Below are 288,358 nucleotides of genomic sequence, written 5' to 3'. Positions count from 1 at the left end.
TGTGCAACATTTGACATTGTGTATAACGTTCGGAGTACATGGTAGGCATGGCCATGTTTAAAGATGTGTGTTTTGAACACAGTAAAGGAATGAATGTGTGTGGGAATAACTCTTATAAAAAGGTGCATAAGCCTTTGAGTCTAATTAAGTCTGTGCATTGTAGTAATTCATTGCAGTCCGTCAGTCAGTTTAAACTTTATATCGGTCATAGACCATGAAAGTCACGGATCAAAAAGAAAAATGCAGTACACATGGCCATGGAAAAAGGCACAATTAATAACAAAGGGCAACGTTTAAAAAAGAAAAAAAAATATATATATATGGCTTACAAATTCCATAAATCTTAATACCATAATATTAAAGACCACAAAAAGAAAGTTTGCTCATGTTTTTAAATCACAGATAAAATGTGCACATATTCTACAATTAAAACACGCTGCATGTCTGCATGCAAGAGGAATGGCAGTCAGTCCCTTCACAGTTCCAGCTTATGTGAAACTAACTCATAGGTGATAACAATCGCGTTTCAGTTTGCAGGCCGGAAATGTGAAACAGACTTAGGCTTCCCAGTTCAAAGAATACAATGCTGGGGCTATGGGATTGACCATGAACACAGCTAACCTGAGTTTCTGCTAACAGAATTTATTAGAATCTCATGACAGTGTGAGGTGCTCTATGGGGATGGAGAACGACTGGCTGCTTCTCCTTGCACCTGCCTATAGCTCACAGAAACAAAACCACAGAGATGACGTCAGGTGAGTCAAATGGCTGCGGTCAACTACTGCCCTAGCTGTTCAGCTCAAGAAGGACTGCATATTGCACACAGCCCTTTCTGTGTAGGTTATACAAAGAAAGAATGAGGGCTGCAGATCCTGAAAAGCCAAATACAGAGGGTGGCGATTTTGCTTTGGCCAGTACTAGGCTGCAGTTAGTGTAAAGCCTAGAATGGGAACTACAGAGTATAAATTACTCAGAATATTAAAATGGGCAGGAAAAGTATGGGCCAGTCAGTTTTGTGCAAACACTGTCAGGTTACTGTAAACACGTTATACGTTTGACCAACACTATGGGGTCAATTACGATGTTGTTTGGAAAGACTCCAAACGGCATTCAATTCGTCCAAATCCGATTTGGAACCCGTCTTTCCGACCGACTCAGACACTTTTCCAAATGAGCGATTATAATGGCCAGAAACCATTGGGACTTTCCGACTCGGTTCCGAAAGGCATTCGGAATAACCAAGTCGGTCGGAGCCAAATCGTAGCGGCCTGCGGACTGCGTTTCCAGCCGAGCAATTAGGATGTCAGATTCGGACAGCCTTTCCAAATTGGTTGTTCTGACACGGATCGGCTGTCGGCATCTGACTTTGGGGGCCCGTAGCAGCCCCCCCTTCACCCGGGGCCCTCCGTATCAGGCCCATGGGGGTAGCCATGACTGCCCCTTTTCCATGCATGCACAGTGTGGCAGGCACCATGGGTTGCCCGCCTCAGGGTGCAAGGTTTTCCTCAACCACCACTTTTGTCAAGGGGAGCCTGTGTTCTCGTTTGGAACACAGGTTTCCACTGCGGTCAATGCGAGTCCAACCAAAAGATGTCCAGAAGCATCGTAATCGCCGATCGGACTTGCAGAATCCAATTTGGCCGGAAAGGCTTCAGAAACCGATTTGGTTGAAAGAGTTTCCAAACAACATCATAATCGAACCCTGTGTGTTGGATTGGGCACTGAAGAAGCGGAAGCTAATATTAATAAATCGGTACACATAACGTTTAGCTATTTCCCAGTCCAGGGCAATGCCAAGTGTTGGATAGCAGTATTAATTGTTTTGCTGGCACATAGCTCTTATAACTACTAACAAGGGTTTATGTAATCCAGCAAAAGGTCTGTGTGAAGTACTTTAAGTTACAAATAATAGCCCTGCAAAGCTCAGACATGTGATGCCATGCCTGTGATAGCTGTTCCTGCTATGTGCTGATGAGTGCATTACTCCTGATTTGCTTTTAGGTACTCGTGGAAGGGGCAGCCTTTATTTATAACCAGCCCTCTCACCAGTTTTCCAGACGTGGTACCCAGATGCGGTGTATGTGGAAGTGACAGAGTCTTTGAGTTTCAACTAATGCCAGCCCTGATTAGCATCCTTACACACCTAGATAAAAGTATGTTTGAAATCTCTTTTTTAATATAATGCTAAATGTCTGTAATATGTCAGTGTGTCACATATTGTACTTAAGTTACACCTTACTTGGGAGTTTCTAGGTCCTGAAAAAGTCAGGCAACTCCAAAAATAAGAACCAGGGAGACAAAGACTTGCATAGATGACACAGTACTTGAGTTATGACTTTCAGATTGCCAGTATAGGAAACATTCCTGAACCTCGACATCCCTCGCCGCAGCCACATCACACCCCACCTGAGAGACCTGCACTGGCTCCCCACCAACAAGAGGATAACCTTCAAGCTCCTCACCCACGCACACAAGGCACTCCACGATACCGGACCAGCGTATCTCAACAGCCGACTCAGCCTCTACACCCCCACCCGCCAGCTCCGATCCGCAGACCGCGCCCTAGCCACCGTCCCCCGCATCCGAAGAGTGACCACCGGCGGCAGATCATTCTCCCACCTCGCCGCCAGGACATGGCACACCCTCCCCACCCACCTATGGCAGACCGAAGACCTCCTAACCTTCAGGAGACTCCAAAAAAGACCTGGCTCTTCGAACAGTAGCGCCTTGAGACCCTCATGGGTATGTAGTGCGCTTTATAAATGCTATGATTGATTGATTGATTGATTGATTGATTATAAGCAGCTGTGCCTAGTATATGGTGCTGTAGATGCTATTGTCCCGGCAGTATACCTTGACAGATTATATGCTTGCAGCTGACAAAGGAATTATCAGGGCACAAATCTGAACCCCAACAAGGCCAACCCATCCTTCCATAATCTGAAAATGGTGAACTGTAAACCAATCATTTGAGTACCAGTTCCAGGAGTTATTTATAGCCTTTCGAATTAGCATGAGTTTGGTATGAAGCACTATCTAAAAAACAAGTCATTACGACATGCAGTGAAATGTATGAGGTATATTTGAAAAAATATATGTGATCTAGCTATGGAACCAAAGTAAGTATCAGCCATCCTTCACTGTCCTTCTCCCACCAATGTACAAGAAACATAACTTTCCTTTTATTTGTTGTTTGTATCACCAATTTATTATGGTTTTTGCACATTTACCAGTGATATTACGCATATTTTAAAGAAAAAAAAACACGAGAGAAGGTTTTCCTTGGGAGTGCTCGAGCGGAAGAAGCATTTAATACGTTCAAGAGAGTGTTCACTCGAGTTACTATTCTGTGCCATCCTGACACCTCTAAAATGTTCACTGAGGAGACTGATGCCTCCTGAAGATCAGTGGGACCATTTTGATGCAAGTGCAAAAAAGTGAAGGAGAAGAATACCTTGTTTTTTATCTTTGTTATGTTTCATCAGAAACTGAACTGAATTATTCAAACATAAAAAAGAGACTTAATTTATATGTAAATTGTGTCTACTGAATGGAAACCACTATTCATGGGTACCCAGAAACCTTTTGAAATTTGGACCGATCCTAGGAGCCTGTAGGGCCTGATTCGCAAAGGGCCTCTGTGCTCGTGGCGGAGGCCCCACAGTCGTGAGGGAGTCTCTGCACTCGGGGCAGAATCTCCACAATGAGTATTCTCATTTGTGAATCAGGTCTACAGAGTATAAGAGACCATCAATAAAAGACCAGTCATCAAGCCAGATCAATGTTTTTCTTTGCACAGCACAATTTCACCATAGCTTCTATCACCGTTTTTAAAGAATTGCTCAGTGTTTCTTAGAAAACAACCAAAGAGGATCAAGAACAATTGGAATCTAAGGAGCTAGACCGTCTTCATCATAAGACTCCACTTACATGACATAGTAAGCTATATTTCTGCCAATTAGCTATATATCCCTACCAAAGAGATACAGCTTGATGTGCTGCTTATGTGTCATGATTCTGACATTCTGGCCTCAGAGGAGTTAAGACCATGTTAGATCTTGTTTTGTGATCTTTTTGGTGGCTTACAGTTCATTCTTTTGTTCAAGAATATGTTTTTTTCTTGTCCACTTTTTGCTCAAAATAAACTGTCAGAACCTGTTCGAAGCAGGCAAGGTGGGGTCAGGAACACAAGGCAAGCAAGGGTTATTGGGCCTTAACCATTTTCTTTTTTTTTAAAGCACCCCATCCTTTGTCAGTGAGCATATTGGAACTGTGACAATGTGGAGAGGTTCAGGTCCCACTTTTATACAAAGCTAGGAGCATAGAATATGGATCCACTGTCTACAGTTCAGGAACCAGTTTCATGTGATACCTTTTCATAACTTCATTTTCTCTCTGCAATACAGAAAATTCCCTTTGCAAGGCGATGTCTCAGACAACAGGTAGTGGTGATATTGGCTCCAAACCGAAGTACCCATGACGGCGGCACAAAAAGCATGGAGCTGGGCACCGGACTGCCATCATCCTTCCTCAATATGCCACTCAAGGAAAGACAAAAGGCTTAAGCTTTTCTTAGAAACTTCTCTGCCTCTAAAGAATCAATTGAGAAGATGTGGTCTAAAGGCTAGGGCGGACGACCTCAAATCTGGGGAACCAGGTTCAAGTCTCCGCAATGACGCTCAACATCCTGTGATTCTGGGCAAATCACGTAATCTCCCCGTCCCTAACAAAAATAAATGTGTCCTTGTGTAACATAACTGGTGCTCATCTAAAGTGCTCTGTTACCTGATACCTTCGGGTCAAGTTCGCGCTATATAAAACTCTGATTAAAAAAAAATCTCCTGACTCGCCCCCACTTCCCTTCCATCACCCAAACAGCACTGAACAGGGTGGACTAATCAGCAATCCCTTGCTAAAAAAGTCACATTGAATTTCTTAAGCCAGACTTGGCATATTCTCTTCCACACATCGGTGTCTGGAGCTACATCCTCCAGCTAAGGGATGCAAACAGTAGGCTTTCACTGTCTGGACAAGCTATGTCAACACATCATCTTGTGCCATGTTAAAACCAGGGCAGTCCAGAATGGGTCCCACTAGCTAAAAAGCATACATGCATTTTAAAATAACATGCAGCCCTTCTAACAGGCAATGTACAATTTTAATGGTATTGGGGGTATAAGAGGGATATAAGTTTCCACTGACTCGGCACCAACTAAATCTAACCATTCTGTCAGTGAGGTCTGTCCTGTTGGGGCGGAAATTGGGGTGGCACTGGGAATAACCCATATGGCGCCAAGGGTAGAGATGGTAGGAGACCAAAATGCCTGCTGAAAGCTGGCACACCGGACGGGACAGCTGCCCTTTTAAAAAGCAATATCATGTGGTGCACCAGGTTTGGGTCTTTCTCCCGGCGGAGCCAGAGGAGTCACAGGTGCTTGATCTCCCACATATATACAGCCTTGAAGGCTGATCAAAGGGTTGAAGCATCACAAAGAAAAAAACCTATCTCTACCTATATATTTCAAAATGTACAACGTATCATCTATTTAGGAACTGACACTCTGACTGGGCCAACATACATGCCATTTAACACATAGGAAAGAAAGTATTCATTCTTAAATTTTATTTTTAATTTTTGTCTAAGTAAAAAAGATTAGTTCCAATGCAATGACATATTTGGAATTTATGAATAGTAATACATTAAAATGACAGAAAGTTTGTATACACCAGAGTTGATCAAACTCGAAGAAAGGTCCCAAACAACGTCATTCACAACACACTCTCAGACTCACACCAATGTCATACAGCACCATCAATACATACGTCACGCTTAAACCAACAATAAGCTAAATGAAACAGAGGCCCTACAAGCAATGAACTCAATATTCGAAGATCAGTGTATAAATGCTCAATGCGGTGCATAATTGGACATATTATGTTACAGTTTCAAATACGATTTCAATATTGGAGAGATGAAAGAAAATTAGAAGGGCCTCATTGAATGCGCCGACGCGCGTTTCGGTGACCACACCCTAATTCGGGTACCACCTTCCTCAGGGCGTACAAAAACCGTATTGAACCGGTTAACGATGTACTGGGACCTGACGGATCCAAAAAAGTACAAATTAAAAAATGTAAATAATAACAGAAACATTGAATAACTAATTTATATCGTCTCTTTTAGATTGCAAGTATAGCACAGTATTCATCAGTCATGAGTGTCAGAAAGCAAACTAATTTTCAGGATTAAAACAGCATTAGAAACGAGTCACTAGAACCCATAATAGAGATCGCACCAATTTAAAAAAGTTGAATAAAATCAGAATGATATAAAAATAAAATGAAAAACAGACATGAAGAAAAAATTCAGTGTTGTAGATTTATAGGAGAAAAAACTTTTTTTTTTTGGAGCGGTTGAAGAAAAGGAATTGTCAAAGGAAAAGAATCAAGAAAATCAGGCAAGAAATGCCCGATGTCAATAAATCTTAAACATAATAAAAGAATAGAAATGTATAAAATAAAGATAAAGTGGCTCATGTATTGTAATTCAACACAATAAACAACAAGCTAGCAGTGCAATAGAAGAGATGAACAAGAGACTAATTATCACGCTCACTGTATTGAATAGGAAGAACTACTCAAACTGTGTATTATAAGTCAACACAATAAGCAACAAGCTAGCAGTGCAATAGATAAAATGAACAAGAGACTAATTATCACGCTCACCTGTATTGAATTGGAAGAACTACTCAAACTGTGGCTGGCTAAGTTCTGTCGTAAAACAGCGCAGGAAAAGGGGTCCTGACCTTCAAAGGGGCCGCCAAAGCTCTTAGTGAATCGAATCCGCTAGATAGATAAATGGATTTCTAATTAAATAAATGTTGGAAAAGATGTATTCAGTGACACAGTCTCTAACTGAGATTTAAAAGACCAAAACAAGAAAAAAACCAAGAAAAAACAAAGCAAAAACCCGGCACAGGAACTATTATACCTTGTGTAATGGCCTATATGCCAGAGACCTCGTGGCTAGCACGCTGCATCGCGCAGTAACGCACTCGGACACACGATGTGGTTTCCAGCGTGGTCCCGACTGCCGATTGCGGGCCACGCCCCTTTATTTATACCCAGCGCATGACGTCATGCGTCAGCGCTCGTTCCTCACCTCCGACGCGGGTAGACTATACCGCTACCCGACGTCGGAGGACACTACATTCCTTCTAACCTTTATCAAAACAAACAATAAACATTTTGACCTAGTAGGTCTGTTACCAGTCACTGGAATTCCAGTCCCAGGTCCGTCACACCAGGAAGTCAGCCAGCTGGGAGGACGGCGCCGGATTTCTTCTCAGGCTGTATCCGGACTGCTGTCCCCGCACTGATGGTGTTGTCGGGACCACTCCTTGCGAGGCTGCGCCCCCTGGGGACCGCTCCTGAGGGCTGGGCGACCTCCCGCCTGGTGTTCCTGGCGGCGACGTCGCACTCTGGTCTGGGTGATCCTCGTGATCGGAGGGGGTGGGCCTCTGACTCCCTTCTGACCCTCCATCCGCTGGCAGCTGACTCGGCCAGTCGCCCTGGCGTTCCGACTGATGCTGGTCTGAGGTCCCGGGGTGCACTCTTTTGAAGAACGATATGTTCCTGGTTACCTCCTCGGCCCCTCGCCTCGCGGTGACCAGAGTTCCAGTTCGGCGGACTACTGTCCAAGGTTTGTGTTCAAAGGGGAGCCGGAATTTGCTCCCAGGATACCTGTCCTTGAGATAGACTCTGTCTCTAACTTGAATGGTTGACATCCGGGCTCCCCGGTCGGCACTGGCCTGTTCATTGGTGTGGGTCCTATTGGCTAGAACCTTCCCCGCGTCGATCTGAGGCGGAATCCAGCTTGGGTGATGCGGGATGGTGTCTCGCACTATTCTGCCCATGCTCGCCGGTCCCGGGGCTGTCTCTGTCGTAAGATGAGGCGTCAGCCGATATTCTCTCAGGAAGCTGTAGATGGCCCTCTCGAGCGGCGACCCTTCGGCGTGCGCAATGCGTACCACTTTGTTGAGGGTCCGCATGAACCTCTCCGCTTCCCCATTGGCTTGAGGCCAGCGCGGGGTCACTTTCCGGTGGTGGATTCCCCACTCCTTTAGATAGTCCGCAAATTCTTGCCCTTGGAAGGGTGGGCCGTTGTCCGTCTTGACCACTTCAAATATTCCGTGCGTGGCGATAGTCTTCTCGAACTTTGTGATGACCTCCGCGGCGGTCTGGCTTCCCACCACCTCGACCTCCGGGTACTTTGTGTAGTCGTCGATGATCACCAGGGCATAGCGTCCATCTGGGAGGTGCCCAAAATCTGCGCTCACCTTCTCCCACGGTCGTTGCGGGTTTTCCTCGGTGATGACGGGGTGGGGATGCTCCGGCTGACCTGACGCCTGGCACCAGGAGCATGTTCGGACCGTTCGCTCCACCATAGGGTCCATCCCCGGGAACCATACCTTGGCTCTCAGCCGACTCTTTGTTTTCACCATGCCTTGATGGCCCCGGTGTGCCAGGTCTACTGCTTGCTGGGTCAGACTGGATGGGATCACCAGTCGCGGGCCCCGAAGAAGACACCCGCTGGTGTCAACCGAGAGTTCATCCTTGACCCGCGTGAGCGACTCCAGGATGGCCTTGGCTTGCAGCGTTCGTCTGGCCATGGAGGACTGGATGGGGCGCCAGTCATGTGACTGGACGGCCGTCAGGACTAGTTGCAGACATTCGTCCTCCTGGGTGGCTGCTACGATCGTGTCGAGGCTCATGGGCAATGGCCGGGATCTCTCTGATACCATCCGGACATATTCTTCCGTGTCTTCGGCATCCTCCTCTTCCGCTTTAGTGGCTACTCTGGGATGTCTTGAGAGGTAGTCCGCGGGATTCGAGGAGCCCGGCTTGTACTCTACTGTGTAGTCGTACTCCTGTAGCTGAAGGATCCACTTTTCAATCCGCGGCGGGGGTTTTGATGCCGATCCCTGAAACAGGGGGATGAGGGGATTGTGGTCCGTGGACACGGTGAATGGATTGCCGTACACGTAGACGTGAAAATGTCGGCAGGCCCAATGGATGGCGATCGCTTCTCGCTCGATCTGCGAGTACCTCTGTTCTGTGTCCGTCAAAGAGCGGCTCGCATAGGCTATCGGGGCCCACTCACCATTCTCCTGCAGCTGTGCGAGGACTGCTCCTAGCCCATACGGGCTGGCGTCCACTGCCACATTGGTGGGCCGTGCCGGATTGAAATATGATAGGGTGGTATCAGCCGACAACGCCGCCTTGGTGTCCTTAAAGGCTTGCTCCTGTTCTGGTCCCCATTGCCACGGGGTGGTGGACTTTGTCAGTTCCCTGAGGGGCTTCGTGAGGTTTGACAAGTCCGGGACAAACCGGCCGCAGAAGTTCACCATCCCCAGGAAACTCCTTATTTCCGAGATGTTGGAGGGTGCTGGAGCGTCCTGCACATCTTTGACCTTGTCCGGGTCCGGGGCGACTCCTTGGTCGGAGAATGTGTATCCAAAGAAACTGATCTTCTTCTTTAGGAATTGGCACTTCTCCCTGTGTAGGGTCAGTCCGGATTCTTTGATCCTCTGGAGGACCCCTCGCAGCCTCCGGTGGTGGTCTTCTATCGATGAGGTGTACACCAGGAGATCATCGCTTACGTTCAGGACCCCTGGCAGCCCGCTGAGGACTTCTCGGATAGCGTTTTGGAACACCTCCGCGGCGCTTGAGATTCCGAAGTTGAGGCGTCGGTACCGCCTGAGGCCGACGTGTGTCGAGAAGGTAGTGACGTAGCGAGAGTCTGGGTGCAGCGGCAGTTGGTGATATCCGGACCTAAGGTCCATCTTTGAAAACCATCTGGCGCCGTTCAGTTCTCCCAGGATGTCGTCAATGGTGGGAGTTAGGTGACGCTCCCTCTTCACTGCGGCGTTGGGGAGGCGCATGTCCACGCAGATGTGGACCTGCCCCGGCTGCTTCGGTTTTCTCGCCACTACGATCGGGGACACCCACGGGGTGGGTCCGCTGACCTTCTCAATAATCCCCTGTCTCTCCAGTGCCTCTAGCTCGTCCTCCACCTTCTTGCGCAAATGGAACGCAATGCGCCTGTGTCTCAGCGCCACCGGTTGGACCGACTGGTCGATGTGGAGGGATACTTCTTTACCTTTGAGGCATCCGATGCCCTTGAAGACGTCTTCGAACTCCTCTAGGATAGCCTCTAACTCTTCCTCCTGCACCGCCAGGGCGAACGATATCAGCCTCAGCTCTTCCGCTGACTGCCCACTGATCAGCATTCCATTTCCTTCAGGGGTCACGTATACTGTGGTGGGTATCTTGACATCGTTGTGGCATATCTCCGTCTTGAAACACCCCAATAGCGGGATTGGTGTTTTCTGCCCATACGCAAACACTCTGATTCTTGCTTTGCTCAGTGGGGGGCTGGGATTTAGTTGTTCATACACATTGGCCGCCATGAGCTCGATCGACGCCCCCGTGTCTATGGTGGCTCTCACGTCCTGGTTGTGGATCTTGACTTTGCACCTTGGGAGTCGTCGTCTTTTCCGTCGTGGTTGGTCTACCGCGAACACGTAGTGGACCGGGTAGTCCCCTGCGTCGTCATCCATGTCCTCTCCGTCTTGCTCTTCCGCCACCGTCTGGGCCGCCTCTTTCCGTGACTTTGTGGACCGGCAGACTGCCGCAAAATGGTTCATCCACCCGCATGCACTGCATCTTTTCCCTCTTGCTGGGCAGTCTTGCAGGCGATGGGGCACGCCTCCGCAGTATCCGCATCCCTTTTTCCTGTCTTGCGGCTTTCTCCCTGCGTTTTGGCGCGATTTGGGCCTTACCACGTTGGTCGTGTCCACCGCGTTGACTTGCTCCGTCTTGACAGGGCGGTGGAGCGCCGCCTCCATGTGCGACGCCCTGGCTTGCGACAATTCTTTCGACCGGCCCAGAGTGAGGATGTCCGCCAGAGGCTTGCCGTCCTCCTGAAGAATGTTGACTCTGAGTTTGGACGAGTAGCATCCTTGAATAATCTGACCTCGGATCTCCTCCTGTTCATCGCGAAAACCACACGTGCTGGCCAGTTCCTTCAGGCGCCCATGGAATGCGTCCAGCGATTCTTCCGCTTCCTGCTTGGCCTGGCGAAATATGAACCGTTCGTAGTCCCTGTTCGCCATCGGCTCGAAGTGCGCATTCAGGGCATTGAGAAGCGTGTGGTAGGTCTTAGGTGTTGCCTCCACCAATGTCTTGTAAATGCGATGGATGTCCTTGCCTCCCAGGTGAAGAAGTAGGGCCCTGCGCCGCTCTCGGGCTATGCCCGCCCCTTCGAAGTAGATCTGGAGACGATCGGTCCAGTCTCTCCATCGTGGGGCAAGAGAGGAGGAAGTGCCGTCGACCACAAATGGCTCAATGGCGGGAATCGACGCCATCTTGGCGCAGTCGCAGATACACTCCGCAGCACGTGCGCTCCCTACCTTCCTGGGACAGCGACAGCCGCCTGGCTGAGGTCAGGATGGACACCCTTAGGGCCTCTTCAGTGTCCCGGCCATGTCAGGCCTCGCAGCGGGGTCCTCCGCTCACCAGGGTGCCGGGTGCGAATCTCCGTAGGCTCCGCCGGCCACGTGCGAGGCACACACCCATCAGCAGGCACACCCCCGAGGAGCTGGGCCCAGCGTGGGGTCTCCCAACCTGCCTAGGGCTCATCGCAGGCGAGCTGCACCTAGGCGAGACAGCAAAGGGGCCAGGGTCGAGGGCACAGCAGTGGTGCACGAGGAGGTGGCTGTCAGCACCATAGCATGGGGCCGTTTCTGCCCCTCGTCGCCAGTGTAATGGCCTATATGCCAGAGACCTCGTGGCTAGCACGCTGCATCGCGCAGTAACGCACTCGGACACACGATGTGGTTTCCAGCGTGGTCCCGACTGCCGATTGCGGGCCACGCCCCTTTATTTATACCCAGCGTATGACGTCATGCGTCAGCGCTCGTTCCTCACCTCCGACGCGGGTAGACTATACCGCTACCCGACGTCGGAGGACACTACACCTTGTTCGTAGCAGCGTAAGAATAGAGCAAGTATGAAGAATTAAAGAATGCCCGGGTTCCGTCGGTATGAATTGTAAGAAACACTCGAGATTGTTTAAGGAAATTCTGTAAACAGAAAAGAATTGCTTTTTTATCAACGCATTCACTGCAAAATAAAATGAGTGCATATATGCCATGTCTCACTGAGCAGTATAATCTAACCAATGAAGTTGAAAGCTCACCCATTAGAAGTATTAACGGCACGAAGTCTGTATTCAACTAGATTCCAGGGGCGATAGCTGTTCTTCTCCCGGGAATACTGGGCGCCGAGAGAAACATAAAGAAAAGGCGGAAGTTCAAATGCTCATCTATTGCGCGCAGTATAATCGTTTAGTACAAAGTAAAGATACCTGTGTAAGGATCTCTTGATATCAAAAATCAATCGGCGAACGAATACGGGCTTGAGTCCGAGATAACGTATATAATGGCAGCGTTTAGATAAACGGAGAAATTATAAACAGATAAGTTTAGTTGTAAGATTCAAATAGGTAAAACAACAGATGTGCTCAATGCGTGAAATATGATGAAGAGGAAAAAGAACAAGCATTTACAATGCAATGGTCTCGGCATTGGTAAAATTAGAGCTATTGGCATTGCTCATGACATTATTTTTGTTTATGTTTTTGTTTTTAAAACATTTAAAGAAACGGCATTGTCATGAGCAATGCCAATAGCTCTAACTTTAACAATGCCGAGACCGTTGCATTGTAAATGCTTGTTAGCCATGCTGTAATGCGGCATGGCTGAAAAGAAGGTTTTTAAAAAAAAAAAAAAACTCTTGTGGCATTTTGAAGGCACACGCTAATGTGGATGCTGGCGCCTAGAAAACAAGGTGAACATTTTTGTTCGCTTTTTATTTACAAATCCAAGGTGAATTAGTAAATAAAAGTTGTACGAAATGCAATTTTTTGATATAGCGCTAATTGTGCCTTTTACATTTTTTTACAAAAACAGGGGAGTGAGTAGGGGGGTGGTGAGTGCTACTGTATAGGTGCTGCCCTGGGACACAACCCAAACTGTACTTTTTGGCGCCCGAGAAGATTTTTGTGAGTACCCACAGTCCGGAGTATGCCAATTAGCCAACACAAACCCTTCTGCACATTCTCCAGAGTAAATTTTGGGTTTGATTATGAAGCAGATGTGTGCCACACCTCAAATGTGATTTTGCAACATTTTATCCTTTGGGTCGCAATGCTCGCATGGCATCAACCAAGCTCCTAGGCTCATTGCGGAATATCTTGATTACCAATACCATGGCCAAAGATCAGATGACGCTTCTTTCATAGGAAGGCAGAAGCAGGCGGGTCAGGCCTTGAGCTTTATTTGCTTCCCATCAAAAGTGATGCGGTATCACAGCTCTGCTGAGAAGTGCAGGTACTCTCCCTCTCAAAATGTAAACAAATGCATGTACTAAGTACCTGAGAGCACCGGCCTATTTAACTACTTCAGTCCCAAGAACATGAACAAGCGGGAATAAATCCGGCACAAACATAATACAGTGATGGAGAACGGTTAGTATGACGGATTGTGTATGGGGAGGGATGAGTGAATTGTGGACATTAGTCGGCCAGGGAGATCTCCTCACAAAGGACTGATCCATTCAGGGCGCCAGAGGGAATTTAATTAGGTCGTTTTCTACTATGTGGGAAGCTGGGAACACATGATGTTATTTAACCAGTAGAAGGGTAACGTTTATTGCCAAAAATACTGTTTTGAGGAGAATAAAAATATATTTTAATTTTAAAATCTGGCATAATACACACTTTCAGGATACCAATGACTGCACGTAAAAAATACTGTAGGACAGCTGCGGAGAACCTCCCCCGTGGGATGTGCAGATTATATACATATAGTCTGCTTTTGAATCACAGGCTAGGCCAGAAAAGACCTGCACATGGAGGGCAGAGGTGTGCCACTGAAGTCCCAGACACAACTGGCACGTGTAGGGCAGAGGTCCTACATACCCACTGACCCAAAACAAACAAAGGAGCTCCTCTCTCACTTCAGACAGGACAGGGCGGTGCGCGAGCTCACCGCTTCCTCTCTGCAGAGGGTGTGCGCGGCTGCCGCTTCCTCTGTGCCAGCCTCCCAGTAATGCCAGCAGGAAGCAATATTCAGGACTGTGGAAGCACGGGGGGGAAGGGGGGCTGCGCAGAATCTCGTGACCCGCCCGCGGTTATGCCTCGATCTCCTCGAGACGGATTTCGGAAGCTTTCTTGGAAACATCAAAGAGCCTTACTTACCCCTTGCCCCATCACATTTGAAGTCTGCTAGACTTTGGCCTGAGCCCTGCGAAATATGAAAATCACACCAACCAACGCCCCAAAGAAAGCGCCTATCGCCGAATACTACGTTCCTACAATGAATTCTGAGCAGAGATTGATAAAGATGGAGTTAGGGGGCTGCAAGGGAAGGGGGTGAAGACTGAACGGGCTAACCACCCCCACCCCCCCTCCCGTCACACACTTCTCCCAAACTCAGTGTTCGGACCAAACTGGAGACCACGCAGAGTGCAGCAGAGGCAAGAAAAGAGACTACACAAGTCCCGCAGTCCGTCCTCCACAAACCATCCAGCGTCTGACTCGTAAACAAAGAAGCCCGAGCCCAGGAGTGAGGGGGAGGGCACAGAGGCGCACCAGGAAGTGAGGAGGATTCGAACAGAACAAAGGGGAGGCATATGTGGCAGCCTCAGAACGTGGGTTCTTTTGGTGGGGGGCGGCATCAGTGCACAGCGGGTATACCATGAATTACGGGTTCAGAGAAGGGGAGTCACGAGGTAGGTGGGGGGGGCAGACGCACAGGGACAGCTGGCAGAAAACGAAGTGGAGCCCTCGTGGGAGAAGGAAAGGGACAATGGGAAGTGGGGGTATGTAAGGGGGAGCAGCGAGGAGAGCAGAAACAAGAGCAAGCACACACCACCGAAAAGGCAGCGTCGTTTTCGGATTCGGGGGCGTGTTTTGCTGTTGTCTCCTCCCTGAGACTTTTCGCAAAAACCACGCCCCCCGATCCGAAAAGGACGGGGCCTGATCGGAGTGACTGACCTCTTCTCCAGTGGCTGGGCAGCATTTACGAGGCCAGCCAATGGAGAACAGGGGAGAAGAGGGGCTGGATCAAGCCCCTCTTCTCCAAGTCATTAAATCTCCGGCTTCCGGTTCTGCCTTTCGGCAGACCGGTAGTCCTCGACCTAAAAAAAGGCCGTGCGTACCTGGTTTAAAGTACCTGGAATGCAGAACTGATATACCCCCGCCGATCAAGGGAAGCTCCAACTGGGGCGTCCTTCAGAAGGAAAAGCAGAAAGCGGTCCGATAAACACACGTGAGATGTTTGTGATCGTTTAAATAGGCCGATAAAGGATCACGTGATCGAAGGGGGCGTGCCATTACTTAAAGCATCAATACATAAGAAAATAGAACAGACCATTTTAAAGGGCCAAGGTCCCGATAGAAAGATATATGAAGCAATATCGATGCCGAGCCAACTAAAAAATAAAAGAATTAACAAATTCGTGGCGGTCGAACCAAGGATTAAATCGCTTGACCTATTTCATATATTAGCAGAAATAAAATAGACTAAATGGGAACCAGAATGGATGATTCCTCGGAAATACCTCAGCCAAAAGAGTTCAAACAAAGATAAAAGTAAAAGAAAATTAAACCCAAATAGATAAACCAAAAATAGAGCCCAACCGGCTTTTTCCAACATTTAGGCCTGACCATACTAAAAGATAGATGAACCCTCAAAGTCAGAAGATCAAGATGACAAGGTCAAGGTATAGAGGGATCTGACAGCTTTGCAAATACCCAAGAAGGGGATGCGTAGAAAGCTGCATTCTTAGTTTCAGGTGCAGAGGACCCATATATATAAAGGTCTTATAGGATAGCATTTTCCCATGGAAGGGATTCGTTCAATCCTTTGTCCTTAGGTCTGGGTCTTTCTCCCGGCGGAGCCAGAGGAGTCGCAGGGGCTTGATCTCCCACATATATACAGCCTTGAAGGCTGATCAAAGGGTTGAAGCAGACACGTTGGACTCATACTTAAAACGGAGACAAAGCACCAGCACTAACCCTTTGACAAAACAACAATCCAATAATATTCTAACCCAGCCTCTCCGTTCCTTCTAACACATCTCACACAATGAATTTATGGCCCTGGTCAAAGCAAGCAGGCCTGCCGGCAGCCCTTCTAACCCGTGTCCACCACAAACTTTCAAGACAATTCTTTTAACAACCTCTGCTGCCACTCTAGTAAGAAGAATCATCAACGATTCTTTAACTACCAGAATATTTCCAGAAGAACTCAAAAAGTCATACATACGCCCTTTACTGAAGAAAACAAACTTCCACCCGCTGAACCCTGACAACTACAGACCCATTACAAATGGACCTTTCCTAGGCAAACTGATAGAAAGAGCAGTGTTCGCCCAGATGTCACAATTCATTGAAGAGAATGACATACTTTCAGACTTCCAAACAGGTTTCCGTCCTTTTCAATCAAAATAACAGACTAACATGTTCACTTCACAGATTTCATATTCCACTCTACTAATTCACCACTAATCCTGTATGGGCCCCAGAGTAGCGTGCTAGTCGCCAAAAAAGCGCTTCAACACCTCATCAGAGGTAAGGAAGCTTTATATAAATGCAAACGTTTTTCCCTCTTCTATCCCTCCGCTACCTTTCTCTATCCAACTGAATGACACATCCACCACTCAAACTACTGTCATATTTCACAATACTAATTTTCAACACTAATCATTTATGGGTTCCGGAGTAGAGTGCTACTCGCCAATAAAGCGCTTCAACACCCCATCAGATTTACAAGAGCTATATAAGTGCAAACCTTTTCTACCCCTCCCCAACCCTTCTCAATCCAAATAACTGACTAATATATCCACCACTCAAATTACTTTCATATTTCACTATACTAATTCAACACTAATCCTTATGGGTTCCAGAGTAGCATGCTGCTCAACCCAAAAACAAAACACAAAATAAAATGCTTCAAACCCCATCAGGGGTAGCAAGCGCTATATAAATGCAAACCTCTTTCCCTCTTCTATTCTGCCGCTACCATTCTCTATCCAAATAACTGAATAACATATCCACCACTCAAATTATTACATATTGCACTATACTAATTTTCAACTCTAATCCTTTTATGGGTTCTGGAGTAGTGTGCTATTCGCCAGAGAAGCACTTCAACACCCCTTCAGAGATAACAAGCGCTATATGAATGCAAACCTTTCTCCCCCTTCTATCCCTACGCTATCCTTCTCACTCCAAATAACTGACTAATATTCACCACTCAAATTACTTTCATATTTCACCATACTAATTCACCACTAATCCTTTATGGGTTTCCAAAGTAGCGTGCTACTGATCCAGCGGAAGGCCAGGTTTGAAACATTTCATAAATCAACCAATCACTCACACTGGGCCCATATACACATTCATGGTTTCTTGACCTTTTCGCTGGGGGTCAAGTTTTATTTCACTTTGAGCTGAATTAGTCAATGTCTAACTAATCTTCACAGATCAACACTCTTCCTTTGGTCACTGCACCATTAGTCGAGTAGTCGATGGTGATATTAACAGATTAATTAATCTATTTTATAACAGTCAATAAAATAATCACAGACTCCAGGTAAGATTCAATAAGTTTATCTATTATCTCATTCAAAATGAACGCTCATTTGTACAGATTCACAGTGCAAACTCCATCAACTTTCATAGGAGAGAAAATTAATTTATCAAATTACATTAAAAATGCAGACACAGTCAACAACCTCAATGCATTAGGAGTGATAGATGAAGAGACAAAAGGCACAATAACTCATACTTTGCAAAGAATATGCAAAATTAAGGCAAAAATATAATTACCAAGTGGTGAAATGGGGAAACCCAACCCCTGGCCAAAAGGATTGGTGGAGGTCCCATGATAAAGAGTCAGGAGACAAAGACTATAGGACAGGTGCAGGATAGGATTATACTTACTATACTTCTCTAGAACCCGACGCACCGGAGGGCATCCCTCTCTTACACTCTCTCCCACCTCGATATTCTTCCGCAAATCTTCAATCTAATTGAATCTTCCCAGTCTGTTCTTCTCCAGCAGCAGCTCTCGCCCACTCCTCACTAAGCATTGACGTCGTCTCTCTCATAATAATATCGTCATGCGTGTGTGTGTTTTTGTGTGTGATCGAAGTTATCTTAACTTCAAGTCACCCAAGTTATACTCTTTATTTCTGCACGTCCCACCCTCAAAAGTTGCAAGTATCGTGAATCGTGGACTCTGATTGGGCAGGGGCAGGGGAGTTGTAATCACCTCATGCTGTCATTCTTTAATTCTTAACTAATTCTTTGTTTAGCAAACCCTTCCCATTTAATGCATTCATATTTCAGGAAAACTTCCATTCTCATACATTCACAAGACAGATTAGATACAAATTTGATATAATTCTACAGTTGAAAAAACCTTCCCAGGCAGCTGTCCTTGGTTCTTGGCAGCCAGTCAATGATCCGGTCACCAGGTCACATCAAAACTTCAGTGCGCAGACTCAACTTGTGTTACGTCTCAACCGCCATCTTTTCTCTCTGCTTAGCACATCAGGCCCAAACGCACACTATTGATAAAGGTATCATAAACAGACGTTAATTTCTCAAATATGTTATTATCACTGTTTGCCACCTGCTTCTACTCTATCCCATGTTATTCTCTTCTTTGTTAAGCAAAAGCATTAGCTGCGACAGCTCTTTTAAAATCCAGGCAAGCATTTGCCAAGCACACCGTGCCTCGAGACCTACTGTTAGTAACTCCTTGCGCATGCGTGAGAGTTTCCCTCTCACATGGTGTAATCACATGGTTATTTGCGCGGTACTGGTTCGCACATGCGCAAGATTTTCAGTTTCAAGCAGGATTTCAGTTACGTAGATTATTATTGTTTGTTATTTAAGCAAGCATAAAGCCTTCTCCCCATATATGAATGTCATGTGTATGTTAATTTTCTTTTATTTACTAAATTTATTTGTTAGTACCAGTTAATGAGAGGTTGATTCGAGCAAGTCTCTTTTCCTTGAATCCTTGCGCCATCACTACTGCCCTAAAAAAAAAAGGCGCTTCAACACTCCATCAGGGGTAACAAGTGCTACATAAATACAAACCTTTTTTCCTATTCTATCCTTCCGAATCCAAATAACTGACTAACCTATGCACCACTTTAATTACTTTCATATTTCACTATACTAATTCAACACTAATCTTTTATGGGTCCCGGAGTAGCGTGCTACTCGCCGAAAAAGTGCTTTGAAGCCTCATCAGGGGTAGTAAGCGCTATATAAATGCAATTACAATACAATACAATACAATACAGTACCCTGAATAGTTACATTTATTTAATACAAATGAGTACCTCTCAGTAAATTGAGTCAGACTGAACAAAATTATCTTTCATTTCTCACAAAAATCTATGCTATATATAAAATATCGAAATAATCTGGTTCGGTGTTTCCCTGTTACTCAATTACCCAGTTTTTCCCCATATTCCTATCACCAGCAGCAAGTCTCTCTCTGATTGCCAGAATAAGTATTCAGGGATGGCAGTGGCTTTCTGCAGTTTACAACTTCAGAACCTGACATCAGCACCACAACACTCTTGCCGATGGGGGACATTGGCACTTATTTTTGGGGATCAGCACTTATTTTGGTGCATCATTCATTTACTGAGCTCAAGAAAATGAAAATTACACAAATCGGAAAGACAGAGGAAGAAAAATATGGCAAACTGTCACAAAAGTAGAAAGTAGTAACCTTCAGAAGTGAGATTAAGAAAGAGGGAGTGTCCTGCAGCAGATAAACGAGGTATGAGGTGGTTTTACAACCACCAGTCTTGGTATTCCATGTGCCGACGTTTAATTGCACTGGCCATGGGCTTCTGAGAAGATTTTCGGGCACCGGCACTCTTTCTTTCACAAATTAAGCACTGTATAAAATCCAAATCAATTCAAATCATCTTAACCTGTTTTCACTGACAGAATCTTAGGTTATGTCTATTATCATGATATCCTTCCTGCTAGGTGACCTCTCCAATGCGCAGTTATTTTACAGTAAGTTTTTGATAGAGAAACCTGATAGATGGTTGGACATTTATTATTCTGTTCAGAGATACAAAGAAATGTATTGGAGTAATCTGAGTATTACCCCACTTTGTATGATGTAATTAATCATTAATTAATAACTGTCTGTCATCATTGAGAGATGAGGGGTTGTTGCTATATAAAGTGTCATTTGGACTTTCAAATAAAAATATAATAGGTTTATTTAGGCACATTCCATGTAGACTAGGGTTGAATTCTATGTTTATCATTAATATCGAGATATGCCAACTGTATTTAGAAACTGTTATCAATACAAGAACAATCATCAAACCAGATCAGCATTTTGTTTTGCGTAGTAAGATTTCACCTTAACAAATTGTCCTGCTTCAAAGAATCTTTGGCTGGTGCTTTATTTAGTTATCATCCAGAGTTGTTATTTACAATACAACATGCAATTATTCTTTGTCTTTGACATCATCTTCCTGATGGAATCACCTTGAGATATAAACCCTTTTCTTATTCTTCTATGTTTGCCAGTATCAATTGACAATTATCATTTGTGGTTGTCTGTGACCAATCAAAACATTTTTTCAATGAAATGATTTTATAATTGTGCATGTAATATAGATTTTCTATGGAGAAATATATCATATTTTGGCTCTTTCCCACTCAAAGTAGTGAGAGATACTTAGTGGGATGAACATAGAGTTGTCAGAACATAACAAATTGTCCTCTCAGAAGGGCTTTGAGTCATAATAGTTACAGTTGACACTTTCGGAAAGATGGCTTATTGTTAACGCTGCATAAGACACCTATTGTTCAAGAACTTGCCCAATATTTTTTGACAGATATTTTGTATCTTTTTTGCTTACCACGTACAGTAATTCAATAGTTTCTAACAAAGTAGCATAATACCTTGCACACTTTTGCAAAGTTTGTTTGTAAAACACAAAGAATTGAACAAGCTTTTCTTCTGCTTACCAGTCTTTGTTCAATGGGCAACAAGATCAGACCAATCGGAGTCGGCAACAGTATCTTTATAGCAGTGCCACCAAAGATCACTGATTATGTTATTTGCCAGAAGCTGAATTTTATTATAACATTGCAACTTAGTGCCACCAAGTTTTCACCATTTTTCTGCTAGCAAGAGTATCACTTCACATTCATCCTCTGGTCTCAGCACCCAATGACTACATGGATTGTCTACAAAAACAAAGACAATGAACTGAAGATAGTCTTTGGCATTCTAAAGTCAAGATGAAGGACATGCTGACAAGTCAAAGTCAACTTCTTGCTCCTGGCGGTAAGGTTTGGTTCTCTTCTCATTTTCTTCCTGTTTCACACATTAGCAGTATAGTTTAGACCACGAGAGTTTGCTCCATTAATTCTTACTCATCAGGTTAATTCTGTAGCGTTTTGTTTGAGATTTTCTTGTACCTGAAGAGTTCATCCTGTCTTCCATATTTCACAACTGAAACCATAAGATCCAGATCCCTGTTATTGTCTACCTTCATAACCACCAACCATCAAGATGCAAGATCAACCAGAATGTGAGGTCAAGGAATCTGCGATTTTCAAATTTTTCGAAGAGTATCCATCCCGACTACTCTTTTAGGAGCATGCTTCTTCTGTTAAGGCCCCCTTATTGGTTCCCTGTTTTTTTCCAGTGGCTTGGAGCATCATGAGAGGGGCATACAGTTGCATCTGGGAACTAGACTCAACAGCGGTACATAGTAGCCAAACTCAGCAGAGGTGGCCGGGTCACTTGCCCCCGGATCCATGGCTGTGTTGCATTTTCCTTCTACCTGGGACCCTCCTAGGGAGACACTTAACACCTTTCATGTGTGTGAACACCAGGGTGGTGCGGTGACTAATGGGAGGAGACCCCCTTTCTTGATGAAGCCTTCACAGTTCTTGACAGTCAGACAGGGTATGTTTAGATGGCGAAGGTTCGTAACTGAAAAGTAAAGGGCGAGTCACCGACTCAATTTTACACAAGAATCATACTGAATTTGCTGATTGGTTGAAACAGACAACAGATTGCTCAGAAAACTGAATAATTGTAATTTATTGCATAATAGCGATCAACGAGTGTGAATGTTTCACATGACCACTGTGTCACCAATGGCTAGCGCATTCATTTGAATAGAAAATTCCAGGTGGACCAGCATTTTATTGCTAATGGACGCCGACACACCTCTGACAGGTGTAGAGCTAATGCCCCCAGTAGCTCAGGCAATGACTGTGAAGTGTCTGAGGGATCACATTAAAACATTTCTAGGTCAGCACTAACAACGTGTCACTTATACAAAAGCCAGCCTGTTAACTTTGTCAATGCGTTTTTATTAGGTCTCGCCTACTCAGCGCGCATGCGCTGTGCAGGAGGACCTTTAGCCGTCGTTCTGCTCTTTTTCGAAGCACATACTCGGGCTTGTGGTGGCTTCCACCTTGCGGGAGTACACAGAGGCGCGCCACAAGCACGAGTATGTGCTTCCAAAAAGAGCAAACAGCTGCTGCTTTGCACGCGCATGTGTGTTCGGAAGCATTCCCAGGGCGTCTCCTCTATTCTGTGCTCACCCCCCACCCCTCCCACTTGTTAAAAGAGAAAACCTTTCTCTTTTAAAAAGGCGGCGCGATGAAAGCTTTCACTTTTAACAAGCATTTGCAATGCAATAGGTCTCGCATTAGGAAAGTTTGAGCTATTGGTATTGTAAATGCCAAATTTTGTATTTGTGTTGGTTTTGAAAATAGCTAAATTAATAGCTTTGTCATTTACAATTCCAATAGTTTTAACTTTCGCAAATGTGACATTTGTAAGGCAATATGTGTTGTATTTACGTGACTTAGATGTATTGATATTACAAATAACAATGGCTTTTAATTTTTTAAAATAATTAATACTTAAATAAAAGTTCTTGTAATTTATAATGGCAATAGCTTAAACTTTTGTAAATAACTTTTGTGAAGATTATGTTTAGTGTATTTTATTGTGACGAAAATCCAAGAACAGAAGTGAAATATTAACATCTTTTTGTGACATTTGTAATAAAGCTTGAAACATTGAGAGAACATGTTTGAACCAGTTGTTGTTGAATGGTTGCACAGATTGATGTTGTGGTGGCGACGAGTGATGCTGTGGCGGCGACGAGTGATGCTGTGGTGGCGACGAGTGATGCTGTGGCATTCAGTGATGCTGTGGTAGCGCATAGTGATGTTGTTGTGCCCCTGAGTGATGCTGTGGTGGTGCTGAGTAATGCTGTGGTGATGCGATAGATAGATTGAGTGCGATAGATAGAGGGAGGGCGATAGATAGATAGAGGGAGGGCGATAGATAGATAGAGGGAGGGCGATAGATAGATAGAGGGAGGGCGATAGAGAGAGGGCGATAGATAGATAGAGGGAGGGCGATAGAGTGAGGGCGAAAGATAGAGGAAGGGCGATTGATAGATAGAGAGAGGGACGGCGATAGATAGATAGAGGGAGGGCGATAGAGTGAGGGAGGGCGATAGAGTGAGGGAGGGCGATAGATAGATAGATAGTGAGGGCGATGGAGGGCGATAGATAGCTAGAGGGCGATAGATAGAGTGAGGGCGATAGATAGATCGATATCTATATAGATAGATAGATAGAGTGAGGTTTATATCTAGATAGAGTGAGTGTGATAGAGTGATGGCGATAGATAGAGTGAGTGCGATAGATAGAGTGAGTCCGATAGCTAGATAGAGTGATAGATAGAGAGTGAGGGCGATAGATAGATAGATCGCGTGAGTGCGATAGATAGATAGTGTGAGGGTGATAGATAGATAGATTTTGTGTGATAGATAACTATTTAGAGTGATGGTGATAGATAGATAGCTAGAGGGCGATCGATAGAGTGCTATAGATAGATAGCTAGAGGGCGATAGATAGAGCGTTGGCGATAAATAGATAGAGTGTGGGCGATAAGATAGATAGTTAGATAGATAGATAGTTATAGCAATAGATAGATAGATGGAGTGAGGGCGATAGATAGAGTGAGGGCGATAGAAAGATAGATAGCAGTGTGGTGGCTAATGTGTGTAGGGCAGTGTGTGAGGTGGCATTTTCTGGGGTCTAATGTGTGCAGGGTCAGTGTGAGTGGTGTATGTGGAGGGGTAAGTGTGAGTGGTCTTTGTGGAGGGGTAAGTGTGAGTGGTATGTGTGAGGGGGCAGTGTTTGGTCTGTGTGAGAGGGGGGCAGTGTTTGGTCTGTGTGAGAGGGGGCAGTGTGTGTGGTCTGTGTGAGAGGGGGCAGTTGGTTGTTTATTGACTTGTCAGTAAACTGTATTTCTATTTTCTGTAAAGGCTGTATTAGATTGTGTATTTTATTTCAATACCGACACTGGCTCACGTAAATGACTGCAGTGCCTTTGAAGTAAACTCTATTCTTATATATTTGAGGGTGAGGGGGTGCAGAGTTTGAGGGGGCTAATGTTTGCTAGGGCAGTGTGTGAGTTGGCATTTTGTGGGGTCTAATATGTGTAGTGCAGTGTGTAAGGGTGGGAGCTGTGTGTGTGTGCGTGGTGTGAGTGTGCAGTCTGTGTTTTGAAAGTATTTTTCATTCACGTTTCATGTGAGGTTTGTGACTTGTAAGTAAAGTGTATTTGTATTGTAAACTCTTTTTTCTTTTGAGAAAAAAACGCACAGTGTGACACTGGGTCACGTAAATCACTGCAGTGACTTAGAAGTAAACTAACTGTATTCGTATTTATTTAAAGTACTGTCTTTTTAATTGTACGCAAAAAAAACGCACGGGCTCATGTAAATCACTCCAGTGCCTTCAGGGCTGTGAATACTCACGCTAAAAGTAAAAACAAAAGGGGAGATGAAAGGAAGGGTGGGAGGGACTTTGTCGACAGAGCATATGGGGGTGAGGGGGTGTGCAGGACGGTGAGCTGAATGTGTGTGCCAGAGAAGGAGAGTGCGGCGCGTGCGCGCCACAGCATTTCCAGGCTGCAACCTCCACGTGAATTTTGTTGATTTGTTAAATAAAATTACACAAAATTAAGCACCAAATGCATAGCACCGACAAACATTGTCCGAAAACAAAAAAATGCTTAAAATGCGTTTTGAAAACGTTTTGTTCCTGTAACGTTTGTGACTTTTTAAAAAAAGTGAAAATGCACCTACTGACATCGTACAAAATAGGGGGCAGAGTGTGTGGGGGGGTGCAGAGTGTGGGGGGGTGCAGAGTGTGAGGGGGCAGTGTGTGTGGTCTGTGTGAGAGTGGGGCAGTGTGTGTGGTCTGTGTGAGAGGGTGGCGTGTGAGAGGGTGGCAGTGTGTGTGGTCTGTGTGAGAGGGGGGCAGTGTGTGTGGTCTGTGTGAGAGGGGGCAGTGTATGTGGTCTGTGTGAGAGGGGTCAGTGTGTGTAGTGTTTGTGAGAGGGAGCAGTGTGTGGGCTGTGTGCGAGGGGGGCAGTGTGTGGTGTGTGTGTGCGAGGGGCCTAATATGTGTAGTGCAGTGTGTAAGGGTGGGAGCTGTGTGTGTGTGCGTGGTGTGAGTGTGCAGTCTGTGTGTTTTGAAAGTATTTTTCATTCACGTTTCATGTGAGGTTTGTGACTTGTAAGTAAAGTGTATTTGTATTGTAAACTCTTTTTTCTTTTGAGAAAAAAACGCACAGTGTGACACTGGGTCACGTAAATCACTGCAGTGACTTAGAAGTAAACTGTATTCGTATTTATTTAAAGTACTGTCTTTTTAATTGTACGCAAAAAAAAACGCACGGGCTCATGTAAATCACTCCAGTGCCTTCAGGGCTGTGAATACTCACGCTAAAAGTACAAGCAAAAGGGGAGATGAAAGGAAGGGTGAGAGGGACTTTGTCGACAGAGCATATGGGGGTGAGGGGGTGTGCAGGACGGTGAGCTGAATGTGTTTGCCAGTAGAAGGAGAGTGCGGCGCGTGCGCGCCACAGCATTTCCAGGCTGCAACCTCCACGTGACTTTTGTTGATTTGTTAAATAAAATGACACAAAATTAAGCACCAAATGCATAGCACCGACAAACATTGTCCGAAAACAAAAAAAAATGCTTAAAATGCGTTTTGAAAACGTTTTGTTCCTGTAACGTTTGTGACTTTTTAAAACAAGTACCGTTTCTCCAAGACAGTTTAGTTACACGATGGTAAATGAGCCGGTTTATGTTTCTAGTGTCACTGTGCCTGTGGTGAGTGGACATGTTGGCGAGGGTTCCCCTCACTCCCGCATGTCAGCTGTGGCTGTCCTGGCACGAAGGATCACGTAGCTCGGTGATCGCCTGCCTTACAAGATGTCTCGTGCCAGACTTCATGAAATGTCTTAACGTAGGACGGCCATGTATCCTCCTCCACAAAGCATCATTTGATATCCCGACTTAAATTACGCGCCTCTACTGACGGGCCCCGCCGTTGCCACAGCAACGGCAAGCCACTAATTAAGTTGTAGCCTTATTCCTCCCTGAGACTTTAAATGCAGGACTTTAACAAATAGCGCTGGGGAAGGCGCGCACCTTGCCACGGCGCCATTGTCCTGCAGCTTATTTTTAATTACAATGAATCCTGAGATACGCGATCCCAGAAATACTTTGTGGGAATAGCGGTGAATGCGCTCGTCATGCGAATGGCGCCTAGAGTCGGCTGCGGGGTGAGGAGGGGGTGCTACGGCTTCAGCAGTCACGGTGAGCTGTCTGGAGCAGAGATGGGGCCACGGGGAGCGAGGGGTGCATATGACGGAGGGACAAGGGAGAGACAGGCGAACAGGACAGATTATGGGGCAGCAAAAAACAAGGGGGCGAGAGAAGGGGCGCCAGAAGAGAGCGGTGCTCAGCCTGGGTACAAACAGAAAGCGAAGGGGACCAGGGATAGGAAGGGACAGGCAGGCGCCAATGGGGGCGGGGGAGCGGCAGTAACAAAACGGGGCACAACACTCAGAATAGAGGCGTTCTCGAGGGTGGATAAAAGTAGCAGAAAGAAATAGGAACAAGCATTGGACGCGCGAGACGCGATGGTGGGGGGGTGGGGGAGAGAAGCGCGAGTTCTGGTGTTTGTTAGTGCAAGGTGGGGGAAGAGGGGGGTGTAATTGGGTTGGGTTTTTGGCGTGTATTTTAAGTATTAGTGCACTCGTGTGGGTATGCCTGCGATATTTCTTAGAATATGGATCTGCCTGAGGGAAAGGCAAGAAAGAGGGTGGTGGTGCGTGTGGGGGCAGGAGGTCGAGGGCAGTTGTGGATTAGCAGCTAAGGGTCCCTTCTTAATCTGACGGGCTGCAGGAGCCCAGCCTGCAAGAATCGCAATAAAAAACAAGCAGGAAGTGGGATAAGGGAGGGGGTAGGGGAGAGAGGCAATGCAGGCTGGCAAATGGTGAGCACTTTTCGCGGGCGGCCGTGCGGCCGCGAAAGTGAAAGAAAACGAATGCTTTCAGGCTGCCAAATGGTGCGCGCGCCCGGAGCACATGCACTGTAGTTGGCGGCCTGAAATGCACTCGTTTCCACTTCCAAAAGTCGCTTACTATAAGTCTCGCCAGAGCAGCGCTAAAGCGCTGTCTCAGGCGAGACCTAAAAAGGTGGCACGCGCCTTGCTTTTCTGCACTCTGCACTACTGTGACCGAGTGTGCTGTGAACGCCACTGTTGATGTGTACTTGACGACCTCTTCCGTAGTCAGAGTTTGGCCCTACCCAGTTACTCCAAAGGAAGGGGATAGAGACTCTGTAGAGTGATGGAGAGCAGGAGCAGAAACCGGAGCAGGGGACAAGAATGGGGACCGCAAGAGGCTTTACTCCATTTCACATCAGAGAAACATGCAGGCTTCGCTTGGTTTAGCACAGCTCAGGTCAGAGCGTGAAAGTATCTTGTTACTCGAGGCAGCAAACGTAAGCAGCCATTGAGCACCATGCCACGCCCACTAGATTAATTATCTCAGCCATTCCTTAATATTGTGAAGGGATAGTCACAATGGTGGTTCATCCTGATTTTTTTCCTCCCCTTTCTGGCATCTAACAGAGCGAGTGTTCATCTATTGTGGTCATGATAGGAGGAACACCTCCAGATAATATTAGCTTTAGGTCACAGTAGTGCACTATTCACATCCATCTCTAGGCCCTAATTCCGATCTGTGTTTCAGAATTTCCTTTCTCATGACCACGCCACAGTTTTCTGCTGGTGTATTTATGTAGAAAATGCCTGTTAAAGTTTAACTGGGTGAAAAACACGTAGCAGGCTGAGATGCATGCAGAGGCACTAAATTCTGCATTTGATACTTTATTATTCAGAGGAAAACTTTGACTAGCAGGTATATCTCATACCGGGTAAATACCACACTCTTCCATATCTATATTTTATTGGGGAGGGAAATACCTGAAACCCCTCCGGCCCACTCGTAATCGAGTTCTTTGTGGTAACTTGAATCTTGTCCTGCATGTGCTCCATCTACCCCGTGATTCCATATCATATCTTTCACATACCTAACCGTATTTGATGGACAGGAGAAAATTAGGACACCTTGATGTCAGGATCTAAACGATTGTGAGATAATCTTTATTTTACTAAAAACAAAACGTGCGTTTGAAATCAGTGACCCTCTGGTTACACAGAAAGAAATCTTAAGTCATTGCCTTACCAATTGAGCTTTCCTAGCAGAGCCATGTATTTCCCACAAATAAGCGTAACTCACATTTATGTTATTTAATATGTGTGCCTTACATGTTATATGCATTTACTTGTAGGTAAAAATCCAGCAAAATAGTTCCGGAATATGACAAGATCAATTGTAAGTTGTGAGAATGACACGTCCTCAATTTGCGCTTCCACTGATGCCATCATATTTATGCAAGAATACCCTGCTTCTATAAGTGTGTACACCTAAGAAAGCAAAATGCACATTCTGGTGCACATTGCAATACATTAGGTCTCGCATTTGTGAGAGTTTGAGCTATTGGCATTGTCAATGACAATGCCTTTTATTTATATGTTTGGAAAACCTGCAAGCGTCACGTAAACACGTACTTTGTACTTATAGTCCTTGCTTACGAGAAGCAAAGCTGGCAGTTAAAGAGGTGCAGTTATTGCCAGCCTTGCTTCTCGTAATCAACAACTATAAGTTCAAAGTGCATGTTTACGCACTGCTTGCAGTTTTTCAAAACACATAATTAAGAGGCATTGTCATTTACAATGCCAATAGCTCAAACTCTTGCAAATGCGAGACCTATTGCATTGCAAATGCTTGTTTGGACTATTGAGCGCCAGGATACACTATTGTTTAGTAAATGTTTACAGCAGAAATAATGAAAACTCATGCCATTTGACAGGGAGAGAATGTAGGGAAAATCGAAATTAATATCTTATTTTAGAATCTCTGCCCTCGTCCTCCCTAAATGAACGGACTATGCTGACGGAGTTGCGGCTTGTCCCTCCCTCCACCTCTGTGCCATTTGATGGTCTCCTGGCCGTGCTAAGGGACGCAAACGGATACCACATGAACTGTGCATCTCTAGACATCCGATATAGTCCACTCGCCATTATCCCCGTACACAATCACATTTTCTTGTCAAAAGTATAACTCACTTTCCGTCCAGTAAAATAATTAAAGCAGACAGGGATGCGGCCGGGAATCAGCTGAAAATGATACTGCATTCTCGGTGGAGCCTGGAAGTTAATTGAACGCCTTGTCCCATGTGAGTATTTCTCACCACAAGTAATATGCTCACAAGCCAGCATTGGCATCATTGCTGGCAGAGGCTGCAATGTTCTGGCAGGGGTCCCGTTTGTCAGACTGTCTATGCAAAGAGCTCACAGATGCCTTTATACTAACAGAAACAAGCGACATACCCCTGAGGACTGGTGGTGTGGCTTCTATATTATCAAAACTAGGAAACATTGATTTGAAGAACCGGATGGCAGTTTCCATTGAATTCCCCTTTGAGCCCTTTCACTGAGTGGTTCTTCATTCTCCAAGTCGGCCATGCATTTAGGAGTCTAAACTCATGAATTCCTTCTGCAAGACAGCCATGTTTGGTTCTTGAGGAATCACAAGAGACCATGTTCCAGATGACTAGAGCAAGCACCTGGGGGAATCTTGCAGCATTGGCCAGGAAGATCACTGTTGGCCCAGTAAATGCTTACTTTTAGTCTGAACGTTTATCCATTTTATGGACGTATCCTGGAGGGGAATGGATGGTATTCCTAGTGGAGTATGATGGACCATAAAAGGTGACCTCTGCTCCTGGAAAGCGCCCCCGGCATATAGCAGAGGGGCGCCATTAGTCAGGAGCCAAGATGGATTGTCCTTCATCGGTGTTGCCACAAAGGAGGGTCGCCTCTGACGTCATTGATTTGCGCCCACCTAGGGTTGCAGCATATAAGGCCTCTCAATGCGAAGGATCAGCCTCTTTTCCCTTCACTGCGCACCAGGATCCATCCTACCGCATTCGCACAACTCCTAGTCCTCCAATCTGCAACCCATCATGTGCTACTTTAGAATCACTGACAGAATATCGAAGGTCAGAATATCGACCTACAAAAATATCACAGCAAGAATATCGAAGTCAAGAATATTGACATCCTATCTACATTATGGTAAGTACAAAAATATCGAGAAAAAAAATATCGATGTCAAAAATATCGTACAAAATATCATTCTTTATTTAAGTTGAAAAAATAATATAAAATAAAGTACATAATACATATAATTAAAATTAACATAGTTAAAATTATGACAAAATGTTTAAAATTTATAAGTAATATATATATATAGGGGCCGATTCCGATCCTGTATTATTTTTTTCCCGTACGACTCGTATCCGTATTTTTTTACGTACGAATCGTACAAGTACCGTACAAACGGTGAAGTACGATTCGTACGGGAAAAATGCATACGAATCGCCTCGGGAAAAGTCTACGCGACGTCCCCGGACAGTTTTACGTACGAACTGTGTACGACCACGGGTACACTTGTGCCCGGGGTACGAGTCGTACGGCCCCCCCACCCCAACCCCGTATGTACGGACCGTACCCCCATCCCCCCGTATGCATGCGCCGTACCCCCAGCCCCGTATGTACGCGCCGTACCCCCAGCCCCGTATGTACGTGCCATACCCCCAGCGCGTAGCATACGGGGCTGGGGGTACGGCGCGTACATACGCTGGGGGCTGGGGGTACGGCACGTACATACGGGGCTGGGGGTACGGCGCATACATACAGGGGGACTGGGGGTACGGCGCGTACATACGGGGCTGGGGGTACGGCGCATACATACGGGGGGCTGGGGGTATGGCGCATACATATGGGGGGGCTGGGGGTACGGCACGTACATACGGGGCTGGGGGTACGGCGCGTACATACGGGGGGCTGGGGGTACGGCACGTACATACGGGGCAGGGGGTATGGCGCATACATACGGTGGGGGCTGGGGGTACGGCGCATACATACGGGGCTGGGGGTACGGCGCGTACATACGGGGGGCTGGGGTACGGCGCATACATATGGGGGGGCTGGGGGTACGGTCCGTACATATGCAATGTTGGGGTATGCACCGTACATGATGACACGTACGATGTGGGTGATGGCGTGTACGGCGCGTACCGGGCCCCCTTTTCCTCGTGCATCGCGGCGTACTTAGCTTTTCCGGCACTTTTTGGCTCCCGTAAAAATATAGCCGTGTGGAGTGCTGTGGGTACGAATCGTACTTGCTGGTCCGTAAAACGCTGCCTGATTCCGTGCGGACGTCGCGTACGCGCTGTCCAGGATCGCAATTGTATGTATTTTTTAGCCATACGGTGTTTTTTACGATTCGTACGGAAATGGTATTTCTGTACGAATCGTACTTGCTGGTTTGTACGGTGGAATTCCCGGGTACGAGTCGTACGGAGAAAACGCTCTGTACGACCATTTGTACCCGGATTTTACAGGATCGGAATCGGCACCCAAATGTAAAAATAAATTAAACATATACATATAGGGGCCGATTCCGATCCTGGAAAAATTTCCCCCGTCCGAATTGAATCCGGATTTTTTTCCGTACGAATCGTACAAGTAGCATACAAACTGCCAAGTACGATTCGCATGGGAAAACTCCATACGAATCACATCGGGAAAATTTCCCCACACGTCCTCGGGTCGGAAATTGTGTCCGACATATCCCCGGACGATTTACCATACAAATCGGAAAAATGAAGTCCGACCGCGCAAGTACGATCACTCCCGTCCTTTCGATTTCACAACTGTATGGAAAAAACACCGTACGGACCGAACTCCCATAGCAACCATGGAGACACGTGCCCGCATACGCGCCGAACACCCCACCACAGACCCCGCATGTACGCACAAAACGCCCCCTGGCCGCGGATGTACGCGCCGAACCCCCACCAGTGTATGCATGGAGCGTACCCCCACCCATGTATGCATGGAGCGTACCAACTCCCCACCCGTGTATGTACGGACCGTACCCACACCCCACCCATGTATGTACGGACCGTACCCCCACCCCACCCGTGTATGTACGGACCGTACCCCCACCCCACCAGTGTATGTACGGACCGTACACACACCCCACCCGTGTATGAATGGAGCGTACCAAGACCCCACCAGTGTATGTACGGACCGTACCCCCATTCGTGTATGTACGGACCGTACCCCCACCCGTGTATGAATGGAGCGTACCAACACCCCACCCGTGTATGTACGGACCGTACCCCCACCCCACCAGTGTATGTACGGACCATACCCCCACCCCACCCGTGTATGTACGGACCGTACCCCCACCCGTGTATGTACGGACCGTACCCCCACCCGTGTATGTACGGACCGTACCCCCACCCGTGTATGCATGGAGCGTACCAACTCCCCACCCGTGTATGTATGGACCGTACCCCCACCCGTGTATGTACGGACCGTACCCCCACCCGTGTATGCATGGAGCGTACCAACTCCCCACCCGTGTATGTACGGACCGTACCCCCACCCCACCAGTGTATGTACGGACCGTACCCCCACCCGTGTATGAATGGAGCGTACCAACTCCCCACCCGTGTATGTACGGACCGTACCCCCACCCGTGTATGCATGGAGAGTACCAACTCCCCACCCGTGTATGTACAGACCGTACCCCCACCCGTGTATGTACGGACCGTACCCCCACCCGTGTATGCATGGAGCATACCAACTCCCCACCCGTGTATGTACGGACCGTACCCCCACCCCACCAGTCTATGTACGGACCGTACCCCCACCCCACCAGTGTATGTACGGACCGTACCCCCACCCGTGTATGTACGGACCGTACCCCCACCCGTGTATGCATGGAGCGTACCAACTCCCCACCCATGTATGTACGGACCCTACACCCAGCCCCCCCTGTATGTACGGTGCGAAACACTACCACCGATGGACGGTGCGGACCAACACCCTGCCCGTGTTCGTATGCACCCTACCCCAGGCCCACACACCAGCACCCTCACCCAACATCGCGCATATACGAGTCGTACTAAGCCATAGCAAAGGACAGCACTGTACAACAACATGGCCCATGTACGCACCGTACAGACGCAAAAAACACTCGTACTGAACCAGGACAAACCAAAAAAACACAAGGAGAGTCAATTCGAGGCACACAATACCACAAAACATATCCAACAAGGCCAAATACATCCTATACACTGACCTGCAACTGACAAACAGCTAAACAGAGGCCCAAACCACTACCACTCCTTATAACACACCCACCCAAAGTTCAAACACAGCCACACCCACAAATGGACCAATAAAAATGCCCAGCACACACAAACCATGATCCTTTGCAACAGATCCCCTACTGCCAGACCACAGAGACAAAGCACTGCACCATACTACATACATCAATACATCTTACACTTGCACTCCTTCACACAACCACCATCACAAACACACCCTCATCACATTCACACACACACCTGCACAACCACACTCACACACCCACAACCATCCACACCCACACCCCCACAACCATCCACACCCACACCCCACACCATGCCCACTAACAAGAATCCAAAGTTCACAAAGGAGGAGCTGGAGGTCCTTGTCGACGAAATCGTCAGAGTCGAGCCACAGCTCTTTGGAACATTGATCAGACGGACCAGCATATCCGAAAAATCTGCCATGTGGGAGAGGATAGTCAATTCCGTGAATGCTGTTGGGGCCACCAGAAGGACCAGGCATGAGTGCCAAGTCAGGTGGTACGATCTGCAGAGGACGATCCACCGCAAAATGACGGACGACCACAACCAGGCCAACATCACTGGAGGAGGTCCATCCCGCAGACCGGTACACTACCATCCCTGGGAGGAGAAGGTGATGGCCACGCTGCCGCCGGTGGGAGTAGACGGACTAGAAGGAGTCCGAGAGCCTGGTGAGTACACAAACAACTCACCTCACATGGGGGGAACGCCATATACAACCCAAATACCAATCATGCACGCAACCCCCCCAAAGCCAGCACCGTACACAACCACACTCCAAAAACACACACATGCCACTAGCGCCTCCATGCCCCATGCCCCAAGCAAGGCCACGCCAAGTCACAGGCCACACAAGACAGGATGTCCCCGATGCCGGGAGGGTGGGCCTCAAAACTAACATAGAGCAACTCTGAAGCACACAACAATGCCCTCAGCCCATATGGCTTAGGGCACAGCCATACAAACAGTGTGTCCCCACACAGTACTGTTTTGCCTGCTAATGGTGGCCGCGTTGCAAGACGACATGGGTATGAAGGCACAATTTGCACATAACAGCAGCTAATGAAGACGCATCACACTGAAAGAGTGTCAGCACACACCGCCACAGCAGCAGCGCAGACTCAGACACTCCGCCCAATGGGTGCCGGCAGAGAAGAAACAAACCCACATGAACAAGCCAATGGCCTTTGAAAGACCTGCAAACTGTGTGTGCCCAGGAAACTGGGCTGAGGTGACAGAGGGTGACACACAGAGGGAGGGAGAGGGGCAGAGAGAGGGACAGAGACAGAGGTGGACACAGGGAGACAGACAGAGGGAGGAGGCTGACAGAGGGAGGGAGAAAGGTAGACGGACAGAGGGAGGAGGCTGACAGAGGGAGGGAGAAAGGGAGACGGACAGAGGGAGGAGGCTGATAGAGGGAGGGAGAAAGGGAGACAGAGGGAGACGGACAGAGGGAGGAGGCTGATATAGGGAGGGAGAAAGGGAGAAAGGGAGACAGAGGGAGACGGACAGAGGGAGGAGGCTGATAGAGGGAGGGAGAAAGGGAGACGGAGGGAGACGGACAGAGGGAGAAGGCTGACAGAGGGAGGGAGAAGGGGAGACGGACAGAGGGAGGAGGCTGACAGAGGGAGGGAGAAAGGGAGACGGACAGAGGGAGGAGGCTGACAGAGGGAGGGAGAAAGCGAGACAGAGGGAGACGGACAGAGGGAGGAGGCTGACAGAGGGAGGGAGAAAGGGAGACGGACAGAGGGAGGAGGCTGATAGAGGGAGGGAGAAATGGAGACGGAGGGAGACGGACAGAGGGAGGAGGCTGACAGAGGGAGGGAGAAGGGGAGACGGACAGAGGGAGGAGGCTGACAGAGGGAGGGAGAAAGGGAGACGGACAGAGGGAGGAGGCTGATAGAGGGAGGGAGAAAGGGAGACAGAGGGAGTCGGACAGAGGGAGGAGGCTGATAGAGGGAGGGAGAAAGGGAGACAGAGGGAGACGGACAGAGGGAGGAGGCTGATAGAGGGAGGGAGAAAGGGAGACGGAGGGAGACGGACAGAGGGAGGAGGCTGACAGAGGGAGGGAGAAGGGGAGACGGACAGAGGGAGGAGGCTGACAGAGGGAGGCAGAAAGGGAGACGGACAGAGGGAGGAGGCTGACAGAGGGAGGGAGAAAGGGAGACAGAGGGAGACCAAATCACCCTTGGGTGGTGTGGCCATGTCCGCTTGTCAGCAGGTGGACTGTGTGCATGTAGACATGGTTTGGCACTGCGTGAACCCCCCCTTCAACCTTTGATAAACACTGAGCCATGTGTCAATCTGTGCACGAGTACATCCGTGCTGCAGGCACAAACACAACCTTACACCCAGTATACCCACCCACTGTGTTTGTCAGAACCCTGTCACAAATTGTTAAGTTACCTACCTGCATTCTCAAATAGCATGAAAAAAACACCATTTGGCCACGTATAGTGCAACACGTAAGGCGGCTCTGCATGGCTTGCTACGCCCATTCACTACACTGCTGACTGCGTTCCCAAAAGATGCATCAACTAAGATTGTGTCACACATAGGTAAAGTGTCGAAAGCTGTGGCCAAGGGACATACCCATGCACAAGTGCACTGTGAGAGGAATGCTAGCCAAATCCAACCACCCAGAGGAACTGTGCCTAATCAAAAATGAATGAAACATGGATGTCGCATGTAACACAATTAACACTGTCTCTCTCACACACAGGTCAACGTTGTCGATCTCCCCCCAACACTGGGGGGGAAGACTCACAGGACCAGGCTCTGCGTGAAGAGGACCACACCGGCAGCGACGACTCTCACCACTCCGTGGATGACCCAGACCAACCTGGCCCCTCTGGTGTCCAACCACCTGCAGCACCTGCGTCAGGTACAACTGTGCCAACCACCACCCCCATTCCTGCCACATCCCAGGAGACACCCAGGAGCCCTGCCCGCACACAACAACACAGCCAGTCTGTCCAGGAGGGACAAGGTTCTCCGGGCACCCAGGAGGAGGCAGGCGACACCGCAAATGCCATCCCTCAGGGGTCCCGGAGACCCGATGTGCCCACAACGGCAGGCCAGGCGCAAGTGGGCAGGGGTGGTGGGAGTGGAGGACGGCGGAGGCGCGAACCTGACCTGTTGGCTCAGGAACCGGTAATGTCACATGTCAGAAACATCCTGGACGCATACCGGCGTGACTCCAGAGGCATCGACCAGGTAGTGGAGACCCTCAATGAGATGAAGACCCTGCAGGTCGAGCATCATGCCAGTCATCTACAACACCATGGACGGATGGAGGCAAGACTGGCTGAGCTCCTGGCGGTGTACAGGGACGTGAGCCAATCACTCCGTCAGATCGCCCAAAGCCTGGCAAACCCTCCCTGTGCCACCAGGCGTAGACCAGCACCAGAAACAGGGAGGGAGGAGGAGGAGTATTCATCTGACGGAGCGTCCCTAGCATCGTCAAGGCCTGCTTCTGAGGGTCCCCGCAGGAAGGTGGGTCGTCCACGCAAAAGACCGTGAGAGTCAGCGGAACATCACCATCTCATAGGTCGCCTGGCACCTGGCCCTCTGGCCCAACAGCAGCACAGCAGCAATTGACATTCTCTGCCACATGGCCTTGCTGGTCACTGTCTGACCAATGTTGACAAAGACTGTGGCACAGACTCTGATGACTTTCAATGGCAGGATACCAACTCCCCCTGTGAACTTTGGATTCTACACTCCCGCCAAGCACCTCTTGTCACCCCCCCAAACACGTACCCCAGCATCAATAAAAATCATCACAATCACAAGATGATGCCGTCAGTTTGCATTATTCCACTACATGTGTGTGTTGTAAAGTCAAACCATGCCTGATGTCAGAAGTAACTCCAAACATCCATACCCTTGGGTCTGAGTCTGGCACAGGACACACATGGGTCACAATGTACCATCCAAGACAGACATGGAGCACCATACTCACCCGTGATGGGCCCAACCAGCTGATGGGGTGCCCGCACAACTGTGGCTACAGACCTATTTAGAAGAGCAACAGTCATGCGCAGAGGTCAGGGATCATGTGGAGTGTCGTGGGGTGGGAGTCCCAGGTATGGGTAGACACGTGGCAGAACCATGTCCTGCATGCTTGAGTCAGGTGGATGTGGAGAATGGTGGGCCAGCCAAGGTTGAATGCATGGAGATGGCACAATTGGGTGTTGGATCACAGTGCCACAAGGTTGTGTTGTGGTTGTGGGCTGCATCCTGAGTGTGTGCGTGGATTGAGAAGGTCATCCTGCAGCTGGCAGTGATCCACTCCCCCCATCTCTGTTGGATGTTGATGTGGCCTGGTCGCCGGATGTAGTAGCAGAGCTGTGCAGATGCACCCTGGATGTGGACAAGTATCATCGGATTTCTAACGCACATGTCCGTAGAGTGCAGGGTAGGATTAGACACGGATGTCGTAGTTGACCTGGGGATGGTCTCCCTCTTGCCTTGAGGTTGATGGAACTGGGGATCTTGTGCATAATGCAGAGTGTGCTGCCGCATGAGGCACAGATGCTGCTGATCAGCATAGCACATGTCAGCAAGCAATCCATGATGAACACCAGCTCGTTTGCGTGGACACTGGGTGCCCTTGCTGCAGGGCCTGCAGCAGCATGCGCCATGTCAAGAAAACAATGCCACAAGTAGCACACAAAGACAAGGATCTCAGGAAGGAACTATGCAAAAGGTGTATGTCAAGGAAGGAATGTCTGGTTCAACATGGCACACACACACAATGGATTCACATGCAGCACAGTGGCTGTCGTGGAGACTGACATGCCACAATACCTACACAGCCATGGACATCATGCACAATACAGAATCTAATCCCTGACAAACAGCTTGCATCTTGCTACTCTACACATAGACTCATATGCACCATCTCTGAGAACAATGCCAGACATGCCGCATGCACAGTGGCAACAGACCACCATTGACAGAGATGAGGCACCTTGGAGGCAGAGGGACAACTTTATTACTCATGTGTGTCGGAATGCTAATGCAACCCTGTCAACACATACACAGGTCATGTGGATGAACACGTGGGACCAACACTGGCACCCCCCTTACCACCACAGATGCTGGAAATCCATGGCACTGGCACACAAGTGACGGGTTACAGCTAAACACCCCCTGCTGCTCACGGAGAGGCTGCTATACACCATTGAGCTCCTAATGGGGAATTCACACACCATGTCAACCCGGTGCAACCCGTATGTTTCCTAGGGCAGTGTTACACACATTGATGGCTCCATCACAATCCACAATCCCATTACAGATGAGTGTCACCAAGTCTGACCATCAATTCAGGTGAATTCAGCTCCATGTCATGTGCCCCATGGTGATTCTACATGTATGTAAAGTATCCAAACATGAACAGGAGCAGTGCACACACATTCAAAACAAATACCACTCCCAAAAAGCCGTGCTGCATCCCTTACCCGAAGGAGATTTTCGAACTTGTCCGTGCATGTAACGCTGATTCAGCACATGTTGCTGTGTTCATGAGGAATAGCAGGAGCACAACAATGCCACCAGCAGACAGCATGCGCAAGTACCTGTGGATGGGAGACACACCAGAAGTCAGCCAAAAGAAGCACATCCGCATGCATGTGCATGTACTCGACACGTATAAGGTTGTCAACATGCTAGGTGACAATGATGACTCTGGATAAACATTCTTCTATTGCACCATCACTCGAGTGACACATCCAAACACACCTCTGACTCACTTGGCAGACATGCAGATGGACACACACATTGCAACACTTGCCACACACGGCCCAATGCGTGCACACTCAGACACTGGAACTCACCACTAAGCAAAGAAGTTGCGTATGAGCCGACTGCGCATGTCCTCTACCGCCTCCTCCTCCTCCACATCACTTGCCTCGTGACCAAGCCCTTCATCCTCCACGGGTGGATGGTCCTGCTCATCTGGATCCAGGATGAGTGGCACAGCTTTCTCCACTGCCATGTTGTGCAGCATGCAGCACACGAGGAATATCTTGCAGACCTTCACCAGTGCATATGGGAGTGCGCCACCGGTCTTGTGGAGGCAACGGAATCGGCTCTTCAGGAGGCCAAACGTCCTCTCTATCACTCGCCTGGTCTGCCCATGGGCGTTGTTGTAGCGGTGATCGGCAGCCGTGCTGGGGTTGCGGAGAGGCGTGATCAGCCATGGCATGTTGGGATAGCCAGCGTCCCCTACATGGAAACATCATGGACAACAGTGGGTCAGGAGAAGCAGTAAGACAGGAAGATGACGTTAAATACAGGACTGCCAGAGTATACCCACCAACAATACATGCTCGTTCGTTGCGCAGCAGCATCATTTCAGGCACCCTGCTACGCCTCATGATGTAGGCATCGTGTGCTGATCCTGGAAAACGAGCACAGACATGTGAAATCACCATGTTGGCAAGACACACCGCAAGGGCATTAATGGAGTGGTAATGCTTGCGGTTCCTATACGCTACCTCCTGTGCCTGTGGTGGTACCAAAGCCACATGTGTTCCATCTATGGACCCAATGACATGGGGCATCCCTCCCAGGGCATAGAACTCACGCTTGACACCTGTCAACTGCTCAGGAGTTGGGAATTAAATGAACTCATCCAGGTGCTCCAACATGGCACCTAAAAAATCATGCAGAACACGGCTGAACATGGTTTGGGACATGCCACCGACATGGGCAATGGTATGTTGAAAGGTACCCGTGGCCAAGAAATGTAGGGCTGCCATCACCTTCATCTTGGGTGTCAGTGCAGTAGGATACCTGTGTAGCGGTTGGAGGTGTGGTGCAAGCCGTGTCGTCAAGTCCTCAATCAAACGTTGGGGGAAGCGGTGGCGGCGTATACAGTCATGTTCCCTCAGGTCAGCCAAGTCCGGAATAGCTCGAGGGAGAGGCGGAGCCCTGCAGTGAATTAGAAGGGACAACGAAGAGTGAGTACAGTACACCACTAATGTCAATGTACTGAGCACATGCTCAACAGGCAATACACATATGCTATATACAGAGTCAGGTCTGTGCAATATGCCCTGGACACGTATGCCAGGCATGTGACACTCCTACCAAGAGCCAGCTACAAACGTTGATTCTCAACCTCAATATGCCATGCCATGAAAGTAGCTGTGGGCCAGTGTAAGTGAGCAGGCAGACGCATTACAGGAGTTACAGACATCCTAATATGTGCAGAAGAAGGATGTTTATTGTACAGACAGGTTGCGGAACACTAGAGGCACAGGTCACATGTCATAGAATAAGGACAGACCACACACCTTGCCATGAAGGATTACATGTCAAGACTGATCACACATACATTGAGAGTATGCATATATGTCCTTGTTTTGGAACTCCGTGTCGATGCATACATACACACCTTACGTCGGATTACACATGTGTGCTGGTGTGCGTAACAGTGTGCCATGCCCATCTACACACAGACACATGTTGTTTGCAGCAACTGCAGATGCATTTGACCAAAGACCTACAGCAAACCTATGGGAACACATGACACACATGACATAGCTACAGCATGCAACGCGGGCATTCACTTGTCAGGGGTAACATTCCGTGTACCTGGCATCAGGGGACATTTGCGGATGTCGGTGACTGTGGCATGCCAGTGACGCATGGCCCACCAAGTCTGTACTACATGCACACATGTCAAAGGAGTGAAGGGGATGTGTGGCACATAGGGCACCATCACACGTGACATGTGTACACAGCTCATCATACTTTAATTAGCTTCACACCTCAGGAGTATGGTGCCACATCACAGCCTGACCCACCTGTGCCCGACACATGTAGTACTGCACAGACAATGCCTTGATGTCCAGCCTTGGCAATGTATGACAGCTCAATTCCTTCCTGTGTGCCGCCTGTCACCACTGTCAGGTGTGAAACGCACCGTACATACGCTCTGAGGGCGTGTGTACGGTCCGAACTACTATGGCGTACGCATACACCAGCACCACCATAGTGATAGGGACCGTACACACGCGTGTGTACGGTCCGAACTACTATGGCGTACACGTACGCGAGCACCCCCATAGTGATAGGGACCGTACACACGCGTGTGTACGGTCCGTATCACTATGGCGTACGCATACGCCAGCACTCCCATAGTGATGGGGACCGTACACAAGCGTTTACGGTCCGTTGCAATGCATTTGGGGTGCCCTAGGGCTGTGGAACGCACCGTACCTGTGTTGTAACATAGGATTGACATAGGGGACACTTGAGGGACAAGTATAGGGGCCTAAATGCATGCTGGTTGTCATGGAGACCGAGTTTCATGTTTGAATTTTGCATCATGTGGCCAGCAGAAGTCGGTTGGAGACAATATACTTTGTTGCAATGTGGTTGTTGACATTACATCATGCTCAATTTTAAAACCATGCAAAGCCTGTCACTGGGGTAGTTTTAAAGTGATTGGAGGACACGTAGGATGCAAATGTGACTGAGCCAATCACTCTGTACTCCTGTACATGAAACAGGCCAGCAAGGAAGATATAAGGCAGCCAGGTCCCTTGAGAGAGCACTTGCCTGCACATCCTTTCATTCCACAACACTGCTGCTGCTTGTGATTCCTCTGGCACCATGTCCAGGTCTGTGGAGTAGGCCCAGCCATTCACCATGGAGGAGAATATGGCGTTGGTGGATGTGATCCTTCCACAGTACACCATGCTGTATGGTCGACCAGGGGAGCAGGTGAGTGCAGACTCCACTAGCTTTAACTCTGCCCCTTTTTGTGACTGTGACTTCTGGAATTGTGTCCAGGTGTGACAGACATGCAGGGTTCTTCATAGTGGTTCCCAGGGGGGGGAAAGGCTCATGTCTCCCATGCAGAGCATGCTGTAGTTCCTGTGTGCACAACGCACTTGCATAGTGCTTACTGTGACGATCACTGCATGGTGCATGCCGCTTTCGGACTGCCTAATCCTCCTGGAAATGTTGTTTCTACAGTCCTGATGTGAGTCTGTGCTCCCCCCAGGGTGACAGGTGCCAGTACCCACAGATGTGTGTCTGTTCAGTGTACCTGTGGTGAGAGTGTCCAAATGATGTGGTCGTCCCCTGGACATTGGTGTGTGTGTGTGTGAGTCCCCTGTCATGTGGGTGTGTGCATATGTGGAGTGCTGCACCCCAGCTGCATGTGGGATGGATATACCCTGCCCATCTGATGTGAGCAGGGAGCTGTGCTGGATGTCTGCCGTGCTGAGACAGCCCCACATCTGTGACACCCCCAGTCTAGTGGCACATGTGCAGAGTGAGGTTTGTAGCGGCAGTTGCCAATGCAAGGTGATTGTTCAGTGCCTGTGTGTGTCTGTGTACTCTGCTGAGGTAGCGTAAGTGGGCTGGGGCATGTGACTGCTTAGGGGTACTGTTCAGATTCCTGATTGTCACTATGACAAAGGTGCAATGAGTTGGCTGCATACTATGGCCAGTTCAAACATGCATAATTTGTAATATGTGTGTCTCTGTATCATTGATAAGGTGGATTGATGTATTGTCACTTTTGCATCCTCACAGGTAGGCGTCTGTGCCAAGGGGGAGATCTGGAAGCACTGCTGGGGGGACTCTGCACCCACCCCTCCTGTGTCTGGGCACTGCTGGGAGGACTCTGCACCCACCCCTCCTATGTCTGGGCACTGCTGGGGGGACTCTGCACCCACCCCTCCTATGTCTGGGCAATGCTGGGAGTGATAGGCACCCACCCCTCCTATGTCTGGGCACTGCTGGGGGGACTCTGCACCCACCCCTCCTGTGTCTGGGCACTGCTGGGAGGACTCTGCACCCACCCCTCCTATGTCTGGGCACTGCTGGGGGGACTCTGCACCCACCCCTCCTATGTCTGGGCACTGCTGGGAGTGATAGGCACCCACCCCTCCTGTGTCTGGGCACTGCTGGGAGGACTCTGCACCCACCCCTCCTATGTCTGGGCACTGCTGGGGGGACTCTGCACCCACCCCTCCTATGTCTGGGCACTGCTGGAAGTGATAGGCACCCACCCCTCCTATGTCTGGGCACTGCTGGGGGGACTCTCACCCACCCCTCCTGTGTCTGGGCACTGCTGGGAGTGATAGGCACCCACCCCTCCTATGTCTGGGCACTGCTGGGGGAACTCTGCACCCACCCCTCCTGTGTCTGGGCACTGCTGGGAGTGATAGGCACCCACCCCTCCTATGTCTGGGCACTGCTGGGAGTGATAGGCACCCACCCCTCCTATGTCTGGGCACTGCTGGGAGGACTCTGCACCCACCCCTCCTATGTCTGGGCACTGCTGGGGGGACTCTGCACCCACCCCTCCTATGTCTGGGCACTGCTGGGAGGACTCTCACCCACCCCTCCTGTGTCTGGGTACTGCTGGGAGTGATAGGCACCCACCCCTCCTATGTCTGGGCACTGCTGGGAGTGATAGGCACCCACCCCTCCTATGTCTGGGCACTGCTGGGGGGAATCTGCACCCACCCCTCCTATGTCTGGGCACTGCTGGGAGTGATAGGCACCCACCCCTCCTATGTCTGGGCACTGCTGGGAGTGATAGGCACCCACCCCTCCTATGTCTGGGCACTGCTGGGGGGACTCTGCACCCACCCCTCCTATGTCTGGGCACTGCTGGGAGTGATAGGCACCCACCCCTCCTATGTCTGGGCACTGCTGGGAGTGATAGGCACCCACCCCTCCTATGTCTGGGCACTGCTGGGAGTGATAGGCACCCACCCCTCCTATGTCTGGGCACTGCTGGGGGGACTCTGCACCCACCCCTCCTGTGTCTGGGCACTGCTGCGGGGACTCTGCACCCACCCCTCCTATGTCTGGGCACTGCTGGGAGGACTCTGCGCCCACCCCTCCTATGTCTGGGCACTGCTGGGGGGACTCTGCACCCACCCCTCCTATGTCTGGGCACTGCTGGGAGTGATAGGCACCCACCCCTCCTATGTCTGGGCACTGCTGGGGGACTCTCACCCACCCCTCCTGTGTCTGGGCACTGCTGGGAGTGATAGGCACCCACCCCTCCTATGTCTGGGCACTGCTGGGGGGACTCTGCACCCACCCCTCCTGTGTCTGGGCACTGCTGGGAGTGATAGGCACCCACCCCTCCTATGTCTGGGCACTGCTGGGAGTGATAGGCTCCCACCCCTCCTATGTCTGGGCACTGCTGGGAGGACTCTGCACCCACCCCTCCTATGTCTGGGTACTGCTGGGGGGACTCTGCACCCACCCCTCCTATGTCTGGGCACTGCTGGGAGGACTCTGCACCCACCCCTCCTATGTCTGGGCACTGCTGGGAGTGATAGGCACCCACCCCTCCTATGTCTGGGCACTGCTGGGGGGACTCTCACCCACCCCTCCTGTGTCTGGGCACTGCTGGGAGTGATAGGCACCCACCCCTCCTATGTATGGGCACTGCTGGGAGTGATAGGCACCCACCCCTCCTATGTCTGGGCACTGCTGGGAGGACTCTGCACTCACCCCTCCTATGTCTGGGCACTGCTGGGGGTACTCTGCATCCACCCCTCCTATGTCTGGGCACTGCTGAGAGGACTCTGCACCCACCCCTCCTGTGTCTGGGCACTGCTGGGAGGACTCTGCACCCACCCCTCCTATGTCTGGGCACTGCTGGGGGGACTCTGCACCCACCCCTCCTGTGTCTGGGCACTGCTGTGGGGACTCTGCACCCACCCCTCCTATGTCTGGGCACTGCTGGGAGGACTCTGCACCCACCCCTCCTATGTCTGGGCACTGCTGGGGGGACTCTGCACCCACCCCTCCTGTGTCTGGGCACTGCTGGGAGGACTTTGCACCCACCCCTCCTATGTCTGGGCACTGCTGGGGGGACTCTGCACCCACCCCTCCTATGTCTGGGCACTGCTGGGAGTGATAGGCACCCACCCCTCCTATGTCTGGGCACTGCTGGGGGCACTCTGCACCCACCCCTCCTGTGTCTGGGCACTGCTGGGAGGACTCTGCACCCACCCCTCCTATATCTGGGAACTGCTGGGGGGACTCTCACCCACCCCTCCTGTGTCTGGGCACTGCTGGGAGTGATAGGCACCCACCCCTCCTATGTCTGGGCACTGCTGGGGGGACTCTGCACCCACGCCTCCTGTGTCTGGGCACTGCTGGGAGTGATAGGCACCCACCCCTCCTATGTCTGGGCACTGCTGGGAGGACTCTGCACCCACCCCTCCTAAGTCTGGGCACTGCTGGGGGGACTCTGCACCCACCCCTTCTATGTCTGGGCACTGCCGGGAGGACTCTCACCCACCCCTCCTGTGTCTGGGCACTGCTGGGAGTGATAGGCACCCACCCCTCCTATGTCTGGGCACTGCTGGGAGTGATAGGCACCCACCCCTCCTATGTCTGGGCACTGCTGGGGGGACTCTGCACCCACCCCTCCTATGTCTGGGCACTGCTGGGAGTGATAGGCACCCACCCCTCCTCTGTCTGGGCACTGCTGGGAGTGATAGGCACCCACCCCTCCTATGTCTGGGCACTGCTGGGGGGACTCTGCACCCACCCACTGCTGGGAGTGATAGGCACCCACCCCTCCTATGTCTGGGCACTGCTGGGAGTGATAGGCACCCACCCATACTATGTCTGGGCACTGCTGGGAGTGATAGGCACCCACCCCTCCTATGTCTGGGCACTGCTGGGGGGACTCTGCACCCACCCCTCCTGTGTCTGGGCACTGCTGGGTGGACTCTGCACCGACCCCTCCTATGTCTGGGCACTGCTGGGAGGACTCTCACCCACCCCTCCTGTGTCTGGGCACTGCTGGGAGTGATAGACACCCACCCCTCCTATGTCTGGGCACTGCTGGGAGTGATAGGCACCCACCCCTCCTATGTCTGGGCACTGCTGGGGGGACTCTGCACCCACCCCTCCTATGTCTGGGCACTGCTGGGAGTGATAGGCAACCACCCCTCCTATGTCTGGCCATGTACGCTCCATGCATACACGGGTGGGGGTACGCTCCATACATACACGGGTGGGGGTACGCTCCGGACATACACTGGTGGGGTGGCAGTACGCTCCATTCATACACGTGTGGGGGTACGCTTCGTACATACCCGTATCCACGCTCTGCGGCGCTGGGTACGGGCCGTACCCATGCCTTTGGAACATGGGTACGGTGCGGACCCCCAATGTTGGCGTGCCGTAGGGGTCCGCACCGTACCCAGCACTTCAGAGCGTGGGTACGGGCCGTACCACGCACACACCTACGACACCCCAACAATGGCTGTACGACCCGTACCCACGTTCGGAAGGCCTGGGTATGGGCCATACCAGCATTGTTGGGGTGATGTAGGGGTACGCGTGATCCGACCCCTGCCCACGCTCTGAAGGCCTGGGTACGGCACGGACCCCTACGACACCCCAACATTGGGGGTCCGCACCGTACCCACGCTCTTAAAGCATGGGTACGGTGCGGACCCCCAATGGGGTGCCATAGGGGTGCGCACCGTACCCGGGCCTTCTGGGCGTGGGTACGGGTCGGACCACGCGTACCCCTATGTCTGGGCACTGCTGGGGGGACTCTCACCCACCCCTCCTGTGTCTGGGCACTGCTGGGAGTGATAGGCACCCACCCCTCCTATGTATGGGCACTGCTGGGAGTGATAGGCACCCACCCCTCCTATGTCTGGGCACTGCTGGGAGGACTCTGCACTCACCCCTCCTATGTCTGGGCACTGCTGGGGGTACTCTGCATCCACCCCTCCTATGTCTGGGCACTGCTGAGAGGACTCTGCACCCACCCCTCCTGTGTCTGGGCACTGCTGGGAGGACTCTGCACCCACCCCTCCTATGTCTGGGCACTGCTGGGGGGACTCTGCACCCACCCCTCCTGTGTCTGGGCACTGCTGTGGGGACTCTGCACCCACCCCTCCTATGTCTGGGCACTGCTGGGAGGACTCTGCACCCACCCCTCCTATGTCTGGGCACTGCTGGGGGGACTCTGCACCCACCCCTCCTGTGTCTGGGCACTGCTGGGAGGACTTTGCACCCACCCCTCCTATGTCTGGGCACTGCTGGGGGGACTCTGCACCCACCCCTCCTATGTCTGGGCACTGCTGGGAGTGATAGGCACCCACCCCTCCTATGTCTGGGCACTGCTGGGGGCACTCTGCACCCACCCCTCCTGTGTCTGGGCACTGCTGGGAGGACTCTGCACCCACCCCTCCTATATCTGGGAACTGCTGGGGGGACTCTCACCCACCCCTCCTGTGTCTGGGCACTGCTGGGAGTGATAGGCACCCACCCCTCCTATGTCTGGGCACTGCTGGGGGGACTCTGCACCCACGCCTCCTGTGTCTGGGCACTGCTGGGAGTGATAGGCACCCACCCCTCCTATGTCTGGGCACTGCTGGGAGGACTCTGCACCCACCCCTCCTAAGTCTGGGCACTGCTGGGGGGACTCTGCACCCACCCCTTCTATGTCTGGGCACTGCCGGGAGGACTCTCACCCACCCCTCCTGTGTCTGGGCACTGCTGGGAGTGATAGGCACCCACCCCTCCTATGTCTGGGCACTGCTGGGAGTGATAGGCACCCACCCCTCCTATGTCTGGGCACTGCTGGGGGGACTCTGCACCCACCCCTCCTATGTCTGGGCACTGCTGGGAGTGATAGGCACCCACCCCTCCTCTGTCTGGGCACTGCTGGGAGTGATAGGCACCCACCCCTCCTATGTCTGGGCACTGCTGGGGGGACTCTGCACCCACCCACTGCTGGGAGTGATAGGCACCCACCCCTCCTATGTCTGGGCACTGCTGGGAGTGATAGGCACCCACCCATCCTATGTCTGGGCACTGCTGGGAGTGATAGGCACCCACCCCTCCTATGTCTGGGCACTGCTGGGGGGACTCTGCACCCACCCCTCCTGTGTCTGGGCACTGCTGGGTGGACTCTGCACCGACCCCTCCTATGTCTGGGCACTGCTGGGAGGACTCTCACCCACCCCTCCTGTGTCTGGGCACTGCTGGGAGTGATAGACACCCACCCCTCCTATGTCTGGGCACTGCTGGGAGTGATAGGCACCCACCCCTCCTATATCTGGGAACTGCTGGGGGGACTCTCACCCACCCCTCCTGTGTCTGGGCACTGCTGGGAGTGATAGGCACCCACCCCTCCTATGTCTGGGCACTGCTGGGGGGACTCTGCACCCACGCCTCCTGTGTCTGGGCACTGCTGGGAGTGATAGGCACCCACCCCTCCTATGTCTGGGCACTGCTGGGAGGACTCTGCACCCACCCCTCCTAAGTCTGGGCACTGCTGGGGGGACTCTGCACCCACCCCTTCTATGTCTGGGCACTGCCGGGAGGACTCTCACCCACCCCTCCTGTGTCTGGGCACTGCTGGGAGTGATAGGCACCCACCCCTCCTATGTCTGGGCACTGCTGGGAGTGATAGGCACCCACCCCTCCTATGTCTGGGCACTGCTGGGGGGACTCTGCACCCACCCCTCCTATGTCTGGGCACTGCTGGGAGTGATAGGCACCCACCCCTCCTCTGTCTGGGCACTGCTGGGAGTGATAGGCACCCACCCCTCCTATGTCTGGGCACTGCTGGGGGGACTCTGCACCCACCCACTGCTGGGAGTGATAGGCACCCACCCCTCCTATGTCTGGGCACTGCTGGGAGTGATAGGCACCCACCCATCCTATGTCTGGGCACTGCTGGGAGTGATAGGCACCCACCCCTCCTATGTCTGGGCACTGCTGGGGGGACTCTGCACCCACCCCTCCTGTGTCTGGGCACTGCTGGGTGGACTCTGCACCGACCCCTCCTATGTCTGGGCACTGCTGGGAGGACTCTCACCCACCCCTCCTGTGTCTGGGCACTGCTGGGAGTGATAGACACCCACCCCTCCTATGTCTGGGCACTGCTGGGAGTGATAGGCACCCACCCCTCCTATGTCTGGGCACTGCTGGGGGGACTCTGCACCCACCCCTCCTATGTCTGGGCACTGCTGGGAGTGATAGGCAACCACCCCTCCTATGTCTGGCCATGTACGCTCCATGCATACACGGGTGGGGGTACGCTCCATACATACACGGGTGGGGGTACGCTCCGGACATACACTGGTGGGGTGGCAGTACGCTCCATTCATACACGTGTGGGGGTACGCTTCGTACATACCCGTATCCACGCTCTGCGGCGCTGGGTACGGGCCGTACCCATGCCTTTGGAACATGGGTACGGTGCGGACCCCCAATGTTGGCGTGCCGTAGGGGTCCGCACCGTACCCAGCACTTCAGAGCGTGGGTACGGGCCGTACCACGCACACACCTACGACACCCCAACAATGGCTGTACGACCCGTACCCACGTTCGGAAGGCCTGGGTATGGGCCATACCAGCATTGTTGGGGTGATGTAGGGGTACGCGTGATCCGACCCCTGCCCACGCTCTGAAGGCCTGGGTACGGCACGGACCCCTACGACACCCCAACATTGGGGGTCCGCACCGTACCCACGCTCTTAAAGCATGGGTACGGTGCGGACCCCCAATGGGGTGCCATAGGGGTGCGCACCGTACCCGGGCCTTCTGGGCGTGGGTACGGGTCGGACCACGCGTACCCCTACGTCACCCCAACAATGCTGGTACGGCCCGTACCCAGGCCTTTCGAACGTGGGTACGGGTCGTACCGCCATTGTTGGGGTGACGTAGGTGTGTGCGTGGTACGGCCCGTACCCACGCTCTTAAGGCGTGTGTACGGTACGTACCGGATTTGTTGTGTTGGCGGTTCGCGTCATCACCCACTTCCGTTGTGGCGGATGCTGGCGTTGCTGGACACACCCCCACCCCCTCGAGGTGACCAGGCCATGGAGGTCAGGTATGTGCAGGGCATGTATGACTTGTGACATGGGTGGGGGTTTGGTTTCCTGCCCCTGCCCCCCCCCTTTGCCCCTGGGTGTGGTTCTGACCTTCTGCGGCGTCTGCGTCGGTACCTGTAGAGCAGGTGGACTGCTATGAGGGCCGGGATGACACGTAGGTTCGGGTCCATGGCTGTCCGTCGCGTACAGGTGCTCCTTGTGCGCGTCGTCCTGATTTCCCGGCAGTTTTTGGCAGCCGGAAAATATAATCCGTGCGGGGTGACTTCGGTGCGGATCGTATTTCCTGGTTTGTGAAACGCAGCCTGGAGGCGTCCCGACGTCACGTCGGAGCATTCCCGGATCACATTTGTATGTATATTTTTGTCGGCCGGTGTTTTGTACGATTCGTACGGAAATGGTGTTTCCATACGAATCGTACTTGCATTTTTGTAAGGTTTTTTCACCGGGTACGAGTCGGACGGAGAAAATGCTCCGTCCGACGGTTCGTACCTGGTTTCTACAGGATCCGAATCGGCACCATAATATATATACTTACTTAATATGTTTTAATAATTATTTTAATAACTTATAAATTTTAAAACAACGTATAAATTATAAATACATCTATCCACATAAAACAATAATATAAATAAGATTTTAATAAATATATGTAACAAATTTTAAAAAATAAACATATTTTTAATCTTTTTAAAATTAATTATATACTACATTAGTTAAAATAATACAAAAAATATTAGATAGCGGAGGGAATAAAAGTACTATTCCAACTCCAAACATTGCACCAGTAGGGAAAATGTTGGATAGCGTAGGGGAAAAATTACTATTCCCACCCCACTGAGTGCAACAGTAGAGAAAGTGTTGGATAGCGTAGGGTTTAAAATTACTATTCCCACTCCAGGGAGTGCAACAGTAGGGAAAGTGTTGGGTAGCGTAGGCGTAAAAATTACTATTCCCATTCCAGTGAGTGCAACAGTAGGGAAAGTGTTGGATAGTGTAGGGGTTAAAATTACTATTCCCACTCCAGGGAGTGCAACAGTAGGGAAAGTGTTGGATAGCGTAGGGGTAAAAATTACTATTCCCACTCCAGTGAGTGCAACAGTAGGGAAAATGTTGGATAGCCTAGAGGTAAAAATTACTATTCCCATTCCAGTGAGTGCAACAGTAGGGAAAGGGTTTGATAGCGTAGCAGTTAAAGTTACTATTCCCATTCCAGTGAGTGTAACAGTAGGGAAAGTGTTGGATAGCATAGGGGTAAAAATTACTATTCCCAATCCAGTGAGTGAAACAGTAGGGAAAGTGTTGGATAGCGTAGCAGTTAAAATTACCATTCCCACTCCAGTGAGTGCAACAGTAGGGAAAGTGTTGGATAGCGTAGGGGTTAAAATTACTATTCCCACTCCAGTGAGTGCATCAGTGGGGAAAGTGTTGGATAGCGTAGGGGTAAAAATTACTATTTACACTCCAGTGAGTGCAGCAGTAGGGAAATTGTTGGATAGCGTAGGGGTAAACATTACTATTCCCACTCCAGTGAGTGCAACAGTAGGGAAAGTTTTGGACAGCGTAAGGGTTAAAATTAATATTCCAACTCCAGTGAGTGTAACAGTGTGGAAAATGTAGGATAGCGTAGGGGTTAAATTAACATACTTATTAATTAAATAATTTTTGTAAAATAAATAACATATTAATAATTAATTAACAAGAATAATGAATATCAATACATTTAAATTGATATTTACTTAATTATAATAAATTACTTCCCAGCCTATTCCCCTATAAACACACAACCCACTACACATAAAAAATAGCACAATTAATTTAATTATCAATGAATCAATTAATACAAATTAATTACCAATTAATAATAAATCAACAATAAATTAATCACAATAACAATAAATAAAAATTAATAATAAATTAATTATAATTAATATAATTATAAATTAACCAATAAATAAAAAATACGTACCAATTAATAATTAATTAACAATAAATTAATAATCAACAACAATAAATAAAAACATATTAATTAATTAATTATAATTAAATTACTTCCCACCCTATTCCCCTATAAACCCACAACCCGCTACAAATAAAAAATAACATAATTAATTTAATTATCAATTAATCAATTAATAAACATGTGTTACCAATAATAATTAATTAACAATGAATTAATTAACAATAACAATAAATAAAAAGTAATAATAAATTAATTATTATTAATATAATGATAAATTAATCAATTAATAAAAATGTATTACCAATTAATAATTAATTAACTATAAATTAATAATCAAAAACAATAAATAAAAACATATTAATTAACTAATTATAATTAAATCACATCCCACCCTATTCCCTTATAAACCCACGACCCACTCTGATACTAAAACGCTAAATTTACTTTAAAAAGAATTACTAATTTCTAAATGTTTAATACATATATTTTAAAATATTAAAAATACATTACAAAAAATATTAAACATACATATAAAATACATACTAAAATACATAACACTAATATAAATATCGATATTATTAACAACGCTATTTTTGCTAACGATATTACTTACTTCGATATTACTTACTTTGATATAAAAAAAAACAATATTACTTACCTTAAGGTCGATATTCTGGTCACCGATATACTGTCTCTTTAGAGGGTTATGCTGCAGCCAGTGTAAAATGCCCGGCATGGGCTATTGCAGTATAGATCCAATGCATGGTTATCAAACGGTTAAAACATCATACATAATGAGCATTATGTCCTATGAATTAGAGTGGGCCAATAGTATATTAAGTTGTCACTTGGTTTCTTAAAAGAGGTTTGCAACAATGGTCTTTGCATTTTTTCAGCTCATCCAGGTGTAGACCACAGGTGGGGGCAGTCATTATCGTGGAATTTTGCAAATAGGATTGATGGTGGCATTTCGAAAAGAACATTTGCAACAACTAAGAGGTGTGCAGACTTAGGTGCCGATTCCGATCCGTTAAAAATATTCCCCGTACGAATCGTATCCGGATTTTTTTACGTACGAATCGTACAAGTCCCGTACAAACTGGCAAGTACGATTCTTATGTTAAAAAATCCATACGAATCGCATTGGGAAAATTCCTCGACACGTCCTCGGGTCGGAAAAAGTGTCCGACACATCCCCGGACAGTTTTACGTACGAATCGGTAAACTGAAGTCCGAGCGCGCAAGTACGATCCGTCCCATCCGTCCGAATGCACAACAGTATGGAAAAAACACCGTACGGAGCGAACTCCCATAGCAACCATGGAGACGTCCAAACATGTGCCCGCATACGCGCCGAACACCCCCCCAGCCCACCCCCCCCAAGTACGTGCCGTACCCCCAGCCCCCCCATGTACGCGCCGTATCCCCACCCCACCCCGTAGGTACGGAGCGTACCCCCACCCCGTGTAGGTACGGAGCGTACTCCCCCCCGTAGGTACGGAGCGTACCCCCACCCCGTGTAGGTACGGAGCGTACCCCCACCCCGTAGGTACGGAGCGTACCCCCACCCTGTAGGTACAGAGCGGACCCCCAGCGCGTAGCCATCACCAGAGTAGATGCAGGGCTTAATTTGAGCCAGTGATTGCTGATCAGGCCCAGTGGCACTAAGTTTTGGGGACCGGAACTTATTTTCTATCATCAGACATTTCCTGATAGATAAAGAGGGAAAATGTTCAAAGGGAAAAGAAGGAGAAAGAGAAAGATTACTGACAGCATTCCGACTGGCGGACGGGCTCTCCGAGCCCATCAGAAGCCATACAGAATGACCTGTCGGATTCCTTACAGATTTGCATCCAAACAGGCCCTCATTTACACTAGTATGCTACATCAGGAGTAATACTATATAACGCCCAATATATTTGGGACAGAAATCTGGCACAGAAATACCGACAGACACCATGTTTCTTCCAGTTATTAATCAAAACTGGGGAAAATTTTGAAATATGCAGGAATTGAATGCCGACAGTCTGAATACCAGAGTAGATTTTCCAGAATGTTTCTAGCATGTTTTAGATCGAGCCCTTAGCCTGTTTTGCATATAAATAGGGAATAACTTGTAGTAATCATGTTGGCTACAAGTTTTCTGCAGATTCTGCATTCTTCAAAAGTTGTTGGTGACTGACTGACATAGTTTTATGGTCTGTCTTCACAGAGCAGCTGTAGCCAGACAATTGAGTATCACTAGAGAGGGGCTTTGGTTTCGCCCACATTTTGGGAGACAGGAGTACATGTTTTGGTTGAGCAGAAATTGTGTGCTTCCCCAAGAAAAGTGCTTGCCCTCCAATCTGCTTTGATCATTTTGTTAATTTATCCAGCTGCCTAAGCTTCAACTTTCAGGGGCACACACATGACATTGGAATGCTATTAAAGTGCATTAGGTAACTAGACAATTTATGTTGGTTTTTTCCTCTGGCAGCACCACAGATGGGAGGAGGACAGTCATTAACCTACATAGATTTTTAGGTCTGGCTTGGCACACAGACCTTTTAACCCACACCAATATTATTCTACAGTTCACACAAATACATATTCATTTCGATGCCCTTTAGTGTAATGCTTCACATTTCCATCCAGCATTCCTATAAAGCCAGACCCATATGCGTTGCAGTGCTTGTTCCATTATGTAATGCGGCACTACTGCTTTTCCGTAACACTGAAATACGCTAAATAAAGGAAAAAGTGCAGGTTAGCTGTAATTAAATTTCTGTACATAGAACACATGTTCTTGGAACTGTAAATGAGGGCCTTTATTATTACTATACCCTTGGGCAGCCCATGCCCTGCGCCTGTCTTTGCACATGGACGGCTGTTGCATCACAGCTCTCCCTGCTGCCCAGTTTACTCTCATGCTCTATTAATGGCTGAAGTGTTATTTGCAACGCGTCAGAAACAGGAACCAGTCTCCTCACGGAAGGAAAGTCAGCCTTCAGAATGGATTGATTGTGCTTATATAAATATATATATATATTTTACACAGCTTACTTTTTAAGCGCTAGTTTCTTTCTGTTTTTACCCACCTCATCATTGTGGTAGAATTCTTGTTTTTAATGACCCACTCTTCCCCTGCTATCCAAGTACTCTGAATGCTAATTAAAAGTGACTTGCTGGTAAGAAGTTAACGTGCATGTCTTTGAAGAAACTACATGATGCTATATCATTGCAAAAGTAGCCATTCTTGTAATAACACGTGAGAAGTGTATGCTTTCTAAGAGGCTCTCCTTACATGTACTCATTCCCGTTCACAGTCCTGGCAGCACACCCTCGCAAGTTGAATCAGTCTCTGGCCTGCGATGGAAGTCCCGAACCCTCTGGAAAGTCACCCCTGCGCTATCAACAGTGCTGGGATGTCCATTCCAATAGCCGATTGTGCGCTAAATAAATGGCAATAACATATCATAACCAGAGGCTTTGCTTGGGGGGGAGTGTTTGGGGTGTAACCCCCCCCCCCTAATAAATGTATTTTCTGATAATAGTTGGGTTCAAGTGCTTTTGTTCGGGTATTGTGAGATGTCATTCGGATTTTTCCAGAGAACGTTTACATTAAACACAGTCAAAAACGCGCACACACTCTCTCTCTCTGTTTTGAAAGACCTCAACATATTGGTTCTTTTATAAAATATTGTATTTTCTAACTTAGTATTCCTAACAATCCACATTCCCCTTCCTTTGCATTGCCCCTTTGGCTCCTCTGATGTGCCCTGCTTGCCTTATAATGTATTGAAACATAATATGCCAGTCTGATTGTCGGAAAATCTGGTGCTCACACTCCACCAATCTTACTGACCAAGTTACGCCCCTGGACATAACATAACATAAGGGACTTGGTGTATCTTAGGGTTTTTCCCATTCTGTGTCTATTGGAAAACACAATACTAAATATGGACTATGGTCCCCATATTGAACCCTATAAAATTGCATTCTTAGTTTGGAAACAAATGTGTTAGAAAGGCAATTTGACAGAAATGTCAACATTTTGCACTGATACAAAGGCGGGTTTCCACAGCTTTCAGCAATGAAAATTCTAATTTGATTGTTAGCCGCGGTCCTCTGCGGTCACAAAGCATGAGTGACTATCATTCCATCCATCATGGCTTGTGCAAGTGGCCTATCATAATGTTTCCCAAAGGCGTGAAGGAGAGGTTTGTGGAGAATAACACGATTTAGCTGAAGCACCATCTAGGAACTGATAGTAGGTAGCTGCACATGGCCCATTTCAACCCACGTATGTGTTGTACGAGAGCGAGCTGGCCACATTATTTTGGCCAACAGTCCACCTAGAATAAATGACCATAATTATACTCACTGTGGTAGGTAATATCACATTTGTTTATAAAAGCACACATCCCACCAGCAGGAATCATGGTGGCTTAGAAAAAGAAAAGCAAAAACAACACCATATGAGCTAAAAAGCAGGCAATTTAAGGGATTTAGAGACAGGTTTTAAAAGTTCTTTGTTTATATGAGACACATACTCGGCCCTAGGTAGATTCAGAAGAGAATTTATTTTGGCGGATTGCCCATTAAATGGGTTACTTAAATTCATTCTTTAGAACGATGTCCAAGCATACCAGGCACAAATGACACATGCTGAACTGTGCCTTTCGTGGCAGAAGGAAGACTAATTTGCATTTGGTTGGCCTCAAACTTTGAGAGCTGGGAGCAAAATTAATGGAATGAAATGCTCCTCCGAGCAATTACACATAGTTAAGATTAATTCACGGATTTCCATGCATTCCATTATGTTCTTCTCAAACAAAAATTAAGCTTTAATGTATTGGCATAAGCTAATTTGAGTAAATGACCCACCTGCCATATTTGGAACCTGCAATGACCTCTGGGACAAAGAATTGCAATGTAGCATCAAGTATCATTTTTTTTTAAAGAAATGTTACATCCCTCCATTCTGTCAGGCACAAGAGACTGGGAACTTGAAGGACATGGCAGCATTATTTATGTAAATTATGTAATTAATTTATTTTTAAAGTTATGTTTTAGGTGCAGGTTGTGGAGTTTATAGGGGTACGGTGTGGGAAGTAAATGATTTAAAAATAATTATTTTAAATTATTATTAATTATTCAATTGATAATTATGTGATTAAGTTATTTTTTAAATTATATGTCAGGTGTGGGTGGTTGTGTTTTTAGCGTTACAGGGTGGCAAGTTAATTAAGAAATAATTTAGTGATAATTATTATTTATTATTGATTATTTAATTGATAACTTTGTTAATTGCGAACTTATCCTATTTATTAGGTTATATTTTAGGTGTGTGTTTGTAGTTTGTAGTTTGTAGAGGAATGGGGTAAGTTATTTAAGTAATCATACTTTTAAAAAAACTAATATATTCATTTACTTAATTCTTTTATTATTTTATATGTTCATAGTGCTACTTTTTTTGTACCCAAAGGCATCAGGTATCAGAGCGCTTTACATGAGCACCAGTTGTGTTACAGACAGACGTGTTCATATTTTGTTAGGCACAGGTAGATTAAGGGGCCGATTACGATGGCGGGGATTGGGACTGCCCACCTGTAAGGTGGCGTCCCGCACCCCACATTACGATGCAACCGACACCATGGCGGTCGCATCCAGTGGTTTAACATTGTGGCGGGTGCTGCTGGCTCCAGCACCCGCCCCACTGCTAAATAGCCATGTTGTGCATTTAACTGCACTACGTGGCAGGCACCACGCGGCGCCTGCCACTTAGTGCAGTGAAATGTGGGGGGTACCATGGATATGCCCCCAGTGCACCACCACCCCCGCAACGGGCACCCAAATCCAATCCCTGCCAGCCTCTTCATGGCGGTTTCACCGCCATGAAAAGGCTGGCTTGAGCCAGCATTGTAATTTGGCAGATGGTGCTTGCTAGGCACTGCCACCATTTTACCCGTGCTGGCCAGTCTGCCAGGCAATCGGAACGATTGCCTGGGGTGGACTAGTGGCGGGCGGTGTTTGCGTCCGCCACGGTCATAGGACGATTCCCCCTGCCATCGTAATTTGGTGAGGGAACATCATTGTCGGATGGCGGAGGGCCCGCCACCGCATGGCTGGCGCTGGTGGGCCTTCCATCATTGTAATCGGCCCCAAAGTGATTTGCCCAGAATCACAGGATGTTGAGCGTCATTGCCCAGACTTGAGCCCAGTTCCCCAGATTCGAGGTCGACCGCCCTAACCGTTAGGCCACATCCTCTCTCCATTATATTTCTATTACATTTTAATTGTTGGCTGTTATGTTTATGGGAATATAGTGTAGTTTTGTAAACTATATTAATATTATATTTTTATAATTGTCAATAATTATTAAACATTTAAATATTTATGTTTAAAAAAAAAAATTAAGACATTTTATTTGTATATTTGGAATTTTATATTTTGGGGTATTTAATAATTAATAGAGTTGTGAAAATATGTTATTTGTTTGAAGTGAAGTACGCTGTACTGTACCAGTGAATGTTGTGGAAATAGTAAATTTTACACTTTCTGAGTCGAACACTTTCCCTACTGTTGTACCAACTGGAGTGTGAATAGCAAATCTTACCCCTCCTGAGTCAAACGCTTTACCTACTGTTGCACCTACTGCAGTGAGAATAGTACATTTTACCCCTGCTGAGTCCAACGCTTACCCTACTGTTGCACTGACTGGAGTGGGAATAGTCAACTTTACCTTTCCTGAGTCCAACTCTTTCCCTATTGTTGCACACACTGGAGTGGGAATACTAAATGTTACCCCTTCTGTGTCCAACGCTTTCCATACTGTTGCACTGACTGGAGTGGGAATAGTAAATTTTACCCCTCCATAGCCCAACGCCTTCTCTACTGTTGCACCGACTGGTGTGGGAATAGTAAATTTAACATTTTCAGATTCCAACGCTTTTCCTACTTTTGCACATACTGGAATAGGAATACTAACCCCTCCTGAGTTAAACGCTTCCTCTACCGTTGCACACAGTGGAGTGGGAGTAGTAAATTTTACCCCGCCTGAGTCCTACGCTTTCACTACTGTTCCACACAGTGGAGTGAAAATAGTGAATTTTACCCCTTTGGTGTACAACGCTTTCCCCACTGTTGCATATACTGTAGTGGGAATAGTATATTTATCATTCGTGGAGTTTTTTTTAGTATTGTTGACATATGTATTATTACTATGAGTTTATGTATTTAATTTTATATTTTTTTATCTATAAATTCATGTCATTTTTTATATATTTAGTTAAACATATTGTTATATATTGTGTACTGTTTTATGCACAATTAAACTAAAAACATTTTACTTTTTTTGTTACATTTATTAATTATTTTTGTATGTGTATGTGAAAAAAAAATATATATATATATATTGGGTCCGTGTTCGTTTTCGCGCTTTGAAGCTGCGCAATCTACAAGACGATTCCTGGTGGCATATATATATATATATATATATATATATAATCTACTGGCGGTCGCCAGTAGATAGTTATAGTTAGGATCGTGTTTCCATAGGAAATCCGCAACATTCTATTTGGAATAACTTTGGCGCCGATTGACGAATCCTCGCGAAAGTTTCAAAATAGGTGGGGCGCTCCGCTCCGCTCCTTCCCTGAAAGTCTCGGGGGGATTCGTCAAGCGGGGGCTGAGAAAAAGGGGGGGTCCCAAAACGCGTTTTCCCCATGCATTTTTCCATAGGACCTTTAGTCCAAGCTACAGCCCGAACGGCTGAACAGAATTACTTGAAATTTGTCAGAGAGGTAGTCCTCAGGTCAGGGATGTGCCTTTTGCAGGTCTGGTGTAAATCTGTTCAGTATTTCCTGAGAAAATAGCATTTAAAAGCATATATATATCTATAAGCGCGCACCGTGCGCGTACGGTAAAACTTACCGTACGCGCACGCTGCCGTGCGCGAGCGCGATTCTGATTGGTTGTTAGATCTTAGTAAACATTCGAATCGGTTGAAACCAGGAAGTGTCGGCCGCCATTTTGTCTCTCGCAGTCTGAGGGGGTGAAAAACAAAGGTGGAGAACGTGAAAAGGGGGCAGGGTAGACAGCTCCTGACCCCCTAGCCTTTGTCAGGGGGTCCCAGAAGGACCCCCAAGGGCCAAAATTTCCTTTAATTTTTTTGCGAAAAATCGCGAGTACACGTAGCGTGCGCGTACGGTAGAAACGGAAAAATTCCACGAACTGCGTAACGTGGGCGCACGGTGCACAAAGCGCACCGTGCAACCACAGCGCGCGCACGGTGCGCAAAGAGCACCGTGCGCGTACGGTATGCGCACGGTGAAAAACCTTTAAAAAAATAAATAAAATACATAGCTTAGCATTTAAAAAACCGTACAAATTCACTGAAAAAACCATAGGTTTCACACACGTTATAGTTAGGAATTAGCATTTAAAAAACCTTGCAAATTCACTTAAAAAACCATAGGTTTCACACATGTTATAGTTAGCTGGACATTTTACTCGTAAAAAACCATTGAAATTCCCCCGTTATAGTTAGTGCAGGCAACTATAACTCACGCGACCGCAATCCTCTGCTGATGACGTAAGATATTACATCACTGATTACATATGTGTCTTTCTGAAAAAAAAATATTTGTAATATATGTATAGCTAAAAATTTATGGAAGAAGACATGGGTAAATAAGTGTCTAAATACAGTGATGTAATATCTGACGTCATCAGCAGAGGATTGCGGTCGCGTGAGTTATAGTTGCCTGCACTAACTATAACGGGGGAATTTCAATGGTTTTTTACGAATAAAATGTCCAGCTAACTATAACACGTGTGAAACCTATGGTTTTTTAAGTGAATTTGCATGGTTTTTTAAATGCTAATTCCTAACTATAACGTGTGTGAAACCTATGGTTTTTTCAGTGAATATATATATAGTTGTTACATTTGTATATTTAAAAACATTCGAAAATTAGAATATAGATTATAATTATTTTTTTCAAATAGTTTAATATTATATATGGGTATATAAATATACACACATTCATATATATGTGTGTTTGAATAAGTTTGTTTATATATGTTTAAATATCACTTAAACATATTTAATTTACATTATACGAATGTTATATGTTAAAATATTTTATATTTACTGTTTTAACAATATATATATAATATATATATATATATAAAAAAATTGTATGTATGTTTTCGATATAAGTGTAAAACAATATGTATAAAGTTATCAGTATAGAGTTCATTTGTTTGCCAACAGCAGTTGTTGTGACTCATCACGTTTTGCTATAGTTCACATTTGTCAACGTGGACAGTGGTCCTTGTAACAATTAATGCAAGTTAATTAAATATAGAATGCAATCAAATCTATATTTCAATTAATCCGATTTATTCAAAATTAGCAAAGCACGAATTTGAACCAAGTGGGGTACAATCCTGTACCGACAAACATAAAAGTGAGGTAATGGGTAACATTAGGACACAGGAAACAAAGACATTTTAAGGCAAACCAAAACAAAAACGCTTGTCGCAATAATTGAGCATAAAACAAGCATGATAGTGAACACAACCGTGGCACTTAGTATGGGCAAATTTAGTAAGTGTACACGTAGTTGAACAAAGGTCGACGACGTTTCGATCCCGTTTACAGAAATAGTGGGATCATCATCAGGACTGACAATATTGCCTTGGCCCAGATAGAATTGGGAGGGTCCGTGGTAGTGACCCCAGTATTAGTAAGGGACCACCGGGACCTTCGATAAGGCCCTCAGTCACGGAGCCGTGTGGGCGGATGCAGCAAGGGAGGTTAACCCAATGAGCCCAGATATAGTCGTGGGAGAAGGGAAGGGTCCGTGGTGTAGTCTCAGTTAATTAAACAAGGACCGCCGATTAACGGGACCTTCAATCAGGTCCAAGGTCACGGAACCATGTGGGTAGGTACGGCAGGGGAGGTTCAATACAGCTAATTAGGCAGTGCGAGTTCACACCGATGGTTGTGAACCGAACCTAAAGGACGGCAGTTACACAGGATAAGTTCAATGATCCGTTCCAAGGAGGAGCTCGGTGACTATAGTTCACATTTGGCCAATTTTCACTTATTCAGTTACCTTCGTTTCTCTGGTTCCCTTACCCCTTTGTTGGTGTATTCTGCTTCGTTATATTCTTGTTAATTTGTCTCCTTGTTTAGACCTCCAGTCTCCCAGAGCAAAATGGGTTTCCATCCTTGGCTCCAGTGTGGGCTAGTTACAGCGTCCCCTCTTCATGCACTGCGTCCTGCACCTTGTTACCCTTATGTTTAATGTATGTGCCATGTTGTCGTAAACTTGGTAATTATGTTCTGTCACCCTTAGGTGAAGAACTTGGGGGCCTATTAGTATGGTGGACGGACCTGAGTGCACCCGCCATCCCGCGGTTTTGAAGTCGGGCGCCAGACATGTGGCGATCCCGCACCGCAAATTAGGATGCGACCGCCACCCTGGCGGTCGCATGCTACGTTTTAACATTGCGCAGGTGCTGCATACAGCAGCACCGGCCGCAATGTCAAAATCGCATGCCTGGCATTTCCCTGCACCACGTGGTAGGCACCATGCAGTGCCTGCCACTTGGGGCAGGGAACTGCAGGGAGGTACCCTGGGCACCCCCCAAGTGCACCCCCGCAACCCCCAAATGCCCACAACAGGCCCCCAAAGCCAATCCCCGCCAAACTTTCAGGGCCTGTATACCACCCACATCGTAATATAGCTGGCGGTGCCTGCTAGGCACCTTCACCATATTACTGGCCCAGCACCGCCCAGCCGGCAAGCGGAAAAGTGGCAGACGGACTTTGCGTCCGCCGCAATATCCCCCGCCATCATAATATGGCGGGGGGATTTCTCGTTACGATGGCTTAACAGTCACCACCACCGGTTCGACGGTGGCGATCATTACGCCATCGTAATGAGCCCCTTGGTCTTCTTAACTTGGCTCTGGGATGCTGTCTCTTGAAAATCAATTTTCGGATTTTAAAATACTAGCCTGTGTGAGTGTGTATTTCTTTCTCTGTTTCCTCACCCCCTTTTTCCCTTAGCCTTTGTCTTCATTAACATTGTTGGTCCTGTGCAAGGTGCAATGAACAAATAATAATTATATAAAAAATCTCCTTTGCTTGTTAGATATCAACAATCTAATACTGCGGATTAAGGCCAGCTCTGTGAATAGGCATGTGACGATGTCCAGTGTCTCTCATTCTCTGCCTTGTTTCTGATCCTTTTCCCCAGGCCTGCTGTATAACTCCACAATAGTGTTGTGGAATTGCCTGTCAGTTTTGCAAAGGTTTGTACATAGCCTTGCTTTTGTGAGAGCTGGAATTCCAGGTTCGCCCCTCCTGATAGCCTGCCTAGCTCACTTTTTCTTTCCAAACCAAGCGTTCGTTTATGGTACCACTTTGCCTCAAATCTAAGACATTGGGCCTCATTACGATCTTGGCAGATGGGATACTCTGTCACAAACGTGACGGCTATCCCGTCCGCCATATTACAAATTCCACTGGAAATAATGGAATTGTAATTTGGCTAACAGGATATCTGACACTTTTGTGACGGAGTAACCCTGTCCACCAAAATCGTAATCAGGTCCATAGTCACTAAACTACAAAAAAGGCCCGTTCAGAAAAATCTGAGAATAAGGTTTTACAAAATGAATTAATGCAGATTAAACAAGAAATTAGTTATCTCATAAGGCCTGATAAAAAAGATGCTAGCCTGGTCCTGTGACCTACAGAATACACAGTTACTGATTCCTGGGCCTTACCTACTCCTTACCTCCATCATTGTAAGGCTAGCGCAAAATCCACTTAGTACTGCCTGAGAGATATAGCGTTGTTCCTTCCTCAATGTTGGATCCATTTTTGTGTAAACCTATGACATTTCCAAGGTAGCTTTTGTTTATTCTACTTAAGTGGGATTGTTTTTAATTTGAGTATTCCCTTCATTGAAAACATTTATCCATTACTATGTATTTTCTCTGCTTTCAGTGAACAAATGTGGAAGCTTTTCTATAGGAAATTATATGCTCTATCACTAGCCAACAAGTTTTGGAATTTACAATCGCGCACAAAGATTTAGTAAGTTATGTGACCATATTAACCTCCCTAATGATTGAAACAGCTTTGCCTGAGGAGAAGATAGGCACTTTATTTTTTACAACAGTTTGAAGTGATGGAAGACATTATGAAAAGCCTTTTCTCAATTTGATTAATGCACCTAATATTTGAAGTGATGTTAGTCATGCCGTGGTTGGCACTGTATAATCCTGCCTAATCCTCATATTGCTTAGGCAGCTAGACCCTTCCTACTAAATACTGATTATCATTGCTTATCTGATAAATACTCATCTTTTATGGAAAGGCACTGTAACAGTTCACTTTGTTAGTTTTCCCACTATTACAATAGTTTGCACCCGTTTTGGTTCCTGCACCTTTTTTGTTTCCCTCCTTTTTGGGCTCCCAACAGTTATGGGTCCTGGTACATCAGTTCCTTAGCCTTGTATTGTCTTTTCACTCCTCTAATTGTGTTTTCTTCTCAGCGGTTACCTCTCATTTTCCCTAGGGCAAAAGGGTCTCTGCCTGGTATCCTGGTCTGCCAAGGCTCATCACCACACCATCCACCAGAAACATGTTCAAGACTATATGTTGTGTCATAGTAAGGAGTTCCAGTAGACGTGGTTAGGTTACAGATGAATACATTTATTGTTCTTAGATGTTAAGTAGGTTTTCCAGTAAAGATGTAAATAAGGCCCCACCAGGAGCAGTCTCTCTGCTGCTTAGCCCAAGATCCAACTGACACTCCACCTCACAGCAACCCACACATTCCAATGACATCACCATCCACACCAACATTCTACCCAACACATTCATACTGGCTGAGCAGCAGAGGCAGAGAAACAGGGAAGATGCATAGTATAAAACCTTAGATATAACAACTACCTTACGCTAGTTCACAGCTGTATACACCTTTCTTCTTGTTTTGACCTTATTTCTAGTCTCAGACTCTGCAAGTGAATACACTAAGCTACAGGGTATCACAGCTCCAGGTTCTATATCGATCTTGCACTCATATTTCCTATGTGGAGACCTTCTTTCTAGCAGCTTTTTAACAACTATTTTCCTCTTTCTTTTAGTCGGTTCTCCAACTCCTCGTGCCATAAAAGGAATTCTGAGAAAGAGGCTTGCTTAATGAACCAAGACAATCCCAACTTAAGAAAACCCAGTCCAGGTTTCCTCTGTTCCTTATACCTGCTCCCTTTTGCCTGTTGCCCCACGATCTCTCTGTTGGCTTTTTGGTAAACGTCATTGTGCTGTAGATAGGATATGGGATGGTGGAGGATTATCAAAAGGTCTGCCTTCTCGAAACCTAACAGTTTGCCAGCCCTAAAATGGACCCACTGGAGAATCCACCAGACTATGACACAAGCCATCCATAACATCCAAGAAGAGTAAGAAATCACCCACCTAGAAAGGGCCTTTCTGTTAACTTGCATTAACCATATATCAGTATTAATGTTTGTGTCCAGCCCTACAAGGGCAAGAATGCTGCCACAGCAAGTAGTAGTAGAAGTGCTGCTAGTAGAAGAGGTGAAGATTCCGGTCCATTGACTGAAGTCACAGAATGTCCCATTCTGTTCCATTCCTTAACACTAGCACTGACAGAAATTTGGAGGTGACCTATTTATGTTCCGATACACAATAATTTAAGTAATTTTAAAATGTAAATGATTTAAATAGTTTAATGTTCCAACTGGCCCAATGCCATTTGCATTTCATAGTCCTGCTCCAGTCTTTGCCATTGATTCAGCCAACATAGCTTTTCTACTTTTGTACATGATGAAAGGTGCTATGACTTGGGCCACCCCATACGTTTTGAATAAGAGTGCTTGTTCAAATAATTGAGATCAGTTTTTAACCCAGTTCTCCACTATTTATGGAGAAATTACAGACTAAGCAGAGGAACATTTGAGGTTACTTACTGACAAGGTCAGAGAGCTTTAATAGCCCGCATCAGTTATTTTCAACAACTTGTGTCAGAAGCTGCTGGTCAAATGAAACAGCAGCAATGACAGTCTATTAAAGTTTGCAAGTAAACTTAAAAGATGCCTTGTTGTTAGTGGTTAATCACCCTTCTACCTCCAAGGCATTGATTGATTTTACTCTGAAAATGAATGCACAGGTTAACATATGTAGAGGAGAAAGGAGAGGACTCCTGAGACTATCTTGGAAAAATCCAGTGCTGGAGATGGCTGAAAACATGACAGGAGAACCGGTGCAAGTAGAAGGGTGTAAGGAACCCCTTACTAAGGAAGAGAAAGAAGAGAGATGCAAGACAGGATTATATCTTTATTGTAAAAAGAAAGGGCATTTAGTAAGAACTTGTGTTCAGGTTTCAGGAAACAAACTGACTAATTTGTAAATAATGGACGAGGAATAGGCCAAATAATTACTGAAGTATCTGTTACTTATAAGGTTCCTTTCCACCTTCAAGTCCTGATTACGACACCCCAAGGCCCTCAGTCTATTTTCACTTTGGTGGTTTTGGGTTCTTCTGGATGCTTTATGGAATAATTTCCAGCAAAGAATGAAATTTCTTATGCAATGAAAAGAGTAACCCAAACAATAAAGGTTATTGATGGGACTACACTATTGTCAGGAGATGTTTCCAAGAAAATCATCCCTCTGTTTATAGCTGCTCAAGCAGGAGATATGGAAAGACCAAATTCAGTTTCATTCCTCTTTTTTCGCCATTGTACTGGGAACTTCTTGGCTGAGAGTATATAATCCACTAATCAATTGGGAATTGTCTACTATTCTTTTTCATTCTCCATATTGACAGAAACACCATTTGGTTACGTCTGAAGCCACAAAGAGAAAGCACTTGAGTTGTTTTACTTTTCATCCACCTCCACAAGTATCAGAAATAAACTGAGGATAGCCTAAGAAGAGTTTGTGGACATCTTCATCAAGAAGGGAGCTGACTCTCTTCCTCCGCACCAGGATTATGATTGTCTCATTGAATTCTTTACTATCAAGTCAATACTGCATGGAAGGATTTATCCTTTTACTGTAAATTAATTGAAGTATTGTGTCAATACCTGCAGGAAAACCTAAAAAAAGGGTTTATCAGACACTCTATGTCATCAGCAGGGGCCGTCTTTTTTTTTGTGCTTAAAGCAAATGGGGAGTTCCGACCGTAGATTGACTATAGAGAACTCAACACAATTACCATAAGAACAGAGACCATCTTTTCCTCATATCTGTATTTATGGATCAAACAAAGCCTGTGAAGATCTTAACCGAGCTTGACTAGAGGAGAACTCACAACCTGGTGGGAATCAGAGCGGGGAATTAGTACATAACAGAATTCAATCTAAGGGTTAGACACTTCGAATATCTGGTCAAGTCATTTGGTTTATGTAAACCCCCTGCTGTATTCAGTATTGTGTCAATAATGTTTTCAGAGATTTGCTAGATGTTTCTATGGTGGTATACTTAGTGGATATTCTCATTTACTCAAATTATCTGAAACGACATCAAGAACATGTTTGAAAAGTCTTTCTTCACCTCCACCAGCATTTCTTGTATGCTAGGACGGATAAGTGTTTTTTGGAGGGATCCAATGACTCCTTTTTTAAGGGCTCGAGGTTGATACAGAAGAATTAGCATGGACACTTCCAAGGTTAAAGCTGTCTTGGAATGGCCATCCCTGAAATCAGTGAAGAAGATACTGGGTTCCTTTATAAGCCAGGGAGGATTTGTGCCCCAGAGGCAGCACTCCTAAGGGCAGATCCTTATCAGCCTCTCAACAACGAATAGATTTGCTTCCTTGGGTAACCTTGACACCTGTGATTGACTTATCCCACCGGCTCTACCTGTGTCCTCGCCTGTTCCTTTGTGCACCTCTCCACTGTCAGATTTCCTGACTAGTCATTCTCATGACTTTTTGTTGTTATCTTTGAATTTTGTGGGCCTGGCATCAAAGCACAATGATTGTATTTGGGTGTAGTTTTTCAGGAAATACCAAGTCATCTGTATACAAGAGACTTTTTTTCTAGAAGGATATAAAACCTATTTTACCCTGGCAGTAGCATCAGTGTCAGGGAGGGCCAAGGGGGGGATTGATCTCTTTTGTTTCTGTGGACCTGTGGGGAAAAACTGAGGTTCTTGCCTGGTACTCATATCTCATGCAAGTTCTGAAGTTAACTTTTCCAGGTTCTACTTCCTTTGCACAAATTAGTTTTTTTAATGTAAAAGCCAGGTCCAATGAGTCCTCTAACATTGCCACCTTACGTTCAGCTATCAAAACTTTGTCAGGGAATGGAGAAGGTTATATTAGTTGGTGATTTCAACTGCCATTTGTGTGCTTATCCATCAGGCCTATTTAACAGTAAGCCCAAATGTATGTTGGCAGATGCACACGAGAGAGGGCTCTGAGCTAAACCCAATCTTAAATTCCCATAACCTTATTTTCTCTATGGAGAAATTAGTTAAGTACTCCAATCCCTGTATTTTTCCAACATTTAGTGGGAGGGGCTGTGGCTCTATAATAAATGTGATCTTTGTGTCAACTCCTCTGTTTTTGTGCATTACCAAATTTAGTATAATGCACAGTCCATTTAGCGACCATAACCCCCTGTCCTTAGTGATTGATGGGTTAAAGGGTGGTGTGAGGACCTTGTGTGAGCCACAGGGTGTGCTCTCCCGTATAGATCAAGGTAGGAGACTTAGATGATCTCAGGTGAAGCCCTTGCAGTTTAATGCATCTCTTTTCTCAGGTTGTAGGCAAGAGATTTCTGTATGTTTGGACCTGTGCGCCTCGCATGAGGCTATTTTATTGGCTTATGCGGGTGTCTCACAGAGGTGGTAGCACTACTTAAGGCTCCTGTGACTAACAGACTAGAGCACAGGAATTAAAATGGTTTGACCGTAATTACTCCAAGGCCCTTTTACTCTTGGAGGCTGCCTTAAAGCAGGTAGAGATGAGGATTGTCTTGCCACCTCTCATAGGGGGTATAAAAAGGCACTCACAAACTGTAAAGCTTCTTAAATGCAAGAGTGCATGAGATGATCTAGCTGAAGCCTGTTCCACCAACGATAGTTCTATGTTCTGGGGGGTTATAAACCAACCTTGTTTCGCTAGTACTAACAGTACGGCCATATGTTGCCACATTACAGAGCAACAGTAAAGGGGTCTACAACAATGGGTTTATTGGAGGCCAGGAGGACATGGGTGGATTTGCCGGGGGCAGAGCTAACCTGGTTTTCACGTTAGATGAAGTTAGCCAGGGCATGGTGGCATTATCACGCAATAAGGCCTCCGGCCCTGATGGGATCCCTCCTGACCTGCTTTTGTATGACACCGAGATCTGGGGTCCAGCTCTAACATTGGTTCCTAATGCCACAGTGAAGGGGGTACTCCCTCCTTGTGATCCACCGCTGTAATTGTCCCGGTATTGAAAAAGGGGGACAAGGACAATCCCCAATGTTATCGACCGATTTCCATGATCAATGCCGCTGTAAAGGTCCTGGGGAGGGTCCTTTGAAAAATAGGCTATTATTGTGTGTAGTTTAAAATAATATACTCTCCGAGGTTCAATATGACTTTAAACCGGGTAGATCCACAATGAAGCAGTGTTTGAATTTATATTTAATTATTAGTAAGTACACTGTATCCTGGCCTGAGTCAATCCACCTCGCTTTTATGGACCTTAAGTCTGCCTTTGAAAGGGTCAATCACAAGAAGTTGTGGGGCCTCCTCATGACATGGGTGGATCTGGACATTGTGCTTCTCTTAAGTCGTCTACATGCCCACACCTCAGCTTCAGTGCTGCACTCTCAAGACTTTTCTTGTACCCAATCTTTCAGTTCAAGCGGGGGGAGTATGCCAGGGGTGTATTTTTGCCTCTTTCCTGTTCACCCTTTATATTAATGGATTGGAGCTAGCCTGTCTCTCTGTTAAGGCCGACTGTCCAAGGGTGACGATGAGATAGCTCCCAGTTTTACTGTGTGCTGACACTGCAGTCCTCATGGCATGAAGCTCCGTGGGTTTACAGTTATAACTGGACAAGTTTGTTGCCTTTATAGCTAACCTGGACCTTGCAGTACATTTCACTGAATCATATGTGATGGTAGTTGGCCCATGGTCCAACAGTTTGAAAACTTTCAAGGAGGGAGGCCATACCTTGGCTAAAGTCCCGTTTTTTTCATATCTTGGGGTCCTGTTTGATTTGTATAAAAACTGGAAGCCCCTGATTAAATCTAAGAAAGTGGAGCTTATTAAGGCCACAGGTGCTGTGGCTGACTGCCCAGAGGCTAGGCTTCAGACCCTCCAGCACCTTACCCAAGGTTTACCAGGCCAAATCTGTCTCTTAGGTTTTATATGGCAGCTAGGTTTGGGGAGATATACGAAAGCTTATAGTATCCATACTGTGAAAAATATGTTTTTAAGGCATATTTTACAGGTTCCCAATAGTACTCTGGCATTGTGTGTCCACGAGGAGTTAGGAGTAAAGTACATAGGAGATGTAATTGCTCTCGGACCATTGCTATGTAGGATCAAAGTATAAACCAGGGAGGAATCTCATCTGAACAGGTTGATCCTCGCCGATTGTCTGTCTCTTGACCAGGTGGACAAGATCCATTGGATCGCATACATGAAGGCTGCCCTTAACAGTCTGGGTAGGGAGGATGCATTTCATAGCCCCTAGTCCCTGTGCAGCTCGGAGCGTAAGTGGGTGAGGACAAGTCTTTTGCATGTAAATCGCTACTAAGAGAGAAGACGGAGCTGAGGAAACCTATGGTTCAGGGGCTGATGTTTTTAAAAACAGTCAAATCCATGGAACCATATTTACTCATTCTTACCAGTGAAAGGGAGAGATATCTGTTGACCAGATGTCTCCGCAGGACACCCTACACTTCATGATGTTCTCTAAAAATGTTAACTTACCCAGAAGATTGTTTATCATGCCACTACTGAAATCTTTCAAATGTAAGCAAGCTTGCCCTGCTCTTATGTTTCTTAAGCTCCTATCCAATGATATCTTCATATCTACAGTTTCCTTCTTCTTAAGAGCTGCATTAAGATCTAGGCATTCCAGACCTGATTAACTGTGCTGCTGCTATTTGAGGTCCTCAAAACATGTGATATTGGGGCAGTTAATTTTAAGGATGTTCATCAGTTGTTTTCAACCTTTTTATAATTTGTATTTATATCATGTATATGTTGTTCTTATGATTGATATGCATATATTTTGATAGGGAAACAACTTTTACAAGGCAGGCATTACATCACACTACCTTTACAACGCAGGCATTACATCGCAACATCCTTTACATCGCATGTTATTACGACGCAGCCATTACATCACATGTCACTACAACGCATGTCATTACAGCGCATGTCACTATAACGCAGGTATTACATCGCAAGTCATTAAGAAACATACCATTACAACCCTTACACTATCCGACATTTACCCTATTGTTGCCCTCATTGGAGTAAGAATAGTAGTTTTTAGCCCTACACTATCCAACACTTACCCTACTGTTGCACTTACTGGCGTTAAAATAGTAATTTTTACCCCTACACTATCCAACACTTACCCTACTGTTGCACTCACCGGACTTAGAATAGTAATTATTACCCCTACATTATCCAACACTTACCTTAAATGCGATGTAATGGTATACGTTGTAATTGTATGCGTTGTAATGGTATAATGAGATGTAATGGAATGCATTGTAAAGGTAGTTTCTAAAAATGCGATGTAGTGGCATGCGATGTAAAAGAATGCGTTGTAAAGGATGTTGCGATGTAAAAACTGCGTTGTAAAGGCATGCGTTGTAAATGAATGCGTTGGAACGTCATACATTCATTTTGATATGATGTTCTTTTATGGTTATGAACATAACCGAGTAAAGATTTACGAGCTGCTGAGATTAGCGTGATTTGCACATTTTTAGTAGCAGTTCATCCAGGACTTCTCAGCCCATTATCAGATTAACAATGAAAGGACTTGTTATCAAGTGGGTAGAACACCAAGAGCAAGTGCTTCAACAATTCAAGGCGACATTTACTTTAGCACCTATTCTGAGGCACCTGGATGGACGTTTCCCCTTTATTGTGGAAATGGATGCCTCCTCATTCGCCATTGGGGCTGTGGTGTTCCACAGAGATGAGAAGACCCAATAATTACATTCCATTGCATATTTCTCAGGAAAATGTCCTGAAATGGAGAAGATCTATACTATATACAACGTAGATCTTGTTGTGATCATAGAAGCTTTTGCTTGCTGGAGGCACTATCTGGAAGGAGAATGCAACAAAATCATAGTGCGAACTGACCACCTACATTTGTTATATCTGGCATCTATCAAATGTGCAAATGCTAAGCACGCTAGATGGACATTATTTTTCTCCCAGTTTTACTCTTTGCTTATGTATCATCCAGGCAACAGACATAGGAAGGTAGATGCCTTGTCAAGGTAATCAATAGATTTCGAACCTCCAGCAGATTCTCCTACTTTCTTTCCATTGCACTAAAATCTGGAAATTACCTAATGATGCTCCATACAAAAAGTACAATCTAAAATGGATCCACATCAAGGGATACAACAGAAAAGTGAATACTAGAGGATTCACAAAAGACTTTTGTTTGGGAATTAAGCACTCTGTATTCGTAATTTGACAATCCAGCCACTGGTGATTAAGTTGTGTCCTGACTCTCCTGTGGAGACATTATGCAGGACATTATCAGCAGACATTTTGGGTAAACTAAATTTAAACAAATTGTGCAACAGTATGTTTAACAATGTTTGATGTGCTCCAGAACCAAAGAAATCCATAGTCCTCCATGCAGTCTGCTCCAACCATTACCCTGCCCGTATACAACTGTTGAACAAGAAACTGTGGATTTCAAGGTAGATCTCTCACCTTCGAATGATTATACAGCCTGTTGGTGGTCATGGACATTTCACCAAGACTTTTTCCATTGAAAAAAATGCCTGCAACAGAGGACTTATCTATCAAATCCCCAGCACACGTATTTGTAATCAGTAATAAACTTGGTTCAAATACTGGAAAGGCAGATGCCTTATATCGATAGACTAAACCTGAAATTGAAAATACATGCATTAATGAATCTCCTTTGATATTGCTAGAGTATAAAACATCCCTTGCTTCGAATAAATGCATGTGGATGCCTACTTATAGGAGTTTTGTACAGAGTTACAGTCCATTGATAAGGAAGCCTTGCTAAGAGAAAAATGAGACAGAATTGTAGAAATGGATTACTGTATCAAGGAGAGGCTCTGAATTTGATTATGCTCAGTTAAGACAACAGGCTACCAGCTGACTTCATGATTTCTATCCCATTCGGAGGTAATAATCAATCCAAATCAGATCAAAGTCACAATGAAGAATGTTATACTCCAAAGTCACATTACGAACCAGTGGATCCTTTATTTATAAATCCAATTTAGTGATACTGTTATTGTATAACCTCCAACATTCTTTCAAACATAATATCAGTCAGCCAACACGTGTTTAGAGGTAACCCTCTTTGTTAAGGCTGAAAAAATATTTTAAATCAATATTTAAAATACACAGTTGTTACAATTTGTAGCAAATGTGTGTACCTTTCAATTCAACACCAGTGAAAATACGATATCCTATCTTCTTAAGGAACGCATGATATTGAATTGTAAAATACTTATTAAGAGCCATTATAAAATGTTAAATTCTATTTGGCACATCAATTTTTAGTAAATTCGGTAATATGCATGTCATCTTCGTCAGTTATCCTGAGGCTTACTCTACATGAAATTCAAACCAAATCAAAATTAATTTAATTCCATTACCAATTCTTAATTACTAACTACGAGAGAGGAACCCTATTGCTAATTCATTCTAACATATTTACAGATGATCACAATATATTTTGTGATAACACACTCTTTTGATTAACACATTTTGTTATTTTACTTTGCAATATGTCAAAGAATACACCAAAAAGATATATCAATTGTATTTCAGGGAAAATTTGACATCAATGTTACTTTACAACTATCTCTTTATCCTTTTGTGCTTTATTTCTGAATCCGATAGGTTTACTACATGAAATCTATCAATCAAAAAAAACATTGTATACCACTGTTTAGTTTCCCATCAACCCTATCAGAATAAATTCAACATGTATACATATCCATTTGATCTACTTCATTGGGACCTTCCTACTTAACATGTTTGATAGATATTACATTTTTAGTACTACTGATCAATGTAATTGATTCACAGACATTAATATATTTTTAAGTAGCAGAAACAAATGGAATTAAAATTCTGTTTTGACTATCCACTTAAATCAAATCAAAAAGTCAGGACTTGCTCACCTTGCTCATTGCTTATCACAAAACCGCCTTGTTCTCATAAAAATCTAACCGGGATTGCCGGATGAGTGCCTTTTTACAACAGTGGTTTTGGGTTACTATCACTAATCTTACACAAATACCAATGTTATGAAGATTATAATGTCATACTTGGCACACCAAGGGGCGATGTGGCGACTTGCCTGGCAGAGGTAGACCATTGGCATGAGGTAAGGCTCCATAGTTGGGAGATATGTATTGGTACAGTGCTCTTCTTTCAATGGCAGAACTAAATGTGGATGCTGGGCTCCCTTCGGGCCAATTCTTGTTGCACAATTCCCTTATTCGGGTGACAGGAATACACTGGGGCGCCATGCAACAGGAAAATGCCATGCACCTGGCAATCCAATATTTACATGTCCTGGGGACATGTCGCCATCTAATAAGATCGCTTGCCAGTTCAATCTGCACGCATGCTGCAGAACCCCTTACTACACTGTGTCAACACTAGGACCATGAGTTGGGTCTTCCTTGTACAGAGAGTGGCAGAGCATCTTGGTATACCCCATATTAAAAAAATATTATTTACATTGTACAAAAAATTACAAGAAAATGTCACTGTAAGATGAACGGTGTTCTGCCTATGCAGTGCATGATGTTATGCAAATACACAATATTGCTTTTACAATGGCCAGCTAAAGGCTTTCAGCACCACGGTCAATACTGTTTTTGCTGGCGCCTTTATATATTTCAGAGTTACAAGTATGAATTGTGATGAGTAAGGAAGGGGCGAAGCCGGGGGCTTCTGCAGCAGTGCTTCTGATGGCTTGCATTGATTTCTCTTGACGTTGGATGCTGACTTGTAATCTTGTTCAGCTTCCCCTGCCTCTCCTAATGTGTGAGCAGGCACGAATCCCAAAGGAACAGGGGGTTAAAGGGATCCAGTCAAAATGAGCGACCCCGCTCTGCCTCCCCTCCCCAGCCCCTGCATAGCATAAGGCTGTCGTCCTATTTTTGGTTACAGCAAGGCTGGGGGCTCCCCCTCGGAGCAGAAAGCATGCAGTGCATTTCTCTCTTACATCACTGTGCTATATACCGCTCCGTGTTTACGTGGTGATGCAAGCCCATTTTCCCACGTCCCTTCATGTGTTTTTCCTGCAAGGTCCGGCTAGATATTTCCCTATTTTTTAAAAACAAACCGCACAGGTCTGTCGGGCGCGTGAAGAGGCTCCGTGCGCACGCCAGCTGCAGGTCCCTGTTTCTAGGCGAGAGGAGAGGGAGCAGAGCGCGAGGCTGCTGAAGCAAAACACAGGCGCGTGCACCGAGCACAGCACCCGCGCGAGGAGAGAGACGCTACGCGGTTCATGTGTGAGTCTACCCCTCTCACTGGCCTGAAGGGGAGCGGCTCGCGAAGATGGGGAATGCCGGCAGGCCCTCTCGGAGGGTGGTTTACCTCCTGTACCTTTCATCCCTCCTCCTGCTGACCGAAGCCAAGAAGACAAAATGTCCCCGCGGGTGCACTTGTACCAAAGACAACGCGCTGTGTGAGAAGGCCAAGGATATCCCCGACAACTTCCTCCCAGACATCATTTCGCTGTAAGTGTTCGGTTATCTCTCCTGAGGTGCGGGACAGGGGACCAGCAGCCGCTGCGTAGACTGTGCGCTTTCGATGAACAACATGGGGTCTGCTTGCAGTAATTAATGTTTGATACCCGGCCGCTCCTGGGGCTTTATGCAGGTGACAGACATGCATGCTGCCCGTCTGTGCTGTAAAAGAACGCGTTAGAGCAGCGCGGTGATAACGACGCGGCATGTTAGAACTTTTCTCTTTTTATTCCTTTTTAGGTCCTTTGTGAGGTCGGGCTTTACGGAAATCCCTGAGGGCAGTTTCGTACATATACCGTCCCTGCAACTGCTGTGAGAAACCCTTTTAATTCACGTGTATTTTCTGAAGCGTGTGCAGACTGGTGTAGTGGGCGGGCTTGGTGTTCATGTTGTTGTGGTGCATGGCATGATGGTGTGCGCACTGCAGGGCACATTTGTGTTTTCCTTTTAGATGGAGAGTGAGATGAAAGGGCGCTTTAGTTTTCGTGTTGCATGTGTCCATGTGCATATGTATAGATTTTACGTCAGCTGTAGTTCGAGCGCTGTAAATACTGCACCCCCCCCCCCCCCCTACACACACACACACAAACACACGCACTCCATGGGGGAAGGTGCCTCGCCCTGCAATGGTTATGGTTGGGCAGCCACTCAAGGTGTCAGATCACTGCCCCTGCACCTCATTGCAAGGGAGCGACTGCATCTCTGTTGCTATTGTTACTAAGCCCAAGCATCTCTCGAGTGGTTCTCTCGACTGTGCGCTGGCACCTTCCTGGTGGAGTTATGCCTAATGAAACAGGCAAAATAAACACGCTGATTGTACTGTCAACACAGTTCTGACACATGTCAGGGTAATCTTTTAATAGGTGCCATTGACTATTTCCATACAATGCCTGCAGTATCTTTCACAATTCTTCCAAACAGGGAAACGCATGCTTGCATTAATAATGCATGCTTCGGCGAAGACGTGCACTGCTTGCGCAATGGTTCTGGCTATCTCCCCTCTTCACCAGTGGGTGTGATACCAGGTCTCGGAGCGGAGAGCAAGAAAAATCAATGTGCGGTTGTGTGTGTGTGTGTGTGCTGAGCTCCTGGAACAGAAATGCAATGCAGGGGTTGCAGCTAATGGCACATAGTGATTTAGTAGTGGTTTGTGGGAGATATCAGTGTTTTAGTAGTGGTTTGTGGGAGATGTCAGTGTTTTGGGATCAGATTGTTGAACTTTGTATATGGTATTCGAATTGCAGCTGTGAATTGGTATATGAGTGATGTGAAGTATTTTAATATTTTCTGCTACTTTTATGGTCTTTGACCGAAATAAAGTATTCAAATGAAATGAAATGAATTAAGTTGTGTCTCAACGATTAAATACCCAGCCTCTGATTAGAGAGGGTGCTATGCTTAAAGTTTAGCGTGGCAACTAAGGTGTGATGGTTGATGCAGAGATATTGAAAGGCAATGCCAACTGGCGAGGACACAATCACACAGAAAGTAACTCCAGTTTCATACTTCTGACTTTTTTTCTAATATTTTCTAAAGACGCACCTGCAGGTTTTATGACCACTCTCACTTGGTTTTACAGAGTGCTGTTTTCAGTTGCTCATAAATATGCCCGGTTTTAGTGAATGTGAATGTTTTGTTGAATGACTTTCTTAGAATTTTTTTTGTTTGCAATCTCTTCAGGTTATAATTATGGCTCCCGGTTATATAGTATTTATTTCTTACACTTCTGACTATTAATCCATATTCATTTTTTGATATTTTCATCTGCGTTTATCCAGAATTATTCTCGGTTTTGTAAAAAAATGAAGTTGCAGCTAATATATTCTTGCATGTATCGAACCGAAAAATGTATGTTTATACTCGAATGCCCGGGAAGTTTTAATGCTACACGTGCTACATGTACCTATGTAGGATACATCAATACACTCATGTGGAAGAAGAGCATTGAAGCTCACACACAGTCATAGCTGCAACTATTTAAGCTTCATTTAGAAAACGTTCTCCTTGTTTTTTAATTCCCCTAGCAGCCAGTATCCACAGTTATTATCCTGGTAGTCTCGGCTTCAGCACTTTGACCCACTGAAAAATAGTTTTTTTCTATTATTATCCATATTTAAAAAATAAATACAGACAAGGAAATAGATGTTTTTCTGCCAGTATTTATCTGCAACCATAAGTACAAACATAAAACTGAGAGAATTAGTTAGAATCAGTTCTTAATTTGAGCCTGTGGGTTCCGGTGCTCGGCACTTGCACTTTTTAATTTTTTAATTTTTGTTTCGGAGTTTTATACAGCGCACACTTGACCCGAAGGTATCAGTGCGCTTTACATGAGCACCAGTTGCACTACAGAGGGGCACATTCATTTTTGTTAGGCATGGGCAGATTAAGCGATTTGCGCAATCACAGGATGTTGAGTGTCCCTTGCTGAGACTCGAACCCGGTTCCCCAACTGCAAGTGCGACCGTACTAGCGGTCAGACTACATCCTCTCCACTTAATTGCCAAAAGGTGGCACTGTTTGTCTTATTTAGAGATGAGCACAACAGCAGTTGTTAATGAATTCTATATACCTTAAAATGACAAATAACTGCCACCCAAGCCATTCTTGTAGCTTTGGGGGCCTAGAATAGTGTGAATTGTCACACTTGCATGAGTGTGATGGTTAGTAGGTGTGCTTGTACTATCAGTGGCAGGGGCGTAACAGGCCCCCGCATCCCCCGTGGTGTGGGGGGAGGCCCAGCTGCAGGGGGCCCCCTCAGAACAGAACTACGGTCAGAGGCCTCCGGATAAAATGCGGAGTGGGGCCCCTCTGTGTACATTGCAGGGGGGCCCCTTAAACTTTCGTTACGCCACTGATCAGTGGCAGTGCTGGCAGGGGTAATGGGTGGTGCTAGCTCCGAGGGCCCTGGCACTTGTGTTTTTTTTCTTTTTTGACAAATTAAGCACTGGTTATAATAAAGTATCTACATTATTGTTGTTCATTGTCAAAGTACCCCTACTTCCACAGGAGCAAACTGACATAGACGCCTAGTGCCTCTCTACCCCTTTCGACTGTCTCAGAGAGTTACAGAGAAGCAGTCCACAGGAATCTTTGGGAAAGAGGGATGCTTAAGGAGAGACTGCTCCCAGTTTTCTAAGGTTCCTCTCAGCTTTCTATTGGTCTTCCTTCCTTAGTTTCGTGTCTATCAATCTCCTTTTGTTTTTTCTTCGTCTTCAGAGGAAACTGTATCAATGAATACAATCTTTAATATTTCTTTTAAATAGCCTGCACTATATGTATGAATATATCTTATTCTAAAACATATATTCAAACAATCACACTCAGTTCATATCATGCACATACCCTTTAAATGGGAGACTGTAAATTCTCTTCTGATAGTTTCTTATGAATGTGTTTTGGAAAAAACACTTATAAATATCACAGTTTTTGTCCAGAATAATAGTTCAATGTTTCAGTTCGATTGTAGTCCGAGAAGTAACGAAAATGACGCTCCAAGGACCGTCGTTAAGACACAACAAGACGTAGTGCTCACCTGAAGTCAGTTTAGTCATGATGCCAACACTCACACTCGGCTAGCTAGCAAGCAAGCGTCAGGAGCTCTGGAGGACTGGGGTTGGGAAAAATGGGGGAAGGGAAAGAAAATTAGGATTACTGGCGGCAGGGAGAGAATAACTACTGGGCGTTGCTTACTCTGAGATTACATACGCAAGAAGCTACTCTCTCTCAGGAATCTCCTCAATTGAAGTGCGCAGATGAAAGCTCACACAACCATTTTATTCCATATTTTCTCTAGAGAGGTCGTGCTGAAAAGCAAGTCTTATAAACAGAGAATCTGCACCATTTTCAAAGAGGTCTTGGTACCTATTTTTCGAAAGTCCTCTCCAGCAGGTCTTGTATATCATCCTGGATTCATACTTAAGGTTCCATTTATGACCCAACACTCTATGGCCCCAGAATGACACTAGTATGGAATCTCTACTCCTAACCGCCATGGCAGTGCCCCCATCAAAGGTCGGTCCATGGGAGTTGGTTTTAGTGGATGCTGCTTATGAAAGGATGTTACTAATCTGGGGGCCTGGACATTTGTGGAGAGTTCCCAGGATCTCTCATCTGGGCCATAATCTTTCCAGTCTACTAAATAGTGAACCTTTCCTTTAACCTTTTTTGAATCAAGAATTATTTTCACCTCATACTGCTTCTGACCATCAACATATAAAGGAGGGGATGGTTTAGTCAACCTGCTATTGGGTGGAGTCTTTTTTAAGAGTGAGACATGGAATACTGAATGAATGCCTGGTCTTCGGGGTAGATGCATTGTTACTGGACCCAAGATCATTTCAATTGTGTACGGACGTATGAACCGTGGTTGGAATTTCCTGTTTCCTTTTAATTGTATTGAGAGGACAACTATACCTAGTCACCCACTCTATACTCTGGGGCATGTTTTCTATGTTTGCCTGCATGTTTTTTTTATAGGTTCTTTTTAGATTTTTCAAAATTTTCTTTGGCTGAATTGTATGCAGTTTTTAATTGTCCCACTAATTCTTGAACTGAAGGAACCTCAATGTTTTTCTGACCCACAAAGAGATTGGTATGTCTCCTTTAGTTCAGGAAAAAAGGGGAAACCCAGTAGAAACATTTGTGGAGTTATAATGTGCAAATTCCACTGTCCACAGTCAGTAAGACCATTCTCCCTCTTGATCTAAAATGAATAGTCTTAAACATTGTTCTAGTTCTTGGTTTACTCTTTTTGTCTGACCATCTGTCTAAGGGGTGATAGCTAATGGAATATCAAACTGTCAGTCCTAACTCTTGCTTGAAGGCCCTCCGGAAATGCAAAAGGAATTGCCACCCTCAATCAAAGATTACTATCTTGGGAATTCCATGCGTCTTCACTATATGTTTGCTAAATGACTGAGCTAACTCGTTAGCATTTGGAATGGCCTTTAATGTGGTAAAGGGAGCCATCTTAGTGAAGGTGCCTACAAAGTCTAAGATTGTGTTGTAGCTCTGACTAAGGTGCAATTCTACAATCAGATCCATGGTGATGGTATGCTGGTAATGGGGGGGGGGGGGGCATGGGTAATGGTTGTAAAAACCCTTGTGAGCCTGACTGCTTGTTTATCCCTGGGCACCATTATCACAGGTAGTGCCATATTGTTGAATGCTGGTGGTCATATATGGCCACCAAAAATGGCATTTGACTAGGTCCATGGTTTTGTGTATTCCCTTACTCCCGGCCAATGGATTATCACGACATTCTATTAAAGCCTCGTCTTGAATTGCCTTTTTAGGTAAGTACAATGCATTTCTGTAATAGGGCAATTGGTTCATGATTCTTTGTTCAGGTTCTTGTTTTGACCATGCTAGCAATTCTTCGGGGGTAATTGTTTTTCAGATTTCATTTTAAAGATCCAGTAAGGCGCTAGCACACACAATTTGTTTTCTGTAATTATAGATTGTCTCTCGATAGAGTGTTCTCGTGGTTTGGTCTGAAACCTGGATAAGGCATCGTCTGTTCCATTTTTACTTGAAGGACGAAATGTTGTGACAAAATCGAATTCTGCAAAATAGAGAGACCAGCACAGTTGTCGCCAAGTCAAAGTCTTAAGTGATTTAAGAAATTGGAGATTTTTGTAATCCGTACACACTGTAACAACATGTCTGGCCCCTAGTAAGTAGTGTCTCCATTCTTGGAAAGCATCTTTGACCTCAAATAGTAATTTTTCTGTGATCATATAATTAATCTCTGCAGGGGTTCGTTTTATTGATCTATAAGCTACAGGATGTTATTTGCCATTGATTTTATGGCATCACGATAATACTTCTCTGATGGCTTGGTCTAACCCTTCGGCTTCTACATAGCATGGCTCGGAGGAAATTGCATGAAGTAATATCGAGGCAGCAGTAAAGGACTTTTTTTTAGAGATTTGAAAGTCTGTTCTGCTTCATCTGACAAATTGAAAAGGACTCTTTTCTTCAGAAATGTTGTAATTGGTACCAATTTCGAGAAAATCCTTGACTAAATTGTCTATAAAATTTGGCAAAACTAATGAAACCCTGTACTTCCTAGACACTAGTAGAGGAATGACATTCTACTACTGCCTTAATCTTCTGGTCATAGTCACCCCTTCAGGGGATAGTAGAAATACAAGCAAATCTACAGATTTTACATTAAAAGAGCATTACTCAAGTTTTACATAAAGGGTATTCTTCTTCAGACAATTTAAAACCGTTTTCACATGCTTTGTATGTTCCTCTGTTCTTTCTGAGAAAATTAGTATGCCATCCAAATATACCACAGCTATCTTATCAATAAGGTCTCTCATGACATTGTTAATGAAATGGAAGTCTGCCGGGGCATTGCAAAGAACATAGGGTATTATTTGATATTCAAACAGGCCATACTTGAGCCAAAACGCCATCTTCTACTTGTCCCCTTCTCTCACACTTACGAGGTTATAGGTTACTCATAAATCCAGTGTTATATAGATCTGAACATTCTTAATCTGATCAAATAGAACTGAGATTAAAGGTAGAGGATATTGGTTCTTAAATGGTTATCCGATTAAGGGCTCTATAAATGATACACATTCTTAATTCCCCCTCTTATTTGGGAACAAAAAAAAAAGTGGTGAAGAAACTGGAGATTGGGAGGGTCTGATAAGTACATTAGCCAAATATTTGTCGATATACTATTTTAGATATTGTTTTTCAGCTTCTGTGAGGGCATAGATTCAACTAAAGAGTAACATTGTTCCTCATTCCAGGTCAATCTCGCAATCGTAGGGATGATGTGGGGCAGTTTCTCAGCTTTCACTTTACTGAAGACTTACTGATAGTCCTGATACTCTAGTGGATTTTTCAAGGTATTGACACGACCAATCAAAGTTCCTCCCTGAGAAAGTAAGGTGGCTTCAGATGGTTCAGTTTGTTGTCTAGATAGCAATGTCCCAAACAATATTCTGAGGTCATAGACATTGTTCACTTTTTCCCAGTTAATAACTGGATTGTGTTCAACAAGACTGGGCAGTTCCAAAATAATTTGAAATTTGGGGCATCGATCAGATTAAATTGGATTATTTCCCTATGCCCATCTACTCGGATCAACTCAAGTGGGTCTGTATGACTAGTGGTGGGTCCAGAAAACACATTTGTTCCATCAGCCACTCTGAGGGGTTCACTTCTCTCTTTGGGATTTGCTCTTAATCCAATATTTTGAAAGTATTTGATATCACAAACATTTCCTGTTGCTCCTGAATCTATCCTCACTACAACTCCTGAAATTACCTGTTCCCAAAGGTAAGTTAATAGTCATATCCATCATCAGGTCAGGAACTGAGGACTACAAAGTGTTCATAAGATGATGAGTTGGAGGATTTGTTTCTTGATTCGCCACCATCAGAACAACTTCTTCTGCTGATGGTGCTGGTGTTTTCCTGTCTGTGAAGGCTTGGGTTTCTTCAAGCAATCTCTAACAAAATGCCCTGTACCGCCACAATATTAGCACAATTTTTTTGACTTCTTTGTTTCTTTTCTTCTTCTCGATAGAGGTCCATGAATTGCGCCAATTTGCTTTGGTCCCATCCCTCAACTATTCTCTGGGGTCTTACTCATCTCATTCTTAATTCTATCCAGTCTGGGGACAGTAAAACGAAACTCCCACTTTTGCTCTCCTTTGCGCTCAGGAAGTCTGAAGTAAAATATTTATAGCCAAATTTATTAGGGTTGAGATGTCAGTAGGTCGATTCGGAATTTGGGCCGAGTATCTTTTAATTCGGCTTGCAGCCCTGATAAAAAAAGAGCTGTATTTTTTTCTTTTGATCAATTTGACTCAACTATTAGTTTATTAAACTGGGCCAAATTAGCTACCAGATCTCTGTTACCTTGTCTTAACTCGAGCAGTTCATTATCTGTAGCTTGTAAAATATTCCACTGGTCAAAAATATTCAGAAATTCTGCGTCCAAGAGTTCAAAATTGTATAGTAAGGGGTCGTCCCTCGCAACCAGAGGCACTGGCCAGGTTGCTACGTCTCCACTCAAGTACAAGAGAATGAAGGCTACTCGAGACTGGGCATCGGGGAACCCCCTCTGGACGACACATAAAATGAAGAGAACATTAAGTGAGGAAAATTTGTGCCCTCTGAGGGTCTCCAGTCGTTTTGGAAGGACCAGGGATATCACTGATGGCACTGTGTGAATTATTTGTGTAGAAACCCTTGTGGCTTGTTCTTGGGATTATGGTGGTGGGTTACTTTAAGGTAAGAGAATTGTTATAGCAACCAAAGTGTTCACCTTAACAGCAAGGACATTCCCTTCTTGACGTGATGCAGTTATGGTTTGTCTGAGGTCCCTATTCCCCTCATTCACTGTGGCTATTTCTCTTTGGATTCCTTCTAAATTGTCCCCATAGGATTTTGTATTAAAACCTTCCGCCATTCTGCTCAGGTGGAATGCAACAACGTGGGTACTTCAATCTGTCAAGGTATCCCTTCTTCCAAAGGAGCAGACTGACGTAGATTCCCAGTGCTTCCCTACTCCTGTAGGCTATCTCTGAGAGTTACAGAGAATCAATCCTCAGGAATCTGGGGAAAAGGGGGATGGGATGAAGAAGAGACTACTCACTGTTTTCTAGGGTTCCTATCAGCTTTCTATTGCTCTTCCTCTCTTGATTTCGTGTCTATTAATCTCCTTTTGTTTTTTCTATGTCTTCAGAGGATACTGTATCAATAAATACAATATTTATTATAAATATCCTGTACTATATACATATCTTATACCAAAACATATGTGGAAACAATCACACTCTATTCATATAATGCATCCTTTAAATGGCTGACTTTAGCTTCTCTTCTGACATTTTCACATTAATGTGTTCAGGAAACAACACCTATAAATATAAAATAATGTGTCCAGAATAATAGTTCAATAATAATTCAATGTTTCAGTTTGATTATAGTCTGAGAAGTAATGAAAATGACGCTTGCAAAACACTACTTTTCTCAGGAATCTCCTCAAATGAATTGCGCAAATGAAAGCTTGCACAACCAATAAATACCATTTGGAGTCACGAGAGGTAACGCTAAAAAGCAAGTCTTATAAATAGAGAATCTGGCGGTGATCTTGAAAGAGATTTTGGTATCTCTTCTTTCAAAGTTCTCTCTAGCAGATCTTGGCATGTTTCATGGATTCATGCTCATGGTTCAATGTATGACCCAACACTGTTTTACTCCACAGTGACGCTAGCATGGAATCTCTGCTCCTAACTGTCCTGACATTCATGAATTTCATGCTTCTTAATCGCTACTTGAAAAGCCCACTCATTGGCTAGGTTGAAACTGCTTTATTCCATTGTGGGTGTCTCTGAAAAGGCTTTAAAAATGCTGTGCAACCCACCCATTACAATGAGTTCCCACAGAACAATTCCACAACATTTGCACAATGTGTTTAGTGTTTATCATTAAGGGATTTAAACTCATAACCTCCCACTCAAAAGTTGGATAAGTGCCCTATTGTGCCCATGCCAGGCTAGCACAGATAACAGTTACCTCAAATGTGCCTTGCGTACAGACCTGCCGACTATAGCCTTCATTAAACCAGCGAGAAACTTGTTCACCATCTTCAACACACTTTAATGCTTTTATAAAATTCTAAGGACAGCGATTACTGTGGCGTGCCAAGAACTGTGCCTAGAAGCCTCAAGCCTCTTTGAATGCCACTCTGCCATTGGCTTTTATTTTCCCATAATTGTGTGGCTGTGAGGGTAACTTTTCATATAAAGATGGCACATCGTCTAGACCAGGATATGAGAACAGAGTTTCTAAACCAAGTTTTACCACATTAAGGGATGACAAATGAGTTTTCTTTCTAGTATCTGAAACTGTAACTAAATGTTTAAAGTTTTTAGTGTAGCTCTGCATTTGCTGATTGGCACTGTTTGGACTCTTAAGGGCTGACCACGGTCCGTGGAGGAAACCATATGGTGTGGTTAGGTCATTCAAGCTTCCACCTGGCCTAATAATTGGTGATGTTGTCTGTAGGGTAAGAGTTTCCACTGTATTAAGGAGAAGAGAATCTTGAGACAGTCCACCTAAATGGTGTGAATGTGATCTAGAACAGACTGGCCATCTTTTCAGTCAATAAGTGAGCTTTCCTGGACTTCAGGGTGATTAAATACATTTTTAGAAATTATTTCTGTTTCCTTATGGGCATGATTTACCAGGCGTGGATTGGACCAGACAGATTTACAGTTTTTTTATGGACGAATAACCACCACGTCAGATGGAATTGTTGTTAACACTAGGAGCAAAAATCAGCTGAAGTGGAGTCGCTAAAGACTGTACTGTTAATAATGTGAAGCTTTAGTAGAACCAGGTCAAACAGAACAGACTCTTAGAAAATATTTATAGTAATATGATGGGCAACTAGGTTTTTCTAGAGTGGAATCTGAATTTGAAACAGCAGTTCTTCTTACATTCCCTGCATTAGCAGAAAAGACAGCGTTGTGCAGAAAACATGATGATCAGACAGGTTCTCATTCTGCTCCAATGCAGACAGTTAGACCGGGGATGTTGTGGAAAAGCAGACACAAATGCAATTCATACCAATTTTACACTTGTATCTACTAGAAATTGAGCATTCATGTCTGACTTTTGCTTTGGAAATTTCTACCAGTTTTATTGTTCCATACACACATTTATTTAACATTTTCCGTAGTGAGGTTGGATAATATTTGGAAGTGAACACACATTCTTCAAAGTCCTAACACTTTAGGAAAACTGTATAGGCTAATAACTGTGCAAAGATAGAGGATTCACACTATGTTCTTCTGCCCCAGCATCCAAAACTACAAAACTTAAAAACGAAGGAGACCTTTATAAAGAAATACAACCTATCAACCTCAGACACAGCTCATGTTTTGTCTTCCATCTACTTAAGAGTTGTACTCTATCTCCACTTCATATAGTTTCTTTCTCAACATGGCGTTCCTTTACTATGCCTTTAGAGCTTCTAGGAGTCTAAGCAGGGCGGGAAACTGTAAACAAAATGTGTGGGGGTGGGGCACCCCATGACCTAATTGCTTTTACAGTTAATCCTGAGATGTACCCCCAGACATTTTAAATGAAACAGACTGCTTATAAAAGTAAAACTAAAAACATATTGTCATGGAAAAAAGTATAATGCGTTGTTGACCAAAATGGGAAGGTGTAAGGTATGGCAATGGACAGCAACAGCACCGCCTCAAATACATACATAAACTACAAGGCTGTTCGCCAAAAATCAAATATTCATTTCACATGCATTTTCAGAAGTTATCCGTAAGGCTAGGCCTTTGATTTCATAGATAGGTTAACAAACAGTAACCTTGGTAGATTTTCTTTCCACTTAGAACGCCTTTCAATGATTAGCCTGCATATTTAGTGATTGCAACATTAATATTAACGTTATTCTGATCTACCTAGGTGACACCACTTAATCATTTTTAATGTTGCTTATTGCGATTCTCTGCTTTGTGCGACTATAGTAGTCAATATTTTCTGCTTTGCGGCAACAAGGAAGTATGCTGTCTTGCTGGAAGTGTCACAAGCAAAGGGTTATTGACTATTGGGTTTGCAACAAGGAATCAGCTCCCCGCCTCCGGAAATGCCCAGAATACCTGTTATTTCGAAAGCTCCTTAAAATCGAGCTTTTCTGAAACCCTCACTTACTCCAATTTTTGTCCTAACTGTAGCACCTCCGTAGCGCAGAGATACCCCTTTGGGGGTGACTCGGGCGCTTTACAAGTCAATAAAATAAATCAAATAAAATCCCCATTTCCCTCTATACTAATGTTTCGAGTTAACGTTAATTAGAACATAGTAGTTTCATACAGAATTATTGAGACTCAGAATTCACATTTATCATAGAAGATATTCTTTATATTCTTATGGAAGCACTTCTCCCAGTATGGCTTTTTATTTATTGGTTTATGGCCAATTTGTTTATTACTTTTTGATGCTTTACCGAGACAGGTGTCTGTTATATTTCACCTTAACTATTTGTTCTCCTGCACCACAAATACACATGAATTTGATCCTGTCCTGTGTTTCCGAATTCAACCAGCCGCTCCCCACACACAATGGAACTTGCTCTAAGACTTTGATTTACATGCTTCGTAGCGATTACTGGAGACTGGAGAATTTAAAAAAAGATGTAGCTTAATATTTCTGCCCAAGTGTAAGAGAAAAGTGGGGGAGTCTGGCACGTTTTCTCTCTAAGAGAACCTTTTGAAAAATAGAGTCATACAGGACATTTTACAGAACAATTTTCTAAATAAATGCTCCGAAAAGTCAAAGGGTTTATGGGCATTTGTGACCGGGCCCTATGACATCTTAATGATTTGTGCAGCCCTGGGCAATATATATTTTGGGGTTCTTAGTTTGGAACAACTTTACATTTATTACCCTTTTTCGGCCCATTCAGCCCTTGTGATGGCGACAAAAATGTATTTGTATGTTCAATCTTCAGAAGTGGGGACACGCAAAAAACGCAGAAAGTTCAAGCAGCCTGGGACGGTATTATACATTATGCCCCGGCATGCAAAGGGCGTGTACGCCCGCTTTATGTGCCTCCGTTGCATAATGGCATTACAGAAGGTGCTGCAGATGCTTGAGCAACCAATTCTATAATAATGAGAGTGCTGGTGCACATATAGCGCCAGCGCTATCGTAAGAGGGCATTACTTCATTTGAATGGTGGCCTGTCCCTAGGCAAATGAGGGAATCAGTGTGCCTCTGCTCCTGCGCGGTATTAAAGACACGTGCACAGATGCAAATAGGCCCTTAGGAGACACCCTAACAGTGTGTCACAAAAAGGTGGTGCACTGTTAATGTACCTCCAAAAGGGAGCCCTCTCGTCGAGAGAAGGGGTTTCCATGGAACCCACAGACATCCCCCTGCAGGCGGGTGCAGTCACAGCACCCACCTGTCGGGGGCTCTTTATCCTCACTTTAAAATGCATGTGGCTGCTTCAAAGTCACTCCGTATTTCACTGAATGCACTGCACCCAGGTCAGTACAAGTTTGCGCCCGCCCTGGGGAATAGCACATCCAATGCAATAGGTCACACTGTCCTTGTTTGCTCCTGGCACGCCTGTGCCATGGAGTAAACAGGGATGGGGCACCCTTTTCATAATACAGCCCCTGGTGTCTGCCACCCAAATAGTACCAACAGAAATCTTACACAAACATTATTAAAGACATTTCTTTTTGGCTGATGCTACTGTTCCTAGAGATTCTGAGGCAGAATGGGCCCAAAATACACTTCAATTAATTCCCCATCACACGTAAAATCAAAGTCTTTAAGGTTTTTGCATTTTTAAACAAATCACCACAAACAACATATATCAATGAATCGTGAGTCACGTCTTCTTCTTTCTTTTTATTCAAAAGGCCTTCATAATAGCTCCCAACAGCCAACAAGTGTTTTGTCGCGTAAGGAGCGTAGTCCCACGACTTTCTCAAGGCTGTACAAGTGAAAAACACATATAAAAGGCCAATATATGGAACCAAGATTCCAATACAAAGAATCACCATCTTATATATTATAAACAAAAATAGAAAGTTGTGTATTCAAGTTAAAACAAGGTGGAAAGAAAGCTCCACAGATTATAGAAAGCATTTCATTTCAATAAACTCACGGCGTTGTGAGTAAAAAGATAAATCCATTGTTGGCAGTGATTTGTCGCGGCTATAACCCAAATATAGATGGAGAGAGAAGGAGATTAAGCCACTATAGACCCGAGTCTTCAAACAATAAAGTGCAGCATATCAGTGAATGTTCTTCAATTTAGTGCCACACATGAGTGTCCTTCAAGTCTTAACATGCAAGCCCGTGATATCTACCTTGTAGTGATTAAAAACCAATACTAATAAACGCTAACCATGCGCACCTATTCAAGAATAAAAAGCACTTTACCTAAATTCTCCGTATTGTCAAAACTTCAGTCCCCATAGATTCTGGGACAGATTGCAGTCACAGCACACTTTTGTCCCTGCACATATGGCGAATGATTGGGCCCACAAAGCTGTTCTGTCCCTGAACTGCGGTGACAGAATAGGCGACCTAGACACTTCAGTCCCTGCGCGTCCCTACTGGGACATATTGCAGCCATAGCTCACATCTGCCTAGAGCGTGAGAGACGCCGTGACCACCAGTCCACCAGGCCAGACTCTGTCACTCCAGTGAGTCCACTGTGCATGTCTCAGGCCAGCCAGGTGATGCGCAAAAGGTAAGCCAGAGAAGCTGGAGGTGGCGGGAATCGGTCAGTGACATGTGTGCAGTACACAATACAGGTGGTCCTATCTGACTATTCTGCACTGCACAGAACTCCCCGAAGTCAAACTCAGTCACCCAGACTGCGTTTTGCCCCGACTCTTGCCAGCAGTATTGATTCCATAAAGTAATTTAAGTCAGTGGCCAGTTGGCACTGGCAGTTGTTATAAATCGCCAGCGGGACTGACACGCAACGTGCAATGGTTGTAGTCCGTTCTTGATAGCAATGAAAGATGTGCATGAGATAAATCACGTGTGGGGAAGGGCGTCCAACTAAGGAGTTTATTAACAGCGAATTCAGTTTGTTCTGCGGCTCGCCATGGAACAGGAAATGTTAAGATCTGGAACGCACTTCAGCTTTAGAATGTGCTACGACAGACGTGAATTCGGGTCTTTTCAATGAAGACAGCTTTTATGTTACGGTAAGACCATTGTTAGGCAAAAGCAATTGCAGAACATGGGTGGAAGAGGGAAGGTTAACATTATGAAATGGGAGGTCCTTTTGGGAGAAATTCGTGAGTCTACCCTAGGGTTTGGGTGTATAATTAAAGCCCCGATCAATGTAACAAAGATGAATGTATCAGGTTAGCACTGTGAGGGGTGCATGCAGTATTAATACGTTCAACATAGAGGTAGTCAAACAAATGAACGGAAATACATGGTCAATGTTAAAATGTACTATTCAAGCTGACGGCAATCTCCATGAAAATTGTTTTAATTTTGCATTTTAGATACCCCTGAGGAAGGGAAGATGGCTTCCTGAAAGGCGTTGGGTTAATTTTAAAATAAAAACGTAACATGTGGATTTATTTGGTGTCCTTTTCGTTGATGTGAAAAGCCTGCCTTGGTTACGGAATGAATAAAATTAATTGAAAAATCATGGAATAAAAATGAATATGGAAAAAGAGTAATGGAGTAAGCACGGAGTTTAATGAAGAACTTGATTGATTTGATTCATTCAGTTTCGGAAATGGCTGTGCTGTTTGATTGGAACCCAAACCGGTTCCGCTGTGTTAGTTGTTACAAAGTGCCAACTTTTCATTTATGGACAGTGTATAATTTGTTATAAGAACTTGAATACTAAAAGTCCCAGAACGCACTACTATGCGGTACAAAAAGGAATCCTGTTTTGTACAGCAGACACCCTAAGCTCACTATGTCTTTCAAAGGACTCTCATATGTGCTAATGGAGTCATTAGCGAGTATGAGACCGGCTTGAAAACTCAGAAACATTTATGCCGCTACCCCACCCTGACGACAATGCCATTCGTTAAAAAAAATGCACATTTACTGTAATGTGTACCCTATATGCGGCCTAGATTCTTATTATACAAGGCTTAAAATTATAGTCCAATAAATAAAACAGAAGAGTGTTTTGTACATCTCACTTCCTAAGCTCACGTATTTCAAGGTGCTCTTATATGTGCTAATGACTTAGGTGAGCTCAGAATGTGTGTTGTATCAAAAAGAATCCTGTTTTGTGCAGCACACAGTCTGAGCTCACATTTTTCAAGAGGGTAAAATCACATGGTTTTCTCCGAGGACTGAAGTGCTTTTTAGGTCGAGCCTAGCGCAGCGCGCATGCGCTGCTCTATGGGGAGGCCTCTTGGAATCACTCCATACTTTTTCGAAACCTGTACGTGTGGTTTTTTAACTTTCACACATTCTATTGGCATTTGTGTGTGGCTTTCAAAAATGAAAGCATGCAATTGGCCAAAGGCGGGTGCATGTTCCACCTTTTATGTAAATGTTCACTCCCACGGCTTCCAGGTGTCGGGAGCGAGCAGCGACGTGCAGGGTGCCAGCTGCATTCCTCGTCGTGGATCATTAAACACAGCGCGGTCGCTTTCAGTTTAGCAGCCTCGCTTGTTTTTTTCACTCCCCACCTCACTCCCACAGCATCCAGGTGTCGGGAGTGAGCAGCGGCGTGCAGGGTGCCAGCTGCATTCCTCGTCGTGGATCATTAAACACAGCGCGGTCGCTTTCAGTTTAGCGGCCACGCTTGTTTTTTTCACTCCCCACATCTCCTCTCTGACCATGCCTCCCTCCTCTCCTTCCACCCCGCAGCCTCTCGACCTTCTCCAGCAGTTTCACATCTGTATTCTCTCACTTCCACCTCTTTTCTCGGTTTGATTTCCCTTTGCATCATCAATTAATGCCCCATACGCCTTCCCCTCACCCTCATTCCCCCTGCCCACTCATGTTAACTCAGTCTTTACTTCCACTCACAAATTCCTACTTCGGCTCTGCCTTTTTCCCCCTCTGCTTCCCTCTATCCCTCTAAGTTCTCTCTCACCCCCACAGCCGTAGATGCTTTCCTCGCCCACTTCACAACCCCTAACCTCCCCTCCCACATCACTTCTACGAAACCACTCTGCACTACCCTTTTACCCCTCACCCTGAAAATGTATTCTAACTCCCTTCCACACATTCCCTCCTGCACTCCCTTTCGCTGCCCTCCCATACTCATTTGCCCCCGACACTCCAATTCTTTGCTTGAGTCCTATATTGCCTCCAGGTCCCCATCTCACTTCCACGCCCCTCCCCTTGTGCATTTACCCCTTCCCTTTACTACCCGCCCCAACCCGCCCCATCCTCACTGCCCTACTTCGCCTCCCTCATTCCTCATCTCCTCTTTTACCACATCCCCACATCCTTCATAGCCACGCCCATTCCTTCACTCACCTTCACCCTCTTTACTCTCAATTCCCTGTTCCTCCAGCCATCAATCACCCCTTCTTGCCCTCGTTCATCCCCAGCTCTCTTCCACTAAGATCCACTCATCCCTTTCACCCCCATCATACTAACTTACTATACGCCCACTCATTCCTTCACCCATTCTGTGTCCTCGGTGTTGTACGTGTAGCACATACTCCGCATTTACCTTGTATTGTGTGCTTAACTCTGTGTACTCTCTTCTACCGGTACTTGATTTACGTGTACTCTGATGTTTCTATGTATTTTCACCCTTTTTAAACGAGCTACCACCACCTGAATGACTTCTATATCGACCTTGCATAATGTACCTGTACTCTGTGCTGTGTGACAGTCGTGTGCGCGTGCCTAGTGCTCGGCATGTTTTCTGTGCGATATGCTACTACCTTGTGTTTTGTGTCCTGTCTTGTTCTGTGGTCTCGGAGCTGTACATCTACCGCCCTCTTACCTGTGTGTTACATGCACCCTTTCTACCCCGCGCTTTTCGTACACTAAGCTCTAAGTATGTATTGTCACAACAGGGTCCTACTGTGAACTCTGCTGTGCATATATTTTACAACATATTGCCATTTGCTCCATGTGTGGTGTATATTATGTGTTCTACACTAACTCTGTGCTATACAAACATGCACTCTGCTCAACTCCCACCATGGTTCCCGGGTTTTACATGTATTTGTGCTTCATGGTCACAGGTCCAAATCCTAGCTAATTCACTCAGCCTTTCATCCTTTCTGAGGTCGAGAAAATGAGTACTATTGAGTTGGGTAACCAATAGACATCTGTTATTCAGCGCCAAGATGCACCTTTGCGGGTGAAAGTGTGCTTTACAAATACACGTTATGTTATGTTAATATGATGAACTGCCCCCACCTAACAATAAAAACTATAACTAAAAAGCATTAGAACAGGCAGGGAAAAATTGACAGCATTGCATAAACAAATAAACTAGAACACATTTGTGGTGTTAATTCTGGTTTTTATTAGGGTACTTCAGTTGTATAAAATGTTTTCTAGGTTATATGTAAGGTGACAAAAATAGTTATAACACTTTTTTATTATAATTTATAACTTTTAAACAGGCTGCACAACACTCACAATGCTCTACAACACATATTAAAACTTTAACAAAGCCAATAGCTCTGTCTAAACACTTATAGGGCCCCAAAGGTGAAACCTATTGGCTATGCCAATGCTTGTTCTGAACAGTCTCTCCCTGCATCGCCGAGAACAGTAGATACTGCGTTTCTTTTTGTGTTTCAGTCTAAACTTTTCTTTACTTGCAGCAAGAACATTTGATACGGAATTCGGTGTCTACCCAGCTTTTTACTCCCATTGTATGAAAAACATGATTAAGTGTGACTTGTTAGATGTTTAGAGGACTATCCTATACTATTAAAATGGACATATGCACACAAAACTTTAAAGTTTAGCTTTAGCTGCATAATATTTGTATTAACAAATGTCTCCCCACCCCTACCCCTTTCACTAGGGCGTTTGGGGCTGCAACAGTGACAATCAAATTGCTGCTCTGAGGAGTTCCACCATTCTGTGAGGTGAAATCTAATACGTTTCTCTGAATTTCTCTTTTCTAATGCCTTGTCCCTCTTCTCCTCTTTATGTGTTTACATATCTCTAGTTAAACAGTTTCCTGTGACCCTGCTGAGTAAGAGAAATGCGATGGGGCAGGATACAGGAGATGGACAGAATGTGAAGTAGACAGAGAAGGGGTAGAAATAGAGATCAGGTAGAAGGATCTGTGAGGTAGGAAGAAAAGTAAAGTAAATAGAGAACGGTGAGGTATTCAGAAGGAATGATAGAGAAGTAGAAAGAGGAAGGTTTTAGAATATGGAAGGGGGTAGAAATAGAGATAAGGAGAAGGAAATGTAGATAGAGGCATAAAATTGTAATACTCCGTAAGGTAGAGAGAGAGTGGGGTAATGTAGAAAAAGAGATGACATAGAGGTAATGGCAGTGAGAGGTAGAGGTAGACAGACCTGTTGTAAAACAAAGATATGCACGGCGAAGCGAGAGCAAATTGAGAAGAGGTATAGAAAGACAAGTCAGGTAAAGAGAGTAATGGGGAAGAGAGAAAGGTTTCTACATTGAAGCGTACAAAGAGGAATGTGGTATAGAGTGAAAAGAGGAAGCTGAGAGATATTAGTAACATAGAGAAAGAGAAGTGAGTTTATACAGAGGTGCAAAGTTGTGAGAGGAAGAGATTGTGAGGTAGAGAGCTCTACATACAAAGGTTGAAATAAATAGCTGAGGTGGAGGGAGTGAGTTGAAATAGATAAGGAATTCCAGAGAGAGAGAGATGCGTTTGTGTAAGAGAGACTGTTAGATAGAGAGAGAGAGGAGTTGATGAAAGTGTAAAAGGGGTAGACTTAAAGAAATAGAGGTAGCCAGAGAGGAGTAATATATTTAGAGAGGTAAAGGAAAGAGACCAGACTTAGAATGAGAGAAAGAGGAGATGGAGAGGTGAGGGAGTGAACTAAAGATGAGGTAAATTAAGAAGCTAAGTAGTGGAAGAAAACAGAGGGGTAGAAAGAGGTGAAGTAGTTAGGGGGATGTGAGGTAGAGAGAGAAATGGGATTGAGTGGTGAGGGGTGGTGATGTATCAAAAGGGCTGAGAGAGGTAGAATGATGGAAGGTAGTATAGATATGGAGGGAGAAAGAAAGAGGGAGTTGAGGTAAAAATAGAGACGAGGTTGTGTGAGAAGAGCAGTTAGATACCGAGGGAGGGTAGAGCTAGAAAGAGTTGAGGTAGAAAAGGAGCTCAAGAGAGCTATATAGATGTAGGTACAGAGAGTGACTTACAAAAGGGGTAAGGTTATGAGACAGAGGTAGAGAAAGATGAAGTTGAATGAGACGTATTTGGTATACTGAGAGAGAGGTGAGGTAGTCAAAGTTGAGATGGAGAGAGCTGAGATGGAGAGGATTGAGGTACATAGAGAAGTAAAGATAGAATAGTCAAAACAGAGGGTTAAGGTAGAAGAGATGGGGTGAAGTAAGGAGGAAAGAAATCACCCAGCAAAATATTTTTCATTGTAATTGCCACCAACGGCCTGAGAGTGTAAGGGTTGAGGCTGGGCAGGTCAAGCATGCACACTAAGGGGTAGATTTATGATGTATTACTGCAATGCAGCGAAGCAACCAAAGTTGCTGCACTGCATTGCATGAGGGGAGAAAGCAGCACAGAGCCTTATGTATTACAGCAGGCATGCTGCTGCTCACCACCCCAGTTTTGGCGCACAAACAGGCTGCCTGGCACCATGCACAAGGTGCATAGGTGTGTGTGCTGTCCAGCATAGGATTTATACTGGCAGCATACACATCGCTTACAAAACCTGTACCTAGACAATTCCTAAATATTGTATACTAGGCATGTGTGCTGTGCAGTGCAGCAAACATACTATATGTGGAGTGTTTGGAGAAATTAAAACATTTGTTACTGTTAGCGCCTACATCAAAGAGGAGTCATTTTTTTATTCAAATCTAAGTAGATCAGGATTTGAATCAAAAACTATTGGTGCTTCTGCTAAATTACACCCAAGTATTACCCCTTCACACAGAGTGGAGCAAAGCAGCGCAAGCGCTATTTGCGCTGACAAAAGGCAACCTTTATAACACGAAATACTTTTTGTTAGAAGGTAAATACACTTACAAGAATTTGGGCTGCTTTGTGTGACTTTTCCCTGGCGCAAACAATTAGTAAACCTGCCCCTAAGTTTCAGTTAAGCATGCTCAGCTGTCAAATTAGAAAAATAAACTGTTTTTTATGAACAATGTTATTACGGCAGGAATTTAGATTGTCTCATTCACTTTAAAAAGGGGCCCCTTGGTAGGTGGGGGGCCTGGGCATTTGCTCAATTTACCTGTGCCTTAAAACATCACATTTCCAGTACTTACTTCCTGGACTGTAGAGCAAGACTGCAGACAGACAGCCAGCAAGACTTAAAGCTTGTGGAAGCTTGGGCCGATTTAAAATCTTCAGGTCAGTTCGAATGACCAAATTGTCAGGAAAAAGAAGGGGTAAAATGAGCAGCTACAATACCCTAGACCTCGTATACAAAAAACACAGAACCAAAAGCACTGGAGTCACTATGCAGTGAGACAGCCTCTTTGTGTGCTGTGAAGCAGGGCAACAGGAGGAGGAAGGCTGAGTTGTAAAACGAGAACAATCCTCGAACTCGTAACATGCACCGAAGAATGGTGTTGGAATGGTATCCTCTTGAGTATGGCAGCCATCTTTGACCACTGTACAAGATGGAAATGGCGCCTGGTATAGTCAAACCTGTACCGCTCTGGGTACAGTCTCACCTGTCCCAAAGGCACCAATGAAGCGAGACCTTCCTGCATACTCCTTGACACCGGATGCCCTCTGCAGTGTCTTTTGTACTATATTATGGACAAGGGCTGACCCTAAAGCTGTGCTCCCACTGCTCAGCAGTTAGCACCACTTTGCCCCACTGGCCTTCGTTAGTCTCTGACACGTTCATGCACGCTGCGCATGTTGAAGGAGGGTGACAGCTCAGCGCGCCTTCCACCCACGTGTGCATGTAAAAGCCAGTAATGTTGCTTGAGGTTTCAGTTGTGTATTTTTGAACAAGAATTACTTCCAAGAGCCCATCCAGTTCAACAACACTAATCGACATCATGCCTGAATATTCCAACAATAATTCCACGAAGAAGAATGCCTATGATAATAAACACACGGGGCCACTGGAATAATGTCATTTTTATTCGTTTTCTTCATAATGATGAATGTACTGCACTGGCCTCACAATCTACCATCTGTTGCATAATTTACAGATTTCAAGAAAAAAATATATTTATAAAAGCTCCTAAACCAAAGCAACACAGGTGCCTCAGTGCACATTCAGCCCATTTGCAAAAGTTAACTGGTCACCTTTCAGTTGTTGAGTGCTGTAATTAGGTGTTACACCGGTACTAGTGAGCTGAAACGTTTGACTAGACCATATTAATGAGTGTCAAAATAGCAAACTAATACGGTCAAAGAATGTGCCACTTTTTACAGCATAATTTTCCGTTTCTTTGTGCATAATAGAGTCAACCCTGTTGCTTAACATGATGCTCCATTGCCATATAATTCCAGAGGTCCCTTATATATGCATTCGGATTAGACAATAATAAGAGCCCGGTTTAGAGTGCAGTGACAGAGTAGCCTGTCTGCCAAACCCTCGGCCCACCTTAAGTTTTCTGTCTATGGAGACCCTGTAGGGAGTAGGATCCGTCAATCCGTCAAAGGAATGACATTAGACCACTCCTCCTATTTAGGGTGGACGGTGTAATGTCTTTTTTTTTCTTTTCCTTCAATTCCAGAAAAAACCCGACAGTGAGGGACAGTTGGAAACAATACTGACACTTGCACCCTGCGAGTAAACCCTCAAGTTGCAGGGGTCTTTAGTTTTTTGTTTTTAAGAAACAAACTCCTGCTTTGGGAATTTGCTCTGGAAAAAATAAAACAAATTGTTTGGAGTTTGGTGACCGGCTGTAAAAACCAATGGCAGCCGTCTACCAAACTTTTTAGACTTTCAAAAGAACCACCGTGGCAGTGGTTGCTTGCAATGTACAGAGATGATCTCTGGGCTGATGGTCATCTCTAAATTTGACAGGCAGCAGTCCGTCAGGATGGTGGCGGTAATGTCCTCCACCTCACTGATGATGGAATACCACCCATCAAACACTAAATGAGGCCGTAGAGTACCGTTCTATGTGGTTTGTAGAATTTCATAGAAATGCCAATCCAGATATTATTGGAAAATATTGTTTATTATACCTGACTAAATATCAGACGATCTGGATTTGGGAGACCCTAGAGAGGCAGGGCATTCCAGATTTTCATTGCATATTCCAGAAAGGCTTATTTGAGATGGTTTATGTTTTCGTAAGTGGCAGGAGGAGCTGGAGAATGCCTCATTATTCATTGCCCTCTAGAGAGCACCCTCTTCTCAGAAAGGTAACACTGCGTTTTAAAGCACTGCCCTATGAATAAGGCATGCATTTTAAAGATGATTCCGGTATCAAGGAGCATTCAATAGATAGATTTCAAAAATGGAGTGATGTGATCAGAGTGACATGCTGGCAGCTAACCATGCCACCTGATGGTAAACTTCTATTAATCGTGCCACGGTCGATTTCTGAAAGCATGCCAGGATTGCATTTCCATACCCCACCCTTGACGCCACCGAGGGCTGGCCACAATTCTGAAGTCAGCTGCCGGTAAAAACACATGCAGCATAGGCAACTTAACTAGGGCTAATTTTGCAAGATTGTTTACTAGGTGCTCTTTGCCCAGAGAAGAGTACAGGGTCAATGGTATGTTATATTTTTAGTGACACTCAAAACACATTGTTTTTCTATGAAGAGACCTGGTATCTATGATTTAATTTTAGAAATGTAGGCCTTCAAGTGAATGACATTGTCTACCCCAAGCACCTTATTTGGGTGCCGTCTGCATATTAGTGCATCATGGTACCCAACGTGGCAAGAGGATCTCCCACGAGAACCAAGTACTTAATAGATAATACTGACAACTCTGATTAGAAGAGGCTGGCTGCAAATGTAATCTTTTGAAGCACTTGCTCACAAATTGTGAGCAGTGATATTAAATAGGTCACAACTGTTATATACCTGCAAACCACAGGACCATCGTGGATTCTACAGAAGAATTCACACCTCATTCACAAAAACACCAATAATGGACCCTCAAAACAACAGGAACCATTGGATGATGCTCGGGTGAAAAAGGGACTGGGAAAGAAAACTCCAGTTGTCTGCTGCAAGAACCCTTCTGTGACGTGTTGCTGTCTGAAATTGTATTCTCAATGATTAATTGGCCGCACGATTGTCCTTGCCCAGAGTATATTAACTTCAAGGCATCGTTAAATTAAATTAAGGTACACATCTACTGGGAATACAGTCTTCTGATGCCTAGGCTAGAACGTAGGCCAATGCTTAGGTCCAAGGAAGGAGAGAACGGCAATGCTTTGCCTACCATGACAAGGTGTGTGTTTTTTTTTTAACCCACTGCCCTGATTACAAACTCCAGGCGCGACCCATTCAAACCAATGGACACATTCAACCCAATGAACAATGATAAAACATAACGGGTCCGCGTGCCCATGGTTCGTGGTGTTCACTGCCGCTGAGAGAGAGATGTGTTCAATATCTGTGAACCTGCACTGTAGCTTCCCCAGCACTGCACTGTCAGCCGAAATGAAACCCGCTAAGCTAGCTCTTTTTGAAAACCTAGTTCTTCTGATTTCAGAAACCCCACAATGCTCGGATCTTGCCCCCCAGACATCAGTATGCATGGCTGGGGACGCAGTCTTGTAACTGAAGTATTTATAAAGTATTGTCTTGACATTGTCGGCGAATTTTTCCTCTGCTATTAAGCTGTAGCTAAAAAGCTGCCATGGCAACCTGGCTTCAAGTTAGCTGGTTCTTTATTCTTGAGAATAGCAGTTATGTCTTTGGAATGCTTTATCTTTTAACCCCTTAGTTAATCGTTAGACTTGTGCAACATTCTGCCTCTGTTTCAGCTCTTTGCATAAAGGTCCTCAGTTTATACCGAAAAAGAAAAATTCTGAATTTTACGTTAATATACCATAGTCTTCCACATAGACGTTGCAACTGGCCAACAATGTCCTATAATAATACCCCCACCCACGGGCACAGTGCACACGCTTGTGTTCAATGGCTCCCTACCATGCCTGAGAACTTTTGCATTGCCTCCAAGTACTCCTACAATATACACCTATAACATGTAAGAGAAAGTATTTGTAGCACAGATGCACAAATTCCTAGAATTGTGTCCTAGCATCGCAGTAATGTCCACAGCTGTGCTACAGCCTTCCTGGCAGTTTCACTGGGCACTGCCCTAGAATGACAATCACAAATCTGTCAGCACACTTTTCCATTACTGCTGTATATCACCTGCAATCTGTGGCTCGGCACTAAGACCTGTTATATTTCTTTCTGTGGGACTAGAGGTAGTTCTTCACCCTGCCTTCGTACCACTTCTTCTTGTACTATTATTTTGACTGTTATTACTGCTTATTATCATTTGCTCTGCTTGTTTTCTCTTACCCTGTTCATGTGTAAAGCACTCTGATACCCTCTTGGATCACGTTTGTGCTATATAAAACTGTAAATAAATAAATAAAACATTTCTGAGGTTATACTCTTAGCGTGTGTGTAATATATGATATAAATTTCAACCCGTCGTACATTATAAGGATATTGCAAATCACCGAAGAGTTCTGTGATCATATAGAGGAAAGAGGACGAAGGCCAAGTTCCTTTATAAAGTCATGTAACCAGCAATGACAATCTATTAATCTAGTTTGAAAGATATCAAAATATATGTAGAATCCTACATGACATCTAGAAAGCTCACTCCTGAATCATGTTGTATATAACCGTAAGCCATAACATTTGCACAGAAGCCATTTCCCTGCTTGAATTAAATGTTTGGGGCTCACTTAACGAAACAATAGTGTAGTGAAAAAGATAGAGTGAGAACCATTTACTTTTTTAAGTGCAATCATCATAAACAGGACAGCTCATATTCATATGGAAAAGCTGTATAGCTCTATTAGCAAATAGTTCAACTACAGTGTCACGTTTCTAATATTGATCTGCAACAGTATTGAGTGCAGACTATTGATTAAGACTATATTGTCAAAATTAGTATTTATAAGTAGGTGTAGATTTTTTATTTTAAACTTCACATCTATGAATTTTTCATATTTATATATCTCCAAGATATATGGATGTTGAATTAAGAATAGTAAATCTATACTTATCAATGTATATTTTGCCTGACCATACAGTGGTAGTTGATGTTCTGCACCCATTTTTGTTGCTGGTCAATATTATGTCAACCAATATTGTGCCATACAACTAGCAGAAGCAATGTTTGGATGCAGTCTACTAGCAAACCTTAGGTCAGGTAGTGTCTGGGTATCCACAAAATAGAATATTTAAAAGCAAAGTGTGTTGAACGGCAGTGGGGGAGTCATCGAATCACATTAAGAATTTGGGATTTTCTTCTTCATATCCTGATATCATAGGAAAGAAGTTCAGGACCATGTAACATTTGTGCTAATCTTTTGATGTTGACAATCGTGTAACCTGTTGCACCACCAGCAATTGTTACGTTGGAGAATTTTATATGTGTAACATTTTGTTAGTGTGGAATATCACAGTCAGCTTAAGAATGGACAGAGCAGGATCCAGAATCCAGTGGCTTTGGAATGTCATGGATCTCTTGGCTTCTCAGTGTTTTGTTGTCAAATCATTGCATATCAAACTTCATCAACCAATTGTGTTGCTCAAACTGAATTTTAAAATGGCTTATTTAAGGAGGCGCGCATTTTGAGATACAGTCATGCTTAAGTCTACCTCTTATCTCAACTAGAATAGCAGTGAGCAGATTTGTTGACAACTCCAGGAATAGGGCACACACTCGCCATGTGAGTCAGATCCTCTCCCAATGCCCCATCACTCCACCTCACTCTGCCTCCAAACCTGACCACTCTATTACCTCCATCCTCTGAAACAGCCTCCCCTTCATGTAACTGTCCTGTGATACAAGCTAACACAGAGCATTAGTGGGGGTTGAAGGAGGAACGGCAAACCTGATAGCAAAGTAACTAACAGAACGTTCACAATTGCAAACAGATCACATGGCAGCTATTAGTTGTCCCGGTCATCTTTCACCCTCATGAACATGCTGTTGAAGGAAGATCTGGAACGCTGACAGCTACCCGGTGTCCTGCATGCAATTTTAAACAGGACTCCGGAGCAGCAGTCATTTGCATCTGTGTAAGAAATTGGTTTATTGGTTGAAGTTTCTTCTCACAGTGAACCACAAAAGTCACTAAATTAATCTGTGCTTAAACTTCTGGTAGTGTGGCACAAAGCAGTCAGGCTTAACTTAGAGGCAAAGTGTAAAGTATTTATGCAGCCCATAAACAGTAATAAAGTTAAAACACAACTTATTAAACATCCCAAACCACTTTAGACAAAGAGAGTACATTTTAATAAATAAAATGATAACAGAACTACAGAACTATCAGAAGATATGCAATTTCGATGTTTTAAGCAAAAATAGCGCCTAAAAGTCCAAAGCGATACTTAGGGTCAACTGGTCATATTAGACCAGGGGAAAGCCACAAGGCTGACCTCAATGGAGAGTAGGCTAGATACAGGGACCAGGTTTAGTCTAGCTGAGAAAGTTACATTCTCAATGTCTGACACAAGAATTCCCTTCATAGTGTAGAAGGCAGCGAGCAACAGGGAGAGAGTCGCTGTAGAGCGAAGAGCAGGCCTGGCGTTGTGGATGGTTGTAGCTGGAAGATCTGGTCTGGCATCACAAACAGTCATTGCTAGAGCTGCGCGTTGACAGTCACAGGGGATGTTGTTGATGTAGCACGAAGTACAGATCTCGTGTTGCTAGTTGTCGCTGTAGAGTGAAGGCTCAGGTTCACCCGAGCTTCACGTTGGTGGTCATTGCAGGCCCATTCGCCATTGCAAAGAGCCCAAAACTGCAAGAGTTCATATTTATTCACAGGAGGAGCTCAGTCAAGGGTCCAGGACCTGGGGAGGCAATTCTTGGGGATCAGGAGCTCACTTCAGCAGAGGCCAGCAGGGCTCAGGCTGGGCCAGTTGCAGACCCAGGCAGGTCCAGTGCAGAGGGCCAGTTGGGCAGTTGCAAAGAGGCCTCTGGAGCTTGTGGTGTCCCCATAGCTCAGACAGGAGGTCAGACAATTGACCTTTGCAGTTACTCAGGTTAGCCTGGGATGAAGGGAGCAGGTCCAGTCTTCTTTCACAGAGAGCACAGCATTCCTCAAGTCGCAGGACAGTCCTCTGGTAACAGCAGGTTAGTCATCTGGAGGGCAAGGCAGTCCTTCTTCTTCTGTAATGTCTACAGGTCCATTATGAATACTTGATTCCAGCCTTTGAAGTGGGGGGATTCTCTATACTACTACATCTGGTTCTGGAAAATTCTTCCCTTTCCCTGCCAAGTGTCCAAGTAGTCTGGGGTGACACAAGACTGGTGTGAGGGTCCTTTGTGTGTGCTGGATGCAAACCCTTTGAAGTTTAAGTGGGGCAGGGAACACCTCTGCCCCCAGCTATCCTGGGAGGATGGCCCATCCTGCCTACAATTAGTCCCTTTGTGTCACTGTCTAGAAGGAACACACAAAACCCAATAGCAGAGCCATTCACAGGCACGTGACCCAGGATACTAACAGAAAGCACAAATGGTTAGGAAAAGAAAAGGCCAACTTTCTAAAAGTGGCCTTTTCAGAATTGTGACTTAAAATCCGACTTTACTTTTAAAGAGAATTTTAAATTACAATTCATTTCAGTGTAAACACTAAATTTCTGTCTGCTCCTAATCAAAAGTTGTCGCTTATTAAATGTTATAAGGTAACCCAGTAATAATAAATTGGAGAGATAGGCCTTACAGTAGTGTAAAGCAACTTTAAGAGTTCTTCATAGTAAGGATATGTAAAACCTAAACCCACATGTCCTACAATATAAATGCCATGCACCCTGCCCTATAGGCTTTTAGAGCCTACCTTAGGGGTGGCTTATAAGTACCAAAAACTAAGTTTTAGTTCTGGCAAAATGTTTATTCTGTCAGGTCGAAATCGTGGTTTAAAACTGCACTACAGGCTGCAGTGGCAGTCCTGAGAAATGTTTTAAAAGGCTACTTTAGTGGGTGACACAATGAGTGCTGCAGGCTCACTAGTAGAATTTAATTTACTGGCCCTGGGTACATGTAGTACCACTTACCAGAGAATGACAAGTAAATTAAATGTGCCGATGAGGTGTAAACCAGTTTTACCATGTTTTAAGTAGAGAGCACAAGCAATTTAGCACTTGTTAGCAGTGGCAAAGTGCACAGAGTCCTAATACCAACAAAAATAAAGTCAGCAAAACAGGGGTGAAGGCAAAATGCTTGGGGAAGACCACACCAAGGTTGTCAGATCTAACATGTGTCCCTCCCAGATGAAAGAAGGAAGAACTACCCACCCTCCTGGGAGATCTCATCGCTAGAGCGGAAGAACCTAGAAAGAACATCAGCTTTAGCGTGGTTCTTTCCAGGCCGATGTTCCACTGTAAAGTCAATTCTCTGCAGGGCGATGTCCACCTCAACAGTTTGCATTTCTTACCCCTTATCTGCATTAACCATCTAAGGGGTCTGTGGGCTGTCTGAACCTGGAAATGAGTCCCAAACAAGTATGGTCTCAACTTCTTCAGTTCCCAGACTACTGCAAATGCGACCCTTTCAGTTGCACTCCGCCTCTGTTCCCTGCGAACTAGCTACCTGCTAGTAAAGGTTACAGGTTGGTCTAGACCTTCTTCATGTAAGTATGAGAGCATAGCCCATATGCCATGGTCTGAGGCGTTCGCCTGAACAATAAACTCCTTGAAGAAGTTAGGGGCTTTGAGCACTGGTGCTGCACACATGGGCTCATTTCAAGGTGTCAAAAGCGTTCTGGCACGCCTCCCTCCAGATCCCCTTTTTGGGCTGTTTTCTGGATGTCAGCTCAGTCAAGGGGACAACAATAGTGTCAAACCCCTTGACAAATCTTCCTTAGTATTTGGTGAGGCCCAAGAAGGGTCTCACCTCAATCTGGGTCCTAGGGGGTTCCCAAGTCACTATGGTCTGAATTTTGTCTTGGAGGCACTGCACCTTGGGCCACCAACTTGGTGTCCCAAGTAGACCAAAGAGCCTTGCCCCTTAAAGGCCTTGATGGTCAGGCCTGCCGATCTGAAGCACCTCTTGGAGGTGGAATTGGTGGTCCTCCCAACTGGAGCTGAAGACTGCAATGTTGTCTAGATAAGGGGCACTGAAAGCCTCCATCCCAGCCAGGATCCTCTTGACCAACCTCTGGTAGGTGTCAGGGGCATTCTTTAACCCAAAGGACTTCATCTTAAATTGAGTGGAGAATGCAGACCTTTCCTTAGCCCCCTCAGCTAAGGCAATCTGCCAGTACACAGACCTCAAATCAAATGTACTCAGGAAATTGGCAGCTCCCAACCAATCTATGAGCTCATCAACTTGGGGAATGGGGTAAGTAGCAGTCTTAGTGACTGAGTTGAGCCCTCTGTAAACCACACAGAACCAGAGTTCTGGTGTGACACCCGGTTGGGCTGCCTTGGGTACCATCACCACCTGGGCTGGACAAAGGGCTGTTGGAGTGCTCAATCACCCCTAGCTTTAGCATCTTTTATGATTCCTCCTTGATGCTACCTCTCACCTTATCAGACAGATCGTATTCTTCACAGGAATGCTGTCCCCTGTTTCAATGTCTCTGGTACACTGAGGTGCACGCCTAGGGGTCAGTGACAACAGAAAGGAAAATTGCCACAGCAAGTGGCAACAGTCCCTCTTTTGCTCTGGTGTCAGGGTAGGGGAATTTGACCCATACTGCTACTTGGAAAACAAGAGGTCAGTGAGAAGTTAACTCTCCTCCTCCACTCCATCATCCGTCACCAGGAGCATGGTGACTCCTGACTTCTCATAGCGGATCTTGAGGTGATTGACATGTAGGACCCTCTAAAGGAATTCCTGGGGGTCTTGAGGTTCATCAAGTAGATGACCTCCCCCGTATACATATTCACCTCAAAGGGCCCTGACCACCGGTCCTGCATGGTCTGGGGCACCATAGGCTCCATCACCCATACTAATTAAACAGGCTAAAACTCAACCAGAGTGGCCTTCTGGTCATGCCAGAGTTTTAAAACCTCCTGGCTGGCTCCCAGGTTCTCAGTAGCCTTCTTCCAGTAGTGTTTCAATGGAGTCCAGAGATCCAACATGTAGCTCACTACAACTTGGTGGGGTTTCCAGGCTCCCACCCCTCATTCAGAAGGCTGAGAGGCCGTCTGACAAGATGGCCATATAGGAGCTCAAAGGGACTGATCCCAACTCCCTTCTGTTGCACTTTCCTGTCGGTGAACAACAGGCATGGTAAGAGGATGTTCCACTTCCATCTGAAGGGCACTGTTAGGTCCATAATCATACCTTTAAGGGTCTTGTTGAATCTCTCATTGGTATGGGGATGATACGGTATGGAGAACCCATAGGTTACCTCATACTTGTTCCACATGGACTTCATGTATGCTGACATGAAGTTGGTACCCCAGTCAGATATTACCTCTTTGAGGAAACCCACTCAAGTAAGTATCCCCATCAGTGCCCTAGCCACTTCCAGCTTGGCCACTGTCCTCAGGGGTATAACCCCCAAGTACTGGGTGATGTAGTCCACCAATACAAGGATGAACCTGTTGCCTAGAGCAGTATTGAGGTCTAACAATGTCGATGTCCACCCTTTCAAAGAGGGTGCAAATGACAGGAATTTGAACCGGGTGAGCCTTCTGCTTTCACTGTGATATTCCACTGGCCTGGCAGGTAGGATAAGACCTGCAGAATGTATCTGAGGTCATTCTCCCAGTCAATCAGGTGGTGTCGCCAACTGTCTGGGCCTGCTGCTGTAGGCCCTCAAGAGTAGGACACGCTTTCTGAGCTTTGCAGAATTCCTCCCAGGAGGGTCCTACTTTCACTTGCTAGTCAACCACCTTAGGTAGCTTCCCAGGGAAGCAATGTCCTCTCCTGTATGTTCTGGGGCGTCACCCTCTGGCTCAGCCACCTCCCAGACCATGGGAGTTTCAGGCGTTTGTTTTCCATGCCACTTGTGCTTTCACTTCTTAGCTGGGACCTGAGCCATTCTTCCAAGCTCCATGTCCTCTTGACTTTCCACTTGGGCTGCTGGTATGGTCAGGCACTTTCACTCAGGCAACCCTATTATATCCAAGTAGGACTGGAGCTCCACCTCTTTCCAAATTGTGTCCTCCATGTCATTTTGAACCAGGCAATCATCAGGCATTACTGGACTCACAGCTAGCCTTTAGGAACCTTAGGACTCCCCCCCACACACATTCAAAGGGAACCAGAGCCACAGGATAGCTGTTGTTTGCTACTATAACCTGGTGAATACATTAGCAATTACCTGCTGTGTGGACACTAGAGGACATCTAATAGTAGTCATACTGGCTCCTGTGTTTCTAAGAACCACTACCTGTTGCCCACTGATGGTGACCCACTACCTATACTTTGAAGTATTGTTAGGCATGTGGGCCTCTGGCAAAATCTCTTTGTCACCAGGGACACTAGGGAAATGTCTGCTCTACCCCAGTGCTAAATGAGACAACCTCTCTCCCAAGCACTTCACTAGCTAGCCCCGGTGTCTGCCCACCAGTGGGGGGCTGCTCCATCGTAGGGCTTTTGGCGCCCCCTTGATGTGCCTGTACCTGTAGCACTTAAAGATTTTTTAATTGAATCTCCATGAGGTTTTCTCTCCAGGGAAACTACTTTTTTCTGGTCAAGCTAGAACTGGGAATATTTCACCCGAGAGCTGTTTTGGAGGCCTTTGGAGAGCTCCTCGTTTTTAATTTTGTCTCTCCCCTCCTTCTTCAGGTCGGGACCCTGTCCACCCTTTTGGTGACTCACCCCAAGTTACCTTCATGGATACTCTGGTCCTGACCCAAAGGCCTACCTCTTGGGCAAGCTTTCTAGGTGAAGTGAGCTTGCTATCAATCAAGTGTTGTTGCAGCTCTGTAAAGCAAGTACTGAGCATGTGCTCTCTCAAAATCGGATCAAACAGCCCATTAAAAGAATTCACTTTACTGCCCCTCATCCAATGACTTACTGCCTTCCTGGAGTAATCAAGGAAACCCACCCAAGACTGCCTTGGCAGTTCTTGACTGTCACTAAATCTAATGCAGTACTTCTCTGGGGTAAGCCCAAATTTGGTTCCTGGCTTTCTTGGGTGCATACCTCACCTGGTCCTCTACCTCTAGTGTCAACAGGGTATTCCTCCTTACTGCAGGCAAGTGTTTCCAGAGACATGCCCCCTAATCCTTCTCTGTGACCCTATGCATCTGTAAGTCTACTTCACAGGCTGAAAAACATTTATCAATGTCACCCCCTCCACATAGCTAGACACCAGATCTTTAGGGATGTGGATCTACCTTTCCCAACTGGACACTGAGTTGTCCCTACCACCATTGCTACTGGACCCTCAGTGTTGTTTGGGCTTCAGGTCCAGATCTCTTAGACTCAATTGACAAGCCAGCAGTGGTGTCAAAGGCCACGTTCAATTTGGCTAGCTGTAGCTGAAACTGCCGCTCTTCTCTCCTATCTTTCATCTCTTTGGTGGACAGTTTGTGAGATGACACACTGCTCCCTGCCCTGACAAGGGATCTCACTACTGTGGGAAAGTGGCCCTCCTCCTCCTGCTGCTGCAGCTCGGGGCCTGTGACCAAGCTATTTCCCTGATATTCCTCATCCTCCAAGTCCACCTGCCCATCCTCAGGGTCATCCACCTCTTGCTCCTCTGGTGTAGCCTGTATTCTCCTGACCTCCTCAAAGGCTCTAAGGTCTATCTGGAGTTCCACTTAAGTGACCTTCTTTCCCACATTGAGTCTTCTCTCATTGAAGAGCCTCTACAGCTCTACCTTGCTGAGGTTGTATATGTTGCTCAGCTCAAACTCCATTGCAGAAAAAAGGATGAGAGGCAAAACTTAAATATGACCCCTTTGTGTTTATGTTCAGGGCCTGGAGGCAGCTGTCAGCTGCTTCTGCTCTCCTTTATTGATGGTTAGAGAGGACTAGGACAGCTCCGCTTGGGCCATGTTTGTAATTGTCAAGAGGCGATGGGGTAACTGTCAGGTGGCCCTTTTTACTAAATAATAAAATAGTCTTGCATTCACTTGGAGTCAGGCAGAGTGAGTGGGAGACATTAGCCTCCACTGGGATGCATGCTGCTGGTACAGTAGCTTTTTAGTGGCTGGGGGCATGATATGGCCAAAAGCCATACCCCATGTTTGTCTCACCTGCGCACAATCAAAAGCCGTTCAGAAAGGGCTCTGCAGCATTGTGGTTTATGGGAAAAATCACAAGCAAATGCTTTACACAGTCGCCAAAGCAAGTTAACCTTCCAAACGAGATGTGGATCCAAAGACCATGCACAGGTGGTTTGATAGGTAGTTGAAGGCTATCAATTGAGATATTATCAGTCATGTCACATGTAATCTCATTTGTGTTGTCATCCTGATGTCATGTGTGAATTTATAGCAGCAGATGGCAGGGTGTGTTATGCTTTGCACAGCGCGGCAGGACTGGCAAATTTCAGTTTTAATTTTTCTGTACCTTTACTACTTAGATGTGCTTTTCTTATCCACTTGTTTACTAGGTTAATATGCTCAGATTGGGCCCTATTCTTCCAGCATCGTTGACAGTGGTTCTTCTCATAGATGTGCAGTAGCTCAAGCAACATGCAAACATATGTACTTAAGATGCTCAATGACACAATGGAATTAGATGACTGCTGTGTAGTTTTTACCAGAGTTACCCCATTGTGCTGTGGCACCCTCCAGTACGCCCTCAACTTGTGTTGTTGTCAGTGAGAAGCAAATTGATAAAATAAAGACCCGTGGCACCGGGAAAACCGCGTCACGCCCCCACAGTATGGGTCCGACCAGGTATCCAACCCCATCGTCAGACGATTTCCATGTGCTATAGTGAATGTCAACCCACATATCCCATACAGCATATTAGAACTGTGAGGCAGCAAAAATTACATCATATTATACTTGTGTATACAGCAATATGTTTCAATTGAAGTCTGTCCTGTATTTTACATCTGTGACTAAGCAATCTCGTCCGCAGTCTGCGGGGTGACCTCTGGCAGTTCACATAAGTCTTGTGAATTTAGGACTTCATCCGATAGTTCTTCACTATCTTGCTCTTGGAGGCTGGACACCGAGGCTGTCTCTCCAAGTGTTCCTCCAATGTCTGCGACTGCTTGGACTGCTCTGCATTGATCCTAAAGCATCTGTTCTGGATTGGGTCCAAAGTTTTGGGATGCTTGAAATTTCACACGATTCTTCCCCCTCCATCGGCATCTGTGGGGGTTGCTAGCATTAGCTTCGGGTGCTCCTGTCTCCTCCCACAGTTACATGTAAGTCTAACCAATCCCCTGCCGCCTCTGGGGTGTCGAAGAAATGAGTTTTGCCACCTACCACCACTCTCAAATGGAATGGAAACAGCAGGGAATATTTCAAATCTTGTCGGAGCCTTCTCTTTACTGCCATGTATGAGTAGCGCTGCTTCTGTACTTGTTTTGGGAAATCCGGGAAAAACATGATTTTATGATTGTCTATTTGCACTTCTTGCAGCTTCCTGGTTTCATGGAGTATAGTTTCTCTGTCCCTATAGTTCAGTAATCTTATCAGGAGAGGTCTAGGGTTGGACCCCGGGGTGGAGGCCTGGCCGGCACTCTGTGTGCTCGTTCTACTACGAAATGTGGGAAGAGTGACTCCTCGGGTAGTAATGCTCTTAGCCAGGATTCAGTATAGGCTACAGGGTCCCTACCTTCTGTGCCTTCCGGAAGGCCCATTGCACGTACATTGTTACGTCTTGACCTTCTTTCTGCATCCTCATCCATACCCTCCAGATATTCCACTCTATTCATAAGTTCTGTAATGTGTTTCTCCGCCGTTGTAATTTGTGGAGATATCTCTGTGATGGTGGCCTCCATTACAGATGTCCAGTCTGTGAGTATGCGGTGGTCTGCGTACAAAAGATTCAGGTCGATAGCCACCTTGTCTATCTTACTCTCCAGAGAGGTGCGGGTTTTATTCATGGTTTCACCTAGTTTTTCCACCGCTGCTAACACAGCATCCAATTGGTAGACATCGGGTTAGGTGTCCCCTCTTCGGACATCTTATCGGATTGGGCGTGGGTTAAGGAAGGTGTGGTCAATGTTCCCTCAGTGCCGGTTTTCGTTCTGCCACCACATAATATAGAGTCAGAGTGAAGTGGATGACAATGTTCTCCTCAATATGACTCCCCAGGCTCAATCAATGGTCTAAACAAGTGGCTAGTCCCCCTTAAGAACTCAACTCACCCTAGGGTGTCTAATAGCCCGGTCTGGCTCCCAAGTGGGTGCCTAGGTGGCAACAGTGGACACCGAAGTCCACGGCCTTCTCCTTACGTTCTGCACACGGTGTACTTCCCTGTTCGAGGCTTTATCTTTTCATCAGACACCCCGATCCCATCCAAGAGTGCCTGTTCGGCTGTAGGTGCTTGTCTTACTGCCAGCAATAGTCTCATATGCCACCAGAGCGCAGGAATTCTTGAATTGCCTTCTCCGGTCCCCAGAGCTTGCGCTTGGAATGTTGTGCACGGGGTGCTTTCTAATCATCCATTAGCAACCATTCATGTAACTATGCCCAGCACTGCTCACCTGCTTCCAGGCGTTCCACAGGCCTTAAGTCACTTCTAGTATTATTGCCTGTGTATCCACAGATTTGTAGTTGGCCCCCAGGGGAGCGTTGAGGTCTAAGTTGGTCCATACTTGCCTCGTGGAGCGACACCCGTGTGCTGCCACACCCTGGCTGTTTCAGGTGTCTCCTGTTACTTGGCAGCCATCCGTTGGGGCCTGGGATCAGACAGCATTACTTACTGCTCCGTGTCGCGGCCTGTTGGGCAGTGTCCTCCTTCAGCCATATATTCGGGCGCCCTCTGAGTCCCCTATGTTTCACTCTGGAGGGGTCGCCGTCTCTCGATCTTTGACGGAGTCTTCGGCAGTTGTGGTGAATATCAGGCACGGTGGTCGTTTTCAGTGCCCATTCATCTCCCACGCCGTCTTTTGCTCAGGTCTGGGCCGTGGCATCTCCCAGTGTAGCCGCGTTGGGTTCTACAATGCCGCCCGTGTTTGGTGAGGGCGCACACTGGGGTCGTGGGTGTGCTAGATCGTCCGAGGTAGCAGCCGGGTATTATTTTTAGGCTGTGTCTGTCGTATACCAGGAGTGAGTCGTTAGTGCGCCACCCGCCGCCATGTTATGCAGCCTGCTGGGCGGGGGTCATCCCCGGGCTTGCGTGGTGATGGCTTCTGGGCTGCTTGTCAGTCTGTGCGGGGTATCCTCTGCGGCTTAGCTCCGGACGCGGATGCCGGCGCCTGTTGTGGTCGTAATCCTCACTGCACCGGCTAGGCAGGTCTTTACCTCGACCGGACCAGTCTCCGACCCAGCAGCTCTGGAAATGACGGATATTTGTGGCGGGGGAGGGGAGCCAGCGACGGAGCTCTAGCTGAGCACGTCCGACTCCATTACCCGCGTAGCCACGCCCCATTAATGTATGCTCTTATGCCGATGACACTCAGCTAATATTCAGACTCTCAAATTAATTTAAAAATGCGTCTACTCTTAGGGACAGTCTACTAGCTGTACACAACGAATTGGGCGGACATTGGCTTGAACCTAATACGGACAAGGCAGAAATTCTCATAACTGGTGACACACCCAATCACTGTCTGTCACTTACCTGTACATTTCACTTAGGCCCTCACCTTCAACCTGCCAAATATGTAAGCAGTTTGGGTATTACAATAGATGAAAACTCAAGTATCATCAGTCATTTCCGCCTGTGTTTTCCATTTGCGTTGGCTGTAGGGTTCTTCCATTATTAGCTTCTGAATGCAGACAGACTTACGTGCCATCTTTTATTGGTTCAGAGGCAACAGCTTCTAGCTTGGTATTAGAGATTCTTTTCCAACCAAACTTCAGATTATCCAGACGCAGGCTGTACAACTTGTGCTGCTCGGTGCCTCGTGTTATAGTTCTGCCATGTACATCTTAAAAGCTTTACACTGGCTGTGCATCCGTTTTCATATTATGCATTAGACCATATTGAGCAATTCATATAACTACATTTTCAATAGAATCCCAAGATACATACATGTCAAGCAGACCACTGGCATTATCATTATTTCTTCTCTGTTTACAAGGGTATCCTTCGGTTTCACAAATCCCACCTGGGTGGCCGAGGTTTTCCATTTCAAGCAGCTGTGGCCTGGAACACTGCCAAAATGTTTATAAAACACGGCAATTCATTTGTCATTTAGGAAGTGTCCTAAAAGCAGACTATTCTCTCGAATAACTTGTCTCTCTATTTTTGGAATCTCATCAGCTTTACTTCCGAAAGACCTACTAATGATAGTGCACTTAGGAAAACGCAATTGCTAATTAATTAAAATACAATAGAAATACAGGCATACGTTGGGTGGAACGGTAGCACAGTCACTGTTACTGGAAATTTGGCAAATAGTTGATGTGTATGAGAAGCATGGAATTAAGTGGCGCTGAAACGCTGACAATTAATGCGGAGCAGCATAAGCAAAACAGCTCATGATAAATATTGCGAGACATTTATGAGCAGAATCCTGAGGAAACCCAACGGAAAGAAGCCAAGGAAACAAAAACTGTGCGAAATTCCTGAAGGACATCTGTGAGCCAACTCATGGTAAAAGAATAGTCGGCTATCTCTCCGTCTAACCATTGTGTTGTTGTTTATGACACTTTCAAAACGGTGAACGTTTTAGAGAGGAACTCAAAAACATGTTTTCTTTTTAGGTGTGTTGTTAGCTGTACCTTTTGATTTTTCTAAACTTATGTATAATACACTTACTTTCTAATAAGGGCTTTAAACAAACCCTCTTCCTCTATTGGTTATAGTGGAGGAGTGTGGCTCAATGGTTAGAGCGGCAGACCCTGAAGCAGAGTTCTGGCCAGGGACCAGGGTTCGATTCCCGGCTCGGGCTCAATTTCCTCAGAGCTGTCTATTCTCGCCTCGGTGCCTATTCTAATCACGGGCCCCACGCTGCAACTCTGGGCAATAGCTTGCTTAGCCTCCACACTGGCCCCAACAGCGCTAAGGATGCCTGGCTTCACTCTGGGGGTGCCCAGGAGTGGACACTTCACAGGGAAAGCCAGGAGGGGATCCACAGTGGTATGAGTATCAGCGCCAGGAAACTGCAAAGGCGACACCGCAAGGTGGCCGTCTGGTGACAGTGCGCTCTATAAGTACCTTGACATTTACATTTATTGGTTAGTTGTTGTGCCATTAACATTTTCTTCCACCCACTACAGCAAAAAGCATGGGGCAGTGGGTCAGCTCACTTCAGCCGCTGGTTAACTACACAGTGAGTGGCGGCATTCTTTTCTTTCACAAGGAGCATGTCTGCGCACAAAGTAGTCCCCTTCGATGCCAAGAAAAGCTGTGGTTAGGTGTGCTTTTTAAGACAAAATTATTTTTGCTTTTTGTCTTTTTTTGTATTGGTGAGGGCCTGGCATCTCCCTCAACAATGATTATTATTATTTTTTTTTATAACGTTGGCAAAAGAAAGCATACATTGACGAGCCAAAAGACTGTCATCTCTGTAAAAACTCTGCTAACAGCTGGCGGAGCGGAGTTTACTGGTGCGTCCGCTCACCCAGGAGGTTGGCCAGGCCCCTTCATTCCTTTTAGTGACTGCACCGCGCCCATTCAAGTGTCATCTCATTGTCCAGCATATGCGACTGCGTTCCACAGGGAGCTTCATCAACCTTACGCACGTGCGATATCCCTCCCTGCTACCTACCCACTTCTCGTGCAATCAATCACAAATGTGTCTACGTGCGAGAAAAGATGGCAGCGGCAGGAGAATCAGAGTGAGATTCACAGAGTGGACCTTTAGGAGACCAAGTCAGACAGCTCCCAGGTGAGTTTGAGTTCGCTATTGGTTCTAACAGCCCACAGACCCTTTGACTGTTTTAGATTGGGTGCTTCCGTTTGTTGTGCGCCCGTCAGGCCTGCCATATCATTGAATGGAATCCGGCTGGTGCAGGCTTTGGTTACTGCTGTCTGACTCATGTCTGTTACTCTCGGCCTAACCCTGTTAAATCCTGTTTGCTTGCCCCCTACTGGTGGATTTATATGCCAGAGTGTAAGGTAGCTGCCAGTCGCTTGTGGGCGCATGCTGCCAAATGGAGTTTAAGAGTATTGCCGTAGACCTGCAGGGTATCTTGCAAAACATTTTTTGCAGGCATTCAGTTGAAGACTGGTCCCTGACATTATGTTTTGATAATGGTGCTAGCTATTCCCGGTCGAGCCATCTAGAAGGATTTAAAAGTGGCCAGTCTTCAACAGATCAGGTGTTTCTTCTGACAAGCCATCTTTCTTTCACATAAAGAGACATAGCTGTGCGTGTATTCATATTATTAGCAGTGCCTGCAATTATACATCTTTTTAATCATCACCTATCAGTGTGAAAAGAGAATACTGTAATACTCCGCCCACTGCCCGAACTCGGCGGAATTTTGCTTAGGCCTGGGCTTAAATTCCGTTCTGCTCGCGGAAATTGCGATAATTTGACATTTTCGCGTTCCGCGGAGAGCGAGAAAATGTCAAAATTTCCGCAATCCGCATTTTACCGGAAATTTTTTGCTTGCTCGCACTGTAAAATAATACATTCTCGCGTGCGTGCAATCGCCTTACCTGAATCCCCGCGTTCGCCGACAAGTTTTCCCGATCCGGTCGCATTCTCCACGAGATGTTGGATTGTTGGTAGCCATTTGCACTGTCTCGCGACAGTTCGCGCCCTCAGTAACGTCATTCGTCGCGCGATCACGTCTTTCTTCTCGCGATCATGCACCGCGAGACAAGTGAAAACAAGATGGCCGCGCCCGCGAGCAACCGCATGGGTAAGTTGACGAGCCGCGACCACGCAGAAAATACCGCGAACGGGCGGGAAAAAAACTTCTGCATCTTCACGATATTTCCGCGTGTTTGCGGAGATTTTTAACATTTTCGCGATAATTTGCGAAAGTGAATTTCGCAAATTCCGCCCACCCCTAATTTTGCGGAGTTTTTCGGTAACTTTGCGGAATTCCTCTGAGCTATGCCCAAGCCTAATTTTAGTGAGCCCTGGATAAACCAATAGTTTTTTAGAGAAGATGAGAAATCACGAAGTAGCTAGATGAGGAAGATAGGTAGTCTGTTGTTTTTTCTTCATATAATTGCTTACAATGGTATCAAATAAATAGCAAGTGCATGACATACGTGCAAATTGTTACCAATCCAATCCAATCCAATCCAATATTTCTTTATTTCGGTTATTCACCATAAAAGAACAAGCACAAGCATATACAAACAGTTAAAATAGTAAAAAAGTTTAAAAGAAATAAAACAATTCATCTGAGATAATACATTTTGAGTTATAAAAAAGACAATAAAAAAGTCAGCCACAGTCAAATCCTTGATTTCGCATATTAAGGAAATTTCTCCTAACGCACCACATGGTATTTAGGAAGCGTGAAACCGCAAAGACTATATGAGAATCTGTGTTATATTTTAAAATTCTGAAGGCTTCGATGCAGTGGGTTGTGCCTAGGTTTTTGCATAGCTGGACTAACCATCTTTGTCTTGTTGAGCGGTATCCTGGACAAAAGAAGAACACATGGAGTTCAGACTCAACACACATATTACAGGCTTGACACCCACTTAAATTACCACCTGCCCATTTACATGTGAAGTCACGCAGGGGAAGACAGCCGTGTCGAAACTGTACATATAATTTCCTGCCTAATGCCGGGCGGATTGCATCAAGGCATGCCTCCAGCCTGCAAGTGTCTTTTACTTCCAGGAGGAGTAATGTGAGAGAGCCATGAGCGGATTCTACTTGGAGTTTTGCGGATAAACTGCCCCAGTAGCTGGTAGTTAGAAATTTGCATGGTGTTCTCGAGCAAGCTGTATCAGGGTTATTCCATAGTTCTTTTAGGCCTATTTCATAGAGGCCCTCCCCGATGAATCTAAGCCATGGCAGTTTTCATGAACCGGGAAGACTCAGGATTTCCAATAGCTCAAATCTGTACTGTAGGAGCTCCAGTGTTACCCAGAGGCGCCGCCAAAATAGAAATGGCCTGCAGCCAATTTCCTCAGCAATAGATCATCATCTAACCCCTAGGTCCATACGTAGTGGAACCAGGGGGGGTGCTAATCGGTATACTGAATAAATGTCTAAAGAATTTGTTCTCAGTAATAACCAGAGGCCTAAAGTTGGAGTGCCCCTAGAGTACAGCCCCATATAGGGTAGCGCTCCTGGCCTGAGTTTTATATATCTCGTTCTAGGTCAAAATAGTTCAAAAGATGTGTATTTTATTGTTCTTTTTGTGTGGTTTGATTGATAGTATAGTATGTATGAGTAGAATGAAAGGTGAGAATGAAAGGATGATGGTGTTGTATGGGGGTTTTTCAAAATTGATTTTTTCAAAACTGAATTCTCAAAACTAAGAAGCTTGGCCATTTCAATTGTTTCTCAATTTAAATACTCTTATGAAATTGTTTCTATGTGTAAATGTGTTTATGAAAATACATAAAAATTATATATATTTAATATAAAAAATATAAATGTTTTGATAAATAAAAAGACTAAAAAGAAATCAGTTTTTGTAATGAAACTTTGTCTATGGGGATATGTTTAGTTTTGAGTAATTATCAGTGTGAAATTAGAAAGGTCAGATAAGAGGTTACTTTATATGTATTTACCCTTTTCCCCCTCCTCTTAGGCCTCAAACTAATTGGGGGATACCTTCTTGCGCATACTGGATCCACGGTAAAGCCTGAGCCTGGGCTGACTCCGTGCCTCCCTGATTTTGCAGGAGCCGGAGTGACTCCCACCCAACTAAAGGAGTTTTATGGAACAATGCACCTTATATTTGAGTGAACCAACCCCAAGGCCATGACTATGGGCCCGCAGGGCTGGAAGAGGCCCCATCTGGTTCTGCACCAGCAGCTCCAGCCCCAGATTCAGTCGGGCCCCAAGGAACCGTACCCAAATCTGGACCGGTGCTGGTCGTACCATCCTGACCTTCCCTGTTGCCCATCCTGATGCTGATGCTCTCGGTGCTGCCGGCGCCCACATCCCCATCTGATCCCCGACTCAGCCCGTCAGCTGATGCCATATCCAGCGCTGACAGGAGTCTTGCCTCATAGATCAGAGCCTGAGTTCTATTTCCTTGGGTTAGGACACTGGGAGGGATTTGAGGTATCGATGGACCCTGAGGGATACCAGACATATGAAGAAAACGTTAACATGGACTGGTGTGAGAAACTGGTTGTAGCCAGCAGACTGGATACTTCTCCAGATACTGGTATGCTTTTCCCCCCTACTGTGGCTATGAAGGAGGGAGCTTCTCAAGCAATGGTGGTGCGGAGTGTGACTGAGGTCCTCGACCTTCAGTTGCTCATGGTGGCATTCAAGACTAATTCTTGACAGAGGTGCTGCAACTGGGAGTCCTACCCTCAGAACCACTACTCCCATTCAATGACGCCCTCACTGACGTCCTTTTGGGGACTTAGTCCAACCCCACACTGGGGTTCCAGTGAATAGGATGATTGCCCTGCTCCAGGGTACCCAAAGTTCCTCACCCAACACCCTACCCTGGCGATCTTCGTGGTCTAAGCCTCGATGTCTAAAAACACATTCCCTACGCCTCCCCTGGAGGCTGGACTCTTTGGGGAAGAACATGGTTTTTTTCCACAAGCCTGGCATTGTGGTCCGTGAACAACGCATGTCTTTTGGGCCGTTATCTCAGGCAGTTGATGATGAGAGAGATGCAGCAAAGTTCCCAATCCGTTGAGGACTTGGCACCAACAACTGTCTGGGCAGACCAGTTGCGTCAATGGTGGCATTGAGACCAACTGGTTAAGGATGACTGACTTTCTGGGGGATGTCCATTCCTGTCTTATGGACATGCCCTTTGATAGTACCCATCACTTCAGAGACAAGGCAGATTCGGCACTGGAGCTCTTCAAGGACAGTCAGGCTATGTCCAGGTCCTTGGGCCTTTCTATGGCCCTGTGCCACCCTCACTCCACTGTTTGCTACTTTCATCGCTAGGGAAGGGGCTTCCAGATGCACCAGTTCCCTCCCAGCCACCGAGGCACGCATGCTCCCAGCCTTTACATGGCTAAGGGCGCAGTACCCACAGACCTCGCCGGTCAGGCAGCCAGTGGTCTGGTCAGTCCACCCCCCCAGCAGCCCCCAAATCCTCCTAATTTGTCCCCTTACCAGCATGGGCTTCCGGTTGGTGGCAGGATTCACCATCACCTGCCCCACTGGCAGTCCCTAACATCATGCAGGTGGGTTTTGCAAATCATCCAAAGGGGCTACTCCCTCCCCTTTTTGACAACCCCTCCCTCCATGCCATCCCTCCTCTGTTCGATCAAATTGGCATTGAAAGCCTTTCTATTCTCCATCAAGGAAAGGCTATTGCAGGTGTTCACGGACAACACCACCATGTATGGTACTGCAACAAACAGAGTGGGGTGGGGTTGTGGACCCTATGTCAAGAGGTCCTGCATCTCTGGACATGGCTTGAACAGCAGGGCATATCCCTGGTGGTTCAACACCTGGGTTTCCCTCTGAATGCCAGAGTGGACCAACGCAGCCGTCGATACCTAGTGAATCACGAATGGTGTCTCCAACCGGAGGTGGCGCAAAGTCTCTTTCAACAGTGGCAAGACACGAGGTTGTATTTGTTTGCCTCTGCTGAGAACATGCAATGTCAGCAGTTTTGCGCATTGGAGTTTCCAAAGCGGCTCTCACTTTGAGACACTTTTCATCTCGAGTGGAGCACAGGCCTCTTATACACCTTTCCACCCATACCACTCCCGCCGATAGTTCTCAAGAAGATCAAGAACAACTGATCCTAAATCATCCTTGTGACTCCGTGTTGGGCATGGAGAGTCTGGTATCCTGAGCCACTGAGCATGGCCATTGATCCTCCGATCGGCTGCCCCTTTAGGAGGATCTTCATTCGCACCAGCAGGGAAGGGTCTTCCACCGAAACCTGTCCAGTCTCCTCCTTTTTGCATGGAGATTGAGCGGAGCCAGTTGACAGCGTTCAATCTTCCTCCTGAAGTCTGTAATTTCAGCTTTGCAACCAGGCGTCCTTCTACCAAGACGGTATATGCCTGCCATTGGAAACAATTTGTGGCATGGTGTGCAGAAAAATACATTGATTCTCTTTCTGCCCCCCTTTCTGACGTTTTACTCCTCATTCTTTCCCTTGCCCAGCAGGGCTCTGCTCTGGGCACTTTTAATCTGTCTGCTCTTTCTTCATTTTTGCAGCTGCCTGACCAACCCTCTCTATTCATATGCCAATTGTACATAGGTTGCTAAATGGTCTTGTTCATCTCTACCCTCCTTCACCATTAGTCATGCCTCAGTGGGACCTTAATCTGGTGTTCATTTTCTTGATGTGTACTCCTTTCAATCCTCGCTATAATTGTCCCCTCAGGCTTCTGATGATTAAAACAGCCTTCCTTGTGGCTCTTACATCTGCCAGTAAAGTAAGTGATCTGCAAGCCTTAACATCTACGCTGCGTTACTTATCAGTCTATCATGACAAACTGTTGCTTTCTACTGACAGTGGTTACCCCATTCCACATAGGCAAACCCATCACTCAGCTTACCTTTTATGCGCCTCCACATCTCTCTAACGAAGAGGCGCGACTCCACTGTCTGGACCCAAAAAGAGCGTTGTTGCGCTATCTTGAACGCACATGAGAATTCCAGAAGGACAACCAATTCTTCGTGCCATATGTTGGTGTGAAGGTAGACTGGGCTGTGCAGAAGCAGACCATCTCCAGATGGGTCGTGCTCTGCATTAAAATCTGTTACACATTGGCCAAGAAAAAACCTCCAGAAGGTGTGTAAGCTCATTCCACGAGAGCTAAAGCTGCGACCACTGCGTTAGCTCGCGGAGTTTTGGTCTTGGATATTTGCCTGGCAGCAATGTGGGCTTCCCTGCACACATTCAATGAACATTACTGTCAGGACAGTTAAGTGCGTAGGGATGGGTACTTTGCCCATTCAGTCCTGCAGGACTTTCTTGTTTGAAATTGGTCCGCACACCCACCACCGGGGATGATATTGCTTAAGTATCCATTCAAAGGAAAGGAATCTGCAACTACGAGTTTCTTTCAGATGAACAAGTTACTTACGTTTGGTAACAACTTATCTGGTAGAGACTTTGAGCCTTATTCCAAGTTTGGCGGTCCAACTGCCGTAGGACCATGTTCGCCCTTGCCAGCAGCCCATGGCTCTGGCGGTCCAAAGACCGCCATATTACGAGTCGACTAAGGGGACGGCGTGTGGAGGCGGGGATCTTGCAGCGGTGGCGAGTACTATTACCAAATATATCAATGCCTGTATATGTAGGACAATACCATATACAAAAACAACAATTGATGGACAGAATGCAGAACAATGTCATACATTCACCCCAGTACAAAGATTTGGGCCCAAATCCATCGTTTTTTTGCTCCCCATGCCATTCCAGTTTGAACCCAGCCATATGCAAATCTGTCTTGACCCTGTGCCCAATGGGAACAGTCCAGCCCAAACTTCCAGGCCAGGTCCTCCCTTGGCTGGAAACAAGCACCCTAGGACCGGTACAGGGTTTCACCCTTATCAGCCAGGATAGCTTGACTCCAGTGGCATGGAGAGCACGGAACCCACGTCGTGGCATATCTGTCCCACTCGGGGTGACAAATGCAAAAACAACAATTGATGGACAGAATGCAGAACAATGCCATACATTCATCCCAGTACAAAGATTTAGGCCTAAATCCATTGTTTTTTGGCTCACCATGCCATTCCACTTTGAACCCAGCCATTTGCACATCAGTCTTGACCCTGTGCCCAATGGGAACAGTCCAGCCCGAACTGCCAAGCCAGGTCCTCCCTGGACTGGAAACAAGCATCCTAGGACCGGTTTCAGGGTTTCACCCCTCATCAGCCAGGATAGCTTGACTCCAGTGGTATGGAGAGCACAGGACCCACGTCTGGGCATACCCGTCCCACTCGGGGTGACAAATGCAAAAACAACAATTGATGGACAGAATGCAGAACAATGTCATACATTCATCCCAGTACAATGACCTGGGCCTAAATCCATCATTTTTTGCTCACCATGCCATTCCAGTTTGAACCCAGCCATATGCAAATCAGTCTTGACCTTGTGCCCTTTGTGTTTGCTTTGTTCTCCCTAAGTTGTCAGGGTATGCCGAGACGTGGGTCCCTTGCTCACTTTGCCACTGGATTCAAGCTAGCCTGGCTGATGAGGGCTGTTAGCCGATAACAGGTCCCAGGATACTTGTTTCCGGTCCAGGGAAGACTTGGGTTGGCAGTTCGGCCTGGACTGTTCCCATGAGGCACAGGGTCAAGACTGATTTGCATATAGCTGTGTCTGAACTGGCTGGCAAAGTGAGCTAAAGAATGATGATGGATTCAACCCAGATCTGTAACTGGGGGTGAGTGTTTGAAAAGTTTCAGCACTCCGTCCATCATCTCTTTGTGTTTGCTTGGACAATACCATATACCCATTACTGGGGTTCAGCCCATATGTGGGCAGTCCTGACAATGAGTATATGGTATGAAAAAGCCTCACCTGAAGACCGCCACACACAGGGTTGTAATCCTCAGGGTGAAGATCCTGCTGTGAAGGGGGAACCTGGAGAAAGGGTTCAACATTGGAATCTGCCTGGGAGAAGAAGAAAGGGGTGAGTACGCACCCCAAATCTTTTGTCACTGTCACCTTGAAGCAAGAGGTTGGACCACCGCGGTCTGCTCGTGGAACAGGCAACTCGTAATATGCACAGCAGTGCAGCTCCCCTGTACTACCCTATGGTGGTGGGCTTTCGCCCGACCGTGAACCCAGCGGTCTACTGGCGGTCTCAGCGGTCAAGCGGCGGATTTTGTGAAGCCGATCCGCCCAACTCGTAATACCGTGGTCGGAACGCCGAGCTCACCGGGCTCGGACCACCACCACTGATACGGCGGTCCATGGGACCGCCAAATTCATAATAAGGCCCTTTATCTAGTGCAAGTTCATTAATGACCCACCCATCCTCCCCACTCTGCGAACTGATTTCTAGGGGAAGGGCAATTCCACACCAGTGGTCAGTGTTCTTCCCGGCTCTATGCTTCTGGAGTGGAAAGTCATGAAAAAAGAAATGACGTCAGCACACTTAGGTTACGTCTATATAGGTGCTGTGCACGCCACTTCCGGAGCGGACAACATTGCACGTGGAGCCTAACGACGCCACCTACTGGCACAGAGAGATTGCTCATTTAAAATCTTCTGGATCCAGTCTGACGCCTGGAAAATTCAAAGGTAAGGAATCTGCAGCTCGATAAAGTCTCTACCATATGAGGCATTACCGAAGGTAAGTAACTTGATCATCATGCAAGATGACCACCGAGGTGCAGGTATAGAGTTATTGAATGGTTGGTGGTGGTGGTGTGACGGATGAGGAAGTGTGAAAAAAAAGACACACAATTTATGGTTAGAAGTATGCTGGCAGCCGTGATCAGCTCTGCAGGTCCCTTTATGGTACATTCACAGTCCACCATGTTGGTTATTGCACCACATCATCCATTCTGAGATTTCATGGCCCTGAGGAGGCATAGGTGGGATTCAGGGATGGTCAGAGATCTGCATTAATGGACTGCGTTACAGTGATCCCTTATATGATTGTCATTATAAGGTGTCAAAAAGTGGTAACAGTATATAGTCAATCGAGACCTGCAGTGGTGAACTATGCTCTCTGGTGGCCAGTGATATAGAGCAGATACCTTCAGTCATTTCATCCTTGTCCCGTTGGTGTTAAGTGGTTAGATTCCATAGATCAGCAAGAGTACTGAATGACAGATATGAGCTGTACTGGTATGTCTTCAGTGGCGTAGTCAGTGTGGCATGGACTGTAGTGTTAGGAAGGAAATGGAAACCCTGGCTGCTGTCTGAATGATAAAAAACAGCAATAATCAGGTTCAGGGGTACTTTGGGCCCTGTACCACTGCACCTACTGCACCAATCGAAGCTATGCCCCTGCCCGTCTTATGTAAGTATTTGAGAGCCATGGAATATAAGCAAATCATTATGCAGCCTGTCCTAAATTACAAGTGGCTGCAAGACATCTGAGTGTTTGAGTATTAGTCAGGACCAGAAGAGGCTACACACCTGGCAGCAATTAATCCTGCCTCTGGACGGGTCACATACATATTATTACTAACTAATGCTCGGTGGGCAGGCACAAAGCTTTAGAGCCTATATCTCACCAAACGGAACTTGGATATCAAGTAGTTGAACAGTACGCAGGAATGATAACCCCTTCGAGGCTGGTAACAGCTATTCCCTATGGTGATGACTGGCGACTTACTTGGCGTTCTGGTGGTGGCTTGGCAAATTTTCTCTCTTTCCAATCCATGGCAGGCAGTGCCCTTATCCTGTCAACCTTTACCTTAGTGCCTGGGCTGGATGCCCTAAGGGACTTGTTTAAGAAGGAGGGAAAGCCCTAGTGGTCAGGTGACCTAGGTCAAAGGGGAGCCCTATGAGTCACAGAGTATGTAAGCTTAAGCAGACCAAAATTCACAAGCTTCCTAAATGGAGCGCTGTTGCTAGGGAAATACTACTTGGTTTGGGAGGTGCAAAGGATATGGAGGAAGTTGATCACGTTATTTGCCAAGGCTGAATGCTCTGATGGATTGCTTTGAGTGTATTAGGGGAAGGGAAAAGGAGAAAGGAGAGGGAGAGAAGCCCTTGTCACATGACCTATCTCGAATATCTCGAAGGGCTCGTACAAAACCCCGTGATCCTGGGCAGGGAAAGGTGAAAAAATGGAGGGCCAGTCCAGGAGACAGAAATAACCATAACTGCCAGAGCTCAGCCAGACATCAACCCCCACAGATAATACAATGGACTGCAGACTGAATGGGAACAATTTTTTTTGCTGCTGAGATGATGCAAACACAGAATAATCACAGTGCTATGACATTGCATTGACGATTTCTGAAGGCACAAAACATGCCCATATTCTCTAAAGGCCAGGCATGTATGATAATCGAAAATACTTGTGTGGATACCACCAACTGTAGCAAGAAAGACTTGCGTTCGCAATTCAAGTAGCTACCTTTAGTATACTCAGGACTACATGGCGAACAAAAGAGCTGTTGCAAACCTGGGTTTAAAAATACTGACAAAGTAAGTAGGGGATGGCTGTCAGCAATCTTCATTTCATGAGGACGAACATGCTGGGAACTATAGACACGTTTTCCCATTTTACAAATAGATGCTTATACTGTTGTCTGAAATCCTAGGACTTTCTGAAAGCAACGCTCATGATATAAGTAAGTTTCCCTGACCCTTATGGGATTGCCTAATCTAGGCCGGGGCATTTCCACTGCATTAGGAGACTGGCTGTCATGCTATAGAATCCAGGTTACAAGCCCCAGAATGCAAATACAAAACCTGGACTAGATGAGAGTCGCAGGCATCGATCTGGGAAACTCGAGAGCTCCTGGCTCTTTAAGAGAAAAGAGAAGTTTCTGTCTGCAAGGTTGTAGCGGGCTTTGGATGCAGCCTTTGGGATCAGCAATGACCATCTTGATTAAATCCTGATAGAAACCAGCTTAGCGCTGAAGGTCAGTCTTCATCAATGTAATTAACACTGATTAAAACATAGTTTCTTTAAGGTATACAAAGAGCTGCTGTGACTGCAGACAGGCTTGGTTGATAAATGTATTATTTGAAGAGTAGAAATGAGTTTCTTGTGATTCCTTAGTGTCACAGCTTCTGATGTCCACCTGTGTCCTGAAGCCACCCCTGCTCCAGCTTGTGGTTATTATTTTGAGGCACCAGGGGGCAAAGCAGTCTGGTATCCCAAAAAATACAGATCATATTGAATATTATCAGGTGTTCGCTGGCGTTTTGGGCCCCTGGCACCTCGTGATTGGAGGTACAGGACAATGTAACGTTCTGGTATCCTGAAATCTACCTGTCAAAGATGGAATTTTGTGGAGCCCTATGAGTGTCTTGGTTGTCTGGCACCTTCAGCTTAGACTCAGGAACACATAGAAACTTTCAAGGCCTATAGCGCAGGAATATCTGGCATCAGGAGATTTTTTTTTTTTAATGGTCCCCAATATACTGTGGCTACTCTGGAAAGCATTTGCAAACTGCAGGAAACCTGAACATTCAATGTAACAGTCAGCAGATCATGAATGAGGGCTTTCAGTTGCTGGATTTTAGTGCCACTCTCATTTATAATATTATGCAATACCTCAGCCACAAGTTAATATCATGTCTTCCCTGTAATGCTCAGTTCTGTAAATAACAAATCGAAATTCAGTAAAACATTGTTTATGGCAAGATTCAACTACCCACGGTGCATGATTGGGGCCTTCGTCCATGTCATCGAGCGTATGTAGCCTGAAAAGTAAAAGTTCAAAAAAATATTGGTGATGCGGACATTGAAGCTGATGGACAGCCTTTGATGATATGCGTGCCAGTGCTGGTAGTCAATAGAGAGTGATCAGTGTAGGGGGTGGTGTGATGTTATATGGATGCTAGAACCTGTAGCAGGAGGAATTCCTATTCGGATGGCCGTTTTAAGTAGGCCAGAGTGCAGGGTCTGAGACCTGAAGAAGTGCATTTCCTCTGTCAATGTGTGAGATGACAATTCCCTTGACTGCAGAGTAATATTTCAAACCTGGGAGGTAAAGCTGTATTTTTCTCAGTAATACCGCTGGAACCTGGCTGCCTCCGCTTTTTGGTAATGCGGGATTTCTATGCTATACTCATCTCTTTCCATTTTGCCGACTCCACTTTTCCCTTTCTGACAGCTCCTTCATTTTGCTCTGGCCTTTATGGTACACTAGGGGCCTCATGATCTCGATAGGATCCATTACATAACGCGCCGGCCTCTGGAACTCCAAGGTTCTGCAGTTTTTCATCCAGGCATTTCACCTGTCGGAAGCGGGACAAAAGTTCGAGTGACACCTGATTTAAGATGAAGAAAAGATGTGGATACGGGTGCAGAAACGCTTCAATCAGTTTTAAACCTACACCAGAATTGCTGATGCCCTAACCATAGGTAGTTCGATGGGGACGTAGTGTGAGGGGGAGTGGGCGAAATGTCTGCATTGGATTCTGGCCCATTTGTAATGGGCCCTTAATTCTCATCCTAATATTCCTTTTACTTCCCCCACATCTCACCCCTTGCCTTTATTTTCAGTATAGCAGACTTTGGCAGGAAGCACGGTATGCTACTTTCCAATTCCCTTCCAATTTTAGGCTGCTTTTTGCACTGTTTAATATCTGAAAACAAAATATTTGATTGATGCCCTTGGTTCAGTGTTTCTGTTTACAATGGTTTCTTTCACAATTTTTCAATTGAGTGCACACTTTTCATATACCAGGCTGTAGATCATGAGCCAAAAAAACAAGTATGATTCACCTGTAGGTTTACTCCTGATACCTCTGTTTTTAACAGTGATAAAAAAACCGAAAGGTTAGCCTTGACAGTGCAAGCAAGCCTGCGCTTAAATGTAGATTGAGCAGAATGATGACGTGCTTCCTTGCAACAACAGCATATAGGAAACCATTCCTGCACACTGGGCCCTCTAGTAAAAGGCTGATGGTACCACTAGCATACCTTTACGTATGCATTATATCAAAACACAGTGCATTTATGTAATGAGCAAGAATCCTCCTTTAGGAAGATAAGCGACCCGTGATGACAATACATCTTTTCAGATGTAGTTGGTTATGGTTTATTAATGGGGTGCAGGAGGGTTGCATTCGAAGAATGAAAATGTTATTTGCATCTGCGACTAGGCATGTGTCGTTTCATGTGCTGTGTACTTTCATCGAGCTAAGAATGAAGCTGAACGATATGATATTTTTCTCCTGCCCAAATGGAAGTCATGTTTATTAGTTCGGGTACATGTGATGTTAGAAATGGGAAACATCGTTTACAACGCGGGGATTACATCGCGATGCCATTACATCGTGGTTTTTACAACACAGGTCGTTACAACGACTTGCGCTAGATGGCTCTCTAGGACAAGGAATAGTGTAATTTACTATCCAACACCTTCCCTACTGTACGTAGACTGGAGTTGGAATAGTAAATTATACTACTCCTAAATCCAGCGCCCTCCAACGCAAGTCGTTGTAACGACTTGCGTTGTCAAAACCGCAATGTAATGTACCGCGATGTAAATGTATGCGTTGTAACGTCATACATTCGTTAGAAATGTGTTTGAAAAATGGTAGCATGTTTGTGAAATGTGAGTTATCTGAGTGTATGTGACAAACAAAAACGACCTTTGTTGGACTCCTTACTCGCTCTTCTCCAAGTGCTACAAGGATATTTTGTGCCAACAGAAACATGGAAGGATACTCAGGAAGAATGAATTCCTATAGAAAGGCAACAGGGATTTTTTTTACTATGATGTTTGGAAAGAAATGAAATTATGTAGAATTCCTAGATTTTATCATAGTTGTTAACCATGTGGCAAAACATCATAAAATATGTCCTACTCCTGCTTCCCAGCTACCAGAAATGTGAGGACGGTGTTTCTGGGCCCCTTTCTCAACACAAAGCAACCAACAGAGAAGTACAAGGGAGTACCAGGTTTTGCCATTACAGCAGGACGATGTGACTCTCACCTCGAGGGTTCTTCCCTTTCAGAACTCACACAAGCCAGTTGGAGACCACTAGCACCCTTCTTACAAAGATAAAACATCAAAGAACTGTGCACGTACGAAAGGTGCCTTCAGTGCGTTCACTCTCTTGAACTATGAGAAGTAAAAACTTCTCACTGGTTGTTTAAAAATGTTTGTAACGTATTGACCTGGTATCTGTGACAAATAAACAAAAAACACATAGATTCACTGAAAAACAACAGGTAATTTAGTCAAAAAGACATACGTCTACATTTGTCACATATTTTTTTTTTGGGCCGAGAAATCTTCAACATTTATAGATTTGAATTTGTTAGCTCCTGGCCCCCAAACCCTAACCCATCCGATCTAACTTATTCAGGAATGGGTTTACAGTGTTTATTGCATTTTTCTATGAAATCAGTTTTTTCTATCCTATGAAATGTATTTTTCTTATGTAGAAATCCCTTACACAATTGCCTATAACCTCTGTTCCTCAGTAGTTGTTTTCTGTGACCTTCCACATTATGTGCTTTGGGTACCTACAAAGTTAAAAATTGTATGAATCATCTGAAGTTGGGATCCCCTGCTTACATATACTTTTTTTCAGTCCTTTTTCCCTTCACAACACACATATACTCATGTAGATAAGTATATTTTTCAGCATGAGTAATTGGAAATCTCTAATAGGGAATTTACAAACATAAATTCAATCTTTTGTACATCTAACTAACACTTTGGAGAACAAGCAATTTGTGAATGAGAATCACAGTCTTGAAATATAACTAGAAAATTAAATATCTAAATAAAGGTTTCTCAAGTCTTGTGCAATTGATAGAGAACAAACATGAAAAGTAGTGAGTGTGCATGCATGCGTACCCCAGTGAGCTGGGGCGCACATGTATGAAAATTATATTTTAGGTAGATTCTGCTGAGTATAAATGATCTGCTCTGCAAATACAGTTTCTATAAGACAGGATTTGGGCATCTGCTAACAAGGTTCTTTATGTTTATTCTGTTTGATCAACACAGGTTATTCACTTCGAATTCGTTTGACGTGATTAGTGATGATGCCTTCACTGGTCTTCCTCATCTAGAATATTTGTAAGTAGTCGTGGGTAATGTCTGAAAGAGGCAGAACTTAGTTTCCCCATTTACTGTCATTCTAATGTTTTTTTTATGGCTTATTACAGATTTATAGAAAACAACAAAATCAAGACTCTTTCAAGAAATGCATTTCGCGGACTGAAAAGTCTAATTCATCTGTAAGTGCTGAGATTTCCTTATTGTGATCTCTAGATGTTATTTTCCAAATTCCATTCTCGACAATATGTTGGACAACTTCAGAGCACACCGTTGCAATTAACTGTTTTTCCGAAATTTAAAAAAAGATCTGATATGCCATAGAAATATTATTAAAATTGCTTCAAGGGTCATCAATCGTCAAAAAGCATTTTATGTTTATTCCTTAAATAGTTTAAGACAACATTTGTTCTAACTTGTTTATCAATAATGCTTTTTTACTATCAAATATTCTTCCAACCAAGTGCACCCTACAATGTATCCGTGAGTAGCAAACTATGCTTTCTCATATATATCTACCTTATCTATACAGTGGTAGTCTATATTCTGGAGTTGATAGTCCTTTGTTGCAGGTAAATAGTGTGGTCATATATTGTGCCATTCATGTATGGAAGATTTAACACACATCCTTGACCTAAAACTATTTTTGTGTTTCCTTATAACCACTGACCACATCTAAATGTTAACGCTGTGGTTTGTGTTTAATTAGAGTTTGTGGCTGAGTTTGAATGCAAGTTTGAGAGCTGCATGGCCTGCTTTTTATCTGTTGCTCCTCATCATTGATGGGCCTAAATGGTTTGAAATATATGTTATATGATATGGGAGAAAAATGTGTATTTATTGCAAATTAGCCCTGCTTGTGCTTTTTCCTGGAATGATTGTTAATTGTCGTCTTGAACAGAAAAATGAGACCTGGCCATTTATTGGTCCATCAGGTATGGCGATGAGGTGCCAGGACTGATGACTTTGTTTGCGCCTGCCCTGAGAGCCTTGGTACTCGTGCCCATGTAATTCCGATGGGGCTGGCATCAGAAGTTTCTGGGCCCCATTCGATTTACAAGATCCACAGTAACATTGTTGATCTGGTTTGTCACCCAAGGATGTCGGATGCAGGAAGCACCTGAAACCTTCAGGTGAAATTCTAGGGAAAACGAGTTACCAGAGGAGTCAGACACAACATTTCTGATACCCATAGTAATTCCGGATTTCTCACGGAACCTCAGATTTCGACGAAAATGTCTGTAAATTTGTGCCCCAGAGCTACTTCTGAGGAGGCAAGCATAGTTTGGCCTAATCCAAGGCACTCACAATGAGACCCTACATAAGAATACAGGTAGAGGCACATTTGCACCTCAGATCAGTTTGTAAGTTTGACTGTGCACCTTGATTTAATGTGCCCATGCCTTATCAAGAATGTTTACTGGACCATAAACCTTTCAGGGGTCTAAATTTAAGCAGGTTGCATCCTTTAAATTTGGATCGGCAACATTTTGCCCCATGTGATACATACACATCTTTTGCCTTTAGAAGCTTGGAAAGAGGATTGTTTGTGTCGTCATTGTACCTGTATTACCTTATTAAAATCTATGGCACTAACAATGGTACATTTTCAAATAAAAGCCCTCTTTTTATCCATAATAGTAGACTGCTGTCCATGCCTTTACTGTTTGCAGTGTTTCCATAGAATGGTGCATATCCAAGAAAACTCATTAGGCAGAGCACACATCCGGCACTGGTATGCCTCTGAGCATGCTTTCACTGTACTAACAACAGTACTTTCTACCAAGAAAAACCTCACTCGTATATCCAACATACCTTATTAGACAGAGCACTCCTCACATATATAAAACATCACAGATATGCTGCATATAATCGGCTCTCGAGGTGCTCTTAACAGTGCATGTAACTAAGCTGTACTGTACATAAATAGCAGAATGCATCTGTCTGCGTACTTCACATACCCTCAGCATGGCACAGATATACCATACTGGTGGTCTCACACTGTCTACAACAGCAGTAGCCACCAAAAAACTTCACGCTCCAAAAAATGTACCCAAAAAAACAGCATAACTTATCAATCTCTCACTAAGGCAATGGAGGGTCAGAATGGAGTCCAACATGCAGACGCATACTAGGTTCTGCCTGCATTTTCGTCTTACCTGGCAAATAACAGACCCAAAACTGCTACCATTTACCACCTGTTTGGAGCTGGTGGTAAATGTTGTGTGACTTTTTTCTTGGCCCTTGGGTGGTGAAGGAAGTGGGGGTACAGAGGGACACTGCTCGTTGGAGATTTTTCTGCTCCCCTTATTGGGGGCCAGGCACAGCAGTTGTCCGCAGCCACCACAGCTTCTCAGAAGTCTCCAGTCCCTGATATATTTGGGTCCACAAATTGAGTAAACAATAATTCTGGTCCTGAATACTCTGAAAACCTGTATTTGCCTGGATCCCACTGGAATTGGCCTGGAGTGCACCTCACAACTCGGAATCAGGCAATAGTGGGCTGTCACAAAGCTAATTACTTTACTAGTCACTGTGAGACAGTGGACACCACAAAGACATTGAATACATTATAGACAGAATATTCCACACACATCCACTCAGAGCACAACATGGACACAACAACAGTGATTACCACAATGTAGACACTTCCTCACAAACACGAAGAACATGTCACACAGAAAATCTCTGTTACTTACACACACTGCTGGGCAATGGACATGTTAGTGACCTAGGAGATGCATAGTAATCAATGAAGGCCTCTAGCCGCAAAGTGTGTGGCACTCGTATTATTGACCCACCTCACACTACATGAGACATTACCACCCAACCTAAAGAATCACCAATAGAAAAACCTTAATCAGGAACAGGGTTGGCGATGCATCAGCTACAACAGTTTGCAGTGCTGCAGGTGTTAAAACAACCTCTTAACGTGCAAAACATTTCCGAAATGACTTGGTGATTGGTTAATGGAAAGCAGTATGTAACAATACTGTCAACAAACCACTTCAGGTCAAATACCAACTTGGATTTTAGCGAACTACAAATCACAGTCCATTATTTTTATTTTACTATATTACCATTATTCATTTTCCTGGAACCCATTCATTGTGGAAGTAGGAATTCCTGGATGTAATCCATGTTCTAAGTGTTTAATTTCATTTTTTTTTCTGTTTTGGAGACGTTAACGTCTGTGTCATCCAGATGGGCTTACCTCATGCCATAAAACTTACCGAAGGCTCCACCAAGTCCGACTTCAAACAACTGGTGTCTGGCACTCGTACAGAGGAGCTGGTTTTCACAAAGCCGTAATGACTTGTGTCAAAACACATCTTTTTATAGTTTAATCACTCTGACATGTCTTTACTATTAGTACAAAGGTAATTGCTAATGTTTCGCAATACACCGCAGCAAATGCAATATAGGACTGTAAAGTTATGAATAAGGGATATGAATATATCACAGGTCTATTCTGCCATCCCCTTGTCAAGCAGACAAATAAAAAACACTGATTGACTCCTTTGTTTAAGAAGGAATCTGGCGAGAATGCACCCCCGTGATGGAGAGGAGGGTGGTATCTGCCAGGTTATTGCTATTGTGTATAAAAGCTTTACTTAACAGTTAAGGAGGCAGTTTCACTTCACAGCAGCTCTGCCAGAACAAGGGAAATACCAAAAGTAATAGATGTTTACCACTATTTTACTCAGACGACTTATAGGCACAACGGGAAATCTAAAAGCCCTGATGGGTTGTGCTTCCAATATGATGGCCAATAATACTGTCCAGGACATATAGCAAGTCCGCGATATCAGCCATTTTTTTCTAGTATCGTCACGGTAAGCATACATAGAGAAGCGCAAAAGTGGCATTCTATGATCTTGATAAAATAGTGGTAGTCGAGATTGTAGAGTCAATATAGTACGGGTTGCTATTCAAACACTGATATTGTGACTGCTTGTAGAACTAGGTACAAGTGAGTAGATAATTCAAGGTTACTCTAAAGACTGGGGTGCCCAAAAAAACACAAAGAGGACGCCTTTTTCTCAAAGCCTTTATCACAACATTACAAGAGGCATGGACGGCAGCTGAGCCTCTGAGACTCATATCTGCAGCAGTGTGGGCAGAATCCACAAAGGCAGGAAACATTAATAGGGCGTTCAGAAAACTCAAAGGCAGGAGAAGCAGCACACATATGCTGAATCTGTCGTAAACATGATTTTAGCCAAATCATGATTACGAGGTGTGTGGAATCACTGCACTTCCAAATGTTTGTCCCATGCACAATTCACTAGGAAGGGAGAGGGCCAGGAATGGGATTAAAGTCGGTGGGAATCAATGCACAAGCACACTCCCCAGCGACAAACTCCAACCGGCTCAGTCTTCTCATCCTTTGGCATTACTATAGCCCGTCGTTCCGGAACATTATGGATGTGTGATTACTGATATGGTGTTCTCATACCTCTCAAAATGAAGGCAATATGATCTCACTGCACTGTACAGGATAATTCTGGGAGATAATACTGTCCAGGGAAATAATGCAGCAGCATGTTTTTGCCACCTTCCCTATTACGAGCTCCACATGTCAGAAAGGGGATAACATGGTAATACCGCATGAGTTCCCCACTCCAAGCTGCACAACTGGAAATCTTGTGATTTTGTTCAATGCAAGTTATGCTCACGGTTAAACGGTGAAATGTGTATGGAGAAAAACCATTGAGCTTTGCGCTAATCTCCTTTTTTTGTTGTGCTCCCCCTTTGTGCTGCAGTGGCCCTGCCCCTTTCCTGGGAATACGGGTCCTAATAGACAGATGGAAATAACTCAGCTTTACTGAGCACTTCACCCTCCTCTTGTTAGTATATTTAACTGTCCCCTAAAGGAGGGAATAGTTCTGGCAACTTTTTTAAATGGGTGGCTTAGATCTCTACTATATAAACCAGCCCAAATCTAAACATAGCAAACTTCAGACCTGTTACTTTCATGTCTCAATTCACCCAACTGTAAAGCATAAAGAAAGAAATGTATCCAAGTAGCTTCTTGGTGCCAGGACAGGTACCATCTCCTACATTTAGCTAACTCAGGTCGAGTCCAGGTTGAGATCACTGTGCAGAAACAGTACTAATGAATATTTGGGATAAAACAGAGTTTATCTATTATGTGCAGTAGTGAAATCATCTACAGCTAAACCTGTCTGTCGTGTTTTTCACAAAATGCTCTAGGATAATCTATTGTCTTGATGATCGGATTTCTAAGTAATATGTCCAAAAACCCAGTCGACGAGGTCCTACCTGTGGTGTGTTAGTGTTCTTTCCATTATCACACACTCTGACAATTAGGCTTATGAAATAGCTCCATGGATCCTTCTGATAACCACTGTGGTGCTCAGCCATTTCTACTCTGGTGATAACTAGCTGTACGTCACAGCCCATGACAGAGGCAATCATTGCGTGTTTTAGTTGGATGGCTGTCCAAGATCCAACAATAGATGAGAGCTGACTGGCTACATCTTAATAGCAGATAACTGAAGCCATCCTATTTGCCTCCAAGAAAGCTCTCAGTTCTCAAAATTTGTTTTCCCCTTATTCTGTTTTTTAAACGTTTTTATATCCAAGGATTAGGGGAAAACAAGGAGTTTTGTGCAACAAAGACTATATTAATGCAGTGGCGAAAGAATGTTACCCTTATTCGTTGCACTGTGTATATTGCAGAAGATACTTTAGAATGAATAGGCTGCGCCTATTAAATAGCTCTTATACAATCAGCAACTTGATTGTGATGTGATATGGACAGCATGCAGGCGTTGGGGTGTTCTCCACCTAGCCATCTATCAGCATCTGAAAACTTAACACACTCTTTATAGGCAGGGCAGTGCAGAAGAGGGGAGTATGTGTAAATTACAGAATTAAACCCCAGTTTTCTTAGTTATAGGTGCCCATGTAAGAGATCATGTTTCTTCACTCCATCTGTGACGTCAATGCTGGTTACATTGGTGTTAAATTAAAATCAAGTTTTGATTGCAAATCTCAGGATCATATTCAAAAACATTCAAATAACACACTCAGCACTGCATGACTTGGGTTCTGTCAGTTTGGGCAGATTTCTGATTTTAAACCGATAAAAATCATGAGATCTTTCAAATCTACTATCGCACAATTTCCTTTTAGTCTCAAAGAAGCCCATCATGTTTTCATACCAACGTAAAAGAAACCTTAATGGGTAACCCATCATCCATCGTCAGCGATTCTCTTTCCAGTTATTATCAAGGTGGCCCCTCCCCCAGATAGACCCACTTACAAGCCCTTTTACTCTTTCTTTGTTTAGATACTTCTACATTGTCAGTCTATAGAACAAAGGACCCCTCCTTCCTCCATGGAGACCTGATGGTTTCCTGTTGCCAGGAAAGTGTAGGCACTTTGTAGCAGGAAATTTATCATTTAAAATGTAGTATACAGAGTTTTAAACCAGTACTCATGTGCGAGGCTGCGGCGGGCAGCAGGAAAAGATGCTTTGGGCCTCGCCGTGTGATTGCCCTGCCTACTTGGCAGAGCAAATGCTGCAGAGTGCATGTAGATCGCTTGCGACTGCTAGATAAGCTATGCACAGAGTTGGGTTTTAGCAATAACTTTCATCTTACGAGATGAGACCTCATTGCTAAGAATCTGTATATGAACAAAGCCAGAGCTCTAGCCTGTCTATTTTGTTGCAGCCATGGAGTCTGCCAAGTGGGTGCAGAAAAGAAAGCACACAGAGCAGGGTAGGGAGGTTGAGACAGATGAGTTAATAACGAATTCCAAGGATGCATTTGAAACTTTAATTAAGGTGGCAGTGAATACTGTCATGCAGGAGTATCAGAATAAAAGACAGAAGCTAGATACTTATACTGATGAGGATTTCGAAGAAGGGTCAAAATGAAAATATGTACAAGGCCAGCAAATGCAAGACTTAAGAACAGCAAAAAAGTGGTGTAAATTGAGCAAAAAACCACAGCAAATGAAAGGTCAGTACACAGCACCGCAGGTTAATTAATTTCATGATGTGGTGAACAATATTGTTGTCTACAAATGTAAGGATATTGACAAGATGTCGTTCCTCAAGTTTCCCCTGGGTTATGATGATAAGTTCCATAAGAGATATAAAGTCAATTCAATACTCGCCATTATGGCATTTTCCTCATCGCTAGCTTCTGAAGAAGCATTTCTGTCAGATGCAGTAGAAAAGAAGGTGCAAGCGTCATTTAAGAGGGTGTATGCATCAGCACATTTTTCTTTAAAAATTACTACCTATGCAAGCTTTACTAAAGGACTTTCAGGCATTATTGGATTGTCTGCAAGACGGTTATGATCCTAGGGAGATCTTGGGAAAAAGGGAATTGATAGCACAATATCTATCGGGCACTACCTTGTACTTGTTATGGGCATCAGCTGCTGCAGCAGGAGCCTCCATGGCAGGGAGAAGACTATTGCGGCTCAAACTGTGAAAGATTTTCTAGAACCATGAAGCATTGAGTCACCGCCTTTCAGTTGTAGGTTCTAAGCTGTTAAGCACTGCCTAGATGACCTGGTTTAAAAATCTTCAGAAGAAAGGAAAATTCTCTATCCCTTTAGAGCACCAATTGGGAAGAAAATATTTCTCCACAAGAAACTCACGTAAAATATGTGGGAGTCAAAACGCCCCTTTCATGACAAAGTTCCAGGCATGGGAGCTATGTTGTACAATAAATCCCGATCAGAGCAGAACATCACTCCACAAAATCCTAAATCCTGCCTATATAGTAGAGGAAGCAGAGGCAGTTTAGCCAACTTTCATACAAAATGGAAGACTCTAGCAGCCAAATTGGAAATGAAAAATTAGCAATGCTGACGGGTTCAAAGCCTGTTGCAAAAAGGAGCAATTAAACCAACTCCAGCCTCGCAGAAAAGTAATGGGTACTACTTAATCATCTTTTTCGTTCCTAAATCAGAAGGAACATTCAGTTTCATGCTGGACATAAGAACACTGAACAGGTTTGCACTCTACACCGCATACAGGATGCTAACTTGCAGTCTAATCAATTGTTGTCTAAAGAAGATTTTCGGGCAAAACTTGATTTGCAAGATTCATACTTCCATATACAAGTACATCCGTACAGTCAGAAGTACCTAAGGTTTGCAGTGGGGAACCCCATTATCAGTACAAAGCCCCACCAGTCATCCTGCCATCTTCATCTAGAATATTTACAAAGGTACTAGCACCAGTAGTATCACACTTGCAGATTAAACGTGTTTAGATTTTTCCATAAATCGACAATTGGCTTTTTTATGGTTTTCTGTTTTTGAAGATGCAAGCCAGTGTGTGCCTTTTTACCGTCTCTGGGTCAGATCATCCATCAATGGAAATCCAGTCTGCAACCCACAACGAAGAACTTCATACGAGGATTCCTAGATATAGAATTGGGGCAAGTCTTTCTTCCAGAGTCAGCCTCGGAGAAAGCTTGGCTCAAGGACCAAGGGTTCATGTCCTAGACCACGATGATGGTTCCCTGGAAACATATCACCTAAAACCCCTCATATATATCTGCTCAACCACTGGTCTTCAGTGACTCATAATTACTGACGGTTTATATCAATCATGGATAAAACACAAACTCCAGTGGTGGCTATAAACGATAAATCTGACGAAGAAAATATTCTTTTAGTATAACAATCCCATAGCACTAACATCAGATGCAAGTGCATAGGGTTGGAGTGCAACTCTGGAGGGGTCAGAATTGAGCGGAAAATGCTCAAGTATGTAGGTGAACCCTCCCTCAAATTGGAGTAAATTAAAAGCAGTGTGGTAAGCTGTCTATGGGTTCTCCCAACATCTCCATCATAAAGTGGTTCCAGTCAGAATCAGCAATCATTTCCAAAAGGGCTACTTGAACAGGCTTGGAGTAATGAAAAACAAGTCACTAGCAGAAATGATTGAGAGCATTTGTGCTCAGGTGAAGATAAATGTGTTGTCCCTCAAAACAATGTATATATACCAGGCAAGGACAACATACAAACAGACAAACTCAGCAGCAATCTCCCAACCTCAGTCCCATTTCAGCTGGGTGCAGAGGCTTTCAGTATTGTAGTAGCACTATTTGAGAATCAGTGGTTGGATTTATTTGCATCCCAGCACAATGCACTACTTCCCCAGTAATGCTTGGACAAGTGGTAGCCGAATGTGTGGCTAGTGGATGCCCTGTAGGCTCCATGGCGGAAATGGTTACTCTATACCTTCCTTACAATTTTGCTACTCCCAAGGGTGCTACAAAAGATTCACAGTGAGCCGGTAGAAGTGATCCTGATTGCTCCATTCTGGCCACTCAGACCGTGGTTTCCTTTGCTCAAACAGTTACCAGTATACTAGTGTTGTGAACCTCAACTGCAACCTCTGCCTCTTCAATTTCAAGTACTGTCCCAGAGACAACAACCGAGGCTTACTTTACTATACCTAGGGTGTTCTTAGCAGGGTGGCACTGCATATTCAAGTGTCTAGGATGTTTGTCAACTTTTAAATCATATTCAAAACACTGGTTGCATTTAGTAATTGGCGTAAACCATAGGAGTAGAAGTTAAGTCCTTTGATCTGCTTCAGATCTTGGTGTTTTTATGAGATGGGCGTTTTTTGGGATTAGCTTCTTTTATTAGCACAATGAGCAGTGATTAGAAACTTCAGTGAACCATCTCCAACATGTCCCAAGTTATTATTTTGGTCTCAAATCTTTTGAGAAGCTTTAGAATAAGAAAACCTATATGTCTTCCTCCAGTGACAGAATGGGACCTGTCAGTGGTCCTGAAAAGTTTAGAAGGGACCCTTTTGAGCCACTGGAAACAGAAGATATTTCATGGGTGTCAACCAAGGTAACGTTTTTGTTTTAAATAACGTCAGATAGGAGACTAGAAGAATTGGGCTCATTAGCTATAAACTACTCATTCGTAAAATTCCTCTCAGGCCGAGTAGGACTTAGACCAAAGTTTAGACGAAAAGTCTGCAAAAAGTTTAATTTGTCACGTGAGATAATATTACTAGTTGCTTCAGGTGATAAAACTAGTATGATTCTGGCTGAATTAGACACTAAAAGAGCACTTTACATTTATTTTCAAAGAACAAACCATTTCACGTATATATATTATCTGTTTGTATCACAAGGGGTTGTGAACAAAGGTTCAAATGTATGAACAACAACCTTGAGTAGGTAGATCAAGCAGGTAATATCCCAAGCATTCTTGTCAAATAGATTTGAAATATCTGAGGCTGCTGGAGTTTCCTTACAGGAGATATATAGGACAGCAACATGGCCTACTTTGAATACTTTTGTCTCTCACTAACGTCTGAATCCATTAATTTTGCTTCTGGTATGTTGGGAGCTGCATTGAAGTAACTGTATGCAATACTTGAAGAATTACGAATAAGTATAGGGCATATATATATATATATATATATTCACTTAAAAAACCATAGGTTTCACACATGTTATAGTTAGCTGTACATTTCACTCATAAAAAACCAATGAAATTCCACGTTATAGTTAGATCAGGTAACTATAACTTGCGCGCCCACAATAAACTGCTGATGACGTCACATATTACATCACTCATGACATGGTCAGTGACATCACTCATGACATCAATGATGACATCTGAAATTACACATCGTGGATTGCGGTCGCGCAAGTTATAGTTACCTGATCTAACTAGAACGTGGAATTTCATTGGTTTTTTACGAGTGAAATGTACAGCTAACTATAACATGTGTGAAACCTATGGTTTTTTAAGTGAATTTGCAAGGTTTTGTAAATGATAATTCCTAACTATAACGTGTGTGAAACCTATGGTTTTTTCAGTGAATTTGTACGGTTTTTTAAATGCTAAGTTATGTATTTATTTTTTATTTATTTTTCTGGTTTTTCACTATGCGCACACCCTTATTTTTCGTACTTTTGGGTCCTTCTTGGACCCCCTGACAAACATTAGGGGGTCTGCAACTCTTTTCGTTGCCCCCGTTTCACGTTCCCCACCTTTGTTTATCAGTGCGAGAGACAGAAAATGGCGGCCGACACTTCCTGATTTCGACCAATTCGAATGTTTACAGTCATGTAACCACCAATCAGAATTGAGCTCGCGCACGGCACCGTACGCGTACGGTAAGCTTACGGTAAGCGCACGGAGCGCGCTTACAGATGTATATATTGATTTAAATGCTATTTTCTCAGGACCTACTGAACAGATTTACACCAGACCTACAAAAGGCACATCCTTGACCTGAGGACTACCTCTCTGCCAAATTTCAAGTAATTCTGTTCAGCCGTTCGGGCTGTAACACGGACTAAAGGTCCTATGGGAAAATGCATGGGAAAAACGCGTTTTGGGACCCCCCTTTTTTCTCAGCCCCCGCTTGACGAATCCCACCGAGACTTTCAGGGTAGGAGCGGAGCGTAGCGCCCCATTAGTTTTGAAAATTTCGCGAGGATTCGTCGACCGGCGCCAAAGTTATTCCAAATAGAATGTTGCGGATTTCCTATGGAAACACGGTCCTAACTATAACTATCTACTGGCGACCGCCAGTAGATAATATATATATATATATATATATATATATATATATATATATATATTCACTTAAAAAACCATAGGTTTCACACATGTTATAGTTAGCTGGACATTTCACTCGTGAAAAACCATTGAAATTCCCCCGTTATAGTTAGTGCAGGCAACTATAACTCACGCGACCGCAATCCTCTGCTGATGACGTCAGATATTACATCACTGTATTTAGACACTAATTTACCCATGTCTTCTTCCATTAATTTTTAGCTATACATATATTACAAATATTTTTTTTTCAGAAAGACACATATGTCATCAGTGATGTAATATCTGACGTCATCAGCAGAGGATTGCGGTCGCGTGAGTTATAGTTGCCTGCACTAACTATAACGGGGGAATTTCAATGGTTTTTCACGAGTGAAATGTCCAGCTAACTATAACATGTGTGAAACCTATGGTTTTTTAAGTGAATTTGCAAGGTTTTTTAAATGCTAATTCCTAACTATAACGTGTGTGAAACCTATGGTTTTTTCAGTGAATTTGTAAGGTTTTTTAAATGCTAAGTTATGTATTTTTTTTTAAGGTTTTTCACCGTGCGCGTACCGTACGCGCACGGTGCGCTTCGCGCACCGTGCACGCGCTGTGGGCGCACGGTGCGCTTCACACCCCGCGCACCCACGTTACGCAGTTCACGGAAGTTATCCGTTTCTACCGTACGCGCACGCTACGCGTACTCCGCGATTTTTCGCAAAACAATTAAAGGACATTTTGGCCCTTGGGGGTCCTTCTGGGACCCCCTGACAAAGGCTAGGGGGTCAGGAACTGTCCACCCTGCCCCCTTTTCACGTTCTCCACCTTTGTTTTTCACCCCCTCAGACTGCGAGAGACAAAATGGCGGCCGACACTTCCTGGTTTCGACCGATTCGAATGTTTGCTAAGATCTAACAACCAATCAGAATCGCGCTCGCGCACGGCAGCGTGCGCGTACGGTAAGTTTTACCGTATGCGCACGGTGCGCGCTTACAGATATATATATGCTTTTAAATGCTATTTTCTCAGGAAATACTGAACAGATTTACACCAGACCTGCAAAAGGCACATCCCTGACCTGAGGACTACCTCTCTGCCAAATTTCAAGTAATTCTGTTCAGCCGTTCGGGCTGTAGCTTGGACTAAAGGTCCTATGGAAAAATGCATGGGGAAAACGCGTTTTGGGACCCCCTCTTTTTCTCAAGCCCCGCTTGGCGAATCCCCCGAGACTTTGAGGGACGGAGCGGAGCGGAGCGCCCCACTTATTTTGAAAATTTCGCGAGGATTCGTCAATCTGCGCCAAAGTTATTCCAAATAGAATGTTGCGGATTTCCGATAGAAACACGATCCTAACTATAACTATCTACTGGCGACCGCCAGTAGGTAATATATATATATATATATATATTACCTACTGGCGGTCGCCAGTAGGTAGTTATAGTTAGGACCACGTTTCCATAGGAAATCCGCAACATTCTATTTTGAATAACTTTTGCGCCGGTCGACGAATCCTCGCGAATTTTTCAAAATAGGTGGGGCGCTACGCTTCGCTCCTACCCTGAAATTCTCGGGGGGATTCGTCAAGCGGGGGCTGAGATAAAAGGGGGGTCCCAAAACGCGTTTTTCCCATGCATTTTTCCATAGGACCTTTAGACACAGCTACAGCCCGAACGGCTGAACAGAATTACTTGAAATTTGGCAGAGAGGTAGTCCTCTGGTCAAGGAAGTGCCTTTTGTAGGTTTGGTGTAAATCTGTTCAGTAGATTCTGAGAAAATAGCCTTTAAAGCAATATATATATCTGAGCCAGCTTACGGTGCGCTTACGGTGCGCTTACCGTACGCGTACGGTGACGTGCGCGAGCGCGATTCTGATTGGCTCTTAGATCTTAGTAAACATTCGAATCGGCCGAAACCAGGAAGCTGCGGCCGCCATTTTCTCTCTCGCACTCTGAGTGGGGCAGCATAAATGAAGCCCAAAAATGTGTAAAGGGGCAGTATATTGAGATAATCACCCAGCAGTGATATACGGGCCCCCAAATAACCCCCAAGGCCAAATCTTTTTTTTAATTTTTTTTGAAAAATCGCCGATTACGCTTACCGTACGCGTACGGTAAAAATTTGGCAAAAATTATCCACACTCTCCCCACCCCATGTGCAAATGGTGCCCAAAGGGCACCATTTGTGCATGGCATATCAGTCAAACGAAAATAATAAACAAAACATTTCAAAACGATGCGCATAATATGTCCCCCATGTGCGCACGGTGCGCGAAGCGCATCGTGCGTACATGGCCCATCACGCATAATGTGGGCACGCGGTGCGCGCAGCGCACCGCGTGACCACCGTGCGTGCATGGCAGTAACTGCGTAAAGTGGGCGCGCGGTGCGCGAAGCGCACCGTGTGCTCACTGTGCGCGCACGGTGCGCGCACGGAACGAACTGCGTTAACTGGGCGCGCACGCCACGAATGGCGTAAAGTAAGTTAGCATTTAAAAAACCGTACAAATTCACTGAAAAAACCATAGGTTTCACACACGTTATAGTTAGGAATTAGCATTTAAAAAACCTTGCAAATTCACTGAAAAAACCATAGGTTTCACACATGTTATAGTTAGCTGTACATTTTACTGATAAAAAACCAATGAAATTCCCCCGTTATAGTTACTGTAGGCAACTATAACTCACGCGACCGTAATCCTCTGCTGATGACATATGTGTCTTTATGAAAAAAAAATATTTGTAATATATGTATAGCTAAAATTTAATGGAAGAAGACATGGGCAAATAAGTGTCTAAATACAGTATTAGCATCAGCAGAGGATTACGGTCGCGTGAGTTATAGTTGCCTACAGTAACTATAACGGGGGAATTTCATTGGTTTTTTATCAGTAAAATGTACAGCTAACTATAACATGTGTGAAACCTATGGTTTTTTCAGTGAATATATATATATATATATATATAGAGAGAGAGAGAGAGAGATGACGCCAATATTGTCCTATCTATGTAATGACTGAGAATCACTGACAGAGGGGAATGATTTAATTACATTCCAGTAAACTTCATTACTATGCGTCAAAGTGCACTTTGTCCCAGTCCAAAATCCTCCCTCTCTCCCAAGCTAATATGGCACCCACAATACAAGTAGCTTGTTAATGTGTAGTTCGTGGAGGGGTAGTCCTTTATACTGTTTATTGACGTAGTAGAAGGACTTTAAATAGAAACAGTAAAAGTGTATGTAAATGGAGGTGTCTGGTGATGGGACCACCTTGATATGTATTAACTGGAACAAGGAGCACATTGACTCAGTGTAATGAAGTTTATGAGTGTTGACTCTATATTATCAGATAATCTAAAGATAAAGTGCCTCCGCAGCATCGGGCCCAATTTATATGTTGGCGGGGAGGCGAACTCTGTTGCGGCCGTGACGGAGTTCCCTCCCCACCAACATAGTGGTCTGCCCGCCCTATCTATATGCAGGTGAGACTACAATGTGTCCGCCGTGGCCAACTTCTCCGATGGTCCTTACTACCCAGAACCCAAATTTAGATGGTTAGACGTGCAGTCTTCTTTACTGTCTTTCACAAGCCAGACAAAACCGGGTGGTGAGGGACAATAAAATCGTAATAATGCTCCCCCAAAGGGGTAGACTCCCATGGTGAAGGGAGCATTACTATTTTTCTGCACAAAATGAAAACGCCATGCTATAGTGCTGTGTCCTGCTGATGCAACCCCGAAGCACAGAGTAAAATGCATTGACAGGAACCACCGTGACTGCGGTTTCTGGCATTGCTATCATAAATGACCACCTGGTTGGCGGTCATTTATAAATAAGGCAGGTGGCCACTCCATCCTGGGTACGGAGTAATTCACTCCGTCCCCATGGCGAAACGGGGGGCAATCCGCCCTGATATAAATCAGGGTCATAGTCAGTTATAAGCCATCTTAAGTCAGGAAAGGTTAGGAACCATAAAGGTTTATTTAAGGGGATCAAATTATTTCAGATAGCAAAATTTTGGTGAATCTATCAAACAGGGATTACCATTCTAAGTACTAGACAGACTGGTATGGGTCTGCACTCTAAGAATCAGGCAGCCTACTCTAGCTCACCCACAAAACAAGCCTTCTTTTATTGTAACATACACAGTAAAAATCATACAACCAGCATACGGTGAACAAAGAAATACATAGCTTCAGCAAACTATAATAAAGATTAAAATGCAACAATATATAATACCATTCCCTAAATGAGTAATAATTAGTTCACATTTGCCCTAATTTAATCAGATGTGACAGTACACATCTTGTTACACGTAAACGATGACAGATGTATTGAATGAATAGGCTTTTTGAGCTTCATGCAAGAAGAAGACCTGGAAGAGAATTGAACAGCAGCATTTTAAAAGTACATAATCTCACTATGAAAGGAGATGACAGAATCACAATACATATTTAATTTAATGTTTCAGTGACATTGTGCTGCGTGTGGAGGCAGTAGAAATAAAAACAAGATCACATATTGAATTTAAAAATGGAGTTAGGACCTGGCCTGGCCAAGTTAAGCAACCATGGTTCTGTTGAGTGCAACAAGTTCCTTTCAAACACAAATTATTCATGCCACTAAATAGTCATTAATTATTAATTAGACATATTGCTCTAACACCGGTAAGTAATGAAATCATGTACTCAAGTGCATAATCATGGGTAAAAGCTGAGACACCCTGGTGAAAGAAGAATGCGATGAGAGATGTTCTGTGCGGCCATCGCCTCATGCAGGGGAGGGATATTAAAGTTGCTTCTTTTATGGATGCCCCTTTCTCAAAGTATATGTGGGAATTCTCCAGTGCTGTCCTAGATTTTCTCTTTTCTAGTTTCAGAAATATACAACACTTTTTGATTGGGGCACACATGGACCTGTCTGCGCACAAACTTATTCTATAAGTTAACTCATGTGGCACGCCAGCTGCTTGGACGGCAGGGACATCTTAAGGATTTTGGGGGATGATTGTACTTTGGGGGCCCCTGTCCAGAACAGTTTTGAATTTATAACCCAGCTTCAGCTCCTTCGTGCCCTCTTTGGCTAGGCCACTGACAATGCACAGGCATAGTCATCCAAATTCTGAAGTTGTTACATCTAATATTCATGGAAAGTGATGTGTGTTTTCAATATTGTAACACAGTAGCAGCTCACGAATATAACAGCAAATAATCTCTGTGACACTTTCCATTTTCTATATGCAAGGTCCTGTTTTGATATAGAAGAAACAGAATGGATGTAGTATGAAACATAAACACAACATTTCTCTGCAAAATGTGTGTAATAGACTTTCACACACACTCACATCACAAATAAATGAAAGAGAAAAGTGTTTAAAATAATTCATTGAAGAATTATTCAAGGTCATCAGGGCAAACCTCTGCAGATCAGAGCTGGCTCTATCAGGGGGGCCTCTGAAAGGCTGTGGTCCTGGGCCAGAGCCCACTTTGCCTTAAAACCTGATATTGACTTTGGTGCTCCCCGACTGAAGCTGTCACTTTTCTATTTATCTCAGTTCAGCACCAAATGCTGAAACATTTGTGTAAGTATGACAGACAAGTGTTGTCATTTCAAAGCTTTATATAAAGAATTAATAGGCAGATTAGATTAAACGTGACACACGTGAATTTAGCAGTAAAGCATACAAATTGTAAGATCAAAGATCTCAGTACAGTTTTAAGTGAAATCTAGCATATATTTGCCTTCTAAAGGTGGGGAAAAAGGTATTTCTTAATACAGAAATCCACATGTCCTTTTATAGGACTTTTGACAATGACATTCATACATTCTACACAAGTACAGGGTTCTCAGGATATGCACCAATAGGGAACGAGGAAGAAGAAACATTTTACCAAAGAGTACATTTGAAGATTCTCTCATGGTAGTAAGACATTGGATTTTAATCATTCTCACAGTCTACTTCAGCAATTCAATTGACACATTGTATAGTGATAACCTGGGACAGTTGAAATGTCCTTGGTTAGGTACAATGCTGGAAAGTGTCTGGGAACACTCTCTATTTATTAGTGTGCACCCTAGCAATACTTTAGGTAGAACACCTAGACCAGCAGTAGTCATAACATGATATATTGTGACATCAGTGCAAGATGGAGGACCTTGTAAACACCACCAAAGTTAGCATAAGCACAGGTAATAAAGCTTTTAATAAAGAAGGAAATGACTCCTACAACCCCCCAATGATTTTTAAATCATCACTTTATTTTCTTTTATTACAAAACATCATTCTTTAACTTTGGGTTCTTCTCCTTTGGGTTCTCTCAGGTCCTACAAGGTGACGTAGAATTTGCTTTGTATTTCTTCCAGTCTTACATCAAGCCTCTTTCTTATTCCCTCTCATTGTAGGCAGCTTCTTATACCCACAATCCATACCCTTCTGTGATGAAATTGCTTTGCAAAACTTCAAGGATATAAGCCCACATGCCATACCAATTTTCACAATCAAAAGAGGGATTCGAAGCAATATAAGAAGACCTACACCTACACCACCAAGTCATTTTCGTATCTTATCAAATCCCTTTCCAATGGATCCAAATATAGATCCTATTCTTCCAGCTCAGTAAATGTATACGTTATAATGTTAGTAACATAACCGCTTAACTGCTTATCTATGCGTGGAGTATAAATGCAACATTCTAGAGCGTGAATTGTGAATGGCCATGCAAACTCCGCCTTCCTCTGTGAGAAGTAAATCCAGCACAAGGCAATTTTGCATAATCATAGCTCTCATGTCAAGCAATTCTTTATTTAAAACAGTTAAGGCACGTTCAGTATTAGTAGCAAGCTGATCAGCTAAAGCGGATAATGTTCTAATCTTTACATCGTTCAACACCACTCCAATAAAAGGTGCTAGTGCTCCAAAGATATTGCTAAAAATCTGTTTAAAGCTACGCTTACTGTCCTGAAATATTGTCCTAGAGGAAAGTTTTGCTCATTAGTATGATAAATTCTAGGGAAAATTAGCTGCATAACAACTATCTCTCCAGTTGTGTGGTAGATGGAAATAAGCTGATTTACCACACACATAATGGATACCCTTTATGCTAAATTGTGAATATGAAAACGTTTTCTCCTCAACTAAATAATTGTGCTTACACTTGTTCCATCCTAATTTTCAATTGTCTCATATCCCTCTGGCTGCTGTATTATACATAAAAATCCCTTCTTGGTGGCACCAATACTTAATTTTGGGGGTGGCTCCTTTAAAGTCTCTTTACCTTTCAAAATGATGTCTTCTGCACCTGTCATCTTATCTCCCCTTTCTTTGTCTATTGTAGTCCTCTTGTTCAGTTCATCTACAAATACTCTCTCATCTTGGTTAATTTTGCAGGTTACATCATACATACTTTGATAAATAAAGCTCATGTTAGTTACAGGAATAAAGAATTTCATCATATTCTCACCTACTCCCTTCATTTTGACCCTTTTTAGAAGAGAGAAATATATTTAGTAGCCCACAAATACAAACTTCGCCGCACTGAAAATAGGCACATTGTCTAAAGGATCATTAAAATTTGAATAGGGCAATTTAATGATATCCTGTTGGTAGAAAAGATTTAAGACAGAGCAGGAGAAGGAATAGGACTGGGGTAGTGAAAAGCTTCCACAGCTACAGAAGTGGGGAGAAAAGAACAAACTAAACAATATTCCACCTCCATGACCTTTACATACTTAGACAACATTTAATAATACACATTATAACTATACACACTCTCATACCGTGGAACATGTGAAACTTTGTTCTCAGATAGAGGAGATTTGTCTATGGTCTAAGTGTGAAATTGGTTGAAACATGCAACAGCTGTCCAAACATAGGAACAGAAATGGCAACTGCCAAACTCGCAAACAAAATTTTGCAGCATTTCGGCGCCATGTTAACTTGAATCAAATCAATTAAATCTCTAATAAAGTGTTTGTCCTCTAGGTACTGTCCTATCATCACTACCCCCTCACAAAAATGTTTATTATGCATCAACTGGAGGCCTAAAGGAGTTATTGTCCACTGACCGTTATCCTAACTCTCTGACCATTCTTTGAGCTTTAGTCAGTTGTCAAAGAAATTATGCCTTACTTGTGGCAAGCCCTAGTCTCCAGGAGGTTCATCGATATCAGTCAAATCATTGTCAGAGTTAAACTCGATATTTGTGAGATAAGTCCTGAAGTGGCCTGAATATTTCTGGTCGATCTGTCTCTTTCTCGTGAGAGGTTTGGTATTGATCAAGTCCAGGCAGTCATCCACAATGCCACTCTGGTCAACTTGTTCTTGTTCTTCTACCTCACAGTCTTCCCTAATTGTCTCTGATCTTTTTCTTAGACATGTAACAGTCTTTTTCAGTTGTTTGTCGTTTTTGGCTAGCCTTCCATGGAAGTGCTCAAGTTCTTTGGCTCTGATGAAGCTGATTCACTTTCCGAGGTGGATCTTCTAGAGAGATTTGCTGTGGCAGATTAGTTTCGGCCTTCCACAAATGTCCACTGTCCCTGTGAATACGTATTCTCAAATCAGTGGTCGGTATCACAGTGGCTGCTGGAATAACAACACTCTCATCAGTCTCTTGCTCTGTATGATGCTTGTCTGATGGGGATTGTGAACTCTCAGTCTGGTGTTCCTCTTCTTCTGAAGCCTCAGACATCTCAAACATGGGGCAGCTCGAGGAATTAATGGACGTCGGCTCCGCTTCTTCCTCTCCCTGCCTTGCTCCACATAAATCCAATTCGGCAGCCCAGCACACTTGACGTCAGTGTTAGTGACCAGGATTACCTGGTAAGGTCCTCTCCAGCGCTCCTCCAAGCAAGACTTGCAGATATGAATCTTGACGATATGAAGCTTGTCTGATGGGGATTGTGAACTCTCAGTCTGGTGTTCCTCTTCTTCTGAAGCCTCAGACATCTCAAACATGGGGCAGCTCGAGGAATTAATGGACGTCGGCTCCGCTTCTTCCTCTCCCTGCCTTGCTCCACATAAATCCAATTCGGCAGCCCAGCACACTTGACGTCAGTGTTAGTGACCAGGATTACCTGGTAAGGTCCTCTCCAGCGCTCCTCCAAGCAAGACTTGCAGATATGAATCTTGACGTGAATCTAGTCATCAGAGTTCAGGTAATGCCCTGGGGACCCTCGAACTGCTGGAGTAGCGGGGTCGACCTGATGAAAGATAGAATTCACCAAATCAGACAATCCCTTGCAGTACCCAAGGGCCAGGTCATCTGTGATATTCACAAGAGCATCCGCAGGGACAGAGGATATTTGCATGGCTCTCCCCATCAAGACCTCATGAGGAGACAATCCAATTCTTTTACAAGGGGCACTTCGGATACTCATGAGCACCAAAGGAAGGACATCAGGCCATTTGAGCGACGTGGAGGCACAAGCTGTAGTATTGATTGATCCATTTAGTCGCTCTACAATCCCTGATGTTTCCAGCCTGTAGCTACATTGAAATCTCTAGTCAATCCCTAAGACTGTACATGTATTATCTCACTCTTGAAGTGAGTTCCTTGATCCGATGCAAGAGGAACTGGCATCCCGAATCGCAGTATCCACTCCTGCAGTAGTAGTTTGGCAACTGTTATACTGTCACGTCTCTTGGTGGGAGATGCCTCAACCCATCGTGAGAACAGACACACAATGAAGAGGATATTCCTCAGTTGGTAACATTGGGGCATCCACACAGTCAATTTGGAGATTGTTGAAGGGACATCAGACTTTCCAATATGGCTCATGGTCACCACAAATCTTTTACTCAAATGTTGTTTTTGGCAGGTAATGAAGAGCTGACACAAACTCTCTGCCATTGTCCTGAAACGGGGATTATATCAATAAAATTGGAAAGGTAGACAGCATTCCATCCCTCTCCACATGGGTTGGGCTATGCATGTTTTGCACCATAGCGGGCAGAAGGGAAGTAAGGAACAACAGGCTTTCCCTAGCTAGACATTATTTCACTGGCATCCTCACACATCCCATCCTTTCCCATTTGGCCTTCTCTATCTCTGGGGCAGTATGCTGCAGTTCTCTTAACTCATTGAGGGTATGTAAAGTTTTAAGTAGCATGTTGGATACAGTGTCTCCTTCTGCATTACATGGCTTGTCCACATGGAAGGTGCTAGACACAAAAGCATAATATCGGGCAATTTTGTTTGCATAACCATTGCCTCTGGTAACAAATCATTGTCACTATTGTGTGCAGCACACTTCACTACCTCATGTTCCTTTGTCATTTGCCGAGCATCTAACAAATTTGAAACATACCTTAGAGGGTATCTATTGAGGTACCAGTTGAGGTAAAAAAAAATCCTTGCTGTGATCATATCTGGCCAAAATCATGCATAACGGCAATCCTATTCTGGTTGTTGGTGTAAATAGCACGCCTTCTGAACTACAGCAGGCTATGGTAAGGGCAATCAGTTCAGCCACTTGCGCAGACGTTACATGCCACAAGTAAGACACTTCTACCACTTCGCTCAGCATACGTACAGCATAAGCGGCTCTTAAGATACCACATGGGTCCCTTAAGCAAGACCTTTCAACAAAAAGGGTATGGTCAGATTCAGGAAGGGGAACAACCAGTATGTTGTTCCTTGGTTTTGTGCACAACTCTGTAACACTGGTACAATGGTGGTCAAAATCACACTTATCGTCTCCCTTTGGAGTTGGCAGCAGTGAAGCAGGATTTATTGCGTTAAACCCCTGAATTTCAAACAGTCTCTGCTTCCAAAATGATTCTCTCACAGTGGCTTAGGCAGCTATTGGTGAGGTGTTACGTTTTGGTACAGGTCATGAGAATATCAATAGGATTATGGGGATGCCCATAGCAATCCCTTCAGTCTGCTGTATGCTAAGACTCACTGCTGACAACCAGGCAATGGTGCAGCCACCAGATCAAGGCATAGCTGAGAAGTAAACGATGGGGCGCTTAGTCTTCCCCTTGCCTTCTGTTAGTACAGAAAGAGCACACCCATCTCTTTCATGACAAAAAGCACAAATTCTTTCTTATAGTCTGACATTCCAAGAGTATGTGCTCTGCAAAGTAAGTTTTTGAGCTCCTGGAAGGCTTCCATGCTTATGTCAATCCTTGGGGCCAGGACAGGGACATCAGTGTGTGTCAGCCTTATTTAAGGATTTTCCACAAGGGAAAAGTTTGAGATCCATCGTCCATTGAAGACCAGTAATAGTCACCTCATGATATATTGTGACATCAGTGCAATAATTTGGCGTAAGCTCTGGTTATAATTCATTTAATAAAGAAGAAAACGACTCCCACATTTTTAACCTCCTAACCTTAATCGGTTTCAGGAACAGGGTTGCAGCATATTTTCTACTTTCCTGTAAACCACCTTTTCTCTAAACCCCTGGAATATGTATTGGTGTGTTCACTCCATATTTATGGAAATGCACTTACTCTGCCTTCTGTAAGAGTACTTTTCAGTGTATTTCCATTGAAACACTTTGTGAATACCAACCACGCTCCCAATTGTTGAGGTTTCAAGAACTTGAAAGGCCATTCCTCTTGGGACAATCCTCTGTCCCTCCCCTAACATAGACCTACTCTTGTGGAAAAGGCTGACAAATATTTATACATTTCTGCATTAGTAAGTGCATTTCCATATGTAAATGTTGGAAAATGGCCCTCTCTGAAGGGTCATCCCAAACATTTTGCCACCCTCTTCCTCTTTTTTTGAGTTCGTTTTTATTGGCTTTAGGACTCTGAATACTTTCCCACTGCTAACGAGTGCTAAAGTGCATGTGCTCACTCCTCTAAACATGGTTACATTGGATCATACCAATTTGACATATTTAGTTTACTTATAGGTCCTTAGTAAAGTGCAATACATGTGCCCAGGGCCTCTAAATTAAATGCTATTAGTAGACCTGCGGCACAAATTGTGCAACCCACTTAAGTAGCCCCTTAACCATATCTGAGGCCTGCCACTGCAGTCTGTGTGTGCAGTTTTAAACTTCCATATCGACTTGGCAAGTTAAACCTCTTGCCAGGCCTAAACCTTCCTTTTTGATACATAAAGGTCATCCCTAAGGTAGGCCCTGGACAGCTCAAGGGCAGGGTGCAGTGTATTTAAAAAGTAGGACATGTACTTTTAAGTTTTACAAGTCGTGGAAGTGAAAACCCTTAAATTTGCTTTTCACTTCTGCAAGGCCTATCTCTCCTGTAGGATAACATTGGGATTACCTTATTACATCCTTTAAGTGTAATTCCCAATTGTGAAGAGATAGGATTTTTTAAGTTTGGTATCTCTAGACTCACAATTTAATATCACATCTTATGGTAAAGTCGGATTTAAAATTGCAGTTTGGAAAATGGCACTTTTGGAAATTTGGCATTTACTTATTTTAGTCATTTGGTGCCTGCTACCTTTCTCTGTTCCGTCTGGGTTGGTTCATAGCTGTTTTTTTTTGTATTCCCTCAAGACAGCCACACACAAAGGGAGCTTAGGTGTGTCTTGATGGGCCTTCCTGGGAAATGGGAGGGAGGGGCTGGACACAGCCTCACACTTACACATGAAGAGGCTGTGTCCTGTCCACACACAAAGGGCTGCATACCACCCTGTAGTGAGTCTGGAGGCAGGAAGAGAGAACCCCTGTGCACTTCAAAGCTTTTTTTAAAGTCTCCCCAACTTCAAAAGGTAAAACTGGGTATAAGAACCGGACCTCTGACACCATAACCTCGGTACACTACTGGACCTGTGAAGAACTCTGCCAGGAGGAAGGACTAATGTGTTGGTAAAAGGACTGCCACTCTGCTGAACTGCTGCTCTGGAAGAACTGCTTTTCTGCTGTGCGGCCCTGCTGCCTGCTCCCCTATGCCCAGCTGAGGAAGGACGGAACCCATCTCACTTGAACCCAGAGGCATGCTGGCTTGCCTCTGTTCTAAGACTCAGGGTCATCAAAGACTGCTCCTCAACCTGCAACAGCACCTGTTCGTTGCTTGCTGTGAGTCTTGCCCTGCCAAGTAGTGCCAATCCAGTCCTAGGCCCTTGGAAGTGGGTATAAAGTGCTGCATCTGCCAGAGCCCATGCATCAAGGATGTTGTGCCGATCGGAACAGGGGCATCTCCCTTGATGCTGGTGCATCGCTGCTGCTCCACAGGTATCGCATCGCCTACTGCGTGCTGCTTCGTCACCAGTTTCCGTCGCATCACAGCTTTGCGCAGCTTGGGGCCGACGCATTGCCTTCAACCCAGCGGTTTCATGACGATGCATCGCCTCCATGGTTCTGCATCTTGAATCTGTCGATGACGCATCTAAGGTACTTTGCAGCGGGCAAGGCTGGTCCCTGTATTCTACATGCGGTGCATTGCGTTGGGCCTGAACTTTTGGATTTCCCCAAGTCTAGAATGACCATATAGCCCTGATTGGCGCCTTAAGCTTTTAAGTACAGCAATTTCATTTAATCTTTGAAAATTAAAAACTCTGGTTATACTTATGGGACGTTTGTCGTTTTGGCTTGTTTTTTTCATAAAAATATAAGCTATGTGTCTAAACTGGTGTGGAGTCTTTTTCTGGTCTTTTCACTGTGTTACTGTTTGAAGGGTTGCACAAATACTTTATACATTGCCTCTTAAGTTAAGCCTGCCTGCCTGCTCTGTGCAAGCTACCAGAGCGTGAGCACAGTGTAATTTAGGGTGTGTATCTGACTTACCCTGACTGGGATTGTGGTTCCTGCTTGTACAGCGTGCATATCTCTGCCAACCAGAAACCCAATTTCTAAAAGTAAATATAAGTAAAATAGGTTTTATCACACCTAGTTGACACTTGGCAGTGAAAAGCTTTAGTGAGCACAGCTTACATTTTCTAAATTTGTATCACTGCTAAGGGGATTGCCAGGGAAATGTTTCACGACGATAGGTATAATCAACAAAAATATGGAAGCTATATTCTAAAAGAATGGCTCTTACCAACAGTTTGCTGTCTTCTCTTGAGCATAGTTTAATGATTCTTTTTTATGCACCCTTACTAAAGTTTGCTTAATTATTTTCTCTTGTGATTAGACATAAATGTTACATAAATAAAATTAAAATAAATTAACTATTGTATCTAGTTCTCATGGCTACACCTCCGAAAGGTTATATAAAATAAACACAACACAATAGATCTACCAGGCTGCAAAGATGTCTTCTAGTTGCTTAGTTAGCGATCAATGGTGCAGCAGTGACAGTGGCACCTGGGCACGAGGGTGTTAGGGCCCCCTATACCCCGACCATGGCTGTCTTTTACTATCGAACAATGAAGAAACTGCCCTATTTTCCGTGCTTGCATTAGGGGTCATGGCTTTCTTGTTATGCTACTGAGGACTGTATCACAAGTTGAATGAAAATATTTGCAAGGACTTTGGGCCATACGCATGAACACATTTTCCCATAGACACAGAATGGGAAAACCCTTTGATGCATCTGGCCCTTTGTGCACAGAAAAGGAGGAGGCAAAAAAAACAGAAATGCCTCAGGAAGTGAGATTATCCACATGAACAAGTGGCTCCAGAATGGAACCAATCATCATGGGGCCTGTAATGCTGTTTTCGGCACAAACTCCAGGCCGCTAAACACGGAATTGCAATGAAGGTGAAAATGAGAGATGTCTGTGAGAAATTTGAACACCTTAAAATCAAATCAAATCAAATACAGCTTTATTCGATTGCTATTTCGTACAATCATAAAAGCACAATTAAAAAACATATATAGCTAAAAACGACAAACATCATATATATACATTGCAAAATTCCATTCAATGTACAATAAAGATATAATCCTTAAAACTAGAAAAGAAGTTAAAAGAAATAGCAAAAAGAGCTGGGGTCATACAGTGTTTAAATTCATTAATGCTACAACAATATCTTTTTGTTGCCATATGACCATTAGACTTGAGTCATCATCTTTTTCCTGAGGTTAATTACATGCTTTAAAAACATTGCTATCTTACACAGAACACCTTACAATAGGAAATAGCTTGCTAATGGCATGTTATTCCCCATTATGAGATGTGAAAATTGTAATCAAGTGCAAAAAGTTGCACACCCCGCGCTAACGCAAATGAGTGGTTGCACAATGTGGATCTGTATTTTGTGCGTCCATCATCATCGTGGCCAATGAAAATTAATGGGGTAAGACTAACCAATGGGTGGCCCGAGAGAAGCATAAAGGACTGCCACAAAGAAACGGTGGTAAGTGAATGTCAGCATGGGTCAGCAGCTGGGCAGCAAATTTAATATCAAAGCGTGCGCTGGGACAAAAAAAGAGACCAAGACTTTCCTTCTTCTGTAATATAGAAATGGGCCAATGATACTTGCACCGCAGCAAAACAAATTGATTCACCTAGTTTTTCTTGTCTGCATAATAGGAAAGGAGTACATGATCTCCACCTTTCAAATGTGAAATATAGCACTCTGTTAGAGGCAAAGTTTTATACAAGTGACAGAAACCGTGCAAAAGGAGTTTTCTAATTTTTTTGTCAATAGAAGGCTATTCATGAACGAGGATGTTTTACATAAAATCTATACCACTCATTTAAAATGAGCTGCGATTAGCAAAAGACTGGCATATGATTTCACTTATTACTTTCTGTAATATAGACTGAAGGAGCAAAATCTGTGTGCGCTGTTCCATAATACAGTTATAATGTTTTGTTTGACCAAGTGCAAAGTTTCAGTCTTTTGCCTCAACTGAAAAAATAAACACTGCGACGTTGTGGCAAACCAGGGACGGGTGAACGTGGCTACCTTTATCTACTCTCAATATCTCCGTACCTACAAATATTAGTGAGCCAACCTAGTATTTTTTGAACGCCAGTATTAGGCTGTACCCTTACAGGTAATTTTTTTCAGAATATGTGTTGCAATCTAGTGCCCTACTGTGGTGACACTGGAAAACAATTGTCTTGTAACACTGACCAAAATATAGATTTTTTAAATTGAATATCCAAATTAATTTTGCTGGGGTTTTCATGCTTATGAATCAATTAAAGTTAATTGTGAGGTATCCTATGAAACCAAGTAGGAGCTTTCTGACATTAATGTTTCACCCATGAAAAAGACGTAGGAAAATCACAAAAATGAGAATAGAACAAAACCCTCATTACACAGCTGCTTACGTCACTCTTGACATCAACGATATCTTTGCTTATTTGACTCACTACTAAGGGCATATTTACAAGCCCCTATCGCCACGGGAACGTCACATTTTATAACTTTCCTATGGCGATAGAGGCTTCACCTTATTTACAAGGCAGTGTTAAGCCACTTAACGTGGCTTAACGCTCCCTTGTAAAAAAGGCCCCCTTTCACGCTATGCTTAGCGTGAAAGGGGAGGGCAATGGGTGTTGCTGTGGGCGTTCCACCCCAACACCCATATTGATTCTGCTTCTGTTCCCTATTTACAAGGAGGCTAAATAGGAGGCAGTGCCAGAATTAAGACCAGGGCCGCACACATGAAAACAGCAAAAGGCCAATGATTGTTTATGTACAGGAAGGTCCCTCTTCCTGCACATAAACAATCATTTTAAAAAAAAATGCAGTTTTGTAACTTCTATGTGTGCTGCATTAAGCAGCACACATAGAAGTTACAAAACACCATTTAAAGATTGTTTATGTGCAGAAAGGGGGACCTTCCTGCACATAAACAATCTTCCCCTGCTCGCAGACACCCTTGCACTATGGTGCAAGGGTGCCTGCGTTGGCGCTAGGCTGCTAAGTGTAGCACCAGCGCAGATGGAAACGCAGGGCTGCACCATATTCTTGTGAATATGGTGCAGCCCTGCGTTTCTGAAGTGGCGGAGTGAGGCGTTAAGCCAGGAAGGCTAACGCCTCACTCCGCCACTTCCCCTGTAAATATGCCCCCTAGTTGTTTCCATCTCTTTGTAAGGCAAACTGGCCACGCCTGCAGCGAATAGTATCAGAATCACATAATTTGCATAGTTAATGCACAAGTTCCTTCTTTTTGTACTAAGATTTACATTTTATTTTCAAGTGATCTCTACCCAGGAGTCATGTTATTGGCCTCATCACAATAAGCATTGGCAAAGCCAATAGATCTTGCATCTGGGACCTATTGACTTTGCTAATGCCTTTCCGCGATACTGTACAGCATTGGGGAGAAAAAGCAAAAATGTTTTTTTCCGATCGGTAAAAAAAAAAGGCACACTGATGCAACCACTACTGGAATGAAGCAGAGTCATTTACTTTGGTCTTTATTTACTGATCCAAGATGGTAGATGCCACTTCGATTGGTAAATAAAAACATTACATTTTTTTTACATGAAATAGCAGAACTTAAAAAAAATTACTACTGGGGGGCCAAAGGAGGTGCAGGTGGGGGGAAACGAGTGGGTGAGGAGGAGGCGAAAATCAACAACTAAGAGAGAAACACATGTGGTGAGGAGGAAACAGACGAAATGAAGAGCACAAGCGGTTGGCGGGGTAGGACAGGAAATTGTGGGCATCCTGTAGGACTAGAGATGTCAAGAGATGACCGACAGCTATGTCCCTGAGCAATTCAAGGTGACACAACAACAACACCTGTGTATTTACACTGCCTCAATTGTAACCACTTCTATGAGCTGTTCTTTTCTATAGCAAACCAGCCCCAAACGGAGATAGCAAAACAAAGTATTGTCTCTTTACAATTAGAAGATTAGGTGGCAGGGGCTCGCGGCCAATGGTAGGCTGACTTGGCATCACATTTGATCCACAGATAGGTTACCCATCTCATCCTACTTCAAATATCAGTTAATCCAATAACACTTGTTAAGCTGCTTCAGCATAAGTGTCCCGGCGCTCTGCAGCAGACACAGAAATCCCACCACATTATCTAGGTAGATAGGCTGCATCTAACAGCCAGGCTTTTAGCTTTCTTTTAAAAATAGCCAATGACTCAGCCCAATGCAGCTTAGGTGGCAGACCCTTCTAGAGCTTGGCTGTAAGAACCGTGAATGAGTTCCTCCGTAGCTGACCTTAGAATATTTAGGGATGTGCATCAAGCGGTGGTTGTTAGACCTTAGCACTCTCTCTCAGGTGTAGGGGATCAGTTTGTTCCTCAAATAGCGAGGGCCTGATCCAGCAAGTGCTCTAAAGGCCAGCGTAAGAGCTTTAAATTTAACACGCTTTTCCACAGAGAGTCAGTGCAGCTGCTGCAGATGAGGGGAGATATGCCGACGGACAGGAACTTGCCATATCAGTCTTGCTTCTGCATTCTGAATTATTTGAAGTCTGTGTGTCAAGCAAGCAGACAGGCCGAGATAGAGACTGTTGGCGTAGTCCAGTCGAGATGTTACTAGAGAATGGACTAAAGTGTTAAGGGTCTCTTCTTGGTCCAAATGCAGAAACTTCCTTACGGTTTCCAATTATTTCAGGAAGCAGACCGATGAAATCTGTCTAATTTGAGTAGAGAAGGAGAAGGTCGAATCAAATATAATTCCTAGATTCCTAGCAGAGGAAGTAGGCATTGGGAGTGGGATTTAATTTTTCAGGCCACCAAAGGTTCAACGGCAGGGCCCATCTTGGCTCAAGACCAAAACTTTCGTTTTGTTTGGATTTTAACTCAGTTTGACTCCATCCAAGCAGCAACTCCTTTGAGGCAGTCCTTAAAGTTATGTAGAGCCGCCTCTGAATGATCCTGAAAAGAAAATAGCAGTGGAGTGTCATCTGCATATGAGACCAAATCAAGTCTGCCAGAAGGGCGATGTATAGAGCGGGCTCAGGGCAGATCCCTGAGTTTTCCAAAGGTTTGGATGCTGAAGAAAAAGGTTGGAGATAGAATCTGACATCCAAAAAGGATTTAAACCAGGAGAGACCCTTGCCCCCAATTCCCTGTTGATTTAACCTGTTCAGGAGGATGGAATAGGACACTATGTCAAACGCTGCTGACAAGTCAGGTACAAGCACCTTAACAGGTGTGCTTTTTTGAAGGTTCTCCCTTAAAAAACTCAGCCACCTTCAGAAGAGCTGTTTCAGTGCTATAACCTTCTCGGAAGCCCAATTGGATATCATGGAGAAGGCCATTTGCCTCCACAAAGGCAGATAATTCCCGAATCGCCATTTTCTCCAGAATTTTAGCTGGGGCAGGAAGAAGTGAGATAGGTCTAAATTTGCTCAAGACACAAGGGTCCGCATTCAGTTTCATGTGAAGTGGCAAAAGAAATGCCTGTTTCCAAGAAGAAGAGAATACACCAGAAGTCAAAGAAGAGCTCCAGATTTTGTTGAGGCAAGGTTTAATATGCTGAGCCATCATCCTGTAGCTGTGAGGAGGGCAAGGGTCATCCGGGGAACCAGACTTGCATTACTTAAGCTCATTTGTGAGCCCACTTCAAAAATGGGGCGGAACTCAGAAGAAGACATCTTGTGATTGTGTAACGCCCTGAACGTCTCAGGATCGTTTAACAGACACGATAATGAGAACGCAACCACTTGTGAAGGTTTAGTTATTTTAATGAAGGCAAAAATAATACAAGGAATAAACAAAGGTTATAGTCACTGGAATCCTCCAGGCTAAGTATGTTACCAGCCCACAGCACGGATGGTCCTAGCCGTCCTCTGCATATACGCCGATCCCGGCGTATGCCAACAGAGGGCAGAAATGAAATGGCCGACAATGCCAATCGGTAGGCTGTGAGGGGCACGAAGAGTGTTGGGGAGAATCGAGGAGTCAGGGAAACACCCAGCCGGGGTCTCTACCTGAAGGGAGCAGCCGCTCAACCTCTTCCTCAGACTGCACCGGGACGCGGAGTCACCTCCTGGTGATGCGTCACCGATACCCCAATCACAAGCAAAGAAGACTGAACCGAGAGCAGCCGCTCGATCGATCCTGTGGACTTCCGAGTCTGTAACGCGGCAAACACCTCCTGGTGTGCGTTACAGCTGGCAGTCCCTGTATCTCTGGTCGGGCTGGGAGTTACGACTCCAACCAGCAAAAGCGCCACTGCGCTTTGACTCAGCCGAGTCAAAAAGCGAAGCTCAATGGTTATCCGGTAGAGCTTCCGGGTCCTTCACAGGTGACGATGGGGCAAGACACGGCCCAGGGAGTAACGACTCGACCTACCTCCGTTCTTGCCTTACTGGAGCACCACTCCGGAACACTGCTCTTCACTAAGCAGGTACGTCGGTGTAAACACAATATCCGACAGCGTTGTACCTCCCGGTTCCTCCCTTTATAGGGCGTGTTTTCCTTGAGTTATGTAACAGCTCTCCTGTTTACATAAGGGCGTGTTTTCCTTGAGTTATGTAACAGCTCTCCTGTTTACATAAGGGCGTGTTTTCCTTGAGTTATGTAACAGCTCTCCTGTTTACATAAGGGCGTGTTTTCCTTGAGTTATGTAACAGCTCTCCTGTTTACATAACCTCTCAACCGCTAAGCATCCTGGGAGATGTAGTCCGTTTTCGCTGGTTACCGTTTTCCTCCCCTCGCATGACAGGAATTCTTGACAGTACATCCTCCCTCTCAGCGGCTCCCCACGGGTCCAGCGCTGGCAGGAAAACGCCGATGGAACAAGGAGACCAAGCGCGGAGCATGAACCCCTTCAGCCGGTTCCCATGACTGCTCCTCCGGGCCATAGCCTTTCCATGCAACCAGGTACCACAGCTTCCCCCTGCGCCATTTGGACGCCCGTATGCCCGACACTTCATACTCCACCTCCGACTCCACGCATACCGGCCTAGGTGTCCCAGACGGCTTGGAGGGCGCTGGTTTGAGCAATGATACATGAAAGACAGGGTGTAACCGCAATGACTGGGGCAAGCACACCTTCACGTTCACGGGACCCATACACTTGGTAATTCGATAGGGGCCCATGTACTTGGGATGGAACACACTGTTCTTTCGAAACCTCATGTTTCTTGTGGATATCCAGACGTAGTCTCCAGTGCGGTACAGTGGCCCGGGCCTTCTCTTCCTGTCTGCCGCAGCCTTGTATCTTCTCTTGGCCTCTATTAGGACAGCCCTTGAGCACATCAACGTGTCTTTTATGTGTGCCACCCTGTCCGCTGTGGCGGGAATCCTGTCCTCTCTGAACGGATGTAGAAATGGCAAGAACCTGGGATGTTGGCCATAGTTGCTATAGAACGGAGATGCCTGTGTGGAGCTGTGAGTGGCGTTGTTATAGGCTATCTCTGCAACCCATAGCAAGTCGACCCATTCTTCCCTGCCCTGGTCCACAAAACATCGCAGATACTGTTTGAGCGTTTGGTTCAGGCGCTCGGTTTGGCCGTCCGTTTGAGGGTGGTAGCTGGTGGACAGGGCGGTCTTAACATGCAGCGCAGTGCACCAAGTCTTCCAGAATTGCGCAGTAAACTGCGACCCCCGGTCTGACACGATCACCCCAGGTAATCCATGCAGTCGTACCACATTCTTTAGGAGTAGTGACGCCAATTCCCCGGCCGTAGGGACTCTCTTGCAGGGGATGAAGTGCCCCATTTTCGTCAAGTAATCCACCACCACCAGTATTGCCGTCATCCCCTGGTCTACCGGTAGGCCCACCACGAAGTCCAGTGATATGCTATCCCATGGTCTATCCGGGGTCGGAAGTGGATGTAAGAGCCCTTGGGTTCGGCCATGGTCGGCCTTCATGGTAGCACACGTAGGACACTCCTGTCCCCACCTCCTGACATCCACTCTCATGGTTGGCCACCAGAAATGCCGTCCCATGCTAGCCACCGTTTTTTCAAAGCCCAAATGACCTGCGCATGGAGAGTCATGGCACCAGATGAATGCTTGTTTCCTTAGCCTAGGCGTGGGTATCAATAGGCACCTACCCTTCAGGGGTATCCCGTCCTTCAGCTGCCATTCTCTGTGACTGAGGAGCCACCTCCGCCATGCGAATGACCTGATCCCTCTCTTTATTCCCCTCAGGAAAGTATCCGTTGGATAACCCCCAATACCATCCTCGGGGAAATGATGGAATGCTCGGTCGCAGGCAATGGTTCCTTAACTGCAGATTGACGGGACAGGGCGTCCGCCTTCCGGTTTTCCGTCCCCGGCCGATATGTGATGCGGAAGTTGAACCCCGCAAAGAAGATCATCCACCGCAGCTGTCTGGGAGAAAGGTGTCTTGTGGCCGTCATGAACTGTAGGTTCCGATGGTCCGTGTACACCGATACCACATGTCTTGCCCCCATCAACCAATGCCTCCATTCGGTGAAGGCGTCCTTGATTGCGAGAAGCTCCTTCTCCGCAATATGGTAGTTGCGTTTGGCGTCGTTGAGTTTGCGGGACATGTACGCAACGGGATGAAGCACCCCTGTGTCGTGGTTGCGTTGGGACAAGATAGCCCCCAGCGCCACATCCGATGCGTCCGCTTCCACCACGTAGGGGAGATCCGGATCGGGGTGAGCCAACACCGGCGCCTTACCAAAGGCGCTTTTCAGGGCCTCAAAGGCTTTGTTCGCTTCAGGGGACCAGACAAACTCCTTGGACTTCCTCAGTAGCTGTGTGATTGGGGCCACCAATCCTGAAAATCCATCTATAAACCGCCTGTAAAAGTTGGCGAAGCCAATGAAACTTTGGACGTCCTTCACGCTTTGGGGCACCGGCCATTCTTTCACCGCCTTGATCTTTCGTTCTGCCATCTCCTGTCCCTCTGGACTCAGCATCACTCCGAGGAATTCCACGGATGTGACGTGGAAGTCACACTTGCTGAGTTTACAAAACAGCATGTTTTCCCTCAGCTTTTGGAGCACAGCTTTGACGTGGTGTACGTGCTCCTCCACACTGGACGAATAGATGAGGATGTCGTCGATATATACGACCACGTAGATATCCAACTCCTCTCTGAATACCTCATTCAAAAAGTACTGAAAGGCTGCCGGGGCGTTGCACAGACCGAACGGCATGACGAGGTACTCAAAAAGGCCGAACCTGGTCTTAAAGGCGGTCTTCCACTCGTCTCCGTCCCTCATGCGCACCAGATGGTATGCCCCTTTCAAATCCAACTTGGTGTAGATACGAGCTTTCTTGACCTGTTCCAGAAGTACACTGATGAGAGGCAAGGGGTACCGATTCTTTACGGTTATCGCATTCAATGCCCTAAAGTCCACACAGGCTCTCAGCTCCCCATTAGCCTTCGGGATGAAGAAGAGTGGCGAGGCGGCCGGAGACTTGGACGGGCGGATGAATCCTAGCTTGATAAGTTTATCCAGGTACCCCCGGAGATGCACGTTTTCAGGCTCCGTCAGGGCATACAGCCTGCCGCTGGGAACGCAGGCCCCTGGCACCAGGTCGATCTGGCAGTCAAACTGTCTATGTGGTGGTAGCACTTCCGCCTTCACCTCATCAAATACATCCTCAAAACTGTGATAAGCCTGGGGGAGAGCCACATCTTTTTCTGCCGCTGTAGCCACCGTCTGACTCCCGCTCTCATCTGCGTCAAGGGATTCCGTTCTTATTCCACAATGCAGGATGCAATACGGTGACGTCAGTTCGATGCGATGTGTTGGCCAATCCACAGAGGGGTTGTGTTTCTGTAGCCACGGCAATCCCAATATGACGCCATATTGGGGCGCTCGGATGATGTTAAAATCGATTTGTTCCAAATGGTTCCTCCCACATCTCATCGGAAGGACCCCCGTGTGCTGCCCGATGGGCCCCGTCACCAATCGCCTTCCGTCTACAGCATAGACGTCTTCGGGTACAGCTTTGGGAAGAAGCACTAGCCCTAGCCTGCATGCCTCGTTGTGGTCCATAAACATGCCAGTGGCCCCTGAATCCACCATGGCCACAACGGGTATCCACTGGTCATGCACTCCCACGTGCACCGTGAGAAACAGGTGTCGTTGTCCCTTAGTGACCGAGTTGGAAAGTGAAGGGATGGATGAGTGACTCCGAGATGCCCCTTCTTTGGTCTGGGAGTCCTCTAGTTTTCCGCCGGTACGTCCACCACGGCTGTTACCGACCGGTTGGCTCGATAACGTGACGTCTTCGGTTTGGCAGGGCATTCACGTACGTAGTGGCCTTTTTTGCCACAATATAGGCACAATCCTTGTTTACAGCGTGACTCTTTCTCCGTGGCTGTGAGGCTCGCTCGTATTGCGCCGATGTCCATGGGTTCTCCCTTGGATGCGGTGGAAGGTTCAGGACTTCCCACTGTCACATAGGATGGAAGGGAGTTTCCTTTTCTCCCATGATCCCCCTTTCTTTCACTTAGCCTATGTTCCAGCCGTAATACCAGGTTGATAAGGCCCTCACATGTCTTGGGTTGTGGGTCAATACGAGCCACGGCGTCCTTGAGCTCATCGCACAGCCCGTGATGGAAGAGCGCCGTCTGTTTAGCAACAGGCCACTTGGTTTCCGCAACCAGCCTTCGGAACGCGTTGAGATACTGCACCAGGTCGTTGGATCCCTGTCTCAACTCAAGCATTTCACGGTCCGCCGTGTACGAGTCAGCCCTTCTGTCGAAGACTTTCAGGAATTCCTCGCGAAAAGCACCCCAATCACATAAGATGGGGTCGTCCCTGCTCACCAGAGGTACGGCCCATTGTGCCGCGTTTCCAGCCAAATAGGATATAAGGAAAGCCACACGAGCCTGACTCGTGGGGAACGCCCTTGGTTTGCACGATAAATGTAGCGCCACTTGTGTGAGGAATACCTGCACTGTGTTAGGATCCCCACTGTACCTCTCTGGTGTTGCCAAGGGGATGGCTACCGGCATTTCCACTACTACCGCAGGGGTCTGGTTCGTGAGGGAGGTGCTGGACGTGAGCGGGTCCAATTGGATAGCATCCAGTCTGGCTTTTACATCCGCTGTTTCTTGCCTGGAGGCAGCCAATTCAATTTGCACGGTCGCTAAAGCAGCCAGCACATCATCAAGTGTTGCCATGTCTGTTATCGACCGGGAGACAGTTAGTGTTATTAGGGTCGGATATTTTGTAACGCCCTGAACGTCTCAGGATCGTTTAACAGACACGATAATGAGAACGCAACCACTTGTGAAGGTTTAGTTATTTTAATGAAGGCAAAAATAATACAAGGAATAAACAAAGGTTATAGTCACTGGAATCCTCCAGGCTAAGTACGTTACCAGCCCACAGCACGGATGGTCCTAGCCGTCCTCTGCATATACGCCGATCCCGGCGTATGCCAACAGAGGGCAGAAATGAAATGGCCGACAATGCCAATCGGTAGGCTGTGAGGGGCACGAAGAGTGTTGGGGAGAATCGAGGAGTCAGGGAAACACCCAGCCGGGGTCTCTACCTGAAGGGAGCAGCCGCTCAACCTCTTCCTCAGACTGCACCGGGACGCGGAGTCACCTCCTGGTGATGCGTCACCGATACCCCAATCACAAGCAAAGAAGACTGAACCGAGAGCAGCCGCTCGATCGATCCTGTGGACTTCCGAGTCTGTAACGCGGCAAACACCTCCTGGTGTGCGTTACAGCTGGCAGTCCCTGTATCTCTGGTCGGGCTGGGAGTTACGACTCCAACCAGCAAAAGCGCCACTGCGCTTTGACTCAGCCGAGTCAAAAAGCGAAGCTCAATGGTTATCCGGTAGAGCTTCCGGGTCCTTCACAGGTGACGATGGGGCAAGACACGGCCCAGGGAGTAACGACTCGACCTACCTCCGTTCTCGCCTTACTGGAGCACCACTCCGGAACACTGCTCTTCACTAAGCAGGTACGTCGGTGTAAACACAATATCCGACAGCGTTGTACCTCCCGGTTCCTCCCTTTATAGGGCGTGTTTTCCTTGAGTTATGTAACAGCTCTCCTGTTTACATAAGGGCGTGTTTTCCTTGAGTTATGTAACAGCTCTCCTGTTTACATATGGGCGTGTTTTCCTTGAGTTATGTAACAGCTCTCCTGTTTACATAAGGGCGTGTTTTCCTTGAGTTATGTAACAGCTCTCCTGTTTACATAACCTCTCAACCGCTAAGCATCCTGGGAGATGTAGTCCGTTTTCGCTGGTTACCGTTTTCCTCCCCTCGCATGACAGGAATTCTTGACAGATTGAGAGCCGAATTGGGGGTAGTGTCCCCATTAAGAGGTGGGATATGTGCCATGTCCCCCTTACATACCACCGGATAGGTGGCATAAAGATTCTGGATTTTTTCAGCAAAGAAAACACCGGGTTCAGCAGAAATAAGAATGGCACTTTTAACTGTCTCAGGGGAAATGAAAGACTTCATGATTTTGGACACTTCACTGGAAGAGTTAGAGGTCGCCTCCATACGTTGCGGAAAAAACTCTCTCATCTATTTCGTGCATGCTTTCAAAATCTACTGAGAGTTGCTTCATAAAGAAGCTTAGCCTCTGGGTCATACAGGTTCCTCCAGTTTCCTTTCAATGTTTTGCATAGGCTTTTTTCTGTCCATTAGGGCAGGGGAAAACCAGGGGGCAGAAGGCTTGGATCTTTTCACCACTTGGATTTTTAACGGGGCTAAAAGGGGCTAAAGAATTGGTGACTCATCGATTGAACAGAATAACATTCAAGTCTGCTTTCCCTGACAAATACGAGATGAGGAGCTGAGAGAAAGTGCAAAGTATTCTTCAGTGAAATTCTACCATCTTCTATTTTTTCGGGGGCGGCCAACCTATTCAGAGGTGAGCGCCATAAAAGGAACACAGAAATGATCAGACCAAACCAAACACTCAGGGGAGCTAACCTGCATACTGGCAATATTTACGAAAATCAGATTCAGCATATGTCCAGCCCTATGTGTAGGGGACTGGACATATTAAATAAGATCCAAGCTAGCCAGAGTCTGAATAAGCTGTGCTTCCTGGGTACACTCAGGGTCATCTGCACGGACATTAAAAGACTGTAAAACTGGCGTATTGCATAGAAAGTTGTGCAATGCTGTCAAACAATAGGGGGGAGTACCTGCATGGGCAATCCGGGGACCTATATACCAAGAGGCCCAACAAGGAAAAGGAGGGACGGGTTTAATACTGAAAAGAAGACCCTTTAGATTTGCAATTTGCCTAAGGGTGCGGAAAACACTTCAAACTTATCTCTAAAAATAATCGCCAACCCCCACCTTGTCCCTGCCCCAGTTGGCGGGCACAATACGATACATAGGAGGAGCAGCCACGATCAGGTCAAGGTTGGAACTTTCCTTCAACAATGTTTCAATTGAAAGTACAAAATCCCACATGTTATCAACCAGAAGGAGGAACATTTCAGACATATGTTTAGGTAGCGACCTACAATTAATGAGACATGCCTTAAAACCAGCTGGAGCTAGCGACTTCCCAACAAGCCTACTCAGAGGCTGAGAAAGAGCAAGGTCGTCGTGGGTATTTTGCCCCATTTCTGCAGTTTCACTAAGGTTTAAACTAATGCCACAAACCTCAGAGGAATAGTTATTCAAAACCTCACAAGACGGACAGAGACCTCACAAGATGGGCAAAACGGAGGGTGACAGGGATTAGTATTTATTGCTAATAAGAGTTCCCTAGAGTAAGAACTGACGTGATGGAGTGCAGATTAGGCAGCATGGCTGGCTCTGGAATGCGATCAGGGCACAGACGGGTACAGATGAGCTTGCTTTTGGCACGTCAGCGGCGCACCCGCTGCACACGTCTGCTGCACATTCAGGGCATGGGCTGTCTTAATTAGAGAGTTCGGGCTCCAAGCAGCCCAACCGCTAGGGCGCTAATTTAAGATGGCGTTTCTATGAGTCACCGGGAGAGCAGTAAAAATGGTGCTCCTCTCCCAGATACTGGGGCAGCCAGAAATGTCCCCACTACCAAAATTATTTAATGTTCCGAAAAATAAAGTGCGTTTGCAAGCAGATTGCAGAGAGTATGTTTATGCTCTATCAAATAGCAGCAAAAGTAGCAAATGTCAGATTTTCAAGTATAAATGGTAAAGTCAATGTGGGTACAGTTCTGATAACAAATTCAAGAAAAGCAGATTTCAGCTGTGCTATCAAGCAGAAGTCAAATCGTCACCACACTACAGTAAAATCACACCACATACAATAGTCCGCTAAAAACATTTAAAACAATTTAAAAGGTTAGCACAGAGAGGGGAATCAATTCCGGATTCATGGGGGGGAGCAGATATTATAGTAATCCTGAAGAAAGGAAAGTCCTCGATACTCCCCGGTTCTTATAGACCAATCACGCTAATAAATGCAGACGTTAAGATATTTTCTAAAATTATGGCTAAAAGACTTGGTAGAGTTATTGAGAGTATAGTTAGTTTAACACAGCACGGGTTTATTCCGGGGAAAGGCACCACCCATCATATTAGGCGGTTGATCACACTATTTGATGAAACGGAGGTCCTGGGAAACCCTATGGCAGCCTTATTCTTAGACGCAGAGAAGGCGTTTGATAGGGTTTCCTGGGATTACCTTTGGGTAATCATGAGATGGTTTGATATAGGGGAGGGGTATATACGAGCAATACAGACATTATATAGGAACCCTAAAGCTAGGATAAGAGCCAATAGAGGGTACTCCTCAACATTTAGGATAAGCAGAGGGACGAGACAGGGTTGCCCGTCATCCCCATTATTATTTGCTCTTTTTATTGACCCATATTTACGTAAATTAGAGGCCAATGTTAAGATACCTGCAGTCTCAATAAATGGAAGAGCCTGTAAAATTTTGGCGTATGCAGACGATGTAGCCATTATAACATCTAATCCATCGGAGGCTATTAGGGAGGTGGACGCTGAGGCTCATTATTTTGGACAGTTGTCAGGATATAAAATTAATAGTATTAAGACACAGATTGTTAAAAATAAGTATACGCATTGTATTGACAATCGAGTTGTAAAATCAGCAGTATATCTTGGGGTTCAGATTTCTGCAGAGGTGGAGAATGTGGTAGAGCAGAATATGACCCCTCTTATGGCAACTGTACGAGTAGAACTGGAACAAATGAATAATCTTCATTTATCTTTGGTTGGGTGTACCAATGTTATTAAGATGTTAATACTGCCAAAATTTCTTTACTTTTTCAGATCCATACCTTTGTTTTTTGAGGCTAGGTGGTTTCATGCATTAGAGTTAATTTTGAATAGATTTATTTGGGCTCAGGGGAAAACACGTAGGGCTTATAAATTTATTTCTCTTCCTAGAGAAAGGGGCGGGTGGGGTGCACCAGATTTTAGATTGTACTATTGGGCTGCAGCGTTACAATATATGCAGGGTCTAATTGGGGGGGGTTACACGATTGTTGGGATATTAATAGTTCCATGGACATTTACGCAGTGGTTTTTGGCGAAGATGTTGGAAATTGTTTTTTGAATTGTATTGATTTTTCATATTACAAGAGGACTAGGTTTAAGACTGTTAGTGCAGTTATTAAGATTTGGAATGCATTTAGGAAAAAATTTGGTATGGGTAGGATAAACAGATATACTCGACTTTATCGGAATAAATCGTTCCCGGAAATGATTTTTGCAGATAATGTCATGGCAGAATGGACGAGTAAAGGGATAGTGCGGATAGGGGACATGATGGGACAAGAGGGCGTTGTACAGTTTGTGGTCTTAAGAACTAAGTACCAGCTGGATACTAGAATTTTTTTTAAATATCTCCAAATTAGGAGTTTTCTGAATACTAAGAAAGGGGGGCCTGCTGGGTTTGGGAATAATGTAATATTGGACAAAATAAGCAGGGGGCACGGCTGTACAATACGGGGTTTTTATGCAACATTAGTAGAAACTAAAATAGATGATATCGATAAGTTTGCTAATAAATGGGTGGAGAAGCTGCCCATTGAGTCGGGATTTTTTCAGGAATCATTGACTTTGGGATATACCGTTTTGTGTTCAGCCCCTCTTCAGGCACAGCATTACAAAACAATATATGCTCTGTATCATACTCCTGCTAGAATTCAACAATGGGGAGGTACCAGTGGGACGAGCTGCGCAAGATGCAACTCCGTTGGAGCAGATATTATTCATATATTTGCATCTTGTCCTCAGTTATACACATTAAAACGGGATCTGGAAATGTTTTTAGCTACACACTTAGGCATCCGAGTTGCGCTCTCACCAACCTTAGTGCTACTTGGGATTAGTACAGACCCATCGGTCCCTCATCGGGAATTCCTCTTTATAGCAATGGCAGTATATAGATTAATGATTGCCAGGGCCTGGCTGGATGTAAGACCTCCGGACATGCGTCAGTGGTTGGCAAGTTTATTGTCTGCTTATAATATAGAAAAAGCAATCTATGCACGTAAGGGTAAAAAGAAAAGGCAACTTGGATTAAAAATCTGGGAGCCTGTAAGAACATGGAAGCAGGGAATGGTGTTAATTTAAGGATGTTGGATTGATTGTTAGTTTAAATACCTCTATGATATTGTTGATTATATATATATGTAATGAGATGTAATATAATGTGAATATTGGTTGAATTAATATTGTTTTTAGGGTTATTTTTCAAAATGCAATATACTGTATTATGCTGTGATAATGATGGATTACTGATGGATGTAAGGGAAAATTTTGAAAAATTCAATAAAAATAGGAAAAAAAAAAAAACAATTTAAAAGGTAATGACTGGAAGAAGTCTGTGCCTGCTCCGCGGCAAGGGCTCTCTTAAATAGAGAGAAAAGGGTCCAAACAGCCTAAGCACTAGAGCAGTAATTCAAGATGGTGTCTCTGCGAGGCACCGATGAGAAGGAGTTAAAATGGCGCTCCTCTCCTGGATACTGAGGCAGCCAGAAATTTCCCCACAACCACCATTTTTTAATGCCCTCAAAAATAAAGTGTGTGTGTAAGCAGATTGCAAAGAGCACGTGTATGCTCTCTCAAATACCAGCGAAAATAGCAAATGTCAGATTTTCAAATATTAATGTCAGATTCAATGCGGATACCGTTCTGATGACAAATTCAAGAAACACAGATTTCAGCAGTGCTATCAAGCAGAATTCCCCTTGTCAAGCCATCACCCAACTACTGAAAAATCAATCGCACCACATACAATAGTCAGCTACAAACATTTAAAACAATTTAAAAGGAAAGACCGGCACAGTCTGTGTCTGCTTTGGCAGGAGATACATGTGTTAAGAAGAGGACCTCAATGCTATCCCTTCGACACCTAGTCTTACTCTTCTCACCAAGAATACACCACACCATTCTTACGGGAAGATCTCTGTCTGATTCCAGACCACTATTTTTCCCTGGACGCTCTCCCCATTAGCACCCCTCACTGGATAGATGCCTACAGCCGCAACCTTGCCACAGCCCCTGCAGATTGTTTAGCTCAATGTGAATGGTCTGACATACTTTATTAAATGGTAGAAAATACTGTAATTCCTTACATCCCAACATCCTGATGTGGCACTAGTTCTTGAAACTAACCTGACAGACATCAAACATGCAAACTGAGACGTCAATGTTTGGGCATAGCGATATATGCTAGAAAACACCAACACGCACCTGGACACCCCCAGCACACCTCTGTCTCATAGAAAGAGTGGAGTTGATATTCTCTTGCATAATTCCCTAGCATCACACACACTACAAATCTGGAAAGTCCATTTGGGCAGAAATGTTTTTACAAAACTTAAAATACAAAATGAGACATTGATCATTGGCTCTATCTACACGCCAGTGGGGATTAAGCTAGATCTCTTCACAGCTCTGTCCAGACTCCTTCATTCAATTGGCACAACAGAGCTTCTGATGGGAGGTGACTGGAACCTTCTCTTAGACCATCATTTAGACACATTTGGAACTCATAAAACCAGGCAATCCCGAGACAGATATATACTGTACGACATCCTAGCTGACTATGCTTTGCTAGAACTCTGGCTCTTGGTGCATCCGCGAGACAGAGACAACATTTACACATTTTGCATACATGGCACCTGATCCCATATAGACTTTCTTTTAATGGATGTGGGCCTGGCCCATAATTTAGTGACGGTCTCCATAGTTCCTAATGTCAAATCAGACCATGATTTAAATTCCTTGGAATTGGATCTCGCTATTATTAAACCTGCCATGGCCCTTTACAAGCTACTCGGCACAGGGACCCTGATGATAAAAAATGCTAATGTGCCTATTTGTGACAATACCTGCTGGACAGAACAAACACAGTTACTTCCACTCAATTACTGTGGGCTGCGGGGAAGGCTTGTCTTAGGGCTAACCTCATGATGGACTCTGTAACCTTTAAGAAAGGAGTGGGAGAACAAAGCACTCTGACCACCCTCATACAACACTAGACCTGGCGTATGACCAGTACCTGAGAGAACTCCTTAAGGCCAAATATGACTTAAATTCTCTCCACACTACACAGGGAGAAGTAGCACTCTTCCGCCTAAAGCAGAGGTACTACAAGATGGTCAAAAAGGCGGTGAGAATGTTAACAGCCCAAATGAATCAAGCCACATCGCTGACTTCTATGAACACTTATACTCCTTGGAGGTGACTGATGCCTCGCGGGATGAACTAGTGTACGTGGGACAGATCAATCGGCCGAAGCTCACAAGTGATCTGGCTGCTACACTTGGGGGTGACATTAGCGACGAGGAAGTGGCACAAGCATTCAATGCCATGGCAGCTGCTAAGGTGCCAGTGAAGGACGGATTTTCAGTAGAGTTCAAGAGATTCACTATACTACTCATTGTGCCACTACTAGGAAAGTTGTTCCAAGAATTACCAACCCAGGCCTGGCAGAGATCCACTCTACTGCACCAACTGCAGGCTGATTTCCCTCATTAATACGGATATCCTGGCCACACAACTCAAAACTTATTTCCCTCTCTTCATGCATCCCTCCCAGGAAGGGTTTGTATCAGGCGCTCATCGACGAACCACTTGAGAACACTCTCCCACTTATTGTGGCAGATACGACATGACGGACAAAAAGATTCCCATCTCCCTTGATGCAGAAAAGGAATTTGACCACATGGAATGGCTGTACTTATTTAGCGTAATGGTGGCAGTGGGCCTGGGGCCTTTATTTATTGACAAAGTCCGTTGGTTATGTAGTTACCCCGCCGATTCCTTGACCTGTGGGGGGTTTCTCCCTTCTTCTATAACAAACAGGAGAATGAGGCAGGGTTTCCTGCTCTCCCCATTGCTGTTCCAAGCAGTATTAGAATTCCCAGCGACAACTATACGTGACACATCAGGTATCCGGGGTATACATATGGTGGCAGTTAAACAGAAATGTTATTATTATGTGGATGACGTATTGGTGACATTGCCCAGCCTGTCAGAATCTATACCAGTTCTGAGGAAAGCAATGGATTCCTTCTCTATATTCTTGTGTTATAAAAAAAATTGGTCCAAACGCGTGGCAATGGCAATGAATACTATGGCATCTATCTGAGTAAAGGGCTAGCGGATGTCATGAGAGATAACATTACCTCCCTTTTCGAGAAGGTTAAAACTGAATTTGTCACTTGGTCAAACCTACAAATGTTCCTGGTAATAAAAGTTAACATGATCGGTAGATTCAAGTATATCTTTGGCATGCTCCTTCTGAGAGTGCCCCTAGTTCTGTTGCAGGAGATTGATTGCATCATAAGAAATTTCATATGGAGCGGACACAAACCACTTCTCAAGGTCTCCATGTTCTATGCCAAAACCACAACAGGAGGGCTACGCCTCCCACATGTGGAATCCTACTGGTTGGCATCCCAATTGGCACACACCGTTTACATGCTGAACACCTACAGAGAAACTCCCCATTGGGTATCCAAAGAAAAACATATACTGCACACAAAGTGGATCCTCACAGTTTTTTATACCGATCACATCCAATCCCACACACAAAATGGTAACCCTATTTTCCATTCTTCTCGATTTACCTGGCAACAGGCTCACATAGTGCCTTGGTCTTCAGGCACCATCCACTTACATATCCCCAATTGGAGCAACAGGGACATAGCGGCAGGAGTGGAGGAAGCAGATTGGCCCTTGTGGAAAACCAAGGGAATATGATGACTAGAGGACATGATCCATGACAGCGATTTAATCTCATTCGACTCCCGAATGCATAAATATGCGCTCCCACCCACACAACACTGGCGACTTATTCAGTTTACTCACAGTCTACGGAAAACGCTTAACACCACATCTTAAACATTAGAAGTATATCTGCTACTGCAGTATATTGTAACATGGAATAACTACAAAGGGACTGTGTTGGGACTCTACACTATGTTAACAGCCATTATTTTCTTGTAGACGACTGCTCTCAATCTTCACTGATGGTGGGAAGACAGATTGGGTCATTTTTATTTGTGATGGTGACAACCTCACTATACTTGAGGATTATGATAACACACTGAGAAAAACCAAAACGAAATGTAGTTATTTTAAGATCTTCCATCAATGTCACTGGACTCCAGCTAAGTTCCAAGAGGCACGTATGAAAGCAGATTCTAGGTGCTGGCAGTGCTCTGCCCCAGACAGTGACATGATTCACATCTTAAGGGACTGTACCGTCCTGCCAAATTATGGGTGGCAGGTCTGCGAGTTGCTAAAGGGTTAAGTCGGGATGTCATTGCCACCAGCTAGCAGACTGGCTTTACTGCGTGACACTTCTACCTTACTATCTTTACCCCACCAGCAAAGGTAGACATTTTACACCACTGGAAATTGCTACACCAACCTCCTACCAAACATGATTATCTACATGATGGCGAGTTACAAAAAGATCATATACAAATTCAACGATCAGATGCAGAAATTCGAGGAAGCCTGGGGTGCACACCTCTTCATATAAAAGCATCTGATCAGGCTGAAAATCTCGTCTCCTGCACCACCGAACCATTGTGAACACAAGTGTCAGGCTCATAACTTCAGCCAGGGGCACACCCCCATTAACATTGCCTTCTCCAATAGAGTTGGGTTATTGGTATGCCCCCATTAGGGCAGACTGGAGCCAGGCCAGTCCACGCATAACAACTGGGGATGTATCTCACTGGAACTGGCAATCGCTTCCGGTTTTGAAGAGGAGCTCCTCTTCCACATGGCCATTTGATACCTTAGTGTGCGGGTCTCTGCCTGAACTTTGCTTTTCTTGTAACAGATGTTATTGCCCTCAACAGGTTTTTTTTTTTGTTTGGTCACTTTGATTTCTATTGGGACTTCTCCTCTCTTCCATCATTGGAAGCTTTTCTTTTTCACCTATGTATCAATACATGCGCTGTGTTTTGTGCATTGCTACCCTTATGTTTCTCAGATGATGTAACTTGCGAAAAATTAATAAAGAATTGAGTTATAACAAAATCAAAGTAATGCACTTCAGGCTAATATAATGCAGAATATCAACAAGAATGTGATGCATACAAAGAAAAGAAGTAAACCTAACAAAGACCATAAAACGGCCTTCCTCCTGGACCTCATTTAACTAGTATAGCAAAACGACAAGAAAAATCCTGACTAAACATGCTTTCAGTCTAATGCTATGGGTAGATGCAACAAATAACTACCCAAGTGTCACTTAGCCTACACATAATGCTGTTTCCCCAACACAATAACGTAATCACTCCTCTCCTGCGCACTGCCCGACAGCAGGGTGCGATAAAGGACTACAACATAAAAGGATAATTAAGGATAGAAAAATAATTTCACTGCTTTGAAAACAAGACTCTCTTGTCTCCTTATTTCATTACAATGTGTGCAGCCAACTATTCACCTCCTGCTGTTGAATGTTTTGCGGCCGTAAAAACTCACTGCCTGAAAAACAAACCATAAGTTAAAGGGTATAGCAAGTTTAACTTGCTTTGCTCGCCAATATTTAAAACCAGGGCGATGTTACCGACGATGAAGGGAAGAAAATAAAACACGCACACAGCAAAGACTTCGTTTTGCCGTCTACAAATACAAACCATTTGAAAGGGAGCAGCAAATTCACATTTCTGGACCATAAAAGGCTTGTGTTTTTAACCAAACGCCATGTGCCACCGAGCCGTGAAAGGGCTGCAGGAAATCTAGAAGGGGCCACTGCTTGTGAAACCTGCGCGCTGATCAGAGTAGTGCAGGCGACGCAAAACAAGCATTTGCAATGCAATAGGTCTCGCATTTGCAGGAGTTTGAGTTATTAGCATTGTATATGACAATGCATTTTATTTCTGTGTTTTGAAAACCTGGAAGCGGTGTGTAAACACGCACTTTAAATTTAAAGTCCTTGCTTACCAGAAGCAAGGCTGCCAGTAAAAGAGGTGCAGTTACTGCCAACCTAGCTTCTCCTAAGCAACGACTATATGTACAAAGTGTGTGTTTATGCACCTCTTTCAGATTAGGAAAAGACATAAATAAAAGGTATTGTCATTTACAAAGCCAATGGTTCACATTTTCGCAAATGCGAGACCTATTGCATTGCAAATGCTTGTTATATACGTCACAAGCAAGACTCTTTTCTATAGCATTAGAAAACATCTATGTAGCTTCTTAGAGGGCATGGTGTAAAAAGCTTGAGCCACATTTTTTGTATACTGACAGCTAGGTTATTTCTTTCCAACTGCATCTCACCCCATGCTAGTTTAGAAGCACCATTTATGCAACCGGGATAAGGGTTTATCTCCTCATTAAAAAAGGTACACTGCCTTTCAGTAATGTAGTGACAGGTACAGCAGCTTGATGTGTGTGCAAAACACAACAATCTTTAGGTGAGTCATTGGTATGCCTATGTTATGAGCATTACCTGGAATTGTTGGTATTTTCAGAGCCCCAGGCTTACATTTAGTGCTCCCTCTGCCTTAGCAACAGTATGTGTGAAGCCCGAGTTGAATCCCAGCACCCACTTAAGGCAGCACCATAAAACACCTGCCTACTATTGCTTTAATGTGCCACATCGATGACCAGGAACAGGGTAAGGAGTTTTAGCACTGCAGGCAGCATGGAAATTTCTAGAGCACTTCCCAAAAACTTAGAAATATCAATTTGTTAGTCTTTTGTATCACATTACTATCGGCAATAGGTGGTGCCTTAAGGTTGCTTCTTAACCTTTCGTTATCGAAGCACAAACCATGTAATCTCCTTCCTCTGCCCTATTACAGTCCGATGCTGTGGTCCTTAAAGTAATTTTAAGGAAGCAGACACGTGGGTTTGACAACCTGAACCTGTGAAAGGAGAGGGATTCAGGAGTGGGGAATGGAAAGAAGCAGGCTCTGCCATGTACAGCTTAGCAGCCATGCTCATAAAGAGACAACAGAGATCCGTTGAAGGAGGAGCTGCGTCACAGAAAGGAATGTCGGTAACAAGCAAGCCGGTAGAATGAAATGATTGAGCAGGGTGGAGTACGGATTGTTTGAAGGGAAGGGGGGGGGGTCAAACTTTCCACTGACAAAGCCCCTGCTAAGGTCCGTATTGTTACGTCCGAAACCTGATCAGCATGAGTGTCCACTCTACTCTGATCCTCGGCTGAGAATATACGCTAAGCCTGGCCCCTTGCTACAAAAAAAATAATGTCCAGAGGTCATACCGTTTGAAGTACCTCATTACCATTCTACGTGTTGGTATAAACATTGCTAATAATAAAAATAACTCGTTTTACTTTCCCTAGTGCATAAAAGACCAGTTTACCTCCTTTAAGAACCCGGAGTACAGGCAACCACTGATAACGCGCAGCGCCACCCAAGGGAAGCAGAGTATTCAACAGGATGAAACCAAACTGCAGGTCGAACTACAGGGTGTAGCCTGCCATTACTGGAAAAAAATGACGCGCACTTCTGCAAGTTTACAAATGTACTAGCACTACTGACTGTTTTTTTTTTAACGAGCTTTGTAGCAATTCTAGTGCATGTTGAAGCATTCACACTTACTTACATAAACAACCCCCCCTACTTGCATGACGGTACATCCCAAAGCACACAATTCGTAAAACTAAGCAATGCTCTCTTCAAAAAGCCACCGCAATTAAAGTATGTTTCAAGAGCACCACACTAACAGTTATAGTTGTTCCAAGTATTTAACAAGATTGAAAAGTATTGTTTATTTTTTAAACATAAGAATAGGTTCCCGTGTTGTGAATATATTAGAAGTGGGTGCCATGCTAAAAGAAAGCGTGGCGCCCGTGCACAGTAATTAAGCAAGTATCAAAGCGCTCTATTGTGATGTTATGCAACACTTCTGAGGGATTCGGTTTTTTATTGGTGTGGGCAAGCAAAAGAGTTGTGCGATAACATGTGAAGCCCTTCTTCTTTGTGCTCGTCTTTAAAGCACTGGTAGACCCCTATGTGCCTGGCGGTGTAAATTTAGGTGTTCCTGTCGGATTAGGCAGCCTAACTTATAGCATGCTTTTCTATGGCAGCAGCCCATGTCATCTCAAGGTGGAGACTGCAGTGTGGTTAGCCAGCAGGCGAGTAGTAGGTACCGATGAGCCCCCTAACGTTTCGCCGTGTTTTCACCCAAGCAGAGCCTTCCTTCGTCAGCCTGGTTCCGCTGGTCTTAGCCCGCTGGTTGAATGAATGAGAGTGTACTTTAGCATTTCTGAAAAGCGCAAACTATGTTTTTTTTAAAGAAAGACAATCACTAGCATCGCGCTAACTAGAAGGTGAGACACAGGACCGGGCTCTGCACCATAGACAAAGACACGAGCAGGATCTGGTCAGAAGACACGAGCAGCCTAAAAAACAAGAGCTCGCCATTGCCTTGTCCTCCCTGTGACCCCGTGTGCCTCTGAGCTCCGTGCCTGATTAACAGCTGTTGTGAAAACTTTTCTTATCTGCTTGTTAAATAAACAAGCAGATAAGAAAAGTCATCACGACAGCCGTGAAGCAGGTGAGGGTCAAACAAAAAGCCAAAGGGAGGCAATGAAAATCCCTCCTTTCCAATGGGAAGCCAGCGTTTACCATAAACGCTGATGCTACCCAATGGAAATGAGGGGCTGGGCTCGAGTCCCCTTCTGGAAACTGACTTATTTACTATAGCTCTCGCGGACGAGGATCGCATGCATGCTCCAACGCCAGGCGATACCTAAAAACCATGGTAGCGTAAGCCAAAACATTTACAGCTTGACAACGTAAACAAATGAGCTGCACAAAGACAAAAGGAGAGAGTGCGTAAATTTGCATACGTATGTAATACCCCAGCTTGAAGCACCAGATGCAGCAAAATTCTGTGCACGGCTTTTCACGGTTTGTGTGCGGTAACTGTGGGAACAATTTCAGTTTCAGTCAGTTTGGTCTTGCTTGAAGTGCGCTCTTGCTAATTAGCCTGCTTATTTGTTGGATTTTTTTTTCTGCTCTTTGCTTTGGTAAGGAGAGCGCCCAACCCTGCACAAGACGAAATGGCATGAGATGTGGTGGGGAAGACAAGAACCACCTGAGGTGTGAGAAGCAAAGCAGAACGTGGGGTGGGTATTTAAACGGGAGGCTATTTGGCTGGGGGAAGCAGCACAAGAGATAGAGACCTGGAAAAGACATACACCTTCCTTGAGTGTTTGACCAAAAAGAGAAAAGTAGCTCCGTAAAAGTGAGCAGTGGGAGGATGCAAGTAAAGAGGCTATGCTCCAAAGGAGGGACAAACAAAGATTGGACAAGGCAGGCTGTAAGAAATCAGTTAATTGGGGAGAGGTTGTAGCCTTACGGCTAGAGAAGCTGACCTTGGAGCTGGAGAACTGAGTTTGAGGCTTGGCATCAACTCAGCATTGTTTGATTCTGAGCAAATCACTTAATCTCCCCGAGCCTACCAAAAAATGAATGTGTCCTTGTGTAACATAACAAGTGCTCATGTAAAGCCTTCGGATCGAGTTTGCATATAAATCTACATAATAAAAATTGGTTGAGGGATCTGGAAGCCCAATTCAGACAATAACAACAATCATTGTCAGGGTGAACCACAGAAGTCATTGAATTAACCTGTGCTTAACCCACTAGTGGCATGGCACAAAGCAGTCAGGCTTAATTTAGAAGAAAAGTGTAAAGTATTTATGCAGCACACAAAACAGTGATGAAATAAAAACACAAGAAAAATCCCAAACAAATTTAGGAAAATAGATAACATTTTAATAAATAAAATTTTAAAAATACAATCAGTAGAACCAGAGATATGCAATTTAAGGTTTTAGGCAAATATAGCAACTAAAAGCACAAAGTGCCACTCGCGGTCATCTGGTCATGCTATACAGGGGAAAGTCGCAAGTTCCAGCCGACCGCGATGGAATGTGGGCTCAATACAGGGACCAGGTTAGTCCAGCTGAAAAAGTTACCTTCTACAGTCCAGCGTCAAAAGTTCCGTTTGCGGTGCAAAAGGGAGCAGGGAGAGCGTCGCAAAAGGTCGCCACTGTAGAGCGAAGAGCAGCCCTGGCATTGTGAATGGTTATCACTGTAGCATGAAGCTCCGGTCGGCAGTCAAGAACTGTCATTGGAGCATCACGTTTGCAGTCACCATGGGCTGTCTGTGCTGTAGCGTGAAATACAGATCTTGCATGGCCAGTAATTGCTGGAGTTCACTGTAGCGTGAAAAGTAGGGTTCCGAAGCTTCGCATTAGTGGTCATTATGGACAGCAGAGTCTTGGCGCAAACAAGCCTGTTCACGGCTGCAAAGAGCCTAAAACTTCAGGATTTCTCCTTTTCTTGAAGAGGAGTGCACTCTGATGTCAGCCAAGTGTCCAAGACCTAGGGAGGTACCCCTTGGGTTTAGTGATTCACTCTTGCAGGGGCCAGAAGGGCTCAGGCAGGTCGAGTTGCAGGTCAAGGCAGGTTCATTGCAGCTGTGCAGTTGAAGTGAGGCCTCTGGAGCTTGTTGTGTCCATGTAACTCAGAACAGAAGGTCAGCTGTTCGATCTGTCAGCCTTAGTGTGGTCTTCAACACCAGAAAGACTGTCACTCAGGTCCTCTCGCCAGCCGCTTCGACTATGGCAATGCCCTCTACACCAGCATTTCCACCAGCTCCTCAGAAGACTCCAGAACATACAGAACGTGGCAGCCAGACTCATCCTGGACCCCCCCCAAACGAACCCACATCGCACCCTACCTTAGAGACCTCCACTGGCTCCTCATCCAGAAGAGATGCCAGTTCAAGATCCTCACGCAGGCCTACAAAGCCCTCCATGACCTAGGACCCACCTACCTCAACCACCGACTGAACTTCTACTAACCAGCTAGTCACCTGCGCTCCTCTTCACTCACCCTCACACACACACACACACCGCATTTGTCGCAGCCACAGCGGTGGTCGCTCCTTCAACCTCCTTTTGTTCTGAATTTGTTTCTGCTAACCCTAGGACTCTGTGCACATTACCACTCCTAACCAGTGCTAAAGTGCTTGTGCTCTTTCCCTAAAACACGGTAATATTGGTGTACACCTGATTGACATATTTAGTTTACTTATAAGTCCCTAGTAAAGTGGTATACCATATACCCCGGCCTGTAAATTAAATGCTACTAGTGGACTTGCAGCACTATTTGTGTCAAACTTACGTAGCCCTATAAAACATGTCTCAGACGTGCCATTGCAGCCTGCCATCAGTTTTAAATTGCCGCTTTAATTTAGCAATATAACCCCCTTGCCAAGTCTAAATCTCCCTTTTTATTGCATATATTGCCCCTAAGGGCGGCCCTAAACAGCCTGTAGGGCAGGGTAATTGTAATTAAAAAGTTTGATATGTACTTTTAAGCTTTACATGTCCTGGTAGAGAAAAGCTCAGAAATTCGCTTTTCACTACTGTGAGGCCTGTCCCTCCCATAGGATAACATTGGGCTACTTTATTACACTTACTAAGTGATAACTTTTGATTGGGAGCAGGTAGAAAAGTCATGTTGGTATCTGAAGAATTTTAATTAAAAGTCCTCTTCAATGGTAAAGTCAGATTTTAAGTCACAATTCTGAAATTGCCACTTTAAAAAAGTTGTCATTTTCTTGTCGTAACCATTTGGTGCCTGCAGCCTTTTCCTAGGTCACATGACTAGGTGTGAGTGGAAGTTGGCCTTTGTATTTTCGTCCCAGACAGCCACACAATAGAGGGATGAGGTGCGCCATTGATCCCAGGCAGAATAGCTGACAGAACTGGGCACAACCCCACTTACACATCAATAGGCTGAGCCCTGCTCTCACACAAAGAACTTCACACTATCTCATTCTGCATTTAGCTAAGCTGGAGCCCGGGTAGAGAGGCAGGAAATTCCAGATACTTCTGTAGGGGAGAGCCTCTAGAAGTTTCTCCAACTTCAGAGAAGGACCCATGGATAAAAAGGGGACTATCAGACCGCTCTTAAGTTTACTCTTGGACCTGTGCGAAAAGTGCTGCAGCAACAAATGATGGACGAATGCTGAATGAATCAAATATTCACCCCCAGTCAAACAATCTCGGTTAAATACATCGTTCTTTTGCTCACTTCGCCACTCCAGTTTGGACCCAGCCATATGCTAATCAGTCATGACCCTGCTCCTCATGGGAACAGTACAACCTAAACTGCCAAGCCGTGTTGTTCCTGGACCGGAAACAAGCCTCCTGGGACCAGTTTCGGGCTAACACCTCTCATCAGCCAGGTTATCTTTAATCCAGTAGCAGAGCGAGCAAGGGACCCACGTCTGGGCAAATCCATCTCACTTAGGGCAAAAAGTGCTGCGGCAACAAATGATGGACAGAATGCTGAATGAATCAAACATTCACCCCCAGTCAAAAGATCTGGGTTAATTCCATCATTCTTTTGCTCCCTACGCCACCCCAGTTTGGACCCAGGCATCTGCAAATCAGTCTTGACCCTGCTCCTCATGGGAACAGTCCAGCCTGAACTGCCAAGCTGGGTCCTTCCTAGACCGGAAACAAGCATCTTGGGACAGGTTTCAGGGTAACACCCCTCATCAGCCAGGCTAGCTTGAATCAAGTGGCATTTTCAGAATTGTGACTGAAAATCTGACTTTACCTTTAAAGAGGATTTTAAATGACAATACATTTGAGTTCTAACATTACATTTCTGCCTGCTCCCAATCAAAAGTTATCTCTTATTAAATGCAATAAGGTAATCCAAGGTTTTCCAACGGGAGAGGTGGGTCTTACAGTAGTGAAAAATGAATTTAGGAATTGTTCACTACCAGGAGGGGAAAATCTTACTCCTGAAATATCCTACTTTTTATATAGAATGCACCCTGCTCTATGGGCCTTTAGGGTGTACCTTAGGAGGGACTTATGTGTATTTAAAAGGAAGGTATAGGCCTGACAAAAAGTTTATTTTGCCTGGTCAAAATTACAGTTTAAAACTGTGCTATAGGCTGCAATGGCACACCTGAGACATGTTTTAAAGTGCTACTTTAGTGAGCGGCACAATGAATGTTGCAGACCCACTAGAACCATTCAATTTACAGGCCCTGGGTGCATATAGTACCACACACTAGGGACTTACATGTAAATTAAATGTGCTAATCATGTGCAGGCCAATTTGATCATGTTGTAGGGAGAGAGCACAAGCATGTTCATGCTGGTTAGCAGTGGTAAGATGCACAGAGTCCTAAAAGCCAACAAAAACTAATTTCAGCAAAGGACGGGAGTGAAAGCAAAAGGTTTACGAGTGACCCTAAAGAGAGGGCCAAGTCTAACACAAGCCATTGAATAAGAAGCAGGCAAATGAGAGAGACAGTAAAGTCAAGCAATTCTGTAAGAAATGTGCAGACTACAGTCCCCTCGATTTTCTTGTTATGCTCACTGTTGGAAACGGCCTTTTCTGCAGGGCCACCCCCAAACTTTTTACCTTACCCCTCCCCTCCCCCCTTCCCCTGTAGCTGAATTCGTTGTTGTTGGTTCTAGGACTCTGGGCACTTTACTACTGCTAACCAGTGCTAAAGTGCATATGCTCTGTACTCTAAACATGGTAACATTGGCTTATCCACAATTGGCACAGTTAGTTAACTTGTAAGTCCCTTGTAATGTGCACTATATGTGCCCAGGGCCTGTAAATTAAATGCTACTAGTGGGCCTGCAGCACTTACCCCCTAAGTAGCCCTTCAAACATGGCTCAGGTCTGCCACAGCGGAGCCTATTTGTGCAGTTTAAAACTGCCATTTCTACCTGGCAAGTTAACCTATTTGCTATGGCCAGATCTTCCCTTTTATTACATATAAGTCACCCCTAAGGTAGGCCATCGGCAGCTCTAGGGGCAGGGTGCAGTGTATTTAAAAGGTAGGACATGTACAATTGATTTTGACATGTTCTGGTAGTGAAAGCACGCCAAATTTGTTTTTCACTACTACAAGGCCTATCTCTCCCATAGGTTAACATTGGAGTTACCTTAAAACATCGTTTAAGTGTAATTTCCAATTGGGAAAAGATAGAAATGTGGAGTTTGGTGTCTCTGGACTCACGAATTTTAAATCACAACTTATGGTAAAGTCGTATTTTAAATTGTCAGACTGAAAATGCAACTTTTAGAAAGATGCCATTTTCCTACTTTAACCAATCTGTGCCACTGCCTGTCTCTGAATTCACATCTGGGTTGGGTGGCAGCTGGGTTTTGTGCATTGTGCATTCCCTCTAGACAGCCACACAAAGGAAGCTGAGGTGTGACATTTGCATCCTGACGGCCCATCACCAGACTGATGGCCCTTCCTGAGGTAGATTGGGAGGGAGGAACTGACACTTGCACCTGAATAAGGCTGTGCCTTCTTTCCACACAAAAGACCTGCATGCCCTCCTGTACTGAGTCTGAAGCCAGGTCAGGAAGGGCAGGGACCTTGCAAGGGCCAAAGGTCTTTTTGAAGTTTGCCTACTTCAAAGACTAAAATGGGTATAAGTACTCAGCCTCTGACACCATGTACTCAGTTCACTTTGGGTCCTGAGGAGATTCTGCCAGGAAGATGAACTGCGCTGCCAGGAGGGACTGCCACTTTGCTAACTGCTTTGCTGTGTTGTCCTGCTGCCTGCTGATTACTGTGTTGTAAGAGAGACTGCCACTTTGCTACTTGCTCTGTTGTGTTGGCCTGCTACCTCTTGCTTGACAGTGCAAAGGACTGGATCGACTCTCTGGATCATATACGCACTTAAGAGACTTCAAAGGCTTGGTGGCTTGTCTCCTGTTGCAAAATCTCAGGGTTATCAAAGACTTCACTCATATTCTACAACTGCTGCTGGACTCAGCTGTCCCAGAGTTCTATCCTGCTTGAATTGCCATAGACTAGTCCTGGGCCTTTAAGCAAGGTGTCTGCAGCTGTTTTGATACATCCACACACATCTGTGCACTGGCAGGGGTTGTTGTGTCGGCCTTCCTGACTGAGTTCGCCATGGCGGCTTGAGATTGCTACAGCTACATTGCCCGAAGGCAGCCTAGCGCGACTCATCATCTCGCCTGAAGCCCGAAAGGAGTGGTCAACAATCGCGTGGCCCCGCCCAAAGGAGACTGCTTCGTCTGCACTCTCCAACCAGTCTGCTGCAGCTGTATCAAACACCACAGCTAACAGCCTGTCACCACTTCGCAGCTTCCCACTAGAAGGTACTGTGCACATCAAGACTTGTGGGGTGTCCCTAACTGACCAGCACTTTTTCAAGGGTGCCTATATTTCACCAGTCTTGAGGGGCCTGCAATAGCCTTACTTCTGAATGATTGTGGAAGTACTGTGACTGTGAAAGCCTATTTGCTGATCCACTGCTTGGATTATTGCCATTGTGTAGCATAAATTACCTACTAAACGTGACCTGTGTTTTATACCTGGTATTTTGCATTGATTCTTGAAACATTCATATCTCATGAACCATTAATTGGATTTTTGTCATTTTGTTTTTCTTTTAAAGAGTAAAAGAGATACTATGTTTCTAAACTGGTGTGAAGCCTTTTTGTTATGTTTTCACTGTGTTTCTGTAATTAAAGTGTTGCATAAATGCTTTACACATCGCCTCTTAAGTTAATCCTGGCTGCTCTGTGCCAAGCTACCAGAGGATGAGCACAGGTTAATTAAGGTTGTGTATCTGACTTACCCTGACCAGGATTGTGGTCCCTACTTGAACAGGGTGCAAACCTCTGCTAACTTGAGACCAATTTCTAACACCCACAATATGTTTTTAGCAACCAGACAGTAGCTCTTTGTGGTAGGCTCGACCTAAAAATAGTTGGTATTCCTCACTCTATGGTCATTTTCCAAAGACTCTGTTAACTATCCCTCCAGAAGCCCTGATTGGCTCTTCACTCTGTACTGCTTTTTGTATTAATCTTTCAATCACCTACGTTATATCAATTATTTGTAAAGCACTAAGATCCACTTGAACTGTTTCACGTTGGATAAAACTGCAAATTAACAAATAAAATAATGGCATATCCCCAGCGATAACATGTATTTGCAATACCTCCAAGAGAACTGTCCCAGCGAGAGACTTATTTATTGAAAGATGGGATGGGGTCCACTCTGGGGTTGTTTCTCTCCTAACCTTAACCACCAACACCCATTGGGTTTCACTAGACTCGGGATGAAGTCCATTGTCATTTAGCTGTCAACGATAACATACCTCACTATTTTCGCTCACCCTTGACAACCTGGTTAACCATAAACCTCTAAAAAATAATGGTCTTGCATTGTGCACCTGCCTGATTACTTTAAATAAGTAAGAACATGTTGGTCGACGTGGTTTCATAATGATTCTGTATCCATTGAAATACCTTGACACGGAAGCATAGGAATTGCTTAAATATTAATTGGTGAGAAAATTCCCAGCTTGTGTTCCCGCTTCCAAGGTAAAACGGTGCTAATACGACATAAATCAACGACTTACATTTAAACCTGGATTTATTTTCCCATACATGTATACGGTGAGTGCGTGCAACCTCCAATGTTTTCAATGAGCTGTATAGCTAATTTATTAACAAAAGCATTGATGTACTACCTATGAACAAAACATGTGCACACATGCTGCAAATAGCAATGCTGGTCACAAAATAAAAACTCTTCCTTGAAAAGGTTCCGGTTTCCCTCATCAGAACAGTTCATGCCAAGTCATGACTCAGAGGATCATTTAGGGTTTTCAGAGTGGAATCTCTGCCATGAATGGACAGAGCCCTGGCCACCAAACTTGCAGTTCTGCCTAATTTTGAGTCCGGTGCACTGTTGGGTTTACTACAGCGGAGCCTCAGCTGGCTTGGCCAATGGAAACCCTTGACCTGGTGGCTCATCGACTACAAAGTCATTGTGGAGCTAGTCCTGCCCTACCTAGAGTGGCTCTGCTCCCACTGATTTTCCTTGCCTGGGTCCGCCATGTGTGCCATTGCAGACCTGGGCATGGCAAGTATGGCAGGCAGTGCACAGTCAGGTGAGGAGAGTGTCAGAGACCACTGACCTGGCTGGCCGCCTACCAAACTTTAAATGACCCTGTCAACTTTAAAATAGTTTATCGTTTTTGACTAGTGACCTGGGGAGACTTGTTTGAAAATAAGAGAAATGCTCCCACTGCCCAGCCTAACATCATGAGCCTCAGAAAGCCCCAGTGAAGACTGATAGTACCTGGACCCACCTCTGCAGCCATCCCGACTCGATGGGTTGAGGGGAGGGGCTTTGGATCCCTTCTGGGGTCATGGGTGGCGCTGGATTAACGTGTCACTTCCGCTCCCGCCTGCCAATGGGGTGGGGGCCTATTCACGGCACTACCGCCTGGGCCCCTGTGTTGCAGCGGCAGGAAGCGGTTTGAAAGCTGGCCCACTCACCCATCCCAATAGTTTATGTTTTCCCAAGTATACAAAGGCGAGAATAGGGGGCGGGCGGTAAGGTGAACACCTAGATCGATGTACATCAGCAGGTGGAGTACTCCAGCGCACTCACCAGGGCAGCACTGAGGGGGGACAGCAAGCTGACCCCAGAGAGAATGTTTACACCAGCTTGGGGCAAGTACACCCTCCCAACACCATGACGTCCACAGGCCTCATAGGGTATGACCAAAGGCAGCAGCCCCATGCCCTAGATTGTCTATCTAGGGCATGGGGCTGCTGCCTTTGGTCATACCCTATGAGGCCTGTGGACGTCATGGTGTTGGGAGGGTTGGGTCCTTAGGGTTGCGGACAAGGATCAGATGGCTGGGGACTACCCCTCAAGGATGCAGGTGGGATACACCTGCAATATTCTCCCTGGGGCGCGGGCTGACTGGTCCTTCAGTGCTGGAAATAACAGGTGATCCTTCGCAGGCTCATGGAATTATCTTCTATATACCACAATTAGTTAATCATGTTTTAGGGAATGTTTTTTGTGACTGAAGATAATGATTGCTGTAAATATTGTTTTGACAAATCTTATTGGATGATGATTGCAAGTTGTTATTATTTCGAAGATTACATTTTCATGTCATGTTTGGTTTTGCGTTAAGCAATATACATGGCCTCGATTCTCCCAAACACTCGATTGTCAGTCATTGACTTGTGCGGTTTTGGGGATGGGGTCAGGCACGACTTGGAGGATCCAGGTTCTTCTAATGGCTCCGGTTGCATGAGCATTAAATTGGAGTGGCTGCCATTTAAATGTAAATACCATATAGCACCAATATGTCTCCAGGATAATCTTATGCGTTTCCTGATATGAAGAATAGATTCTTCGAAATTGAAGCTCTTACCTGTGCTCAGGTATAACTCGAATCCTAACTGGTGGGGGGGGGTACGTTAGTCTTGGTTTCGCCATCTGAAGTCGGGAACCCGAAATCGGTGGAGTTTGTCACTTAACTTTTTACACTGAGCTGGGTTTTGGAGTTCTATCTGCTGAGCAACAAGATCTTTTTGCTTTTTGTATCTCAATTTGACTTTAGATAAGGGACTTGTCCTCGTGTATAATTGGCAACATCTCTTGTGAAGTTTTTGTAAATGTATTGCATTTGTAACCTGGAGTATAGTGTAGATTGCAGGTGCCAGATATTTTTAGAAAGCATCACTGCGCCGATTTTCATCAGCACAGAGATTGAACATGGGTCTTCTCGCGTCTTTAATCAGGCTCTTCCCTCAAAACGTGCATTCTTATCACAAACAGCAGTGGGGTCAAGCACTGGTAGCAAAACTGGGACAAATACCAAATTGAGACTAATACTTACAATTGCCTGTGGCATTTTGTCAGGAATAATTATGAAAGCAGTTAGGTGCGATAGCTTGCTACATGTAGTAAACCGGACATTTAAATTTAGTTTGTTGTCTAGAAATTGCACCAGTTGCCTCTCCCTTTTGTGCGAGTCTCCTGGTTGGCAGCAGTCAGGAGCCTCACATCTAAAAGCATATGCAGCAGTGGGGGAACAAAGGATCACACCTTGTTAGCACTTTACACATACTTATGAGAGGCAACTTTTCACTTTGTTCAGGCTCTGTTTAGGAGACATGCATGAACTGTAAGAACATCAGATGTGTTGATCTTTCCCAGTATTTGCATTAAATAAATAGCATTTATAAAGGCGCTTACTAACCCTGAGGAGGCATTGTAATAGGTCAAATATCACATTTTTTTCTTTTAAAACACTATGGGTAGAGGAAGCTTTACGCTGACAAAAGGAAACATTGGTTTATGTGAAGCTTACAAAAGTGTGAATCATCTGCCTAAATCGGGACGGTTTGCAAGTATACTTGAAATGTGCTCAAATGTACTCATGATAGACCTTCTAAACATATATGTGAGGGCTTAAGATCTGATGTCACTTCTTATGATGCCACTGCCTGCGATGTCACGCACTGTGATGTCACGCGCCTCACGCGCCGCGATGTCAGGCGCCGGGATGTCAGGCGCCGTGATGCCACTTGCATACTGATTAATTAGGTTAGTCTCCCCACTTCTGTTTTTTAGGACTTGTGCCCTGCTGTGCAGTTAAATGTCGGTGCGCCGAATACCAAGGCTGGTAAACTTCAATCCACCACCAGACGCTCTTGTCCCTTTTCTCCTACTTGCAGATTTCCGCTTTGTGTTTGTGATGGTTTTGACATCTGTTTTTTGTGTGTGAAGTTTTATGTAGGGCGAACTAGACCCGAAGATAGATTCAGAGCACTTTACATGAGCACCCGTTACGTTACAGACACACATTAATTTTTAGGTCTCGCGTGGCGTTGCAGCGCAAAGCGCTGCTCGCCTCGGCGAGAGATTTTGTGAGAGAGGGATTTCAGAAGGGAGCTTTAAGCCCCGCCCCGCCCCTCATTTACATTGGCTGGCGTCACCGTTTATGCTAAACGGTGGCCTGTTATTGGAAATGAGGGTTTTTTGTGGACGCCCTTTCGCCTCCGATCCCACTGGGTCACCTGCTTTGCTGCTGTCGCAAAGCACTTTCTTATCTTTGTGGGAGCAATGTGTTTCTAATTAGAAACACATGGCCCAATAAAGACAAGAGACTTGTTATTTTCCGCAATGCTCTATACCCACTAGGCGGGCGCCTAGAGTCTTCGCAGCGCTTCTTCTCGGGTGCCTAGAGTCTTCGCAGCGCTTCTTCTTAGCAAAGCACCTCTTTTGATGGCCTGCAGCCCCTATAATATTCTCACAGATTATAAACAGTTCAGCTTCACACTTCCCACTCAGGCATGTACCTACAGATGACAAACAAACCAGGACGTGACTTGACAGGACTTGCGGGCTGGCTCCGTCACGTGAAGTCGAGTCGTTGCTAAGGGAAATTCTTCTAAAACTCGAGTCCCCGAGAACCTTTTCCCCTTTGCTTCTCACTTTACTGAAGTTTGTCCGACCTCATGTGAGTAGCATGTGAGTAGCTCGCCGCAAGAGCTGTCAAAGCCACTTCGGCACCCTTTGTACTTTTGCAAACAACTCTTTTTTGTTAACACAGAGGCACTTCAGACTCGATGCTATTGCTTGTTCAGTTTGCTGCTTTGCTTGCTGTTGTTCTCTTTCCCTATTTTACTTGTTTCTTATTTTCTCGATCTGTTTTTTTTATTTTATTTGTTTGCTGAGCAGAGCAGAGAACAAAAATTATTATTACATTGGTCAGAAGAAAAAAGGACAACCATTAACCATCCACATTTGACGCAAGTATACAATAAATACATTCAACAGCTGAAACCTTAAAAAAAAAAAACAGGGAAGAACACATCCTGAAATAAATAGATAAATAAATAGAAGTCCGGCACACCGTGAATTCATAAACATCTGAAGCTATTACATCTTCCACTTCCTAAAATACCCAAAAAGTGTCTTGTGCCTGATGATCAAGAAAATGACAACTGGATTCAATTGGATTCTCTACAATCTTCTTCAAGTACAGGATCTTAGCAATAAAACAATGCAATGGTTCCCCCCCCCCCCATTATGTAGGGGCTTAAAGTGCAACATATTAAAATGCTACATTTTCTAAATTGCAAAGTGCTAAAGTGCTTAAAGTGCTAAGATGCTAAAATACTAAACTTTCAATGATATATCCAAGTTTTCAAAAAGCCTCCAAACTTCTATACATTTTTTTGTTGCCCCAACCCGTTTAGCGTAAACTTCCTCAAATCTCCTTACCCTAGACATTTTATTTATCCATTTAGGATAAGATGGAATCTCTTTCGATCTCCAGCTTTGGAGAATTAACGAGCGTGCTACTAAAGAGCAAATTGAAATGCACGCCTCCTCGGCCCTGGTCAAGTCTGACCTAACTTTGGAGAGTCCAAAGAGAGCCACTTCTGTCTCGGGGTTAATCTTTTTTTTTATAGCCTGGCTCATTGCTAAAAAAAATGTTATTCCAAAAGGCTTCAAGCTTTGGACATGTAAAAAATATATGGAGCCAATCTCCCTTGCCATGGGACAGGCATCGAAAACATTTATTCTCCACTTCCGCATGACATTTATTTAGTTTTTTCGTGGTTAGTAGGCCAGCCACCGAGACAGAAAGGCTTTTTATTTAAATTTGCTGCTCTCATGGCCTTACTTCTTAGCCGGGCTATTGCCTGCCATTCCAGATGAGAGAAGGAACAATTAGTCTCCCGGGTTATTTTTTTCCAAAAATTCATCAACCAGGGGGAGTGCCTTGCGTTTCATCAATAATTTACTACTCCCTTTAATTTTATTTTATATAAAGCATTTATCATAGAGTTTGGGACCCCACTTAGCAGGGAATTATGTTTTTTAATAAAATTTACTAACTGCACGTATTCCAGGTACCCTGGCTTAATTCGGCTCCCTGTTCTACCTAGGAATCCTTCCCAAGAAATTACTGTATTTACAATAAAGAGATGGCCGAGATTTTCTAAGCCAATGTCCTTCCAGCTCTTTAAACGACTGGAATGAATTTGCAGGCCAAACCCACTACATTCCTCTAATTTTAGAGAAGCAAATCCTGACGAGTTTGCCTGTTTGAAAAAAGACTGGAGTCGATCAGAAAAGTCACGGATAGTCTTATAACGGGACTTTTTCGGAAGTTTGGATGTTTTTAAAAAAAATTGGAATTTGTGTACCGGACTCGCCAATCATTCTTTCAAGAAAATATGTACCCATCCACTCACCAGGTTCCAGTAAACGAGCTGTTAGGTCTAATAAAGCTGCGTGGTAGTAAGAACGGATATTAGGTAGGGCCAAGCCCCCTTGATTTGACTCCAATTGTAATATGGGCAGTTTAACCCTTGATGCTTTTTTATTCCAAACAAATTCCCTGAACATTGAGGCAATTTCTTTAAAATATTTAACGTTGATTTTCAAGTGTACATTAATAAACAGAAATGTTAAAAGTGGAAGAATTGACATCTTTAAGAGTGCTACACGACCGACCCAGGACAGAGGTAGAAGCATCCACTTATCCAATAGGGTTTTTATTTTATTTCGTATTGCCAGGTAATTCAAGTTAAACAGTTGTTCTGTACGGGTCGAAACATAAATACCCAGATATCTTATCGGCTCTTCTTTCAAAGCCTGAATTCTTAAAGTTGAAGGTAGGAGGTTACAATCTGTATTAAGCACAAGAATCTCCGTTTTATTTTGATTTATTTTATAGCCTCCTATTTGTTCGAATTTTCTGAATTCTAAAAGAGCTTCCTCAACGATCTGTTTATCGGGACAGAGATACATAATTATGTCGTCCGCAAATAATTTTAACTTGGACATCCCTTCACATGGGGCTCTAATCAGGGGATATCCGCGGATTCTTACTACTAGGGGTTCGATGAAAAAAGTAAAGAGTAGAGGTGACATCGGACACCCTTGTCTAGTGCCACGGTTTATTTCGACACTCCCTATTGAAACTCCATTGACTATCACCTGGGCTTGAGCACCTTGGTATATATTTTTCTGCATATTTAGTATTTGAACCGAGATGCCAAATTTACCGAGACCATAAAAAAGTGCATCCCAATTTACCAGGTCGAAAGCTTTTTCAGCATCGACCATAGTAATAATGGTAGGTATTTTATTGTTTATTAGATAGTCAAGAGCTTGGATTAACCCCTTCGCTGCTAGGCCTTTTCCCCTCCTGTGCTAAGCCTTTTTTGGGCTATTTTGGGTAGTGCGCGCTTAGGCCCCTGTAACTTTTTGACCACAGTAGGTATCCACGCCAAATTTGCGTCCTTTTCTTCCAACATCATGGGGATTCTAAAGGTACCCAGGGTTTGTGGATTCTCCTAGAGGGTTCCCAGAAATTAGTCAAAATATAGCAACATTTAGTTTTTTTATGTGAAAAATGGGGAAAAGTGGCTGCAAATGAAAGTGTCTGGGTTTTTCTCTGCAAATGATATCAAAAAAGGGTTTGTGGGGCTGTAATCACCATCTCTCCAGCTTTTAGGGAATGACAGATTTTTATCAGAAATCCAACATTTTTTACACAGTTTTGAAATTTTTCTGGGACATACCCTATTTTTGCTATTTTTTGTGCTTTCAACCTCCTTCCAGATAATGGTAGAAATGGGTAGAAAAGCAATAATGGATCCTGGAAAGCTATACATTTTTGGAAGTAGACAAAATTCTGAATTCAGCAAGGAGTCATTTGTGTAGATCCATCAAGGTTTCTTTATAGAAACTAACAGTTAAATATAGAAAAAATTAAAAATTTGTTGAAAAAAGCAGCCTTTTGAGTCAACATTTTCACCTGTAACTTCTTCTAATTATGACATCTCTTTGAAAGCAATGTACCGTTACATCCGGTGGACCTTCCTGGTTGTGGGGATATATAGGACTTGTAGGCTCACCAAAAGTCCAACGAACCCAGAGTAAAAAACTGAGCAGCATTTTGTAAAGTCTTTTTTTTTTGTTCCGGGTCTATAGCAATTATTGTGGGAAAATGTATATATGGAAAAATCGGTATGAAAGACACCTATGTATTTCTGAAATGGGAACAAATTACAGAGTTTAGAAACAGTGCATATTTGCACATTTTCGAAATTTGGAATACTCATACTTGCATGACAATTATTGGTCATTTTTCAAAATGACTTTTTTTTTACACAATGTCTTTCATTTGGAAGGGAGAAATGCATCAAAAATCAATAGGTAATAACAGTTGCTTTACAAATCTGAACTACCCTAATTCTCCCAATAAAAATGGTACCTCACTTGTGTGGGTAGGCATAGTGCCCACGACAGGAAGTGGCTCAAAACCTAAGGTGAACACACCATATTTTCACACTGAAAATTTACACATTTTTTGCGAAGAGTCTAGCTGTAGTTTTTGAACCCTAGCCCTGCCGGCACCTAGGGAAACCTAGCAAACCTATACATTTTTGAAAACTAGACACCCAGCGGAATCCAGGATGGGGTGACTTGAGTGCCTCCCACCATCGTCTGTTACCCAGAATCCCTTGCAAACATAAAAAATAAAAAATAAAAACACATTTTCCGCACATTTCTGTGATGGAAAGTTCTGGAATCTGCGTGGATTCACAAATTTCCACCCACCCAGCGTTCCCCAAAGTCCTACGAGAAAAATGGTACCTCACTTGTGCGGGTCGGCCTAGTGCCCGCGACAGGAAACGGCAAAAGATGCAATGTGGTCACACCTCAATTTTGCAGTGAAAAATGACCCTTTTTTGGCAAAGTGACGAGCTGTAGTTTTTGAACCCTAGCCCTGCCGGCACCTAGGGAAACCTAGCAAACCTATACATTTTTGAAAACTAGACACCCAGGGGAATCCAGGATGGGGTGACTTGACTGCCTCCCACCATGGTCTGTTACCCAGAATCCCTTGGACACGTAACAAATTGACAAAAAAAACACATTTTCCCCACATTTCTGTGATGGAAAGTTCTGGAATCTGCGCGGATCCACAAATTTCCACCCACCCCGTGTTCCCCAAAGGCCTACGAGAAAAATGGTACCTCACTTGTGCGGGTCGGTCTAGTGCCCGCGACAGGAAACGGCGCAAAACGCAACGTGGTCACACCTCAATTTTGCAGTGAAAAATGACCCTTTTTTGGCAAAGTGACTAGCTGTAGTTTTTGAACCCTAGCCCTGCCGGCACCTAGGGAAACCTAGCAAACCTATACATTTTTGAAAACTAGACACCCAGGGGAATCCAGGATGGGGTGACTTGACTGCCTCCCACCATGGTCTGTTACCCAGAATCCCTTGCAAACGTAAAAAATAGGCAAAAAAAACACATTTTCCCCACATTTCTGTGATGGAAAGTTCTGGAATCTGCGCGGATCCACAAATTTCCACACACCCCGTGTTCCCCAAAGTCCTACGAGAAAAATGGTACCTCACTTGTGCGGGTCGGCCTAGTGCCCGCGACAGGAAACGGCACAAAACGCAACGTGGTCACACCTCAATTTTGCAGTGAAAAATGACCCTTTTTTGGCAAAGTGACGAGCTGTTTTTTAACCCTAGCCCTGCCGCCACCTAGGAAAACCTAGCAAACCTATACATTTTTGAAAACTAGACACCCAGGGGAATCCAGGATGGGGTCACTTGACTGCCTCCCACTGTGGTCTGTTACCCAGAATCCCTTGCAAACGTAAAAAATTTACAAAAAAAAACCACATTTTCCCCACATTTCTGTGATGGGAAGTTCTGGAATCTGCGTGGATCCACAAATTTCCACTCACCCCGTGTTCCCCAAAGTCCTACGAGAAAAATGGTACCTCACTTGTGCGGGTCGGCCTAGTGCCCGCGACAGGAAACGGCGCAAAACGCAACGTGGTCACACCTCAATTTTGCAGTGAAAAATGACCCTTTTTTGGCAAAGTGACGAGCTGTAGTTTTTGAACCCTAGCCCTGCCGGCACCTAGGGAAACCTAGCAAACCTATACATTTTTTAAAACTAGACCCCCAGGGGAATCCAGGATGGGGTGACTTGACTGCCTCCCACCATGGTCTGTTACCCAGAATCCCTTGCAAACGTAAACAATTGACAAAAAAAACACATTTTCCCCACATTTCTGTGATGGAAAGTTCTGGAATCTGCGCGGATCCACAAATTTCCACCCACCCCACGTTCCCCAAAGTCCTACGAGAAAAATGGTACCTCACTTGTGCGGGTCGGCCTAGTGACCGCGACAGGCAACGGCGCAAAACGCAACGTGGTCACACCTCAATTTTGCAGTGAAAAACTACCCTTTTTTGGCAAAATGACGAGCTGTAGTTTTTGAACCCTAGCCCTGCCGGCACCTAGGGAAACCTAGCAAACCTATACATTTTTGAAAACTAGACACCCAGGGGAATCCAGGATGGGGTGACTTGACTGCCTCCCACCATGGTCTGTAACCCAGAATCCCTTGCAAACATAAAAAAATGACAAAAAAACACATTTTCCCCACATTTCTGTGATGGAAAGTTCTGGAATCCGCGCGGATCCACAAATTTCCACCCACCCCGCATTCCCCAAAGTCCTACGAGAAAAATGGTACCTCACTTGTGCGGGTCGGCCTAGTGCCCGCGACAGGAAACGGCACAAAACGCAACGTGGTCACACCTCAATTTTGCAGTGAAAAATGACCCTTTTTTGGCAAAGTGACAAGCTGTAGTTTTTTAACCCTAGCCCTGCCGGCACCTAGGGAAACCTAGCAAACCTATACATTTTTGAAAACTAGACACCCAGGGGAATATAGGATGGGGTGACTTGACTGCCTCCCACCATGGTCTGTTACCCAGAATCCCTTGCAAACGTAAAACATTGACAAAAAAAACACATTTTCCCCACATTTCTGTGATGGAAAGTTCTGGAATCTGCGTGGATCCACAAATTTCCACCCACCCCGCGTTCCCCAAAGTCCTACGAGAAAAATGGTACCTCACTTGTGCGGGTCGGCCTAGTGCCCGCGATAGGCAACGGCGCAAAACGCAACGTGGTCACACCTCAATTTTGCAGTGAAAAATGACCCTTTTTTGGCAAAGTGACAAGCTGTAGTTTTTTAACCCTAGCCCTGCCGGCACCTAGGGAAACCTAGCAAACCTATACATTTTTGAAAACTAGACACCCAGGGGAATATAGGATGGGGTGACTTGACTGCCTCCCACCATGGTCTGTTACCCAGAATCCCTTGCAAACGTAAAACATTGACAAAAAAAACACATTTTCCCCACATTTCTGTGATGGAAAGTTCTGGAATCTGCGTGGATCCACAAATTTCCACCCACCCCGCGTTCCCCAAAGTCCTACGAGAAAAATGGTACCTCACTTGTGCGGGTCGGCCTAGTGCCCGCGATAGGCAACGGCGCAAAACGCAACGTGGTCACACCTCAATTTTGCAGTGAAAAATGACCCTTTTTTGGCAAAATGACGAGCTGTAGTTTTTGAACCCTAGCCCTGCCGGCACCTAGGGAAACCTAGCAAACCTATACATTTTTGAAAACTAGACACCCAGGGGAATCCAGGATGGGGTGACTTGACTGCCTCCCACCATGGTCTGTTACCCAGAATCCCTTGCAAACGTAAAAAATTGACAAAAAAAACACATTTTCCCCACATTTCTGTGATGGAAAGTTCTGGAATCTGCGCGGATCCACAAATTTCCACCCACCCCGCATTCCCCAAAGTGCTACGAGAAAAATGGTACCTCCCTTGTGCGGGTCGGCCTAGTGCCCGCGACAGGAAACGGTGCAAAACGCAACGTGGTCACACCTCAATTTTGCAGTTAAAAATGACCCTTTTTTGGCAAAGTGACAAGCTGTAGTTTTTGAACCCTAGCCCTGCCGGCACCTAGGGAAACCTAGCAAACCTATACATTTTTGAAAACTAGACACCCAGGGGAATCCAGGATGGGGTGACTTGACTGCCTCCCACCATGGTCTGTTACCCAGAATCCCTTGCAAACGTAAAAAAAAGACAAAAAAAACATATTTGCCACACATTTCTGTGATGGAAAGTTCTGGAATCTGCGTGGATCCACAAATTTCCACCCACCCCGCGTTCCCCAAAGTCCTACGAGAAAAATGGTACCTCACTTGTGCGGGTCGGCCTAGTGCCCGCGACAGGAAACGGCGCAAAACGCAACGTGGTCACACCTCAATTTTGCAGTGAAAAATGACCATTTTGGCAAAATGACGAGCTGTAGTTTTTGAACCCTAGCCCTGCCGGCACCTAGGGAAACCTAGCAAACCTATACATTTCTGAAAACTAGACACCCAGGGGAATCCAGGATGGGGTGACTTGACTGCCTCCCACCATGGTCTGTTACCCAGAATCCCTTGCAAACGTAAAAAATTGACAAAAAAAACACATTTTCCCCACATTTCTGTGATGGAAAGTTCCGGAATCTGCGTGGATCCACAAATTTCCACCCACCCCGCGTTCCCCAAAGTCTTACGAGAAAAATGGTACCTCACTTGTGTGGGTCGGCCTAGTGCCCGCGACAGGAAACGGCGCAAAACCCAACGTGGTCACACCTCAATTTTGCAGTGAAAAATGACCCTTTTTTGGCAAAATGACGAGCTGTAGTTTTTGAACCCTAGCCCTGCCGGCACCTAGGGAAACCTAGCAAACCTATACATTTCTGAAAACTAGACACCCAGGGGAATCCAGGATGGGGTGACTTGACTGCCTCCCACCATGGTCTGTTACCCGGAATCCCTTGCAAACGTAAAAAATTGACACAAAAAACACATTTTCCCCACATTTCTGTGATGGAAAGTTCTGGAATCTGCGTGGATCCACAAATTTCCACCCACCCCGCGTTCCCCAAAGTCCTACGAGAAAAATGGTACCTCACTTGTGCGGATCGGCCTAGTGCCCGCGACAGGAAACGGCGCAAAACGCAACGTGGTCACACCTCAATTTTGCAGTGAAAAATGACCCTTTTTTGGCAAAGTGACAAGCTGTAGTTTTTGAACCCTAGTCCTGCCGGCACCTAGGGAAACCTAGCAAACCTATACATTTTTGAAAACTAGACACCCAGGGGAATATAGGATGCGGTGACTTGACTGCCTCCCACCATGGTCTGTTACCCAGAATCCCTTGCAAACGTAAAAAATTGACAAAAAAAACACATTTTCCCCAAATTTCTGTGATGAAAAGTTCTGGAATCTGCGTGGATCCACAAATTTCCACGCACCCCGCGTTCCCCAAAGTCCTACAAGAAAAATGGTACCTCACTTGTGCGGGTCGGCCTAGTGCCCGCGATAGGCAACGGCGCAAAACGCAACGTGGTCACACCTCAATTTTGCAGTGAAAAATGACCCTTTTTTGGCAAAATGACGAGCTGTTGTTTTTGAACCCTAGCCCTGCCGGCACCTAGGGAAACCTAGCAAACCTATACATTTTTGAAAACTAGACACCCAGGGGAATATAGGATGCGGTGACTTGACTGCCTCCCACCATGGTCTGTTACCCAGAATCCCTTGCAAACGTAAAAAATTGACAAAAAAAAACACATTTTCCCCACATTTCTGTGATGGAAAGTTCTGGAATCTGCGCGGATCCACAAATTTCCACCCACCCCACGTTCCCCAAAGTCCTACGAGAAAAATGGTACCTCACTTGTGCGGGTCCGCGATAGGCAACGGCGCAAAACGCAACGTGGTCACACCTCAATTTTGCAGTGAAAAATGACCCTTTTTTGGCAAAATGACGAGCTGTAGTTTTTGAACCCTAGCCCTGCCGGCACCTAGGGAAACCTAGCAAACCTATACATTTTTGAAAACTAGACACCCAGGGGAATCCAGGATGGGGTGACTTGACTGCCTCCCACCATGGTCTGTTACCCAGAATCCCTTGCAAACGTAAAAAATTGACCAAAAAAACACATTTTCCCCACATTTCTGTGATGGAAAGTTCTGGAATCTGCGCGGATCCACAAATTTCCACCCACCCCGCATTCCCCAAAGTCCTACGAGAAAAATGGTACCTCACTTGTGCGGGTCGGCCTAGTGCCCGCGACAGGAAACGGCAAAAAACGCAACGTGGTCACACCTCAATTTTGCAGTTAAAAATGACCCTTTTTTGGCAAAGTGACAAGCTGTAGTTTTTGAACCCTAGCCCTGCCGGCACCTAGGGAAACCTAGCAAACCTATACATTTTTGAAAACTAGACACCCAGGGGAATCCAGGATGGGGTGACTTGACTGCCTCCCACCATGGTCTGTTACCCAGAATCCCTTGCAAACGTAAAAAATAGACAAAAAAAACATATTTGCCACACATTTCTGTGATGGAAAGTTCTGGAATCTGTGTGGATCCACAAATTTCCACCCACCCCGCGTTCCCCAAAGTCCTACGAGAAAAATGGTACCTCACTTGTGCGGGTCGGCCTAGTGCCCGCAACAGGAAACGGCGCAAAACGCAACGTGGTCACACCTCAATTTTGCAGTGAAAAATGACCCTTTTTTGGCAAAGTGACAAGCTGTAGTTTTTGAACCCAAGCCCTGCCGGCACCTAGGGAAACCTAGCAAACCTATACATTTTTGAAAACTAGACACCCAGGGGAATATAGGATGCGGTGACTTGACTGCCTCCCACCATGGTCTGTTACCCATAATCCCTTGCAAACGTAAAAAATTGACACAAAAAAACACATTTTCCCCACATTTCTGTGATGGAAAGTTCTGGAATCTGCGCGGATCCACAAATTTCCACCCACCCCACGTTCCCCAAAGTCCTACGAGAAAAATGGTACCTCACTTGTGCGGGTCGGCCTAGTGCCCGCGACAGGCAACGGCGCAAAACACAACGTGTTCACACCTCAATTTTGCAGTGAAAAATGACCCTTTTTTGGCAAAATGACGAGCTTTAGTTTTTGAACCCTAGCCCTGCCGGCACCTAGGGAAACCTAGCAAACCTATACATTTTTGAAAACTAGACACCCAGGGGAATCCAGGATGGGGTGACTTGACTGCCTCCCACCATGGTCTGTGACCCAGAATCCCTTGCAAACGTAAAAAATTGACAAAAAAACACATTTTCCCCACATTTCTGTGATGGAAAGTTCTGGAATCTGCGCGGATCCACAAATTTCCACCCACCCCGCATTCCCCAAAGTCCTACGAGAAAAATGGTACCTCACTTGTGCGGGTCGGCCTAGTGCCCGCGATAGGCAACGGTGCAAAACGCAACGTGGTCACACCTCAATTTTGCAGTGAAAAATGACCCTTTTTTGGCAAAATGACGAGCTGTTGTTTTTGAACCCTAGCCCTGCCGGCACCTAGGGAAACCTAGCAAACCTATACATTTTTGAAAACTAGACACCCAGGGGTATCCAGGATGGGGTGACTTGACTGCCTCCCACCATGGTCTGTTACCCAGAATCCCTTGCAAACGTAAAAAATTGACAAAAAAAACACATTTTCCCCTCATTTCTGTGATGGAAAGTTCTGGAATCTGCGCGGATCCACAAATTTCCACCCACCCCACGTTCCCCAAAGTCCTACGAGAAAAATGGTACCTCACTTGTGCGGGTCGGCCTAGTGCCTGCGACAGGCAACGGCGCAAAACGCAACGTGGTCACACCTCAATTTTGCAGTGAAAAATGACCCTTTTTTGGCAAAATGACGAGCTGTTGTTTTTGAACCCTAGCCCTGCCGGCACCTAGGGAAACCTAGCAAACCTATACATTTTTGAAAACTAGACTCCCAGGGGTATCCAGGATGGGGTGACTTGACTGCCTCCCACCATGGTCTGTTACCCAGAATCCCTTGCAAACGTAAAAAATTGACAAAAAAACACATTTTCCCCATATTTCTGTGATGGAAAGTTCTGGAATCTGCGCGGATCCACAAATTTCCACCCACCCCACGTTCCCCAAAGTCCTACGAGAAAAATGGTACCTCACTTGTGCGGGTCGGCCTAGTGCCCGCGACAGGCAACGGCGCAAAACACAACGTGGTCACACCTCAATTTTGCAGTGAAAAATGACCCTTTTTTGGCAAAATGACGAGCTTTAGTTTTTGAACCCTAGCCCTGCCGGCACCTAGGGAAACCTAGCAAACCTATACATTTTTGAAAACTAGACACCCAGGGGAATCCAGGATGGGGTGACTTGACTGCCTCCCACCATGGTCTGTGACCCAGAATCCCTTGCAAACGTAAAAAATTGACAAAAAAACACATTTTCCCCACATTTCTGTGATGGAAAGTTCTGGAATCTGCGCGGATCCACAAATTTCCACCCACCCCGCATTCCCCAAAGTCCTACGAGAAAAATGGTACCTCACTTGTGCGGGTCGGCCTAGTGCCCGCGACAGGAAGCGGCAAAAAACGCAACGTGGTCACACCTCAATTTTGCAGTTAAAAATGACCCTTTTTTGGCAAAATGACGAGCTGTAGTTTTTGAACCCTAGCCCTGCCGGCACCTAGGGAAACCTAGCAAACCTATACATTTCTGAAAACTAGACACCCAGGGGAATCCAGGATGGGGTGACTTGACTGCCTCCCACCATGGTCTGTTACCCAGAATCCCTTGCAAACGTAAAAATTTGACAAAAAAAAAACACATTTTCCCCACATTTCTGTGATGGAAAGTTCTGGAATCTGCGCGGATCCACAAATTTCCACCCACCCCGCATTCCCCAAAGTCCTACGAGAAAAATGGTACCTCACTTGTGCGGGTCGGCCTAGTGCCCGCGACAGGAAACGGCGCAAAACGCAACGTGGTCACACCTCAATTTTGCAGTGAAAAATGACCCTTTTTTGGCAAAGTGACAAGCTGTAGTTTTTTAACCCTAGCCCTACCGGCACCTAGGGAAACCTAGCAAACCTATACATTTTTGAAAACTAGACACCCAGGGGAATCCAGGATGGGGTGACTTGACTGCCTCCCACCATGGTCTGTTACCCAGAATCCCTTGCAAACGTAAAAAATAGACAAAAAAAACATATTTGCCACACATTTCTGTGATGGAAAGTTCTGGAATCTGCGTCGATCCACAAATTTCCACCCACCCCGCGTTCCCCAAAGTCCTACAAGAAAAATGGTATCTCACTTGTGTGGGCCGGCCTAGTGCCCGCAACAGGAAACGGCGCAAAACGCAACGTGGTCACACCTCAATTTTGCAGTGAAAAATGACCCTTTTTTGGCAAAATGACGAGCTGTAGTTTTTGAACCCTAGCCCTGCCGGCACCTAGGGAAACCTAGCAAACCTATACATTTCTGAAAACTAGACACCCAGGGGAATCCAGGATGGGGTGACTTGACTGCCTCCCACCATGGTCTGTTACCCGGAATCCCTTGCAAACGTAAAAAATTGACAAAAAAAACACATTTTCCCCTCATTTCTGTGATGGAAAGTTCTGGAATCTGCAGGGATCCACAAATTACCACCCACCCCGCGTTCCCCAAAGTCCTACGAGAAAAATGGTACCTCACTTGTGCGGGTCGGCCTAGTGCCCGCGACAGGAAACGGCGCAAAACGCAACGTGGTCACACCTCAATTTTGCAGTGAAAAATGACCCTTTTTTGACAAAGTGACGAGCTGTAGTTTTTGAACCCTAGCCCTGCCGGCACCTAGGAAAACTTAGCAAACCTATACATTTTTTAAAACTGGACACCCAGGGGAATCCAGGATGGGGTGACTTGACTGCCTCCCACAATGGTCTGTTACCCAGAATCCCTTGCAAACGTAAAAAAGTGACAAAAAAACCACATTTTCCCCACATTTCTGTGATGGAAAGTTCTGGAATCTGCGCGGATCCACAAATTTCCACCCACCCCGCATTCCCCAAAGTCCAACGAGAAAAATGGTACCTCACTTGTGCGGGTCGGCTAGTGCCCGCGACAGGAAACGGCACAAAACGCAACGTGGTCACACCTCAATTTTGCAGTGAAAAATGACCCTTTTTTGGCAAAGTGACTAGCTGTAGTTTTTGAACCCTAGCCCTGCCGGCACCTAGGGAAACCTAGCAAACCTATACATTTTTGAAAACTAGACACCCAGGGGAATCCAGGATGGGGTGACTTGACTGCCTCCCACCATGGTCTGTTACCCAGAATCCCTTGCAAACATAAAAAATTGACCAAAAAAAAACACATTTTCCCCACATTTCTGTGATGGAAAGTTCTGGAATCTGCGCGGATCCACAAATTTCCACCCACCCCGCATTCCCCAAAGTCCTACGAGAAAAATGGTACCTCACTTGTGCGGGTCGGCCTAGTGCCCGCGACAGGAAACGGCGCAAAACGCAACGTGGTCACACCTCAATTTGGCAGTGAAAAATGACCCTTTTTTGGCAAAGTGACAAGCTGTAGTTTTTTAACCCTAGCCCTGCCGGCACCTAGGGAAACCTAGCAAACCTATACATTTTTGAAAACTAGACACCCAGGGGAATCCAGGATGGGGTGACTTGACTGCCTCCCACCATGGTCTGTTACCCAGAATCCCTTGCAAACGTAAAAAATTGACAAAAAAAACACATTTTCCCCACATTTCTGTGATGGAAAGTTCTGGAATCTGCGCGGATCCACAAATTTCCACCCACCCCGCATTCCCCAAAGTCCTACGAGAAAAATGGTACCTCACTTGTGCGGGTCGGCCTAGTGCCCGCGACAGGAAACGGCGCAAAACGCAACGTGATCACACCTCAATTTTGCAGTGAAAAATGACCCTTTTTTGGCAAAGTGACAAGCTGTAGTTTTTTAACCCTAGCCCTGCCGGCACCTAGGGAAACCTAGCAAACCTATACATTTTTGAAAACTAGACACCCAGGGGAATCCAGGATGGGGTGACTTGACTGCCTCCCACCATGGTCTGTTACCCAGAATCCCTTGCAAACGTAAAAAATTGACAAAAGAAACACATTTTCCCCACATTTCTGTGATGGAAAGTTCTGGAATCTGCGGGGATCCACAAATTTCCACCCACCCCGCATTCCCCAAAGTCCTACGAGAAAAATGGTACCTCACTTGTGCGGGTCAGCCAAGTGCCCGCGACTAGAAACGGCGCAAAACGCAACGTGGTCACACCTCAATTTTGCAGTGAAAAATTACCCTTTTTTGACAAAGTGACGAGCTGTAGTTTTTAAACCCTAGCCCTGCCGGCACCTAGGGAAACCTACCAAACCCACGCATTTCTGAAAACTAGACACCCGGCGGCTTCCAGGGAGGTATGGCTTGCGTGGATCCCCCAACGTTTCCTTACCCAGAATCCCCTGCAAACCTCAATTTTAGCTGAAAAAATCACTTTTTTCACACATTTTGGGGTGGGAAAGTTGTGGCATCACTGGGCTCACACAAATTTACCACCACCCAGCGTTCCCCCAGGTCTCCCGGTAAAAATGGTGCCTCACTCGTGTGGGAGGCCCAAGTACCCGCGGCAGGCAAGGGCCCAAAACGTAGTGAGGCGACATCAAAATGGCCTATCGCAAAACCACCTGGTTTTGCAAGGGGGGTCACTTGGGTTTTTGGCCCGGTGCTCGGCGGCCATCTAAGGAAACCTACCAAACCCACGCATTTCTGAAAACTAGACACCCGGCGGCTTCCAGGGAGGTATGGCTTGCGTGGACCCCCCAACGTTTCCTTACCCAGAATCCCCTGCAAACCTCAATTGTAGCTGAAAAAATCACTTTTTTCACACATTTTGGGGTGGGAAAGTTGTGGCATCACCGGGCTCACACAAATTTACCACCACCCAGCGTTCCCTCAGCTCTCCCGGTAAAAATGGTGCCTCACTTGTGTGGGAGGCCCAAGTACCCGCGGCATGCAAGGGCCCAAACATTTTTTTGATAGGCAATGTGGATTTCGCCTCACTACGTTTTGGGCACTTCCGCATGACATTTATTTAGTTTTTTCGGGGTATAGTAGGCCAGCCACCGAGACAGAAAGGCTTTTTTTTTTTTAATTAGCTGCTCTCATGGCCTTACTTCCTAGCCGGGCTGTTGCCTGCCATTCCAGATGAGAGAAGGAACAATTAGTCTCCCGGGTTATTTTTTTCCAAAAGTTCATCAACCAGGGGGAGTGCCTTGTGTTTCATCAATAATTTACGACTCCCTTTAATTTTATTTTATATAAAGCATTTATCATAGAGTTTGGGACCCCGCTTAGCAGGGAATTATGTTTTTTAATAAAATTTACTAACTGCATGTATTCCAGGTACCCTGGCTTAATTCGGCTTCCTGTTCTACCTAGGAATCCTTCCCAAGAAATTACTGTATTTACAATAAAGAGATGGCCGAGATCTTCAAAGCCAATGTCCTTCCATCTCTTTAAACGACTGGAATGAATTTGCAGGCCAAACCCCCTACATTCCTCTAATTTTAGAGAAGCAAATCCTGACGAGTTTGCCTATTTGAAAAAAGACTGGAGTTGATCAGAAAAGTCACGGATAGTCTTATAACGGGACGTTTTCGGAAGTTTGGATGTTTTTTAAAAAATTGGAATTTGTGTACCGGACTCGCCAATCATTCTTTCAAGAAATTATGTACCCATCCACTCACCAGGTTCCAGTAAACGAGCTGTTAGGTCTAATAAAGCTGCGTGGTAGTAAGAACGGATAATAGGTAGGGCCAAGCCCCCTTGATTTGACTCCAATTGTAATATGGGCAGTTTAACCCTTGACGCTTTTTTATTCCAAACAAATTCCCTGATCATTGAGGCAATTTCTTTAAAATATTTAACGTTGATTTTCAAGTGTACATTAATAAACAGAAATATTAAAAGTGGAAGAATTGACATCTTTAAGAGTGCTACACGACCGACCAAGGACAGAGGTAGAAGCATCCACTTATCCAATAGGGTTTTTATTTTATTTCGTATTGCCAGGTAATTCAAGTTAAAAAGTTGTTCTATACGGGTTGAAACATAAATACCCAGATATCTTATCGACTCTTCTTTCAAAGCCTGAATTCTTAAAGTCGAAGGTAGGAGGTTACAATCTGTATTAAGCACAAGAATCTCAGTTTTATTTTGATTTATTTTATAGCCGCCTATTTGTTCGAATTTTCTGAATTCTAAAAGAGCTTCCTCAACGATCTGTTTATCGGGACAGAGATACATAATTATGTCTTCCGCAAATAATTTTAACTTGGACATCCCTTCACACGGGGCTCTAATCAGGGGATATCCGCAGATTCTTACTACTAGGGGTTCGATGAAAAAAGTAAAGAGTAGAGGTGACATCGGACACCCTTGTCTAGTGCCACGGTTTATTTCGACACTCCCTATTGAATCTCCATTGACTATCACCTGGGCTTGAGCACCTTGGTATATATTTTTCAGCATATTTAGTATTTGAACCGGGATGCCAAATTTACCGAGACCATAAAAAAGTGCATCCCAATTTGCCAGGTCGAAAGCTTTTTCAGCATCGACCATAGTAATAATGGTAGGTATTTTATTGTTTATTAGATAGTCAAGAGCTTGGATTAAAAACCCAGTGTTAGTGGACATGGACCTTCCAGCTACAAACCCGGTTTGATCGCAGTGAATTAGCTCCTGGGCGATGGGATTAAAGCGTAGTGCCCAAATTTTCATTAGTATTTTAAAATCCGCGTTAAGAAGACTGATAGGCCTATACGAATTAACATCTTAACTGTTTTTCCCTTTTTTGACAAAACTAACCAATATGGATTCCTTAAAACCTGGTGGAACACAACCTCCCTGAGTGATCTTATTAAAAAGGTTTACTAGAAAAGGGGTCAACTCTCTAATAAAAGTTTTATAAAATTGAGAATAATGTTCTAAAAAAACTTGCACTATATCCTCTTTACCTGTTAAAGACATTCCTGTTTTGGGGTCTGTGATTTCCGTAATGGTGGCTGCCTCCTGTTTGGTTTTAGTACTACCGGCAAGCATCTTGCCAACCATCTGGCTCTCCTCGTACACTCGCTGTAGATATGTTCTGGAGCTGGCAATCTCCTCCAAAATGAAAAAACTCCTTTAATTCGTTTTTGGCCCTATCTAACTTTGCTTTAGTATCCCCCATCCCCACAGGCTGGGCATATCTTAATTTAGTAGCTTCTGCTACTGCCTGCTGGAGTTTTAAAATGTTCTCTTTCCTCAGTTTGACTTGGGAGGCAGATAGTGTAATCAATTGCCCACGAAGGGCTGCCTTAAATCCCCCCAGACTGAGAAAATTTCTGCCGTGTTCTCATTGATCTTAAGAAATTCGGCAATCCAGTGCTTAGTATCGGCCACCCATTGGGGGTCCTGCAGGAGGAGATGATTCATCTGCCACCTGGATCTTTGCCTCCTGCTAGCCCCTATTTCCATATTAAGTTTAATTAAGGAATGGTCAGAAAATGGATTGATATCTATGTCAGAGGTTGTACTGCCCAAGGATTTTGATATTAAAAAGAAATCAATTCGAGAAGCCGTGTGGAATTGATTCGAATAACAAGTAAATTCCAAATTTGATGGATTAGCTACACGCCATGGAGCCATCAAAATATGTTCCTGTCTTAAAATCTCGATCAACTTTTTGGTTTTAGGTTTGAGCTCTTTTTTATTTTTATTTGAGGTATCTTTCTTCAAATCCTAAATATAGTTAAAATCACCTCCCATAATTATTTTCCCGGGTACCCCCCTAAGTAGCTCAATAATTCTGAATAGGGCAGTAGTATCATCCACAATAGGACCATAATAGTTAATAAAATGCAGTATCATGCCATTTAATTTAGCCTCTACCCATATCCATCTCCCCTGGGGATCTCTCCTTACTTGAGCAATTTCCCAGGGAAGACCCCTACAAAAATATATTGCTACTCCTCTCTTAGCCAGTCCTGCAGAAGCAAAAAAGGCATGCAAATACCATCTGGGGATGAATATTCTTGGAGCGTTGGTTTTTAAATGAATCTCCTGTAGAAATAATACTTAGGGTGAAAAGGAAGTTAACCATCTAATTAGAGCTCCATATTTTTGTTTGTTCAAAATCCCGTTTACGTTGAGCGAGAAAATACAGCACTTACTCGTCATTTCTGGCCCTGAAACTGTAAGCCTTGCAAATTGCGTCAATATTACACATACTCATGCCACTTATTTTCCCCTTCAAAATCCTGCTATTGCTCATTTTACAACTGCTTTCACCTCCTCCTTCGAGGCCTCCCCCTCTCCCTACCCTCCCTCTCTCGACCCCCCCCTCGGGAAAGGTGAACTACCACACTAACCACCTCTCTCTCCCCCCACTACTTTAATGGGTGCCATGGAACTGCACCCAGTGTGCCACCCCCCCCCCGACAAAGCGATGCTATTATACAACCAATCTAGAAAATTCGAAACCATCTAAACATCAATGGGAAGAAGAAGCATGCATATTTTTTGTTAACTCGTGTACTCGAAACTTCCTTAAGAAGATCCTGCGCATCTTCTAGATCGGTAAACAGATGGAATTTCCCTTTGACCAGGACGCGCAGTTTCGACTGTTGGGCAATTGACGCCTGTGTGCCCTGGGCTTTGAACAAAAAAAAGCAGCTTGACAAATTCTTTGCGTGTCCGAGCCGCAGCTGCGGACATGTGAGGAAAAATTATACAGTTAAAAGTTTTGTTCACTGGAAATTGACTTTGTTGTATAGCTTTGGACAATATCCTCTCCTTAATTCGAAAGTCAGCGAAGTTGACCAGGATGGTACGAGGGACGCTCATGCTTGGCAGAGGATGGAACGGAACTCTATGAGCCCTGGTAATAGTTAGGCCACCGCTAAACTCGGGGAGGACTTTATCCTTAACAAAGGATTCTACCCATTGCGGTGTCTGGGCTCCTTCTATTTTCTCGGGAACTCCCACTATACGCAGGTTGGAACGAAGTGAGTGATTTTCCAACTCCTCTAGCTTATTTTCTAGCGAGCTCCTATCTTTAGTGACTTCGCGCACTTTAGTAAGCAAACCGGTCATCTGGTCCTCCAATTGAGAAATCCTGGACTCAGCTTCCTTTATCTTAACTGGAAGACAAGCCACTGCCTCTTCAATCTTTCCTAGGCAGAGATGAAGAGAAGCAATTTCATTCTCCTGTGACCACTTCATATCTCTTATTTCATCGAGTATGAGGTTGAGCAGCGTTTTAATGTCTAATTGTTTTGTGGTATCAGCCTCTGTTAAATCATCAAATGGAGTTTCTTCAGGACCTGGGGCTAAGTCAAAGGTTGAAGATTGAGGAGTATCGGGAACCTTCTGCACTTTCTCATTGAAGACCGATTGTAACGTTTTTAAGGTCTTTGATTTCTGGACTGGAACCTTTTGTTGAAGTACCTGAACCAGAGGCTCAGATGCCGGGACCAAGTTGGTGTCCAACAAAATCGAATCCTGATCCGGGTGGGAGTGTAACTGCAACGCTGATGCTTCCGCCGGAGAGGGGACGGGAATCGAAGAATTAGTATTCAATTCTTGTATCATATAGTTTGGAGCTGATGAGATTTGGGCGTGTGGAGGCACTGGCGAGGCAGAGGAGGTATCAAGCGACGATGATGAGCTCAGATCAAGTGGAAGTTGGCTCGGGCTAGCAAGATCAATGGCCGCTGCCTGAAGTGAATCAGGCTGAGGAGGGACCGACTGTATTAGCTTTTTCATAAAAAGGGGAAACTCCTTCACACCCTTACCCTCCTCCTTACTACTCTCGACAGGTAAAATTGCAGAGTTGTCCACTTTTAATTTGCCTGAATCGCCAGATTCCTTTGTTGGTACCAAGGGGGAAATTCTGGCTCCCTGGCTGGTTCCAGAGAGCTCTACCGCTAGATCATCTTCTGAGCTCTCGAAGCTGAAATTATGGTCAGGGCGATTCCCCAGAGGTGTTGATCTTCCTACCCCAGCAGACAACGCCTTTGCCTGTGACTGTGCCTGGCGAGTCTTGGCCTTAAGGCCATTTACTGAATCAACTTTGGAGACTAAATTATTCTGTTTATTATGTCTCCCCATCGTCAGGTCCTGAGAGAGTATTTACTGTGGACTAGATTGCGCTGCCTGAACCAGGGCTTCTCCTTTTTTTGGGGGGGGGATAAACTGTCACCACTGCTTGCTCCTTCAAATTAACTTACTGCTCCTCACCTCACCTCCGGCCTCCTCACCTCGCCTCTCTTTTGCCTCTATCCGTCACCTTCTTCATACTCCCACCAGGTTTAGGCACAGTATTGTTTGTCGGTTTTAGCCTCCTCCTGTCGCACCGCCGCCGGCCGGAAAGAAAGAGCAGAAGTCTTGCAGAAATCTTGTTATTTTTCGAGAATTCAATTATTCTCCAAATCTGCTTCAAATGCAAGCCGCTGCTGGCCGTGAAACGTGGGAGACACCACGTCGGATCGAATCGGGTCTTTTCCGACAGTTTCAGCCGTTATCGTGGACGCCAAGGCTGCATCACTATCGCCATTGCCGTCGGGGGGGGGGGGGGGGGGGGGCGTGGTCACGTGCGGCTACACGGAGGCGTGGTTCTCCGTCATGCCGCCCCCTACTCCCTATTTTCTCTATCTGCCCGTGCCCCTTTCTCTCTTTGCCTCGCAGCTTCTTTCATTATTTTTTTTTTTTGCGTCTGACGCCCGTTCAAATTCCACCTCTCTTTGCAAAATGTTTTCCCTTTCCATGCCATCTATGTATCTCAACTCTCCCATTGTCACTTTGTCTGCATTTCCTTTCCTCTCGTTTGCCTGCTTTCCCATGTCTGTCACCCATTTCCAGTCTCCACTTCTCTCTTATGTCCTACACCTATCTCTCCTCTTCCTTCCTACTCTTCCCTATCGTCTCCCTCCCCGCTCCTTCCTCCACCTGTCTAAACTCTTTCTTCCATAGCTGCCTAGATTCCAGTTTGCTTGTGTTACATTTCAATTGGTGAAATGTGCTTACATGCAAAATGTAATTGCCTTATGTTTGACACTGTGAGTGCTCGTTTATCGCAAGTCCAGCTGTGCCTGTGTTACCTATTTTAGAATAACCTGGGCAACCTAGAAACAGTGGAGTGATTGGGAATGTAGCTGGGTACATCGTTGTTTCCGGTGCATACGACACAACATGTTGGGTGTTCTATGAAAATATAAGAAAATAGACAAAGACCAGGCTGACTACAGTGCCATTTTACCAGGGTACAGCTGTCTCTATAAAGCTCTGGTGTCACCAGTGGCTGACTTCTGCCATACGTAGCCGCAGTAAAGAACAAGCATTTGCAATGCACTAGGTCTCGCATTTACTTGGCTTTGAGCTATTGGCATTGAAATGACAACACCTTTTATTTAGGTTTTGATTTGTAAAACATAAATAAAAGCCATCGTGATTTACAAAGCCAATAGCTCAAACGCGAGTAAATGCGAGACCTATTGCATTGCAAATGCTTGTTTTTGTTAGGCAAGGGGTGATTAAGTGATTTGTACAGAATCGCAGGATGTTGAGCGTCTCTGCCGAGACTCAGTTCCCCAGCTCCGAGGTCGACCGCCCTAGCCGTTAGGCCACATCCTCTCCCCAACAGTCTTTGTCTTTCTCCATCTTTCTAATCTGTGTTTTTTCCCACTAAACCCTAACCTCTCCAGGCCAATCATTGCACCACTAGAACTTCAAAACTAAGCTTAAAATACTGCGACACTTGAGCTTTTACAATACCACTACAAGCATAATTTTACTCTGGTGTCTGGCACTGCACTGGGCATTCAAAGAGGCAGCGAAGTATTATTTTATCATTTTTGGCTCTCTAGCGCCACCTTCTGAAAATTATATGGTACTTTTAATCAAGGCCCAGTTTATCCGAATGTCTTCGGAGGCTGAAAAAGAAAAGGCAAATAAAACTATTAGAGTCGAGTTAGGCCAGCAAGCCACCACTAGGCAGATCTGTTCACCACAAGCCAGCCATTGGGGATCTTGTTAGTGAGATTTGAAAACAACCCCAAAGTCTTTTTCTAAAATGACATTCGTATGGTTTCTCTAGATATTGGGCAGTTCTAGCAAATTCATTTTGTTTGGGCAGCAGTGAATGCAGAGTCAGCGTTCAGACATAATGAAAACGATCAATCGCCTTACAGCGGATCCATAACTGAGTTTAAATAGTATATCAAAACAATGGTCAGAACAATTGACGACAAAAGCCTTTGGAATAAACAAAACGAAGCAACGGTGGAATGAAATCAAACAAAGCAAAGACAGATGTCATAAACATATATTAATGTGACGTTCATATGATTAGGGATATAAATGCATCATAGTGCAAACATGTATAAATACAGAAGATGTACACATACATATAAAAACATCAGAATGGTGGAGATTAACCCGATAGCAGTAGGAGACTGGCCCAAAAGAAGGCAAACATCTCGGAGCTGATGTATTAAGACTGTGCACCAGGTTTGGTGACACAAACCAAGCACAATGTGTTCTGGTGGGACTTACTTTCCAATACAAATCATGATGTGTATTGCAAAAGTCCCTAAAGTAATGCAAAGTAGTGTTTTTGTCATGTGTCAAGGGGGTGTAACATGGGTTCCTCTGAAACCACCCATGGCTTCCAACGCAAACCCCCACCTACTAACATTTATAGACATTGATTTGTGCAAAACATTGAACCTTCTTGAAGCAAGTGTAACTGTGGAGCAAGTTTTAAAACTCCACATTTTTCCTGCGTACAAGTTTGCTGCTCTGTACAGCACCACATACAAAGTAGGAGAAATATTAAAACATGGTATTTGTTCTGGAAGGGTCCCCTTCTAGTATAATGCCTATACTTTATGGAAAGCAAACACCCTTGCACTGTGGTGCAAGGGTTTGTGCATTGGTATGGCACATAGCAGCCGGAAGTGCCCAGCACTGGGGGAGAGAAAAACAGCGCCATGTCCTGGTAGAGTGGTGATTTTCTCTCACCCTGTGACGCAACACAGCGCAGTGCAGCAACATTGGTTGCTGTCGGGCATGTGGCAAAATGTAGTAAATCAGCCCCCTCATCCTTATGGAGAAAATCGTCAGCTTAAAGGCTTTTCCACCTAAGGAGACATTTAAAATCTCTGCCGATCAGAATTTTTCTTTATAACCTCCTCATGACACAGCTGGTGTTGCAAGATTTGACATGTCGTCTACTTTTCACCCTCCTCTCTAGGCTCAGAGATGGCAATTTGTGGTTCGTCGTGCTTCACAAAAAATCAAAATGAAATAAACTTGATAAGGGACTGTGGATAGAGGCAAGAAAGCATGGACAAAATGAAAGACCCTTCCAGCAGCAACAAATCTTTTAGCAGAGTTAAATAAAAAGAAAGAATAAAAAACAACAAATGACAATTTTTGGAAAACACATAAATGATTGAAGCGACAGGGATGGCAAAAGAATTTTAAAAGCATGAAGGCTCATGGTAGATGGATGAGAGTCAAAGGTATTTGGATAAGCAGACCTGTGCAGGAAGACAGCCAGATGCAGTGGCGGTGGCTGCCGCCTATCTATAGTGTTGGGGCAGCCGCGGGCGGAGGTCGGGGAGGGAGAAATAATATAAAAGTAAAAAATAAAAGACATACCTCCAAATTCGCTCCACTCCTGCTGGTGGCCACCTCGCTACTCCTCTCATCAGGCTGGAAGGGGATGAACCCTCAGGGCAGGGGCTCCACACCCAATCCAGAAGTTTTCTCTCATAGCATGAGAGCAGCGCCAGGATTGGTTTAACCCCGGCGCTGGGGGGTGCGGGGGGTAGCGCGGTGGCCCGGTGCTCATGACGGAGCCGCTCCGTCATGAGCCACAGTTGAGCTGTGCTCATGACGGAACGGTTCCGTCATGACTCCGCCCAGTTGCGTTGTCCCCCCGCACAGGCGGGGAAACAGCGCCGCGTGGGCGGAGCGGCCGCCAACGGTCGTGTCATGACGGAACCGTTCCGTCATGAGCACACGGCAACCGTGGCTCATGACGGAGCGGTTCCGTCATGAGCGGGGAAGGGGTTAAGCTGCCTTGTTTGCTTCTCAGACAGTGCATAGGAGCCTTTGCCTTTTCCCCAACCTGGCTGTGTAACACAGCTGGGTTGGAGAAACATAAGTGCCCATGTGTGTTTGGCCGACCCAGGATGGCAGGCTCCAAACACACATGCACACGTATAAATGCACACTACTCCTCCTCCCTCATCTGCTAGGCCCCACCCTATACTTATTGTGGGGCTCGGACTGCATAAATAAAACCATAATAACATTCTATTTTTATCATTTTATTTATCATTTGATGGTGCAGGCTGTGGGGCAACGCTATTCCGCCATTACAGAGGAGCCACCCCTGGCTAGAAGGTGAAATATTGTAGAGGGAAACATAAATTAAATGTTTTAACAGGCACACACCACACAACTAAGTTCCTGTGAGGTGCAGTCCCTGCTGATGGATGGTTACATGCAGCTCAAATCATAATTCAATAACCTTCCTGAAAGGAGCTGCAAGGAATAGCTCTTAATTTCGGGAGGGGCTTGTTCCAGATCATGGAGGGCAGTACAGAGAAGTAATGGTTCTCATGGCCTACAGCTCTCGATATATGGGTGGAAGCGGCCTGCAATTAGTGGATAAGTATAAAAGATTTAAGACGGGAATATTGAGAGTAGTATTGTTTTACCATAGCAAGGTGCCTTGCCCAAAAAGTATTTAGTTATCAGGATTTTTAATGTGGCCTTGTCCACCATGCAGCCAGTGGCTATCTGATGTAAATATTCCTGGCACTGTATAATGCAAGCTCACCTTACCATTTAATGTGGATTGGGGTGCAATGTAACGCCCAGCCAAGGTTTATCTACTTCCCCAACAGGAAGTCGAAGATGAAAGCTGACTTCCAACCCAGCAATCCTGTTCTTCCTCCATTCCCACTACACTTATCACCTTCCTTCTTCTTGTAGAGAGCCCTCTCAAGCACGTTTTTAAAAAAAATCTGTTCTGCCAACTCCAACTAATTTACCGTCTACTACGGTACTTACCTCTTTGATCTGCGAATAAAACGCAGGACAAAGAGGTATACTGTAGTAGACGGTAAATGCAGCAGGAAAGCAAATGTGAGTTATTGACCTCTATCCACCAGAGTATCCATAAAAAAATGGTTCAGAAAACACCCGCTCAGTTTAACAAACATGTTAAGTGTTATTCTGTTACAATAAAAAGAAATACATCCTCAGCATGATGTAGAATGGCATTTTTTCATATTATTATTATTGTTGTTATTACAGTTGTGAGCATTTCGGACAGGACTGGGTTTCATAGAGCAATATGTCAGACTGGGTGATAGCAGTCATGATGAGAGGATGGTGAGTGTGGAGTGAGACAGACTTTACTCACACAAAAACAATCCATTTATACACGTTCGCGTGCAAGGGGAGACAGACTAAGGACAAGTGAATCATGTTCTGTAAGATATAAATATAATGCTGCACAGAAGGGGTGGTTTGTTATGGCCATGCAGCAAAAACCTTGCCATTATAAAAAGCGTACATTATTTTAATAATTCTCTGGACAGCGATGTATCAAATGATACACAACATGTACAGTATACTTATCAGCATTCAGTTCCAAAATCAAAGCAATTCAAGGATTTTACAAGTCGTGCATTTAACATATATCAAAAAATAATTCGTTTTATGTTTATTTATACGAATTCTACTTTTAAAAAAAAGTTTTTATAAAAAACGAAACAGTGTTGCCAATTTGAAAAACGTGCAACATCATAGTGGCGGAGTAGGAAATCTTTCCAATAATATTCTAAAACACAGGAACCTAAATTTATAGTCGGAAGTTACATTTAACATATCATTTTACTACTAATGGCTACACTGTGTGTTATGTTTTCTAGTCGGTAACATTTATGTCATTTTCCCCACTGTACTTTGTTAAATGTGCCAGCTCGACTGCTACATTGAAAAGGCAGCATAAATATTTAAATGAATGGACAAAATGCAGCTTCCATTCGCAATGTGGTGCGTGGAGATGTATTCATTTGGCAAGACAGGAATGGCAAGTAAAACCAGTTTTGCGGCCTCTGGTAATGGACTTTGGGCCTCATTTAGATCTTGGCAGACGGGTTACTCCATCACAACGGTGACAGATCGTAGGGTATAATGGGATTTAGATTTCAGTGGACGGGATATTCGTCAATGTTGTCACGGAGTAACCCGTACGCCGAAATCCAGTAGCGGTCGTGGAGGGAGTTCGGTGGGGCAGTGAGGCGGGGGGGGGAGGGGCAGGGGGGGGAAATGTAAACACCAGAATATGGATGAACGGAGGTAAGTACAAATTTAAATAAATAAAACAAATTCCTTTGCGCGCGCTGAATCGCAAAATGCGATGCAGCGCGCGCAACGAAATTCGTTTTATTTATTTAAATGTGTACTTTCATTTAAGGTGTGTGCATTACATGTTACATGCAGTTACCTGTAGAAGAAAGGTCAACAACATAATTTCAGACAGGGCACAAGTGGGGGACTAACCAAGTTAGGCAGCACGCATGTTCCATCATGGCTACAACATCTCAGTGCATGACATCCTGACCCCTGACATTGCATCTGGCATCCCAGGAAGTGACCTGACAGGAAGTGACATCACAGGACAAGACATCAGATATGAAGACCATACACATATGTTAAGCAGGTCTATCATGAGTACATTTAAGAGCATTACGAGATTTAACAAACAAGATTTTGCGTTGGGGTTGTGGCAAATCAAATCTGGGCCTCAAATAATACGTTTCTGTTTTTTAAACTCTGCCTCAAAGAAATTGGCAGAAGGAGAAACATGGCAGTAGATCTGTTCTGCTTAATTGGTTCCAAAGTCTGCATTTTAAAATATCTCATGGGGTTAAGGCACCAGCCGCAGAGATCTTTGTCTGCTCAGTAAATCTCAGGGACTAATAATAAAGGTAAGACACTTCTGGAGGTTAACACTTTTGCTGGAGAGATCTGTGTTTTGTCTAGTCCCAGATTTGAAACAAAGTAGTATAGAATGTTAATGTGCCTTCTGCAAAGCACATCATGTAACATGCAGATGACAGAATTTTATTTACTTAGCTAGGTAAATGGGTTACTGCTTTTAACACGGAGATCTTTTGTTCGTTACAGTTCATAAATTGTAATCCTTCTAATATAGCATAGTGAGCTACAAAGAACATGCGACTCCTACACCTCATAACCCTCACTGTCTTATGTAACACATCTTGTACATTGATTTATACACTTTCATGATTTATTGTCTGTGTATAATATGTATGTTATGTAAGGTGCTCTGATACCCTGCATTGGGATGAGTAGCGCTATAAATAGTGGTATTTAAATTATTTCTGTAAATACTAGGATAGGCCAACACATCTGACATTCTTACAGTCCATACACATCTCTTATATACAGGGACAAAGTCAAAAGCATGCCTCTCTTAAGTACCTGTGAAGTGATAAGCTGTGTGCCTTTGTTTCCTCTGTGTTGCATTTGCATCCTTAAGTGTGGGGCTCCAGACTGTGCCCAGCCAGGATCATATTGGAACAAAAGGAGCCCAGATGACTCCTTAACTTCGGCCTTTATCTTTGGCCCAGCTGGAGGTGAAAATAAAGAAGCCCCCTGGCCTCCTGCACGTTGCTGCTGGGACGTTGCTGCTTGGAATGGAAAGAAAACTACGTGCAGGCGCTGCTGAATGTGTCCCAGTGTCTGAAAATTACACTGTGACAAGATTAGCATACTTCAGGTGGAACCCAACTGCTTGGCAGGGTGGAAGGTGTCTACCCTGTGAAAATAGTGCGTAAACGCTTTGTACCCACAACTTGTGCCCTGGTTACAGAACATTTTGTTGGTTTTAGCTATGTGTCTTACACTGTCCCCACACTTACAGTTCCCATACTATTTTATGCACTTCAACCGCTGCTTATAAGTCAGTAAACGGCTGGAGCGTGGATGGCAGAGCAAACCTGCAACACATGGTGGCGCTGCTCATCTAATTTAGAGATGAGCAGAATAACGGTTGTTTAGGAATACAATATACATTAAAATAGTGCTACTACCTGCCTCCCCAACCATTCCTTCTGCTATGGGGACCTGGAATAATCTAAATTGACGAATTTACATGCAAGAGAGATGGTTAGTAGTTGTTTTTTGGCAGCGATGACAAGTGCGATGGGTGGTGCAAGCTGCAGTGGCCTCCTGGTCAGAGCCCTGGCACTTAATATTTTACAAATTAAGCACTGATCTGAGTTCTTACAGACATTGTATAAGCGATTTGATGAAACCTTTGTATTGAGCACTGCAATGATAGTTTTAAGTAAAAAGTATTTTCCAAGATATGAAAAGCAAAAAGTGGGACGACAAAAGCATAACACAAAGAGTCTTGTGAACCGGAATGTATTTTTCAAAGATGCAGAGCAAGAGAGAGACAGGCAGGAAAGGAGAAAGCGAATAAATGAAAACATTGGCAAAGGGAGAAAGCATTTTTGATAACCTGTAAAAGTGAGTAAAATAGACAGGAAGAGCGATGGAATAAAGAGTCATGAAGTGGATTTAAGACTAGGTATACTTGGTATTTGGAAACCCTTGGTATTCTGTAGTGCTGATGGTGGACTCCACAGAAAAAGGCCCTTGTCATGAGGTGTACAATGCCTAGTGCGTGGAAAATCACTGCTCCCCCAGCAAAGCCCACCATGGTTATCATGTGCCAATTGGCATATCTCATATTCGGGTGCATTTTAAGGACCACCTTACATCAGTGTGGTAATAGTAGTTGGGAAGAAATGCATGTTATTTTTCACAAAATCAAAGGATATGATAATTGACAAGGACAACAATTCACAAAATATCTGGGAGTAGAAATGATTAGATGTGGCCAGATAGGTGCAACACCAGAACAAAAAATGGTGGCCAAAGATGTACACCTAAACAAAGAAACAGGCTGCCTGCATCATCCTCCATGTCCTGGGTCTTGCTCTGTCCAGGTAGCCAGGGCTCTGCATCAACCCCTGATTCAAAAGTTGGTTCCAAACTAGAAAACTAGAACAACAGTTCACCTGGTTGCATGAATGTTCCTCACACCTCCAGACAGGGCTGACTTTAGGGCAGCACGACCAGTGCAGCCACACTGGGCGATGACCTGGAGGCGGGGCACTGACCACAGGGCAGTGCTGTGCTTAGTAATAATGTACGATTTAAAAGCACCTGCTGCAGAGTTTCTTATGAGTCCAGCGTTCAGGCAGCACTAAAAATGTCATAATTGGAGCTTTGTCTAGTACCAGTTTTGCTTCACCATAAAGTAGCGCAAAGGGTTAATATGGCTGCTGCAAAGAACAGATCTGTATTTTATGTGGATAGCTGAGTGGATTAGTAAAGACAACCTTTACCAGCGCTTTAAAACAAATAAAATGTATTTGAGAGAGGGGCTGTGTAGACAGGAACGGACTTGCCGTACTGGGCATCAGGCATTTTCCCAGGAGGCTGGAACTGTGGGGGCCTGTTTTGCAGCTGTGGGCCCAATTTTGTTACTGGGGCTGGTTCTGCAGCAGTGCTGCAATATCGGCCCCAGGATCAAAAGCAGCAAGCAAGCGTTTCCAGCCTCCCAGAGCCAGGCAGTGCTTCCCCAGGGGCTGGTTTGAGAAAATTGCCAGGACTGCTTTGGGCTCCCAGTCCGGCCTTGTTAAGAGAAATGAGGAGTACTTGTGCTGGATGGTAGTGAGGGAATCTAAGGAGGTGGTCACAGAGGGGGACACCCGAAAGAATTATTGCACCGGGCGCCACCAGCGCTATAGTCGGCCCCACCTGCAGAAAAAGACGGTTGAATAATTGGTTCCCTTCAAAATGTTAAAGGTTTCCGAATGGTCGGTTAGCTTGGGCCCAGCTGCCACTGTTTCTGATTATAAGCCAGCTAGCTCTTTTAGCTGAATCTAAGTTCACCTTTTCACTTGGAAAACTTCTGTAAACTTATGCGAAAAAAGATTCACAGCAGTGGCAGGATAAATTAACTGTCTCCCCTCAATCTTTGGTAAAAATACTACAAGACTAAGGGAAATAACTTGTTCCATTGCAACCTTAAAACAAAGAGACAGATTGTTCCACATACACAGTCTGTCTTACTCCAACCTAGAATCCAGCTGTCTAGTAGACTGCTGTGAGGAACGTTGTGCTACAGAGACTGTCCTTTCTCTGCTGCCCAGCCTGACCGTGATTGTGACATCCAGGCCCTGATTACAAGTAAAGGTGGTATTTATCGCACTTGGTACATAATGATACCCTGTGGTTAGTTATTTATCGGGTATGATAGATAGCACCTATTTACGGGTTTGGGGGAGTAATATGCGGATTTGGGTGTTTAACACACAAAAATCCGCATAGTACAGTAAATACCGTACATATTTCCCCTGTTAAATTTCGGCAGGTTTCTGTTGCCGTAATTTAACAAATGTTGGATTATTTATCGCATCTGATAATTATCAACTGCGTTAAATAAAAACAAATTCATATTTCCGTCCTGTGCGAAAACAGGGGTTTGCACACAGGGCAGAATTAAGTTAGCCATAGGACATGGAGATGCAACTTGGGAAATTGCTAGTCAATTGTGTTGACCATGGATTCTCGCACTTTCCCTTTTCAGTGTCCCTAACATCTGTGTCGCAACTAGAAAGTGTTGACCCACACACTTCTATGGAGCTGACTTATGCATGAGTGCCCATGGAACTCCATAGAAGCACCACAGCAGTGTTCCCTCTGATGCTGTGTCAACTTGTGTTTTAGGCCTGTGAGTCTCCCTAGTATTGGTGTGCCAGACTACTCCTCCTGAGGTTGTGCTAACTGGTGCATGCGGGCCTCGTAAACCTCTGTCTAACCATCCCCATCTGCATCATGAGCCAGTAACCCAAAATATGAGTCCTCCAAGCCACTGACTCTACACCAAGCGCTGCAGAGTTTCTACGCAAACATGCCCAGAAGAGTCTATGCCTCTATGTCTATGTCCAAAATGAACACTGCAACCACAGATGCTCCCATCCGTAAACAGATGTCGGAGATGCAGAATCATGTCTGCAGCTAGTCAAATAAACTGTGTTCATTTCCCAATCTCTTTGAAACTGAGTATACATGAGATGCACGCCTTATACTCATTTAAAACCCAGATGTGATGCATGGCTAGAAATCCACTCTGAAAATGGCATCCCTGTGACCAGGGTGACAGTCTACCTTGGGCTAACTTGATTCAGAGTATTGGCAGAACCTGACCAAAATTATGATTAATGCAATTTAAATCCAATAGCTACTGTGCATCTTTTTTTGTCATAAATAAAGCCTGGTCACTTTTATAAAAGAAATAACACTGCCTGGACAATATATATATTGTAAGTGATAGATGTGGTCACTGAAACTAGGCATTCAAACTCACTTCTTACTCCACAAATAGCATTTGAGATTTCGACCTTTCTACCCCTGAAAGTCAAAACGTAAATGGGAGGCACCGGTCGATTCAATGAGCTAACAGTAGTATGTGGCGTCTGTGGTTCCAGGGAATACACCAATGGCTGGCACAGTGAGTGCCTAGTTGCTGGTGAGTTCCACAGGCTTGGGAGAACTGGCCTGACAACGCAGTGTATGTAGTTCAGTACTGTAGTCACTCAATCATAGCTGCTTCCTTCACCACTTTGTGGTTGCCAGGAAGGCTGGGAGATCCATCTTAAGACAGTCCATGAAGAACCTGCCAGTGGGATATCAGTATTGTGAAAATCCATCACTCACTGCTAATGTGTGGCTTTTTATTTATTACTTTTTCAAACAAAAAGAAGGAGTATGCCCTCTGAGGTCAAATGATACCTCCAGGTTTAAGAGAGGTGTGCTGAAAGGGACAATCCTTTTGTTGAAGACCCCTCACTCACCAACCTGGTTGGTGACATGCTTCATCATTGGGGTCCCACCCAGAGGCCGAGTGCCATCTGGGTGTGCTGCGACACCTGATTACAGTGGAGCTGGTGTTATTTGTGTGTGCAAGTGATAGTGTTTTAAAATTTGGTCAAGTATTTAACTCTAAAAAAAAATTTTAATCATAGAGTACTTGATCAATGTTAAAAAAGTCAATGGGGATACCCTATAGGGTTAAATTGGCCCGTGGTATCTATTAATAGAGTGTGAAGTGGGTGAGAAAAAAATATATATATATATGTGTAGTTGGTCATATATATAAAAAGGTCAGGTCTACATGTTTCAACCCTGGTGGAGAAAGTCTCCGGGTTTTCTTCAGGACCGTAAGTGATGGTGCTAACCAGGGTGGTGTACACGCACTAAGGTGTACCCTGCCCTTGGTTAGTAGTAAAAAAATCCTACTGAGAATCCAGTTGGAATAAAACCTGTGGAGGAAAACAGAAATGAAATATACTTTTTATTTGTATTCTGCAAAGCATTGCTTATTTCAGGTACCTCTCAGTCACTAGATGGTGATACTATGCCGTGGTTGTGAAGTTTTATCGGCTAATCCAGTCATCCATTTTGTGGTGAAAAATAGTGTATATGTGCTCCATTTGTGGAATATGACTTACATCCATCAAAAGTGCGCTTACACCTTGCTCCAATCATACACTGTTGTGACCAACAGGTGAGAGAGTGCATTCGCTCGGTAACTTACCGGGGTGCACGTGAATGGCGTTGTGACAATCAAGCGACTAACACCTAATATTCGTGTAGTCACTCCGTGTGTCCACAAATAGTCGTACAGGTGATTGTGTGCACTTATACGATACTTTGTGTGGCGTACGTAGCTAGCGGCGAGTGATCAAGTGAAAATCACAAATGTCATTCGTCACCAGTGAAAACGTACCGTGCCAGTATTCAATTTATACCGACGACTGGTTCAAACAAGGTTACAACTGACTAGCATACTCAACACAACACTCCTGAAACAACCATGCATGGGGCGAGAAAAATGAAATGAAATTTCCAAGGTTGGGCTTACTGGTAATGCGGGAAAAAAATGCCTCGAAAGTGTCGAGAGCACGGGCAGAAAATTCACCTTCAATCTGCCGGGGAAAAGGTGTAGAACATAAGTAGACCGAAAGGTCGATCCAGAACGATGCGTGGTGCCCACCCACGAGAAGTCCATATTTTACTTACTTGGTGAAAAGGAAGATCAGCTATTATGCCTACAACCGTGTCCCGCCACCGCGTCCCGAGAAATGCCCGGGATGCGGAGAGGAACCGGTGGGGCGTGTCAAGTACTTCCTGGTGGTCCGCGATAGGCTGGGAGTCAGCCAATAGCAACATTGGTTCCCATATACGAGCCAATCGATGGAGGTGTAAGTGTCAGCCTGGGACCGGTTGAAAGTCGAAAAGCGACATAGGCTCAATCTGGGGGGTGTGTGTTTGTTTATTAGACTCCATGAAACTGCACGCATAATGCGGTGGGGCGTGATAGGCTAAGATTAAACAAAAGCCCAAAAGGGTAACGGCGAATGTGGCCGCCTAAAGTCGGTTGCGAGTGGCAGAGAGTAAAAGCACACGCATAAGGCGGTGAGCCACAAAAGAGGCAAAATTCTCACATCTAGTGTTATATTAATGGAAAGCTTAGCGTCAGTAATAGGCCAAGGAAGGAATCGTCTCAAAGGGGACATATAGGTTGGGACATAGTAAGGTAATAGTAGGTGTCAATACCTGGCATACCTATCCTAGTTTTTTAACCCACACAAGACAACAGGTATATCTATCATACTGATATCAAACAATCCAGTATTTTTGATCCAGTATGTTTCTTTTGGGGGACAGAACTGGTATTTTTGAATGGAAAAGTGTTAATTCTGTGCCAAAGGGAAGGTCATCTATTGGGAAGAACAGAGTTCCATGGGATATTATCGTTCAGCCCTTTCTTGTGAGTGCAAAGTCTGTACACCCAACGTTGCTCTTTTTCAAAAAGTCTTTCTTGTGATTTTTCTCCTGCTGTAATCTGTTCAATGACAGTCCATTTCAGATCGTTAGTTGTATGACCAGTTACTAGGAAATGTTCTGTTAGTTTGGTCATTGTTTTTTTGCATCTGATTGTGCTGCGATGCTCGCAGATTCTTTGTTTGATTTTTCTGGTTGTCATACCCACGTATTGTAGTTTGCATGGGCACATGATTAGGTATACCACATTTGTACTATTGCAGTTTGTGTGAGTTCTCAAGGTCCATATTTTTCCTGGTTCCAGGTTTAGGGTTTTGGTGTTCTCTGTGAGATGACATACACTACAATTGCCACATTTGTAATGACCGATGATACCAGGTAGACCCCATGCATTCAGAACAGTTGGTTGCTTTTGCAGATCTGTCGTTCTTGGGCGTGTATTCACCAGAGTGTCTTTTATGCTCCTGGCTTTTTTGTAGGAAAACAAAGGTTTTTCCCAGTTGAAGATCCCTGTATTGAGTATTTTCCAATGTTTATTGACCGATTTGGTTACTTGGTTTGAAGCACTATTATATGTGGTTACACAAGTTAGAGGTGGGGTGCCTTCTTTAGGAGGTCTATTTTCCAAAAGTGCTGCTCTAGGTTGATTGCGCGCTCTTTTTTCGCATTTGTTGAGGATCTTCTCCGGATAGCCTTTTGATTCAAGTTTCTTAGTCAAGTCAAGGGCTTGTTTTTTGAAGTCATTGATTTTACTGCAATTTCGTCGCAGTCTTAAATACTGGCCATAGGGGAGATTCTCTCTCAAAGGCCTAGGGTGAAAGCTTTCAAATCTCAATAGATTATTTTTTCTTCCGCAAGTTAAAACTAAGAGCTTACTTTGAAAAACAAGGGGAAAGATCACAAGAACCTGATCATAATGAAACAGGCCTACGACCCAGGTCAACATTCACTCCTCCCCCCCATACTATCCCAATTGAGGTCTCGACTTTTGAACAGGCAGTGTTTAATGACATTGAAAACATTAAACCACAACAACCGTTTCAAAACATCAGCAAGGCAGAACATCTAGCTCTTGAAAGCCTCAAGAACTGTGAGACCATCGTCATAAAACCGGCGGACAAAGGAGGGGGGATAGTGATTCAAGACAAGGAAGCCTATTGCGAAGAATGTCTGAGATTACTGTCGGATGCAAGGAATTACAAAAAAATCGCCAATGATCCTTCCGGGAGTCTAAGACAAGAAATAGCAACTCTAATTGAAGAAGCAGAAACTCAAGGCGACATCTCTAAACAAGAGGCCATGTTCCTCACCGGCAGTGAAGGAAAAATCCCGTATTTTTATACATTGCCTAAAATGCATAAAAATAAGCTACCTCCTCCAGGCAGACCAATTGTCTCGGGTATAGGCTCTCTCCTTGAGCCTCTATCCCAGTTTTGTGATGTTTTTTTGAAACCCATTGTACAAAACACATCAACATACCTTCAAGATACCAAGAGTCTACTTCGACTCTTGGAAGAAATCAGAGTCAACGATACAACAATTCTAGTAAGCTTTGACATTGAGAGCTTATACACAAGTATTCCTCAGGATGATACAATTGAAGTACTCAGGAATACCCTTGACACTACAAATTGGACATACCGAACACCTAAGAACTTTATTTTGGAGTGTGCTAGTCTAGCACTAAAGAAAAACTTCTTTGAATTCGAGGGTACCCTCTATTTGCAGATAGGGGGTACTTCTATGGGAAGTACATTTGCGCCGAGCGTAGCGGGCCTCTACGTGTTCAATTTCGAGAAGAAATTCATACTCACCGAGCAGAATCCTTTCCACAAATACATCTCTTTTTGGAAACGTTACATTGACGATGTGCTTGCAATTTGGCAAGGACCAGAAAACATCCTAGTGGAGTTCTGCCAGTGGATCAACACCTGTGACCAGAACCTAAGATTCACCCACACCACAGATAGAAACACCATGATCTTTCTAGATGTTGAGATCACAAAAGAAAAGGACCGCCTGGAGACAATAACCCACTATAAACCAACAGCAAAAAATAATCTATTGAGATTTGAAAGCTTTCACCCTAGGCCTTTGAGAGAGAATCTCCCCTATGGCCAGTATTTAAGACTGCGACGAAATTGCAGTAAAATCAATGACTTCAAAAAACAAGCCCTTGACTTGACTAAGAAACTTGAATCAAAAGGCTATCCGGAGAAGATCCTCAACAAATGCGAAAAAAGAGCGCGCAATCAACCTAGAGCAGCACTTTTGGAAAATAGACCTCCTAAAGAAGGCACCCCACCTCTAACTTGTGTAACCACATATAATAGTGCTTCAAACCAAGTAACCAAATCGGTCAATAAACATTGGAAAATACTCAATACAGGGATCTTCAATTGGGAAAAACCTTTGTTTTCCTACAAAAAAGCCAGGAGCATAAAAGACACTCTGGTGAATACACGCCCAAGAACGACAGATCTGCAAAAGCAACCAACTGTTCTGAATGCATGGGGTCTACCTGGTATCATCGGTCATTACAAATGTGGCAATTGTAGTGTATGTCATCTCACAGAGAACACCAAAACCCTAAACCTGGAACCAGGAAAAATATGGACCTTGAGAACTCACACAAACTGCAATAGTACAAATGTGGTATACCTAATCATGTGCCCATGCAAACTACAATACGTGGGTATGACAACCAGAAAAATCAAACAAAGAATCTGCGAGCATCGCAGCACAATCAGATGCAAAAAAACAATGACCAAACTAACAGAACATTTCCTAGTAACTGGTCATACAACTAACGATCTGAAATGGACTGTCATTGAACAGATTACAGCAGGAGAAAAATCACAAGAAAGACTTTTTGAAAAAGAGCAACGTTGGGTGTACAGACTTTGCACTCACAAGAAAGGGCTGAACGATAATATCCCATGGAACTCTGTTCTTCCCAATAGATGACCTTCCCTTTGGCACAGAATTAACACTTTTCCATTCAAAAATACCAGTTCTGTCCCCCAAAAGAAACATACTGGATCAAAAATACTGGATTGTTTGATATCAGTATGATAGATATACCTGTTGTCTTGTGTGGGTTAAAAAACTAGGATAGGTATGCCAGGTATTGACACCTACTATTACCTTACTATGTCCCAACCTATATGTCCCCTTTGAGACGATTCCTTCCTTGGCCTATTACTGACGCTAAGCTTTCCATTAATATAACACTAGATGTGAGAATTTTGCCTCTTTTGTGGCTCACCGCCTTATGCGTGTGCTTTTACTCTCTGCCACTCGCAACCGACTTTAGGCGGCCACATTCGCCGTTACCCTTTTGGGCTTTTGTTTAATCTTAGCCTATCACGCCCCACCGCATTATGCGTGCAGTTTCATGGAGTCTAATAAACAAACACACACCCCCCAGATTGAGCCTATGTCGCTTTTCGACTTTCAACCGGTCCCAGGCTGACACTTACACCTCCATCGATTGGCTCGTATATGGGAACCAATGTTGCTATTGGCTGACTCCCAGCCTATCGCGGACCACCAGGAAGTACTTGACACGCCCCACCGGTTCCTCTCCGCATCCCGGGCATTTCTCGGGACGCGGTGGCGGGACACGGTTGTAGGCATAATAGCTGATCTTCCTTTTCACCAAGTAAGTAAAATATGGACTTCTCGTGGGTGGGCACCACGCATCGTTCTGGATCGACCTTTCGGTCTACTTATGTTCTACACCTTTTCCCCGGCAGATTGAAGGTGAATTTTCTGCCCGTGCTCTCGACACTTTCGAGGCATTTTTTTCCCGCATTACCAGTAAGCCCAACCTTGGAAATTTCATTTCATTTTTCTCGCCCCATGCATGGTTGTTTCAGGAGTGTTGTGTTGAGTATGCTAGTCAGTTGTAACCTTGTTTGAACCAGTCGTCGGTATAAATTGAATACTGGCACGGTACGTTTTCACTGGTGACGAATGACATTTGTGATTTTCACTTGATCACTCGCCGCTAGCTACGTACGCCACACAAAGTATCGTATAAGTGCACACAATCACCTGTACGACTATTTGTGGACACACGGAGTGACTACACGAATATTAGGTGTTAGTCGCTTGATTGTCACAACGCCATTCACGTGCACCCCGGTAAGTTACCGAGCGAATGCACTCTCTCACCTGTTGGTCACAACAGTGTATGATTGGAGCAAGGTGTAAGCGCACTTTTGATGGATGTAAGTCATATTCCACAAATGGAGCACATATACACTATTTTTCACCACAAAATGGATGACTGGATTAGCCGATAAAACTTCACAACCACGGCATAGTATCACCATCTAGTGACTGAGAGGTACCTGAAATAAGCAATGCTTTGCAGAATACAAATAAAAAGTATATTTCATTTCTGTTTTCCTCCACAGGTTTTATTCCAACTGGATTCTCAGTAGGATTTTTTTACTACTAACCAAGGGCAGGGTACACCTTAGTGCGTGTACACCACCCTGGTTAGCACCATCACTTACGGTCCTGAAGAAAACCCGGAGACTTTCTCCACCAGGGTTGAAACATGTAGACCTGACCTTTTTATATATATGACCAACTACACATATATATATATATTTTTTTCTCACCCACTTCACACTCTATTAATAGATACCACGGGCCAATTTAACCCTATAGGGTATCCCCATTGACTTTTTTAACATTGATCAAGTACTCTATGATTAAAATTTTTTTTAGAGTTAAATACTTGACCAAATTTTAAAACACTATCACTTGCACACACAAATAACACCAGCTCCACTGTAATCAGGTGTCGCAGCACACCCAGATGGCACTCGGCCTCTGGGTGGGACCCCAATGATGAAGCATGTCACCAACCAGGTTGGTGAGTGAGGGGTCTTCAACAAAAGGATTGTCCCTTTCAGCACACCTCTCTTAAACCTGGAGGTATCATTTGACCTCAGAGGGCATACTCCTTCTTTTTGTTTGAAAATATTTGTCTAAGGGGAATAGGAGTACCCCCCAAAGAAAACCCTTTCTCTCTCATTGTTTTTCACATTTTTATTTATTACATCAGGATGCTGGGTTTGTGAAACACACGATGGGGAGATTTATAAAAAATTCACACAGTACAGCCCCCCGCGAGGCTGCGCTGCATTGTGCGACAGGGAGGGAGCAGGATATGGTTCTCTCTCTTCCCCTTTCCCTTGCACTGACTCTGATTACAGCTAACATGCGCCACGCATACACCTTAGCAGCATAGCGCTAGGGTGTGTGCGTTAGTCTAGAATAGGTTTTGTACAAAATATAATGCCCAGACACAATGCAAAATTTTTCCCCCTTTGTATGCGTGCAGCACAGTGCCGCACACATGCAAAGTCGGAAAAGGAAGGAGAAACGTGCGCCTACTTGAAAAAGTCACAGTTTTCTCACGCTAAACCCAAACTACTTTATTTAATAAATTGAGATTAGTGTGGGAAACCTTGAGTGGTTGCATGGAAATGTCTATGCTCCACCCTTGGTACGCCCGTGGCGCAAAGTAATGCAAAGTGGCACTATGCGCTACTTTGCATTACTTTTCCATTATTTCCAGCGCCAAACACGTTTAGCACTGGAAAGTAAATAGGGAAAAACAGATTTTGCGTCAATTTGCCTCACTTTTGTGGTGCAAACATAGTGCAAAGTCTTAGTAAATCTCCCCCCTAATGTTGATGAAAACTATTTTACATGGATATGGGATGGCTGCCCTTGTAATATCACGGCTGGGACAACCAATGTAAAAAATTTAAATAACCCTTTAACTGTTTATGTAACTTTTTTTATTAATCTTATAATTATTGAACGGGTTTTAGTTGAGTGAAACCATCATTGTGTAAGGTCATAAGCCTTCTCTTCCAGTTATGTCATTGGGCCGGTGTCCACTTCCTCCATGTGGTTTTGGGAGTCAAAGGGTGCTTGAGGTCACTTAAGTTGCAACAGTTTTTTTAGCAAGTGACATGACTGATGACGGCCTGGAACGAGCATAACGGAACAAGAGTAAACATGTAATTTGAATCTATATCAGTAACATTTTGGTGCAAAACAAGATATATTTAAGAGTATACTTATATTGGAGGTTTAGGATTAATTCACCAAATGTTTTCTAAGAAAAAGCACAATGCTGCTGTCTTAAAGGATATACAGGATATTGTAATTCCTTTATTAGAGGCAACGAACGTAATAATGTCAGACAGAACGCAGACCAAGACACAGGAATTCTCTCTGGACTCTTCTTTGAGAGTCCTCCAGGCGCGGTGCGTCCATTGGGGCGTGAGGGCGTTGCCCCCCCGCCCCCACACACCCGCCCGCGCCCGCAGCTCCCTCGGTGTCTGTGAACTTAGTTTACTTAAGTTCTGAGACGCCGAGGGTGGGGAGAACTGACAATGCATGTCAGTCAGCATGACGTCGGACCGTGGGCGGTCCGGCGTCATGTTGACTGACGCATTGTCAGACCAGGCAGCACTGCAGCACAAGTGCACATGAGTGGGCAGGATTGGCTGAGGGGTTGCCACTGCAGTGCTGACGTGACGTGCTGTTCCATCCAGTTTGAGGAGGGCAGGGGCACCAACGCGGACCAGGAGCAGAGGCGGTCAGGTAAGTTTTCCTTTTAATTTTCATAGTATTCTCCCGTGCGACCCCCCCCTGCGCGTGACCCCCCCGCGACTGCTCACACGTTCGCTTGCTTATTCTCCCGCGCGACCCCCCCCCGCGCGTGACCCCCCATCGCGACTGCTCACACGTTCGTTTGCTTCCTTTGCAATCATTTTATGCCCCGCCACTTTCAAATGTCACCAGCCGCCCCTGGAGTCCTCGCCATTAAAATACTAAATTTTTAGATTTTACTGAACGTTAGAAGAGCAGCTCATATTGACAATTTTGCAGTATGGCCATAAACTGGAATGGTAAAGTATGTAGGGAATGTGGCAAAAAATATGCTCAATGTAACAACTCCATCTCTGTTGACATAAGGTAAAGAGTTACATGTTTGATGAATAATGTGCATGTCAAACAAAACAAAATATTATCTGTGAATAAAATGCAATATTTTTGAATTGATAAATTCATGTTAAATTAATAGCTCACTCATATTATCTATTTTTGTTCTAGGAGCTTGGCGAATAATAATCTTCAAACACTTCCAAGAGATATTTTCAAAGGCCTGGATTCTTTAACAAACGTGTAAGGAGTCAGCGATTTGTAATTTTTAAATGCAGAGCCTAAATAAATGATGACTAACTCGTTAACCATAAAGAATATATGTTGTGGTGAAATTAGATACATTGCGCTGTACTTGCTAATATTCTTTAAATCCCACAGTGGATTTTACTTCAAGCGTAGAAAAACATATCAACTCGATGCTATCAGAATAGAATCCTTTTAGATCTTAGTTCAACATTCGATACAGTGGGCCATAACATCCTTACTGAAAGACTGCAGAAAGTAGGTACTTCAGTACTATCCTTTTCTTGGCTGAAGTCCTCCCTTGAAAGCAGGCCCTTCCAGGTCTTTGACGGAGCTTGTACATCAGAGATTTACCCCTTAGAATGCGGAGTACCTCAGGGTTCGCACTTGAGCCCTACTCTATTTAATGTTTACATGAGGCCACTTGCTGAGATCGTTCATCCATTTGGGATATCGATAGTGTCTTACCAGGTGCTGCCCATGCAGGTAAGAGTGATGGGGCAGGGGGGCCGGGTTTGGTGGGGGATTCGACAGACGACCACAAGGGGGAATTAAATAAATAAATAATTTTCCCTCGTCATCTGTCGAAATTCCCCCCCCTCCCCCCACACGGCCTCACCACTATTACTTACACAGGCCGCTGATGTGTCTTACTCTAGCAACTCTCAGCTGGTCTTTTCCCTCATCCAAAGCCAGAATTCCCCCCCCCCCACCTTAGTACTAGGTGCTTACCTAGAGAAAGTTTTAGATTGGATGAACAGCTCCTGCCTTAAATTGAATGGAGGAAAAAACGGAGCTCATGCTGCTAGGCAACAACCTGTCTCCTTTTACCCTTTTGCTGCACAGCCTTTTCCCCCCTGTAACTTTTTGTCCACTGAAGATATCCATGCCACATTTGTGTCCTTTTTTAAAGGTACCCAGGGTTTGTGGATTCCGCTGGGGGAAACCCAGAAATTAGCCAAAATACAGCAACATGTTTTTTTTTTTTTTTAAGTGGGGAAATGTGCTGCAGAAGAAAGCGTCTGTTTTTCCCTGCATATGGTATCAACAAAGGGTTTGTGGTGCTGAAATCACTATCTTCCCTGCTTTCAGGGACAGGCAGACTTTTGTCAGAGAACCAAAATGTTCTGAACAGTTTTGGCATTTTACTGGGACATAGTCTAGTTTTACTATTTTTGGTGCTGTCAACCTTCTTCCAGTTAGTGGCAGAAATGGGTGTGAAAGCAATAATGGATCCCGGTAGGTTGTACATTTCTTAAAAGTAGACAAAATTCTGAATTTAGCAAAAGGGTCATTTGTGTAGATCTTCAAGCTTTTCCTATAGAAACTACCAGTTGAAATAAAAAAATATTGAAATTGAGATGAGAAAACATCCCTTTGTGCCAACGTTTTCACCTGTAACTTCTTCTATGGTAGATTTTTTAAAGCAATTACCGTTGCGCCCACTGGACCCTTCTGGTTGTGGTGATATATAGGACGTGAAGGTTTACCAAGAACCCGAGGTACCCAGAGCCAATAACTGAGCTGTGTCTTGCAATGGGTTTTTATTGTGTTCCGGGTATATAGCAATTAATTTGGTAAAATATGAAGAGTGAAAAATAGGTATCAAGGACACCTATGAAATTCTGAAATGGGAACAAAATATATATTTTAGAAGCAGTAGTTATTTGCACATCTCCGAAAATTTGGGTACCCATACCAGCATGTGAATTAAAGCACATTTTTCATAGTGACTTCTTTTTACACATTGTCTTACATTTAGAAGGCAGAAAATCATAGAAAGTCAATAGGTAATAACAGTTGTTCTACAATTCTGTATTCCCCTAAGTCTCCCGATACAAATGGTACCTCACTTGTATGGGTAGGCCTAGTGCCTGAGACAGGAAACGATCCTAAATGCAACATGGACATATCAAATTCTTCTAGTGAAAACGGACCCTTTTTTCGCAATGTGCCTAGCTGTGAGTTTTGGACCCTAGCTCCGCCTGCACATGGTGAAACCTAGCAAACCTGTACATTTTTTAAAACAAGACATCCTGGGGAATCCATAGTGAGGTGACTTGTGTGGCTTTCACCAGGTTCTGTTACCCAGAATACCTTGCAAACCTCAAACTTTAAAAAAAATCATTTTCTTAACATTTATGTGATGGAAAGTTCTGGAATCTTCGTCGATCCAAAAACTTCTACCCATCCCGCATTCCCCAATGTCTCTCGATAAAAATGGTACCTCACTTGTGTGGGTAGGCCTAGTGCCTGTGACAGGAAATAGCCCAAAATTCAAACTGGACACATCACATTTTTCCACACTGAAAACTGACCCTTTTTTTGCAATGTGCCTAGCTGTGGATTTTTAACCCTAGCTCAGCCGGCACCTAGGGAAACCTTGTAAAACTATGGATTTTTGGAAACTAGACACCCAGGGGAATCCAGGATGGGGCGCGAGCGGTCTCCTGCCTAATCAGCCAGGCCAGGAGTCGTCCAGCCCTATCCGACGTAGCGTGCACCCGAGCCGAGTGAGCCGCATAATTAAGGCAGCGTAGCCGGTCTAGAAGTTCGGTATGGCGTGCCCGGAGCTCCAGTAAGCAACTCGAGTCCTCACCTCCCCCCTCCCCAAGTAATTCACATGAGATGAGGCGGGATTCCAGGGCGGCAAGAGCATGCGCCAGCTGCCTACGAATGTTCCATGTCGCACCTAAACAGTGCCCCCTAATATACACTTTATGGGCGTCCCATTCCATCAGCTCACTATCCGTGGAGCCCTCATTAAGGTCAAAGTATTGTTCAATCGCTGTACCCAGGGAGGCACGAAACTCCGAATCTTCCAAGGCCACCGTCTGAAGGCGCCTGGTCGAAACCGGAGGCCTATCCGGCCGCCACCGAAGCCCCAGGATGAGGGGATTGTGGTCCGAGTGCGTCCGGCCCATATATTCCGCCCGAATCACCCATGGAAGCACTGAATGGGTGCCCACCACCCTGTCTAACAGAACATGGAGGCCGTGAACCGCTGAGTAGAATGAATACACACGGTCGTCCGGGTGGACGCTCCGCCACAGGTCAATCAGAGTCCAATGTGATAACCAGGTGGCCAGGGCTCTGGCGTTCGACCCCACCTGCGTGCCCCGTAGGGGCGGGAAGGACCGGTCCAAGTGTACATCAAGTACGGAATTAAAATCTCCCCCCAGGAGCCAGTGAAGGCCAGCGTATGGTGCCAGCACCGCTGACAGACTAGCCAGATAGGAGGACTGTTCTACATTCGGCGCATAAAGGGACCCCAGTAGCACCTGTTGCCTATCAATCTTCCCGTGCACCAGGGTGTACCTCCCCTCCGGGTCCACCAACGCCTCCAAGCAGACAAACGGGGTATCCGCACTCACCCATATCAGCGTGCCTCTAGCGTGCGCCGAGCATGTAGTACCATACACCTGCCCCCTCCAGCGCATGCGCAACCTGCCCAGTTCCCTCGGCGTCATGTGCGTTTCCTGCTGGAGAGCTATGGCCACTGCGTGTCGCTGCATGTATGCATAGACTGAGTACCTACGTGCCGGCGTATGCATACCTCGGACATTCCATGTGACTACATTTGTAACAGCCATGTGTAAATCCGAAGTGTAGATCTGTGGCGGGGGCTAGGGACGCCGCTCCAGGGCGGGGGGCAGAGGGCCTTCACTTGACTATGTAGGGAGCTGCATGGATAACCCATCAAAACAACAATGCATAAACATACAATCATGTGTATAAACAGACCAAACAGGCCAAAGTAACTACCAGGGCAAACCCCTCTGCGGGTATTCGTCCAAACCATGAGGCAATGCTCACAATACTTAACTAAGCTGAATTGTGGCTAATGGGGGCGGGCGAGTGGTGGTCGCTGTGTATGTGTGCTCCCCTACAAAGGTGCCTGTGTACATGCGGTGCAAGGGACTCCCGTACCCGTGGCGCAGCATAAGCCCAGGGAGTGCGTGACCCCCACAACATAATCCCACGGGTGTGAACGTCTATCACCTCAGGCGCTCACCCCGCTACAGAGGAACACGAGCCCGGCCGCCTCCCCGTCCCACCCTCCCCGCCGACCCCCCAGAGAGCCAATAACAAGTCCCCTCCTGTCCATATCTCACCACTCCGTCGACCACGCAGGCCTCGGCCAAGCGGCGTCAACCTGCAAGAGTCAGAACCCGTCTCTGGGGAGTACCCTTGGCGATGACCCCGACCTCCTCCCCGTCTATGCTCTACATTACGTGGTCCGATGTCTGTTGGGTGACCAGTGGCATCAGCTGGTCATCCGATACTATGGTGGACGGGGAAGAGGAGCCGCTGGTCACCAGTCCACCCTGCTCCCGGCCAGCCTCTCCTCTCCTACTGTCTGGGGACCCGAGAGTAGCCACCGCTGCCAACGCTTCTCGCCGTTCCATTCTACTCCTCTACGGGCTGGGGGCCACCCCCAAACTCCGCCCCTCCTCTCGCCGGTGTCCTCTCCCCTTGCGTTGCCGAGACCTCCTGCTGCGCTGTGGAGCCGCTTCCACGCCCTGCGGTCGCCGGCCATCACTGCGCCCATTGTCCTCTAACCAGTCCCAGACCTCGGATGGTGTATCAAAGAAGCGGGTGCCGTCAGTGGTGACCACCCGCAGACGTGAGGGGAACAGAAGGGCATATGATATCTCCAGCTCGCGCAGGCGGCGCTTCACCTCCAGATAGTTACTGCGGCGCTTCTGCACCAAGGCGGTATAGTGCGGGAAGAATTGTACATGCCCACTGCCAACGGTGATGTCACCAATACTCCGGGTCTCGCAGAGCACTATATCTCTGTCCCGGTAGTTAAGGAGCTTAAACAGGAAGGGTCGAGGTCGAGACCCTGGGCTGGGCCTCTGCGTTGGAACCCTGTGGGCCCGTTCCACTACGAAGTGTGGTGAGAGCTTCTCGGGTCCTATCAAAGTGAGCAGCCATTCCTCCACGTAGTGCTCCGGCTGCCGCCCTTCCTCCCCCTCCAGCAGACCCACCACGCGCACATTGCTGCGCCGTGAACGTCCTTCGGCATCGTCCACGCGATCCTCCAAGGCATGGACGCGGTCAATTAGGTCCTGGAGGGCGGCCGTGTGGGTGGCCACGACCGGTTGCACGTCCTGAAGAGTCTGCCCCTGCAGCGTCACCTTGTCCACCAACTTGCGGTGATCCGCGTGGAGCAATGTGAAGTCAACCGTGACCTTATCAATGCGGGCCTCCAATGATGATCTCGTTTGCTCGAGCGAGGAGCCAATCCGCTCCACTGCGGCCAGTACAGAATCCAGCTTAGCTGCCAGCAGCTCAGTGTGCGGGGCCGCGCCAGGGTCTCCAGGCGCCGTGACCTGGCCTGGGCCGGCTGCCGGTGTCTGGCCATCCTTCGGGGCATTGCGCAGCCGGCCCATGACCAGCTGCTGTGCAGTGGGCATCCGCCCGCAGTCTAGTCGACCAGTGGACAAGTCCGGCTCAGTGTTAGCGGGTCTTCCCTCCTAAACGTCGCCGTCTCCGCTGGCTCACTGCCACAATCGCGGGTCCACAGCCCCAACAAGGGGGGGGGAGGGGGGGGGGGAAGATGTCCCATTCCGACCCGATCCACCAGGCGGCTTCCGGTCGGACGACGCAGTCCACGACTTTCCCGGGGCGCAGGACCGCCGCGGCCCCCTGAGTCCACTCGCCACACTCCCACGTGGTCTTCCGCGATCCCACTCCCTCACATGTGGACCTCCACTTCCAGGGGCCCAGATTCTGCCGGCGCCGTACCCCACAGCGAGGCACAGCCGGGGCCCCGCCCTCCTCCGCCGCCGGTAGATGAGCACCGGGACATCACCAGTCAGCCTCCAGCAATGACCCGGCACAAATCGTCGCACTCCCAGAACCCGCAGCGCGGGCGACAGTGAAATATCTGCTATCTGCGGGCACCATGCAGCGTCCCACGTTCTGGCCTCCCCGTTACCTCCACAGTAGTCCTCCACAGGGGTCGAGCGTCCAGGGGTGCAGGCACTGCCGAGTCAGGGTCGCTCCCCGCGTCCGCCACTGTCTCCACGGGGCAGGCAGCCGGGCGCCGCAATAAGGAGCACAGCACCTCCCCCTCCACGACAAGGCAATCACGCTCTGGCGGGCTCAGGACCGCAGAATGTCTCCGGCTGGAGCGTCAGGCGTACCTCGCTCCCGCCATGTCCAGCCAAGATGTCCTCCGCCCAAGGCCGACTGTTTTCTTTACCCTCAGTGCGGGTCACCTCTCGCTCCGTTTAGCTCTCCGATGCCGGCATGTCACGGCATGTGTGCTGGGCTTGGACCCCCGCGGACCCGCAGTGTCGCCTCAGGGTCCCGATCGTCAGTGCGCCGCCATGCTGCCACTTCCGGCGTCTTAACCGCTGCGGCCCAGGGAGCAATCACGAAGCCGCGGTGTGCAGTCAGGCGCACGGCCGGGCGCGGAGCTCCTGCCTCACCCCTCAGCCGCCGGCCGCAGCTCTCAGACGGCCCCAGCTGTCCGCTCGGTGGCCACGCGTGCCGATCGCCACGCCGATGTGTCGGGGGGTGAATGGGCCGCCTCCGCCTCAGCTCACAGCACCCAGGAGGGGCCCCTTGCAGGAGAAGTCACAGGATAAGGGCACCAACAAGACGGAGCTCTACAGGTTTGCGGCCATCTTGGTCGCGCGTCAAGCCACGCCCCCTCAGGACAAATTTACTATAATAATCAAGCTTTATGGTCCTTCTTATCTGAGCCCATAGCAAGGCCACCGACTGCAGTACTTTCAGCCTTGCTATCTTATAGAATTTCGAGTTTTCAAACTTATATAAGATGTAGGTTTTGTACCTCTAATATTGTTAAGCATAGCCTCAAACATGAGGCCGATCTCCGAGCCTTCTGGGTTATTAAGCAGCATTTTGCAGTTTTATAGCAGAAAGGACCATGCATAGAGCTGGATGTCAGAAAGTGCTAGACCACCTTTGTCACGTTTCCTACGGAGCTTCTTCCACCGGATCCTTGATCCCGCCGAGGCCCAGATGGAACTATTAGTTTTCCCTTGCAATGTGTCTAACCATTCGTTCTTGACATTCAGAGGAACTGTGTTAAACAGAAATGTAAATTTAGGCAGGATGACCATCTTGACCAGATTAGTTCTGCCAAAAATAGTCAACGGAAGGAGAGATCAAAACTTCAGCAGCTTGTTTGTCTCCACAGGAGCCTTTTTGAAGTTTAATTCGGGTATCTTCTCAGGGTCCTGTGTGATCTTTAAACCAAGATATTTAGTCTCATTCCTAATTAATTTGTTCTCGCTGTAAATTCCAGACCACAATTTATTTTGGAGTACTTCGCCACTTCTCTAAAATCTAATGTCACTGCTCAATGACAGGAAGACCTTTTTGAAGATCAGAAGTATAGATCATAAGATAATCCGCATACAGGGGGACATTTTTATCCCAGCCATTGCATATCAAATGGCAAATGGAGGTCTCCTTCCTGAGTTTATGGGCCAGAGGTTCTATGTATAGGTGTAACATAATTTGGGATAACGGACATCCTTGCTTCGTGCCTCTTGAAATTTATAAACCTGAAGTTAGCCTCCTACTTCATAGAATTCTGGCCGAGGGATCTTTAAAAATTGATTGGCCTGCACTACAAATGTTTTCCCCCAGTTAATAATGTGTTTAACATGTTATTTAAATATGTTCAGTTTCGCCGACTTTAGTGACATCCATTGCCAAAAAGGCCAGAGGGCACCTCCTACTTTTCTACTCAGTCTCTTAGTTAGAACATTAACTACGAATGTATAGTCACTGTTCAAAAGTGAAATTTAATGTGTTGTATTGGCATGGAGATTAGCATTTGTAAAAATTGATGTTAGAAGTAGAATAAGCTCAGTTCAATGGAAGCAAAAGTAATTCATTTAAGTGCCAAGCGGTCGTATTTTGAAGGGCAGGCCCTTCATTTTGGAGCATCCATCATGCTTGGAAACCAGGCCAATAAAGAAAGAAGGCTGAAAAGGATTTTCAAAAATCCTAAATTTGTCAAAAATAAGAAATATTTTACAAATAAGTATTTTATGGTGTCTCATAACCTCTGTGTAGCAGAGTATATAATCTAGTTTATAAACCCCTTATCTGAGTAGTTACAGTGTTCTCTTGTGAATAAAATTAACTATTGAGCAAGTAGAGTCATAGATGTGTGAGAGACAACCCACCAGAACTTATTAATTAAAATAATCGCTAATAACAAGGCATGTAGAATATCTCTGTACTTTTTTTTTTACCAGAAGCCTCGGCATGACTCATTTTGCTAAAAAGGTTAATATGGTGTATGCATCCGCACACATCCGTTGTCATGGTGAGGCTGTTTAGTCAGTTACCCAGCTTGCCTCCCTCCTTCTCATTCCCCTTTTCCCTAATGATGGCAGGAGTTGTAATATGATTGCAACCGGAAGGGAGGAGTGCAAAGTGGAAAGCGGTGGGTGGAGTGAAGGGTGCAATGGAGATCCTAGTGTCCAAGGGGTTAAAATCTCCCTTTTCACACACAGACTAGGTGCTGCGCAGGCAGGAGCTGTGCATGTCTCCTCCCCACATATGCAGAACAGGTATCACATGGATGACACACACACAGCAGAGCCAGTTTCTCACACACACTAACAAAACTAACACAACATGTAGCACAAGAAAATCAGCAGTGCAAGATTTCCTCGAGCACACAGGTGTGCTTGTGAGTCTGCATGTGTGCCGTATGAAAGCATGGGTACCTGAATGTGTCTTGGACTATTTGTGGTGCACGAACAAGCGTATAACTGTCTAGTTCTCCCTGAATGTGCACATGTATGTGAGCTTGTGTCTATCTGTGTGCATGTACTATTCAAAAGCGAAAGCTACTGAATTTGTCAATGTTGTTAAAACAATACAGTGGAGAAGGACATCTCCTCAGGGACATCAGGAGAGTTCTTCGTCACCATTCAGCCTAGCGACGTGCACAGATCAAAGAAAGCACAATTTCGAAAATTAATATTCTAAGAAGGGGTGCTGCAAGAAAGAATCCCAGGAGAAGATTGCTAATAATAGGGACAAGATTCTGGAAGTTGAACTATACTAGCTTGGCATTCAGATAATGCTGTGTCTGTACCAAATTATTATTTTCTCTATCGACTTTCTGAACTGAACATGTCACATCTTGGAGTCAAGCCACATAGGACATGTTTACAGCAACTTCCATTAGGAGTGGGATCATAGGTGCCGAGTCACCAAAATGCCTGGGGTAGCGGAAGTGACATCACATACCCTTTGACTTTAATGCCATCACAGGAAGTGATGTCATATGACCCATGACTCTGATTTTTTCCATTAAGGCATGTCACATGGCCCTACCATCACAACATTTGATCTCACTGAAGTTCAATAATAACTGCTCGATTAGTACAAATGCATAATATAGGCAAATGTCTATTTTAGATACCACCTGAATTATGGTTCTGACTCGATATTTCAAAGTTCTGGGCATAACACTTGCCCTCATTTGTAATGAGTGAGCAAAGCTAGTAAGCCAGACCTCTTCTAGAAGATTTCTTCCCCTGAGAAAGCACAATTTTCAATAAATGTGTTTAAAAGCCATATGTGCTGAACAAGTACCATACTGAGTGCAATTAACCCTGATGCTCCCCAGGAGTTTACCTCATTTGTTTGGAGGGTGCTCCATATGTCAAATATTACCTCCATTGTTCCAGGGCTAGCATTTTCTCCTGGGTGACCCATATTCCATGGGTGCTGCCTTATATAAAAAACGACATAAAATATGCCAGTGCTAGAATTATGTAATTTATTCCACCCATATACCACAGGTGATCCTTATGTCAAAAATTACCTCCGTGTGTCAGGGTCAGCATTTTATTATGGTTGCGACCTTCCGATATGATAGGTTGGCCCCCTTTATGCCAAGAATGATCTCCATTGTGCTACTACCAGCATTTAGCCACTGGTGTCCACATGCCATGAGTTGCTTCAAGTATGCCAATATTTTCCCACCGTTGCCCTCAATTACTTCTAGTATGCCTGTACTAGTATGTTAAGACTGGTGTTCTTTATGCCAAGAATAAACCTCAGTGTGCCATTGTCAGTATTTTGTCACAGATGTCTACCATGCTAAGAATTGCTGAAAGTATGTCAGCACCAGTATTTTCCTTTGGGTGTCCCTTTAGACAATAATTACCTTCAGTATGCGATGCCAACAATAAACTTGCAAGCAACACATCGCATTCTCTGTTACACTCACATTAACTCAGTAACACTCCTTCTTCCACTCACACTCATTCATTCTCACTCACACTCATTCATTCATTCTCTCTCTCACTTTCTTATACCACCTTGCACTCATTCTTATTCACTCTCACACACTTGCATTCACTCTTAATGTCACTCATTTTCACTCACCCATACTTACTGACACTGAGGCCTAGGTTTACTAATACTTTGCAGCGGGATTGCATCACTTTTGTGATGCAAACCAGTGTGAAGTGCTAAGGTGGGATTTACTATCCATTGCAATCAGGGTTTCCATTGGATAGCATTTCAAAATCACACAAATTTGTGCTATGTGCTGAATTGGGTTACCATGCATCAAGGAGGCATTTCATGGGCTCCCATGCAACCACCCGTGGGTTTTGATGAAATTCACTATCTACAAACATTGGTAGACAGGAATTTGCACCCAAATCTTACACGGTCTCAAGGCAGTCGTAACAAAAAGAAAAATTTACATTTTCCTTTTGCCTTGGTTTTCCAACTTTTAATGTTTGCTACATTGTACAGCATACATAGAAAGTGGAAAATGCCTTGAAGCATAGTTATTGTACTGGAAGGGACCTTACAAGAGACCGCACACACCCTTGCCCTAGGGTGTTTGTGTTGGTGTATGACTGATAAAAGTGCACATAGAGAGGAAAAAGTCACCTTATCTTAATAGATATGGTGCAATTTTAATTCTTCTGTTGACAGAAGGAAGTACAGCATCTTCGTGTAGCATTGACTCCCATCAAAGGATAGTAAATCTGTGCCTCAGTCTCACATAATAACACCCACTACTTGTCACTGAATCTCACTAACTTTCTCTCCCTCACACACACATGCTTACACATACAAACACATGCTCACATGAACATATTCTCTATCACATAAACACGTCACTAACAAGCACACACACAACATACATTTTCTTAGCGTGCTCCATATTTTTATTAGTAGTGTAATGCAAAACAGGCAGAAAATAAGGAATGAGGAGTCACCCCTGTATTCTTGGCACTTATCTTGCTACCTCTGAAGCCAGAGGTCACGAAGGCAGTGCCAGGGGTCGCAAGGGGCAAGCTGGGGGTCGCGCAAGCATCCCAGGCAACACCTAAATGACGTCCATGAGTGGGATATTTTGGGTCTTAGTTGAGTTCTGGTTTCCACCTCACCCATGTTGGACTAGATCGTGTTTCTACAAATAGGCAATTCTGTTTATGTATTTGATTAAAATATTGGTAAGGTAGATACCTTCTGCAAAACAATATTGTACAACGTTCTTGTTACCAGTTCAAATACTGGAAGAGCCAAGACTGCTCTTCAGCTTTCCAAGGTTAATACAATAAGTACTTTAATAATGATTACTATTATTTCGGAGCCAAGGAACACTTCCGTGTACCGTGTTATATAATCCTGTTTTTATTTTGCTCATACATGGATTTGGATTTGTCCCGGGGCAGTTATAACAGCATTAAACATTTTTGCCAAGTTCAATAAGTTGCTCTGAAGATTAACTCAGCATGAGTAAGGAGCAGAAAATCTGCATTCTTTTGGAAATAAGCTATGATTTGTGGCACACTACTTGATTAAATAACTATTGTTTGATCCACATACGAAGTAATTCATCGGGAGAGCAGCTGCACACATTTGCACTATAGGCTTTCTTTGGTAGAATCAGCAACTTGGCGAAAACTGGTGGGTTTTATTGGTAGTGTGATGAATCTACCAATAGAGACATTTTAAAGAAAGGTTTTGTAATACATTGAGGTCAATTTATTTAAAAGTCTTCTTGAACTTTGGTACCAGAAGCCCTGTCAATGGAAGAGTAAGTAACCTCTTTGCGGTGCTGATGTACTTAGTTTACATGGTACTGACGGTGCAATGCACTTAGTTGGACAGCACTGACAGCTCCTGCTTTGTTTTCAACCTTTTTCTATGACTATGCTGGCTTTTCTCATTAGCATATTTAATTGTACAGTACTGACAATTCCCAATAAGCTGCCATACTTTATTGGGACAGTAGTTTTAATGTTTAGCTGAGAGGATACACTTTTGAAAGGGTGGTAAAGTAACTTCTAATGAGAATTGCTCTTTCGTTGTAAGGGTGCTGTCTTGGTACTTCTCAGCAGGTCTGGTACACTTTCATTGTGTCTTCAGCAGCAATGCTTGGCTCGGTGCTATTTCCTGGACACTAGAGTCACTTGTTAGCGAGGTTCCTAGGCGGTTGTTAATGGGCATTTGCAAGGGCATTGGGAAACCATACAACGGTGAAGAAAGCATAAAGATGGGTACTGTGTGGGGACAGTTGAGCTTTGTGGGTGTGCTGAGGTGGGGTTTATAGCACATTCATGAATTGTCCTATGACTAAAGGTATTACAGGTTCTTCCAAAGTAGCTGGGCAGAACCAAGTCCTTGAAATATAGGTATCTCCGCCAAACACCAAACATGTAAACACCCCATAGTAGAGGGAATCTTCATTGTGGACAGATCTCCTGAAGACCAATGCATGCACTTCCAACAACGAGGTCTGTCATTCATTGGCCAAACACCCATCCGAGGTCCTAGAGGAATTCACACATGACTGTCCTGGCCTAGGTGGGATATGTCCCTATTGTCCTCCAAGCTGCAACAACTACCTATTTATGACTTGACTGATGTTCCTGACCCTAATTCTGTCTTTTACTGCAGTGAGGTGGAACCAGTCGATTGCCTTATCGTATCTTATTATCTTATCAGTCCGCATTACATGGATATTAAAAACATTGTCATGAACAGCCCACCAGAGGACCCTGTAAAGACGGCATCCATTGCTGATTAGGCCCATAAGCACCCCAAGTCCATGGGAAATTCTCATATGGTTGTCTTCTTGGCTTGCACAAGATATGGCCCATTTGCCCTCCTGCCTCCCATGCTTCCCTTTATAACTGTCTCCCACTCAACTTCCTGTTCAGGGATGTCTCTGTGAAGACCTACAGCAAACGGACATATCTGTTTGGGCCTGTTTGGCATGGCTACAAGCTGTTGACCAGGCCCCCACAGAATCTCTACCAGGTGGCAAGGTCAGATCCTCTTTCTAATAACATGAATTTTCTACTGAGAACCCTAAGAATTTTGTTCATTTATTCCCTTTGACCTTCGGAAGTCAGTAATCATTGCTCTGGTATTGTCTAGGCTGAATTATTGTAACACCCTCTATCAGGGCATTTATCAACACTCCTTATATAAACTCTGACTACTGCACAATGCAGCAGTTCGTCTTCTCAAGAGAATAACCAAATTTCAATCAGTCTCTCATGTACTAGTGAGCTTCACTGGCTCTCTGTTAAGAAAAGAGTGGCCTTTAAGGCACTCTGTATGAGGTATAAAATACTCCATGGGTCAGGACCATAGTACCTGAGTAAGAAATTCACCTGGTACAAACTAAGGAAAGCTTTGGGCTGAGCTGCACCCAAAACAGTCACAGTCCCAAAATGTAATAAAGTTTCTTGGGGCGGTAGGAGTTTTGTTTATTCCACTTGAAAACTTTGAAACAAACTTCTTTGGCATCTTAAAAACCAGCAGAATCTGGCCAGCATCTGGAAACAACTTAAATCCTGGCTTTTTTCACTCCCTTACTAGTCTCTTTGTGCTTCAAGCCATGCAGACGCCAGCACCAAGATGCCTTCAGGCATTTGCACGCTTAACAAATAATATCAATATGTTGAAATGCGCTCAAACTTTATGTCTACAAATGTAATGTGTAAATATTACTAGAAATAAGCATTTAAAATGCCTGTTTTATATCTCTCTAGAACTAGTCACATCTGGAGTTTCACAATGCTGTTTATCTGGACAGTATCATTGTGTTTCTATCCTCCGTTATATGTCTAATAGATTATGTACTACCATTTTAAATGTACTTTATGTGAGATACTCACAACAAAATATTGGAACTCATGATTTTATCTGAGATTGGACTCTTTAGTCTGTATCTTTTCGGAACTAACATCATCACCATTTTCCAGATATATGCCTAGAAGAAACTTTTATTCCAAATCTGAAAACTTTTAAAATAGTTTCTGACAACTTTTCTAGTTTGAATTCTTCATATTTTGTAAACTAAAGTCATGTCATTGAGTTTCTTTTGTGTTACATGCTAAATAGAGACTATTTGTGCTGTCCCAACTGAACATTCAATGTTGAAAATATTTTTAAAATAACACCTGCTTTTTTGTTTGCATTTCAAAACCTCTTTTGCTGGTCAATTATTTATGTATGGCCTCTAGTTCTAAAACAATTCCCTGTTACACAATTATCTTGACTGACACAGGCAACAAGTTCTTTAAACTGATTGAACTCGATGTCTTCTCAAACAATCCTACTTCTAAGCATAAGCATAAAGCATTATCAGCTGACAGAAACATTGTTTTAAATTAGTGGGCATACAAACCAACCCTATTTTCTATACTCTTAAGACCACCTTCTGGTTAACCACCTTCTGCAGGTTCCCCATCTCCACTGGAAATTCCAAAATCCATTATAGTATTTTTTAAATACATTTTTATTACATTTTGCATCAGTGTTAGAAATGAAGGGCCTCTAGTTGGCAATGGTTTGCACCTTTGTCTAAATAGGGACCCTTCTTTCTAGTCAGGATAAGGGGGATACACTGCTGAAATAACCCCTGCTCACCCCTTGGTAGCTTGGCACGAGCAGTCAGGCTTATCTCAGAGGCAGTGTGTAAAGCATTTGCACATAACCAACAGTAATACAGTGAAAACTCTACAAAAGGACACCACACCAGTTTTAGAAAAATAACCAATATGTATCTGTGCAACAAGACCAAAAGCGATAAAAGCCCAACATACAGTAATCAAAAATATGCACTTTGCAAGAATGACTTTAAAATGCAGTTCCTTAAAGGCCGGTAGCTCCATCCGGTGCTACCGTGGGGCTGAAAACAACAGAATCCAACAGTTCTAGATGACCGCGGTGGTGCAGACCGGCGTTAGTGTCAGCACACTTGTAAACTGTACCTTTGGTTCCAGCCAACCGCGTTGGTGCGGGCCGGTCGTGACATCCGTTGCGGTTGCGATGTGATGTATACCAGTGAGGCTTGTGGTGCCCTTGGTTGCAGTACAGGCAACAGCTCAGTGACGCTCATCCAGTAGCATTGGTGAGACCAGATCTGCGGTGCGGAGTGAGGCGGTGCTTGTTGCGGTGCTGACAGGTCACGGTGCAAGCAGCAGTGCCGGTTGATGGGAGTTGTCATCCGTGGGCCCAGTCTGTGGTGTGGGACAGAGTGGTGCGTCGTGTGACTTACAAGCGGTGCCCCCAAACCACGGTGCAGTCATGGTTGTCAAGGTCAGCATGCAGTGACGTAGTCGGCGAGACCAGGGCAGCGGAGTAAAGTGAGGTGGTGCAGAGTGTGGTGCCCACAGCTCGCGGTGCAAGCAGCAGCACGGCGCCGGTCGTCGGTGAGACCAGGATTGTGGTGCAAATTGTGGCGGTGCCTTCTGCAGTGCCTTCATGACATGGAGCTAGAAGCAGTGTCGGTAATGTTGTCGGCTGCTTTCCCCTTCTGAGGCAACTGAAACCCACAGTTCCAGAGGTGGTACCCAGAGGTAAGTGAAGTCTTTGCTATCCCTGAGACTTTGTGAACAGGAGGCAAGCTCTATTTCAAGCCCTTGGAGTTACTCGGCGACAAGTGAAGAAAATTCAGTCTAGTCCTTTCACTGCCCAAGGCAGAAGCAGCAACTGCAGGCCAACACAGCAAAGCAACAACACAGCAAAGGGGCAGTACTCTTCCTGGCAGTTCTTCCAGCTCTTCTTCTTGGCAGGTTACTTGATCCCAGTGGTCGAAGCGGGGAACAAAAGAAGGGGAACTGTGGGTGGAGAGTCAGAGAGCGGGAATAACCCGAGAATAGGATCAGTGGGCGGAGTCAGAGGTGTGACCAGAATGCGCAAAACATTCCAATTTTTAGTATTTGTTTGGCATTTCACTGCCCAGTTATAGCTTATAATGGTATTTCATTCAACCAATGAATACACGATTATTTAAAGTTTAACATGAGTTATTGACATTAAAATACATTCACAAAGTGGGATATGTTTCCATTCACAGAATGCCCCACATGCTTTTAGAAGTGGAAGCACAAGCCATTTGTCTCCAAACCATGGAGTTTTTGTCATCGGCACTTCTCCTCCCTTTTTCCACAAGAGCAGTTCAACATGAATGGCAAAATATCCTAGTTTGCAAATGTTTTCTATTTAATTATGGCTCTGCCATATGTGCCACATAATACATCATCTGCTGCATAATCTGACAATTTTAACCAATAAATTGTTTGTAGCTCAAACGGATCAAAAGTATGTAACAAATGTGACTTGTGTTGCTGCAAAGTCGATGGCTTTTTGCAAAGGTTGACTGATCACTTTTCTTACTGCTGCATTTGTATGTTACACTGGTACTAATAAGGCGAAAGGTTTCCAGAGAATGTTAGCATGTGTAAAAATAATAAACTATCAGAAAATATGCTGCATTATACTGCAGCCTTTTTTTGCTGCTTAATTTAGTCAACACTGCGGCATCATTTTGTCCTCATTTGCTGCACAATTCCAGTGGCCCCAAAGCAGACAGCAGATGTTAAAAGTGTTTGTGCATGAAGCAGAGAGACTGTGAAGTTTGTGAACTTAGTTTGGTTTGCGTGCGTCTCCCTGGTGAGTTGCTGCTACTACTGCTGAAACAAGGCAAATGGAGGTACCAGTGGGTGAGACCGACTGGCTTCAAGGGCAGGGCCGGCTTTGGCTCTGGTCGCTCCCTGTGCAAAAATATTTGTTGGTGCCCCCCCAATGACCACCTCAGTCAGGGATTCTGTCACTACCACCCTTCAACGGTGTTCCTCAAGTCTCCATAACCACACTCTCTCTCAGATGCATTTAATTTGATTTACAGTGCCACTCATACCAGTGTAGGGTGTCAGAGCACTTTACATTACACCAGTCGCAGCTGCCCCCGCGAAGCAGTAGTGGGCCCGGGGGAGTGGTGGAAGGGAGGGAGAAACAAAAAAGCATCACTTACCTGCCGGCTGGCTGGCCGCCGCCGCCTCTCTTCCCTCCTCTCCGTCCTCTTCCTGGCTTCTGTTCAACAGGAAGCAGGATAGGCTCCCCTAAGCCAATCACAATGCTGTAATGCAGCATTGTGATTGTTCTGAGCGCCGTGGTTCGGTGCTCAGGTTACAGAATGGGAGACTGGGCATGTTCTCCACCCAGGCTGTATTGCAGCCTGGGGGGAGAGCATGCAAAGTGTGCATGAATGTTTGGCCGGCCCCAGAGGGCCAGCCAAGCATTCATGTGCACTTAGGAGGGTGCCACCACTCGTCCCCCCTGCACAGCCGAGCCTCGCCCCACAAAACTGGCCCAACACAGAAAAATAAAATGATAATAACATTGTGTTACTATCATTTTATTTTTCCTTTTTTGCCATGCTGAAAGGCAGTGGGCGACACTCCTCCGCCTTAGCAGTGGAGCCTCAACACACATTACACAGAGACAATCAATTATACGTGTGTAAATCACTGTATAGGAAATGTTACATAAGACTAAGGTCTACAAGGTGTAGGAGTCTCATGACAACTAGTAGGTAGTATAGTTTAACAACGATTGATCTGGAGAAACACAAACGTAGAATTTAAAACGTAATAGCATGGTTGGGGGTTATCTTTAATAATCAGAATTGATTTCTATCCAAATGAACACTGTTTGCAACATTAGGATAATCTAAGGCTGGGGGAAAAACATAACGCTCTAATTTATACCTTGCAGTTTGCACGCAGCTCTTAGATGACAGTTAATAGCTCACTGTGCTATGTTAGGATTTTAACATATAAACTTAAAGTAACAAAAGGATCTCTCAGACTAAAGTAGTAACCCACTGACCTATTTACATTATGTGCACTTGTGATCGGCATGCTGCATGTTACTTGCAGCTGGCACATTAATCCTCTGCACTACCTTTCTATGAGTCAAACCTTCTACTAGACAAAACTCTGGTCTCTCTTTAGGAAGAGCATTAATCACCAGATTTATCATGACAGTTTTAATGTTGCTGACACCCCCACCCAAAGTCAGCACCCGGTGCAGTCACACATGTCGCGCTGCCCTAGAACCAGCCCTTCTCAAGGGTCCTGTGACCTCAGTGACAGAGTCTCTGTCGCTCTAGGGTGTGCTGGTTCATAGGCCTTCCCGCAAGATTGGAGGTGAACTTCAGTATGGATTGTGGTGGACAAGCCGTCATGGTTAACTCACACTTGCCACCATTAGTGTCCACCTGCTGGTGCTAAGACACCAGGGCTTCTAAGGCCTTGCGGGGTCTTCTAATGTCTAGAATGGGAATGTGCTACCTCAGGAGAGTGGTTTAGGGGACTGTTCATGAAGGCTGAACCTGCTTCCCCAGTTCCAAATTCAGCAGTTCTGAACATAGTGCCACATCCTCTCCCCCAATGAACACCATACTGCCCCACTGAGAGAAACTTGCACTGCCTTCAACTAGAACCCAATTGTACCCCGCTATAAACACCTGGCTGTGACTCAATTCAAATTACGCACTAGACAAGAGCAATATATTGCCTAAAAAAAGTAACAACATCCCGGAAAAAGCAAACACTCATGTGGAATGCAAGCAGGAACAACATGGTTACCTTAACGCTTTAACACTCACTATTCGGAAATCAGTGAGTAATTTTGCCTGAAAAGATAAGGACATAACTAAAGGGCCCATAAGGGACCCATTTCAATGTTCATTGCTTATATTCTTACAAAACGTAAGCACAATTGTTTAAAAACACCACATCCATGAACACAGAGCCACTGTACACATTTTGTTTTCCATCCACCCATCAATTAGGTGCTTCACTGGCAAACTCTGTAAAGTGACGCTAATGTGTTTGGGAGTAAATAAAACAAATCTTGCTATTTTGTGACCACCTTTTATTCCTGAGGCTGCTCTTTGGAATAGAACATTTTTAAAAAATACGACATTTCCAGCAAAAGTGTTTTTCATTTTTTGGATCCATTTCACAAGAGAACAAATAACGAAAGGAGGAAAGAGAGGGTGAGAACTGTTTCTTGACGTCACGGTTTTTAGTAAGTGAGGAGGAGCTAGACAGAAAGAGAAGAAGAAGAAAGAGAGAGAGGGAGCAGTTGCCAGCAGCAGAGCAGGTGAAGTGGACACGGTCATTGTCTTCTCTGCCCGCTCACCCATCACCTAACAGCCACAAATGCCTTGCCATATCTGTAAGCCTTGGCTATTCATACCGCCCTGGGATGCATGTTGAAAATAAAAAAAGGGGAACAGAATCTATTGATTTAAAGAAGTAGGGGCACCCTGTGCCCTGCCGTTCCCGCTCATTTCCTACCACTGCTTGATTCAAGCGAGTTCTAAAGTTCTGCAGTCTGGGCCCCAAGATTAATACTCAGTTTCTCTTTGTTCTTCTGGGCAGAGAGTGCCCCAAACCAGTTCTGTTCTCTCTGGTCCAGCTTCCTGGCAGGCGGTGGAGACAGCATTGTCCAAGGCAGACCAGGCCCATTCAGGTGCAATGAAATCTCCTCTCACTACTCTAAATGTGGCCCAGGTCTATTCAGCCCAGCCCTGACTCATCCAGGAAAGGCTAGACACACCTCGACCCCCAAGAAAATGCACATCCTCAGTCCCTTTCACCCCAAAGCCTGACAGGCAATCCACATCCCAGCAGAGGCACACAGGATAGCTAAGCAAGAAAATACCTACTTTCTAAAAGTGGTATTTTCAAACACAGAACATAAAAATCATCCTTACTAAAAGATGCATTTCAGCATTCTGAGTTCAGGCATTCTAAACTTAATTTCTCTATTTTGTCCCAATGGGAAGATATACTTGTAAAATGTTACCCAGTCCATCCCATTCTATCCTATGGGGCAGATAACCTTTCAATAGTGAAAAATGAAATATAACTGTATTTCACTTTCAGGACCTGTCACACACACCAGTACATGTCCTACCTTTCAAATAAACTGCACCCTGCCCATAGGGGTACCTTGGGCCTACCTTAGGGGTGACTCATATGTAATAAAAGGGAAGGTTAGGGCTTGGCAAGTGGGTGCACATGCCAAGTCAACATGGCAGTAAAAACTGTGCGCAGACACTGCAGTGGCAGGTCTGAGAACCCTTTAAAAGGCTGCTTGTGTGGGGGGCAGAATCAGTGCTGCAGACCCACTAGTAGCATTTTATTTACAGGCCCTGGCACTCTCAGTGCAATTTACTAGGGACTTACCAGTAAATCAAATATGCCAATCATGGAAACAACAATCCATAATCCAATTTACAATAGGAGCACTTGCACTTTCACACTGAACAGCAGTGAGAAAGTGCGCAGAGACAATAAATCAGAGAAAACAGAGTCAAAACCAGGAGGTCAGAAATCAAAAAGACAGGGGAAACACGCCAAAAGATGCCAGGTCTAACAATCAGGTATCCAAAAAGATTTGCATTTATAATTTTCTATTACACTGTTATAACAAGACTACATGGGTTCCCTCTTCCCACCTTCCATCCTGTTGCATCTTTATCTCTTAAGCCATGGGATGAGGTGGAGGTTGTGGGTGGGGGTATTCTACTTCACCTCACCTGGTGTTTCTAGTCTCACCAATTGAGGAGGAGAGATGCATCTCCGGGCTATTCATTCCATTCTTACCCGTTGCAGCTGTATATGCCACCCTCTTCTCATGCTGAGATCTCGGTATGCTGCGGACCCTGTATTTCCAGGCTGGCCCATGCCCAATTATATGAGTGGACTTGAGCTGGTATGGTGAAAGCGCACAGCCCAGTGATTGGCCTTATCCCAACCCCCCTCCGTATGCCTCAGTTTGGCCATTGGTGGCACCGGGCACCCCAAATGAGGCATACTAGGATGGAGTCTGATTCTTGGAATAGTTTTCGGTCAAGGTTTACTGGGAGGGTGGAGAAAAAGTAGAGCAGCCAGGGCAATGCTACCATGTACGGTTCCAAGTGCTGTCGTCACTGGTACAGCCAATGGAAGCTCACACAGCTCCTCAAACGCCCGATAGCCTTCTTCATGTTTCCCTCTACCAGGTATTTCTCGGTCTTGTATATTTGGATCATTCATTTATTTCCCAAGTCAACTCGCCTCTCACATGTGCAGTTCTGCTGATCGTTCGATCGCCATACAAGTATCCACAATAATGTGAAGATGATGATTTGATCCCCTGACTTAATACTGATTCTGAAATAATTGTTTGCGAAAAGGTACCTTTTTAAAATATTGTACCTTTTTAAAATATTAAAATAGAAATAAACATGCATGAAACATTAGTGCATACCAAAAATCCTGTAAAATGGCACTGTTTATCATATCTCTTTGCTTACTTGCTCTAACTAGTTGAACTAAAACATTGCTTTCCAGGGACTTAAGAGGAAATTCATTTCACTGTGACTGCAAGATGAAATGGCTGGTGGACTGGCTAAGTAACACCAATGCAACAGTGGAACAGATCTACTGTGAAAGTCCACCGGAGTATAACGGCCGTAAAATCAACAGTCTCTCACCAAAGGACTTTGACTGCATCACTACAGGTAAACAGCTTACTGTGACCACAATTCCACAAAAATTGAGGTTTGTACATTTGCTAGATGTCTTATTTTGATAACCTAGTATTAGGTTGTTTCTTGCTTAACATGAATGGCTAAACCTGATCCATGCACTAACCACTGTTTATGTAGATATTGGAATTATAGATTGTGCGCCCTTTACTACACACGCTGATTACCAGGTGTAATGCACTTTGCAACCCTGCAATATACCCAAGTATATTTCTGCTGGTCAAACCTACCTAAATATTCTGGGATGGAAAATCCCTGTAAAAACAGGTCACGCGGTTTTTAGTATGGAAAGCACCAAACTCTACACGTGATGCCTGATTTTAAAAAGCAATATACTTAATTAGAGGTGATTATAGCACCCGGTGAATTCCAAAACTTAAAAGTATCGTATTTCATGGAGTAGACAGCCTTGGTCGTGATTATAATCTGGTTGGCGATTGCAGAAAGGATGTTTATTTATTGGTAGATACCGTTTATGAAAGTTGAAAAGAATGTTAGAAAATTCTGATAGCTGGTATCTCTTTAGGTTGGTCTTTAGCTTTCAGGAGTTACTTAAATTCTACTCCAAAAAATAAGATTTTGGGGCTGATTCGAAAAGAATTCTCCAAAAAGTCGTCTGAACATAATAGCTTTTTTCCTACGATTTTTTTGTAGATTTCTAACTTATATGGGCCCTCAAATTTCTCCAGGAGTACACATAGAGACCCACATGAATGATAGATTGTTACGCATAGATCTGTGGCACCACCCTTGCTCCTGCGGTTTGTTTGCAGTCAAAAAGAATTAGGAGCAAGTGTGGAGGAAAAATTCCTTCCTATACACCTCCAGAAATCATGAAATCAGCTGCCTAGTTTGGTGGTTTTGATCTCCATTTTCACATTTCCTCCTGCCTTTTTTGGGTGCTAAGGGCCTGGTTCTGTAGATTTCCCATCCACCATGGTACTTGACGTACAGTCTCTACCGAGGCCATTTATGAAAATTTCTGCAGTGCGTAGGTTTGTTTGGTTTCGGATCTAGACCGGTCAGTGACCCTATAGTAGACTTTTTTACTTAGTGTTATTGTATCCAGCCCTGTCAGTGTCCTCATAGTAGTCTTATTAAGTTACTGGTGTTGGATTCAGCATTGTCAGTGCCCATATAGTAGTCTTGTTAAATCCATCAAGCATATTAGGTACACTATACTGATCTCTTTTCGAAAGTCTGCCACTATTTCCACATCCAACTTACATTCACTGGACATGTTGGCTAGTCACATTAGACTGTGTGGCTGCTTCTGCTCCACCACTATGTCTGGTGGAGTCAGCTCAAACCTTGGAATGGTTGATGGAGTAGCAAATCTTCCATCTAGGAAATGCTAAATAAGATGGTTGCACTGTCACAGATGCGGGGGAAATCTGCAGATTATTGACATGTTCTTCATTACCAACCTCCTCAACAGCAGGATGTGTACAGATGTGGTCTTGAAACACCCTTGATAGTTTGTCTGTACTCATAATTCTGACTTTTGGGGTGTTCTCTACTTTCCTAAATACAACCTCCCTGATTCTCCCTTGGGAACACCGCGTTCCCAACACCTAACTTACGACTGAAGAAAATGCACTACATTTTCACAGCAGTAAGCTCCTCCATCTGCTAAAATGTTTGCAGTTCCTAACTCTTAGAACCAGGATCTGTCATTTGATTTGTGTCACTTTTTGCAGACTTATGTTAAACTTAGGTGATCATAAACTATTGTGTATCATCTCTATTATATCCAGATTGTGCTTCAATAATTACAAAACAAGTACAGCAAACAACAGTTGAAAAAGAGGATACATAAATTCAATCTCTAAACCATTTCTTCCACATAGGTATGCTCCATTTTTATTGTCTTAATACAAAATGATGAGAAGCCAGTGTACAGTTGCCTGTTTATTTATTCATTCATTCACATACTTTATTTGATCATCATTAAAACGGTCGTAAAAGAGCAACAGATTTACATCAGTGGACATTCATTGTACAAAAATACATGCAGGTTAAAAAACTGTTCATAATTAGTTAGAAGATAAAATGGTAATAAATCATTAATAAAAGAAAAATCTCATTACTATACAAACAACAATAATCATTAAAACGTCAGAGAATGTTTGTATCGAAGGGATTTAAAAAAACAACCAGCTCTGTGAAAAGCTTCTGCTGAGCACAACGACTGCAAATAGATCAGTGCAACTCTACAATTTTTGTTCTGCAGCCTCTTTAGAATTGGGATTTTCTAAAAAAAAAAAAAAACTTTTGACGGGTAGGTGCTTGTAGTACTTACAAAAGACTACAAAATGCAGCAAGCTTTGGTTGAAGTTTTGTCACAGGGACAACAACAAATGCAAACTGCATCCTATTGTACAAGAGGAAAACAAAGTGTCCCTCTGATGGAGCCTATATGACACCGAGTAACATTCTTTCCCAGGGATATCTAACCCATTCCAGATAAGGCTCCATCCCAAGGGCTGTTTGAATCACAGCATGCTCTCTAACTGTTTATTCTTTTTTGCAGAGTTTGCTGTTTACCAGTCCCTACCATACCAATCCCTGTCAGTGGATACATTCTCTTTCATGAATGATGAGTATGTTGTAATTGCACAGCCTTTCACAGGAAAATGCATATTTCTTGAATGGGATCACGTTGAGATGTTTTTCAGGAACTATGACAATATAACAGGTATGAAACATTATAACAAATTAAATAGCTCAATAGCTTCTCTAAAAAGCAGCCCTACCTAATCCTATTTCTTTCCCTCTGGCAGGTACTTCGACCGTTGTCTGCAAACCCCTAGTTATCGACAAGCAGCTTTATGTTATAGTGGCGCAGTTGTTTGGAGGATCCCACATTTATAAAAGAGACAAACTGGCTAATAAATTTATAAAAATCCAGGATATTGAAGTTCTCAAAATCAGGAAACCAAACGACATTGAAACCTTCCGCATTGAGGATGAATGGTATTTCATTGTTGCCGACAGCTCCAAGGCTGGATTCACCACAATTTACAAGTGGAACGGGAATGGTTTCTATTCCCAGCAGTCTCTTCATGCATGGTACAGAGATACGGATGCTGAGTTTCTTGAAATACTCAATAAGCCCCATATAATCTTGTCCAGCAGTTCACAGCGCCCAGTGATATATCAGTGGAATAAGGGAGCGAACGAGTTCACCAAAAGTATGGAAATACCCGAAATGGAGGATGTTTATGCAGTGAAACACTTCAAGGTCAAAGAAGATGTCTATGTTTGCCTGACAAGGTTCATTGGTGATTCTAGGGTAATGAAATGGGAAGGATCACTCTTTCTAGATGTACAACGGATGCCATCTCGTGGATCAATGGTACTTCAGCCTCTAGAAATAAACAATCATAAATATGCAGTGCTTGGGAGTGATTACTCCTTCACACAAGTCTACAAATGGGATATTGAAAAGGGAAAATTTATAAAATTTCAAGAATTGAACATACAAGCACCACGATCTTTCACTCATGTTTCTATAGATAAACGTGATTTTCTCTTTGCTTCAAGTTTCAAAGGCACAACACAAATATATAAACATGTCATAATTGACTTAAGTGCATGACAAACAAATGACATAAAGACATGCAAGCGTAAATGGACATGAACTAAGTGCATGATGATTCGCCCTCTTATCATACTTCTGGATGAATGCCTTTTAAAGAGCAAGCATTTCTAATACCCTCATCTTAAATTGTCAAGTCTGGTGGATATGTAAATTCACCTTTTTTTAAACTACACTTGTAAACTGGTCTCTGCATCCTCAATCTGTAAATATGTTTGCGCCATTACATCTCTCATTATGAAAAGAAAAATTCTAAAGATGTACTTTTCCATTTATCTATTCATCTGTTTGAAAATAACTGCCAAATAAAATGTTTACATTTTCTGCCATTCTTGAGGACAAATTGTAGTTTTTTACTTCTAAAGTAGGCATGCAATACAAGGTTTGCCGTATGTTTACCTGTTTCTCTCTTGCTGCCATTAATAGGATTTCCTTTGCAGAGTCTCAAAAAACAAAAATAGTTTTACTGACATATGTTCATGGCAAACTATTCTATCAGCATATTCACTTGCATCCAATAAGAAAACTTGCTTTGCCAAGAATGATAAATCAAGCATTGACGAAGCCAGTAAGTCTTGCCTTTATAATGTGTGTGCCCATCCGTTGTTTTTGCCAATGTTTGCCTCTAAAATATTGCTTAAAAAAGGGGAACAAAATCTCAAAATACTGGAGCAAAAGCAAACATATATCTTAGATTATCTCAAAACTGAACATTGAAATCAATATTTTCAGACTTTATATAAATGGCAATGCTTATTTTGTATATAGTCTGCCTCACGCACTAACTCAGTGAGCGCAGCAAATTGTCCTCCCAGTGCCATAAAAGCCTTTGTGTGCCAAAGCTTGTGCTTTCATGCAAGATGTGCAATGCGGGAAATAAAACAAACAAACTGTACATTTGAAATCAATATTTTCAAGCTTTATAAAGGCCAATGTTTATTTTTATATAGTTTCCAATCAGGAGACCCAGAATATAATTTAAAAAGAATAAGAAGTGTCAGAATGTAAACGGATATGCTTGCTTAGCCCTAATTTACTTTCCTCTGGATTCAGTTGTCTGTAGTAGCCCTGGGAGCAGATGTATGGGCCTCCAGTAGATGTGTCATGTTAAGTACACCTGCTACCTTGGCACTAGCTCAGTAAGTGCAGCAGATTGTCCTTCTCCCAGTGCAATAAAAATAAAAGCCTTATTGTGCCAAAGCCTGTGCTTCCATGCAAGATGTGCACTGCGGGAAATAAAACAAAAACAATGCTTAAAGTGTGGTCTTCAGCCATAACCTAGCAAACATATCCCTTTTGCTGTGATTTTACAGATAATCTGTGAGGGGTGGGGAGGAGCACAGCATGGGGGTGTATTTGAGGAGAAGCAGCACACAAGGGAGAGAACTGGAAAACACATAGATTCTTATGGAGTGCCGACTAAAAAAGAAAAAGTAGTTCCATAAACGTGAGCAGTGGATGGATACAAGTCAAATCAAAACGCTCATAAAGAGGCTATGCTCCAGGGTGTGAACATACATATTAATAGGTAGGCAAGCCATCGTATAAGAAGCAGACAAATGAGAGTGACAATCAAGCCGACCAATGGTAAGCAACGGCGGGGTGTGAGTGCACTGTAAGTTCATAATAGCTCTTTTGCAAGCGTACGGCTTGGTAGGTTTGATTTAAAAAGGGTAAAGATTAAGGTCCCAATTTGGTGGTTTGATGAATACCATACTTTGTCACAAAGAGGACGGAGTACCCTGTCCGTCAAACCTGAAGGCGTGGCTGATCTTAAGTTTTCCATCGTCTGAGCCAATGGGAAAAACGTCTTTATATAGCCCGACGGAATTAGGGCTGTCAGAGGAAGGCACTTACTGGCACAAAACCCTGGCAGTGAGGGACAGGAAAAAAATAATATCCCTCAAACCCTGCAAGAAGCCTTCAAGGGTGTGGGGTCATTAGTGTTTTGTCTTTCTAAAGCAAGCTTCCACTTTAGGAATTTGTTTCTGAAAAACAGAACATTTTTAATAGTTTGGTGAATGTCCATCAGGCAGCCGTCTACCAAACTTTTTGTTCATCGAGAGGACTCATGATGGCTGCTGGGCTGCAAGTCATTTCTTAAATTCTAAATTTGAAAGGTAATGTCCTCCGCTGCTGACAGATGAAGTACCGCGCGTCAAACTCACAATCAGGCCCTTAGCTTGGCATGATGTGGCAGTTCTGTTTTCTACTCAGTGAGGATTATGAATTGCATTGAATACTTAGTTGTTCAATAACCAATATTTCCCATCTGATTTCTGCAAAATTGACAGAGGATTTCTCTTGTTCTTTCCTTGTTTTTAATTCCTAAGTACCCATTGTCAGATAAATCTGGATTCTAAAATTAAAAAAAGGTTGTTGCGCGCCTTCTGTTTTTTACATAAACTATGAATAAAACAGTCTATAAAAAAAAAGTGGTGAAATTGATAAAATTGTTCTTTGGTTAAAATGTACATCTTTTTATGCAAATTACATGGAAGTAACATTTTGGTATTCAAGGTCAAAACACTTTTTTTTGCGAGCACAGTGGTGATAAAATGTCAGAGGAATCACAATTGTCATGGTCTGCACCTCAGTCCTTGAGATAGTGAGCTCAGCTAGCAAGTCAAAAGTTTCAAGAAGAATGAGGTAGAAGGTTTCTGAACATGTGTGGCTTGTCAGGGGTGTAACACAGGCATTGCAGTCCCAGCAGAGGGGGGGGGGGCGTGGGGGCACCACAGGAGCTCCCTTTCAGCCTAAGGCCTATTCGTAAGATATGGGAGGCTCAGGGGCCCCTCACCACATTCTGCAGGGGCCCCCTCATTTTCCATGAAGCCTCTGAGGTCTCTACCTTATTTCAACCAGCCAGCGATCCAAACAAAAGGCTTCACACAAGTTCAGTCTCAGGAATGGGAAAGTCACGGGTCCCGACCACCCTGTAGCTGCATGAGAAAAGAACACTGCGTTATTGTAAGCTGACACATCAAAGTCACAAGTTAATATATCATGACACTGTTCAGTTCCTCTGTGAAATTAACAGAGTTCACAAGAAATGATGAGCGGTATTTTAGCGAGGACCAACATTCTGTTGCAGAGGAAAAGGAGGGTAGATTTGTTTGCGAGAACAATCCTGCACAAAGCATGCACTCTACTAGTCATTTCACATATAGGCCACGAAGCTGTATCTCCCCTAACACAATGTCTGCATTTCAAACAAAGAGGAGGATGAGGAGGGAAACAACTTAGCTTACTTCATTTTTTCTCTCTCCTTCATGAGAAGGGCTGGCTAGTGTCCAGGAATGTCTGTCCCCCATTCATAATAGCTTTAACCATAGCGACCAGACTGCTCTACCTCACACATCTTTGAATATAACTGTCAGGTGAGCTGTTCCAGCAGAGTCCTTCACTGTGACATTTTGAGATCACTGCACTTGGCTCGGTACATGTATTTCACCCCTTGCACTCCTCCAGTATGAGCGCTCTCGAGAGGTAGTACACGCTCAGGTTTCACTGCAGCACTCCCAGGCAGTTCTTGGATTGCACTGCCCATCACTGCTCCATTTTCTCACATGCCCAAGCCTTCATGCCAACAGCTTTTCCAATGTTGTTGGTATTCTGCCCCTTGTGTGGCACTCGCTGTACACGCAATGGGTGACCAGTGGGTCGAGAGTAGCAACGCTGCCCTCCCCACTGCAGCTGCGATTGGGTGACTCCATATGAGTATAATGATTGCCCATCTCAGCATGCCTGCGCGGTAGCCTCTGACTTATAGGCACAGACTGTAGGTGAGATATGAAGTAAAGAAGAGGGAAGGGGTGCAGCCACCCAACACAGATACTTTTGGGGCCAGAAATTGAGACCACACATATATATAACCCTGGAAGCAGCTATGCCTGGCGGCCAGGCAGGTGAGTGTCTATACAGGCAATGATTGTTGTTTCTAACAGAATTATCCTGGATTAGGGGGCATGAAATGGGCGACTGACAAATCACATCCCGTCTGCCATCTTGAAGTCAATGCACCCTTTTATGCTAATGCTAAGGCTTTTTATGTCACCAAATCCAACCAAACCTGCTGTTTAATTTGGTTCTGCATTGCCTCATTGTAGGAGAGTAGGGTCTGCTTTCTATGTTCACCCCCACTTTTTGCTTTACTGGTTTTCGACTTAGATGTGGCTGTGGGCCTGCTAATCAGACCCACAGCCCTGCTGTTCTCTCTCTAAATTAATACTATGTACTTTAGGTGCATAACCCATTTGGATAGGATCACCTTATTGGCCCCTGTACAGTGTACCCTAGGTACCCAGGGCATAGGTGTACCCTGGGCCTACCAGGGGCTGCAGCATGTATTATGCCACCCCTGGCCTGGCCTTCCATTTTGACACAACTGGCTGATCACTCAGCTGGGGCAAGGTCGTGTAATCACCCCTTGCTTAGGTGTAGTATTCCTATACCTAACTTACATATAGACACATGTGTACCTATCAGTCACTCCTATGGCAGGCCTTGACAATCCTGGAGGCAGAGTGCTTGGTAACATGTGAGATGGTGCTCTAGCATGAGCTGAGCCTGTCTGCAGCTTTCGGAACCTTGTCCTTATAGCTGTTCTATGATATAGCCTACCATATACTCTTAAAGTGCCTTATAATCTTAGACGGTTATGGTAACTATGGTTTGGCTTTATCGAAACATGTCGTGTAAGGTGTCTAACACTGTGGAATAATACCCCCATGCCATTTCTGGACATGAGAATATTATTCCCCCCTTATAGAGGGAAAGACATGTTAAAATCATACTTCAACTGTTAGCCTCTGACCAAAGCCTCAGCATCACAAAATGGATGCTGCTGCCACGACACAAGTCTGACCTCCTGCAGCTGGGAGTGATCCCAGCCAGGGAGGCCTGGACAATAGGTTTCCTGCTTGGGGAGGTGCTAGCACCTCCTCAGACAGCCTTTAGTGTATTGGGGCAGGGTGGGCTGAAAGGAATGAGACATGCCTGGGGCACACAAGGTGTTCCTTGCATAGTCCAGTTCAAACCGGCGCTGGGGCACTCCAGCCCCAGCTCTGGCGCGAAACTGGACAAAGGGAAGTGGGTGTAACCACCCCCTCCCAGGTCCCACCCATAAGGCGTGACCTAGCAGGTATCCCAGCCCCCCAGATTAGTATAAGAGTGGGAGTTGGGCCTCAAGACTTCAGATTATCCTGAACCTGCAAAACTGAACAGAGACTCTGGACCTTCGACATTCGACGAAAGAAGAAGACTGAAGAATCTCCCTTGTAGCCAAGGAGTGGCTACCCTGTGCAAACAGGCACCATCAAGAGACTACCCTTTGCTTTGCCCACGTTCTACGAGGAACCGACTGCAGAGCCTGACCAGAGCCTTGACTTCCAGACTTCTCCGACCCTGATCCACATCTACAGCAGAGCTGAGATCCGTGGAGGCGACGAGCGACGTGGGACCGGCTACCTGGAAAAAGTGGCTAGTAACTTACAGCGCAGCTTCTGAGGTACCCTCGAAGTTGTGCACCGGGGATTGAGAAGCCCCAACCCCAAGCACCATCTGCACCGGAGATCAGCCCCCCCACACTCCACGAGTCCTGCGTGGGGCCCTTCAGCATTTTCCTGCTTGCCGCGTCTGTCCGGTTGCTTGCCCGCTGGCTAGTGGCCTTTGTGACGACGCACCCTGAAATCTTCTGCGCTGGTTTGGCTCCTCCAGACTGGCTCCCGCTTCTCTGCAAAGAAGAAGCACCCCAGACCTTCCTGGTCTGCACCAGAAGCAAGTCCTTCGTTCTTCGTGGGTTCCGCTTGCCAAGGCTTGGTGAGTCCTAGTCCAACTTCGACGCCGCCGACAGCAAGAGCCCTCGCGGGACAGCTCGCCTCCTGGTCCTGGTCGTCCTCGACGCTTCCTGGTCCTCCTGGCTGCAGCGACAAGCTTCACCTTCACCTGCAATCTTCACGACATCGCCTGGTTCCTTCCTGGTTCCACGTGGTCACTGGCTAGTGACCTTGACTCTGTCCCTTCTGCTTGCAGGTTTCTTCTCTTCTTGATCCCAGCCTTGGGATCCACCGGACACTCTTCACTGACTGCCTGTCAGCATCTTTCTTCAGGCATCCATAGGAGTCGACGACGAAAACGACGCATCTTCACCCCTATGCACCCGCAGCCTGTGGGCTAGGTAACTTGGGTACTCCGGTGCTCATCAGGATAGTGACTATCCTAGTGTCTAGTTTTCAAGTCTCAACTTCCTAGCTACTCCGGAAGTGTCCTAAATCTACCGTTTTCTAAACTGTATTATTGCTATTGACTTTTACGCATTACGCGTGAGTGTTTCCACTCTGCACACGAATCCCGTGGGCCTCCCACTTCCTAACTAACGCTAGTGTAGTGTAGCCCCAGCGATTCCCTAGGCCTAGGCCTATTCTATTTCCGTGACAGTGGTTCTTATACCACGTACTTAGTATATGGTTTGCGTGGCCCCTAGGGCCTAACTGTATTACTTACCTGTGTGACTTAATGTATGCTTAAATAAGACTGTGTTGTACTTACCTCTAATCTCATAAAGAGTGCTGAGGGTTTGACTAGAATAAATACACTTTATTTTATATATATATCTGTTGTGGTGTCCTTTCATTTGGTATTCAAGGGATTATATATGGTATCACAGCTGGCTTCACATGCCATTCAGAGTTTAGCCTAAGACTGCTCTTGTCCATGCTACCACTAGGATAGCTGGTCTATAAGGTTGACTTTACAACCAATCACCATAAGGGTATTTGGACTGATATAAGGTGTACACTAGAACTAGTGACATCATACATCAGGCCAACTTCTCACATTGGTGAGCAGCGGTTGGGATCTGAGCTTGCTGTTGTAATACCATTGTAATCTTGAGATACTAAATTGAAAGATCACACAGATATTGTCTAGGTACATATAACATAGATTATAATACTTAAGTCCTACTGGACTTTGTAGTTGTAGGTTGAAGGGAGTAACACACCCTGACTACAACTACTAGAGAGGTTTAGTAGAAACAACTAGTGTAGGTAGGTGCACACACCACACCCTCACTAGATCATGTCTCTGAGAGGAGATCAAGTGGATGCTCTCTCAGGAGGATCAGGTCTGCAAAATACCCCCTCTAGATATGATACCTTAACATTCCAGGAGATGAGACACTTGTGTACCTCCAGAGGAATAAAACAGGGTGCAAACCCTACCCTCCTTCAGTTAAGACAACTCCTAGAGGAGTATGACATTCTTAAGGCATCTCAGGCAGGTGCCCTAGGCACAGAGGAGGGTCTACCCACCACAGAGGAGTCAGAGGAGACTTCAGATGAAGAGGTAGACAGCCAGGGCCAAGTAGGAAGACTTAGCCAGGCTAACCTAAGCTTACATGGGAGTTTGCATGGGGTCCCCCCTTACAGACCCCCAAGTAGGCTTACACAGAGAAGCAGGAGGGACAGATCCCCTTCAAGGGAATCCATCCACTCCCATGTCTCTAACATCTCTAATGCTTCCTCTCACAGGGGAATGACTTCACCTGAGAGAAAGGAGCATGCAGCCAGAATGAGGGAGGCTAATCTGAGGATTCAGAGGGAAGAACTTGCCCTTGCCAAAGAGAAGCTTGCTCTGGCTAGAGAACAAAAGTTAAGTGGGTCAGAACCCACTGGTGGCAGCAACATTCCTAGAGATAGAGACAGGCACTATGATAATAGAAACCTGAGCAAGACTGTCCCTCCCTACAAGTGTGGGGATGACATCCACAAATGGATAACTGCTTTGGAGAGAGCTTCCAAAGTACAGCAGGTACCCCAAAGTCAGTGGGCAGCTATCTTGTGGCTCTCCTTCTCTGAGAAAGGAAGAGACAAGCTCCTCACAGTTAGTGATGAGGATGCAGATAATTACACTGTCCTGAAGAGTGCTCTGATTGATGGGTTTGGCCTAACCACTGAACAATACAGGTTGTTGTTCAGGGATACCCAGAAGACACAGACTCAGGACTGGACTGACTTTGTAGATTGTGCCACTAAGGCTCTGGAAGGCTGGCTAATGGGAAGTAAGGTTAAGGACTATACAGGATTGTATAATTTGATCATGAGAGAACAAATACTTAACAACTGTCAAAACCCGCTATTGCATCAACACCTGATTGATTCGGATCTGACTTCTCCCCAAGAATTGGGAAAGAAGGCAGATAGATGGGTCAGGACTAGAGTTAAGCAGAAAAACCAGAACCAGGGCGGTGATCAGAAAAAGGCAGACCAGAAGGGTAATGAGCAGAAACAAAAAGACCAGAAGTCTTCACCAGGCCCCCAAAAGGCTCAGGGGGAGGGTGGTCCCAAAAAGGATAAAAAGAAAGATGGCCAAAAGAAACCATGGTGCAACTATTGTAAGTCCAACTCACATTGGTTTAGTGAGTGCACCAAAAAGGATAAGCCCCCAGCCACCATTGCCCCTAAGGCAACTGTACCCCCTAGTTCAGCTGTAAGTGGTGGTTCCCAGCAAAAGGGTGTAGTAGGGTTAACCCTGGGAACTGAGGAGGATTCTGGCCTAGTCAGAGTACCTACTCAGGCTGTTCTGATCTGTGATGGGGACTTAGCTTTGTCCTCTACTGTAGGCCCCAGTAACCTGGGCAAGTACAGACAGACACCTTTTATCAACCAAAGAATGGCTCAGGCCTACAGGGACACTGGAGCTAGTGTCACAATGGTGACACCTGCTTTTGTGGACCCTGGACAGATCATACTAGGTGAGAATTACCTAGTGACCAACGCTAGCAATGCCATTACCTCCCATAGTGTGGCTATTGTTAACTTCTCCTGGGGAGGGGTAACTGGCCTCAAGAAAGTTGTTGTTAGTTCAGACCTTCCTGTAGAGTGTTTACTGGGCAATGATCTTGAAACTTCAGTTTGGTCTGAAGTGGAGTATAGGACCCATGCAGAAATGCTGGGGATAGATGCACATGTCCTTGCTGGGACCAGGTCACAGGCCAAAAAGTGCACCACTGAACAAGTGCTGGATCCTGAAAATATGGACCAGTCACAACCCAAGAGAAAGAGCAGTAGGGTTAAGGCTGTGCCTTCCCCCCTGCCTCAGGTGGTGGATCAGCCCTCCCAGGAGGATGATTCTGAGAGCCCTGAAGGAACTGTCCTAGAAGAACTTGAACCTGATCAGGTTGAGTTTCTTGGGACAGGGGGACCTTCAAGGGCAGATCTGAGGCAGGCTCAATTAGACTGCCCCTCTCTTGAACCCCTCAGACGCTGGCTGCTGCTGAGGCTGCAGGGAATGCTCAAGGTACCCATAGAGTGTATTGGGATGAAGGGCTACTGTATTCAGAGGCTAGAGACCCCAAGCCTGGTGCATCCAGGAGGTTGGTCATACCACTGAAGTTCAGAGGCTTCCTTCTAACCTTGGCCCATGATATTCCCCTTGCAGGACATTTAGGCCAGAACAAGACTTGGGACAGGCTTGTCCCTCACTTTCACTGGCCCCATATGTCAGAAGATACCAAGGAGTTTTGTCGCTCCTGTGTCACCTGCCAAGCCAATGGCAAATCAGGTGGCACCACAAAGGCCCCCCTCATACCACTACCTGTGGTGGGGGTTCCCTTTGAAAGAGTGGGCATAGATATTGTAGGACCAATGGACCCACAAACAGCATCTGGGCACAGATTCATACTGGTGATAGTGGACCATGCCACCAGGTACCCAGAAGCAATTCCCCTGAGGACCACAACAGCTCCTGTTGTGGCAAGGGCCCTGCTTGGAGTATTCTCCAGAGTGGGCTTTCCAAAGGAGGTCATTTCTGACAGAGGTACCAACTTCATGTCAGGATACTTGACTGCAATGTGGAAGGAGTGTGGTGTTAACTATAAGTTCACCACACCCTATCACCCACAGTGCAATGGTCTTGTTGAGAGATTCAACAAGACCCTAAAGGGAATGATAAAAGGATTACCAGATAAGCTTAGGCGAAGATGGGACATCCTTTTACCCTGCCTTCTGTTTGCTTACAGAGAGGTCCCACAAAAGGGGGTTGGCTACAGCCCTTTTGAGCTTTTGTTTGGGCATCCTGTAAGAGGACCCCTGTGTTTGGTGAAGGAAGGATGGGAGAGACCTCTCAGACAACCCAAACTAGACATAGTGGATTATGTACTTGGTCTCCGCTCCAGAATGGCAGAGTATATGAAGAAGGCTTCTAAAAACCTTGAGGCAAGCCAAGAACTCCAAAAAGCTTGGCATGACCAAAAGGCTGTACTGACTGTTTACCAGCCAGGGCAGAAAGTGTGGGTGTTGGAGCCAGTGGCCCCAGCAGCACTCCAAGACAAATGGTCTGGACCCCACACTATTGTTGAGAAAAAGGGAGAAGTCACCTACTTGGTGGACCTTGGGACTCCCAGAAGCCCCCACAGGGTGCTTCATGTCAACAGATTGAAGGCATATGTTGACAGGGCAGACATGGGGCTACTCATGGCTACAGGTGAGGGGCAGGAGGAAGAGAGTGACCCTCTCCCAGACCTGTTGACTAAGAACCCTGATGATGGCTCAGTTGATGGTGTGGTCTTTTCTGACAGCCTCACTGTCCATCAGCAACAGGACTGCAGACAGGTTCTGCAATCCTACAGACATATGTTCTCTCTGACCCCAAGTCAGACAAACTGGTGCACCCATGAGGTGGACACTGGTGACAGTCTGCCTGTGAAGAGTAAAATCTACAGGCTACCTGACCATGTCAGGGACTGCATAAAAGTTGAGGTACAAAAGATGTTGGAGCTGGGAGTCATTGAACCTTCAGAGAGCCCTTGGGCTAGTCCTGTAGTTCTTGTGCCAAAACCTCACACCCAAGATGGTAAGAGAGAGATGAGGTTTTGCGTGGATTACAGAGGTCTCAATGCTGTCACTAGGACAGATGCCCACCCAATACCTAGGGCAGATGAGCTCATTTACAGACTGGCAGCTGCTAAGTTTTTGAGCACATTTGACCTAACAGCAGGCTACTGGCAAATCAGACTAGCTGAGAGTGCAAAGGCCAAAACTGCTTTCTCGACCCCAGGAGGACATTATCAATTTGTGGTAATGCCCTTTGGTTTGAAGAATGCACCTGCCACTTTCCAAAGGTTGGTGAATCAAGTCCTTACTGGGTTGGATGATTATTGTGCAGCTTATCTTGATGATATTGCTGTCTTTAGCTCCACCTGGGAGGATCACCTGGTCCACCTGAGGAATGTTTAGAGGCCCTGCAAAAGGCAGGCCTCACTATCAAGGCCACTAAGTGCCAGATAGGGCAGAGCAAGGTTGTATACCTGGGCCACCTAGTTGGTGGGGGTCAGGTTCAACCACTGGAGAGCAAGATCCAGACCATAAAGGACTGGGCTCCTCCAACTACCCAGACTCAGGTCAGAGCTTTCTTGGGCCTGACTGGGTACTACAGAAAGTTTGTTAAGAACTATGGGTCCATAGTGACACCACTTAATGACTTGACCTCCAAGAAGATGCCAAAGAAAGTTCAGTGGACAGTAAGCTGTCAAAAAGCATTTGATGACCTGAAGCAGGCCATGTGCAGTGCACCTATTCTGAAAAGTCCAGACTACTCCAAAGAGTTCATTGTCCAGACAGATGCTTCTGAGTTAGGTGTGGGAGCTGTTCTTTCACAACTGAATGTAGATGGTCAAGACCAGCCCATTGCTTTTATAAGTAGAAGGCTGACCCCTAGAGAGAAACGTTGGTCAGCTATTGAGAGGGAGGCCTTTGCTGTGGTTTGGGCCCTGAAGAAGCTGAGGCCATACTTGTTCGGCACTCACTTCAAGATTCAGACAGACCATAAGCCCCTCTTGTGGCTAAATCAGATGAAGGGTGAAAATCCCAAACTTCTTAGGTGGTCCATTTCCCTACAGGGGATGGACTTCACAGTGGAACATAGACCTGGGACTGACCATGCCAATGCAGATGGACTCTCCAGATATTTCCACTTAGAACATGAAGACTCAACTGGTCAAGGTTAGTTTAATGTCCCTAAGTTTGGGGGGGGGGTTGTGTAGGAGAGTAGGGTCTGCTTTCTATGTTCACCCCCACTTTTTGCTTTTGCTTTACTGGTTTTCGACTTAGATGTGGCTGTGGGCCTGCTAATCAGACCCACAGCCCTGCTGTTCTCTCTCTAAATTAATACTATGTACTTTAGGTGCATAACCCATTTGGATAGGATCACCTTATTGGCCCCTGTACAGTGTACCCTAGGTACCCAGGGCATAGGTGTACCCTAGGCCTACCAGGGGCTGCAGCATGCATTATGCCACCCCTGGCCTGGCCTTCCATTTTGACACAACTGGCTGATCACTCAGCTCGGGCAAGGTCGTGTAATCACCCCTTGCTTAGGTGTAGTATTCCTATACCTAACTTACATATAGACACATGTGTACCTATCAGTCACTCCTATGGCAGGCCTTGACAATCCTGGAGGCAGAGTGCTTGGTAACATGTGAGATGGTGCTCTAGCATGAGCTGAGCCTGTCTGCAGCTTTCGGAACCTTGTCCTTATAGCTGTTCTATGATATAGCCCACCATATACTCTTAAAGTGCCTTATAATCTTAGACGGTTATGGTAACTATGGTTTGGCTTTATCGAAACATGTCGTGTAAGGTGTCTAACACTGTGGAATAATACCCCCATGCCATTTCTGGACATGAGAATATTATTCCCCCCTTCTAGAGGGAAAGACATGTTAAAATCATACTTCAACTGTTAGCCTCTGACCAAAGCCTCAGCATCACAAAATGGATGCTGCTGCCACGACACAAGTCTGACCTCCTGCAGCTGGGAGTGATCCCAGCCAGGGAGGCCTGGACAATAGGTTTCCTGCTTGGGGAGGTGCTAGCACCTCCCCAGACAGCCTTTAGTGTATTGGGGCAGGGTGGGCTGAAAGGAATGAGACATGCCTGGGGCACACAAGGTGTTCCTTGCATAGTCCAGTTCAAACCGGCGCTGGGGCACTCCAGCCCCAGCTCTGGCGCGAAACTGGACAAAGGGAAGTGGGTGTAACCACCCCCTCCCAGGTCCCACCCATAAGGCGTGACCTAGCAGGTATCCCAGCCCCCCAGATTAGTATAAGAGTGGGAGTTGGGCCTCAAGACTTCAGATTATCCTGAACCTGCAAAACTGAACAGAGACTCTGGACCTTCGACATTCGACGAAAGAAGAAGACTGAAGAATCTCCCTTGTAGCCAAGGAGTGGCTACCCTGTGCAAACAGGCACCATCAAGAGACTACCCTTTGCTTTGCCCACGTTCTACGAGGAACCGACTGCAGAGCCTGACCAGAGCCTTGACTTCCAGACTTCTCCGACCCTGATCCACATCTACAGCAGAGCTGAGATCCGTGGAGGCGACGAGCGACGTGGGACCGGCTACCTGGAAAAAGTGGCTAGTAACTTACAGCGCAGCTTCTGAGGTACCCTCGAAGTTGTGCACCGGGGATTGAGAAGCCCCAACCCCAAGCACCATCTGCACCAGAGATCAGCCCCCCCACACTCCACGAGTCCTGCGTGGGGCCCTTCAGCATTTTCCTGCTTGCCGCGTCTGTCCGGTTGCTTGCCCGCTGGCTAGTGGCCTTTGTGACGACGCACCCTGAAATCTTCTGCGCTGGTTTGGCTCCTCCAGACTGGCTCCCGCTTCTCTGCAAAGAAGAAGCACCCCAGACCTTCCTGGTCTGCACCAGAAGCAAGTCCTTCGTTCTTCGTGGGTTCCGCTTGCCAAGGCTTGGTGAGTCCTAGTCCAACTTCGACGCCGCCGACAGCAAGAGCCCTCGCGGGACAGCTCGCCTCCTGGTCCTGGTCGTCCTCGACGCTTCCTGGTCCTCCTGGCTGCAGCGACAAGCTTCACCTTCACCTGCAATCTTCACGACATCGCCTGGTTCCTTCCTGGTTCCACGTGGTCACTGGCTAGTGACCTTGACTCTGTCCCTTCTGCTTGCAGGTTTCTTCTCTTCTTGATCCCAGCCTTGGGATCCACCGGACACTCTTCACTGACTGCCTGTCAGCATCTTTCTTCAGGCATCCATAGGAGTCGACGACGAAAACGACGCATCTTCACCCCTATGCACCCGCAGCCTGTGGGCTAGGTAACTTGGGTACTCCGGTGCTCATCAGGATAGTGACTATCCTAGTGTCTAGTTTTCAAGTCTCAACTTCCTAGCTACTCCGGAAGTGTCCTAAATCTACCGTTTTCTAAACTGTATTATTGCTATTGACTTTTACGCATTACGCGTGAGTGTTTCCACTCTGCACACGAATCCCGTGGGCCTCCCACTTCCTAACTAACGCTAGTGTAGCCCCAGCGATTCCCTAGGCCTAGGCCTATTCTATTTCCGTGACAGTGGTTCTTATACCACGTACTTAGTATATGGTTTGCGTGGCCCCTAGGGCCTAACTGTATTACTTACCTGTGTGACTTAATGTATGCTTAAATAAGACTGTGTTGTACTTACCTCTAATCTCATAAAGAGTGCTGAGGGTTTGACTAGAATAAATACACTTTATTTTATATATATATCTGTTGTGGTGTCCTTTCATTTGGTATTCAAGGGATTATATATGGTATCACAGCTGGCTTCACATGCCATTCAGAGTTTAGCCTAAGACTGCTCTTGTCCATGCTACCACTAGGATAGCTGGTCTATAAGGTTGACTTTACAACCAATCACCATAAGGGTATTTGGACTGATATAAGGTGTACACTAGAACTAGTGACATCATACATCAGGCCAACTTCTCACACTCATGGTTGCTGTAAAATGAAAGTCACCATGTTTGAATTATTTTAGCTGAACCTTGATAAGATTTTGAGACAGTTTTGACGGGAAGGAAATTGTTTCATCCTCTTGTTGAAGATTTCTCTGTCCCTAAAAGGCGCTGTTCATTTGCAGGAACTAAGGGCCTGATTCACAGAACTAACTTAAGACAAAATCCTAAACTTACTACCATTTTGGTATTCACAGAAGGCACTTACTCATTTCGGTATCCACAGAAGTTAGGAGTCCTAACTTTAGGACTCCTAAATGCCTTCTGTGAATGCCGAAAGTCTTAAAGTTAGGATTTTTCTCAGTTTAGGAGTAGTAAAGTTAGGACTCCTAACTTTAGAACTCCTAAATGCCTTCTGTGAATACCGAAAGTCTTATAGTTAGGATTTTTCTCAGTTTAGGAGTTCTAAAGTTAGGAGTCCTAACTTTACTATTCCTAAACTGAGAAAAATCCTAACTTTAAGACTTTCGGTATTCACAGAAGGCATTTAGGAGTCCTAAAGTTAGGAGTCTAACTTAACTACCCCTAAACTGAGAACAATTCTAACTTTAAGACTTTCGGTATTCACAGAAGGCATTTAGGAGTCATAAAGTTAGGACTCCTAACTTCTGTGGATACCGAAATGAGTAAGTGTCTTCTGTGAATACCAAAATGAGTAAGTGCCTTCTGTGAATACCAAAATGGTAATAAGTTTAGGATTTTGTCTTAAGTTAGTTCTGTGAATCGGGCCCTAAGGCATTTATTTGTCTAGCGGTGGAAGCAGGTCTGTGAGTGATAAGTAGTATGCATCTAAAACATTGTGGTACAGCAGATACACTGCCAGGTTTAAGCGGTGATCAGAGGAATCGATCACCACCAGGAATATAGTAACGCCATATGGAATACTGGGCCAAAAATGTTACCATCAGGAATACAGTGTTACTTTTATTGAATACTCTACCACAGAATGGTCGTGACTACTACTCTTTTCCATTGTAGGGGGTGTTCTTTGTTGCAGATTATGAAAATCTCACTAAAAAAAGAATACTTTCACAAACGTTTGAGAGCAGGGCACACAGGTAATCCACAGCTGCACGCTTGACAGTCTTGATGGGCAGGGACAAAGCCTGGACAGATGACTGCCCCTTCAGTGGCTATAGTTAGCTATGATTGGACTGCCACAATATGCTCATTGTGCACTCCACCAAACTTTCCTGCAGGTTCTCATCTCTCGTCCTTGTTTTCTAAGTGAAAGGGCCTTCCAACTTCATGGGAAACAGAGGTGTCTGTAACTCATTCTTTTCACTTCAATACTTGCATAAATGCTGACTTTTTCAGTTTCTAGGCTGGCTTCCACCACACCTCAACAGTTGTATACAATTACAGTGAAGTGTAATTATTGTCCCTTTATAGTCAGTCAAGAAATCTTTATTCGATCAATGTAGACCATAAAAGCACAAGTATCACATAAATACTAAATGAGTACATAATTACAGCAGGAAAGGAAATCAATACAAATATAAAATAAGCTAAAAAACATATTACCACATGCAACTAAAAAAACATTATTAAATGTCCATCTAAAGTGTTAGTGCCCTAGTGCGTTATCTAAAACAGCTTCAGCAAATTCAGACTTTTGCAAAAAAGTTCCACTTTTAAATAAATACAAAAACTGCCCTATGTGATGAGGTTGCTAGAGGGTCCCTTTAGACCTTAAATAGCTTTTTTCTCAATCTGAGGGCACCTGAAAAAGAATTGCACCCCAAAACAAATCATAAGGGAGTGTTAGGTTTGTAGAAACAACAATGCGGGCCTTACTTGTACAAATTTGGTGTTTCTTACTAGCAGAATGGAAACTTTGAGCCTCAAGGATCAATAAAAATCACAGAAAAATATAGAAAGCAAACTGTCCTGTTCCGAAAAAGTATCACAAGGACAAGGTTTCAGGGCTTCTGGCTTTGAAAAACCCATTGGGACTGTTAGGGACCAGTGTATGGTAGTGAGTCTAAATCTGGTCAATATCAAATAATGGTGGTCATTATTGACAAATGATAGGTAGGTTCCCCCCTCAAACTTGTTGTCAACAAGGCATGTTGATGCACTGTGGGTTCCCTAAGTTCTCATCCAGGGGATACTCATCAATAGTCATAATCTATGAATAATCCCCGCCCACGTGCGGGATCCCGGAGCATATAGAAAATACATATATATATACATATATATGCATATGTGAAAACATATACATGCAGCCTAAAAATGTTTCAAACATGGCAAAGCTGTAAATTACATAGGTTTGCATTGTAGTGCTCCCTAACCCATAAGGAAAAAGGAAGCACCAAGCCAATTGTCACACAACAATGCTTTATTGCCATAAAGCAAACCTGTAATTACAGGCATTTGCCTGTAGGCTGCAGTAGAGTATCAAGAAACAAAGAAAACTGACACCTTGCCTTTAAGGCATTAGAGTAGGGGACCGTGCCTTTAAGACCTGCAGGAGACCCCCTGCTCCCATGATGCACCACAGGTGGCAATTGGGCCAGTTCTTTTTTCCGGCTCCTTCTGTGAGGATCCTGGAGCTTGAGCTCTTCAGTTTTTTGACTGAAAGTTTGGTAGTTCAGTTTTTTCCAGAAATGTTCGACAATTTCTGGCTCCTGAAGGTGTATTCTGCTGGTTTCCTGAAGAATTCCATATTTTTTCCAGTCAGAATGCCTGCTTTATTCAGGAAATGCCCTTCCTGTGGCAATAAGATGGCACTGGCGGATCCACACTCGGTGTGTATTGTGTGTTTGCCAACTTCACACAAGCCTGACCGGTGCCCCCACTGCCAGAAGTTTTCCAAGCGCACTCTGCAAGATAGAGACCGCATTAAGCTACATGCCCAGCTGGAGAAGGAGAGAAGCCGTCGTGAAGGCGACCATTCATCCTCAAAACCACCTTCTTCAGCTTCACAATCTCAAAAACGGCGACACACCACCTCTCCTGACTCCAGGAAGACCAAGGTTCCAGGAGATTCGCCGTCGACGTCGAAGGTACGGTCGAAGAAGCACAGGACGACTTCTGCGTCTAGGGATTCATCTCGACGTTGAGATTCTCCGCCGCGAAGAAGTAAGTTGGCGTCGAGGCGCAGTCCTTCGGGCTCGAAGGCTGTTAGTCCGGTGAGATCTGGACTGTCTCCGTCGACGTCGAGGCTTCCGTCGACGTCGAGATACTCTCCGCCTCCCTCGAGGGGGTCGGCGGCGAGAGATGCGGCGACGTACGTCTCGTGAAAGGTCGCCGTCGAAGTCGCCAAGTCGACGTCGTGGAAGGTCGCCATCGAAGTCGTCAAGTCGACGTCGTGAAAGGTCGCCGTCGAGATCGCCAGGTCGACGGCATGGAAGGTCGACGTCGAAGTCATCAGGGCGACCTCAAGCACCTGTTCGGCGCCGAAGATCAACGTCTGTGTCTCCGCAGCGCCGCAGGCGATCGGCGTCGAGACCGCCGTCGAGGACTGAACGCCAGTCTCAGCAATTGGCACCGATGGTGACACAAACGTCATCGACGTCGAGGGGTTCGACGTCAAAGGATACAGCTGCAGTGGCCACGGAGAGAGGAGTCAGATCTAGATCCTCTGGAGATCGATCATCATCTCCAGGCCTGCATATCGTGCAGATCTCTCCGGAAGGATCACCTAAGGCACCAGAGAAGTTCGGACTTTCTTCTCGCTGGTTGGAGGGTGTGGGTACATGTGACTGCAGAAGTCCGGGCTCGGACTATTCCCGCACGTACTCTCCCTCCAGGATTTCTCCGCACAGGAGCAAGTCTCCTCAGGGTAGTCGAAGGCCGCCTTCTCCACGCTGGTCTCGATCCAGGGACCGTCCCTCTTCGCACAGAAGGCCAAGATCTCCTTCAAAGCACAGATCATGGTCGAGGGCTCACCACAGCGACCGCCCCCACAAGAGGCGATGCACCAGATCGCCCACCTGGTCTTCCTCCACAAGGTCCTCGGTCCGGGACTACTCTCCAACCTTGTCTTCTACACCTCCGCCACGAGTGTCCCCAGTTGATGACATCACTACTTTCTCTGACATCCTGGGTAGAGGTGCGCAGAAATTGAATATCACGCTGCACACCCCTCTGGCACCCACTTCAATCATTTTTGATACATTGCATCACCGGTCAGCACCCAGACCTTTGCTACCATTGGTGCCAGGATTGTTGGAGCCGGCTATGGCCACATTTCTCACCCCTGCTAGGGTGGGCTCTGTGCCTTCAAGAATAGCTAAAAAGTATAAGGCTCCTGCTGAGGACCCTTTGTTTCTGAGGGCGGACCCGCCAGCGGACTCAGTGATCGTGGCGGCTGCCATGAAGTCCCATTCTGCCTCCGTGTCGTCTTCTGTTCCCCCGGAGAAGGACAGCAAGCAAATGGACTCATATGGCAGAAAGATGTGCAACACTTCCGCCTCCCACATGAAAGTGGCTAGTGCTTCAGCCCAGCTAGGGCGGTATGATCGATCTCTGTGGGATTCCCTCTCCAGATTTGTTGAGAAACTGCCAAGAGAAGACAGGCAGGATTTTACTGAAATCCTCCAGGAAGGTGGGCTTGTAGCCAATCAAATCATCAGTGCGGCTGCTGATGCTTCCGATCTCGCCGCACATGGCTATTCGCATGGCGTATGCTCCCGGCGCTCAGCCTGGCTAAGGCTAACGGGCCTCAAGCCTGATGCGCAGAAGAAGATTCCTAATCTGCCATTTAACGGGTCCTCTTTGTTTGGGGCTCACGCTGATGATCAAATGACCAAAATGAAGGCGGAGTTGGACACCGTTAAAGCTGTGGGGCTGGAAAAGCGCAAGGAATATCGCAAACGCTTTCTGCAGGGCGATAAGCGTGCCTTTCATCAGCGCATTCAAACAACCCAATGGTCCTCTCAAAATCAACAGAGGTCCCAGTTTCAACAAAGGGGCCGTGGCAGAGGGAGAGGAAGTGCAAAGCAGCAACAGTCCTCCACCAAACAGCCCTCAAAGCAGTGAGATCTTACTTCCTCCGCGCTCGTTCGCCACTCCGGTAGGAGGAAGTATCAGTGTTCACCTGGCAGAGTGGGAAGCTATTACAAAAGACAGATGGGTGCTGAATATTGTACAGCATGGCTACTTGCTGAGGTTCAAGTCTCCCCCTCCGCAGGTATCCCCACAGAGGCAGTACCTCCCTCAAATCCAAAAACGGCTTTTACTGGACGAAGTAGCCACTCTCCTCTCCAAAAACGCCATAGAGGAAGTTCCACTCCGGCAGAGAAATCAAAGAGTGTACTCCCGGTACTTTCTTGTTCAAAAACGAGGAGTGGTCAACGAGTACAGACCCATTCTCGATCTCCGTCTGCTCAACGGATTTGTCAGGAGAGAAAAGTTCAGAATGCTGGCTCTACATCAGATCTTCCCGCATCTTCACCAGGGGGACTGGATGTGTGCCATCGACCTACAGGATGCTTACTTCCATATTCCTGTCTCAGTGAAACACCGAAAATTTCTCAGGTTTCAGATCTCTCGTCGGCACTATCAGTACAGAGTTCTGCCATTTGGCCTCAAATCTGCTCCACGGACATTCTCAAAGTGTATGGCGGTGGTAGCTGCCTTCCTCCGCAAACGGAAGATATTCGTCTACCCTTATCTAGACGACTGGCTCCTGAAGAGTTCCACTCCTGCTCGACTCCAGAGCCATCTCGCGTTTTACCTCAATCTCCTGCACTCGCTGGGATTACAGGTCAATTACAAAAAGTCGGTCCTCAATCCCACCCAGCGGATTCACTACCTGGGCGCCTCTCTGGACTCCGCAAAGGCAAGCGTGTGTCCTTCGGAGGAGATGTTATTATCCATGCTTCAGAAATGTCACACGCTTCTCAACGCGGCATTTCCCACAGCCAGGCAAGTGTCGTCACTTCTGGGGTCGATGTGCTTCGTGCACTTACATTGTACCCAATGCACGTCTTCACATGTGACCTCTGCAACAAGAACTAGAGGATCAATGGTCGCAGAGGTCCGGCCGCTGGGAGGATCGCATTTGTCTTCACCAAGCTGCCAAAGACTCCATCAGATGGTGGATGAAACGCTCCCATCTACTTCACGGCGTCCCTTTCCATCAGGCGCCTCTGACACAGACAGTGGTCACAGATGCCTCCATGCAGTGCTGGGGTGCTCATATGGGCCAGCTTCAAGTACAAGGTCTCTGGTCCAAAACCGAACAGAGTTATCACATCAACTTCTTGGAGCTACGAGCAGTCCATCTAGCTCTCAAATCCCTGTATCCGTCCCTCCAAACCAACCATGTGCAGATTCAGACAGACAACACAACAACTATGTTCTATCTGAACAAGCAAGGAGGCACCAGATCACGAGTCCTATCTCTGGAAGCTCAGTCCATCTGGCGATGGCTTCTGGCAAGAGACCTGTCCATCATTGCTGTTCACCTGCCAGGGACCCTGAACGTGTAGGCAGACAGCCTCAGCAGAGACTTCGTCGAAGCGCACGACTGGGTGCTCAACAAACACGTCGCTCAAGAGATCTTCCGGTTGTGGGGAGTACCGGACATAGATCTTTTCGCAGACGCGGCAAACAGAAAATGCCCCGTCTTCGCCTCCAGGTTCCCCCAACGGGGATCTCAGGGGAACGCACTTTTGATCAGCTGGTCACGGACATTGCTGTACGCTTTTCCTCCTCTCCCTCTCATCCCAGCTGTAATACAGAAATTCTACAGGACCAGAACTCGGATGATCCTGATTGCTCCAGAGTGGCCCCGTCAGTGGTGGTATCCGGATCTACTCCAGCTGTCAGAGGTGCCACACCGGAGGTTGCCTTGCCTACCGAACTTGCTGACCAAGGACCAGGGGAAAGTGTTCCATCCCAACCTCCCCTCTCTTCGCTTGACGGCATGGCTCCTGAATTCATCCAGTACGGACACTTAGATCTTCCGGCGGACTGTATGAACATCCTCCGGGAGGCAAAGAGACCCTCCACTAGGAAGTCTTATGCCTTCAAGTGGAAGAGGTTCTGCATTTGGTGGGGAGATAACGCCCTTGATCCGATCCGGGGTCAAGAACAGGTTATTCTCCCCTACTTATTGTACTTGGCAAAGTCTGGGTTGAAGTACGCTTCCATCAGAGTCCACTTAGCTGCTATCACAGCTTATAGGAAATCTCCTACCCAGGTCTCATTCTTCCAGATACCGGTAGTCAAGGATTTCTTAGAAGGGCTTAAGAAAGTATTTCCACCAGTGAGGTCTCCTTCCCCTTCCTGGGAACTCAACATTGTTCTCTCTAAGTTGATGGGAGCCCCTTTTGAACCGATTCATAAGGCCTCCTTACAGCATCCGACCTGGAAGGCTGCCTTCTTAGTACCCATCACTTCTGCCCGCAGGGTGAGTGAAATTCAGGCCCTCTGCTGCAAGGAACCTTACACTGTTTTCCATGCTAATAGAGTGGTGCTACGTACTCATCCGAGCTTCCTGCCCAAGGTGGTCTCGGACTTCCACATTAATCAGGTGATCACGTTGCCCACCTTTTTTCCTCAGCCAACCACTCCCCCGGAGAGAGCTTTACATTCTCTTGACCTCCGGAGGGTATTGAAATTTTATCTTGCTAAGACCCTTTCGCTTAGAAAGTCTGACAGGCTCTTTGTCAATTACGGTCCAACGAATACCGGGCTGGCTGCCTACAAGAGTTCCATTTCTAGATGGATTGTCTCATGTATAGCCTTGTCTTATCAACTGTCTCATAAGGTTCTGCAGGGTAGACCAAAAGCACACTCTACTCGAGGGAAAGCTTCAACCGTAGCTCTCCTTCGCAACGTTCCCATGTCTGAAATTTGCAAAGCGGCTACATGGCGCTCAGTACATACTTTTACACGCCATTATTGCCTAGATTCAGACGCACAGGCCGACGCACAGGTGGGGCAGGCCTCTTTGAGGAATTTGTTTGCATGACTGCTATGCTAATGTGATATTAATGCATGTTCTAAATGCTGTCCTGCTCGTCCGCGAGACTTTGGGTATGGGCTTGCTACTCTATTCATAGATTATGACTATTGATGAGTATCCCCTGGATGAGAAGGATTAGTTACTTACCTGTAATCCTAGTTCTCATCCAGGGGTATACTCATCAAAGTCATAAGCGACCCACCCACCTCCCCGGACGAGCATTTTTTCTCCTTAAGTTATGGTTGCAGATCTACTCAGGTGCAAGTGCACCGTCAAAAAGAACTGGCCCAACTGCCACCTGTGGTGCATCATGGGAGCAGGGGGTCTCCTGCAGGTCTTAAAGGCACGGTCCCCCTACTCTAATGCCTTAAAGGCAAGGTGTCAGTTTTCTTTGTTTCTTGATACTCTACTGCAGCCTACAGGCAAATGCCTGCAATTACAGGTTTGCTTTATGGCAATAAAGCATTGTTGTGTGACAATTGGCTTGGTGCTCCCTTTTTCCTTATGGGTTAGGGGGCACTACAATGGAAACCTATGTAATTTACAGCTTTGCCATGTTTGAAACATTTTTAGGCTGCATGTATATGTTTTCACATATGCATATATATGTATATATAGGTATTTTCTATATGCTCCGGGATCCCGCACGTGGGCGGGGATTATTCATAGATTATGACTTTGATGAGTATACCCCTGGATGAGAACTAGGATTACAGGTAAGTAACTAATCCTTCCTTTTCCCCAAGCCGCCTGGCAAGGAACATATTCTTGATGGCCTGCACATCACCTGTGCGTAAAGGTTTTAGGTTATTATACAAATCCAAGCAGCCTAGCCTCGTCAGCTGTTCCTGAACATATACTAACCACGGAATACGCTGGGCTCCTTCAAGGGCACCACAGTAATTTAATACATGATGATACATGGTAGGAATAGGACTTGACCAGATTCTCAGCCAGCGTGTTATTGGCGCTACAGTAATATGATCAGATATATAACCCACTGCTAGCTCCGCATAAATAAAAAAAGAGGGGGTGTTGATCGGAATGGCAAGAAGTCTGCAAAAAATGTTAATTCTCTACTATTTGCAATTCTCTAATGTCTTTATCCCCCACACATCACAGCCTTAGCTTGCCATATGGATACATGTTTCATTCAAAACCTGTGAGAAGTTGGCCTGGCATATGCTGTCCTCTAGTTATAGGGGACACCTTGTACCAGTCTAATTTGACTCTTATGGTGATAGGTTAAAGACAACCTTTAAAGAAAGCTATCCTAGTGATAGCTGTGGAGAGCAACCTTCAGGCTAAGTCTTGAAGGAGTGTTAAGCTTATTGTTTTACCAAAGATAACCTCTTGAATAACCAAATGAAAGAGTAGTCCACACAGGTATATAGATAAAATATATGTATTTATTCTGGAATAACACCACTAGTCTCTTTATGAGGCTAGAGGTGAAGATACAATTCAAACAAGCATTGGATCAGGTGATCTTCCCAGGTGGAGCTGAAGACAGCAATATCATCTAGATATGCTGCACTAAAGTCATCCATGCCTGAGAGGACTTGGTTCACCAACCTTTGAAAAGTGGCAGGTGCATTCTTCAAACCAAAGGGCATCGCAATAAATTGATAATGCCCACCAGGGGTAGAAAATGCAGTTTCAGCTAACCTTATCTGCCAGTAGCCAGCTGTCAGATCAAATGTGCTCAGATATTTGGCTGAGGACAATTTATCTATGAGCTCATCTGCTCTGGGAATGGGATGTGCATCAGTCCTAGTGACTGCATTGAGTCCCCTGTAGTCTACACAGAACCTCATCTCTCTCTTACCGTCTTGGGTGTGAGGTTTTGGTACAAGGACTACTGGGCTAGCCCAAGGGTAGCTGTGGAGAGCAGCCTTCAGGCTAAGTCTTGAAGGAGTGTTAAGCTTATTGTTTTACCATAGATAACCTCTTGAATAACCAAATGAAAGAGTAGTCCACACAGGTATATATATAAAATATATGTATTTATTCTATGAATAATCCCACTAGTCTCTTTATGAGGCTGGAGGTAAAGATACAATTCAAACAAGCATTGATAGTTACAATAAACAGCACTGGAATCACAGGGCCCCAGGGGGGGACCAAACCACATATCAAAAAAGTGGTATAATAACCACGACAATTCTACAGACAATGCCTAGGGCATTTAGGGTCGCTGGCCCCTTGTGAAACCACCCAAGGTAGTGAGGAAGGGGACCCACGGGAGACGCGTGCAGTGGCTGAAGCTACTGTCGGGATCTCTATTAGAGCCTATGGAGAATGTCGCGGCTGAATTTTACAAGATTAAAAACACTTCTAGCAGGAGTTCAAGTTCAATACTTTAGAGTTAAGCTTTTGAAGGGCCCACACCCACGAGAGTACCGAGGTACCACTGTTACCTGCCCAGGGAAGCCGGGTGCATAAGTCGTTTTCGATGTCGGGTCGCGGGCTGATTTTCAACGGCAAAACGTGAAGAACTGCTGCTAGCAAGAAGCGTCGTCGATGTCGTGAAGAATGAAAATGTAGATCTTGAAGAGAAGGACCTGAAAGCAGAGGGGACAGAGTCTGGGTCACAGCACAGTGACCAGGGGGTTCAAGAGAAGGAGCCCTTCAATGTCGGGTGCTTCCAGGTAGAAGAGGTGTAGCTTAGATCGTCAGCCACGGGGTCCAGGAGTTGTCAAGGAAGGCCAGCTTCTGGAGGGCAGCTGTCCCACAAAGGATGAGGGTCGCTGCGGTGTTAGTGTCTGGATTGGATCCACTAAGCCTTGGCAACCGCAACCCATGCAAGAAACACAAAACTGCTACTGGTGCCAACCCACGAGGTCTGAGCAAGGTCTCCAGCGAGGAGACTGAAGAGCAGGCCTGGAGCAACCAGAGGAACTCTTGGAATTGAAGATTGACTCCGCTAGGGCCCACCAGTTGAGAGACAAGGGACGGTGGGAGGCAGCAATTTGGCGTGCATAAAGATGTGCCCACGGGTCGCTGGAGCGGGCTAGGGAGTCGATCTTTGGCACAGATGATGCTGAGAGGTTGGCTCAATATTGGGCCAAAGCACAACTTCCCCACTTGTCGGGGTCGGGTGCTGTGCAAGAGGTGGCCGGTGTCCTGGGGTATTGGGGATCTCGGCACCCACGGGGTCCACGGTGCTGAGCTTTGCTGTGCACACTCACCTGCCTCTGGGATGCTTGGAAACCCACCTCAAGGTAGGAAAGAGTCATCGATGTCCGTAGGAGCAGCGAGGTTCCAACCGGGTCACTTGCAGTGTTTCAGGTGCCTGCCAAGCAGGGGGGTAACTCCTTTACCCCAAGGGAGATTTCTTCATTCAGCTGTGCGGCAGCAAGTCGAAGTTCAAGTCTGTGAAGTTCAAGAGTAATCTGAGGCTCTGGGCACCCTGTATTCACCTTTATCCAAAGATTAGGGGAGTGTCCAGATCAGAGCCCACCAATGAGAGTTCAGGCGGGAAAGGGTGGCTACACCCTCTCCCCTTTGTGTGGTTTCCCGCCTGAGCAGGGGACAGGATGCCCCTGAACCGGTTTGAGGCGGTGTATGCAGAAGTAGGCACTGGAGAAGCCTACGTGCAAGTCTTAAAGACATCCTATGGTGCACCCACCCAGTTCCAATCCACATAGTCTGTCTGGGGAAGTGGGAGCACCTCCCTGCAACAAGATCCCTATTGTCCAGCTGCCGTGGCTGGAGTTCTGCCCAGCAACAAGCAGCCAGAGTCGTGTGGGTGGCGGGTAGCATCCATTTTGTACTACGTGTGCACTTTTAAATTGGTGTCTAAATTCTGCCGCTTTTCCCATATCGCCCCTCTAGCAGTGGGGAATCATGCCCTCAGTCCCATGGCTGGATTGGGGGTATGATTCCTACATGTTTGACACCAAACACGATATGGTTCTGTGTAGCCATTCTCAAGTTATCACGCTATCGCGATTTACTTATAATGCGGTTAAGAGTATATGGTATGGCTACACTACAAACAACCCAGCAATGGTTTTACAAAGTTTGCAGAGGGGCCCTACTCAGGTAGGGGTCCCCCCTCACACATATCTCAGCACCCTGCCTTGTAGGATTAGCAAGGCCTGCTTTAGGGGTGACCTATGAGGATATATGTGTTGTATTAAGTGGGATACAGCATGCAAGCACCACCTTACCCAGACTACGGTAGCGGTCTGGTGGTGTCATTTGGTATGGCTGTCCCAGGGGTGGCACAATAAGTGCTGCAGCCCCTGGTAGGCCTCTGAGGGACCCATGCCCTGGGTACCTAGGGTACCATCTACAAGGGGCTGACAGGGTGTCCTCAGTATCCAATTGGAAGGTACCTAGGGTACTCACATCAGTTTAGAGAAGAAGCAGATATGCTGGGGTCCTGGATAGCAGGGCCACAGCCTGGCTAGTGTCATAAAACAGTCAAAACATCAGCAAAAAGTTGGGGGCAACTATGCAGTCGATGCCACTCTCCTACAAAACCTTTAAAAGAGCGGGCACAGGTTTAGCCCCTTGTCTCTTAGCAAAGTCCATAGTGGCGCCAACGGCCCTCGCAAAAGTGTTCTTTTGGAGAGTTCTTTGGGCAACCCGGGAGCCTCTGTCATCAAACAACACTCCCAAATATGGGAAAATTGATACCTTAGTAAGCTCTGCTTCCCTACAAAAGAACATGCACCCAACGGCATTACGACTCCCAATAGTCATTGTGTGAGATTTTGTAAAATTAGTGAAAGAGCCGTGGAATCCATAAAAATGATAAAAACATTTAAAAGATTTTGAGGGCCCACTGCAGTATGTGTGAGCAACACTGCATATACGGCATATAGTAATGAGGTATTAGTTTTGTGCCTGTCCTGGGTATATCTATACAAGCTGCTGTCAAGGCATCCCCTCATTTATTGATATACAGGGTAAACAGTAGCGGAACCAAAATGCACCACTGCCTTACCCCTCTCTTGACCCCCCATGAAGCGGACAGGCTTCCATTCGTATCATACTTGGCTAATGCAGTGAGTTTGAGATGAAATGTGTGAAGGAAAGCCACCATGTCTGCTTCCATACCCAGCTCCAGGAGAATTGGCCAAAGATTGGATCTGTTAACACGATCAAACGCCGAAGTTCGGTCCATAAAGGCCATATGTAGGCAACCCCTCTTGGCTATGGTATATTTTCCCACTATCAATTGTAGGTTGACACACTGATCCGCTGTTCCTCTGCCCTGCCTAAAATCATATTGGAGCTTCGAAATACCATTATGATTATCCAACCAGCATGTTATT

General features: G+C 45.2%; 1 protein-coding gene across 1 annotated transcript; it reads left to right on the top strand.

Annotated features, from left to right (window-relative positions):
* The first annotated feature begins 76,203 nt into the window (after positions 1-76,203).
* LGI1 (leucine rich glioma inactivated 1) lies at positions 76,204-260,677 on the top strand. Its single transcript, XM_085606044.1, has 8 exons — positions 76,204-76,684; positions 76,934-77,005; positions 131,191-131,262; positions 131,352-131,423; positions 234,788-234,859; positions 256,555-256,724; positions 259,285-259,449; positions 259,535-260,677. Exons 1-8 carry the CDS (start codon positions 76,503-76,505, stop codon positions 260,350-260,352), a joined length of 1,623 nt encoding a protein of 540 aa, XP_085462170.1. The 5' UTR covers positions 76,204-76,502; the 3' UTR covers positions 260,353-260,677.
* Positions 260,678-288,358: the final 27,681 nt, after the last annotated feature.

The sequence above is a fragment of the Triturus cristatus genome, chromosome 1_2, assembly GCF_964204655.1.
Source record: "Triturus cristatus chromosome 1_2, aTriCri1.1, whole genome shotgun sequence".
NCBI classification, from domain to species: domain Eukaryota; kingdom Metazoa; phylum Chordata; class Amphibia; order Caudata; family Salamandridae; genus Triturus; species Triturus cristatus.
The sequence above is the reverse complement of the archived record's forward strand: the minus strand, read 5'-3'. Positions and strand labels throughout refer to the sequence as shown.

Bases quoted from the DNA above. Each gene is read 5' to 3' on its own strand.
- LGI1 (XM_085606044.1), top strand. From the start codon at position 76,503: ATGGGGAATGCCGGCAGGCCCTCTCGGAGGGTGGTTTACCTCCTGTAC. The intron at 131,424-234,787 runs GTAAGTGCTGAG...TTTTTGTTCTAG, and splicing joins CTGAAAAGTCTAATTCATCT to GAGCTTGGCGAATAATAATC. The intron at 234,860-256,554 runs GTAAGGAGTCAG...ATTGCTTTCCAG, and splicing joins CTGGATTCTTTAACAAACGT to GGACTTAAGAGGAAATTCAT.